This window comes from Malaclemys terrapin, chromosome 14, assembly GCF_027887155.1.
Source record: "Malaclemys terrapin pileata isolate rMalTer1 chromosome 14, rMalTer1.hap1, whole genome shotgun sequence".
In the NCBI taxonomy this organism is placed as follows: Eukaryota; Metazoa; Chordata; order Testudines; family Emydidae; genus Malaclemys; species Malaclemys terrapin.
Genome location: NC_071518.1, coordinates 8,526,009 through 8,814,366, shown reverse-complemented (window position 1 = coordinate 8,814,366; position 288,358 = coordinate 8,526,009). Strand labels below are relative to the sequence as shown.

The following is a 288,358-nucleotide window of genomic DNA, read 5'->3' as shown; positions in this document are numbered from 1 at the left end:
TAGCTAGTATGCAGAGATTTACATTAACACTGCTCCGATGGGTATGTTGTTAAAAAATCACAAGCATTATGTGTAAAAATGTTTTTAGCTATCTTTTAAATTAAAGACCGGTTCTAGTTCTGAGAAATGTAAAAGAAATTAACTCCCATTTACTTGAATGGAATGTTTACCAAATTGGGTGGTTGTTATGATTATCTTTGGATTGGTATAGCACATTGTTTCTTGAAGGCCTTTAAATTTGACCTATCTTTTGGCTGCTAAGCACCTGTGTATACATGCTGCACATTACTAATTTTTCTTTGTCTGCCTCTTGTTATATGCTGATGTGATTTTTATTCTTCTATATGTCCTTCTGGTAAAACTTAATTGCCATTTGTTTCCTATCAATCTCCTAATACTCTTTGCTGTTTTAGGGGAAGTTGTTTTATCCCTTGATTCTGACCATCACTTACCCTACTATGTACTATTTCCATCTGCCTGTGCCCCAAGCAATGGCAGGTTAGAGAAATGATTGGTCAAATTTTTCATTCAGTTACACCAGTGAATCCAGAGTAACTGATTCACTGGGCTCTGTCCAAAGAATATAGGGGTGGGTGCATTGGGGAATGGAATTCACACTCCAAACTATTGGGCCATTGTCCTGACTGCTATTCTCGCCTCTAGGCTAGACCTTCACCTCATATGAGTGGGTATTGGGTCACTCAGTCTGTGTAAGCATGGTTCTAATAATTGCTTCCCAAGTCTGCCCCTCAGTGTCAACCTATTTTGAGTTGGTGTGGAGATTCCTGCTATTACATGCAGGCTATGCAAGTGTCTGCTAGCTTCCTCTAGAATCTCTGTTCTTTGTTAAATACTCTTTTACATATTTTCATTGCACACAAATCTAAGTGCTGTCTGTTAAGTGGACCTGTGGTATAAGGTGTAACTGGTAAGCTGGTGTGTACTATTCCTTTGGGAGTAGCCGATCTGTGAATTCTGTGAGTGCCCAGTGGAACAGGGGCTAGACACTTCAAGGGGATGCTCGGTGTGCTCAGGGGATGGAGTGTGCCTATTGCTTACCTGGGCTGAGTGGGGAGAGCTTGTGTTGCAGGGGAAGTCAGGGAGCTGACCCCTAGCAGGTACAGACAAGACTTCCTTGCACTAAGAGCAGATGGTAGAAAGGTGCCTCACAACCATAGGTATCCCCAAGAAGTGTTACAGATACCATATGGGTCTTTTAGATTAAATACCGCTTTTAGTAGTGCACTATATAAATAAAAGCAGATCACTACCCTTCTAACCAGATACAGCCCTTTACTTTTCAAACACACCATGTTATAATGGACTGGCTGATTTCCTTGTGTACCACTGCCTCTGAGGAGAGGAAGACAATTGTACAGGAGCAAAGCAGAAAGAAAAGAGAGAGCCTTTCCTGAAAAGAAAAGGTCCATTCCTGAAAGTGCAACCCACACACCTTCTGGGTGTGGTGTTCTGGCTCCTCTATTGGCACTGAGACCACTTAGAGATTAATGAGTCTGCTCTACAGCCTTAGCTAAAAGCCATATAGTTTTTAGCTCATGAAGTAGAGGCGTTGCTGACCCCTGTTCTAAATGTTCTATATGTTCATTATCATTCATCCTCCAAATGACAGGTTATTCACCTAGTATCTTACCTTTCTATAAGAGTTTTAATCAAAAGCACCTTGACTAGCCACTTAACAGTGAAGAGAAACAGGACAGCTGAGAACTAATTTTCTTTGTTATTAAGCTCCTTTCACATATCCACAATATGTAAATAATTAAGACACAAAATAAAGAACCATCCAGTTAAACCAAAGGGAGTATTTGGGAAGCAGAATGCAATTACCCGAAGGGGAGTTTTTTTAAGGATACCTGGGTTCATGCTGTTACTATTGAAAAACAAGTGGTCACGATCTTAGCGTAACATCTCATGTAAACTACAGCCCATCCAGCAGCCCCACACCCTGGGTGCAATGCTGGACTATTTGCACAACAGTAACAACTCAGAAAAAAAGATTATATTATGTTATGTATTCTGTAAACTGGTAAGCAGCCCTTATATACTAATTACTTTTAGACAGAAGAACATAAGACGGCCATACTGGATCAGACCAAAGGTCCATCTAGCCTAGTATCCTGTCTTCTGACAGTGGCCAATGCCAGGTTCCCCAGAGGGAATGAACAGAACAGGTAATCATCAAGTGATCCATCCCCTGTCACCCATTCTCAGCCTCTGGCAAACAGAGGCTAGGGACACCATCCCTGCCCATCCTGGCTAATAGCCATTGATGGACCTATACTCCATGAACTTATCTAGTTCTTTTTTGAACCTGTTATAGTTTTGGCCTTCACAACATCCTCTGGGAAGGAGTTCTACAGGTTGACTGTGTGTTCTGTGAAAAAAATACTTCCTTTTGTTTGTTTTAAACCTGCTGCCTATTCATTTCATTTGGTGACCCCTAGTTCTGTGTTATGAGAAGGAGTAAATAACACTTCCTTATTTACTTTCTCCACACCAGTCATGATTTTATAGACCTCTATCATATTCCCGCTTAGTCATATCTTTTCCAAGTCCCAGTCTTATTAATCTCTCCCCATATGGAAGCTGTTCCATACCCCTAATCATTTTTGTTGCCCTTTTCTGAACCTTTTCCAATTCCAGTATATCTTTTTTGAGATATTCAAACCTAGTGTTAGCAGGAGAAATGCCAGTGGAAGAGTCCATAGAAATATATATATTATATGTGAGTAAGGGGTGCAGGATTGAGCCTGGACTGGACTGGACAACTTTGTTTAAATTCTCTATGATCTGAAATATCTTGTTACCTGAAATAAGATCATGTCCCCTAATGTTTACTAATTACATTGACTATTTCTTCAGTTATCTGAAATCTCGACTATCAGATCTTATCTGAATACCTTTTTGTGTTCTCTTGCTACTTAAGCCAGTGAATTCAAAATATACAAGTTATTGAACCCAGGAAAATGAAATTTTAATAAGTCAATTACTACTTGGGTAGATGGAGGCTGAAATGATTGGGAAAATATTAAAGTATAACAAACAGAACTTATCTGTAATTTTGAGAAAAGAAATATTCCTTGGCAGTTTTCAAATATACATGAGGTTGGGACATATTAAGCAAAGGACTGTAATTAGAAAACATCTAGCAAGGGAAAAATAACAGTCCTAATTTTTGGTTTCATGAATCATGTGAATTATGTTTAACTGAAACTGTATTAAATAATTATGGGGAAAAGCAACATTAAGACTAGCATAAATTGGAAAGTAATTTGTGGCAAAACAGGAGCAATTCATGGTGTTTTTTTCAGACCACGTTTTTAGAAACTAATGTTAATTAGATTTTTCTGTGGGTGTGCATCAAATGTGATGTTATTATCTAATGAACAGTGAAATCATACTTGTTGCAGCTTTCCCCCTTACTAGTTTTTATCGTGTTGTATGTGCAGTGATAGATGCATGTGCTGTTATCATCAGAACTGATCCAGGTGGGGGAAACTTGCCAATCCTACACTGACATCAGTGAAAGTACAAGACCCAGAACTGGGGTAGATTATTGCACTAATTAGAGTCCAATCTGAACCTTTGTTGGGGAGACCCTGTGGCACAAGGCCCCAAACACCCCCACTTCCCTCAAGTCACATGGGCTGGGGGAAGCAGAGCAGGAACTTCTGGGAATAGATCCATCCACCCCATAGCAGGAGCTGGGTTCAAAAGAGGGAGCAGCAATGGGGTAGGGCAGGAGTGGGCAAACAACGTCCCACGGGCCACATCCACATGTTTTCATCTGGCCCTCGAGCTTCCACCAAAAAGCAGAGTTGGGGTCTTGCCCCACTCTGCATAGCTCCCGGAAGCAGCGGCATGTCCCCCCTCCGGCTCCTATGCGTAGGAGCAGCCAGGGAGCGCTGCACTCTGCTCCCACAGCTCCCATTGGCCAGGAACCACAGCCAATGGGAGCTGCAGGGGCGGCACCTGTAGTTACAGCCCTGTAAATTGTATAGTTAAACAAATAATACCAGGTTCCTAATTACCTGATTCATTGAAGCAGTGAGACGCAAGTACACTTAGGGCCCCACAGAGATCCAAACCTGCAGTGCGGATGCAACCCACAACATGCATGTCGTGCTGGGGTTTGTGAGTGAATGTAGGCACTTTCGATTTTAATGGGCTTCAGGGCACTTAGCACTTCATGGGATTGCATCCATAGCTTTCTTCTTCCTTGAAGAGCTTAGAGTGCATCTTTAACCCACAACCTGTCTGCAATTACGTTCTGGAGTCTTTTTGAAACGCTTAGAAGAAATTCACATTATTTAAACTCTTCTTAAGATGTGCACTTTAATGACTGGCTAACGTGCTGAAGTAAGTTTACATAGAGATAGAAGCTCACTTCTGTGCAATAATATAATGTAAGTACAGTGTCAATAGAAATAATATGGAATATCTTGCACTGTTGTGCTGCTGCTCAACTTGACCTAAAGGGAATAATCTGTAGTAGATGAAATGCTGTTTTATTCTCCTTATTCATTATTCAACCCACAGGCTGCTTTAAGCTACCATCTGTCCTCTGGTACGCTTAATGTTTGGAGGTATTGATCAAAGACTGATGGGTCGGGCAGGCATAAAAAACTCATTTGATGGAGATCTATAAAATGTGATAATTACTTCTCAAAGTTTCATGATGAGAAAGGCATAATTATCCAAAGGTGGAAAGTTTAAATAGTAACTTTATGAAACAATCTTAAATGTATACATTTTACACATGGTCAGTCCTAAATTACATGGAGGGAAAGACGGCAAAGAAAAGAAAGATAATTATTCTCTCTGGCTCAGAGAAATTATAATATAAAAGTAGCTTTTCCAAGGCAGTAGGAGTGGGGATCAACATCAGGCTTATATTGGAAAGATAGTTACAATCTTAGTCTCTGACTAGGCACTGAGAACCATGTGTTTAGACCCCTGTATCTGCATGGAGTCCCACTGACTTCAGTGACACTCAGTGTAGAGGCAGGATCGGGTCCACAGAGGTCAATATCCAAGACTTCCATAGGGTCCTGATAGTCAAGATACTGGCCCAGACTCTGGCTTGTGCTTTGTCCCTGTTGGTGCTCAGGTGGCACAAAGGGGATGGATTCTGGCTGCTGGCATAAAGCTGGTTGAGTCAGCTCCTGCTTCACCTCCATGGCAGTTTAAGAAACATGGCAGAGGAGTTCCACTCTGCCACTCCACTTTTCCACTGGTGTAATGTCGAGCAGCCCCCAGGCTCCTCAGAGCACTGGGATTAACTGGCTGCCTGACACTCTCAACGTCACTTCTCTGCACTAAGCTGACCTCAGCTGCTGTGGAGAATCTAGCCCAATGACTGCAAGATGCTGATTGCACTCATTTGACTTCAGCAGTGAGTTAGGGTGGTCAGCACTAGAAGAGAGAAAGAATGCTTTGCAAGTGCCCAATGGAACTCAACAAAATATTGTCCCAGTTGAAGTCAATGGGAATTGTGGGCACAGAGCACCATCCAGGGTAAAGATCAAAACTTTGTTGGTTGAAGCTTTATTCTCGGCTGTTTGCATCATGAACAGTACCTCAGATCTAAACATTTTTCTCTCTGTGGATTTCAGATGCATTTGACATTTTATTGACCAAAATACTTGGGGACCTACCTTTTAAAACTCTAATCCCCTCTTCTCCATAATTTATATCCATTCCAGAGGGTATCTCATTAAGTTCCTAGGGACAGCAGTAATTTAATGAAATGTAGTTGATTGGATTTCGATTTGAGTAATTAGAGAGAACTTTGGCTGAAAGTTTCTGCAGCAGAGTTTTAAAGGGGTGAGAAAGGAGAAGTTCTTAGCGGAGATTCTGCACTCAGTGTGACATCAGTGAGAGGATCAGTGCCTCACATGCACTGGCTCTTTATGCAGGTCAGTGACAGGATTGGACCCCATATGATGAATAATCCTCTTCCTTTGTAGCATGGATTGCTACATCTGCCTAAGCAGTACACATTAACCAACAGGGTGGTCCTAAATCATTGATGGCTCGCTTTTCAGAAGTGCCGAGCACCCTCAGCTCTCATTGCCTTTGATGTGAGTGACAAGATGCCCTGCAAGAGCTCAGGATTTGGTCCTTTAGAAGAAGAGAACTAGTTGCTGCAATGCTGGCAATGTTTCCCAGTGATAACACATTTTCACTGGAGAAAATTAACAACAAATTTCAAAGAGTGTCCTGAGAGTGAACAGATGGCTGGTTTTTATTCACAAAACGACACAGTTACTGTTGCTGGTGGAGGTGGCAAAACTGGATCGGTTTTTCAAAATCCCATTCAGTGCTTTAGTCACAAGCTTCTGCTTTAACCGCAAACTAGGATATGTTCCTGCTGGTAGCCAAGCCAGTATAGTAATAATTTTTGAGTGCATGATGATTACTCCATAACATATGGGAAGCACAGTTTATGAACCCAAGAACTGAAAGAGAAATACTTGACCATTACAGCAATTATGACTCTTTCATTTCACTCCAGAAATCTTAGACTCACAAAAAGCTTTCTGTAAATGTCTGTGGAATGGCATTTAATGAGTCTAGGAACTGAGGGTAACATTTTCAAAAGCACCTAAGTGAATGAGGAACCTAAGTCCCATTTTCATAAGTAATTTAGGGTCAGATTTTTAAAAGGATGTAAGTGCCTAAAGATGCAGATACATGCCAACTCGTGTTTTTCAAACACACCATTGATTTCAGTGGGAGCTAGGTGCCTAGGTACTTTTGAAAATCCCAGTACGCGCCTTCCTGCCTCTTTAGATGCCTAAATAACTATGAAAATCTGTCTCTTAGTGCCTTTTGAAAGTGGGACTTAGGCACTTTTGAAAATATTACCCCAAGTCTGTAGTATTACTGTTTGCATTTCCAAATTAAATAATTAAGTGTGACTAACACATATTTAAGTATGTAGCAGAATTTGTTGGAGTATATGCATCAGGAACCAGGGTAGTTGTTTAGCAGCGATAGGTGGGTGTGGTTTACTATAGTTTTTTAATTGAAATTATAATAATGAATGAAGTTATTTTCTGCTCTTAATGCAGTCTTTGCATTATCAGAGCCTAATCAGTTGAGCCAGGGAATCATTGGAATATCTCACAGAGAGATAATACAATGAAGTTATTTGGTGGTTTAACATGTAAACCAATAAACCTATGTCTCATTAATTAACCCTACCTTCTTCTCAGTCTGAGAGAATGTAGATTAAAAGTTTGATCCTGCAAGTTGCTGAGTACCCTCAACTTTCACTGGGAATTGTGGGTATTCCGCAGCTCCAGGAATTGCTCAATTGCAGAATTGAGCCCTATTTGTTTTGCAGTTCTGGGCCAGTATTATAGTGAACAGGGGAAAAGGAGAATACTGCAGAAGAACAGTCCCTTGCTTGAGGAGGACATTGTAGGCTAGGTAGGTTGTCAGATACTAATTAAACATCGGGGAGTTTCTGGTTTAAATCCTAAAAGTGCAGTGGCTGATGTACTTAGATGACATTCTGTCTACAAAATGAGAAGATAAAATTTAATCCAGCTCTGAAAACGGAGCCCGCAAAAGTAAGGGGAATAGAGGGTTATTAATGCAAACTTATTACATGGTACAAATTATATTGGCTTGCACTGGGTAAAAAAAAGATTGCGTTGGAGGTAGGACACACATCATAAACTGCAGTCTCAAGATGATTGTAATTAAATGCTGCCTTAGGTCCTAGTGCCATGTATCATAGCTAAACAGTGACTCATAGCTACCCACTAAGGCAGGGGTCAGCAACGTTTGGCACGCGGCTCACCAGGGTAAGCACCCTGGCGGGCCGGGCCAATTTATTTACCTGCTGATGCGGCAGGTTCGGCCAATCGCGGCCCCCACTGGCCACGGTTCGCCGTCCCGGGCCAGTGGGGGCGGCGGGAAGCGGCGCGGGCCGAGGGATGTGTTGGCCGCAGCTTCCGCTGCCCCCATTGGCCCAGGACGGCAAACTGCGGCCAGTGGGGGCCGCAATCGGCCGAACCTGCCGTGTCAGCAGGTAAATAAACTGGCCCGGACCGCCAGGGTGCTTACCCTGGCGAGCTGCGTGCCAAACATTGCCAACCCCTGCACTAAGGCCTTGTCTGTGCTATGTTTACTCTGAAACTCCCCTACCCCATTGCTAATACTAGTGTTGTCTCACTGGTAGTAGTGATGGTGAGAGCTCTAGCGTAAGTAAGGCTTCAGGTGGGCATTTATATGTTTCCCACCATGTCATCTAACTCCACTCAGAGCATGTCTACAGGACACATTGCTTAAAACACTAGCAGCTTTCAGGGGCTGGTCCTAATGATGTTATCAGTGGGGGAGCTGAACAGGTGGGAAATTTTAGGCCAAAAAAAATCTTAGTAGAAAAGGGATAACAACCAAATTCTCTTCTTGCAGGAGGGTGAATCTGGAGTAACTCTACTAACTTCACTCCTGGTTTTTATGTACAATATAGATATATTCTATCCATATATAATACTATTGATCAGCACGTTTTTTTACTCTGCTTAAGCCTTATTGAGAAGCAATGGAAGCGGAAAGCAAATGAGAAGTCAAACATGAATTTCCTTCTTTCATTACATGGGGCTTCTTTCTTCAGTCATTGGCACTATAATATTACCCACTGTTTTTGGAGCTCCTGAGAGAGAACTATGGACACAACCCACAGCCGACTGTTGGCAAAGGCAGCCTTTCTGTTGATTTCAGTGGGCTTCTATGTAGGCTGTACACGTGCTGTGATGCCTACACTTAAGGTGTTGAAGTTGTTCCACTCCAGCCTCTATTCAAACGGCCATTTCCTTAGCTGGTGTAGATCCATTGACCTCAGTGGAGTTATGTTATTTACGTCAGCTAAGAACTGGCCCAAAGTATTCCTGCCCAGGCCATTTGATGCCTTGCCTGTAATGTTATTTACAAGAGCTTTTAGTATTCAGCATGCAATGCTGTACCATAATGATTTTGTAGGTTTGGTTGGATGAGGTAATGCTGGCTCTTAAATCTATCTCACCAAACAATTTGTTTCCTGAAGTTCTCATTTCTGTCCACCAAGATCACAGTAATTTAACTGAGTTATTTACTAGTTGTAATTTGTCCAGTTGATGATCAAAATCATTTCCCCTTGGCTTGTATATCTGCTTCTTCTGGCTGGGTGGCTAAGTTTAGATATGCTCTGGCTTTTCAAGGTTGACAATATCCTCAGAAATAGCTGAAAGGAGGTAAATGAGCCCAACCTGGACACTTTTTCAAGAAATTAAATTGAAAAAAACACACACATTTTTCAAGAGATGCTGACGTGAAGTACTAAGTTCTCCACACAAAAAATGCTGTTATTGAGTCTCCAGCTTCCCTTATGGGCATTACATTGGGCTATCAATTCCTCCCAACTAGCCATTAATCCCCAGGAAATCCCCTGCATTGAGACATTACTGCTTAATTTAAAATACTTTTGACAAAGCTCATTATTATCATATGTTTTGCCATTCTCAACATTACCTCCACTACTCCCCTATGGAGATATAAATTGTGGCTGAAAGTTGTATTGCTCTTGTCTTGACCAAATATTTCTTGTATTTCTTTTTAAGCTAGTGGTCAGCCCTGGCATTGGAGAATATAAAAATGTCAAGGTCATATGAGCTGAATTACCTTGCCTTTCACATAAACATTTCCAGTAATGTGAAAGAAATATTTCCGGCTCATTCACTTCTGGGGTGCACATATCCTATGAACCTGTGCTGAACATTTAAACTGATGTTAGGGTTAAAAATATATAAATGAATCACCCTACTAGTCTAAATTCACTGGAATAGAATGAATATTCCTATCTCTTAGAGGTTTCATTGGCATTTTGATTGCTCTTAACAGACAAAGCTGGATGTATTTAATTATAAGAAATACTTTCTGTGTGCATGGAGGAGAATAGATAATTGTTCTCAGAGTCTGCTCTGCCAGGATTCATTTTTCTTTGCTATTACGTTGAAAGAACTTTGCAATTAAATTGGGAACTGGGAGTTACAACTATATATTCCCACCTCAGGCCCAGACTAAAGACCATCAAAACCCTTTCCCGTTGGATTTTCCCCTCTTTAAAGCTGTGAAAGAGGCATTGTTTGCAGATGGACAGGGGTGGGAGCCAGAAAACAAACGGACAACTGTGCCATAAGTGGCACACCCACTGGCTTGAAGTGGTTTCCCTTACATACAGAGTTTACAGTTTGGTTCAATGGCTCTCAGCATCCCCACTATAAAAACTGTTCCAGAACCCCTGAACTGTGGAACCTGGCAGGGGAAGGCAGACGGGGTAATGGGTAAATTTTGTGCTGTCTGAATTATTTGAATAATGGACATATTACAATGGCTTTGTAGAAATCTGGAAATATAGTATCAGTTTTTGCATAAGGGCTCCACATTGGCTTATCACTGGTCCTATTAAAGTCCATTGTTAAACTCCCATTTTATCTCAGCTATATAGTGATTTGAGGTTAAGTGAACACATCATTTCTTGATTTGCAGTCATGATAAGATTGCATGGCTTTTCTAACCCCAATATTCAGGTCAAAGAGGGTAAGTACTCATGCTACTTACTTCTGAACTTTAAACTGTGGCACAGTGTTGCCTTTCTTCCCACCGGAGTCTGCATTTAATTATTGGGTGGTCTCTATACTGTAAATAGGCTGTGAAAATCTCCTCTCTGTTCTTCAGTGCTGATCTATCTATTGGCCAGTCTGCACTTTCTTTAAAGTTCAGCAACCTAAAAAGGTGTCTCTTGTCCATCTATACCATATTACATGTGTTGGGGAAATGGCAGTTGAGAAATATTTGAGACAAAATAATTTCTCCATCCCCATCATCCTTTTTCTAAACTATGGGCAGAGCTCAGCACTGAACATGTTGTATGAACAATAAATACAATTCTGAATCTCAAGATTGGGACAGCTGGTTTTTCAGATTTTGTACACAATTGGTTTATGGCCTGCTAGCTTGGCATACTGTATTTGCAGGCTAAATAATTCACTCCTCAGTTCTGTGAGGGGAGAGGACTGGGGGATTGTTTTCATTTTCCTGAGGACTGGGCTTAGTTTTCAAAAGCATGGGAAAGTCTGGGATAAGGAAATCTGAGCCTGATCCAAAGCTCTTTGAGTCTAATGAGAGTATTAATACATCCTCTGGGTTAATTAATAAGTAAAAAGTGATTTTATTATATACAGAAAGTAGGATTTAAGTGGTTCCAAGTAGTAGCAGACAGAACAAAGGGAATTACCAAGCAAAATAAAATAGAACATGCAAGTCTATGTCTAAGAAACTGAATATAGATATAAACCTCACCCAGAAAGCTTCCTTTTACAGACTAGTCTTCTTCTAGTCTGGGACCAGCAAACACTCACACCCCCTGTAGTTACTGTCCTTTGTTCCAGGTATCCTTGGGGGTGGAGAGGCTTTCAGGTATCCTTGGGGGTGGAGAGGCTCTTTCTTTAGCCAGCTGAAGACAAAATGGAGGCGTCTCCCAGGGGTTTAAATAGACTCTCTCTTGTGGGTGGAGACCCCCTCCTTACTCCTATGCAAAGTCCAGCTCCAAGATGGAGTTTTGGAGTCACATGGGCAAGTCACATGTCCATGCATGACTCAGTTTTTACCAGCCAAGCCACACTCCTGGGAAGGCTCAGGTGTGGATTGGCATCTTCAAGTTCATTGTTGGCTTAAGTGGTTTTTGATTGGGCACTTAATTTGCACTTTTCTCAAGAAGCTGACCAAATGCTCTACTAGGCTAGTACACAGCCAATATTCATAACTTCGAATACAAAAACGATACATGCCTACAAATAGGATGAATACATTCAGTAGCTCATAACCTTTACATAGATATGTTACATGGCATAGGTAGCCTAAAACATATTCCAGTTATGTCAAATATACAATCATAAGCATATTCTATAAAGCCTTATGAGGGGCACCATCACAGGTTCCTTGGTCCATTTGTCCATTACATTCCTATACCAGCAGCCAATATTGTTAGAAACTAGCTCACTCTTTGTGCCTCACAAACTACAGAAGGATGTTTGGTGGATATGATAAGTGAGAACTATATCTGTCTATGCAGCGGAGAAAGTGTCTAGTCTCATGTCTCAGAACCCTGCCTATTTTTAGATAGAGTTGATGATGCATAATTTTCAATCTTTTAATGCAGCAGTTCTAAAATGCAAGCTTAATTTTAGACCAATGAATACATGACATTCAAACATGGGGTTTAGACTTTTCTGTACACGTAAACAACAAAATATAATAACATGCAATGTATAAAAAGAACAAGTATATGCAATGCTATTATAATTTGGTACCTAGACACCTCCAATGCACCCAGTGCCGAAGAAGAGAGTTTATTAGTCCAGTCTAATAATTTAGGGCTAGATTGTAGGTGGGATTTTCAAAAGCTCCTAAGTGACATAGGAGCACAAATCCTATTGAAAGCCAATGGGATTTATACTCTTAGTTCAGATAGGCATTTTGGAAAATCCCATCCAGTGGGTGAAATTCTGACCTCATTGAAATCAACTGGAGTTTTACCACTGATTAAGCTAGGACTTCACCTAGTGATTTTAAGTACAGCCTGAACAGGGGGACGATACATAAAGTGCACCATCTCAGGAGTTGCCCTGTGCTTTAGACATATCTTTAAGTCACAATTCTTCCCTTTTTTCCCTTCTGGCTCCTGGAGGGTAGCAATTTATTGCTGGGCTTACACTATCAGTTCAGTCCTGATTCAGCAAAATACTTAAGCACTGAAGTCAATAAGATTTAAGCATGTGCTTTAATGCTTTGCTGAACTGTGGCCTAAATCTGGAAGCCTTCAAGATGAAAGCTTTCCCCATATGTTGTCCTGCCCTGCCACGTCTCTCATACCCCTTTAAAAAAGAAAACTGGATGAACAACCCTACATTAATGCAGCGTTAAGGTGATATACAAAAATTAAGGCTTAATTAGTAACTTTAACTATACCCCCTAGCAATGCAATACAATACAGCTCTTACAATAAAAGGAACATTATCTTAGATACATTTTTCCCACAGTTTACGACTGTAAAAGAAATTGTATTGAAAAAATATATTTATCTACATAATTGTAATTGCTATGTAATTTAACTTACTGATTTCCTGAGTTTTGAGTGTATAACTTTGGCAAAATTAACTCTCCGTTATCATCTTGTGGATTTTTTTGTTTTTCACTTTAAAATAAACTAGAGCTTATAAAATATTATTTGTGAATAATGGGGATTTAACAAATATTTTTCAGTCCACTGTTGAATACATTATTCATAAATATTATGTTCCCACTATTTGATGAACCATCATATAGACTCCACCTAAAAGGAGAGATTATTTGACACTGCTGCCTGCACTCCTTTGCATCAAATACTGTAGGAGTTAAACCTCCTCAGACTTATTGATGCAAACTAATTGCTTTAGTTATCTCTACTGTTCAGATCTGTGCTATTAATATGTAGGGAGCACAAATGGTGATAGGTACAGAACACATGTAATTTCTGTTGCAAATTACTGTATTGAGCCTGGCAGAAAAAATGGGTAGGAAGCTAGCATATTAGTTAATTACCTCCACTTCCTTTATTGCTTAGACACGCAGCACAGGAATATTGCAGATAAGGAACAGGGTCAGCACTGAGGATGTATATCAGAGGGCTAAAGATCACAGTGCAATTCATTTCATTCTTGAAGTGGGTTAAGAAAGGCTGAAATTGTTGGAGTAGCACATGAGCAATGTTACAACATATGAACAGCATGCTTACCTGCTAAAGGAGAAGATAATCCATCGGTGTGTTGCCACCAGTATTGATGTAGTGTAACAGAGTTTGACTAGAAAGATGAAGAGGAAGTTAAGTATAACACAGTGATAATGGAATGATCAATCCTGCGTGCTACAATAGCCTGTGTATATAGTTGAACAGGAAGATGTTTCATTAGTGCTGGGTGCAGATATTGACAGATGTAAGTGAGATGTAAGCTGCAAAAGAAGTGATGGTGACCAAGCTAAGAGGCTAGCATGGGGCAATTAACATTTGCATTACTAACAGGCAGGAAGAAAAAGGATCAGAAAGCACCAAGGCAATTTTAACCTCACCCTTCCTGAGGGATGTCATGCACTTTGTGCCCATATTTGAAGATCAGGACTCTAGTCCTATAGGAGTGTCCCACCATGATTCCTGACTTAGACCTCAATCCAGCAATCACATGAGTTGTCCTAATAAAGTCAATGGGACTACTCACATTTAGCTTAGAGCTAAATGTGCTTAAGTGATCTGCTGGATCGTAGCCTTATAGCAGCACAGCTTCTGACCTAGAGAAATGTACCTTAGATGTATCCTTTAAAAAAAAAGTCAGAAAACTCTTAAGAATAATCATAGGATCGTGTGGTATAAATAAGTTATGGAAGAGGCCTATTAGATCCTCCTCTTGAATTTGCAGGATTGTAGCGCATGCACTACAGTTTCAGAAAAATATGTTGTTAATTGTGCACCTAATGTGTACGTTCAATAGACACACCCCAATGATGTGCTTTAAAATAATCTAAGTCAAATTAATATTATTTAAATCCCTACCTTGCTCATGCATGAACTCATTGAATTGACAGTGGCTTTCACACAACATTACATTGCATGCTGGTGGGCTTTCATTCTATCTTGGACAGTTTCACTAACTTTTTAATAGGATGCCAGATTTTGTGCTGAAATCCTCTCTCTTATAGTCAACTTTTATCTTCTGGTATTTCTATCTAGTTAGGTTCTTTTGTCTTTCATTTCCTTATCAAGTAGGGAAATGAGGTTAATTTGATCTTAAAACTCTGTCCAAACCCTGAACCTTTAGATCATCACCTAAATGTAAAACTGATGAGCTAAACACATTAGGGCTACCATTATTTTTCCTGGATATCTATAATGAACGATATGCACTGTTTCCAGCTGTAGAAGGAATTTAGAGATTTGGCCACCACTTGCTAAGAAAAATCAAAATGGTTGTACACTAATTCAGCTAGGGGATATAAAACAGATCCATGTGACTTACCTGTCTAATCACAGCTCGGAACTACAATGTGGATTTCGAATGCAGTGTATGGATCAGTAGCAATCTGTAGAGTTAATAAAACTGGGAGAAAAATCATCTGCTAAATTCCTAAAGTTGACAAGATTCCGAGCTGAAAAGGAGGTTAATTTTCCCAGATTTGCTGTGAATTATTTGCTAAATTCTAATCATGATGATATCTATCAGCTTTCAGGAAGGACGCTTTTAGCAGCAAAGCGTGTAAAATAATACATCTCAGGAGATTTGTCATGGGAGTTCTATTAGTTAGAATACAGCCCATTCCTGCAGTCTCTAAATATTTTCATCCTCGTCCTTTCGTAAGAAAGGTAAATCATATTGTCACTTTGGATATTCTGAAAGATATTATGAAATCCACCTTGCAGACATATACATTTAAAAATAAAAGTAAATTACATTTCCACTGCACACCCTCCATACCTTGTTGTCCTGGAACTTGACATTCCTGTGTATACCCCAGAACTTGACCGGACTACAGTCAGCCATTTTGTATGTTCAGCCACTGCCAAGGAGGGGAAGAATGGGTAGGGGCTAGAGTCACAGGGAAATTGGTTGGCCCAATAAAAAAGAAAACAGCCTTGGGATGACTGGCAAAGATAACTGGCACCCTCAGTCTCACTCTGGTGGATGTGGTGGCAACTCCCACTCACCTTTGGAGCCAGGATAACTGTTAGGGGTACGAGTTCCCAGCTGCTTTAGTCAATGGAGCCCCACTTCTAGATTTGTTGTTGCTCTCTGTACTTTCCTTGGTTTAGGGTATCCTTTCTTCCTAAGTCATTTTTCACACACACCCCATCTCCCCGCTCCTTCTGCTTCTTCTCTCCCGCTCCCCCTACCGCTGCCATTTTTCTTCTGGGGGGTGTTTTTGTTTTGCAAGTTAAGGGTTAATGCCACAGCTAAAAGTAATTTACTGTCCCTGAAGATATGCTTGCCAAGCAATAAGGAATGTTGTTACTGATTTTGTTTGGAAGCAGTTTTGAGAAAAGCAGTAAATTAACAAAAGAAGGATCAGGCCCATTGCTGTTTATTTCATGGCCATAAGGATCTGTGGCTCTGCATGAAACAATCTTGTTTAAAGCCATAGCCTTCCCAGTTAAGATTTTCAAGGAAGGCAATAGCTAAGGGGGAGAAAAGAAAGAGAAGGGAGGCAGGCCCTACAAAAGTTGGGGCAGAGTCCCTGTTGCTGGTGGGTGGAAATTTGGAGACGGGCTCCTAGACTTAACTCCAGGATACAGCTCAAGACTAACTCTGGTAGGATTTTTAACCCCTGCATGACCAGGCTATGTAGAAGCCAGAGCCCCAGATGACAAGACCATGACTGGCCATTGGGAGACATCCATCTGTTTTATTGGGAGTGGAGCATTAGATGCTTTGTGTGTGTGTTCTGTTGATTTGTTGATATATACATGTTTAAAGATATTCACTGTGTGAAGGCTCTTTCACTGGGAAAAGGTCCCGCAGACCCATAAAGCCCTAAATCCACTGGGATGGGTATGTGTGCTGAGCCCACAGAGGGCTAGAGCCCTGAGCTCACAGAAGGGCAAGGCTGGGTCCATTATGACCTGAGTACCTATGAAGAAGGGTAGGGGTGGGAGTCTCAAATTGTGCAGACAGCCTAGGTCGCTTGGACTGAATTGATTGAGCCAAATACAGCAGTCAGAGAAACAGAGACCTACCCTTGGGATAGCCAATAAGGACATGACTACACTACACAAATTATATTGACCTACCTTACATTGGCATGCGGCCACCGCAGTCATTGAATCACTTGTGTGTGTGCATGTTTGGCCCCTCGTGTCGGCGGTGCGCATCCTCACCAGAAGCGCTTGTATCGATTGTACTGTCAATGTGGGGCATTTTGGGATGGCTCCTGAAAGTCAGTAACGGTTGATGCAAGACCTAATTACATCAACCATGACTCTGCCACTCAGGGAGGTGGTGTTACTAAACCGGTGTAGAGAGGCACCTAACGTCAGCAGGATCCAAAATTAAGTGAAGACACTTTCACAGCTAGGTCAATGCAAGACATCTTACATCAACCTAATTGTGTAGTGTAGACTGGGCCTCAGTCCCTATGAATTCAGCAGAGCAAGGACTCAAACCTGGGTCTTTTACATCCCAAGTGAGCATACTCACTGGTGGGCTATTGGCTACTCTCAGGGTGGGGTTGGTCTCTCGTCCCATTCACAAACCATTTCAACAGGTTTAGGTTTCATCCTGCTGTGGAATCAGGGCCAGCTCTAACTTTTTTGCCGCCCCAGGCAAAAAAGAAGAGCGCTGCCCCGCTGTAACACTCTCCCCACCCCCCCTGAGTGCCGCGCAGCCGACCCCCCCCAGCGCCGGGCTGGGCCGCCCAAATCCCCAGAGCGCTGGGCCGCTCAAACCCCTGCCCCAGTGCCGCGCCGGGCCGCCGAAATCCCCAGTCCCCCGAGCGCCACACCGGGCCTCCCAACCCCCCCCCAGTGCCTCACTGCACCGGGCCGCCCAACCCCCGAGCGCCGCGCCGGGCCGCCCAAACCCCTGCCCGCCCCCCCCAGTGCCTCGCCATGCCAGTCCTCCCAAACCCCCGCCCCGAGCGCCGCACCCGGCCGGCCAAACCGCCCGGCCGCCCAAACCTGCGCCCCGCCCCCCGAGAGCCGCGCTGGGCCGCCCAAACCCCCGCCTCCCCTCCAGTGCCTCGCCGCACCGCCCAAACCCTCGAGCGCTGCGCCGGGCCGCTGAAATCCCCACCCCCCAGTGCCGCCGAAGCCCCTGCCCCCCCCCAGCACTCCGCCGCGCTGCCGAAACACCCCCGCGCTGCCCGGCCGAAACAAAAAAAAAAAAAAACCCTCGAGAGCCCCCTGCCACCCTAACATTGGCTGCCCCTTCTGAGGTGCCACCCCAAGCATGTGCTTGGTCGGCTGGTGCCTAGAGCCGGCCCTGTGTGGAATGGTAAAAACTTTTGAAATCTTAAAATTGCAGAGGAAGGGAAAACAATGTCCTGCCCAGCTCTGCTTCAGATACGTCGAGCTTTGGGCTTCTTGTTATACAGTGCTTTGTGCTAATGTACCAGCTGCAAAATGAGTGTCTCTCTGATTAAGTCTGCCTTGATTAAAATAGGCCAAGGAGAAGGAATACAGATGGGGTTTGCCATGTTCCACTCGGAAAGACTCACCCTTCCTTGCCAGGAGAACAGGCAGCAGACCTATTATCATCCAAATGGTGATAAGACGTGTGATTTAGGTTTTTCAGATCTCTGCCTTTTACACTCTAATAATAGAAATCATTAGGAATCCATTGAAACATTCCATTTATTATAGTAAACTTAGATTGCTAGTGACAGTAAGTGCTGTTATGGGTCCAGACCATGATTATTGCCAAGCAGAGTCATGTTCCAGCTGAATGAATGTGCAATAATTCAAGTGGTTAACGTATTTATCTGTCAGGGCTGCTGAATCGGGCTCAGCCTCTTTAGCAAGACAATCTCTGCTCAGAACTCCAGTGCATTTATTTGAATGTAGGGATAGAAAAGTGGGCTGGTGGGGCTGCAACTATATGGGGTGTCTGGGAGTGAATCAGGAATAGTTTTGGGATGAATCTCCAAAGCTTTTGTGCTTGGGTTTGTATAAGCAGTATTTATATGTGTGGATGTTATTTGAACTTTTCCAAATCCCTCTGGTCTGGTAGTTGCTTGATCTGGGGAAAACTGGCAGGAACCAGATTTGCCATAAGAATATTTGAATTTTTCTGGGGTGACTGTTTATGTGTCTAAGCTACTAGTGTGAAATAGCTAGGGCCCAGTCCTCAGCTGTGCTATCGTTCTGCCTCTCTGGCAGAGTAAAGGAGCCTTAAATGGGAAGGAACAGGGGGTGTCTTTGATCAGCATAGAATTGCAGTAAGGGCCATGATGCCCTGAGAATGTTGGGGACAGTATTAGGGTTTTAAGGTTTAGAGTGAGTTCTACCTTTGCCCTTGCTGTCATTTTTTCCATGGCACCCTTTCCAGGTGACAGGACTAAACCTGCACTTTCTTCAGAGTGAAATCCCATCTCACTTTTCAACTGAATCACCAGGCTGCAGCACTCGTTGCTTACCTACTGTAGGTTGGTGGACCCAGTTGCCCGCCTGGGAAAGCAATCGGCCTTGCCCAGTTCATGCTGCAGTCCTTACTACAGGGCCCTTTTTATTCTCCAGTACACAAAACAAAGAAACATGGAACCATAACATAAACCTATTCCCAACCCAGGTTGTAGGTCTTCTGGCTTCCAGCATCTTAATGGTCAGGACCTTTGTCAGGCTCTGGGTGAGGGTCACACAATCCACAGGGCCTGCTTGCCCTGCTGTCCCAGTAACATGTACATTCCACCCTCTACTAGTCCCCTCGTTCCCCTTATAAAGGTGAGTCCTCATTTATAGCCCCCAATAGGCTATCAGACCCAATCACTTGGTGCCACCCACCTATATTGGATGATTCCCAAAATCTGTATGCTTGATTCTTCTCCAACAGAGGGCTGGCTGCCCTCCAGCACTCCTGGCTCTTAAAGGGGCAGACCTCCATGGTGTACCTATTATACCATCTCAGCACGGCCAGCTGAGTTTGGGCCCTGCTACAGACTTTTCTCTGGGATCTTGTGACCGGTACGAAATTGCAGTGACTCAAGACAGCTTCTTCAAAACAGGTATAATTTGCATGTCCATCAGACAACATCACCATCAGAGAGGAAGGGTTAAAATAATAAGACCCTCAACACACATTGTCTTACCTAGGCTTAGCCTCTCCTTGCCGGTTTTAGTAGGTCCCACTTGACCCAGGGACCTCTCAGCTTTGGGGGACTGGTTGAGACAAGGCTTCATCCTGCACCTTCTGCCTCTCTGAGAGTCTGATCCCCAGTCAGTGTATCCCCCTCACGTCAGTCTCTTATTTATCCATTTCAAAGTTCCTTTTTTCAAGAGGTCCCATCCAAAGACACCACAAGGTTTCGAGTATGGCTCCTGAACCTGGCCAGGCTGGTTTCTGCATCTCTCCAGGTGGGTCAGGGGGCACAATGTTAGCACTGGATTAATTGTATTGTCCATTGGGGCACTGCTGGGCAATTGAATTAGAGTCAGTGCTGAGTTCCTGGATGCCTGGTGAGAGCCCCAGCTGGAATTAACACTTAGGGCTCTATAGAGCCAGCCACAAAGTAACGACCAAGTCCACACAGACATACACACCCACCCGGGAAGAAGTGGATCAGGCAGCCATGGGGGCAAGGCTGAAGTGCATGGTGCTATTCTCTGCTTCCCAGGGACTATATGGGATAGTAACTTTACATTAATATCTACATGTATGAGGGAAGCAGGGTTTAGACCCCTCTGTGGTACCATCCATAGTAAGATCATTCAATTAAAGATACAGTTCAAATTGTGGGTTGAAAATTGGGTTCTTATTTTATCTATCTTGATTTTACTAAATTTATTCTAAAGTTGCTCTGACTTGCATGACTGATGGAGACTGGGCATTCACCAATGTGACAGCCATGGGTGTGAATTCAGACAAATGGGAACATGCAGATATCACCACGCGTTTGAAACTCAATTAATATTTTCATTAGATAAGTAAAAGTGAACAGAATTCTTCATGGTATAAGCTATTTTACCACCTGGGGGCCTGATTGTCAGTTCTGCCCAGACTCCACTGAGTGAAAAAATGGAGAGATGGGAACTAAGATGACTTTATGTCACTTTCATGCTTCCTTACACTAAGGGTACGTCTACACTACCCGCCGGATTGGCGGGTAGTGATCGATCTATTGGGGATCGATTTATCGCCTGTAGTGTAGACGCGATAAATCAATCCCCGATTGCTCTCCCGTCGACTGCTGAACTCCAGCAGTGCGAGAGGCGGAAGCAACGTCAAAGGGGGAGCGGCGGCCGTTGACCCCACACCGTGAGGACGTGAAGTAAGTAATTTTAATTCGATCTAAGATACGTCGACTTCAGCTACGCTATTCTCGTAGCTGAAGTTGCGTATCTTAGATCGATCCCCTCCCCTAGTGTAGGACAGGCCTAAGGGATGCTCTAATCTACACTCAGCTGCCTATGTCCATGTATGGGGGTTCACTCACCACAGGAGCACCTCCTTGTGGTCAGGTGTGGTGTAGCAGCTGTCTGCTCATATGGTTCTCTCTGCCAATGGTCACTCCATCACTGTGGTGGGATCTCTTCGCACAACTTGGTCCTCCGGCCAGGTCACCCTTTAATCCATCCCTTCCAGGTAACAGAGTTCAACCCAGCTATAGTCAAATGACCTCATAGCAGGTCTTCTGTCTGTCTCTGGACTTCATGGTCCTCACTCCCTGTGCCTCAGGGAGTTTCACCCCACCTTCCTCAGTGGCTGGTAGGGGAACCCAGGCCCTCCCTCTGCTCTGGGTTCCAGTCCAGAGACCCTGTAGCTAACAGCCAAGGTCTACTCCCTCAGGCTCCTTGCTGGTTCCCTGGATTGTTTCCTATCTCTTATCCCCCGTGAGAGTGATGGCAGCCTCTTTCTTCCACACACTTCCTGGCTTTATAATCACCACCCAGCCCCTCCCCAGTGGGGCTTCATTATTAATTAAGCCTGCCTTTCTCTCTCTCACAGGTGCTGCCAGATATAAGTGGCCCACATTAACCCCTTCAGGGCATTTGTGGGGTACACACTCCATGAGGACAGCTGCCAAGATTGGCTACAGCACATGGGTACACTCAGCATGGCTATTTTCCCCCAGCATGTACTCTATACTGGGGGCTGCTGGGAGGAGGGGCTAAAAGTCACTATGTTGGCTTTACACCAATCCGGGAATCCCCAGTTCTAGGCATATTTCCTGGTGGCCAGCAGTTCCGGCTTTATAGTGCCCTCCTGCAAGGTGCTATGCATCCTTAACCCTCATTGAAGTCAATAGGTGTTATAGTCATTCAGCAATTTGCAGATGCACAGCACCAGGCAAGATAGGGTGCTATGCTATGAAAGAGAGACATGCAAGTCAAGGGGTTTGGTTGTGGAGTAATTGGAATAAGCCAAGAAGTGGCAGGATAGGTTATCCGAACTGTTGTTATAAAAAGTTATGCCCACAATTTGCCTTTAATCCACTCATCTCACTAGGTCCACATTTCCTCAAATAGTTCAGTTGTTCATTTCATAGAGACAATAAATCGTTTCTATTCCCTTGATTGCTATATCCTTCTCCGTCAAAAAGAATTTAACTGGCCAACTGTTGCATTTGTAACCATTATTTGTCATCTTTTAATATTTTAACAAGCAGGCAAGAGTTATTGATTCTAGCTGAAAAGGAAATTAGTCATGCCCAACAAGTAAACGACGTACCTGCCTCACCACTCAAAGTTTGTGCTAAGTGATTTTAAAGTTCCCATTATATATGTATTTTGTCATTCAAATCAAGAATGAATTAATGTTAATAGGTACGTTTGCAGAAAAGCATGTGAGAAGTCATTACAGGTTTTTTTAGGGCAAAATAACACAGGAACTAACTACTTATGAATCTTTTTCCAGGGAATCTGTTGAAATGGCTGTGATTTATACCCTGCTGAGATACTAGCCTACTTTTCAAGGCAATAGAATTTGCCCAGAATTTGTTCTTTCTCTTTCTATTTCATGGTCATAAAAAAAAAAAAGTCAGTTTCAGACCAAACTGAAGGAGGGAAGAAAACTTTTTGAATTTTTAAACATTGTAAGTTATTCAGTGCAGTTCATTTTCTTGACATTTTGTTTATTTAAATTGTGTTGCCTTTAATGTGACTATTCACACTATTGAACTTGGGTTAGTTTGGGCAAAATCCAGCTTTCAGTCTGGATATAGTGGTCCATTTATCTGCAGTGCAGACCTTTACTACATATTCTACCCTCAAGCCATGCCCTTTCACTGATGTTACTGTACAGCCATGTTTGTAGGGAGAGGAGAACATCAGAGGCATACCTCTCAACCTGCCACTACCTTGTTGGGGGACTGTAACAGGGTACTGGCCAGGAGGTCCTGAGTCAGGCCCTTGTTAGCCCAGCTCCAATTAAGAAACATTAATTGGGGCTGGCTGAATATGCCACGCCTAATTGCCAGAAGGGAAGTACCTGAAGGCCTCATTAGCCAGGGAGCTATATAAGGCTGGCAGGAAGGAAGTGAGGGGGGAAAAGAAAAGAAAGGGAGGAGTCAAAGGTGGTGTATCCCTGCTGGCTTGGAGCAGACTGTAAATAAAAGGTGGTGGGAACTGACACTGAAAATAAAAAGCACTGGTGATTGCACTAAGAAGAGGTCTCTGGCTGATTTGTTGTGAGGGCAAGCAAAGGCCTCATTAGTGAGACACAGTGTGTGCCAGAGATCCAAAAATGTGGGACATGTGAAATTGAAGCAGTACGCAAGCACTCTCAGATACTATGGTGATAGAACATGGTATATTCCTAAATAGAACAGGAAATGTAAAGTGCAGTGAGATTCATTCCCTTAATGTCATTCATCAATAATAGTTTCAGGATTCTTTGTTTCTGAGGTCAATAATTTTCCATTAAAAAAGTAGAGCAGACACCAAATTTGTGTTCAAGATAGGTAACTTGGGAACTAAAGTTTTGTCCCGGGTAATGAAGGGTATTGGAGAGAGCTGATCGGTGGTGAAATCTGCTGTCAGGATCTAGAAGGAGGATTTTGTCTTTAAGATTCTTTCTTTGATGGAGTAACACTGAAAGTCATTACAGAAGATGTGTGCCTTAAATGGTGACTTGAATTTAGTAATTTACAACTAGATACCTTAGTATTTCCCTTCTAGGACCTTCTCTTCATCTCTGCCTGGAGAAAATTCTCCAAAGTATGAAGAAAGCTTTGTAGGAGATCACAATTTCACGTCCCCTCTTCCTTCTACTCACCCTAGTCAGATGGCTTTTCCCCTATCCCTCTTGACTTTTGCCAGTGCATGGGATGTCTCTATTGTGTGTTGCCTGGACTGAGCACCCCACCTCATTTACCTTCTGCTCCTCCTCTGCCTGTCACCGGAAGTCAAAGTTGCTTTTCCTTTGAAAAGGTATCACAGTGAAGTTACCGCCAAAGAGAGCTTAAAACGCAAAGTGCCTAAGATAAAAAGTTGTCATAGTAAAAAGAGAGAGAGAATTTAACATGATAAATTGCAACTCTTTGGTCCTCACTTGGGAGGCAGAAAAATTCTGTGTGGTACAGATAAAATTTAGTCTAGAAAAGCTCACTCACTGGGTTCTGCCTTTTTTTCTGTGACCTGCCTTGTTTAAACCTCCAGGTTTTATTGCATCCAGCTCTGATACTTCCCAGTGAGTCCTCCTCTCGCTCCCTTCTCCAATTCTCTGGGCCTCCCTGTTTGCTTTGTGAGTAGCCACTCACACCCTCCTGCCCTGTGTTGGGTGAATAGCTCTGCCCATGTGATCTAACCCATCCCTTGCAAAGCAGTTCCTGATACCCCATACTCACCCTGAGTAGTGCCTTATGGCCATGACTAGCCCCATTGAAATCAATGGGACTGGCTTTGGAGTGAGGTGGAGTAAGGGTAGCAGATTTGGGCATTTAATGTTCTCCCTCTTCCTCCCACTAAGTCATCAAATCTTCTCCTCTCTACCTCTGTGGTAATCATTACTCATCTATAATTGTTTTAATGACTTCCAATCACTCTGTCAATCTGCACTTTCAGGGTCCTTAGCACTCGGCCTTAATTGCTCATCGGCCTGGGATTTAACATTCCCCTGCTACAAGCAAATTATACCAGCATCTAACAACATGCAAGAGAATAGCGTGTTTCTCTGCCACAGAATTTAAGTTCAATCTGTCATGGAGGCCCAGAATTCAAGCAAAACTCAGTATCCTCCCTGACTTCCACTTCCTCCAGATAGACTTCTGGTTTAACAGCCAGAAAATGGGGTTAGCTTATCACTTATAAATTCACTGCATGAGTTCTTAATGGAGACTGTACAAATTGCACTTTCATTATCTACAGCGAAGCAGCTTATATCCCCTGACAGTAAAAGAAATGACTCCGTGCACTCCACCTGGCCCAGTATTTATTATTCCTTGAAAGCTCCTGCCTTCAAAGGTGCAACTGCTGGACCCACTTCATGTTCTGGGGCAATGTGCTTCTGAGCACCTACCAGTTCATTGTTCACTATGGAGAACTGTTTGTAATGTTGTTGTAGTTAGTTTGGTCCCAGGACATTAGCAAGACAAGGTGGGTGAGAGAATCTTTTATTGGACAAACTTCCGTTGGGGAAAGAGGCAAGTTTTCGAGATTGTTTTGGCAATGAAGACACATTGCAGGGGTCTGTGTTTATGTGGGGAAGTTAGCAAGAGTGTCACCTGACAGAGGGGATTGCAGGTTTTAAAAGGGCAGAAGCTGGTCTGGTCATTGGAGGCTTTTTTTCTCCAGTCTATGAGGAGAGATCACCCATCATGTAACAGCCTGCATGAGGCAGAGGACACCTTGCCTGCCTTTCTGGTCCCCTAAGGGCTCCCCAGGGAATGGTGAGATAGAAAGGGACATTTCAGTTGGATATTTATTGGTTTATATACTTAAGTATAAAAGATCTTAAAGGTGTTAGACTCTGTGCAAAGTGTGCATGTGTTGACTGCTCCACACCTGCTGCACCCCCCGAGAAAGTTAAACTATCCCCGAAGCGTCACACCTTTTGGGTGGAGTTCTGGGAAAGGGGTGTGCTTTAAGTAACTGGGTTATCTCAGGGGTCAGTGCTGGTCCTGGAGGTTTAGGGCAGTTGGACGGAGAAGGAGCAGCCTGAGAGTCAGTGCTCAAGGAATATGCCAGCGAGGACAAGGGAGGAACCAGTGCGGCAGCCTGCCGAGGCTCCAGGAGCTTGAAACACCCTGGGGATGCAGAGCAGCTGAGGTTTGGATTCCCCTCAGAGAAATCCTAGTGGGTGGTCAGGAGGGGGCGCTTGCTAGGATCTTCATTGGAGGTTTCTAAGAACAGGTTGGACAAATACCCATCAGGGATGGTCTAGGTCAGGGATAGGCACCTATGGCACGCGTGCCAAAGGCGGCACGCGAGCTGATTTTCAGTGGCACTCACACTGCCCGGATCCTGGCCACCAGTCCGGGGGGGCTCTGCATTTTAATTTAATTTTAAATGACGCTTCTTAAACATTTTAAAACCCTTGTTTACTTTACATACAACAATAGTTTAGTTATATATTATAGATTTATAGAAAGAGACCTTCTAAAAACGTTAAAATGTATTACTGGCACACAAAACCTTAAATTAGAGTGAATAAATGAAGACTCAGCACACCATTACTGAAAGGTTGCTGACCCCTGGTCTAGGTTTACTTGGTCCTGCTTCAGAGCAGGGGGCCGGACCTCTCGAGGTCCCTTCCAGCCCTACATTTCTATGATTCTATCTGTGACAGAGGCACAGAAAAACCTAGGGCCTGATTTTCAGGGCATCTCTTGTCCAAGGTCACAGACAGGGGCAAAACCAGGAATGAAACCCAGGTTTCTTGATTCCCAGTGCTATATCTCACCCACTGCACCATGTACCTTAGGACAAGATCCTGAACATTTTACTACATGCCAATAACATCAAGTAGACCATCCTAGAACTTTGTGCAATGTGTGCACCTGTCTTTCAAAAAATATATTCTGCCCTTCTTTCATTTCTGTTCATAAATCTGCATTCTCTTTTTGCATAAGCTGGTTCCCATCATTCTTCACTCCTTTCTGGCTTGTGCCAGGCATCCGTCCCATAGTGTGCTTTGAAATCCAGGTCAGTTAATATCAGTTTTCATGTAACATGAGAAAAGCTTGTTATGAGATTTAGCTGTGTAACCATGTGACAGTAGAGCAGCGATTAGATGCACAGCACAAATGCAGCACCATGTGTAGGGCTCAAACTTGTCAGCCAAAAGCTGGTTATATGGATGATGGCACAAGATGATTTGTTATAGCATGAAAATATGTGAAACTCATGTTTTAGTGGGCAATTAATACATGCCTCAGGGGTGTTGTGACTTTGAGACAATGCCATTAATTATCATGCTGTACAGCAATATAACAAATTAATGACTTCTTCAAAGTGAATTTCTAGTGAGCTCAAACCAGGAGGAAACCGACAGCCTACCAGATGGGTACTGAAATCAGACATCTGCAAGAAGCAATAGAATGACATGGATCAGTCACTGGACTGCAGGTCAGGTGACTTGGATTCCGTTTCTGACCCTGCCACTGCCTGGTTGTGTGACGTTAGGCAAAACTCTTGGGGCCACATTCTTCCCAAGCGCTCAGTTCTCATTTAGGCAACTAAAGGAAGTGGGCAGATTTTCAAAAGCCCATGGCAGCCAACAGCTCTGACTGTTCTCACTTTCAAAAATCTGGCTTCTTCATGTAGGTCTCTAACTGGGAGCTGAGCTTTTGGGCAAATCTGGCTATTGAGGTTCAGTGTTTTTCTTCAGACATGCTGAATGTTACTGGGTTTATAAACCCTGCACTAGAACCAAAGGAGTTAAAGAGCAACTTTGGCCCAGAGGACCCTGCTCAGCCATACCTGCAGATTGTGCACCAGCTGGAGGTGGAGTGTAAAAGGGAGACAGACAGCTCAGATGGGGGCTGATGAGGTGGGGAGAAGGATCTGCCCTGAGAGCTCCTGAGGAAGGGGGCTGATGAGGTGGGGAGAAGGATCTGCCCTGAGAGCTCCTGAGGAAGGGTGCTGCAGAACCCTTCTCCTGGAGAAGAAGAGCCTGCCCTGTGCCCAGATGGCCTGAAGGTTCAGTTAGTACTCTTTTCTGTTGCTATTTTGGGACAGACTGCAAGACTTGGACAACAGAGTGAGTGGTATTTAGTGGACCACCAGAGGCAGCCATGGGTGCTGGGCCAGAGCCCAGTGGACTGGGAGGACCTGGGCTCCCCTACTAACCCCACCCCCCTATTAAGAAGGGCATGGAACCCCTGACATTCTAGACTCTCCCCTGATGAGAAGGAAGGGAAGCATAAGTACCTTTTGAAACCCCTGGCTGGGGTTGGCACTCATGGGGGTCAATACCGAACCCCTATCTTCCCAGGCACCCTACCCCACTGGAGGGAGATAGGGCTGAATGGATTACCTGACCTGATCACAGGGTCAACTCTACCCCCAGCATAACAAAGACCAACACCAGGTGTGAAGGTGGTCTGGGGGAAAGAATAGGGGTGTGGGAACAAAAGATCTGATCCCCTAACACTAGGCGACGCTGCCAGCAAGTACTGGCCATCACACTGAACAATTCCAAATGCAGTCAATACGAGCAGTGGGTACTCAGCACCTCTGAAATTCAGGCCACTGAGCTCTCTGTACCTCAGCCTCCCCATCTATAAAATGGTATAATATATTACTTTATCCACCATTGTGAAATGCTTGGAGGTCTACAGGTGAAAAGCAGCATTTGTGCTAAGTTATTATTTTTGCAGAAAAGCACATGCTACTGCAGACCTATGTGACAAAGGGTTTTCTAAAGAGATTAAAAGTTATGTTTTTCATGTATTCCAATAACAAAACAATGGAGCAAGTTATTTACCTGAGTGCATAGAGGCTTTAAGAACTAAAGAGCTAAAGAGCAGGCAGTGGATATTCGCTATTTTAAGATTTGATGAATTATGACTGTCAGGCTTTGTGAAAAGGGAAAAAAATATGTGCTGAATAATTCTTTGAGTTTGTCCCCCAGTATTAAGGCTCTGATTCTTTGTGGGACTATAAATAGCCCTAATGTTTTTAGGGCTGTAATTTCTCTTTTTTTGTAGGAAGGTAAATAAGAACTAGAGCATTTTGGACAGTAATATTAAAACAAAATTGGGTAGCATCAGAAAAGAAGTGTCACGCAATGCCGAGACCTTTTACAATCTAATTTAGCATTCCCTTTTCATTTTACAATTCATTCTGGTCTTCCAGTCAGATATCCTTACTGTGACAGGTAATAGCATGTAGCCTGGAAGGCTTAAGTGACTTGCAACAGGCCACAACTAAAGTCTGTGGAGAATCAGAAACTGAACGCAGAAGTTCTGAATCCCGATGGCTCTAAGCAATAGATTATACTCCTGCATATCCCTTGTAACATTGTAAACCACATAAATTGCAAGACGTTGAAATATATGAACACTGCTCATATACTAAAATTGTCCACATCTCAATTGACTGTAACCCAGCCTTTTAGATTTATCTCCATTCTCAAACTTCAAATAAATCTAAAATAATGTGCTGAAAGTGACTTTAACGTGTGATTTATTTATAATGAAAATAATATAAAATCCCCCAAATTCTGCAGTTCTTTTCATTTTTCAACCATTTCAGCAAAACTTTAACATTTGTTGGCATAACTCCAAAAATTGACATATCAATGTTATAAACTGAACATTCTGCAACATAATTTTACAACTCTTGACATTTATAGCTGAATGTTGCAACTGCTTTAGACAAGTGAACCGTGAACCCAAGTCAATAACATACGATGGGCCATTGTGAGAAGCAGATCATGATTCATCAACTTTTTTCACCCAGAATGACTGTTCAGTGGGAAGAAGAACAGGAGTACTTGTGGCACCTTAGAGACTAACAAATTTGTGATTGCACAAAAGTTGTTAACTGAAGAGCAGCTGCTGAGGTCTGAGGCTTCACAGCCTGCATTGATGTTGGTTTATTGATTTCAGGAAGATATTCTGGGTGCATTACTTTGCCTACTAGAAAATGGAGATGTTATTGTTTCATCTTTCTCCTTCCTTGGACCATACATGGAGAGAACATTTCATAAAGCTCATTTTAGGAATTATCAGTCAGATCCTTAGCTGGTATAAATTTACATAGATGGCATAGCTCTTCTGACTTCAGTGGAGCAATGCCAAACCAGTTGAGGATCTAACCCAGATTCCCTAATTTTCTGTAGATCCTCAAGTTGGCCTGCTATTTTTCACCCACTAGTAGCTGCAGACACAATATTAGTGGGAACAGTGATTGTGAGCTTTAACAAAGAAGACTGATTGTATGATTTGGGAGTGTCTTAGGCATGGAAGGGTTGTAAAATACACTCAACAATTATATGCAAGGGCAAAATCATGCCCTATGTACATTTGGTTTAAAATATTGGAAGCAGATGATTCATGTATAATTATGAAAAGATCACGGCTCAGATCATCCAGGGATTTAGTGCCTAACTCCCATTGGAGTGAATGGGAGTTAGGTGCCTAAAATTCTTGGAGGGTCTGGGCCTTGTGTATTTTGAGCTTGGGTCTAAATAACTGTCAGCAGAGCTTCCCCCTGACCAAAGAAATCCCTGCCCTTTTATGTACGTGGTCAGAAATCTAAATCTCCCAAGGCAGCTCATTATTAAACAATAATATTCTGCTAGACTTTGTCATTAATGGTTGTTCCAAAGGAGCTGTTTAAGCTGAAGTGCATCCACACCGGCTCAGAATCAGATGCATGTATCCCTCACCCTTTGCTAGCACCAGCTGCTGCTCTGGCAAGTGCCACTGCAGAACCATCCATCAAGAGCATCACGGAAGAGAAACATTTGTTAGATCTGGCTGCCAACCTGAGTCAAATTCTCCTCCTGTGGATCAAAAGTAAGATGCTCCTACTGCTCCTCCCTGTGGCCTGGTCTACACTAGCGGGGGGATCGATCTAAGTTACGCAACTTCAGCTACGAGAATTGCATAGCTGAAGTCGACGCATCTTAGATCGAATTAAAATCACTTACTTCACATCCTCACAGCTCTGGATCGACGGCCGCGGCTCCCCCGTCAACTTTGCTTCCGCCTCTCGCACTGCTGGAGTTCAGCAGTCGACGGGAGAGCGATCGGGGATCAATTTATCGCGTCTACACTACACGCAATAAATCGATCCCCGATAGATCGATCGCTACCCGCTGATCTGGGTGTGTAGTGTAGACGTACCCTGTCTGAGCAAATCATTAAGAATCCATGGATGAACTCTTGTGTGGATAACTAGCTGCAAAGAACTTGCAGCAGATGTTAAATACTTTAACAGTCCTAATAATAGCTCCAGCACTCCTGTTAATTGTGCAAGCTCTGAATTTCCAGGATCTATCTCTTTCTATCCCATTCCCTTGATCCAGTATTGAGGGTTTGGATATAGGTGTATCGTGCTCAGTGGAACTGGACGCAGAAGGCCCATGTTCCCTGGAGTGACTGTTATTGAAGAGACACCAGTGGAACAGGTAATGTGGAGAGTTATGCTGGAAGCAACTCAGCCATGTGGACAGAGCCATCCGCAGGGTTAATAAAGTTCCACTTGACCTGCATTCAGCTTCACTCTTTGCAAATCAAATAGTAGGGGTTTGTGGGAAAGCAACAAGTTTCTGGGTGAATCTGTTCTTAAAGTAAGCTGGTTGCTTACTGGTTGATAATAGATGTTGCATCGCAGCAATTAGGGGTCCCCAACAGTCATTTGTTATCTCACACCATCACTGAAGACATACCTGTTTGTACAATGTCACATTTCATGTAGAGGACTATGAAGGGCCTGGTGGAAAGCCCATTGATGTCAATGGGATGCTGTCCATTGATGTCAGTGAACAGTGGACCAGGTCCGTAGCTCACATTTATTTTGAGAGGCAGAAGGTGAGATTGAATGAGAACTCTAGAACTTCAAAACAAAGAAAGGAGAAGAAAGAAACAAAGAAGCATCTCTGCAAGCTTGTCTAAGCTCCCTTCAGTCTCTTGGGGTGGGCGTTATATGGACGGTATGTAAATACATTTGCCTTACTGGTGGATCTTTGCACCAACCCTACCAGAGGATTATGGCGCACACACAACATAAATAAATAACATGACATAAGAGCAAGAGAGTAAAGACATGATTCCTGAGGTAATGCTACTTAGAGAGCCCTGGGTTTATTACAGATTGGATTTACAAATGTATTGGATAGCTATAGTTTGGTGTATTGAGAGGGATGATCTTGTGACTAAGGAGGTGGTCTGGGACTTGGGAAATAGGGATTCAGTTTCCAGCTGTGCCACAAACATCCTTGGGCAAGTCATTTAATATCTCTGTGCCTCAGTTGCCCACCTTTAAAGTGGGGATAATAGTCCTTCCTCCCCCACACCTTGTGTTTCGATGGTAGCTCGATGGAGCAGGGACTGTGTATCTGTACAGTTCCTAGCACAGTGGACCCTGCCCTCAGCAGGAGCTTCAGTACTAGCAATCATAATGTTTTGCAGAGAAAATGGAGACCCAGAGACTCGGACTTTTCAACAGTTGGCAAGTTGCTTTGCTCTGTTTGTGTTCATTTTTGATTGCTTTAGTGCCACTAGCGCCTTGCCTGAACTGGTTCACCGAGCCATCACCCTCCTCATCTTCATACACCTCCATAGGGCCCATCTGCACTGCTAGACCCACTAGACATGTGCCATGGCATTTTTCTCTCTAGGGGCTATTTATTATATATTTAAAACTATACAAAAATATTCTACCTGGCTTATGTACGTGCCTTGGCTGAGTAACAACATAATCCTTGTTTTTATTTTGCTTTCCCTTATCTTGTATCCCGCCCTTTGGTTGCCTCTTAATTGCATCTGGTGTGCAAATAGATTGCAAGCTCTGCTGGGCAGGGACCTAGGGCCTGATCCTCCACTGGTGTAAATTGGGATAACTCCAACTGACTTCAGTGGAGCTCTGGAAATTTACACCAACTGATGTTCTGGCCCAACATGCAATTTAGGAGTACCGAGTTATCAATTTTGGCGCTGGGAAAATAATAACAAATAATAGGAATCAATCACCATGTTAACAGGCGAACAGATTCAAAAACTGCCAGGACTTTCTGGTGCTTCATGTAGAGCGATGAAAGCAAAGGGTAAAAGCTAGCTGTTGCTGGGATGTTTATTCCACGGGCTAGCAAAAACTCTTGAGTAGAGTATAAATTGGACAGGTCTGCTTTCAGTGAGTTGATTGCAGCACTTCCCAAGGAAGAAAGCAAACAAATCCAAGTGATTTGCTCAAGGTAGATGCAAGGGGTCGGAATTCTCATGAGGCCAAATGGAGAGAAGTGTAAGGTAAGGGAAACCAAGAGGCTATAGCTGTAGAACTGGCTATCGCCCGGGGGGGGTGGAGGGGGCAGAATGTATTCGGGAGGGGGACGTGGGTGTGAGAAACTTTAGGGGGAAAACCCTCACTGAGCACATTTTACCCACAGCAATGAATAACTAGCAATGCCGATTCCTCCAGACATATCAGATGGTGCTGTACATTTGACTCGAGCTGGCGCTGTGCATTTTGATGGATTTCTGTTGAGCTTGCACAGCATTGTAGAAAGTTGTTGCCATCTGCACGTTAATCCCTTGGTTGCGACGCAGCACGCACATTAATGGTAAGCATCAACCGCAGGGGCAGCTTTGCTTTTGCTCTTATTACAATGCATCATACTGTTTTTAGTGAGAGTTGCATGTTGATTTTTTTTAATTGGTATTGTGTGGCGGGAGGGGTGTAAACCACTACAGACACAAAGGAGGCCGGGGAGGGGGGCGCGATCAAAGAAGTTTGAGAACCACGGCTGTCGAATAAAACAGTACAGCACGACTCAGACCAGGATATGGAGGGGGAGAGGGGTTAACTGGGAAATCTGTGGATAATAGCTGTCCCTGACACCATCTGATAATTTGCTAAGTATTAAGACTGTATGTCAGGGCAGAATTTAGCCCTTTATTTCCCTATAAATCACTACATGCCATGGAGTTATTCTGGTGCTAGTACCAGCACCTTTTGGAATACTGGGCCAAATTCTCAGCTGGTGTAAAGTAATGCAACTCTGCTGGAGGCAATGGAGCTATTCTGATTTACACCACCTGAGGATGGGGACCATTGTGTGCAATGAGATTGACCAGGTATAGCAGAGAATGACCAAATAAACTCGGGAAGCCAAATTCTGCTCTGTTATACCTGCATGTCCGCACTGAAGGCAATGGTGCTGTGCAAATTGAAAGCCTCAATCTTGCAGCTGACCGTGTAGGGGCAGCCTATGGGGAAGCCCCATTGAAGTCAGTGGTTCTCTGCTTGGGTGCAACAATCTGCCCACACACTGTCAGTTACCAGGTCTGGGGCTTGACGGATGATATAAGAGTTCAGAGAATTGCCCTAGGTAGCCTCTATGGATGTTGTCTGTAGAAACCAGTCTATTTCTATATGTGTGATCCTGAAAGGAAAGGCACAGCCTGATGCAAGGTTATTGAGAGAATTAATTTTAGCAGCTGCATATGTTTAGTTGGAAACTCTTAACAGAGCATGAATGCAAGGCTAAACGGGAGCCTGGAAAGAAGTGGGAAATCACTCAGCTATGAACGCCAAGTGTGTCAGAACTTGTCTCACTTGGACAAGTCCTCCCAGGAGTTGCAAATGATTTGTGCCACTGCCACTCTAGGCAGACATTCCACTGTTGGGGACTGAGGTTTCCACCAGTGCAGCTGAATATAGCCAGGGGCCTAAGACTAGGGAGTTTGGTGAATAATTACCAAATGGAAATGCATACAGGGTTACTGAATAATTTGGCATAGTCTATGCAGTGCATCATGACTTTATATACGTCGGCTAAGATTTTCAAAGATACCCAAACAATCTGGGCACCCAATTTTCAAAAGACAATTCAAAAGTGTCCAAATGAGTTAAGTGCCCAGCTCCCATTGTCAGTCGATGGGAGCTGGGTGCCTGAATAGTTCCCTTAGGAGCTTCTGAAAATCCCACCCTGGCTGCCCAAGCCCCCTAGCTTTGAAAATCTCAACCATGTATTTATGCATACATGCCATTTCCTGTGTGAATCTCTTATGACAAGCCAAGTCTTGTGACGTTTTTCATGAGTCATAGGATTTCAGTTGGATGGCCCACCTCCTGGGAAGGGCTGTGGCAGGAAGCAGGCAGAGCTCTCTCCCGCTCCCTCAGGAGTTGGTACCATGCTCGCTGTGGGAGGCAGGAGAGAGAGAAAGAGCCCAGCAGCTCAGGGTGACTACCCTCTCCCTTTCACCCTCAAAACAATGGGATAGCTCCTCTACTCCTCCCCCTCCCTCCCTGCAAACACCCAGCAGGGAAAGGGACAAGCGGTGCAGTCTCCCCCCTTAGAACTGGAAGAAAGGGGATGAAGAATCCCAGGAGAAATAGCGTTGAGGTTTGGGGAACAGAACTGATGTGGGGGCTGGGCAGATGTGGGGGCAGAACTGATGTGAGGGCTGCTGAGGGATGGGTAGAATTGATGTGACAGGCAGCTGTGGCGGTAGAATTGATGTGGGGGCTGAGAGGGAGATGACTGATCTGGGAGCAGAATTAATTGCTGGGCAGGGGATGGGCATATGGGGGGGTGAGAACTTCTGCATGGGGGCTGAAGTCACCGTACTCAATACATTTGGGAGAGTGGGCGACACTGATTGTCACACACACACACACAATGCGGGTGGGCAGGGGGTGTTCAAAAAGACAGACCCCGAAACACAGTATAATCTTTATTTTGAAAAAACCTCATGGGTTTGGGGGTCTGACTCAAGATTTTTGAACGTTCGGGGTTGGCAGTACTGGATATTCTTTTCTGTCATGTTATCTTTCCTCTCTTTACTACCCCGCTGACTTTAACTGGCATTTCTAATACAAAACTTGGAGAGAGGCATAGATTAAAAAGTAAAATTTAAATGCAAAAGACCAATCTGATTTGGATTTACATCCAGTGGTTGGCTCTGAATTAATCATCTTTCTCATATAAAAATCAACATTTCCTAATTATTCCAGTAAATGTCCATTAATCTAATTAATTGGTTTCTTTAATAGCAGGACATTGCTGCTCAACTGAGAATTCAATATAGCCTGTTCCATCAGTGTTTGTCTTTGTTTAAATTATAAGGCAGGGGTCGGCAACGTTTGGCACGCGGCTAGCCAGGGTAAGCACCCTGGCGGGCCGGGCCAGTTTATTTACCTGCTGACGCGGCAGGTTCAGCCGATCGCGGCCCCCACTCACCGCGGTTCGCCGTCCCGGGCCAATGCGGGTGGCGGGAAGTGGCGCGGGCGAGGGATGTGCTGGCCGCGGCTTCCTGCCGCCCCCATTGGCCCGGGACGGTGAACCGCGGCCAGTGGGGGCCGCGATCGGCCGAACCTGCCATGTCAGCAGGTAAATAAACTGGCCCGGCCTGCCAGGGTGCTTACCCTGGTGAGCCGCGTGCTGAACGTTGCCGACCCCTGTTATAAGGTATGTATAGTAAATGAAACTTTATATACTTCTTCCATGTTTAGAGATGGTGTGTCAAAAGTTTAGATGGGAAATGTGTCTGATTTGGATAATATTTACAGATTGTCATCAAAGCACAATAAAAGATATTACATATGACAGACATTTGTTTATAACCTGCATCTTTCTGATCTCAAGTTGGGTACCCAAAAATTGAATCGCTGTTCACTTCTGAAAATCTGGGCCTAAATAAGTAAAGGTTGGCAGCAAAGCAACAATTTCCTTTACAGGGAAAACTGTTTAGCAGAGCAAAATGTGTCTAACTGATCTAAATGTTCTCTTAGGAAATGGAACCTAAAGCTGATAAGGCAGTGACAGGAGCTTTTATATTGTGTATTCAGTTTGGAAATGAAAGTGGAATCTGTGCAAATCTGAATAGTTTTCCTTTTAAAATAAACACCCTTCCGAGCATCATGTTTCTTATCAGCGATATTGTTGAACACCTCTTCAAACTTTGTAACAACCTGATGTCTTAGGCACATCCAGTTGTGTTGGACACTCGCACCCTATGCAAGAGAGAGTTGCCTGATTATAGAAAACATTAATTACTTGCTAGGCTGTCAGAAACTGAACAAAGGAAATCAGCATGAGTCTCTAATGCTTCATGCTTCATGATCATCTGTAATGCACGGCTTTTTGAAATGCAGCATTCTGCTGAGAGATGTGACCAGCCAGTTTTGCTGTTTGGAAAAAAAACAAAACCTTCTTGTCAAGATGGCAAATGGGAAACCAGCCTCTGAAATGCTGAAAATTCTAACTTTTCGGACCTGAATAAGAAACAAAGCATTTTGTCCTGCTTTTATGACAATCAGGCTCTTGTTTAATCATCCAATCTTTGGATATGCTGAGTCAGTGACTATTCTAATAGCAATATATTAGTTAATCCTTATGGAATATGTTGCGAAATTCCGCATAGAAAACAATTCAAGGTTTAATGGCTATCGGAGAAAAGCTGATGTTAAACTTTCTTGCTGTTCTAGAGTAAAAGAAATGTGGGTGTTTTCTCTCCTGATTTTTTTTCTGAAATTAATCTTCTGACAAGAGCACACCTGGTTATTTCAGGCATCTTCAATCATACAAGGTGATTTTTAGATGGGTTTCATTATGAAATGCATTCTAAATTCTCTTTGTGCAGATGGATGTTAGGAAGCGTAAAATCCTCCCACACAATAGGAAACAAAGGGAAAAAGAGCTATTAATTATGAAGATCCGATTCAGCTTCACATAACTCTGTGAATGTGTATGTTTAAGCCAGTCTGCAAGCTGATAATAAACTTCTCTTTACTGCTGTATGAGGTAGTAAAATATCTGAAAGTGAAAAAAATGTGATATGTGTGAGAATTACACTGAATTGTTCCCCAGTTGCATCACTGAAATATTGTCACTCAAAAATAAAAGAGGAGAAGAAGAAGCAAACAGATGAATATTAGATAAAACAACGGGCCGTACAGACTGAATTCTGAGTTCTTATTTAAAGCTGGTTGAAAATGAAAACCTATGTGGAAATTTTGAACTTGTTTTCCTTTTAAAGTCTTTGAAATGGACCCATTTTTCATTGTTTTGAACAACCAGGTTCTTGATAAAACATCTTGATAGAGAAAAGGCCCAAATTTTCACAAATGATGAAACATTTTGACAATGTCAACAATCTTTTGTGGAAGGGAAAAATGATTTTCCAAAAATGGTTGGGTTTGGATTAAAAACAACAACAACAACAAAACGCCATCCCTTTTCATTCAAAAATTTCAACTCGCTCTGTCTTATTAGTTCAAAATGCTACATGCTCAGTTTGCGCGTTCCTAAACTGTCACTTTGTGCTCATGTTCTTTGTAGAGCTAGGCCCTGATCTTCAAAGGAGTTTAGATGCCTTATTCCACTGATTTCTTTGTGGATCTGGGTCTACCATTTCAACAGCAATAATCACAGAATCCAGCATTAAAGTGGCAACCACAGAATCAAGAACTAAGAGGGCAATGCAAAAGAATATATGATCAGCACTGACATGCGGGCTTCAGTGCCTTTATATGGAGTCAATATTCTGCTTCACATTTAATATGTAATATTTAAGTATGCCAAGAGACCTATGTGCTTCCTTAATACATAATATCTGAGAGGCAAAGATATAGTACTACAGGAGGTTTAAGGCCACCATTGCCATTCGGATCTCACCCTAAACCAAATGTAAGGTTTTGATTTCAACTTGATTGTGCCAAAGTTCTTTGGGCTGTCCTTGCAAGATTTTAACCGCCAAATAGCGCCAGCAATGGCTCATTTGTCCAATGAACTACAGCCTTTACATAGGTGCGCTCAACTCATTAAATAGCACTAATTCATGTAGCCCTCATTCAGAGCTGTACCCGAGGCAAGCAAGCATATTTGCAGCCCCAGAAGAGACACCGGGGGGGTCATGCAGGGTCCTGTGTCCCCCCCCTCTCCGACTTCTGTCTTCCATTTAGCACAGAGGTTTTCAAACTGTGGGGCGCGCTCTTGCCAGGATCCGCCTCTTGCCAGGACCCAGCAGATCGGAAGCTGGCAGGAGCCGCCTGGCTCACTTGGCCCCTGGCTCTCCACGCTGTGGAAGCTGGGCAGTGCTTAATCTGTAATGAAAGAGGTGCCAAGGCTCAAGCAATTAGGTGCCGAGGCTCAAACAAATTTTTTTTTTTTACTTTCATAACTGAGGCAGCAAGCACAGGGGTGCCAGGGCTATGAACTGCCACAAACAGCCCTGGCACAAATATAAGCACTGGAGCTGGGACGCTGACTGGCTACCCGGCATCCCTCCCTGCCCTGTTCCCCGAGCCGGGCCACCTCTGCACGGCCGAGCACTCCCCAGACAGAGCAGAGAGCCCAGCTCTGAGCTGCATCCCTGACGTGCTCTTGCCTCTCCAAATAAACACTGATGGATTACCCTGTCTCTTATCCTTTTGCTGCCTGAAGCAGTGGAATAAGTTAACAGTGAAAGGGATCCGGACACCAGCACTGCAGTAGTGGGATCAGTCCAGGAGATGAGCATGCTCAGTGTCCCACCTCTCCCTCACCCACCTCATAGGAAAACATTTATGGGAATGAACTTGCTCTTCTACCTAGGACTTCCTTCCATGCAGCCCTTTATACCTTTAACTATCCTCTGTAGCGTGGTCCACTATGTCTCATTTCTCTCCTTTAAATTTACTTCTTCCTGAAGTCCTATAAATCCTTCTACAGAGAAGGGTTAAAATGGATGGCTTGAAAAAATAAAATCCAAACAAACATCATGAAACAAATAAGACACAACAACAAGATCACACCAAATCACTCTATTTCCCCCCATCTTTCCATTTAAAATGTAAGCTTTTGGGGGCAAGGACTTTAAGTTCTGATGTATGTGTTGCACCTAGTAAACGGCTGCTGCTGTACATATAAACAAGTAATGGCCAAATCTTATGCTCCTGACTCAGGCTGAAATTACATTGATTTCAGTGGGAGATTTATATGGGAGAAGAGAGCAGGACTGGGTCTTATGTAGAGAGAGTTTCTACAAAGTTATTGGGAATGCATGATCCGAGTGATTTCCCACCCCCACCCCCCACTCCCCGGGTTCTATTTATGGGCCCAATTTTGCAAACACTTACCAATGGGACTACACACAGTAGTAAACATTATCTTCAGGAATATATATTTTCAAGATCATGTGCTATGATTTAATTTTTTCTGAAGTAACCCTTGGTTCTGAACATTCAATGCAAAGACAAACTGCATATCAAAAACCAACTTCTAATTATAAATCAATGACTAATCAATTAGATCACTGAGAATTTCAAAAATCTTTAAAATACAGGATTTAAATCTTCACAGGTAAAATGATGTGGATTAATATTTGACATTTCCTGTTGCCCTCTTGATCTTACATATAAGGGCATGTCTGAATTCTCTCCTGACCTAGTTTCTGGGACATTTTTTCCCCCGGGTCTGTTAAAGCTTTATTTGCTGGAAGAAGACTGAGGATATGGTCAACTGTCTCCTGCTACTTGGGACAAAGCATCAATTTACTTGGCCAGGCTACAGACCCTCTTGTAAGTTTCATGCTAACAGGGATCTTATTTGTATACCTTTCTATGCATTATATTTGGATTATATATGCTGAAATACATACAATTATGTTTTTTAAAATTGTTAATTGGAACACTTGCTCCAAGACAAAGAATGAGTTGTAATGTATTTTCCCTTTTCTCCAACTGAGTCTTGATCTATTAGCTTGGATCTTCCTTTCCATGAATATATGTGCACTAGCTCTTTTCAGCATGATGGAATAAGGCTAGATCCCATAATGAGACGTGCCTGTGTTCAGTGCTTCTGGATTATGAAAGGAGCTGACCTGTGTTTAAGTTATAGATCGAATCCTGTATCGTCCTTTTAGTTTGGGTGGAAAGGGTTTTAAACTAAAACAAGAACAGTATTTCTGTAACACAGTGATTCCGAACTGTTTATCTTATTTTACAACACACTGGTTAGGAGATCCCTCCTGTAACATTGTGACATGAGGGTGTGGAAGCAGAGAGAGTTTTTCTCTGACAAGGGATTTAACCATGTCACTGAGTTCCAGTCTGAGTATTTGGAGGGGGCTCCAGATAAGCCTTTTTCCTCTCACTCCCCGCTTCTTTTAGTGGTGTCCTGGGGCACACAAAGGGTTAATGACCCAGGGCAAGGGCTAGGGGAAAAACATCCCTCTGTTAATTGGGGATGAGGGCCAGCTGGAGACCATTATAAATTTCTAGAGGCTGTGGCCTTCTGTAAAGCACAGAGCTCTGGGGGTGAGGATGAGGGTTGGGTCACAAGAAATTTAGCTCTCAGTGATGATAGATCGTAAAGAGGAGAAGGTTTCTATCCATATTGAGCTCGAGCTACAGGGAAATTAGAGGTGGTGTTCCCTGTTAATCCAAAGGGTTCTAACCAGCTGCTCCTAGAGTGTTTATTAGTATAAGGATTTCATTGATTCTTACTGTATGTTGGAGAAACATACTGGGCCCAGAATCTTTAAAAAGCATCAAATTGCTGCTGTGATGTAATGGGCTGCCATAGGACCTTTACTTTCATAATGGATAGTTAGGGCTTGGTTGTGTCTGGAATGAGGGGCAGGCACATAGAGTGCTCCCCAACACGCGCATGGCTTAGGGGACTTGGAAAAGCCGTGTCCTTGAACGTGAGAGTGTGAGGGCTCTGGAAAGCTACTGCCTACCACAGCACAAAGGGAGTGGGAATGACAGCTCTACCTCATCTGCGACAAAGTGACTGTGCGCCGTAGAGCCCCAGGAGGCAAATTTGCCTGAGAATTTCTGCTGGAGAAGTACAACTGCCTCTTCATTGCAGCCCTATGGCTGAAGAGCCCACACTGAACCCTTAAGGTTCTTCTGGGACTGTTAAACTTGTTTATATTCCTGCCCCTTCGATTAACCAGACTGAAATGTACTATCAGCTTTTTAAAGTCTCCACTGTCAGGCCAAACAACCCAATGCAGCTTTTCATGTGTTTGTGGTTCTCCATGCTTCAGAGCAGCTTAAAGGAAGGGGCAGCCTAAGTCTAGAACATGGCGATTGGCGTCTGTAGTTAGGAATGAAAGCAACAGTGTATCCATCCTAGATACAAGTTCTACATTACACAAGTACCTGTTAGTTTGGCATGTGACTGTTGTGAGGGTTCATTCTCCTGGCTATTGTTGGACTACAGTGAGCAGCGTGCTCTGGATTGCTCAGAGAAAAGGAGCTTAGAAGGGTAACTTATGGAGACAAGTATACAAAAAAATCTGTAGGTGATGCAGAGGACAGATGGTATAAAGGTGTTATGTTTCTAATACAAAAGGGGCAAAGAGAAGCTGAGGAAGGAATCAGAGGAACACAAAGGAGCTGTCTTTATGCAAAGAGTAGTGAGTATGGGGAATAAACTTCCAAGTACAGGAATAGCAAGTGTAGCCAGCCTTGAAAAGGGGCTCGACAAGTCCTTACTTTGTATCTAATATTAACTGAGAGGCACAGAAGTATGTAAATGCAAGTCATATACGAGCGGACAAGAATATTCAGATGGTGGGAGTTCTCTTGCTCTTATTTGAAGAAAGAATCCGATTTAGACCTACTGACTGCTAGCTTACTTCAGTCATAAGGCAACAGCTTGGAGGTTAAATGATTGTAGGGTACAACTGGCTGCCGTAAGACAAAGAATGGAAATAGACATAGACGGATCCCCAGGTTTCCTTATATCACCACAGCATTCAGCGTTGTCATGTCTCACCCTCCCTCATGCAAGTTGTCCATGTAATGGTCATTCTATTCAGAAAAATGAAAGAAAATACATTTATTTTACTTTACATTTTATCTTGATTCAATATGAACCAATCAAAGCTCTAAATTCCATTTTTCCTAGACAGCAGTTAATGCCAGTAACATCCCTCTTCTAGGGAAGGGGTTATCTGTTCTATAATCCCTCCCTGTGTGGCATACATGGCACTAGGTGGCCCTAAAGCAGCAGTAGCAAGACCTACAAGAGGGCAACCAGGCTTTTTTAAGCAGCCCAGGAAATACAGTGGGGGCTTAAGGGAAGCTGGTTTCAAAAGTGCTTCCCCACCTGAGATTTTGATGGAGAGTCTCCACTATCGGGGTAGCGGAGATGCTTCGGTGTCACTGAAATACAGAGAGAAGGGAAGAAAAAGGAGAGGATTAGTCCCATTGACCTGTATTTGCCTAACAGGAGCCCTAGATGTCAATTATAATTGTGCCTTTCATATGGGGCTGGAATAAAATATTCCATGGACAGAATATTGCATCACTGCCTGCTATAGGATTTCTTACACCTGAAGCATCTGTCAGAGACAGATGGACCTTGGTCAGATCCAGTCTGGTAATTCATATGCTACCGAGAATAAGAACTCCCCTTGCAATCCCCTGTAAGGAAACAGTGCTATAACATAAGAGTATTTTCCTTCACGATATTCCCACTTAGTATTATTATTTGCATTGCAGTAGAACCTTGAGACCCCAACTGAGCTGAGGGTACTGTTGTGCTAGGCATTGTATCTCTGAGTGCTTTACAAAGGAGGTACCGTTATCCCCATTTTAAAAGATGGGGAAACTGAGGCACAGTGGGGGGGGGGAATTGACTCACCCAGAAGACCAGTGGCACAGCTGGGAATAGAACCTAAGTCTCTTGAGTTGTCTAGTGCTCTCTTCACTAGGCAACATTGCCTCCCCATTCCATCGAAGGCTCTAGTCAGGCAAACACAGTTCAGTGGGACATCCCACAAACATGTGTTTGCAGGTTCAGGCCCTGGGTTAGCTCTTCTCTCTGCTTTTCCCTTGATATATGAATTCAGTTCCTTTAATATATTAGGAACAGTATCCCCTACCACTAATTAAAACACATCCACAAAAGAATCCATGCTTGAATATTGCTGAAATTAAATACAGGCTTGTGTTTTCATTAACTAAATGAATATTGTGAGGTCTCTGATTACAAAGACCAGGCAGTGGGTACAATTGGAAACTCCTGTTAAACTCTTAGACAGTCTTGGTGATCTGCGTTCCAGTGAGAGCCTGGAAGGAGCCACTTGGCTAAGAAGCTCTCTTGGAAAAAAAAAAAGCTCCCAAACCTAGTAGAAGCTTGATTATTCAACAGAGAAATCACTTAGGAAAAATGAATGCTTCTGTGGGCTCGTTTTGTTTCCGGAGACTTTCTTTGCTGATTGCTCTCACTCTCTGAATAAAATGAGAGAATCACATAAATAAATATTGGCAACCCTCAGAGCTGCTTTTTTATCCAGCGCCTAGCAAGTAAACAACTGTGATTATGCCAGCTTTTCCAAATGATCGGCCCTAGAGGAGCTTGTTCAACAACTCCTTGGAGCTCTAATTAAAATATATCCTCTCCTGACCCAGGCAAATTAGAATATAGCAAGCACACAGCCAGTTCCTAATGGACAGCTGCAGGTACTGACATTCCCACCTCTCGCTTCTACCTATCCATATATATCCCCCTTAATCTAGCCTCTCCCCTCTCCCTCTGGAGAGAGTAACATCAGGACTAGCATAGAACAATGGTTCAGTTGTAATTGGCTTGTGTACAAGGATAAGGGGAGATTTCTTGTATGTTCTTCTACCACCATAGGACACCATTGCCCATCCTTGCATCCCACACGGGGCCAGCCACAATATAGAGCTAATATGGGATTTGAATGTCCTATTAAGATCCCTGCCTTTCAAAAACTGGGACCAGGGTCCCTACTAGCAGATGGCCTTTTAGTTATTGCCATTTCAGAGAATGGGTAGTATATGCTTCAGGAGGTTGTGGGGGAAAGGTGCTTGCAATGGCAGAGTGCAGTTAAGGATGGAAATATACAGGGGTCTATATTTGACTTCCGTGCATTTCTGGGGCCTGCAGTTCATGACAGCAAAAATGTTGAAAGGTAAGATGCCACGGTCAAGCCAATCTGGTGGATTGCTCTTCCCACCATTCTTATGTGCTGGTGGTAAAAAGGATGAATAATCTTTTTCTGTCTCTCTTTATAATACTCTGTTTTACACCTCTGAATAACACAATAGGCTTAATGCAGCGTGCCGAATGACAGGGACGGAAGAGAGATTGCTGCAGCAGAAAGAAGAACATTTAGGCCCAGACCCCTAGAGGTATTTAGGTGCCTAACTCCCATTAATACCTTTGAGGATCTGGGTCTTAAAGCCTTCTCTTCAACTGGTGTAAACTGGGAATGGTGCGTTGATTTCAATAAAGCTGTGCTGGTTTCCACGAGCTGAGGATCTGACTCTGATGCTTCATCTTTTGGCATCCCGCAGGCAGCATGAAACTATCTACCTTAAAACAGTCCCGTCTAGGACCAGTGTTTTCCTTCTAAAACAGAGTAGAATTCTGCTTCTCATTTAATTTTTACTGATTATTGAAGAGACTCGTATTTGAAAAGTAGTTTCTCCCCTTCAGTAAGGACCTATCTGTTCCTTCTACAACATTGCTTCAGTGGAACTAGGTCTCTTTACAGCAGCTTAGAATCTAGCCCATTGAAAAATATAGTTCTTTGCACCATATTGTTTATCTGCTGTGTTCCTGTAACGAAGATACGTCAAGAAAGAAGTAATTTGCAAGTGAAATTTGTAATTAGAAAATCTTAACACATTTGCTTATCAGTCAGTCCTCCTGCCTGATGATTAACGGAAATAAAAGGCTCACCATATGTTTTATCGGCTTTTTCCTTTCATTAATGGAGTCAAGTAATCTTCAGTGTTTATTGCACTATATCCATAAGTTTGGGATTGGGGGAAAATATCCTTTATTGAGATAGCACGTCTTCTGGAAAACTGGCATTTCCTCATGTGGTTCCATTTGCAAGCAAGCAGAAAAATGAACTCAGGAGACACAGAATTTAGAATTTATCTGGTCTAATCCTTGTTCATCTTTGTGGTTGAAAGGGACAGAAACATTAGGCTGATTAAAAAACAAGCTATGAAAAGCTCAGCAAAGTTTTTGTTATAATAAAAGTTCATTCAGACTAACACGGCTACCCCCTGATAAAAGTTCATGTTGTTTGTGATAATATGATGCCAGTAATTAGTATGATCTGAAAAGTTATTGTACTGGCATGGAGATACCATTAGGACACATTCTCCACTGTCTTACAGCTTGTGTCATCATTTTCAGCTGTGCAAGGTGGGTATAAAATGCAACTACTCTAATTTGGAAACACTTTACTTCCACTTTGCACTGATGTAAGTGGCACGAGGCAATGGAGAATCAGGACCCACTTATGGACTAGAAATAGATAGATATTGCAACCTTTCAGGTGTAAATGAGTCACTTTAACTTTAAGGAGAAGAAAAATACTTTAGACCTAATTTGTTCTTATTGATAAAAGTCACAGTCTGGTGACAGTTGGTGATAGTAAATGGTCATGGAAACACTCAAGATAATAACCACTGATTTGTGCCTAACAGGAGCTGGTACATAGCTGAACACTAAAACTACTGAGCAAGAATATTTGGAAGATATGACTTTATTGCCTATATATACAGAACTCTGGACAACTACATTAAGTACTAAAGCAGTGATACTCAGACCTCTGTAATTCAGGAGCCAAACTACTGATCAACATTACCCAAAAGAGCCACATTAGTATGAATTCATTGTTTCATTTACTATTTGTATATATATAATTCTCCCAGCAAAATGACTGACCAAGTATTCTACAATTGGTTAATTACATAGTAAAAGTATCCTGATTGGTTAATAACTTAAATTGGTTAATAATTAAATCACAGTGTTTTAATATCATGTGCTACAAAGAGCTTCAGGGGACACATTAAAGAGCCACTTGCAGCTCCGAAGCCTCAGTCTGAGTCTCACTGCACTAAAGTCTATTTTTTTAAGGTAAAATTGCCATGTATAAAGCAGTGGCCCTCGTATTAAAGATTTAAAATGTCAAGTACCAATAGGTGCCGTCTGCTTGGTTACATTTCATTACGTAGTTCTGGAACTGATTAATGGTGATAGATCAGATTATAACTTTCTAAAAAAATTATCCAAAGGGTCTGTCCCAACCATTTCCTATTGGACACATGCATTTCCTTATTGCAGGCCATTTGGTTTGGTCATAGGTGACCAAATCAAGAAAAAATAAAATCCAGCCTGACAATTCAGCCTGTCTCCAACCTGACCCCCAACTCTACTTTAAAGTTTGGCTAAGATGCTTCATAGGCTTCCCTCCCATGGTGCTAATGTTCCAGGTCCCAGTTACTGCGCCAATCTCTTGGTCCCTGGTGTCAGTCCGAATGGAAATCTCATTCATAAAAGAGGAAGCCCCAGAATGTACTGCATGTCAGAGATTTGTCATGTAGACCAGGCATTGGAACTGAGCAGAGAGACGACAACAGCTGCTGGGCACATAACTCACCTTGAGAACCAAAGGTAGAACAAGTTGCTGGGAGTTCTGATCAATTGGGAGTAGAATGGTAACAGTTGTAAAAAAGGGGGGGGGGAGTGATCACAGAAAAAGGAACCACAAAGGTTCAGATACTTTTGGGGAGTCATCCCAACATTTCCAGGCTTACGTTAGCTACCTAGAATCTCTGTTCACTTAGATGTTGAGTATGAATTTTTGCTAGTTATTCTCTCAGCCACAGTTCCTCCTCCAAAAGGCCACTAGATCTCATTCATTTTTCACCAGGTCACACTAAAGTGGCCATGGGAGATATCAGTAGTACATATATAAAGGATCCTGTACAATGGCCAGCTGGAAGAAGGTTGTATTGTCATAGCGACTCTGCATTAACAAAGAGACCTAAAGAAATCTTTTCATACAACACCAAAGTGACAGAATCTAGAGAAATCTGTTTCCTCATAGACACCTTCCTAAATGTATATGCATTTTCAGAATCTCTGGATAATGTCTTATGAGTGGGGCTTGGTCAAGTGTTGCAAACAACCATTCAAAATTTGAGTGAATATTTTTGTTGGATAATGTTTCTACATCTTAAAAATCACTATTTGTGAAAAATACGTTTGTTTGCGAGAACAGTTAGGGAAGCATTGTTCTTCCTACCAATACTTCTCTCTGCTTACCTACACAGGTGCCTATGGACAAACAAGTCCGTTCACAAATTATTATTTGTTCTTCATTCTTTTTCTGCTGATTAAAAAGTTTCAGCCACCCAGAAAAAAAATGCTATGTAATTTAGGAGACCAATCCTAATACTGCAAAAAATAAATAGAACAAATGAACAGCACCCATAAGCTGAAAATTTTGTCTGCTATGTGGTGAACTCTTACATACAATGACATAGTAGAAATCAAGATAGATAAATGTTACCTGCCCAGAAACAAAGAGTACTAGTTTTTACCTAGTTTAGTTTTTGTGCTTTGCTTACAGGGAAAACCTACTTGAATCTCCCAAAAGAGAGGCCAGAAAAGATATCAGTGTGTATGTTAAAAATGTTCAATGTTATTCATATATTATTTGACTTAATAGGTCTTTTCCATCTGTAACTTCTGTGATTCTGGTATTAGGCTTGTGCAATAATCTTCCAAGGGAAATAGTGGAAGGCCTATCATTTGAGATATTTTAAACGAGATTGGACAGAACAGTAGCTTACATACAATAAAGAACAATCATGCATTGGCAGGGAGCTGGGCTGAATTATCTGGCCTTTCACCTTCTATGACTGATTAGAAAATGAATATTACACAGTAAATCTTCACATTTGTTTTATTTTAATGAGTGATTAAGAAAAATCACTAGTGTTAGGAGACTAAAACTTTCTGTCAGTCTATTGGAGAACTTGTTTTCATTTTCATTTCCATGAATATTGCTATGTCTTCATCTGTATTTAAAGGTTCGTCTCAAGCTTTAAAATAATTTACTGCATAATAATCACAATTCATTATGCACAATTCATTATGAATAAGATTTAGTTGAGGGTGCTTAGTCAATTTTATTCAGCAGAAATGTATAATTTTCCCTTCATTAATAAAGTTTGAAATAACAATATTGAGTGCACCTAAATTGCTTCGCTTTGCTGTCTGATTCATGATTAAAATATGCAGTATATTCAGGAGTAAATTGTAACAGAATTTATCAGACTATCACACTAATCCCACTGATGAATTTATCTAAGTTAAATATTAAACCCTGTATCCTTAATTATATATGAATGCTAGTGTGTAGGACACAAACCTCAGGTTGTACAATGAAGACAGCTGGTAAGCTGTAGCAGATTCCATGACACCCAAAAGACTAAGCTAACAAAATCCTCCACCAGTGAAGTCTGTGGGAGTTTTGCCAATGATGTTATATGCTAATAACAATACATACAATAAAATATAAAAATAATAATGCCTAGCTCTTATATAGAACTTTTCATCAATAGCTTGCAAAGTGATTTACAGAGATCAGTCTCATTAGCCCCATTTTATAGATGGAGAAACTGAGGCACAGAGGTGATGCACTCTATCCACTAGGCCATGCTTCTCAAAGCCGGTCCGCTGTTTGTTCAGGGATCAGGGGGTAGCCGTGTTAGTCTGTATCTACAAAAACAACAAAGAGTCTGGTGGCACCTTAAAGACTAACAGATTTATTTGGGCATAAGCTTTCGTGAGTAAAAACCTCACTTCTTCGGATGCAACCGAAGTGAGGTTTTTACTCACGAAAGCTTATGCCCAAATAAATCTGTTAGTCTTTAAGGTGCCACCAGACTCTTTGTTGTTTTTGTTTGTTCAGGGAGAGCCCCTGGTTTGTTTACTTGCCGCGTCCGCAGGTTCGGCCGATCGCGGCTCCCAGTGGCCGCAGTTCGCAGCTCCAGGCCAATGGGGGCTGCAGGAAGGGCGGCCAGCACATCCCTCGGCCCACGCCGCTTCCCAGGTTGACCCCACGGACAGAGATAGGGCCTGTGCTTTAAAAGGAATGTGTTGCTATCAGTAAGAGCTAAAATCATGGTCCCTACCTTGATAATAGACTGTATTTCTCAATGCTGCTGATTGCTGTTTCTGAGGTTTAGATGAGGGGGGAAAAAACAGACCTGAAACTAAGAGCAGCTGAATGTCAGGCACCTCAACTATTCTTTTAATTAAGTCTGGTTATGAAATGATATGTACTTGGCAGCAACAACATCCGTTAATTGTAACTGCTTGTTCTGAATTCATTACTAGATTGAATTACACAGGCACTAAATGTTCCTTTCAACACATTTTTTTTCTTTCTAATAACATAGTGAATCATGACGGACAATTTCAATGGAAGCCAGTGCAGCGCAGACCAAGCTATAGGATGAGAGCAATTAGAGATAGAAATGTATCTTAAGGCCGGAAGTCGGCAAGCATGGAAACACACACTTCAGCAGAATCATGTGGGTAATCCCCACTTCTATTCAACTTCATTGACTTCAGTAGGACTTAAACATGTGGTTAAGTGATGGATCGAGGCTTAGCTCACTGGGACCTTTGACTGAGCATGATATAGCCCCTTGACAAAGGACACATCAGAAATTAAACTGATACGACACTTGCCATCAACAAAAAGGCCATGCACTTCTCCGGTTATTTAATTTTTTTAGAATAATTTTGCTGGGCTCGTTATGCATTTAATCATGTTGAAATAATTCTTCAAATGATAAAAACTACTAATTTAAGAAAGAAAATCAGTGGCATTGCCTAGTTATATATGTTTCCAGAGAGTACCAATGCTTTAATGTAAATGTGTATTTCACAGAGGTACATACTCTAAAGCAGAGTTTCCCAAACTTGGGACGCCGCTCGTGCAGGGAAAGCCCCTGGCGGGCCGGGCCATTTTGTTTACCTGCCACGTCCACACGTTCGGCCGATCGCGGCTCCCACTGGCCATGGTTCGCCACTCCAGGCCAATGGGAGCTGCTGGAAGCAGCGTGGGCCAAGGGACGTGCTGGCCACCACCCCCATTGGCCTGGAGGGGCGAACCGCAGCCAGTGGGAGCCACGATCGGCAAGACCTGCGGATGCGGTAGGTAAACAAACCGGCCCGGCCCGCCAGGGGCTTTCCCTACACAAGTGGCATCCCAAGTTTGGGAAACACTGCTCTCAAGCAATGGTACCCAAACTTTTCCTGTCAGGCCCCCCCTTACCAATAATGGAATCTGTCTGCATCCCCCCTTCTTTATTGCACGGTTGGCTCAGCAGAAGAGCTTGGGCTGAAGGCAGAGCTGGGGGCTGAACTGGGGATGGGGAAACAGCTGGAGATAGATGCAGAGCTGGCCTGGGGGTGGAGAGGGAATGAGGGCAGAGTTGGGCAGGGGGCAGAGCAGAGCTAGGGCTGGGGCTGGAGCAGGGGGTGCTGGCCCAGGCCCTGCTGCATGCCCCCTCCAGTTTGGGGACCAGTGCTCTAAAGACTTGCTGGCAGGTAGGACAATATGAGTTAGAGCTTAGTTTCAGATAGAAATCAGGTCGATACAGGTATAAAATAGGGCAGAATTTGGTTCAGTCTGTGAAATAAGTTTAAATGCCTCAAATACAGTATCTTCATGCCCTGATTATGTTGGAGCATCAGATCTCTGAGCTGCTGAGTTTTCTTTGTTTTAGGTCACAGGGTCAAATGCCGGACAATACAGGAATACTTAATTCCAAGTCATGCATTGTAACCCTCTCTCAGCCAATTGCAATGATAAATAAGCCTGGTTGTGGTTTACTATTTATAAACTGTGAGGTAGTTAGGATAAATACAGGCCGAAGTTCTCAAATATCCATGTGAAGGATGAACCATACAAAATGTGTAAACACCCATTGCAGTCACATCATGCTGTATTTGCACGTATTTGTGTGTGCAAATAAGGTGATTGCATGTGCAATTTCCTGAACATTTATATGTTTACAATGAATGTGAATGCATTTGGGGCTTTGTCCTGCAAAGTACAGTGTAAGATTGGAGCTTTGCAGTGGTGCATATATAACAAAGCCCTTTTGAAAATTTGGACCATAATGTTCACTTTCATGGTACTTTAGTAAGATTTTAAAAGACACATTAATTTAGACTGCCAATCAGGTCTGAAACTTTATTAATTTAGGCTTTGATTCAGCAAAGTACTTAAATATATATTTAACTTTAAGTAAAAGACTGGTCGCATTGAAGCCCATGGGAATGTCTATAGGACAAGTTAATGCATGGCAAGCTACGGTGTACTGGCCATGTGGACACTGCACTAAAAGTTCCCTCATGTGTTTTGTGCACTATAGTTTCAAACAGCAAAAGGTCAAACACACAAGGGAACTTTTAGGGCCTACGTGGACAGTTAGAGTTAGGCATGCTAGTGTGCTGTAAATTTATGCCCCAGTTTGCCGAGTACTGACTCATTGTGTAGACAAGCCCTAAATGTAAGTACCATGCTGAACTCAGGTGTTAGTTCATAAAGTTAGGCCCCATACTTTAAATTAGGTCCCAATTAATTTAATTCACAGCATCTAAGAAGTTAGAATTGCAAAAAAATATCTAGGCCATCTAGATTATCCCATGAGATAACATTGCAGCTTATTACATTGTCTAGACCTGTCCGGATCCAGGGCCGGTGCAACCTATTAGGCGACCTAGGTGGTCACCTAGGGTGCTAGGATTTGGGGGGCAGCATTTTCTTCGGCAGTCGCCGCTGGCATTTAGGCGGAGGGACCTGGGGTAGGGGGGCGCGGGGAGGGCCTCCTGCAGCAAGTAAGGGTGGGGGGCGGCATGCAGGGGAACTCCCCGCCCCAGTTCACCTCTGCTCTGCCTCCTCCCCTGAGTACACCACCCTGCTCTGCTTCTCTCCATCCCAGGTTTGTGGCGCCAAACAGCTGATTAGCACTGCAAGCCTGGGAGGCGGGAGAAGTGGAGCAGCGACGGTGTGCTCGGGGAAGAGGCGGAGCAGAGGTGAGCTGGGGTGGGGAGCTGTCGCACGGCTCCCCGGGCAGAGAGCTGCCACGGGGGAGGCGCCTCAGGGCAGGGGGGGTGTGAGGAGCTGCCGCGGGGGAGGTGCCTCAGGGCGGAGGGAGAGGTGGGGAGCTGCCGCAGAGGGGGCGCCTCAGGGCGAAGGGGGGGAGAGAGCTGCCGCGGGGGCGGGCACCTCAGGGCAGGGGTGGGGACCTGCCGCAGGACTTGGGGCGGGGGGAGGGTGCAAGGTGGAAGTTTCGCCTAGGGCACGAAACCTCCTTGCTCTGGCCCTGTCCAGATCTAAATGTCCCAAGTGACGTGTCCACGATTTTGTGTAGGAAACTAAACCAAATACCTTTCTGGAAATGTTTCCTGATATTCAACCAAACCCTTTCCTGTTTAATCCCCTCATTCCTAACTACACCCATTGTCCCACCCTAAATAATTCATTCCACTGTTCGATATTTATGCCCTTTGAATATTTAGAGAGTGCTATCACGTCGGCTGGATTTATTTGTAACTTTGCTTACATGGTGACACACCATCACACTCCAATAAACAGGATTACATTGATTCCTCTCTTTTCGTCACTAAGCTTTTTTTATTCTTTCGTCATTATCTGAGTCGAGTATATGTAAGAAAAAAGTCTGAAAACTTTTTGTATCTAGTGTGAAATGTTTACAGATGGCAGACTGAAATTTCATTTTAAGCAAAGTCTTTTATGGGATTATGTAAGTCATTTACAGTAGCAGTGCAATTCTTTACTTATACATAGATCATATAACTGCAGAACAAGCTTTAAAAACTTTTATTTAAGCTTGTTGGTGCCTTTGGATATAGATATGTATTGATATCAAGGACTCTTCTACATGCCAGTTGATGAGCATTGTAAAAAGGGCAATAATGTGTAGCCCTACAAGAATCCATTCTAATGCTTAGCTCCAGGTGTTAATTGCAAAGAACATTGGAAATTCAAAGGCAAACAAAAGAACAATTGTTATTTAGGCCAGCAAAATTCTGCTTGCTACTCATTCAGTGTTAGGGATTCAGCAGGATATCCATACGATAGAGACAAAGTTGGACTTTATCACTAGTTTTATCAATAAGAAGAGAAAAGTAGTGCTTAATATAATAAATATCTGTTGTTGAATAACCCCTGATCTTTGACTTCCTTAGTCAAAGTGATGAAAGACTAAGTCCGTAGTGCTGTATTGTAAGACTCCATTTGGCTTGGTCAATTCATTACACCCATTTCAGCAATTGCATTGCACATGGTAAGTCACCCAGGCTGTTGCTTTGCTTTATTCAAGTACTCAGACATATTTTGCAGCAAGCCTTAGTTCCCTGTGTAAATGTACTTAATCGGTGACATTGGCGCCTCTGAAATCAAGCTGTCTGTCTCATTGAAGGTATCCATTTCACCGGAGTGATTGGTGTTTTTTATCCTGTTTAGCCGGGACTGTAATCTTTCATGTTGTTTTCTCAACTCTGAATAGGAATGAGAGAAAGTGTGGAATATCGAGGTTGCTGGGAAAGCCATAATTAGAATCCCACTGAGGATGCTACTTAGCGCCACCATCTGGCCAGAGACACTTCTTGGTACCATATCTCCATATCCCACAGTGGTCATTGAGATGATAGCCCACCAGTATGAGGCAGGAATGCTTGTAAATTCAAGGACCTTCCCAGATTCATTCTCAGCCAGGTAGACCAGGGGAGAAAACAGGGTGACAGCTACACACAAGAAGAGCAAAAGCAGGCCAAATTCTCGGGTGCACCTTCGAACCGTGAGCCCTAAAGTCTGCAGGCCTAATGAGTGCCTGGCAAGGCGCATTACATACAAGATCCTCAAGGCACGTAAAACTCGTAGCACCAGTCCGATCTTCTCCAAATATGAGTTGCTGCTCGGCCTCTCATCTTCCTCACTTGGCTCGTCATCTACCACTATGAGGGAAACATAATAGGGTGAAATAGCCAAGAAATCAATGATATTTAGGGGGCCTCTGAAGAAGTGACACTTGCTCTTCGCCTGAATAAATCGGAGGCAGAGCTCCAGCGAGAACCAAGCCACGCAGATGGTCTCGATGACAAAGATGTAATAGCACTTCTGAGAACATTCACCCTGGCGCAAAACAAACAGAAGGTCAAATAAATGAGCAATCTCTGAACTGATATCAGAAATCATTAAAGGAGCAGAAATGTGCATCTTCGTGGGTGTACTGGTATTGCGGGAAAACAAACCCAGCAAATAGCTACTTCTATAGCAGCCATGTTACATCCTGTTAAAAAGCTATTCGAGTGAACTGTTGTTATTTTAATTTTATTACTCTTATGAGTCTGATGGATGAAATTTATCTTTGTGCAAAGGCCCAGCACAAGGCATATGGACTATTTAAGTCCCATTTAAGCCCTGAAAATAGAAATTAATTGAGACTTAAATGGTGCATAAGTCTGCACAGAAGTAAATTTAACCCTAAGTGAGGGATTATTTTATGGATGTTCTGATTCTCTTTCTGCTCTGTGTGTAAAGTACTATTCAAAGTGTGGTGACTTCCCAGATACTAGGTAGTTTGATGTAATGAAGGGAAATAGCTCAGAGATGGAGAAGACCTACTACATCATTTTTAGACCTTGCCCCTAGTTGTGCCCTAATATAAACCACATCTTTTCTTTCAGACTATGCAAGTATGCTATAAACATTAAAATCAAAAGGAAGATTAAATAAAAAAACACTCATCCAGCAGGTGCAACATACCAATGGAGATTTCTGTTGTAGGGTTGAGGTCACATGATACCAGTGCTACGTTCTGAGCCACTACATCAAGACAGTTGTACAAACATCAGCTGCCCTGAGCCGTGATGGATTCACTATTTCCCTTGTCCCAGGCTGAGCCTAAAAATGTTACCTTCCATGACTTGTTCAACCTGAAGGCAAGAGTCAAACACAACTTGCCTCCCCAGTCCCCTCAGTCACTTAGGAATTGGATAAACTTTAGAAAACATCACGTACATGAGAAACTACATTGGGCACTTCACCTAAGTGATAAGAGAGCCAAACACTGGGTCTGCTGACAATGTCCAGATGATCAGAAAACCATCCAGTGCTCACATTGGATACAGTGCATCAGTGCCTCAAAGATATTTAGAAAGAATTCTCTGGGCCATAGCAAATTGACACTAAACTGGATAATAATCAGCGTTACTCAGACCCTCAAAGATATTTCCATGGGAGTTAGGTGCCTAAATATCTTTGAGGATCTGGGTTCATATTACTCTCTCTCTCTCTTGAATGCTCCATAGTTCCCCTCATTTGCTCTTGCCTTAAAATATGGCCCACTTGGCCCATAGATTAACACATTAAAATCCTACACCTTGGGATAGTAAATTAATATGAAAGCTGCTCTTGATGTTTGACTAAAACTGAAATGTTCATTTAAATATTGTGAATAAACCTCTGGAAAACCACTATTGTGACAAAGACTCAAAAGACGTAGGCAATTGCATAATATTTCCACACCAGGATGCTGTAACTGTTAAGGAACACATGCTTTGATGCATTATAGGCCTGATCCAAAGCCCACTGAAGTCAGCAATGGTTTTTGAAGCAGTGCCCATACATTTTCCCTCGCCGAATAGATATTCAAAATGAAGGCATCTCAAATGCATTAGCTGTGCAGTCCTTGGGGGCATAAGAATTCTATTCTTTCCCCATAAATCCAGGATGGCTTCCTATATGAGAACAGGAGTAATGGGTTAGTAAAATACTGTTGTCACCATCAGTTGAAATTTCATGCTGGGATTACACTAATTAGATTGCCAGGGAGGCTGTAATTACAGACCCAGGGGAGCAGAGAGGGAATGCTGGGGAGCAATAATTTCAGCTAATGTTGTTAAGAGGCTTGAAAATGAGACTGAAATATCTGCTGCTCGGGGCTAGATTGTGGCTGCCCTTTTGTGGGTGCAGAAAGGCCTGGAGAAAGTCCAAAGAGTCTTATTTTCCTTTGCACCTGCTGCACAAGGGCCAGCCACAATTGCATGCTCTGTGCTCAAACATAGCTCCCTGGTAACACCTCTAAAAGATCAGGGAGAGGTAGGAGGACCATCTGCAGAGGGGATCATGAGCTGTGCCTGTCTAATGCGAGCACGGTGGGCATGCTTCTTCTGTGGGCCAGTGAGAAAGAAGAGGCACTGAGCCCAATCCCAGAGCACTCTCAGGGGAGGTGTAGCATGTGAGACTGTGCTTTAGGGACACAGTCTGGCCAGAGTGGGACAGTGATTCCAAGCTTAGGAGCTCACCATGTGGTATGAGTTTGGAGGAAACTTAGTGAGAATAAGATCACAGAACTTTCCTCCCCTGAGCTGCCTGCTCTGAGATTGCCCTTGAAGGAGGTGTCCTAATGCTTGGCTCTAGAATAAGCAGTTTGGGTTTTATCTCTAGCTTCAAGATTTAGTCTTGAAAGCAAGCACCTCAGAAGATAATGAGGAATCTGCACTCTTTGTTTTATTCATAGAGGATCAGATTTTAGCCTCATTGAAGTCAGTGCCATGGACTTCAATGGGCTGCGCATTATGTTTGGAGAGTTTGCTGACTTAGCTTGAAGTAATTGTTTATAATCAGCAGTCACAGTGTGCAGAGTTCTCTTTTTCCAAGATGGAAATTATTCTTTCAGCACAGCCTGTACTTTGTCTGCCTGTGGTCACTCCAATGACTTGTGAATTATTCATTATTTTCAGGCGTGATTTAAAATTGTTGCTAACTGGGCTGAATTACAAGTACATCAGCTACTTCATTTAGCTTTGTACATTTGGGCTTATGTGCCAAATGGAGGAATATTACCTAAGATACAATAAAGCCTTCAAGCAGGGTGCTTGTTTTGAGATCCCACATCTCAGGCCCCCCAGCCTTCATGAGTCTCCTCTACCAAGAAACCACAGGAAAAGGAGTCTTTTTGCCAAGAATTTTAGCCATAAAACAAAATGGTCTAAGCTGCCTCCAGAATTGAGACATGAAATTTTCAGGTACCATTTCTTCAGAACTGATTAGTTTATTTCACCCACACCTCTCCCCCCAACCACTCCAGCCCACCAGAGGTAGATAACTTACATCTGCTTCCTTCCTTTGAAAGCTGAATGATCATCTTCCCAAATGCACTATTACCAATTCCAATGGGAAATAACCTTCTACTTGGACACACTAGGAAATCTTACTCTGCTTTTTTTTATTTCTGCCACTACTTATCTGAGACTTATCTGACATAAAACTTTCTCTTGAGCAGAACAAAAAAAATAGACAAATAATATATAAAATAATAATAATTCCACAGTCCCCATCACTGTGATGGAAGCACTCCTTTCCCTGCTTCAAACAGTCTATTGAAATAAAAGATTTATTGTTTACTTATTCAGCCAATTTATATAGTATATCTGCAAAAAAAACCAACCTCTAAGCCAGGGGTTGGCAATGTTTGGCACGCGGCTCGCCAGGGTAAGCACCCTAGCGGGCCGGGCCAGTTTATTTACCTGCTGACGCGGCAGGTTCGGTCCATCGCGGCCCCCACTGGCCGCGGTTCACCGTCCCGGGCCAATGGGGGCGGCGGGAAGCTGCGCGGGCGAGCGATGTGCTGGCCGCGGCTTCTCACCGCCCCATTGGCCCGGGACGGCGAACCACCGCTAGTGGGGGCCGCGACCGGCCGAACCTGTCGCGTCAGCAGGTAAATAAAACTGGCCTAGCCCGCCAGGGTAAGCACCCTGGCGATCCGCTTGCCAAATGTTGCCAACCCCTGCTCTAAGCAAATGCTCAAAAATATTAAAATACATACACATTATCTGCTTCCTGAAAATAAAATCGGTCTAGTTGGCTATCTAGAAACACAGGATGAAACCCTGGACCTATTGAAGTCAATAAAAACACTCCCATTGACTTCAATGGGAAAATAATTTCACCCAGGGACTCCATATGTGTGTTTTATATATTAGGGTTTTTTTATATATTAGCCAATATATATATTATGTTCTGTATATAATATTCCTCCCTACCATCAATCTTTCTAGTGTTCAGTAGGTGACAGTCCTATTCCTGAGCTTCTCGTTAGAACAAGACTAACATCCAAACTCTAAAGTAGCAAATGTCAGAGGAAAAAAGTAGGAATTGAGTATCAAAGCCAATTTCTCAAAGCATCTCATATTCTGCTTATGAGTGTTACCCAGACTGCATGGAAAATGGCACATCCCAATGGTCCTGCACTATGAAATGATAAAATGTGCACAGATATGAGTCTCCTGTAGTGTAGATTAAGTAAAATGTCAGTTGTCTGGTAGCACAGGACAAGGGAAATGATAAATTCCTAGTTTCCCCAGTGCTTTGTAGGGCACTGTTGAAAGAAAGTTAAAAAATATACTTCCAATATGTACAGTTAATGAACATTCCCATAAATAAGGAGAGACAGAGTTCTAATAGAAAATACTAAAATAATAAACAGGAGTTTTGGAAGTGTTATAAACTCTCCTGCTTCAGAGCACAAACCAAACTCTAACTAATGGGGACTAAGAAGAATTTTTTTCTGTGGGCAGGTTATTCCATAACTGCCCACTGCAGGCCTTCTTACACATTCCTCTGAAGCATCAGGTACTGGCCTGGTTGGCGATGGGCTACTGGACTAAATCAGCCACTGGTCTGACCAGATGACAAGAATTTGTGCAGCAGAGTGTGTGTGTGTAATGTGTGGAGGAGCAGCTTCCAAATTCCACATGAAATAGTCATTCCTTGCAGAGTTTCTTTATGTTAAAGAATAGAGGATTTCACTTGTTACATTATTTATCATGGCCACCAATTTCTTTGTTTTGTGACAAGGTAGAAAGATGTTTCACAAGTCCAGTACCCAAAGGGTTAACTCAGACCCTTGCCTGTCACATGGGTGTTCGGGGTGGGGCGAGGAAGCTGAGGAGAAAGTGGTGATGGCAAAAGAGTTGAGAAACTGGAAAGGTCTTTAGCAATTGGGGCCCCCTGTTCTGAGTAGTTGAGTGGCCTGAGAAAAGAGACTGAAATTCTGCTGCTGGTGAGAGCAGTATTTTTCTTTCCTGGCTGGTGGTTTTATCCATCAGCCTACATTTTTATTCAGAACTTTTCTTAAGAACACAAGAACGGCCATACTGGGTCAACCCAATGGTCCATCTAGCCCAGTATTCCATCATCCGACAGTCACCAGTGCCAGATTCTTGAGAGGGAATGAACAAAACAGGTGATCCATCCGCTGTTGCCGGAGTCCCAGATTCTGGCAGATGGAGGTTTAGAGACACTCTGAGTATGGTTGCATCCCTGGCCATCTTGGCTAATAATCATTGATGGACCTATCTTCCATGAACTTATCTCATTCTTTTTTTGAACCCTGTTATACTTTTGTCGTTCACAACATCCCCTGGCAATGAGTTCTACAGGTTGACTGTGTATTGTGTGAAGAAGTACTCCCTTTTGTTTGTTTTAAACTTGCTGCCTATTAATTTCATTGGGTGACCCTTGGTTCTTTTGTTATGTGAAGGGGTAATACTTCCTTATTCACTTTCTCCACACCATTCATGGTTTTATAGACTTCTATTGTATCCCCCTTAGTTGTCTTAACCATTTCCAGTCTTTTTAATCTCTGCTTGTATGGAAGCATTTCTATACCCCTAATCATTTTGTTGCCCTTATCTGCACCTTTTCTAATATATCTTTTTTCAGATGGGGCAGCCAGAACTGCATGCAGTATTCATGGTGTGGGTGTACCATGAATGTATACAATGGCATTATGATATTTTCTGTTTTATTATCTATTCTTTTCCTCATGGTTCCTAACATTTTGTTAACTTTTTTAACTGCTACTGTACATTGAGCAGATATTTTCAGAGAACAATCCATGATGACTATAAAATCTCTTTCTTGAGTAATAACAACTAATTTAGACCCCATAATTAGGTATGTATAGTTGGGATTATTTTTCCAGTGTGCACAACTTTGCACTTAGGAACATCAAATTCCATCTGCCATTTTGTTATCCAGTTTAGTGAGATTCCTTTGTAGCGCTTTGCAATCAGCTTTGGACTCAACTCCGCTGAGTAATTTTGTTTCATCTGCAAATTTTGCCACCTCACTGTTCATCCCCTTTTCCAGATCATTTGTGAATATGTTGTACAGCACGGGTCCCAGTACAGAGCCTGGAGAGACCCCGCTATTCACCTCTCGCCAGTTACAGATCCATGAGAGGAACTTCCCTCTTTCCCATGGCAGCTTAGTTTTCTTAAAAGCCTTTGGTGAGGGACCTGGTCAAAGCCTTTCTGAACATCCAAGTACATTACATAAATGGCTGAATTTTTCCCATGTCTATAAAGCTTGATTGGATACTTCTTCAATTTTATTATGACCTTCCACCATAGGGAAAGAGCTGCATGATGTTATACAAGGACTGGCAAGGTGTATGACAATCTATTACTATATTACTTTTCTCCCTTAGTCTTGGATACTTTAAGTTGGAGGAGAAGCGCTAAGAACTCCTGCTGGTCTCTAAAAGTCCTATGATGATCTCTTTGTCTATGTTTCTTTGATTCTTTACTGAGGCTTTAATCAGTTAGAAGGGTTGCTGACAGTATTTTTATATTCACTTGCACAAGTTCTCTTCTCTTACTATTCCATGCTGGTCTGGCCTTCGGACACGTGACCTCTTTAGTGTGACATACACTGATCTAATTTTGAACACCGCTCTTCTTTTTAGTAACGAGCTTGGAGCAGTTTGTGTTGCATCAGTGGTGTGATATTCTGCCTTTTAATGATGTTCATGCCATATGAAAACTTAATCAGTGCAGTCAGGTTTTTCTGTGAGGGAATAGTGTTTAGAGTTTAATTGCTATAGGAAAACTTTGCTACTCTGATGAGTGGTTTTACTGCAACTATAGTTACAATTCACCTTGTCTGTTCAAAGGGACATAGAGTGCACCACCAAGTCAGCAAACCTAAGAAGACTATACCAGGCAAGGATAGAAAATGAATATTGATAATGGACTTCAGCTGAGTGAAGGGCCTCAAACCAGAGGCAGATTTACAGAAGAGATCCTGGTAATCACTAATCGTTTTTATGCTTAATGAAGTGGGGTGAAATGAGCCACTTGCAAGACAAAATAAATAAGACTAATTTCTGATTTTCTGAAGTACAAGAAGAGCAAATCTCTATTATTTTCCTCCCTCCCTCCTTCTTCTGTTATCCCATCAGCCTAGATCATGTTGAGGACAGTGTTTTTAGGTGGTCTAAGCAATGAACACCTGACCAGGCATATATTTTCAGATATCACATGGGCCAGGATATACTATTACTTGTAGAGTATTATGGTAGCATATGCTGGTGTGTGGGTTATTTCAATAGCCCATCCACCCACTACAGAATTTTCCAAGGAGGGTGGCCAACTTTCTCATTTGTGAAAACCGGACACTGAGCGCCAGAACCTCCCCTGTCCCCTGCTCCACCTATTTCCCTGAGGCCCTGCCCCCGGTCCTCTTGCCTCTCCCCTACCCCACAGTCACTCGTTGCTCTCTCCACTACCCTCCCCCTGCCAGCTGAGCAGGGTTCTAGGTGAGTGAGGCAAGAAGGGACAGGGAGAGGTGTGTTCCAGGTGGAGGAGGGGTGAGTGGAGCAGGGCGGAGGAGGGAAAGCCGTGCTTGGGGCAGGACGGGGGAGTCACCAGTATCTCTCTCCACTAGAGCCGTTGCTAAATGCTCCTCCAGGCTCCAGCAGCAACTGCTGCTCTTCCCGTCCCCTGGTGGCAGAGGCCAGTTACTGCAGATAACCGCATTTTTATTGTGCTGACCTGACACTGCCAGGTTCCCTTTTCAACCGGACATTCTGGTGGAAAGAGCATGTGCTCTTAACATGAGCTGCTAGAATACGGTCCTCGGTGACCCTTTTTCCAAGCCATATATTGGAGATTCAAATCCTGCATTACAGAATGTATACAAATAGCTTAATCAAGGTTTTGAAACTGTGACCTGTATTGTACCTACAAAGAAGATTTACAATATTATCATTTTAGAATCCAAGGAGCCTCAAGTGCACAAAGAATGAATTAATCGGAACACCCAGTGAGGTAGATATTGTTATTCCAGTTTTACAGACAGGGATACAGTCAGTGGCAGAGCCAGGACTTGGGAGGGATAGCTCAGTGGTTTGAGCTTTAGCCTGCTAAACCCAGGGTTGTGAGTTCAATCCTTGAGGGGGCCACTTAGGGATTTGGGGCAAAATCAGTACTGCTAGTGAAGGCAGGGGGCTGGACTTGATGACCTTCCAGGGTCCCTTCCAGTTCTAGGAGATAGGACATTTCCATAACTCTCACCACCCACACAGATGATGTAGGTATCAGACCGGTCCCTCCTCGGTTAATACGGTTATTAGTATTCCATGGAGTTATAGAGCGTCACATTTTGTGAAATGCTGTAGGGACAAGATTCATTAGTATCCTGCAGGATACCATAATCCAACCACATGTGCTTTGAAATAGCACAAAATCAGTGGTGGGTGAACCCAGAAGAGTTTGTGTTTGACTGTTTATAGTAGCCCAAATTCAAACTTGTACTGAAGCATGTGGGGGTCTGCCTGGATGAGTGTATTAGGAAATGGTTGGCTTTGCTTTGCAGCATGTGCTCTTAACATGGGTTGCTAGAATATGGTCCCCGGCAACTGATCAACACAGCACTGCAGTGTGGTGAAGCAAGGTCACAACTCAAACATCTGCTAAACTTATCTTGGCACATGCAGATTTTGTTTGGCAGATTCAAATGTGGCCTATTACTGCCCATTTCCTCCCTTCAGCCTTACACGCAATTACATGGATTGAGGTCAGTGTCCACTAACACACCGACAGATGGGAGCAGACGGCATTGTTGCTATAGGCTATTAGAGTTATAGTAGAATAGAACCAGCCTTCCGCCTCCTTGCACAGATAGATCATTATCCTAGCAGGGTTGCTCTTGTTTTCATTTGCACAGCACTGTGGTGCACTCAGATGGAAATTATTCAGGCCTGTATTTAGAGGATTTAGAAATATAACTCTCGTAAGCAACAACAGGAACTTGCCACCTCATTTCCCCAGGCAACTTGCTTCTTGGGCCAGATTCAGCATCACCATCCAACCCCTGTGCCCTCTCAGACAGCACAAAGGGCTGGATTCTGGCCATAACTTGACAGCAGAGTATTCCCCAGGTGAAGTGGAACTTCTCCAATAGGGTAAAGCTGGAAAAATCAGCTCCTGCACCAGGTGTTCCAGCAACCTGCGTGTAGGGGACATGTCAGAGGAAGGAGGTGTGTTGTGTGTGGGAAGAGATGGACCAGGACTGTGGTCTGCTCTGCCAATCCTTCAGTGGGAACATACAGTAATGGCATATATTATAGCAGCCCCTAAATTGCTCTAGTTCATGCCAGGATTGGGCCATTGCAGAATCAGAGAGCCATAACCAGGCCATTCCCCCCACCCTTCTCCATGCACTAAGCAGAGCTCAGATACAGGGGAGAACTGAGACCTTTAGACTGGAAAATCAGAATTTGGAAATTCAGCATGTGTACCATTCTGATTCTGTTCCCGATCTGGAGCAGCAGGAATCTGACTGCACTGCCGCAGGTACTGCTGAGTCACCATGCCTGCATTGCTGCTGTTATTTGAATAATTTAACTACGCTCCGTTAAATCAAACGAGACACTGGGAGAACTTGAAAACTCCCTGTTATGGATCACTAAGGCACTTGAATTTATGGTTACAGAGCTGATGCGGTGAAAGGAAAAGGTTGACTGCCTGTGGAAAGAAAGACTCTAATCTGATTTGCAGGACCACTAGCTGTTAAAAACATTGTGTACTCTAATCACACAGCGATCTCCCACCCAACTCAGCTTGAAAAAAAAAATGGACATCTGAAAACTACTGTTAAAACTAGTACAGGTTTCAGGTCCTTTAGCAGGGCTCCAATGCACTAAGGTAATATAGATAATAAATAATAATAGTGTTAATATTGGGTTTGTAGTAACATGGGCATTAGCAAATGAATTGAGATATTATGTTTACACCTGTACACAGTATGTTGTGCCTTTTATTGGGAACAAAACATTAAAATTGGAAAGGAATACTTTATTATTTTATATTAATTAATTTATAATCTTTATTATATTATTTTGTTTCTATATTATTGTATTCAAGATCTTTATTATGTTACATTAACTAATTTATAATCTTGAGTCCTGAGTGTTACTTTCAGGCATAGTGCTCACTAATGTAGGACTCACTCAGTAACAGAAGAAGGATGGTTCAGTGGATAGGACACAAGCATAGGTCTTGAGAGACTCTCATCCAATCCCCTTCTTTGCTACAGACTTCCTGCATAACTTTGGGCAAGTCACTTATGCCTAGACACACTGAGTGCCCCCAGCTGTTCAATGGACCTATGATAGCACTCCCATAGCTTGCAGAGTAGAAGGATAAATATGTAAAAAGTTTGCAGTGCTCAGACACTATGGTGGGGGGCATATAAGTACCTAAGAAAGATCATGACTTGAAGGAATGATGCTGATTTACACCAGCTGAAGGTTGGCCCTTCTGTTTCTGGGCCCAGAACATGAAGGAGGGGCGGTAACTATGCAGGAATTATTGTATTTCAAGGAGCAAGCTTAGTGGAACTCACTTTTTAAATGTGAGAAGCAGCATGGTCAAGTGGATCGAGGCCTGGAGGGGACTCAGGTGATTTGTGTTTGACCTTGGACAAGACACTTTCTCCCCACCATTTCTCCTCCTACCTTTTGTCTACTTAGATTGTCAGTTCTTCAGGGCAGTGGTTGTCTCTTATTATATGTTTGTGCAGCGCACAGAACAATGGGACCACTAAACATGGTCGAGACTTCCAGATAATACTGTAATTTAAAATAATACTGTTAAAAGACGCCATTAACATTCCATGCACAATTTCATAATCCATCCATAGTCTAAGCAATATCTTTAGCGTGCCTGAGATAGAACTGTAAAATCTCTTTAGTGATGAACGGCCAGATTCTGATCTCAGGTACACCAGGCTAAATCTGGAGTTAACTTCATTGAAATCAATGGACTGAGAACTTACCAAAACAATATATCATACTGGAGAAGGAATTTCACAGGTGTAAGATTAAGGGGGTTTGTTACACAGAGGCATTTTCGTCATAAAATTAGAGTTTCTGCTGGCTACTATTGACCATCTCTGTTTTTGGAAAGGTCTAGCACCCAAGAGGAGATACCTGTCACCCAAAAGAGGTAGCCATTACACAGTTATTCCTGTTGAAATCACTCAGATAACTTGTGCGAGTAAAGTGAACTGGATTTGGTCCTACTGTAGGTAGCTGCAAACTTCAAAAACACAAAAAGGGTCCCCTAGAAAGCATGTCTATCCAAATCGAATGCATGTGATAGCATACAGAATTTGAACTGATTGGGTACTAATAGCAGCTGTGTGATCCCCCCAGAGTCGAGTGAGAAGCCAAGGGACTATTCTAAAGCTGTTGGGAATTAGCAAAGACTGGACTAGTGTAAGGCAAACTAATAATTGTTCCTCCTGAATATGGGACTTGTATTACTGACCTGAGGAGCCTGGACTATTTCAGTGTAAGAAGGTGCAGTGCTTTTATAGGCAGGAGACTGAGTGGTGGAGTTATTAACCCTGGCAGTACAAATAGGTCGTCTTCGATTTTCTTGTTTCCCTTCCCAATAAGGTCAATAAATTGTCTTTTCACCTGTGTGGTAAAAATCCTTCAACTGCTCAAGATGTTTTTTTCTCTGTTGTTCCTCTAGAGTCCAGGGCAACTAGGACATTTTCAGTATGATTCATACAGCATTCAAATATCACGAGCCAGGCCCCCAAAATACATGGTAGGTTTCGAAATCATTAGATTTTACCAAATAATGGTTTGGAGGCTCTTTTTATTTGCCCTTTGGCTTGGGGGCCTTTATGCTGCACAATTTGGGAAAAAGCAGATTACCTTGGAGTAAGCTTGGACTCCACATCAAGGGCCATAGGACTAGGATGGAGCCCATGCCTGGGGGCTGTATTGCCTGCTTTTGTTAACTTTCGTTATCTTTTCTGAGGAAAAGGCTTTGCTGCATCTTTTCTGCTTAGTCATCCCACGAGCTGACACCTATTTTAAGGGTTCAGTAAAAAATCTCCCCCAACTCTTCAAAAGAAACTTCCACTGGTGTCCAGTTCAAAGCAGATCCTTTCCCTAATCAAGCACTTCTATGGTGGTTGGATTCCATTCTGGTCACCTCCTTTATCTTTGGATTATCTACACTCTTTATCTCCGCAGCCTGCTGAAAGCTGTGCAATGACCATTTTGGTGACTTTTCTGGCTCTCAGGTCTTTGGGTCTGAATTGTAACCCTGGAGCGGAACCCATTACCTGTCTGTAATGGATTGAGCTAACCCCCTTTATCTGAACACCCACTGCTGACTTGAGAAATTTTGAATCTGGATTGTATGGCTCATGTCTGCCTGCTCTACATCTTCTACTTATCTGCAGCGCAATTCTCTCTCTTCCCAACTCTCGTAAGGAAGTGCCACATCTACACCTGTGCACCTCTGTTGTTGGGATTATTTCATTTTATACACTCCTAGATGACAGTATGGGACAATTTTCCAGAAGCCTTAATGATCAAAATGCATATAAACATACACATATTTGCATGCCTGGGAGAGCCTTTTCCATAACTGCATGTGCACTTGTATTAACTGTTTGCACAAACGATCCAATTTGTCATTGGCCCATTTTGTACTCTTTCTTCTGATTATAAATTAAGACCAATTGTGACAGCTGCCATCTTGTCAAATAAACCATGGATTAAGCGAGGAACCTTGAGTCTAGACTCTAGAGCAATAAGCTTGTGTGTCTACTTCTTGAGCTAAAGGTCCAGTTCTCTGTAGCTGGGGGCTGTAACAGACTCATATCCTTTGTGGTCTGGGTACACTGGGGGACTCCTAACACTAACTAGTGGGTTACATAAAGTATATACAAATTATATGTCCTTCTCTCGGTGTCTTTCATATTTCCAAGGTGCCTATAACTGGGTGTCTAAGTATTGCTTGAAATACCAATGGGAATTTACATGGCATTCCTTGTTCTTGTGGGCAAGCCCTAACACAGAATGAATCGGGGTCTTCATTTTGGCCATGCCTCAGAAGCAGGTTACAGGAAACACAGACTCATAATTTTCTCTTCCTCATTTGCCTTTAAGTGGGATCTGTGCCTTTACGACAGTCCTCCCTGCTTCCCCCTGTTGCTACCATTTCTGGAGAAATGGCCACCTTCCTTCCTTCCCTCTCTCCTGTTGCTATGGCAACTGGGCTTCCCTGATGCAGATGCTTGTTACTTGGCCGAGTGCCACATCTCTCAGCAGAGCCCGAGTTTTCGCTTTCCCTTTGGTGGCAAGTTGTTCTGTTTGCTCTTCTTCTGCTTGTCCAGGCAGCCCTTTCCTGGGATACTTAGCTAGAGCGAGAAGGGAATGTTACCACAGAGCATGCAGTGTCGAGACAGCCAAACCCGCCGACTGAAGTCGAGCTCACCTAGTATTATTCTCCCTTGTCTTTTTGCTTCCTTCCTTCCTCAGGCACTGGAGAGCAGCCAATTCTGACACTATCGAGTGTGGCTGGGATGCTGAAAGGAGCCCGGAGAGGTACATGTGGCAACAGAGGTAAAATCTTTCTTACTGATATCTTGGAAGCAATACACCCTCCTTCCTGGGTTAGTGACGTGGGGGAATTGACCCTTACAATATCTTTCAGCAAAGCTCCAGTCTGAGGTGGATCCAAGCCCAAACCCCAGAACTGAACAGCCCTCAACTTTGGACTGTTCTGAATTCAGATCTGGATCTGAATGTTGCTACTGGTTAACACCGGAAACCTGATTCAAAGAGCTGCACTCATGTAGTCAGTGGATAGAAGCAAATCACATGACCTTTGTGTCTAGTCCAAGCAGCAAGAATTTCACATTCTGAATGCTCATCTGAAGCTGCTGGTGAACATGTCCCAGGCTAGGCATCCTTTACCGAAGTCACACAGGGAATATTTTTGCATAACAAATACATTCAAGAAAATTGTCGTTTGTGGGTGGATGAGTCACAGCGACAACCAAGAAGCTACATTTTTTGAATACATTACTTGCTATGGGTTACTTGCCAAGCTCTAGCTAAGACACTGTCCCCCAGAAAGGAGACCTTCGGTGTTGCAGCACTTTAGGCATAATAGGGTCAGTTCACAGCCTCATAGAAATGACAGAGGGAAAATACTTATTAGGTCATGTAGTCTATCCCTCCACAAGCCAGGCCAATTCACCACTATATATTCGCAGGTGCTTTGCCAATCTTGGTTTAAATTGAATCAAACAATGGGATTTTTATTACTTTGTCCATGGTCCATGCTATTTCACAGTCTAATAGATTCTGCTATTGAGACAGAGGGCTTGTCTACACATGAAATGCTGTAGTGCTTGAATGTAGGCACTATTTACACTGACAGGAGGCGTTCTCCCATCAGAGTAGGTAATCCACCTCTCCGAGAGGCTGTAGCGAGGTTGATGAGAAGACCTAGCGCTGTTTACATTGTGGATTATGTTGATATAGCTAAATCTTTCAGGGTGTGGATTTTTCAAACCCCTACGAGACATAGTTCTACCAATGTAAGTTCCCAGCGTAGAGCAGCCCTAACTTTATCCTTTGCTCAACTTCACCCCATTACTCCCACTTCCATGCAGACTCTTTCTCAAATACTGCAGCATCTATGAATAATAGAATTCTATGATTCTATATTATTAATGTCTTAATCCCAACTTTTTAAAGTGTCTACACATTAAAAACCTGACTATATATATTAAAAAAAACTGTGCTAATTAACACAGCTCTATTTTATAGAACACTCTGGCTGCAATGAGGCTACTACATCTTACTACCAGCTACATTTGTACCCCTATGCTCAAAATTCTTGCCTTCTGAAGATAGGGTTAATTTAAAAAAAAATGCAGCAAATTAGACCTCGTTGAGATCTGATACAGTGATTATGTGTTTCTTGTTTTTCTTTAAAAATATTTAGACAAGAGTTCTCTTGTTTATGTTTTAAATTTGAGATAAAATATGCATCATGCTCTCTTTTAGGAACAAAGTTAATAGGATGCAATATTTCCCATATAAATCTTCATGTTCATTTGCTTATAACCATAAAAACATGCTCTGTATTTAAAGCTGCATCTTGGAAAAGGCACTGAAACATCTTAACAATTTTTACTTCAAAATGCAATAGCTTTGGGAGGCTATTAGATACTCAGAGATATTACTGAAGGGATTCAAACTTTTTATAAAAATGTAAGTAGAAATTCAAGGTTATATCGAACAGGAAATGATCTCTTTAAAACCCAAACTTCTGTGCCATCCTTAGCTTTATTGAAAGACATCAAATATCATGACATATCTTTGATGTGACTGCATTCTGTGCCCTCCTGAATTACTACTTGGACAATAAAATGCACACAGCATATTGTGCAATAAATGTGGAAATGGTTTCATTAAGCCATGCACAATAAACTGATGAGAAACTTATCATCTATGGCATCAACGGGAAAAGGTGAATGTGGCTTTTTTTTATTTAATCTTGGTGTCGGTATTTTGAAAAGTGTCATGTTATTTTCCAAATCAGTTTGTAGAATACAGCATGGGGAAGAATCCACTAGTAGTTTGGATGTTATTATACCTAAAATCACATTACATTTTTAACTCCATCTCTTTTCTTATTAGAATGACAGATCTTTATAACATTGAAAGTTTCTCCCACATATGATATAAGTTTGATTTATTTGCCCTGAATTATTTCAGGAGATGTGTTTGGAGAGGGTTTATATGTACTTAATGGGTTAAAATTTCAGCCACCCTTTAAGAGTGTTTCTGCAATTTGTGTGTGTGTGTCCAAATGCAGGGTACTACAGACACAAAACTTGTGCATCCATTTTGAAGGCAAACTTTGAAACTCCACTTCTGTGGTGGTGTTTGTTTGTTTGTATATCATAATGTGTTATCATTGTACAAAATGTAACACAATATTATTCTGGAAAAATGATTTCAAGTCTCCTAAAATAATAACTAATCAGAGTTGCTCTAGTTATCACAACAGAAGACAACTTGCTATTTTTAAAAATAAAGATGCCAGGGAAAAATATTTCTTTCACTAAGTCTGTTTGAAATATTGCTGATAACTAGAGTGATCCTATGGTAGGATAAAGCATGTGGTAGATGAAACTCTGCTATGAATGAGTGTATGAGACTCACTGCTAACAGCAAATAAAATAACTTTTGCTAACAACTCTTTCCTAAGCTGTGGGTGAGGTGTGTGTGTGTGTGTGGGGGGGGATGCTGTGTTACAATGCTGCATGCTCGGTATTTGCTAACTGCAGGAGCAGTTGTAGAATCTTAATTCTTTGATTCCATTCAGAAAGCCTTTTCTATATCTCTGGCTGGCAAGCAATACAAAACTTTACTTAATTCTTTGTGACTGAATATGGCTTTGAAACTGATACAAGGAGTTATTTCTATTTATAATAATAACAATATACACTGGCAAATTTTGATATTATTTCCTGAGGATTTTCTCCGAGGATTATTTTGTATCTTTTTGTGATGCATGTTTAACTATGACAGGTTTGCTTCTTGTAACACTATAGTAGGTTTATAGAGGGTTGAAATACTAGTTAAAAGGGGACTTACTTACCCTGTCTTCTTCGGCTCTTAAGTCCGGCATGGTGCTAACACAAAGGCTTATAGCTGTGGTGGCCACAAAGAGGATGGAGAGACAAGCAAAGACTTTTCCTGGGAGTCCTGACTGGGGATTTTCAACCATATCCCTGAGTTTATTCATAAATTGTTCAAATTGTGTTTCCTCAACCAAGACACATGTGGTCTCCTTGCTCATTTGCATCTCTTCCTCTTTGTGCATCTCTGCTAGCTCCTGCAGTTTTTGAAACAGTTTTCGGAAGCAGCATTTCTCCAAGTTGGATTCCTCAATTCCCCAGTATCTCAGCTCCTCCTGGAATGACAAGGCACACATGTCTCGGAAGAGCATCAGCTTCCCTGCTGCTAGAAAGCTGACGATCATCCCAAAAGCGTTGGGATTCCGGTCGAAGAAGAACTCATGGGTGTCTTCATCATAATCATCACACAGCTGAATAATTTCATCGTAGCTGCTGCAAAACTTTAGCTTGCTTAGCCGGGTCAGTGGGAATTCGTCTAAAGTGCTCCAAGGCAGCAGGTATTTGATTCCTCCAACATTTATGATGATCTCCCTCTTCACATCAACTGTACAGAGCTGATCAGGGTGGTAAATTCTCCTGGCCCTTTGATAGTGGACCCCTTTGACAGAAGGGGTGTCAACAGAGATAGGGAACAGATGGTTTAAGGAACTACAAGAACCGTAGCTAATGTTACTATAGTCCTGGTTGCTGCCTCCCGAGACAATAGGCATTTCTGAGAGTTCTCACTGGGACATCCGAAATGGCATCAGAGCAGGGTTAACTCTTCACCCAAAAGATGGGGATAGAGGAAAGAAACATAGTAAAGGTTATTATGAGTTAAAAGGCATCACAGGCTACATCCCTAAGACATTCACAAAGTGTGTGTGTGTGTGTATATATATAAGTCATACTGCACCTCTTTTTGAAATCTGCAGCCTGCGAATCCCCTGTCATTAATTTTCTGGTAACACACACAGACAGAAAAATGAAGCCTCATTCATAATTATTGCAGAGCACTGGATGACTGCAAGTCATAAAGTGAACAGATCAGGCTCTTCCGTTTGGAGCTCATTTTTGTCACAAGCATGTCTTTGTAGAAATAGCAGAGGCAAGTGCTAACAAATACAAACACTTAAATATGTCCCAGCTAAATGAAGCTGCTTAATAGTTATTAAAGTTAGACTGGTCAATTACCCATCATCAGAGGGATACATAGTTCTTCTTAATTGTTTTAACTTGAAACATACACAGATTGAAATTCCTCCTTCTCCTTTTCACTATGCTCCCTCCTTACCAACCTCTCCTGCGTGTTTGTAAAGTGCTTTGAAAATGGGAAGTGCCATATAAATGATGAGTAGCTTTATTTAATCACCGCTGTTCATTGCAAATTACTGAGAGAACATACGTAAAATTTGCCCAGCCAGAGAAAACTTTGGAGTATGCACAGTCCCAGAGAGCAAAATATTCTCCCCGTTTATGGGCTGATTTATAGACTCCTCAATAAAGATGAAAACCCTCTTTTTGCCCTTAATCTGTAACAATCATTAGCAACTAATCTCCCCAACCCACCACCACAACAACAATCCCAAAGCAACTTCCCCAAAGTTACTTACCACCCTGACACAGGCTGCTTCCAGACATCCTGCTCCCCTGCACACATGCTGCAAACTGAAGACTCTCCTCTGGTACCAATTAGCAGAGAGACTTGGGCATATTTTAAGAATACTGATTACATGGAGAATCTCTATTGCACCCAGTAAATCTCAGTCCCTTCTCTCCCTCTCTCTCTCACTCTATCCCCTGTGGAGGGAATATATCCATATATTGACCAGCAGTCCCTTTGCAAAAGGGCATCCTCATAGGCTATCAGAGACTCAGGAGACAGCTCCTTATCTCGACTCCTGGGGTGTCATGGTGAAATGAATTGAGGGAGAGCTGGTGGAGCCTGCCCTCTTCCCCATCTGTCCTCTGCTTCCCTTGGGGATTGTCAGTGTGGTCCTGAAAGAGCAGGGAGGGAGAAGGAGGAAGGGCTTAGAAATAATCTCTCCAGCATCCATCCATCCATCCAGCAGGCAGCAGCAGCAACTCAGTAGCAGTCTGCAGTGAAAGAGGCATCCCCTGTAATCATGCGCAGTAATAAATAAATTCTGGCAAACAGAGTTAATAGAGCAACCCCTGTCCCCATTAACACCTGCCACCTATATGAATCTTCAGAGAGTTGTTTGCTTTGGAGACACCAGCTGAGTACTTTGGGAGCAGCTTCCATTCACAGCACCGCTGGCCATCTTCTGAAATAGGGATTCACTAATGGGATTTTATGGGGAAAGGTAAGTTGCTTGCTTGCTTGCTGGGAGGATGGATCCCACCGCCCTCCTGGTTGCTGGGAGAAGACATTCCTCAGCGCAGTGGGTCTCCCCACCCACCTGCCCCCAGGGAGTGGGGTCTGAGCCTTCCATTTCCCACAAAGCTGCCCAGAAAACTCTCTACGCTCCCTGCCTTTTGTAGGGGGCAGGGGCTTTCTCATCGCTTCATTACACAGGCAGTTGGGGCAGGAGGCTATTCCATATATACCTTCTCTCCCTTTCTTCCACATGTGATCAAGGGGGATTGGGTATAGCTGGTGGCTGCAATGCTATTGGTCTTTGGGCTGAACGATGGGGGTGTTAGAAAGGAGGCATGGATTAGATCAATATTCCACTCACAGTGCCACAGTAGAATCAATGAGCTGATCAGCAGATCCCCAAAGGCTCATGCTCCCAAATGGTGAGCTAACTCTGCCAAGGCAACAGCCTTAGGATGTACCTGGGTTGTCCAAAGTCACAGAACTCAGATCCAGAGCTGGATTTTAACACAGGCTGTTCAGATCCAAAGGTTTTGTTTGGCCTATTGCATAGATAAGGGCTACTTGCAAAAGTGTTCCTCAGAGTTTGGATTTCATTGGCGCTTGGGTTTTGGTTTGAGTGCGGTCATTCACACGGTCAATATACTGTGCACTTCGGCCCAGATTCTCAAAGGTATGGTGGCTCCTAATTTCCATTGAAATCAAGCCTAAATATCTTTGAGGATCTGGGCCTTTGTCCCCTTGGCTCATTTTGCCCCACTTCCACACTTAACTTTTGGAGGAATCACCCACCACCGAATTGCAGCCCCTTTGAAGCAAAATGGTGCAGCTGTTGATCAATGTATAGCTATGCTCTGGCATCGTTTAGGACAGGAAGGCTTCTAGTTCTAATTGGATACTTTGGCACATCTCCTTTGGCCCACGGGGTGCCCAGATGATGAACTTCTTATCAAGCTCTAGCACTGGAGTTTACACACAGGTACTAATTATGCCGTCTACTGAGAAGACAAGATAGATGCCTTTAGGCATCAGAGTCCAGGGAATGTAGCTCAAAATCACTTAAATCCTATCACGTTAATAAATGTAGCTGTTCACTCTTCATATCAGCCATTCCCATGGATTTCGGTGCAAAGAAAAAACAATTCTATTCTAATTAACTTTGGATAAATTATTTCATAAAATGGCAAATCAATCAGCATCGTCGCGTTACCTCAGCTCCCCTCCCCCCTTTGTCAGGTATATTTAAAGGTAACATTTCTGAAGTGCATTGAGACAAGAATGTGTCCAACAGCAATGCGCAAAATTGCACTACAATTAATAATAAAATTTTATCAGTGTTTACGAAAAAGTGTGTGTTTATGACTATTTAATGCCTCATCCCTGGTATTAGGAATCTTATTTGTTTTACAGTAGCGCTCCCATCTGAAATCAGGGCCCCATTGTGCTAAGCAGTATTAGTATTAGACAGTCCTGAAGAGTTCACAGTCTACATAGACAAGGTGGAAATATCATTATCCCCATTTTGCAGATAGGGACCGAGGCACAGAGAGACTCAGGGCTTGTCTAGACAGCACGGACAAGCTGGGGAATAAATCTACAGCACACCAGTATGCTGTGCACTAACTGTCCATGTGGATCTTGGTACCACGCACTGAAAGTTCCCTCGTGCACACTGACCTACTCCCATTTCAAAGCAGAGTAGCTCAAAGTACACTAGGGAATTTTTAGTGCACGGTAGCAGAGTCCACATAAGAGAGTGCATGTCACGCTAGTGCACTGTAGATTTAGACCCCAGCTTGCCACGCACTCACTGTTCATCTAGACAAGCCCTAAATAGCTTTCCCAAGGTCACACATGGAAGTCTGTGATGGGGCCAGGAATTGAACCAGGTCTCCTGCGTCCGACTCTTAACCCTCAGACCATCCTTCCACAGTATCCAATTCTTGCTTTCTGTTTCTCCTATTTTGTGCCTTTAAGCACAAGTCACTGTGTCCCCTCTACCCAATTCATCTCTCTCTTTTTATAGTAACACTTCTGTTACCTTTTCTTGTCCCTTAGTTACCGTTCCTTTTTCAAGCTCACTCCAGATGGTTCCCAGGTAATTTTCTTTCACTATAAATTTCCCTCACTCTTTGCAATTGCCTCACTCAGTTTGAGACTCGCTATCCCTCTCTCCCTTTTCCTCTCTCTCATTCGAGTTCTCTTGCAGTCTCTATAATTCCTCTCATCCCTCTTTCCTTTATTACCCACCCCCTCAATCAAATCAACTCCTGTTATCTTTCTGCTACCTTAAATTCAGCCCCTGCCTCCTTTGTACTCAGCCATCCTGTGGTTAAGCGTGAGGGCAACCTGCGGACGAAAGCAGGAAGAACTCGCTGGGAAATTGTAGGTGTCTTTCTGTTTTCTGCAGAGGGAAACTCTAAACGGCCCAAATGCTGCCACATGCAATAGTTGTTAATGTGACACAAGCTGGCTGAGTCGCACTGGACTGTAAGTAATAATGCTCATAATGGGCTAGACGGTCCCCATTGCTTACTCAGCCGAGCAGAGGAATAGGAGCGAGTAAGGGCTCAGGTACTCTTGTTTGGCCTATGTGCTTCTTAAGAATGGGACGAAGCACAGTCCTTGCTCTCCAGATACAGCCCCTGGGAGTAAATGGCTGGAGAGAGGTGGTTTCCCCATCTATTTGCTGGCCAGACTTGGGATGTTAGGTGCCTCCTTTTGAGGGGTGTAATTCTCAAAATTCCCGCTTTCCTGAGCAAGAGTGGAGCAGGGAAGGAATTATGACTCTGCTCCTGGGGCAAAACAGTTGCATATTGCCCCTTACTCAGAACCAAGGCTAAAGGCTCAATCTAGCCATGCGTGAACCTAAGTAAAAGTTTCAATTCTGGGTCCCATGAAAATCAGTGGCAAAACTCCCACTGACTTCCAAAGGAGCAGAAGCAATTACATAACCTTAGAAATGGCAATTCAACTATGCATTTTCAACATGAATCCACCCAGATGGTGGGTGAGTTTGGTTATGTGTGGGTCTTTTTCAGTGGCCAAACAAACCGGAACATACGTGAGTCTGGCAATGGCTTTTTAAGGAACAATAGGCCATATCTAATTGCAGTGGCGACACAGATTTTCTGGATTTTCATAGCTCAATATTGAAGCAATTAACATAGTTGCTCATTAAGTTTTTTTATCAGTATATAGATTATGCAGAATATGGGGAGAAATAGTGGAGGCTGACTCCATTTGTGTGTTCTTCATTGTGAAGATTTAATGATCATTCTCTTTTCCTTTACCTTCACCACCAGTTATGCCAGAATCTCATATTGCTTCAAAATTTCTGCCTTCCCAGTATAGTATGCACAGGGGCTCTGGTATTTCTCGGTGTATTTTGTTTTCTGAGCACACAATAAAGTCCCACATTCCTCAAAGGATCCAACTTTCCAGTCAGTGCATGGCCATTTTCGAGGTTCAAGCAGTGACCAAAATCTTCTGAGTATCATTGCTGTATGCATTTACTATTCTAGCTTGTAAAATTTGTTTGATCCATTTGGATTATTCCCTTTTCTCCAGGCATGTCTCTACATAAGATATAGGCAAAAGGTGTTCTGGACGCTGCTAGTTGGCCTTACTCCAGTTTCTGGATTCGTTGCATTGCCAGCAGCACCAAGCTGCTGGAATCAGGGTCAGGTTATTTATCATTCATTGCTAATGTTACTTATTTGTAACAGACAATCTCATGGAACATAGATTTCACGTTCTGAAAATTTACATTCTTTTGGGGCTTCCAATCATTCTGCAACGAGCAGCCATGTAATTTCATAATGGCACTATTGTCAATCTTCCCTTCCCTCTCAGCCTTTTTGTAATGCTTAAATATAATATGAAGATAATTGCTTTCCCTGGCATCTATAACCAGCAGAGGCATTTCATGCTTCCAAAGTGAGAGAAAATAAAAGTGTGAATGAAATTAATTATATAGAGAAATATGAATGCACAGCCAGAGCAAAAATGTAAGCACCCACAAAAAACCCACAAACCCCACCCTGAGAAAAAAACCCACCACACACCAAAGAAACTCAGTTTTAAAATAATTCACCTGTAATCTTTCTGCATTGGCTTAGAAAAGACCTTGGGCCCGTAGGTGTAATTCCACTGAAGACAATGGAGTTGTGTTCATTTACATCAGCTGCAAATCCGGTCCTTTGTCTGCTAAGAATTCTTCTCCCTAGCTCAGCTTGTCCATAAACTTATTCCGGTTCTTGTTGCTCAGACCACATGAATTCCTGAGATAAATAAAATGATTCTCAATTCCATTTGCAAAATAACGAAGACGCAGAGTCCAAAGGAACATTTTAACAATCGAGAATTAATTTAAATGTTTCCATTGTGTTCCCAGTTGGTTAATAATTGCAGAATTAATTAAATGTAGATAGCCTTGTTACGTGGAAATTCAGTGTGCTTTCAGATCCCCATCTTAATATTTGGACATAGGTGGAGAGCTTAGTTTTCTTTCCAAGCTTAATTATGACATAATACATTTCCAAGTAAACTTTTAGGATTTACACCAACATTTGATTCAATTCAGCAGTATTAGCTTCATGCTACAATGCATCTTCCCAGGATTTGTTTTTACTACACAACAGAAATATTTTTTCTTGATAAATGCCTATTTTGTATGGATAATTAAATTGAATACACTTTGGCCAGCTTCACTATTGCATTACTCCAGTTTGACACCATTGCCGCTCCATGGAGTCCAGCAGAATTATGCCAGTGTAAACCTAGCATTATCCAGTGGTAGATTAGGCAATATGTACTGCTGATATGTTACACGGTATGACAAGGCACGCCATTTAAACCAGTAGACAGCATTTAAAATATTGAGTCACATCTTGGTTGTATTATATTCTTGTTGCTCACTGTCTTTTGTGAAATCTGTTTATTTTCTTTTTTGAATTGGATGAATGAACTGATCGGGTCAAATTATTGGCAGCCATGGCTCCATTGAAGTCAGTGGATTATTCACACACATAATGTTACTCACTTATGCAAATACCTGTCAATGGTATGCAGTATGGACCAAATCTATATAGTCTTTCTCTCTTTTCCACAACGTTTTCACTATATGTGGCGCAAGAAGACTAGAACAGAAAAGGGAATTTGCTTCAGTTTTATTTGCACCTTTTATGTGCTCATTTTCCATGGATCTTCCAGAAAATGAGTTAACCGGTAGGTTTGTTCTCCAAAACAGTGAATTTTAAGTGAGTAAGTGACTGTATTCGAAGAAAGCAAATGTCAAATGACCAATCATGAGTATTAACAATGGAATTCTCAGAGTAACATTCAACTGGAACATACCAAGTGACCTTTATGTCCCACCGAAGCAGCTTTAGTTTTGAACAGTGGACAACGTAACTATTTAAATAGGCTATGAGCTAAGAACTGATGAAGAATTTTAAATAATGGCTAGATCTGTCAGCAGAAAATTCAGGCTAGATTTGCAAAAATATTCAATATCCACCTGGGACCAGTTTCTCAGTAGGATTCAACAGCTCTCATTGAAAACAATGGAAATTACTGGTCCTCAGTCTGGAAAATCTGTCCATTCATGAGCAGAATAAGAGGCAAAATTTGTTGACTACATTATTCATTAATATTAATTATTACCTTGGATATTATGAAAATCAAGTGTGTGGCCTCCATTTTGTCCCGCAAGTACACCTATGAAGTCACACTGAGAGCAAGCCTACGAAAGAGCTGAAAAACGGTCCCCGGGAATAAGCAAAATGCGATTATTAGCAATAAAGAAAAGTTTTCTTGGAAGGCCAAATGTTCATTTGCTCTCGTGTTTGCATATAGATTTTGGACTGCACGCTTTTTCCTCTCAGTGTAGAAAATGTTTCCAAAATGTAAATAGTGTGATAAAAATTGGAAACAACGTGAAAAATGATTACAAAGCCCCTTCATTGTGAAGTCCCAGGGTGATGAAGGGATGGAAAGGAATTTGGGATTCTAATGGAAGTTAGGCGCCTAAATACATTTGAGGATCTGAGCCCTAGAGCCTTGCATAAGGAGTCCTCTCAAATTATTTCAAATCAAAATAAGTAAAATAATGAAAGGGCAACAGCATGTTCGGTGCTGTACGAGGCACAAAATGGCACACTCTGCTCGTTATTTATTATTGTTAGTTCTGAGCATCCAGAGTGCTTCATCAGAGCCAGTGGGAAGTGCTCAGATACAACAGTCATGGGGGACACTTATTTAGAGAGGTGGAATGGCAGGAAATTACTTTCCATCTTGAATAACTACATTGGATGAGACTTTTTTAACAGATGTTTAAATTGCCACTTAGACAAGTAATTTAACGTTACATGACTTTCTGAGGAATATAATAAGGCAATGCGCCTACTTTTCAAGTACAAAGCAGAATCACCATTCAATTATATTAGCATCAGGGATGAACTACCAAATTAAAAGGTAATTCCCTAAACAGAGATCTTCACTGAACTGGGCTTGAATGTTCAATGTTGTTTTCCTCCCCCAAATAAGGATTTATTTCTGAAATCATTTTAAACTGCTGAGAGAAGGCCTTATAACATGTTTATTGTTACTGGTGGAAATAAATTGTCTCATCTTGTTCCTCCTAATACTGTACTATTGAAATGAATTACCATACAATTCCAGTTCAGCATTAATGAATTTATGCATTAAATCTCAAAAAAGAATTATTGTCATTATAATTCTTCCCAAGCCATCAGATGATTCATTATAAACAACATGCATAAAAGATTTTATTGTCTATATTCTAACCACTCCCTTGTTTAAAAGTATTCTGAGGTTTTACTCTGTCCTAACTCAGACCTGTTTCCATCTAAATCAATTGAAGTTTAGCATAAGTAAGGTGCAGAGATAAGAACTTGAGATCTGCCCCATACAAAACTATCTGACAGCAAATGACTGTGGGTTTCATCCAAAATCCATTGATCCCAATGGGATGAGTCCGAATCAGCAGGCTTTGGATGAGGTCCTCTGTGCTTCTTTTAAAATGGGATCTTCAAAAATGCGCATTGTTGGCATTAAATCCTCTTCCGTGGAATCAATGGGAGTTTTACCATGGACACCAGTGGAAGAAGAATTAGGCCAGCACCGAGTGCTTTGGCCACCCCTTAGGTTAAAAAAAAAATTGGGGGGAAGCTAAATCTACATGTATCTAACAATAACAAAGGCCCTTTGGTAGTCAGAAGCATCTAAGTGAGTTAGGAACCAGAGTCCTATTTTCAAAACTGACTTAGGCCCATTGACTTTCCAAAATTTCAGAACGTGTTGCCTTTATAAGCTATTCCCACCATATCACTTGGAAATTGACAAATAAAAGTATTTACAAGAGTGACAAAGATAAACTTGCTCTGACAGGCCCAGAGCCTCCAGTACAATGTTACCGTTTTGCACCCCACTCCTGGCAGCATCTGGATTTAAAGCTGGCATGTTCAGCCCGGGGGTAGGAGGGAGATCTCAGTGGAGGGGGATGCCGCAGTGGTGTAGAGCCAGTGTTGTGGTTCAGGCCTCTGTCCTTACTGCCAGCATAATGGGGTATGGCCAGGAATGCGACCAGTGCATCTCTGCATTCCACTGCTCCCTGGCTGACATATTAGCCCTTTGGGGTTGTTGACACTAGCATAACATACAGGAGCCTTCAGGTTGCTCTAAGATATATTGGGGTAGTGCAAGATCCATCTCTCCGAGTCTACGCCCCTCTACTGTGCAGTCCTCAGCCACAGCAGAAGAGCTGGTTCATTCTTGCAGACCGTTCCCTCTAGTCTCAACCCTGTACCTTTACCTCCTGCCCGGTAAAACCGGAAGGAATTACCGTCTACCAGTGATGTAATACCTAAGGGGAAACGTGCTCATTCAAACACTGTTTCATTTATTTTTGATCTTAGAACAGTCATCACATTAATTCTGAAATGGTCTGACTTTTGTGGGGTAGAAGAATACCCCAAGCACTTGTATAACAGCAAATGTCTCACATACTAAAAAGGCATTTTAATGAATACTAAAGCCAAGGGAAGTACTCAGGAGGACAAAGAGAGAACCATAAATGGACCTAGTAAGATTAAAGAAAATGGCAGGCATTAATAAAATTAGATTGAACCTGGAAAACTATTACAGTCTGGTGGGTGTGTGTGCGGGGGGAGTGGGGGAAATAATCTGAAGGAAACACAGCTATATGATAGGGCGGGAGAGATGTATAATGGAAAAGAGGTGTCTAGAAAGCAGTAATGTTGAAAAAGCTTGTAATGTGATATAGTAGCATAAAACAAAAGAGAAAAAAACTACCACACACACACACACAACCAACAAATCAGAATATACTGGTAGGTGTACGCATAATGTCATGGATTTTCTTTATGTAGAGTTGGGGTTGTTCAGTTTCTATGTCCCACTTTGGATTTTCATAGCTCAAGAAAAATATTACAAATGTGGAGGGGGTTCCAAGGAAGATTGGCAAAGTTGACTAAGGACTTGGAAGTACTGACTGATGAAAAGAGGCAAAAAGAATAACAGCTAAAAGATTGTTTATGGGTTATATGAAAACTGTCTGTAGATATTAAAGGGTGTCAACGTTAAGGAAAGTGAAAAATTATTCAGAGTGGTTCAGGGTGGAATACTTGGCAGAAATTGACAATTTGAAGGTTTAGACTGGACAACAAGAAAAATATCCTACCAAAAAGTTCGATTAGACTTTGGAAGGGAAGTGCTGCAATCCCTCTCACTTAAGCTATTCAGTTGTAGCTTTTGTCTACATTGGGGATTTGCTCTGACTTCAAGTGTCTTTTGGAAAGGCTAAAAAGAAGAAGAAATGAATAGCAGCACTTTGTGTGGGGGCGTGCATCTTCCAACAGGATATATTTAATCTGCTGTAAGGATTATAAATAGCAAAGGACCCTGGCTGGGGGGAACAAGACAGGATGCCATAAATTGGGATAGTATGGATTCCCTTTTCAGCCAGAGTGGATAGTCAAAGTTTGGGGCCCCGTGGATTGTTCCAGGTAGGAGAAGAAATAGACAGTGGAGCCAAGTACCTTTGTTGAAACCCTATTCATTTACAAAGAATGTACCAAGTTCTCTTTCCCTGAACACAGAAGGAATCAAAAACACAGGAGACAGCTACTTTGCTCACACCACCAAACTCTTTCAGCCAGCTTGCTCAGGCTGCGTGTCTGGCTTTCTATCTGTGGTCCTTCAGCTTGAACTGTGTGTGTGTGTGTGTGTCTCTCTCTCTCTCTCTCTCACACACACACACACACACTCTCTCTCTCTCTCTCTCTCTCCTGAGTGTGGTGCTGTGGCACTGAGATCACTTGGAGATTAGTGAGTCTACTACAGCCTTAATTAAAGGCTATGTGGCTAGAGGCTCATGCAGTTAGCTTCAGAGGTCCCAGGTTCAATCCTGCCCATCAACAACCAGGGTCTGTCAATGTTACAAGTGGGGGCTCATCCAGGATATCAACTGAGAAGTCCCTGAAACTCAGGAAGTGCTTCCTCAACTAGGGGAAGTATGTAACCCACACACCTTCTGGGTGTGGTGTTCTGTCCCATGTAGTGGCGCCTAGACCACTTAGAGATTAATGAGTCTGCTACAGCCTTAGTTAATGGCCACATGGCTTTTAGCTCATGCAGTAGAGGCTAATGCACTAAGCTCCAGAGGCCTCAGATTCGATCCCGCCCACCGACGACCAGGGTCAGTCGGTGTTACACTTCCACCCACAAAAGTCCAAATTACTGGGCAGGCTCACATACCCCATTTGTGTCAGGTGGCCCCACTTAGCTGCCTCTCCCAGCTATCTTCAGTGAGGGTGGCGGTCACAACAGTTTAGTAGAGGTTTAATCCATCCCCCGTCAGTATCATAGACATGGCTACCAGTAAAGTGACTAAGCTTGCTCTACTGTCAGTGTTGATGGACCCCTTCAGCTTTCCCACTTTCCCCCAAATACCTAATATGTCCACCCTCTCACGTTTTCTTTAATGCTTTGGTTACTGCTCTGTGTTGATGCCACAATGCTTTCTCAGTATAAAAGTATTCATGGGCTTTAATTATAAAGATATATATAATTATACACACGCACACATATACACCAGTCTGGTTTTCCCAAAATGCACACAGGTGCGTATATCAGTTCACTAGGCTTATGTTGAAACCTGTTGGAACTAAGTTATACAATGCAGCTTTTTATTCCTGTGGCAATAAGACAGTACTTGGGTATGTGTAGTATAGAGTCCAGACCTATTGCTCATCCTGTGTCTCCAGTAAGTACATATACAGATAAAAGAGGAAGTGTATTTGAGGTGATGGGATATAAACACAAGCTTAGAGGTTTAGCAGATGACATTGCTTAAAGCGGGTTCTACCCTGCCCAGTGGCTAAGTAAAAACAGCACCTTCTTACGCAGCACATCTGATCCCTATGTATAGTCAGAGTCATCCCTGCTGATATTAGTGAGAAAGCTACTTTTCTACTGTGCTTCCTCACTTTAGCACTGTGGAACCAGCCTTGGTAAAAGAGAGCAGGAGTCTCTTATTTTATTTTATTTCAGGGGGAGGGAGGAATTGTCAATGGAATTGTTTGCTAAGTTCCAACCACTTACACTTCCATGACAAATGAAGGCAAAAGAGGCCATCCATGTGAAACTGAGGGCATAATTTGGCCTGACAGATCTTTATTACTGGTGGTGATGCGTGAGAAAGAAAGAACTGGAAATGGCTGAAAAAATTGAACAGAAATCAGGAAATGTTTTGCAGATATCTTCTCCCTTCTTTTAGGATGAAATTCAAATTTTTGATGAAGTATTTCATTGAAATTTAAAATGCCTCCCAAAATTTGACCAGCTCTGGAAAGACCCCAGCTTAGTTTTCAGATCTCTGGCTGAAGTTGTAGGGGGAAATCATATTACTTCTAAAAGTGAGCAAAGTTGATCTGCGTGGCATCTCTATTGGTCTAAATTTGTATATCAACAATCTCCCTGTGTCGGTCCGCAGTTTGTGCTGCCTCAGAGCTCATACCAGAAGTGTGGGAAGTGTTGTGGCCTATGACCTTTCCATGTTCTCTCCCCCATGCCATGGTTCTGCTGTATTATAGCTCTAGGATTTCACCCTAAATCCTACATGACATATACATTAAGATTGACTGTTTATCAGTGCAGGCACTCTGACATCTGAGACACAATTACTATTTATTATTTGTATTACGGTAGAGCCTGGTGGGCCCAGTTATGGACCCAGATTCCATTGTGCTGTGGAAACACAGAATAAAAAGATTGCCCTGCCCCAGGCACAGCAGACTATGCCTCAGACTGTGGGTTTGTTTGGACTTCAGTGTTATAAGAAAGTAATTAGAGTGACAAAGTGGGTGACGTAATATCTTTTATTGGACCAATTTCTGCTGGTGAAAGAGACACGCTTTCGAGCTCCACAGAGCTCTTCTTCAGGTGAAAGTATACTCTACATCAGTGGTTCCCAAACTTGTTCTGTCGCTTGTGCAGGGAAAGCCTCTGGCGGGCCGGGTTGGGCCGGTTTGTTTACCTGCCACCTCCACAGGTTTGGCCAATTGCAGCTCCCAGTGGCCGCGGTTCACTGCTCCAGGCCAATGGGAGCTGCTGGAAGCAGCGGCCAATATGTCCCTTGGCCCGCACCGCTTTCAGCAGCTCCCATTGGCCTGGAGCAGCGAACTGCAGCCACTGGGAGCCGTGATTGGCTGAACCTGCGGATGTGGCAGGTAAACAAACTGGCCCGGCCCGCCAGGGGCTTTCCCTGCACAAGCGACAGAACAAGTTTGGGAACCACTGCTCTACATACTTGACTTCTTTCAGGTGACTGCATACTTGATCTTCCTTCAGGTTTTGGAACTGTTCTCTGTGACAGAAAATAAAAGAAGTAGCACTATTCTCAGATGCTTTCACCTTATTTATGAGGTGTCCAACTCTATTGCAATTCAAATATCTCATTGTTGACTTGACCAAAGAACAATGGTTTGAAAAAGGTCACCCCCTTCATCCAAATCACTAAGAAAGTGGCATTAAAAGTAGCAAAAAACTTATTAAGAGAATTGTTCGAGGAGGAGATCCTCATCAAAGAATTCATCTCCTCAAGAGTATCATGTTTGTTTTGAAATCGGTCTGTTTGGTGTTGTTTGCCCAGCAGAGGATCGGTTGTTCTGTCTTGCCCTTACAGTCTTCCTGCCTTTCTTTGTGCAAGGTAACAGTCATGAAACCTGAGGATGAGCCTTCCTTCACACCATGTCTGTCTGTCTCCCGTGTTGCACCAGCATTAGGCAGCACATCTTGTTCATCATTTTTGCAGAATAGCAGCGCTGGTGAGTGGTTGCAGTTAGCAGACATATGAAGACAGCAAATAAAGGAACTTTCTGGTAGGTATAAAAGTATCCTTCCCAGCTCAGTAAAACCAAAGAATACACTCAGTATGGCAGGAATATGACAAAATTCTGATACGCAATTGGAAAAAAAATAGCATCGTGAAATGCTTACATACAGCATGTGTGCAGAAGCATAACTATACAAAACACTTTCTGATAGCAATTCCTGCATGGAACATTTTGATTTCTGAGCTGGGGGATCCTGTGTTGTTAAGTTTATCATTTGTATTCACTGTGTAATGCTCAATTATCTCGTTTCCTCAGCCCTTTCTATTGGCATACATGTATCACACACAGCGACGACCTGGTGCCTGATTCTGAGACATGCACAAGGCAAATTACCTCTACATCTCTCCATAGGTGAGGGAGAGACCTCAGTGTCATTAGGATGCGAATAGGTTGGTCTCTCTACAGCTTCTCTGGGGCACCGAGTGGCAAAATGCAGAAAGATGTTCAGTTTTACAATTTGCTGTAAAAAACTTCAAGAGCCTTCAGGATGAAATTGTCTATTTAAATATTTTGAGGACATTATTATTTTATGAGCTAGAGAAATCAATCCCCATCACTGGAGGGTTTTTAAGAACAGGTTGGACAAACACCTGTCAGGGATGGTCTAGGTTTTCTTGGTCCTGCCTCAGCGGAGGGGGCTGGACTAGATGACCTCTTGCAGTCCCTTCCAGCCCCACAATGATATGATTCTAAGTCACAGGCAGGTCAGATGGTCATTTCAATAGCCTATAGATGATTTGCAACCATTTGTCTGGCATGAACAATTGAAAGGGGTGCACAGGCCATGAGCTGGTATGTGAGCTAATTGTAACTCACCAAGGGCAAGTTCCAGATTCATCATCAATCCCATCCTTTCAACATTTGCCTTCACTGAAATGTTCTCAGTTCTCCACTCTGTTATAAAACTCTGTCTGGCCTGGATTTTCTTAATCACCCTAGCTAGGCAGCCAGTCACTGTAATTATTAAGGATATGGCTTTAAATGTTAATATTAATTTCTTATTCAGTAATTATCTTATGAAACAGGCAGATTAAGTGATCATATGGGCACACAGCTGTAGAGTATCTGAGCTGGGTGACACTGGCAGATTGTGCTCATATAAAGAGCTTTCCCTGAAGGGATCTAGGAATGGGGAGCGCTGTAAAATGATAACATCTGACCACCTCTCCCTTCATCCTCAGGTACTTGCCAAAAGTCTTTGGAAGTTTACAGAAGAAACTGAGTATAGGGAAGAGCAAGTTGATGTTTGACAGAAAGGAAGAATGGGCTAGCAGTTTTCTTCTATCTAAGCTATTTATATGTCCCTCTTTACCATAGAATCTGAAAGCCTCTCATTTTTTTAATGTATTTTCCTCACAACACCTTTGTGAGGTACGTCAGTGCTATTTTTCCCCATTTTACAGATGGGGAACTGAGGCATAGAGAGACTAAACAGCCTGCTCAAATTTACATAAGAGGTCTGTGGTAGATTAGGGAATTTAACCCTGGTCTTCTAAGGCCCAAACTAGCACCCTAATGACTAGACCAGGGGTAGGCCACCTATGGCACACGTGCCAAAGGCGGCACGCAAGCTGATTTTCAGTGGCACTCACACTGCCCGGGTCCTGACCACTGGTCCAGGGAGCTCTGCATTTTAATTTAATTTTAAATGAAGCTTCTTAAATATTTTAAAAACCTTATTTACTTTACATACAACAATAGTTTATTTATATATTATAGACTTATAGAAAGAGACCTTCTAAAAATGTTAAAATGTATTACTGGCACGCAAAACCTTACATTAGAGTGAATAAATGAAGACTCGGCACACCACTTCTGAAAGGTTGCCGACCCCTAGACTAGTCCCCCTTCCCATGCTTCTTCTTGCCCTAGTACAGTGGCCTTCTAAAATGGGGAGAAGTCCCCTACCTTTTATTGCTTGTGGGGATAACATGAAGTTTTGCCAATGTTTCTGTGTATTTATCTCCGGGGAATGAAGTACGTGGTATGCAGCAAATAGAACCTCACCAGAATCTGGTAGCTGTCTGAAGTGTTGACCCACGGCTTAGCTCTCTAGAAATATTTCTGCCCACATTTCCAGTGGGAGCGGGATTTGAGAAGACTTCTTCTTATGTGGGAATGGAATCTAGATAGATTGGATGAGGATTTTTTTTCCAGTGGAAAAATTCAATGAAAACGGTTTGAGCAAAAATTTTCTTCATAATTTTTGGGGGGTTGTTGAAAAACCAAAACATTGAAAACTGAAATTTGTTTGGGTCTTGGTTAAAAAAAAAAAGAGGCTTTAAATTAAAAAATTCTGGTTTTGGGTTACTGAAAAGTGATATATTTTTGGTTTTCACGTTTCCAGTTTTTTTTTGTCAAAAATCTAAACATATTTCACAAAAACAGAATTTTTTTCTTTTACAAAAATGTGTTTCTTCAAAAAGCCATTTTCCATTGAAAAACATTTCAGTGAAAAAAAATTGATTAGCTTTTTAACTAGGTTCTGGTTTATGAATTGGTACAACATTCTGGGACGAGAGACTGGTGCAAATTCAAACCTTGTGTAACTACGCCGGACACCAGAGATGACTTTAACCCAATTGGTTCAAGAGCTGTCTGTAAATGACTTCGTCCATCTTGGTTGGTATTTTATTTTTTACTGAGGTATGTGAGTTCAGCTGCCAAGGTCAAATGAGTAAACGTGTTTCAGAGAGAACTGAAAAAAGAGGATGAAAATAGAGGGGTTTTATTGTTACTATTATTATCGATAATCAAATTGTTTGTAAGAGTTTGGGATGCTGTGAAACAAAGCTGTGTCCTTTGCTTTCAGAGTACTGATGCCAAACTGTTTTAATTGGGTTCAGAGTTGAAAGTGTGGCAGCTTGCCAAGGTGAGAGCTGGTTTTCGAGATACTTATCCTGTCAGCTTTTTCAAATCTCAATCTGCAGATCTGTAAAAGCTGATTTCCTGCCGATTTCTTATTAGTCAAAACAGAACTTTCTGGCAGGAGAATTTAAGCAATAGAACAAAAAACTGCACATGGGCGTGAGTGATCTCAGACCCAGGTGCACTCTCCTGTGCTCTCCTATGTATGGGGGAGGGATAGCTCAGAGCTTTGAGCATTAGCCTGCTAAACCCAGGGTTGTGAGTTCAATCCTTGAGGGGGGCTATTTAGGGACCTGGGGCAAAAATTGGTCCTGCTGTGAAGGTAGGGGACTGGACTTGACTTACTCAATGACCTTTCAAGGTGTCTTCCAGCTCTATGAGACAGGTATATCTTCATATTAAAAAAAAAAATGCCATAGTGGGGCTGCACAGAGAGAGAAAGTTGCTATGTAAGGGAAAGTGGCATCCGTGCAAAACATATTCACAGCCCCTTGACTGTGTGGAAATGTGGTCAGGACCAAATAGTGGTGCTGTGGGAGGTCCCAGGAGGAGATGCATTAAATAGTAGGCTGCCCAGGCCAAGACTGTAGACAGCCACAAGAATCAGTTATCAAGAACTGATGCTGCTTCATTCTGTCATATTTTTTTTCACTCACAACAGCCCAAATCCTGAAGTCTTTTACTCAGTCCTTACAAAGGTAGAACTCTCATTGAAGTTAATGGAGTTTTGCCTACTTCAGGGCATGGTGCATTATTTAAAAATCTGTATGGTCCATACAGCTTATTGAAAGTTTTAGAATGAAAAGGGATTTTTATGGAGAATGTTGTGAAACTGGTGACTTTTCTACAGCTTTCACTTTTTGCAAAAAAAAAAATTGAAACATTTTTAATGATTAAGTTTTTCGTTACCTGAAACCCCATTTTTCAACACATGAAAAATGTCCATAACTAATTTGACAGTGGTTTCAAAAGCACTGACAATAAAAACAATTGATAAAAAGCTGGATTACAAAGTTTTGTCAAATATGCAAAACACTGTAAATAGGGTCAATTTTGACCATTGCAAAATGGAAACAACTTTGAAGTTTCAAAATTTTTCAAATTTTTTCCCCAATGAGTTCAAATCCCAGGATTTGTAGTTCTAAACCACAGAGGAAAATCTCACCCTAGTGTTAATGCTTTATCATGAACCCTGCATTATTGTTGTTATTCATGTAGTGTACCAAGTAACAATAGAAGACATTGCTATTATAATAAGATGAGCCAGAGTAGAGGTTACAAATGTTTTGGGACATAAAAAGACATCAGATGAAAGGCATAGTATATATACCAGGATTATACCGAACTGAAGCGAGGGAATAAATTAAGCACAGAAAACCATTTTCAAAGGCCCAAAGTTAGAGTACGCCCTTTCAAGTATGACCTATATGTTAAATCAGCATTGTCCACATGACTGGAAATGGAAGGAATGAACTATTCTTTTTTCACTGTAAAGATTTTGTATTTGAAAGTAATACCAACAAGGTTAAACTACATCCTTATTTTGTTGGCTTGTGTATCTATATCTTTCAGATTGACTATGAAAACTTTTGTTGCTCTGCTTTTAATAACACTGGTCTACAATTTTTGAGAAGTCGTCTGCTTCAGAGATAAAATGTGCTATTTATTATGTATTTTGATGTGCTGAATTCAGATATGACAATTAAAACAACTGATTGGCTACTGTTTCTAAGATATTTAAGTTTTTACATTTTATGTCTATGTATATTGTGTAGATAGTAGAGTTTTAATCATAAATTGTAAACCTAGGTCTTTTCATGTGTTTATGGTTGCTTTACATGATAATATTTCACCTGTCCTGTTTATGTAACACTTTAAAAATCAGCAAAAGGGTTATATAAATAAAATGTATTATGAAACAACAGGCAAAAAACTATTCTGTACATAGTTTAGTCCTATTCAGTGTCTACTCGGCACTTCTTGGCTTGTCTCTTGTATTCATTAAATGGAGCATCTCTTGTCACTGTCCAGCAATAGTCTGCAAGCATTGATGGGCTCCATTTGCCCTGATAGCGTTTCTCCATTGTTGCAATGTCCTGGTGAAATCGCTCGCTGTGCTCGTCGCTCACTGCTCCGCAGTTCAGTGGAAAAAAATCTAGATGAGCGTGCAAAAAATGTATCTTTAGTGACATGTTGCAACCAAGGCTTTTGTATGCCTTGAGAAGGTTTTCCACCAACAACCTGTAGTTGTCTGCCTTGTTGTTTCCGAGAAAATTTATTGCCACTAACTGGAAGGCTTTCCATGCCGTCTTTTCCTTGCCACGCAGTGCATGGTCAAATGCATCATTTTGAAGAAGTTCACGAATCTGAGGACCAGCAAAGACACCTTCCTTTATCTTAGCTTCACTTAACCTTGGAAATTTTCCACGGAGGTACTTGAAAGCTGCTTGTGTTTTGTCAATGGCCTTGACAAAGTTCTTCATCAGACCCAGCTTGATGTGTAAGGGTGGTAAGAAAATCTTCCTTGATTCAACAAGTGGTGGATGCTGAACACTTTTCCTCCCAGGCTCCAATGACTGTCGGAATGGCCAATCTTTCTTGATGTAGTGGGAATCTCTTGCACGACTATCCCATTCGCAGAGAAAACAGCAGTACTTTGTGTATCCAGTCTGCAGACCAAGCAAGAGAGCAACAACCTTCAAATCACCACAAAGCTGCCACTGATGTTGGTCATAGTTTATGCACCTCAAAAGTTGTTTCATGTTGTCATAGGTTTCCTTCATATGGACTGCATGACCAACTGGAATTGATGGCAAAACATTGCCATTATGCAGTAAAACAGCTTTAAGACTCGTCTTCGATGAATCAATGAACAGTCTCCACTCATCTGGATCGTGAACGATGTTGAGGGCTGCTATCACACCATCGATGTTGTTGCAGGCTATAAGATCATCTTCCATGAAGAAGAATGGGACAAGATCCTTTTGACGATCACGGAACATGGAAACCTTAACATCACCTGCCAGGAGATTCCACTGCTGTAGTCTGGAGCCCTACAGCTCTGCCTTACTCTTGGGTAGTTCCAAATCCCTGACAAGGTCATTCAGTTCACCTTGTGTTATGAGGTGTGGTTCAGAGGAGGAGGATGGGAGAAAATGTGGGTCCTGTGACATTGATGGTTCAGGACCAGAAGTTTCATCCTCTTCCTCTTCCTCGTCTGACTCAAGTGAGAATGATTCTGGTGCATCAGGAATGGGCAGTCCTTTTCCATGGGGTACTGGGCGTATAGCTGATGGAATGTTTGGATAATGCACAGTCCACTTTTTCTTCTTTGACACACCTTTCCCAACTGGAGGCACCATGCAGAAGTAACAATTGCTGGTATGATCTGTTGGCTCTCTCCAAGTCATTGGCACTGCAAAAGGCATAGATTTCCTTTTCCTGTTCAACCACTGGCAAAGATTTGTTGCATAAGTGTTGCAGCATATGTGTGGGAACCTCTTGTCCTGATCTCCAATTTTGAAGCCAAAATAAAGGTGATAGGCTTTCTTAACCATAGTGGTTATACTGCACTTTTGTGATGCAAAAGTCACTTCACCACAAACATAGCAGAAGTTATCTGCACTGTTCACACAAGTATGAGGCATCTCTGCTCACTTTGGCTAAACAGAAATGTGTCCCTTTGCAAAATCAAACACTGACAAATAAGAGAGCACAACACTGTATGATTTCTAGAGCTGATATAGGGCAATTTGTTCAGCAGAGTGATATAAGCTTCGTTATGATTGCATCATCCATGACTTCTAGGAATAACATGATGCAATTCATATCATGTATGACGCAATACCAGCTTCAGATTGCATCATTCATTGTTTTCCCTAAAAAGCAAGTACTGTCCAAACCCAATCATAGATTTATTCATAGATCCAGTCAAAGAGGTATTTTAGTCATTTCTGGTTTAAATTGAGATCCCTTCCCTTTATAACTCACTTATCCTCCGCCATTCCCAAGGCAAGGGTCGTATATACTGACCCAATAGCATATCTTGAAAACTAGAGCAAATCAACAATTTTAAGCATCATTTTCGTTCTCAGTGACCCAGAATTAGTAAAGTTTGACTACATTTATTTCAGAAGCATTTTGGCTGTAGAGCAGTGATATATCTAGATGGCGGGGGTTATGTTTTGGTTTTCGTATTCATTGCGTTGCTGTTTTAAATTGTTTTCAGGCAGTTGAGGGTTATTCACACTCACATCTCCAGATAGTATGTAGCATAAATGGAGATTGTCAGAAAGCAAATGTTAGATCATATCTGTATGGCATAACAAATAAGTATCCAAAGAGCAGACCATAATAGATCCTAATAACCAAACTGCCCTTTGTAAAATAAAACATGAACCAAGCAGTTGCTTTAACATTTTTAATATTAAATTATACTGACTTTCCTTGAACTGATTTAATGAGCTCCAGCCTTTTGCATACGTGTTATGGCTGATTGGTTCCAGATCCTTGTAGATTATGGAACCCGAGTTTTCTGCTTTCTAGAAGGTTTTACTGTAACACAAACGTGTCTATTCTGGCTACAGAATTGTAAACCATTTTTGAAGAGATGTGGTGGGGATATTTTGGGTTAGTATGTAATTCAGAAAATCAGGTAGCCATCAAATATATCAGTCACTATGTGAGCCAGTGTCCTAAATAGAATGGTTTCTTGTGGCTCTTTTGTGACTTGGTTATACCAAATGGAAGTCAGTTTAGATATCATGGGCCAGACTCTCAACTGTTGTAAATCAGCATAGTCCATTGACTTCATGGACTACACCTACTGGGGATCTGACTCCATAGTTTTATTTCTGGACAAATCAAGCCTTCCAAAGAAAGATCTTCAAATAGTTAAATACTGTGGTTAACTATTGGTAAGACATCTTTGCAGAACAGGGTGAAAGTGGTGAGTGACAGACTGCTTTTGGTTCTACTTCCAACTAAACTGAAGTACTTGAAGGATGAAGGTACCGGTAATTAATTATGAATATTGTAGAAATCATTTGTAGCACCTGACGTTAGGTTACAAAGTTTTTGGCCCTGACTCTGAGCTGTGAACAGCTAAACTCAGTTTAATTTTGTGCATCATCATGGCAAATCCCAAAGGGACGTAGGCCTCTTTGAAGACTGAGCACCACTTGGATCAGTCTGTAGCTAGGTCCTTAAGATGGTCTGGCTGCATATTCAGTTTGTGTCCATCACTCGTGATCTTATTGCTCCACTGAAGCTTTTGGAATCTACACAACTGCCAGCTGTGTGTGGGCATTCCTTGGAACACACATTTCATAATTCATTGGATTGCCCCACTGTAAACCTGGAACCATCCATGCTCCAGCCCCCAATGCACTCTTGTCACACCCCTTTTTCCAGAGAATGCAAGCTGGGGAGCAGTGTAGTGCTAGTTCAACACCAGCTGGGAGCCCCCCTAAAGCCAGGGATATTCAAGGGTATCAAAGTATTTGTGGCTCCGTTACTACAGGAGAGCAAGGTGAAGGGAGCATAGGGGAGCAAAGTGAAGGCCAGAATTGGGGTGCTTATGTCTGAATTATCACATTTAGAGCAGTTGGGTTTGACAAGGACAAAAAGCCAGAATGCAACAGAACCCCTCTGTCCGTGGCGGCAACAGTGGTTTAACCGGGACAGGAGGACAGACTGTCTGTGTCCTGTACCACTATGTACCACAGCTGAAAAAGAAAAAAAAACATAGAGTCTAAAGTAGTTTGAAAATGACAGGTTTCTGAGTTCTCATGCTCAGAAAAGAAGCCGTTCACAGGCTTGTCATTATCAAGCTTCAGAGACAGCCCCCATGTGTGTCTGACAGCATGTGTGGTGAGGGGAGATAAGTAGATGAGCGATGGAGAAGATGACACAGCAAGGAAAGGCATGAGGCAGCCAGGCAGAGAGAAAATGGAAACTGAATTTGATTGAAAGATAAGTGAGCTGGAAACGGGTACAGGAATAGAGATGATTGGGGGAGGGGATGAAGGGAAAGCAGCAGTTGGGAGACAAATGCGAAAGAGGATCAAAAAAAAGATCAGAAGGAAAGAAGCAAAGGAAAATAAAACAAAATGAATGAAAAGGACAGAATAAAGGGAAATAGATGATAAGAGGAAAAATTATTGGTTAGTGGTAGGCTATAGTGGCTGTCAAAGAAAGGGTTAATGCTCTCTCCCTGAACAGAAGGTCTGTCACAGGTGTAGGCCTTCTTTGAAAAGACGGGCAAGCAAACAACCCTGGGGTGAAAGGAGGCTGGGCTCAGCTGGAGTGAATGACTTAATCAGGAGGAAATATAAGAGGCCCGAATGCTGTAGCATCTTTTTCCTTTTCTGGGTTTAGACTGAGCTTAGAAACTAGAGCCTATCTGAAACCATTTGCTTTCATTTATTTGATCCCCAAAGTCATGAGTGGGGGCTTCTTTCTCATGCTGCTGACTTTTTGCAGAATGAAAGTGTAAAATGAGGTGGAGGTAGAGAAAAATAGCATGAGAAACAGAAAGGGGAAGGAATTAAATTATAAGCAAAATCCCCAAGCAGACAGTGAAGGTTTTAAAACTTTTTTTTTTCTTTTACAGTTCATTAAACTTGAATGGGAGGGAGACAAACATGTTTGGTTGGGTATGTAAAGAAAATGTGTCACTGTATAATGTGACCCTGTACTTCTTATATTAAACTGACATTAAAATACACAATTACACTTGCACTGGGGGGGGGGGAGATTAAGAAACATTCCTCTGATTCCTCTCCCACCCCTCCACCCATATTCCTACATCCAGGGGGAATATTTTAAGATAACTACAAGGAAGAATATGTTTCATTCACCAAAACTCAGGCTTATTTTGGAACTTTCAATTACTTGACAGGGGAATTTTTAACATTTGAATTTTCCCCTGTGAAATATTAGAATGAAACTCCCTTCTTCCCTCCCCCTTTCCCATGGATAGGATATATGTTAAAGGACAGGGGAAAGTCATCTGATAGTATCTCATATTAAGGAATTGCTCTTTTATCCCTTTTGGAAAGACTGCCCTTTAGTACAAGTTGAATATCACCTACCTCCTGCCTACATATGCATATTGTGCTAACGTCTGCCATGCATTTAACAATTCACAACTCTTGAATATTCATCAGAACATAAGAATGGCAACACGGGGTCCATCTAAGCCCAGTATCCTGTCTTCCAACAGTGGCCAGGACCAGTTGCTTCAGAGGGAATGACCAGAATAGATCAATTTTGCAGTGATCCATCCCCTGTCATCCTCTGGCAGTCAGAGACTTAGAAACACCTAGAGTATCGAGTTGTGTCTTTGACCATCTTGGCTACTAGCCATTGATGTAGCCTCCATGAACTTATCTAAGTCTTTTTTTAATCCAGTTATACTTTTGGCCTTCACAACATCTCCTGGCAACGAATTCTACAGGTTGACTATGTGTTGTATGAAGAAGTACTTCCTTTTGTTGGTTTTAAACCTGCTGACTATTAATTTCATTGGGAGACCCTTGATTCTTGTGTTATATGAAGAGGTAAATAACACTTCCGTATTCACTTTCTCCACACCATTCTTGATTTTATAGACTTCTATCGTATCCCCCCCCTTAGTCGTCTCTTTTCCAAGCTGAACAGTCTCAGACTTTTTCATCTCTCCTCATATGCAAGCTGTACCAGACCCCTAATCATTTTTATTATGCTTCTCTGTACATTTTCCAATTCTAATATCTCTTTTTTAGATGGAATGACCAGAACTGCACAGTATTCAAGGTGTGAGTGTACCATGGATTTATATAGTGGCATTATGATATTTATTATCTTATCTATCCCTTCCCTATGATTCCTAACATTCAGTTAGCTTTCTTGACTGCCGCTGCACATTTCACAGATGCTGTCAGAGAACTACCCACAATGACTCCAAGATCTCCTTTTGAGTGGTAACAGCTCATGTAGACCCCATCATTTTGTATATATAGTTGGGATTATGTTTTCCAGTGTGCATTACTTTGCATTTATCAACATTGAATTTCATCTGCCATTTTGTTGCCCAGCTGTGTGGTAACTTCTAGCTGCTGGCAATTACACTGTTCATAGCCTCTGGAGAGAAAGCAAAGCACAGATGCTGACCTCATGAGTCAATTTAGCCTGCTGGGAATATCAAGTGTTGGGGGGGAACTGTGCAGCCTGAAAAAAAACCGTGAGAAGGAAGAGAGACAGGTCTTTGCCCAAAAGAGGTGATGGGTGACGATCCAGGAGCCTAGAGTGGGTGCCCTTGAGAGACCACGGAGAGGGAATACAGGTGCGGTTGCTCTGAAGTGTGACAGGTGTAATAACCATTTGAGTAGCATTACAATCTCACCCGCTCCAGTAAAACAGACTGAGCATGCATCTGCTTGTTTAGTTTTTCACGCATGTTGTAATTCTTTCCTTCTTATAGAGCACAGAAGAATCCAAAACAACAGGGGTAGGACACCTACAAGTCCTTAAGGATTATGTTTGAATCGGAGAGGGACAAATAAATTTCTTTCTAAGAAATATTTCTTAGGCTGTAGAAGACTGGGTTCAGCATTTGCAGATTTGTTTAGCAAGATGGCCACAAAATTTTAATAACTATATAATGAGATAACTGTCAGGGTGGTTAAACACTGGAACAAATTGCCTAGGGAGGTTGTGGAATCTCTGTCTCTGGAGATATTTAAGAGTAGGTTAGATAAATGTCTATCAGGGATGGTCTAGACAGTATTTGGTCCTGCCATGCGGGCAGGGGACTGGACTCGATGACCTCTCGAGGTCCCTTCCAGTCCTATAATCTATGAATCTATGAATCTATGACACTGTTTAATTTGGGGCGATCTCCATTACCCAGGTCTGAGTTAATGTCTGCAACTATTTTTATAATAGCTATATCTATATCTGTATCTATCTAGCTCTAGCTCTCTCTCTCTATCTATCCAGCTATGCACAGTATGTATTGGGGAGATAGATATAGGTATGTATAAACAAATACAATTTAAAAAAAAATCTATGGCCTGATGCAAAGCCCATTAAAAATCAACAAAAAGACTTCACTGTGTTTTGGATCAAGAACATGGCAGTTGTGTAGGGTGACCAGACAGCAAATGTGAAAAATCAGGACAGGGGGTGGGGGGTAATAGGAGCCTATATAAGAAAAAGACCCAAAAATTGGGACTGTCCCTATAAAATCAGGACATCTGGTCACCCTACAGTTGTGTTATTTTATGGGTGTGAGTTTGCATAAAGTAAAAACAAAAAGAAATTGTGCAGGTCCCCGCAAATGAGTGCCAGTAGCACGTCTGTACTGTATCACATCATCATCTACTGCATATACAACTTTTTAACAGACAATAATATTTTGCAAATGCTTAGAAAGTTTCTAAAAAATGTATTAGTAATATTTTTTGTTGCATCCATCCATCTGTAAAGACAGAAAGCAAACTATCCAAACCATTGAAGGAAAGAAAAAATAAAACAAAGTTTTAAAACCTACAAATGCTTGCCTAAAATAGCCTCTGTATAAAAATTCAGTTGTATAATCCGATATCTCAGCACCCTCCCGTGCTAAAAGCAAATCTGCTGTTGTACATCCCACTGAAAAACTTGCTAATCTCCCTTTCTAAATTGTATAAAGCTTCAATTCTAGCCATGCAGGGTTGAAATATGAGAGACTGCAGACAGCTCATTGTTCCAGGCCGCAGTATTCTCCATGCTACACCAAAGGCTATAGTTACTTTAGCTGGGATTCCATGATCTGGGAAGAAAGAAACAAGGTAGTAGTAGGTTCCTTCTCTTTGATGTGCTCAGAGATTTAGAATGTTAGACGCTGTTCCAGCAACAACCCAATAGTGGGGAAAGTGTTGGTGAAAAGGTCAAGGCTGACTGATAAATGCAGTTTATCAAATTTCTCTGCATTTTATCACATGGATAACTCCATCACCCATATTTTGTAGGTGGGGCACAATGCGAATCCTTTCTAATTGGGGCCTCTAGGCATTACTACAGTACAGATAATAATTAGAAGCCTTCAGCTTTTGAATGACTTGACTGCGTACTTCATTTTCAACTTTAATGGTGCTGTAATGCCAGTTTTTTGCATTTTGTTACCCTAGCTTTTTAAAAGAAAAAAATAAATAAAAGAGAAAAGGAATACAGAACTTCTGGCAGTCCTTTAGGTACTTAAGGGAGCTCCACACAGTCTATGATGACCAATAGATATTAAAAAGCACTTGGTTCAGGCCTATCTTTACCTGAAAGCAAGCTGTCTTCAGGTTACTTTTTGTTAATTTCTGGTAACTCTTATTGTACTTTGGAGGTGCCCCTTTCTTGATTCATTTTCTGTACACCTGACACCAGGGACATGGTGTTTTCATTAAGCAGAGGAAGCCAATACTGGCTCTGTGTCTGACACATCCAGCTGTCAGGTCTCTGCCATAATTAAATACAAGAGCATTTCTTACAATGGCCAGAAAGAACAACGGATACTCATGCATTCATTTGCAATTCAATATAGCTACAGGAAACTGTTACCAAAGTTTCTGAGATGAAGAGATCACATGGATTAGGTACTGATTACATCTAAATTTGATACAGTATTATGCCATTCACCTGATTGCCTCTTAACAATCTTCTGTAGAGCATGGTTCAGCTAACATCCAGGCCCGGCTCCAGGCACCAGCTCAGCTCAGCAAGTGCTTGGGGCGGCCAAGGGGAAGGGGCGGCACGTCAGGCTCTTCAGCGGCAATTCGGCAGTGGGTCCCTCGGTCCCTCTCAGAGGGAAGGACCGGCCGCCGAATTGCCGCCGAAGAAAAAAGCAGGGGTGGTGGAGCTGCCGCCAAAGTGGCTTTTTTTTTTCTTCGCCACTTGGGGCGGCAAAAACCCTGGAGCCGGCCCTGTTAACATCTCCTTGTTACAAAATACTTGGACTTACTAGAATTGAAATATTTGTAAATACATGGCATGTGAAAATTTACCAGCATTGAGCATGGCAAAATACTGTAGAGAATGTTTGTGCTGCGTGATTCTTAAACAACTCCTTATATTTTTAAGAATTACATCTGAAATCTAATCTTGCTTCCATAGAAGTCAATGGTAAAGTGTGTGTGTGTGTGTGTGTGTGTGTGTATATGTGTGTGTGTACACATATAAGGCCATTAGCCCATCTAGTCTGCAGACTCTGTGATTTCCTTCCCCAGACTTGAAGAAGAGCTCTGTGCAGCTCGAAAGTTTGTACTTTCCACCAACAGAAGTTGGTCTGATAAAGGTATTACCTCACCTACTTTGTCTCTCACCTGGGACCAGCACAGCTACAACAACACTGCACACTCCTGCATAACACAAGCCATAGAATTTCAGACAGTTTTTCTTGTATTGAACCCAATAACTTGTGCTTGGCTACAGCAAATCTTCCAGAAAGGCATCTACTCTTGATTTCAAGGCTTCAAGTGATGGAGAATCCACCACTTCCCTTGATAGTGGGAACCAGTGGTTACTTACCCTTGCTGTTAAAAAATTGCCATTCATTCTCATTATGTTTATCCATGTATTTTCTTTTAATAAATTCAGAAAAAATAGTTAAACTCTGCAAGACCCCCAAAAAGAACTGATAGATCACTGTAAAATGATGACAGATGCTAAGTGTACACTGTATTATACTGTGATATGTTTCCATGTTAAAATATTAGCTCTTTACTTTTCTATTTTCCTCTTTCTTAGATTCTCTTGGTAAAATAACTGGGATGTAATAGAGCAGAATAAAATACCTGCATGAAAGCTATCCCTCCTATACCATAACCGGGATATCTCAAAAGCGCAGAACAAGAGGAAATGTGATTACTGTTCAGGAGCCTTTTATCCAATTCACAAGCTGTGCATGCACACGTAGGTTTTCATTGCAGTAAAGCCTGCTAGTTTTAGGTCTTAGGTTATTGATATCAGGAAGGGTTGCACAAAGGAATAAGTAGCAAATAAGTCTAATAACTATGCATTTTTCATAGGATGTCCCAAAGGCCTCTGGATTCCTAACAATCTACCCTAGTGACGACAGCTATGTAAAAAAATAAAATAAAAAAAAAGTCATGCAGCATATTAAATCAATTTCTACATTGGTGCAGATACGACTAATTTAGTAGAACCTATATATCCCCCACTGTCTGACAAGATTGTGCTTAGGGGAATAGGGTTGCTTTTTATCCAGAGGGGAAAGCTCACTCCCAGAATCCTCTATGCCTAAAGGGAATATGGAAAGCATTCAATAGTAGTGCATAATAATACTATTTACAGCACCGCAGTTACATTTTTTATTATTATTTTAAAGGTTACCAGGGCATCTCATATTGTAAACTCTTTGGCACAGGAACTGTCTCTTATCCTGTGTTTGTACAGCACCTAACGCAACAAGCTTGGCTGAGGCTTCTAAGCATTACAATAATGCAAATAATAATAATAATCAACTAGGGCCTGATTCTGCATGACTGAAGTAACGGAAGTTTTGCCACTGATTTGGAACAGTATTGAGGCCCAGGGGAGAACTACATCTGTTTTTTGTTTTGTTTCTTTACGACAGTTCTAACAACCCAATAATATGCTGAGCATGTACTATGTGGACTAGGTTGTATTATAGTCTAAGGCTATTAAGGCTAGACATAACTACAATAACTCTGTAACAAACAGTGATAAACAACAATATGCTGGATTGTGAATGATTCATCGATTCTAAGGCCAGAAGGGACTACCATGATCATCTTGTCTCACCGGTATAGCACAGGTCATAGAACTTCCCCAAAATAATTCCTAGAACAGATCTTTTGGAAAAACATCCAATCTTGATTTAAAAATTGTCAGTGAGGGAGAATCCACCAGGTCCCTTGGTAAATTGTTCCAATGGCTAATTATTCTCAGCTCTTTATAAAATTACTGATTTAGGTCCTATTGAGAATGTATGCTACAAATATTTCTGGAAATGTTTACAAAAGAACACTTGAGTTTCATCTGCCATGCCTTAGGGACACCAACTGACAGTTTATGCCAAATATTTATATGGAAGACAACATAAGGCATGAATCATTTAAAGCTGATTTCTGGATTTAAACACTAAAATTCAACATAATTTAAAATGAGCATCAGAGCAAGATTTAGATTCCACCTGCTTGGAAGTGAAATACAATGATTTGTAACTTCTAACTATAATGTAGCTAAAGATTCTATTTCAAAATGTACACAATTAAGGTCATTATGAATTAACGACAGTAGAAGCCTGTAGGAATGATAAATTGCGGTTTAATATGAGTAATAATTTGTGCAGATGTATATCAGAGCACTTAGGAACACATGTTATAGTCCTTTGAGGTTAATTAAAAAGATTCTGGACAATGTACCTGATAGAAATGATGATATTATTGCACTCTATTATTATGTCTGACGAAGTGGGTATTCATCCATGAAAGCCTATGTTCCAATACATCTGTTAGTCTATAAGATGCCACAGCACAGAACTCTTTGTTGCTTTCTAATATTACTGTGTCACAGTACTATACTATATTAAACTTCTCAACACAACAAGAAATGAGATAGACTCCATGAAAGCATGTATGTGGAGGATTGTAAAGAAAATAATTATCTCACTGGAATGATCAGGTTCCTCCAACGGTACATATTAATGAAAGGATAACATTTAGAATACAAAACCATCTGCTGGAGAAACTCAATCTATTAGTGAGCTATATAATAATAGGTGTAAGTTCAGTCTAAAAAGGCCAGGTGGTAGGAGAAAACAGGTCAGAAGAATGTATGTCCACTTTCCTACACCCTGAAGTTATTGGTTAAAAGTTGGGGTGGGGCCATTAGTTCAGGTCTCCCAGAACCAGTGCAGATTACAATCTCCTCCCCCCTCCCCGCCCCCAGCATACACAAGAAGACACAAACAATGCAGCAGCAAGCTTAGCTGGTCCTTATAGCTCTATACACAATGCAATGCCTCATGTGTGGACATTACCCCTGTCTCGTGTGTGAAAGTGCCCTTGCTTCCAGCAACGGTCCTGGGCAGTATGGGAGAGGTACAGTATCATTACCTGTGAAGATAGAGAGACGCTTAAGAAGTCATAGAATATACTGATTCAACCCTAGTTGCAAGGTGCCTCTGAGCAGAAACCCCAAAACTGTCCAGTTCAAAACTGTTGGCTATGCAGAAGGGGACAAGCTAAGTCAAGACAGAATCGATCCTCTAGTCTTTCTCTCTTTTTATTTCAGTTGGTGGCATGGGGTGAAAGTCAGGGCAGAATTTTGCTGTAAGCCTGCATTTGACTATATGCACCAATGCACTAAAACCCTGCCAAAGGATTCCTTGTCTGGCATGTGTTATTTCATCAGACGCGCTTGGAGTTTCTTGTATTTTTTTCCTGTTTGCTAATTGGTTGCAAATTTTATAACATCAACTCCTCTTGCCGTAGCAAATTATACAATCTAGCTCTGAACAAAATGTACCCAGTCTACTCCCTGCCAAAGTCTGAAAGAAATGTCCTTAACTATTATATGTCAAAACATGCAGCTCTAGCATGACCCATCAAAGCTGGTGGCTTTCATCCTTCCCTGGTCTGCTGGATCGTGACCGTTTCAATTTCTTTTTCACAATTTCCTCCCCATATCAGGTGATGAAATGCAATACACATGGCAGCCAGAAATAGCCTGACCTTCTTCCAGCAAAATATCAGATACCTGATAAAGATCCCAATAGCTTTCTCTCCATTGCAGCTTCCACCACGCACATAAGGTAGATGTGCATGTAAGGCTATAGGAATAGCCATTTGCTCAACATACACAATGCCTGTGGTAAGGGGTATTAGATTCAGCCACTCTAATTTCAGTAACATATGGAATGGGTGGCCATCAATAAAAAATGAGATGGAGTCAACGAAGAGGAAAAAGACAATGCTGATATCAGGTGTGTGATGTACATGTCCTACAGTATTCGCTGGAATCTTCCATCTCCTTTAATAGAGTAATAAATATTACGTTAGCTTTCTGTTCAAAGCAATATCAATCTAGGATAGGGGTCTTGTTGTGTAGCCTACACCCAAGGCAGTCTGGTTCTTATATTTCAAGCAAGTGAAAATGTAAAAGCTGTGGGCCAAATTCTGCTCTTATTTACACTGGTGTAAAGCTATAGCTACTCCATCAAAGTCAAGGCAGTTACTCTGGATATACACCAGTGTAACCAAGCACAGAATGCAACCCAGTTCAAATAACTCATTGTCTATGCACAAATCTATGAGCCTGATTCCCCTCTCACATGTCCCAATTTTACTGGGGGTAAATCAATGGGAGAAAGCCTATAAGACGAGCAACACAAAGCAGCTCCCTCGCTGGGCCAAGAGTATGGTGCAGGTGTAGAGAAATCAGCGTCATCTAGTGGGCTGCCTATGGAACCTAGAAGTCTCAGTCTGGCCCTGCCATTCACTCACTGTCACTTTTCCTCAGGTTCTTCATCTGGTCAATGAGAATCGTAGCACCGGTGGGCTGCAAGGATTAATTAATTCATATTTGGAAAGTGCCTTGAGGATGAGAAGCGATAGAGAGGTGTTATGTATTAAATAATAATAACATACATCAGTGGTGAGTCTATGGAAGCCTCTTGTAGTGAGGGAGAAGGAAAACAGGTCTACATGAAGGAAAAAGGAAGCGGATTCAGAACCATACCCAATGCGCACAGTAGAATGTATGGCACTCATCCCGCCCCTGTTTACTGAAGAGTGCCTTGCTTTGTGAGTAGGTCCTATGTATTTTAGTGCGACTTCTCTCAGTGTAAGGTGCCAATCCATGTGAGCCTAATGTCAGAGTGTCAAAATTCGGCCCTGCCCTATTTCTATATAGCGTCTTTCTTACTAAAACATGAATAACACTTTCCCTGTTGTCTGCAGCTTCACTACACAAATATTATTGAGGCAGCATACACAGGCACCGCAAGCAACCAGCATCCGCACTTATCACGGCTCTCCCTTGATCTTTGATGGCACATTTTTCTGGTAAATTAAACATCTGCCATATGAATATACTGGGCAAAACGGCTACCCCCGGCGCTGCTTTGCAGCATCGTGTTTGCAGTGGGTAAGAAATCGGAGAGGACAAAGAGGCTGAAGGACCAGTGCAAGGGAGACAAAACCAGTTCAGATATTGGTTATGGCCTAGCAGAAAACTTAATGCTATAGCATTATGAAAAATAACCCAATTAAAAGGTCATTAAAAATTAGATTGACTGTAATGGAGAGAGTAGGGGAGACATATTCTGAAGTTCGCTTAAGGCTTCAGTCTGCCTAAGGCCATCCTGGTTCATTGTGGAAAGCGAGCAGCCAAACTGCACCACTGTGCAACAGCACGTGAGCTGGGTTTGGGGAGGAGAGTGCTTTCGAGCATGTATATCAAATGTTGCCAGAGGGGAACATTTTCATTAACTTCTTTAAGGAACGATAGGTCTGATCCTGTCCGGTACTAAACAGCTGCTGTACAACCATTTTGACTCTCGGGAGAATGGGTGAAGCTCAGGACATTGTATTGGGCCCAATGTGTCACTATCCACATCCTTGCTCTGAGTTTGATGATGGCTGGGTTTTTTCCCCCAGTATAGTGGACACTTATTTACAATGACTGTTCTTCAGTGTGCTTTTCTCCCCATGCCCCACATCACTTTGCAGTGTTATTAATATATATTACATGTAGGTTGTACCTAGGAGCCTTGATCATTCACCAAGACCCCTTTGTGCTTGGCACTGTGCAGACGAGTAACAAAGAGATGCTCCATGTTCCAATGAGCTTACAATCAAAGTATAAGACAAAAGACTCAGACCGACAGGCAGTGTGACAAGTAAGTAGTTTAGAAACATTACGGGGCAAAATGTTTGCTGGACTGTTATGTAACTAGGAGAAAAAGTTCCTACCCAGATAAACTCAATCTATTTTACCCTGATGGCCAAATTTCTTGTCTCCTTGTTTAGAAGGATCATGCTTTTATGGCCCATATTTTGCATCCTGTATAACAGTTATAGTACCTTTCTGTCAAACAGTCTATAGGACAAGTGGTATAGGACACGCTTGCAAAGCAATACACAGGAGTGAAATCCTGGCCCCACTGAAGTCAATGAGAGTTTTGCCACTGAGCCAGGACTTCACCCTAGACCGTGAAGTCAGTTGCACACCAGGTCTGAAAACATCTGCCTCATTGTATCTTTCCTGGATAACAGAAGGAAGAAAGGTATCCTTTCTAGAGGAACCCCTGTCACTTCTGCAGAGAAAAAACCTGTTCCAGTACCTTTATCTAGATATCTACATGCTATCCCATTCCTTCTGGAGCATCGTCCCAGGTTAGGATTTGGAGAAATTGGTGTAATAGGAAGCTGAGTTCTGGGATATGAAAACTCCCATTGTAATGTTTGAAAGGCCTGGTTCTCATGGACACCAAGCCACCCTTCTTGATCACGGTTAACCAGTTACTGTTTTATTATTTCAGCTGCGCGGTGACCATTCATCCTTAAACCAATCCTCAAGCTATTTTTTGTGTGCTGCCTTTTCTTCCTCCACGTCCACAGAGGCTAGAGAGAAAGCAAAAAACCCAAGCAGACAAACAAACCAAGCATTCACTGCTCTTTGTTATAGGTCAGTCTATAACTGACATTTATTGACAGGCTCTGTGTAAACTAAGGATTGTACTGGTTTCCTCAGTGAGTAAAACTGCATGGATGCTGGGATTTTCTGACCTATATTTTATTTCTTCTTCCTACACACTAGCAGACCAATATGTCACTAAAATTACATAACTTTACTTAGCAGAGGTATTTTGATTGTACACTGAGAACTATCTGTTGAAATCCTAAAGTCCTTAGCTCTGGATACCTGAAATGTTGTCAAATGGGATTGAATGTTATGGTTAGTACAATACAATCAACACAGAAGCCAGGCCATAATGGCAGGTGAATCATTCCATGTCCCTACCCATGTGTGCATGTATGTGTTCTGTTTAACGTACAGAGTGTGAAAACTGCTTAAAACAACAGAAGCAACCAATGAATTACTGCCTAGTGCAGGGGTCGGCAACCTTTGGCCCGCGGCTCAGACCGCACCACTTCCCACCGCCCCCATTGGCCTGGAGTGGCAAACCGCGACCAGTGGGAGCCATGATCTCCCGAACCTGCGGACGCGGCAGGTAAACAAACCAGTCCGGCCCGCCAGGGTGCTTACCCTGGCAAGCCGTGTGCCAAAGGTTGCCGACCCCAGGCCTAGTGTATAGTGACCAGCTGATCTTGGTGGTGGTCAAATATCCCCAAACTATGGGGACATTCTTTCAGCTCCAGCTTTGAACTTTTCAGCTTGGACTTGTCTCTACTAAAGCCAGACCTGGACAAAACCCTTTGCCCCCTAACCACAAAGGATCTTTTGTGAGCTTTCTATAGAGTAAACTGCTAATTTACATTATAGTTCAGAGTTCTAACAGAGGTTACAGTGTGACTGCCAGGGTTCTGAAATACCATGCGCTCTCCAAATCCGTTACATTTATAACAGAGCAATCCAAAGCACACAGAAAATGCTGATGATGAGTGTTCTACACTTCTCTGGGACAGACAGCCTTAGAAAATGAACATTACATAAAAACAATGACACAGAAACCAGTTTAACTGTATCTCTTTACTAGAAAAAAAATGTCTTTAATTCTGTTAAGTTTCACTTTAAATAATAAAAAAACCCTAGAAATTACCATTTTATTTTCTTGATAAAGAGCTTGAAGAAGGTACGTACACATCCTTTCACATCTGCACAATACCACAGATTTATGATCTGTTTCCTCCCCAGCCATTCTGTTTCTCGCCTACCAAACATCATTCACCTCACCCCCACACACCGCTTTCCTCCCAGTGTGACCCTCACTCATCTCTGTGCTCTTTCACAAGCGGGGCTGTGCTGTGTATGGGGTGATTCCATTGCTAAGATTCTCTCTCAGAACACATTATTCTAACCCATGTTGTATTCTCAAGTGCCTTGGTATGATCTGGTCTCAGTCTCATTGTGAAGCACAGTTAGTCTACACATATTATTACTTGTAGGGATCTTTACCAAGGACCTGGAGGAGGAAATTTCCAAGTCATTGCAGAGTGATGGAGCTCAGTGCCAGCTAGCAATTTGGTAAAGACAAACTAGACAGCCCTGCAGCAGATGTTTGTGACAATTTCTCTTTTTAAATCAGATTACAGCAGTGTAGTGATTCAGTCCATTAGGGGTTGCTGTACAGTGACGAAGGAGATGGCATGTGATACCATGCTCAGCCAGCACCATAACAACAGGTGTCACGGCATCTGCTTTTAGCACTTCCCAAGCCAGATGGGGTATGCAAACACTAACTGACGAGCCATAATCTCCTGCTACATTTTGTTATTGTTTGCTCCAGCATGTGTTCCAATGGCATTAAACCAAAAAAACATTTGAATTGACCTTTCAAAATTAACCAACCAAAAAAATAAATAAAGAAAGAAAGAAAGAACCACCCTCCTTTGGAGACTAAAAGGAAAAAACCGTCCAAATTTTAGAGATGAGCCAAGACCAAAGCCTGTATCGTAGTTACCATTAAGAAGCATTTATCAGCAAGTACCATTCTACGGTATCAGAGAACCATAGAATATCAGGGTTGGAAGAGACCTCAGGAGGTCATCTAGTCCAACCCCCTGCTCAAAGCAGGACCAACACAGGGCCTGCCCTAGGCACTAGCGCTCCAAGCATGTGCTTGGGGTGGCCCTTTCCAAGGGGCGGCACTCCAGCCCCCCCCTTTTTTTTTTTGCTTGGGGCGCAAACAGCTTGGAGCCGGCCCTGAGCAGAGGTGAGCTGCGGCAGTGGGGGGCACAGGGAGGGCCGCAGGAAGTAACCCAGGGGGGAAGAGGAACCACTTCCCCCCCAGCTCACCTCCGCCTCCTCCCCCAGTGCGCCGCCGCTCCGCTTCTCCCCCCTCCCTCCCAGGCAAGCCTGGGAGGTAGGGGTAGGAGGGGAAATGCTGTGCGCCCGGGGGAGGAGGTGGAGCCGGGGATTTGGGGAAGGGGTTGGAGTGAGGCGGGGCCGGGGGGAGGAGGGAGCAGACGGAATTTTTTTTTGCTTCGGGTGGCAAAAAACTTGGAGCCGACCCTGGACCAACATCAGCTAACACCAACTAAATCATACACATATTTTAGGGTGACCAGACAGGTGATATTTCGGTGTCTGTCCCGCATCCCGACCGATCTTCATTTTGTCCCGATATCTGCCGGCAGCACTGCGGGTTTTTTTGGGGTTTTTTGCTCAGCCGGCAGGACTCGGCTTTTTTTTCTTTGCTCCCGCCCCATGTGTCCCGATATTTTCTTCCCCTCATCTGGTCACCCTAACATATTTAGATGTGTGCTGTATCTTCTGGGTAATTTACAATCATTAAAATGCAATAATTATAAATAAAACACAAATAAAGCACAAAGGAACCTCCCAGCTAGGACCCTGGAGCCTAGAAAAATAATCATTTCAAATTAATAAAAATTCAGCCCAGGATGGTGTTGTGGTTATATCTCTCACCGGGAGACAGAGGAGATTTTTGTTCAATTTCTCACTCAGATATGAACATCTCGTGTGACCATGGGCAAGTCACATAACCTCTTTATGTTTCAGTTCTCCACCTATAAAATTGAGGTAATTGCACTTTATTAACTCTGAGGCATATTGTGATGATAAAATCTTCAATATGGGTGAGACACTCAAATACTATGGTGAAGGGACAATTTATATTCCTAGTTAAATAGATAACTCTGGAGTCTAACCCATCCTGTATTTTGTACGATATCCCTGTATTTGGAATAGAGAATTCTTATTAATTCATTGTGATGTTGATTCTTTTAATGGTGATCTAGCCGAGTAACTGGTTCCCACAAAGCATATGATTCCGGAAAAGTGTTGTTGCCTTCAGAAATTGCTGCCTGAGGATGGGCCAGCTATAGTCATATTAACATTCAACACCACAAAGAGAGCTAGAAACATAGAACCTATAGGAAAAGAGGAAGTAAAAACAAAGAGGTAAGAAGAAAAATGTAACTCCAGAGGCAACTGGGGTTTGGTTGGGGGCAATGAGGCATTTCACTTCAAGGTCCCTCATTTTTATTTGGCCCATGGACTGTGAAAAGTCTTAGCACTCACTCCTGGTCCTGTTTGGCAGCCAGCTCTTACCTGGACCTGTGCAAGTGAGAGGAGAAGATGGGTCCAGGAGACTTCTCTCCTCTTTTCCATGTGGTACTGTGCCAGGAGCCAACTGCAGTCCAGGTGGGAAGTGCAGGGAATGCATGGCTGTGCTAGCTGTTCCAGTGGGGATGGGGAAATGGAGGAGGATGAGAGGGAGCACCCACTGCTCACTCTCAAAGAGTGGGGGGCTCTACCACCGCCAAAGTCCCTGGAACAATCATTCCTTCAGAGGTTCCACTCACCCCTGTTACCCAAAGTGATCAGTGCCCTTAAACCATGATCTAGCCTTCGTTGTCCATATAAGAGAGTAAACCACATCAAAGCTGACGCCCTTGTGAGTAACTTCAACAGAGAAGGAGCGGACTGTATGAGGATAAAGGAGGATGGGCCCAGTCAATCTCAGAGATCCTCTCTTCAAGTCCAGGTTGAGACACCGTTGCCGGAGACCGTGAAAGAGTACGCTGCTATTGTCCGTGCTGTATGAGTGCTGTGGATAAACTATGGCAACTTTCACACATACTTACAACTTATTTTAATAAACAAACTTTGCAGCACTTCAGCTCATCTCTAGGTATTGGTAAGTCAATGTAGACAGAGAGAATCCTCATTGTCCCCCAGAAACAAAGTGCAAGACTGTGCATGTGCGCTCTCTCTTGCTTTCTCTCTGTGTGTAGTTGGATTGATTTCATTTTCTTCAGTTCACTTTCCAATTTTTTAAAAAAGTTATTGCCATAGGCATTTAAACATCCTGAATAGTTCTTCAAAGAAAATGGTTTCCATTTTCAAACAAGAAAGCAATATGTGTTTAAATATTGCTAAATGTATATATTTAGGAGCAAAGAAGGTAGGCCATACTTCCACAATGGGGGGACTCTATCTTGTGAAGCAGTGACGCTGAAAAAGTCTTGGGGATCATGATGGATAATCAGCTGAAAATGAGCTCCCAATGAGATGCTAGGGCCAAAAAGGCTAATTCAATCTTGGGCTGCATAAACAGGGGAATCTCGAGTACGAGTAGAGAGGTTATTTGACCTCAGTTTTTGGCCTTGGTGCAACTGCTGCTGGAATACTGTGTCCAGTTCTGGTGTCCGCAATTCAAAAAGAATATTGATAAATTTGAAAGTGTTCAGAGAAGTGCCAAGAGAATGAATGAAGGATTAGAAAACATACCTTATAGTGATAGACTCAAAGAGCTTGATCTATTTAGCTTAACAAAGAGAATGTTAAGGGGTGAGTTGATTACAGTCTGTATGTATCTATAGGGGTAACAAATATTTAATAATGGGCTCTCCAATCTAGCAAAGAATGGTATAACACGATCCAATGACTGGTAGTTGAAGCTAGACAAATTCAGACTAGACATAAGGTGTAAATTTTTAACAGTGAGTGTAAGTTAAGTAAGTAAGTGGAGCAACTTACCAAGGGTTGTGGTGGATTCTCCGTAACTGACCATTTTAAAATCCAGACTGGATGTTTTCCTAAAAGTTCTGCTTTAGGAATTATTTTGGGGAAGATCTATGGCTTGTGTTATAGAGGAGGTGAGACTAGATGATCACAATGGTCCCTTCTGTTCTTGGAATCTGTGAAACCAAACTTTCCATGCCATTAGCTGTGTTGCGGTTGAGAGTCATAACGATTAAGGACAAGGATGGCTCTGGCTATTCAACAGTGAGCGTTATAAACCACTGCGGTTAGAGATATTTCCTTTGGCTGATAGAAAGAATGCAGAGGAATTATAACATGTGGGTATAGGATCTAAATACAATGGTGATTCTAGCAGACAGGGCCAACTCCAGGGTTTTTGCCGCCCCAAGCGGCGGGGAAAAAAAAAAAAAAGCTGCGATCAGCGGCATTTCGGTGGCAGCTCCACCACGCCACTTTCTTCTTTGGCGGCACTTCGGCGGCAGGTCCTTCCCTCCGAGAGGGACTGAGGGACCCGCCGCTGAATTGCCGCCAAAGAGCCGGATGTACCGCCTCTTCCCCTTGGCTGCCCCAAGCACCTGCTTGCTGCACTGGTGCCTGGAGCCGGCCCTGCTAGCAGACTAACCGTCGATGCTTTGAAAGATCTACCTATATGTGTATATACTCAAAGTATGGACACACCGTTAAATGACACATGCAAATATCCATTTAAATGCAACATAGTCCATGGCATATCCTGAGAAGTTAAATCAGGCATGGGGGGTGTTAATTATTAACATACTTTTTATAATATGGACAAATTACATCTAGTGATGTTTTGATTGGAGGATTAATTGTAGAAAATCACTACATATGAAGAGACTGCTTGTCAGAATTTAATATAGTTTAGCAATGGATACACATTGATACACAGTGAATGGCTTTTGATTATGGCTTCCATGCCCTGAACTTAGAATAGACTTGGTCACAGAGGGTAAATAAAGAAGGTCCCCTTGGTTATGTAAGAACTAGAGAGAAGTATCTCGCTTAAAGCTGGATTATAAAATCCTAGGCAAAGTACAGTATTAGCCAATAGCATCACATCTGGAGTCAGAAATCAGGTGGGGGAAGCGGGGAGCGTTCATTAAAAATAGATCTGCAGAACAGCTAAGATGATTATTGGACCTGATTTGCAAGATTAGAGACATGCAACATTCTGTCGGCCCGTTTTTTTCTCCTGTGGCTGCACAAAAGGCCTTTATCACAGGGGGCAGGGAATGCTCAGACTTCTCCAGGGCTCAGACAGAAATTGATTGTGTGGCCAGAGTTCACTGAAGGAGAGAGAAAATCAGTAATTGGGGTGTGGTGATGAAAGGGATGTTCCGTCTAGCTTACTCTTGTCTGAATTTATGGCTTCTTCTCCTATATCCTTCTCTTTTGTGTAGCGATGTCTAAGCCATAGCTGGGCACAGAACTGATCCCTCAGAGATTTATGTATCTCACACAGTGCAGATGTAAATTATTAATATGATCTTTCTACCTTATGCTCTGAGCCTCTTCCCCTTTGTATCTAGAGATTTACAAAGTTTATTGAAATTACAGAAGTAATAGAAAGATTGTAGGTCTTTTTACCTGCCAGGGACAGTAACGGAGGAAAGAGCTACATATTATCAAAAAAAAAAAAACACAAAAAAACCCCGAGGAGTCTTTGTGGCACCTTAGAGACTAACAAATGTATTTGTTACAGCTGACACAGACTAACACGGCTACCATGCTGAAACATATGATCCAGAGATTTCTGGGCAAATTGGGCTGAATAAAAGCAGTGGCTAAATTTCATAGGCCAGAATTAAAGATCTCAACATGAAAGCCTCTCAGGAGAAGAGCCTGCTGATTGATGGGAAGAAAAGTATTGGTGAACATGATTGTAAAATCCAACTCAAGCTTCAAATTGGTGGGATTAATTTATTGTTTTGTTCATTATCTCTGTACCTTCAGATGTGCATTTCTTCTGCACAATTGTTTGTGGAGCTACTATTATTTGTAGGAAAACCCATAATGGAGAGTGAACATTGGTATTCATTAGTTGCTGGATAAATGGAAGTTTTATTCATCCAATCAAGGAACAGAAACAATTTGCAGTCAGGGAACAGAATACCATGTGTCGTGCGTGACTAATCTCACATAATGAATAATCATAGTGATTTATTTCCAGACAATCCAGAGGCTGTAATTTATTCAGACAAATGACATGACAAACAATTAGGAATAACAAACACATTCAGGAAAGCAGCAATCAGTTCTTGCAAACAGGAAAAAGGGTTACATTCATCAAAGAAATGGTTACAGATTGTTTGTTCACCTCTACCTAATTCCAGTGGCTGAGAGAATACCCAGCTTCTTGTCAAGCCATTCTAATTAACTGCAAAATGAAGATGCAGTCCAACCACCTATATACAGAGAACCCGTGGACCATTACTTTAACAGCACATGCTAGGACTGACTGTAGGGCTATTACATTAGAAATGCAGATTCATGCAATGACTTGATTATTGTTGCATGGGTAGTTTGCCACTGGATAGCTACACAGGTTGCCTGTTAGTCCATGTTGACAGTTGTCTACACCATTGCTGCACATACCTGAGTATAAAAAATGCACTTTTCTTTCTGTTCTTTGAGGGTAAGTATCTATGATTTAGAGACAGCATTTAAGGAACTGTTGCTATACACACCCAAGTGCTCACTTGTGACAGATTACTGTACTTCAGGACAAACAGAGGTTAAATATTTTTTGATTCCTCCAAGCAGGTGGATGAGAATGAGTTCCACATCTCAGCCAGTCATCAACAAAAAAAACCCTCAAACGCTCACAAACCCAATTATTGAGACTTTTACGTGCAGCAGCACTTCCTACACCTAATGGCTATCTCAGCATGCAATTTGGAAGGAATCTAGTTCAGTGCTTCCCCTGTAAATAATAAAATACAGTGGATCTGCGGGAATTAAGTCCTTAAAAGGCAGTGAGGTCATCTGCACAAATTCAGGCCGCTCTTCATCTAGAGAGCTTGCATTTTGGAAACATGTCATAGTTATATAATATTCTTCAATCCATGTTCAGCGTCAGCTTTGTTGCATCAGGCTTTTTCTCATTATTCTAATAATCTGCATCTCCAGCCTCACACAGTTTATCTGAAATATGTAAATAGGCAAAAACAAATCAAGCCTGCATCTTATGAACCCATCATCATTGCTTGCGATGATATAACTATTAGAGGTTGCTTTATCTAAGTGCAGTTTGTTTCTTATCTGCAGGAATATTAATGCTTTCTTTCCCATGATCTAATTCAGCATAATGGAAAGGATTTATTAGAGATTAAGAAGGGGGGCAGTTTAGGATGAATCTGTGGTCTTCGGACTTGATCCTGATGCCAGGAAAGTCAATGGGAGTTTTACCATTAACGTCAATGAGAGCAGGAGCTCATTGTCCTAGAAATTAAAAGCTGAAAAATAAATCGGAAAAAGGGTCACATAGTATCCTAGAGTGAAAGAGTCTCAGGAGAAGGGAGAAATGAGCAGTGGAATTTCAGACTCCTCGCTGCATAGCTGGAGGGGCACATTTGTCCCATGAATCACTGCTCTCAGGCCTTGATCCTTGAAGGCACTCAGGACAATGAATACCGCCTGCTTTTCAGCGGCCCAGCCTGGGGCAGAAATGGAAGGAAAGGCAAAGGTGGCTTTAGGGTGACTTTGGCTTTGCTGTATTATGGGGTCTGGCAAGATCCCAGTGTAAATGATGCTCTGCTTCCCAGAGGCCTCATGGGCATTGAGAAGCAGAGACTAGCCACAGTGTACCCTGGCCATGTCCTCACACGCCCCCTCTCTGCCTCCTTGAGAAGAGGTCTGCTTTACATAGGCACTGCCTAGTGGTCAGATGAGGGCATGACAGGCGCTTGCCTGTCTTGGCGCTCCCTGCTGATAGCTGCCCCAGTCCTGCAGCGGTCTGTCCCCTTCTGTGGTTCAGCCCTCCAGCTGGACCACAAGCTGTGTCCACTCCTGCCAGGGTATGTCAAGTTCTGCTGCCCAGCAAGGGGCTTCAGGCTTCACCTGGCCAAAGTCCCAGAGTCAGGATTTTCTGCGATATGGGGTCTTCCTAGTCCTGAGGGTCTAATATCAGATTTTTTGCCTCCAGCCTCAACAGGGGGTGAGTAGGGGAACTCAGGCCCACCTTCTCCCCTGGATTCTGATTCAGGGCCCAAAGGTAGGCAGCTGAATCCTGTCCCCTGGAGCGCTACGCAACTGCCTCTCTACATATCTTCCTACCAGCCTCCCCACTCAAGAGGGAACGACAAAGACATGTCAACAAAATAAATGAGGTCTCTAACCTTGCAGATGTCCAGAGTCCTGTTCCCTCAGCAGGTCGGGCAGACCAGCAATAGTCAGGGGCCCCGGCAGCTGGGCCTCCCATAGGGCTCCTTCTGCAGAGCTTTGGTCTGCTCCCCTCCACTATCTATGCTGCTCCCCAGTTAAGCTCCTCCTCCAGCCTGTGCATGCCTTGCGGTGTGGAGCTGCTTGGGCCCAGAGCAGCTCCTTAACCCCATCCTCTCCTGTGTGGGGTTTGTACACCCACACTGCGGCCGGGAGTAGGGCTGCTGAAAATCCCTTATATCAGCTCTACCCTAGCTAGGGACGCCACCTGTACACAGAAAGCCTCCTCAGTTGTCCATTTCCACATCGTGAGCAGCATAAAGTGGCCTTAGTGTAACTGAGGATCAAGGCCTCAATGTGCAAAGCCCCCCCAAACTCCCAGCGTATGTCTACATTGCAGCTGGGAGTGTGCCTCCCAGCCCGAGTAGACAGACTCACGCTAGCTTGAGCCGAGCTAGTGGGCTAAAAATAGCAGTGTGCACATTATAGCTCTGGGGGAGACTCAGGCTAGCCACCCAAGCTCAGACCCAGGGGGATAGGTGGGCTTGAGAGCCCAAGCTGTCACCTGAGCCTCAACACCCACACTGCTATTTTTAATACGCTAATTTGAGCTGAGCTAGTGCAAGCTTGTCTACCCGGGATGGGAGGCTCACTTTCAGCTGCAGTGTAGACGCACCTTCAGGTAAGTCCCTGGAGATAGAGGGTACAAGGCACTTCTGGGAATCACACAGCACCTTGCAAAGTCAAGCCCTACATGAGTATAAGGAAATAATAGGTAAAACAGTTTGCAGTATCCTTTCTTCACAATGGCTGATCCTAGTAACTGGTTTGATCTACATAGCAATATAGTAGTCTGATCACATTTAACCCAGATTGGGTTAGCTGAGGGTTAGTCAGTCATGTGTCATGAAATGAAGATGCTTCTTGTTTTCTAAAGATTCCAGCTGTCTAAGAAACAGTTTGAATATAACTCCTTGTGATCTATGTTGAGAAATGAGGTATGAACTTCTTACTGCTACTATTAATTAGCTAATTTGTAAAGTGCTCTGTAAGAAGAAAAGGGCCAATTATTAATTATTATCAAGATTCTGTGGTGTATGTTATCCAGTGCTAGTAACAAGTGGTTAATAGAAAAGGTGCCCTAGAATTATTGGAGATTTGCTATGAATAGAAACATATAACCCAGCCACTCCCAAGACACAACCATGCATCCTGCTTCTCCCCACAGAGTAATGTTTACGCATCCCTCCACCCTGCAAACAGAATCAAACACAATCCATGGAACTCACAAGGCATGTTTCCAAGAGGGAATATGGGAATCATAGGTTACTGCAAGGAATACCCGGGAAAGAGAGCAATTCTTTGTCAGCGTAACAGGGAGAGACCTAGAGGAAGTAAGAGGTAATGAATGATCATAGTGATTTATTCCCAGACAATCCACAGGCTGAGGCAATTAAGAGAAAGAATGGCTGCTGCTGGGCCTCTCCAGTGAGATGAGACACCTGAAGGGAACAGGGCCTGCTTTTGGGACTTTCTGGATAGAGGTCCCAGAAGGGGTTTTGGAAGAGGCTTAGACTGACAGTCCAATGGCTGGGGAATGTACTCCAAGGAAGAGGTTGTTTTGGAAACACAACCAGAAAACCAGAGACTAGAAGAAGAACTGAAGAGAGCAGGAGCTGCTTATGGGCTACAGAAGAAGGTTAGTGCTAAAGGACTACTTGTGAACCTCTCCACCAAGGGGTGAAGGTCTGGATCTATCATTGGGCTATTGTTTACCCCAGAGGAGAGGTGTTTATTTTGGAGAAGCCATAGAGCTCCTCTATTCAGGGTCTAATGCTCTCCTCATCACCACAGTATCTGAGCACCGTCCATAGGGCATTTAATGGCAAGATGAGCAGCTACCATGTGTGGCTTCCTCTTTTTCTCATCCTCTTCCCAGGATGCAAACTGCATGTGCAGTGTAGTGTGTTGCTTTGGTATGATTGGAAGGCTCAACTACCAATCAGTGATGGGCGAAACTGAGGCAGTGTCTGGACCAGATGAAGGTAGGCGTTAAGACACTGTTACCCAGTGACATCTAGAAATGACGTGGTCTGACTAAATAAGGATCATATTTCTTACTTGATGTGAAAGGAATCCCTCTCCAGCTTACTGGCTTTTTACATCGCTGCACTCAAAATGCATTTACAAAGCCACTCTTCCTTTAAGATATCCCCTGCCTTTTTCTTTGGAACATTTTATTTCTGTCAAATTATTTTCTAATGCTCCTTATACCTCTACTAGATTACACTTTTGATTGGAGGAAATTTCTTTTCGAGCTCTCTATCTATTTACCCACTACCCCACAAACTTAATCTGAGATTTTGTTCCACTTCGACATTGGCACTTAGTGGGGGAGTTTTCCCCTTTTATTCAGTATGGTTTTGCTAAACATTGCTATACAGGTGTTTCCCAGCAGGCGCTTCTTCACAAGTTTATTTGAACTGACTTGCAACCTCTTAAGAATTGTCTCAGTGGGTTCTGAATCTTAGAGGGATAGGAATAGTATTACCCTGTATGGTATTAGTAGTAATATTTATTAGCGTAGCACCTGGAAGCAGTCATGGATCAGAACCTCTTAGGTGCTGCACAAACATAGAACAAAAAAGAATCCTGCAGCCATTCACATCTCATGTTCAATTAATCAAATTCCAAAAACTGCTCAGATTATAAACTCTTTGGCGCAGGGAACATCCTTATGTTCTGTGGTTCGTACAGCGCCTTGTGCAATGACGTACTAGTCCATGACCAGGACACCTAGACATTATCCCAATACAAATCATAATAATAATAGCGTTGCTTTGCCACAGTATCCATGACAACGAGGACTAGATTCTCAATTGCAATGTCTTGAACAAATTAATTTTAGCTACTCTAGTGGGTAAATGGGATTCAGTTACTTGGCTGGAAGACCCCCCCCCCATTCCCTTCCCTGTCCCAAATCCCCCCTCTCCCCCTGAAAACCCATGTGCAGCAAGATGTAGCGCAGGTCATTAATTAGGCAGCATTCTTCCCTTTAAGGCCCTGTCTACATTAGAGAAATTTGGACTGGTGTAATTATATAGCTGTACCTACACTACTGCAAATCCTTAATGAAGATGCAGTTTAATTAGGTAAATTACAATATTGCAATGATGTTGTCCTATCGTATCCCCTATAACCTAAATCGACTGTAAGATAAATCAGAAGTGCCTAAGTCTGTGAATGTTGAATTTTGTTGTGTTATTAGGACAATTGATCTATGCCTGTGATCAGTAGAACTTTTCTTCGGTATTACTGGCAGTGGCTGAGAATGTGTGTAAGGTTGTTTTTTTTTTTCATGATGTCTAGTTTCTTCCTGGGAAATCTGTAATTGATATTTGTATTAGCAGTTGCATCTTGGTATGGCTGAAACTGTGATGTCCTGGGATTAGAATTAGGAATTATATAGTGTTTATACAAGTGTCATTTCTGATATGTCTGCACCATCTGATCTTATTATGAGAGCAAGAGATAGAGTATGGTCATAACTGTTCATTATGGTTTTAAATAACAGCAACCAGGTTGGGAACTTGACACTGACTGATCTATGGTGAGGACTGAGACAAGTCCCTTACATTTCACACTCACACAAAAGGAGCAGAGACTGTTTGAGGGATGGTAAAGCAGTATGGAATGTATTAAGGATTGGATCTGTGTTAGAGAGGAACAGTATGTGCAAAATTTTCCTTTCTGGATTTGCTTTCTAGCGTTTGAAAAGATGAAATGACTAAGAGCTTGATACAAAGTGCATTGAAGTCAACAGGACTGCACTGACTTCAGTGGCTTTTGGAGACAGTTCTATGAATTAAGTGTGATTTGTGAGCCGGAAACATCTATATTCCAAATCACCAAGGATTTTGGGCTTAAAACCATGTGCAAGTGGCAAAGCTCATGACCATATTGAAGCAGATCAGAGCTCACGAGAACCAGGCCATGTGGGCCCTAGATCATCTTAGTCATATTGTTTTTTATCATAAACAAACCTAGGGGCAAATATTTCTGAACAATATACTATAGCTGTGACATCTGTGCTGTTCGGTTATCCAAGTTCACAATGCTGGCCTGTGTATTTCACGAGAATGCAAGTTTGTAGTAATTCTCCGGCCAGCTAAACCCAGACAATGATCTCATAATCCTTGTTACATTTACTTGTTTCCTCTTCTAATCATGTTGGAATCAGCATGAATTCTCCCAAATGTTAATGAAAAGCAGGAAGCCTGCACACACTGGGGCCTCGGGAACTAAAAATCCACATTTCCAGCCATTGATACCCTGCTTCTGGTTTAATGCTGCCGTATTATTTGCAGATTTGACTTCCAGACTTCACTCTTTCTTGGGCTGGAGTATTAGGGGACTTGAAATGTACAAGAAAGTGCTTTGCTCATGAAAGCAAGAAAGCAATCTCCTGTGGAAATCTGTAAATATGTGTCATTATAACACACTCCGGCTCAACTCTCTCCCCACCTGCTTACCAAATCTCTTATTATGTCGCTTTCCATCTCCTCTTCTCTGCCAATGCGGGCAATTTTGTCTACTTCTCCCACGGCCATTGTGGTTGTTTTTTGGTTCCCCGTGCCACCTCTAATGCATGGAATAACTTCCTGGACATGGTCTTGTGAGGCTGCCAGCCTGTCCGTATTGAAATCCCTCCTCAAGAACTACATCTACCATGATACCTACAGGAAATGGGTATATAACCATTGAATCTTATTGTTATAGCCCCTGTCCTTCCTCCTCCATGACTCATAGAAATGTAGGGCTGGATGGCACCTTGAGAAGTCATCAATTCCGACCTCCTGGGTTGTGTCAGGACCAAGTAAACCTAGACCATCCCTGACAGGTGTTTGTCCAACCTGTTTGTAAAATGGTGGGGATTCCCAACCTCCCTTGCAAGCCTATTCCAGAGCTTAACTACCCTTATAACCTCTGTCCATGGTTTTGTTTACTTCCTTCACTGCATCCTACCTGGAATTATAGTATATGATCTTTGAAACTGTGTCTTTCTGGGAGGTACCTAGCACACTTGTAGGTGCTGTGAAACACAAAATACTACTAAATGGAATAGTCTTATATCCCCCCCTTCAAATAGCAGCATTGCCTGCCAGCATACTTAGTATGTGTAGCTGCATTCAGATGCCGCTGAGCAAAGAATGAATAATTGGTACCCATAGAGCTGGTCCTTGTGCTAGGAGAAACCTAGTAGATTTCTTGAAGGGTCTGGCAATTGCACTTAGAATGTGCGCTATTATGTGCAAATAAAGATTCCCTCAAGAGATCCGCTGCATGATACATGTGTAAAAGAAATGTGCTACAAGATCTGACATTTGAGTCAATAGTGTAAAATGTGCGTTCTCCTTTTGGGTTGCTTTGCTCTCAGCTGAATGGTTTATTTTTCAAAGTGGGAGGAGCGGAAAAGGCAGATTTGGAGTCATCTCATGATGTTAGAAAGCATCGGAAGCAGGTAGCAGCAGTCAGCAAGGTAGCAGAGATCACGGGGACCTGTGGTGTTGGTTCTATAGCCTTTTGAGATATAGAGAGAAGAGTGGGGAATGGCAACAAACAGTGCCTGCACAAATGTGGAAATGTGGAAAAGCTCTAAGGAAAAGGCTAGGCTTAGGGTAGGGTGAGAAGTTTTCCTAGAACTCGGAATCTCAAGTCACAGTGAGTTTGAGAGGTCTACTGGAACTGCAAACATCTTCCCAGGTCTATGAATGTTCACAGTCCTGAGCTTGTTTGTACGTCAAACCCAGAACCGCGGCCACCTCTAGATGTTACATTCAAACCTAGACCAGTAATGACTAAAAGTCATTATCATCTAATCAACAGTTCAGTGCCCTAGGCGAAATGAATTGCTGATCTCCAGGCAATTCCTAGGGGTTGGGACCTCTCACAAGAAAAAACTCTGGCAGTAAAGAAAATCATAATTAAATGGGCACAGTGACTGAAGTAGTCTCTCCACTACAGCTCAGCTCATCCATGGCTAAGATGTAACAGTGGGATAGTCAAGCTTACATCATCACTTCACTGCACTTGCAATGTGGCCAGAGAGTCTCCATTCCTAATGCTTTCAGATCTGATATCTTCAGGCGCATTAATTTTCCTTGTGCACCGTTGTAGTCGATTCAGCTGCGGACACTGCAGGGAATGTGTCTGTGTTCAAAAATTAGTCTGAATGAAAGGAAAGAAGTGTTTACCCTTTGACTAATTTCCTCCTGATTTATTTCTCATCTTGGAAAGCTTGTGGTTAATTTGTAATCTTATGTAAAGTACCATATGTGAAGTAATTTGACTTTCATCTAATCTGAAATGAGAACTTTAAATCAGGCCTCAGTTTCAACACACTGCAACCGTTTCTCTCGATAGTCTCATCACTACGGCTTTCTTCTGTTCTTCCCTATTGACCTGCTGTATCTGTGGCAGATTCCTGGCAAGGAAAAAATGCATAGAAAAAAATAAATCTGTCAATCCAATTTGTGAATTATAACTGTAAACTTTAATCACATTTCTCTTTCGCCAGAACTGAGGAATTTTAAGAGAGTCCCATTATCAACAATTAATTAAATCAAGTGTGACAGAAATGCTGGATGAAATCCTGGCTCAGTGGGCCAGAATTTCACTTGCTGTGTTTTGGAGTCTCATGATCATTATATTATTTATTATTTGCATTATGGTAGCGCCTGGAAGGCCTCATGGTGCTTGGTGCTGCCCAGGCATGTAACAAAGACAGAGAGCTCACAATCTAAATGACAAACAGGATGCAACAGGTGCATGAAACGGACAGACTGGATGTAGGTAGCTTGGAACGAAGAGGGAACAATAAAGGTAACAGAGTTTGGCATAAAAATGAACAAACTTTAATAGAAAACTTATCACAATTCCTCTATGTCTCCCTATACTTTGGGTCAAATTTTCAGAAGTGCCTGACTTTCAATGGGATTCCTAAATGACTTAGCATCAGATTTACAAAAGTATTTTGCTGCCTAAAGATGCAGACAGATACGTGCCTAGTGGGATTTTCAGCAGTGCCTAAGCAGGATGGGCACCTAACTCTCATTTAAAGTCAATGGGAGTTAGGCACGTAACCTGTTATAAATCTCAGTTGGCACCTATCTGTAGGTGCCCAAATACCTTTGAAAATCTGGCCCAAAGTTCCTTTTGAAAATTTTACACTTTGTCCATAGTATTTTATTGCACAGCAGTTGCTATACTGCTGTTTATCACTGTACATGCCAGTAAACAAGATAGATTGTGCAATATCAAGCAGTGACAGCTAGAAATTAAACCTCAGAATATAAAATATGGGTGGGGAAGAATCAAACTATCAAGCCCCAACTGGATTCAGTTGGGTACCAAAATCTGAGACAGACTTTCAGTTGGCTACAAACCAGCCTTTGAGGTCTCATGTGCAAATGTAGGACAGGCATCTGTTTGTAGATATGAGCTGTGCAAATACTGGCTCTGAAGCAGCAAATGGATGCACAGGAATTTGTGCTCATATGAGTGATAGATTATGGCTGAATATCTGGCACTGGTCATTTTAATAACTACTCGATGTAGGAAACCTAGGATGGGAGAGGTTGTTTGGATGATCATGATTTCACATGCCTAAATCATGGAAGTTGCATGGCCTAAGAGTTAATGAGCAGGACCAGGCTGAAGAAGGAGATCTGGGTTTTCCTACCAGCTTTGTCACTGAATTGCTGTGTGACTTTGGACAAGCCGCTTCACCTCCCTAGCTTATTTTCCCTATTGGGATATTAATACTTACCCACCTCACAGCGGGATTTTGAGACCAACATCTCAATGGGCCTGATTCCACACAATTAGAGCAAATAGTAGTTTTGCTATTGGTTGCAATGGCAGCCCAGTCAGGCCACATTTACTTAAAATAACCTTGAGGTGAAAGGCACTAGATTAGGCGATTTGATACACCTGGACTGGCATACATCAGCCAGCAAAATCTGATAAGAATTAACATCTGTAGGGATGTCTCCATGATAGAAGTTGAAGTAGGTGATCTTTAGGGATAACACATGTTGAATGAGCAATCTAAACGATGCGGCAGAAATTGCTGTGAATGTTTGTGGATCGGTGACAAAATAAAATCCCATTTCTGCTTGTGATGTCATTAGGCAAGTTTATAAAGCAGACCGAGAACGTAATGTGGAATGACATCCACCTAAAAGGGAGTTTAGATGCTACCAGGTTTGTGATGATAAATCTAGGGGCTGGTCCACACTAACCCCCCAGTTCGAACTAAGATATGCAACTTCAGCTACGTGAATAACGTAGCTGAAGTCAAAGTACCTTAGTTCGAACTACAAGGTACTTACCATGGGTCCACACGCGGCAGGCAGGCTCCCCTGTTGACTCCGCGTTCTCCTCTCGCAGAGCAGGAGTACCGGCGTTGACGGCGAGCACTTCCGGGATTGATTTATCACGTCTAGACAAGATGTGATAAATCGATCCCAGAAGATTGATTGCTTACCGCCGAACCCAGAGGTAAGTATAGACGTACCCAAAGAGACACAAGGATGTACACAGTTAAAGCTGAATCCTCTGTCCACATCCAGCCTTTTTGTATCTAGAAAGACTAGGCAATCTAAGAAGATAAGATTTGAGTGCATTGATCTGTGTGTACTCTGGGAATTGTTTCAAAGTGGTAGCTGTGTTAGTCTGTATCAGCAAAAACAACGAGGAGTCCTTGTGGCACCTTAGAGACTAACAAATTTATTTGGGCATAAGCTTTTGTGGGCTAAATTTGTTAGTCTCTAAGGTGCCGCAAGGACTCCTCGTTGTTTCTGGGAATTGTGTGTCTGCAAGTCAGGTGAGCACACTTTTAAATACGGGGGCCTTTCTGGCTCCCACTTGCATCCCACTGGGGTGGAGTATAGTAGGAGATGAAGAGTTATGATCTCTATTCCCATAGCAGCTCTGCCACGCCAATCTCTACAGCTGAGATTTTTAGGTTGGGAGAGGAAGGAAGAGAAGTCCTTGTGTGCTGGCCCAACCTTCTCTCTGGAGGTTGCTCTCCCATTGCACCTGGAGTATATGCAGTCTCCTCTGGCTCAAAAGGCCATTCCCAGTAGTCACCGTTGAAAAGTCAGCAATTCCAACAGCTATAGTGAGGAATGAGGTTTCCACCATTTCCCCCATACTTAGAACAACAGATAGCTGTGACATTGTGTTACCGTGGCTGGTGATTGTTCTCTTTGTGAGTCTTCTACCGTATATTTTCTGCCAAATGGAGATCCCAGGCAGTTTTAAAAGTGACCAGTTCCAAAAGTTCAAACAGGCCCTGATACAGGACTTGATCCTTCTCCCACTGAAATCAAAGACCTGACCAAGGAAGGGGAGCCCAGTACATCTGTTGCTTTAATTCGGCTGATATTCCTGGTCAATAAGCAAAGGTTCCAAATAGTGGCGCTATCATCAGAAGGACATTACAAGAGTATCAATCATTGCCAGCGTCGATGATGTGTTTCTGCTGGCCAGAAGAAACAAAGAGGTAAGAATTATGATTAATGGACTTTGTGGGGGTGGAATTAGTCAATAATATGTGACCTAATCACTTTCTGTTTTTTGAAAATTGCCCTTTTGTTATGGAACAGTGGCTACTGCACATGCAAAGTGACCAGTTTCCATTTATACCATACTTTTTATAGCATCTCTGCAGGGTCCAGTCAACATCTCAATTCTCCCCCAGTCACTGAGGGACTATGTGATGGAGTGGAGAGGCCCGAGACCAGCTAAGAAAGGATGAACAAGAGCCCATGGGCCCATCTAGCTCTGCCCCACCATACCTGCAGCCAGTGCCAAGCCTGGAGGGGGAATAAAGGAAAGAACGTGGCTCAGTTCCAGGCTGACTGGCAAGGCAGCGGGATGGAGCTCTGCCTCTTTGCATAAAGGGAGCTTTGCTAATGGAGAATCAGGCCTGATAGCAGGGGCATCCACTGGGGAGAAGCACTTAGCCCCAGAACGACGCTCAAGTAAGAAGATACTGGGGATGACCCAGTAGTGAGTTAACTTTACATTTTGCTTGAGAAGATATTGGGGATAAGCCCCTCCAGCCCCCCCCCCACAAAGGAGTTAAGACTGTAGGAGTGCGCAGTGGACACAGGAAACAGAGACTTCCTCCCCTCCCAACCCCCAGGGGGACCCATGGCCACGTCAGGATACCAGTAAAGTCCACAAGGGGGCGTTACTCTAGCCGCACTATTACTAGGTGAACAGCTCTAAGATTTATGACATCCTGTAGCTGCTGCTACTCCACAAATAGCATGCATTTGCATGTATACGTTCTCTGTAAGCTTGTCTCTTTCACCAACAGAACTTGGTCTAATAAAAGATATTACCTCACCCACCGTGTCTTTCTAAGTTTTTAACGTGCAAATACTTACAGATTGGTGTATTTACAATGGCAGCAGGGTTTTGCTGCGACTTTCATCATGGTGTGATTTTCCCCCTTTTCCCTGCTCTAGTGTAGTTCAGTTAGAAGACGGCATGAGGGCAGTATCTACAAATCATTGTTTAGTTCTGCAGGAACAGTAGATGGCTAAAGAGTCAGACTTTCAAGTTCCTTTGGTTTCTCTCTGCACTGAGCTGTAAAGATCTTGCTTTAAAATTGAGGTATCAGTAGGCATGACCGCCCCCAGAACTATAGCCTGTTATTATCAGAGGCAGAATTATTAGGGGGTTCACATGGGATTTTAGGCTAATATGACAGATACCAGATACAGCAGATTTGGCTCCTGGACTCTAAATTTGCACTCACTACAGGAATGTGTAGCAATAGATTTGGAGCTGTGTTTATTTTTCTCTCCCAGCTGTGCTTTTTAATCGGACAGCTTTCTGTTTTGTCTTTAAGGGTTCAATTCAGTTTGGTACATTGGGAAGCAAAAAAGATTCTACTTGGGTCTTCACCACAGTAGAGATGCATTTTGTTGTTGTTCTAGGCATTTTTTGGCTTGGAGCCATCAACTGTTCTCATGTTGTCTTTGGAGTGGACAGGCTCTCGGGATATTTGGTGGTCTCACTTCATGGATGGAGGAAGACATGTAAAGGGAAAATCTGGGGCAGATTAGTTTGAGTGGTTGGAGTTTTGGGATACAACATCAATAAGGAAATAGGATGGCCTGCATTGCCCTCCACGTGTTCACAACACTCGCCACTCTGCATTAAAACAATGACTGTAATCAAATCTCATGCTTCTGGGCTTCAGCCAGGCATCTGCAATGGACAGGAAGGAATATTTTTGCCTGATGCACAATTGGTTGTATCTTGTTACCTTCCTGTGAAGCATCAGAGATTGGCCCTGGCAGGAGATGGGACATGGGGCAGGCTGGACCAGTGCTCTGAGGCAGTGCAGAATCTACTTTCTTAGACGCCTGGCTGCTGTGTCTTGTTCACATGCTCAGAGTCAAACTGATGGCCAGATTTGGGGTTGGGAAGGAATTTTCCTCTATGTCAGACTGGGAGGGCCCTTGGGGTCTCTGCTTTTCTCTGCAGCATAGGTCGTGGGTTGCCTGCTAGGATCACCTGGGCATATCTCACCTATTCCCTTCCCCTCCATTGCAGGGTTTTCAGGCCTTGGTGGTGCCTTGGTCTCTCTTGTTGTCACAAAAGTTTAGTAACCTGAGAACTGAATTTTTTTAGTCTGAGGGCTTGTCTACGTGGGGACACTCAGGCCATGTCTACACTACACAATGATGGCAACCTAACTTACATCAACCTACAGCCACTGCAGTTATTAAATCACTTATGTGTGTGCAGTGCACACTTGGCTCCTTGTGTCGGCGGTGCGTGTCTCACCAGGAGCGCTCGTATCAATTGGACTATAAGATGGATAGAAAGCTGGCTAGATTGTCGGGCTCAACAGGTAGTGATCAATGGCTCAATGTTTAGTTGGCAGCCAGTATCAAGCAGAGTGCCCCAGGGGTCGGTCCTGGGGCCAGTTTTGTTCAACATCTTCATTAATGATCTGGATGATGGGATGGATTTCACCCTCAGCAAGTTGGTGGATGACACTAAGCTGGGGGAAGAGGTAAATACGCTATAGGGTAGGGATAGGGCAGAGTGACCTAGACAAATCGAAGGATTGGGCCAAAAGAAATCGGATGACGGTCAACAAGGATAAGTGCAGAGTCCTGCACTTAGGATGTAAGAATCCCATGCATTACTACAGGCTGGGGACCGACTGGCTAAGCAGCAGTTCTGCAGAAAAGGACCTGGGGATTACAGTGGACAAGAAGTTGGATATGAGTCATCAATGTGCCCTTGTTGCCAAGAAAGCTAACAGCATATTGGGCTGCATTAGTAGGAGCATTGCCAGCAGATCGAGAGAAGTGATTATTCCCCTGTATTCAGCACTGGTGAGGCCACATCTGGAGTAGTGTGTCCAGTTTTGGGCCCCCCACTACAGAAAGGTTGTGGACAAATTGGAGAGAGTCCAGTGGAGGGCAACGGAAATGATCAGGGGGATGGGACACATGATTTACAAGGAGAGGCTGAAGGAACTGGGATTATTTTTAGTCGGCAGAAGGATGAGTGAAGGGGGATTGGCTAGCAGCCTTCAACTTCCTGAAGTGGGATTCCAAAGAGGATGTAGCTCAGCTGTTCTCAGTGGTGGCAGATGACGGAACAAGGAGCAATGGTCTCAAGTTGCAGTGGGGGAGGTCCAGGTTGGATACTAGGAAAAACTATTTCACTAGGAGGGTGGTGAAGCACTGGAATGGGTTACCTAGGGAGGTGGAATCTCTATCCTTAGAGGTTTGACAAAGACCTGGCTGGGATGATTTAGTTGGGGTTGGTCCTGCCTTGAGCAGAAGGTTAGACTAGATGACCTCCTGGCGTCTCTTCCAACCCTAATCTTCTATGATTGTATTGTCAGTGTGGGGCATTGTGGGAGAGCTCCTGGAACCAGTAACAGTCCACGTAAACAACTCAGTGTCTACAGTGATGTGGCAGTGATGTTAGGTCACAGATGACCTAACTACATCTGTGACTCTACGCTGCTTGGGGAGGTGGTATTAGAGAGGCACTTACATCGGCGGGAGCCAAATTTAAGTGGAGACACTTCCACAGCGAGGTGAGCGCAAGGCAGCTGACATCGACCTAAGCAGGTAGTGTAGTCCAGGCCTCAGGAAAGTTAATCTGAGGGCTTGTCTATACTTGAAATGTGACAGCCACACAGCTGCAGCTGCTCAACTGTAGTACTTTAGTATAGACACTAACTACATTGACAGAGGCAGTAGCTACATCAATGTAAGAATTCTTCCATTGGTTTATATTGGTTTAACTACATCACTCTGGGGGTGGGGTGGATTTTTACACCCCTGAGCGACATAGCCGGGTGAAGCTAATTTTCTAGTGTAAAGCAGCAGGGGAGGGGTCGGTGCCTATACAAGGAGCCGCTTATTAACTTCTGAAGAGCCACACGTGGCTCCGGAGCCACAGGTTGGCCACCCCTGACTTAGAAGATGTCATGACATTTGAAGATGACACTAACCGCAGCATTACAAATAAATGGAATGCATGTCATCTATTTTTCTGAAAGGCTTTTACGTTAAAGTCATTAGAATGCCTTTTGGTCTATTATCATTGAGGAGATTAACAGAGTATCATACATTTATGTAGGTGTAATTTATCTTTCACCTTACTTGATATGACTGAAGCAATGGAGAATGTCAACTACAATTTAAGGTAGGGGAAAGTTTGCATTATAAAATATAAGCTGCTATCATATAGGAAAGCAAAGAAGCCCTTGAAGATTAGAACAGGAGTACTTGTGGCACCTTAGAGACTAACAAATTTATTAGTCTGCGGATACAGAATAACACGGCTGCTACTCTGAAACTTGAACATTAGAAATCTGGAGTTCCTGGCTTCCAGTTTATTACTCGGACGACTAGACCAGAAAGCTAGTCTACTGCAGAGCAAAATGTAGTGGTTTGCTTCTCCAGGATTCTTGCAACTACATATGAGATTAAAAACACCCTAAATTGAAATCAAAACTCAGTCAAAAAGTTAGTTTAATCTCAAAATGGCAAGTTCCCCGTGGTTTTACATGAAACCATGAACCAACTGGCTTGCTCAGAATTAGTCTTCTCCACAAACCTATAGTGAGTGTCTTTTTAAAACCAGGCCTGTTTATGAGTTTGTAACAAAAACCACAAAGGAGGTGAATTTCATTGGGTTTAGGGATTTGCTGTGAACATTCCATATGGCTTCAGCTTTTACTGCGAAGAAAGAATGTAGTTGATTTGTGAAATGAGAACGTTTGCTATGGAAGGCACCAGTAGAAGATAAACATGTAGCTAGATGCAAGCTTGGGGTGTAGCGTTCAGATCCTGATACACACTTCCCAATTTGAATGTGTTTGGCTTGGGATTTTGGTTCAATCCATTACCACATTTGAACTCTTCCAAGTTCAGAGTTTACTCAGACCTGGGATTCAAGCCCAGCTGTATATGGAATACCAAGGTATTGTGATTTTACTCTCACAATTGTGGTATAATCATCCGCTTTCAGAGTCCAATGTGCGGAGTTATAACTCTTGGTAAAATGTTCATGTCGTCTCACTTTGATAGCCCTGCACGGAGAGATTCACATGAAATGCACCTAGGTATTTAAATCCTGACTCTATTAAAACTGCAGGAAATGAATAACCCAAGTTGCAAAGTCAAAGAACCCTGGTTGTATGTGACCTTAGAATAGCTGCCACTTGAAGAAAGAGACCAAAACCAAAACACTCTCATTCAAAATATGTAACAAGCATATGTTTCCCTCCACAACATCTCTATTTCCTTTATTACTTAATTAAGTAATTGCCAAGGCTGTCATTACAGACTGAAAAATCTGCAGTATGTTTATGGAACAGGCAAAAGATAAAAACTTCAGCCAGCTGTCTTATATCTTGCACTAATAAAGGAATGCCAACCTGTGATATACAGACAGATCTCAGTGCAGATCCTTATCTCATGACTCTTATGTAAGTTGGGGGTAGCGCCACTAAAGAGAATGGAGATGAACCAATGTAAATGAGATTGGAATCAGTCCCACAGACAGTTATGGAAATCCAAAATCCAGTTCATGATCTGCATTCATTAGGGAATCATTTTAAAGTTTCAAAACAGTCCTGTGTGTTTTCTTTCTTTAATGACAACGTCGGAGAGAGGAGAGAAAGAGAAGAGAGAGGCATGTTGTTCCCTGGGTTCTAAATGTGTTCAGGATGTGAATTTATACCTCGGGATCATTGCTGAAAGGGCCTACTCTTGATCCCACTGAACCCATTGGCAATTCTCCGTCCTACTGATTTCCGAGGAAGCAGGAACAGACCAAAGTTGAGCTGTGAGCCGAAATTGAGCACAAAGAGCCACAGGATATAAAAACACAGACAAGTTTTTTTAATCACCTACCCCCCTCGTGTGCATCTCTTTAGTTCAGCTCTAACCTGTGATGCTACAGAAGTACCCAAATATTTGTCTTCCCCCTTTGAGTAATGCCTGGGATACTAAAGCTCACATTTGTTTCTCAATGCCATTGACTGTTTGGAAATGCTTTGCATTTGTTCACTGGAAACTTAGACAGCAAACAGGCTACATTCCTTTTCCAGTTCAAGTTCAGACTAATATCCTTTCCCAGTCAGTTAATCCAAACTGGACAATCAGTCAGACTCCATTTTATAGGCTAAATGGTATTTCTAAACTTTTCACCTCTCTCTTAGATCTCACAAGTCTTTATTTGACATGTGGCATGGCTTCCAGGAGAGGGAGCTACAATCAAATCCAAAGCCTATCATCGGGCGGATGCTCTTGGGGAAAAGCATACTTGCAAAAATCATTGCATGCAGAACGATAATTGTTAGCTCAACGCTACGGTTCCAGGCAGAATGATCGGTTTGTATGTGCAGCATCAATTAAAGTACGTGTCCATTTTAGTGAAATTGTTCAACATGTATTCCTTGTTTTAAATATATTCACTACCTAAAGTGCCAAAGGTGTTTGAACACAGAACTCAAGTGAAATGACTGATGTGTTATACGTGTTATCCACTAGAGTGCATTGCTTTAAACTGACAATCATTAAAATACTCTTCTTTCTCCCCTGTCTACCAAAACTCTTTCTACTACCATCTTTCTTTGCTGTTGTCATGGGAAAGAAAGAGCGAACTTTACATTTTCTTCTGAAAGCACCAAGATCCGTGCTTATTTTGTGAGTTCCCCAATGCTGGTTCAGAATGCTGGCTCTCATGAATTTCATCCTTGTGACTGACAGTTCAGTAGTTCCACTGAGGGCTTTGAAGATTCGGACGGAGACTTTGAATCTGACCTGGTATTCTGTGAGGAGGCTGTGTAATGAGCTAGTGACATGCTCTTGGTGGGCTGTGTTGCTGAGATGTGCAGACACATTGTGGACCATATCGGGCATCTTTTAAGACCGTCGTTTTCATTCCTAGATACAATGATCTACCGTAATGCAGCAGACTGACATGGTCAGAAGGAGGTGCAGTTCCCTGGCCACCAAAATTTAGCAGTGGACTTGGTTACTCATGCTATTTCTGTTGCTGAAAGGAGTGAAAATTCATTCTTACTCTGTCAGTGGAAGGTCAATGTCCGGAAGAGGGACACTGTCTCTCAAGAAGGTCTCTGGTAGAGTGACCAGATGTCCCGATTTTATAGGGACAAGATTTTTGGGTCTTTTCCTTATATAGGCTCCTATTACCCCCCACCCCCGTCCTGATTTTTCACACTTGCTGTCTGGTCATCCTAGTCTCTGGTAAAGAGAACAATATGAATCCCATTATTCTGCTCTCTTTGAATCCTATGACTCATGCGCCACATAACAGCTCCCTGCATTTCTGAGGCTGGAATGGTTGAGCTTGAAGAATTCATGGAATGTTCAGCTGTTCTTAACTCACAGCCCTTTGAAGAGTTGCTTTCTTTTCTCTCCTGTCCTTTTTTCTGTCTCTGCTAATTGTGCTGCACCGAATCAAAGGAGTAAACCCTCCATCCCATATTTCTATTTATAATCACAAGCTCTTATTTGTGGCCAGCTGGGCTGGTGAACCTCTACTCTTTTAATTGGTCAAGTCATTTCATTTTGAAGCCCTTTAGAATATGTATGGTGAGAACAATAAAAGAAAAAGGCAGATGAACACAATTAAAATCATGTGCGAAGGAACAGTCATTGATGGTTATTTTTAATACAGTAATTTTAATGGTCTCCCATTTCCTGCTATGGAAATGTAAAACTAATTAAATCTATGACATTTTTTAACTTGAGCAATAAAAAGTCTCTCATGTCAACAGAATTCTTTCCTAAATAAGTGCCTTCCTAAAGGGGGGGAGAAAACCCCTTAAATTAAATCATAAAATAAGTTGGCCGTAGCCTTTCTAGATTCTGATAAAGATATTGCTGACATTGAAGACTAAGGCGTCTCCAGTAACAGGAATGTTTCAGCTACACAATATTTGGGAGTTGGGTTGGAAAATAATAACTCACCACATGATCTGGGATTTGATAGCGAGATAGGAAGATAAGAGGAAAGAGAAATGTTAACCTCCATAGCGATCATGCAGCGAGTTCACATAAAAAGCAACAGAGGGTCCTGTGGCACCTTTAAGACTAACAGAAGTATTGGGAGCATAAGCTTTCGTGGGTAAGAACCTCACTTCTTCAGATGCAAGAAGAAGTGAGGTTCTTACCCACGAAAGCTTATGCTCCCAATACTTCTGTTAGTCTTAAAGGTGCCACAGGACCCTCTGTTGCTTTTTACAGATTCAGACTAACACAGCTACCCCTCTGATACTCGAGTTCACATAGTCATCTTGTAGACTCAGGTCCTGGTCCTGTTCAGGTCTGTCTGCACTGCTATTAGACACTCATGGCTGGCCCATGCCAGCTGACTCAGTCTTGCCGGGCTCAGGCTAAGGGGCTGATTAATTGCCAAGTAGGGCAAGTGCCGTGTAGGGGCTCAGGCCGCAGCCCAAGCTCTGGGACCCTCCTTCCCCGCAGGATCCTAGAGCCTGGGCACTAGCCCGAGCCGAAAAGTCTACACTGCTGTTAAACAGCCCCTTGGCCTGAGCCCAAGTCAGCTGGCTTGGGCCAGCTGCAGGTTTTTAATTGCAGTTTTAGATGTTCTCTTAGTGAGCATCAGCTCTGAAATTGCCGTGAGAACCTTGTGTGGATATAGGTTATACTGCTGAACTTCTGAACCAAAGAAGAGATGGAAAAGATAAGACTAGAACTTTTCATCTCATGCTTCCCGGGTTTGTACAATGTGTGGCTTAGTGGATAAGTGCATTTGGGTCCCTCTCTATTAGCTAGTGCTAGTCCACTAAAAGGCTAAGAATCTACTATTACTACCAGCTAGTGAAGTTAGGCCTTTACCTCAAACAGCAAAGACTTGTGCTGAAGGTCCCTGCTAAAAACCCATGGTGGAGGTCATTGCATCTATCCTCGCACTTCCCTATAGTAGGGAACTCCTTTTGTTCTCCATCTCGGAAATTTTCTATACCTACCTCTCAATATAGAGCAGTTTCTAGTTATAATGTCAGCATGATTTTCTTTTCTTTTTTTTACGGTTGATTTCATTGGCAACAAAAGTCAAAGGTCATGTGAAATCCAGGCTGTTTCCAATTCTTTTTATTTCATTTATTTTGTCAGTGAGGAAATTCTAAACAGAGCTGTTGGAATTAATAATAATATTTGAAATTATTAATATGGGAAATCACCAAACACCAATTTAGCCATAAATTCCTTTATTAAATCCAAAGGCCACAGGGTACTTTATGCAGTTTCTCTAAACGTTCCAAAAAAGCCTAACTAATAAGCAATTTAATAGATCCAAACAGTCACAAAACATTTATAACACATTTGATCAATATACTTACAAATGGGCTAAACCCATGCTCGGTCCCATATTGGTTGGCTCCAACGTGGTCAGGCAGGTATTAGCAATGAACCCTTTAAGAGTTTATTTTTTATACCCTTTAACAAACAAGTGATGTCATTGCCAATTACTGACTCCAGCTAAAAACCAATTTGAGACCATTCACCCTTATTTCCAGGCTTAATTCAGATAAAATTTAGTGTCTCTTTTCTTCCCAAGGCATTTCCTTTCTTATCTTCTTCCCCACTCTTTGCTTACCAGAAGAACAGTGGGAAGGTTTGGGCTTGTTTCTTTTAAGACAGTTTTTCTTTGTCTTCTTACTGCATCTCTTTATTTTATTAGTTACTTTTGAAACCATACATCCTTCCCACACTACAAGTAATACTACTTATTATTCTCACGACCTCTTTTACTTGCTGATTGGGGCCTTCTTTTCAACACATATCTTTATCCTTAACCAAAAACTTAAGCTAACTTTAATTCTTTAATTTTATACTTATCCTACAAGAGTTAAGGCTTTTCCTCCTCCAGCCCTCTTGAAATGAAGAAACCAACAGTGAAAGAGGAACTCAGGCAGGTGGGCAGGGCTGGGTTTGCTGTTTTCCAAAGAGTGCTTCTTGACACTATCAAGTTCCATGTCCCTCTTGTAAATTTCCTTCATCTCTAGCAGATACTGGCACCTGTAACGGCCTCCTGTACACCTTAGGGGCCAATCTTGAAAACACCGGTGCACATGCTTAACTTTGCTCCATTAATTAGGCCCGGTGATGGCAATGCAGCTGCTCATAGGCATGAAGTTACGTATAGTCTGTAGAGGCGTTTGTCGAATCAAAGCTCTAGAGCGGGGGTTCTCAAACTGGGGGTCGTGATCACTCAGGGAGCCATGAGGTTATTCCATGGGGGGTCCCGAGCTGTCAGCCTCCACCCCCAAAGCCCGTTTTGCCTACAGCATTTATAATACATGTAAAATAAAACAATATAAAATAAATATTAAAAATGTGTTTTCACTTTATGGGGGACGGATCACACTCATAGGCTTGCTGTGTGAAAGGGGTCACCAATACAAAAGTTTGAAAACCACTGCTCTAGACTATAAACTCTTTGGTGGCAGAACTCATTTTTATTTTTACCTGTGAAGTAACCAGCACACTTTTGCATTATTTACTCCTTCTCTTAACACAAGAACTAGTAGTCACCAAATGAAATTAATAGGCAGCAGGTTTACAACAAAGAAAAGGAAGTATTCCTTCACACAACGCACAGTCAGTCTGTGGAACTCTTTGTCAGAGGATGTTGTGAAGGCCAAGACGATAACAGGCTTAAAAAAAACTAGATAAATTCATAGAGGATAGGTCCATCAATGGCTATTAGCCAGTATGGGAAGGGATGGTGTCCCTAGCCTCTGTTTGCCAGAAGCTAGAAATGGGCAAGAGGGGATGGATCCCTTGATGATGACCTGTTCTGTTCATTCCCTCTGAAAGACCTGGCATTGGCCACTGTCAGCAGACAGGATACTGGGCTACATGGACCTTTGTTCTGACCCAGTATGGCCGTTCTTATGTTCTTATGTTGCCACTATACAAATAAAAATAATGGGCTCTATCCTGTAAAATGCTGAGCATTCTGTCCCCAATCCAGTAAAGTCAGTGGGACTATTCATGTTCTTAAAGTAACCACGTGCTTATGCGCCTTGTTGGATTGAGGCCAGAGCTCTCAGAACCTTGCAGGACTGAGCCCAAAAAGAGCAAGTCAGAGAAAATAGAAAGAAATCCGAGACGGAATCCCTTAGTTATTCCTGATGTGAGATCTTGGAAAGGTGTCAAGACAAACCACCCGTAAAGCCTGCGTATTAGTTAAAGCAATTTACTGTAATTTAGTCTTCTGGAAGTTGCAGACATAAATCTCTTTCTGGCTGGCAATCTGGAAATTGTAGCATTCTAAGTGTTAAATGTAGATTGTCCTGTAAAAAGCACAGAACAAAGAAGATGAAAACAGTTCTGTAAAATGTACTTTATTATGTATCATCTTCCCCTAAAATGAAACCACTTTGAGCGTATTCAGACACCAGCAGGAATAATTCATTGTATCATCTCCGTGCAGGGTGGCAACTTGCTTTCATATCCCCTGTTGCTTTGAACAAATAAATGCTTTCTATGGTACCTGTTGTCATCAAACAACTCCGATAATAACAATGTCTAGCAAGGCTCGATGTGAGGAAATTATTGTAACTGGGGGGCGGGGGAGAGGATGCAGCTGTTTTCCATTGAGCAAGCCAGTTTCAGAGCACTGCCCCAATTTCCCTTTAAGATAGAGCCGGCACTTGCACTAAGCAGGGGTATTTGCTTTGTGTCTGTTCGTGTTTCATTGCAAGTCCACCAAGCATTTAACACGCAAACTGCATGCCGGACCCACATCACATACCTTCCAGCAAATCTAGCCATGGCTAATCATGCACAGTGGCAGGGCATATGTTTTGTTTAGTCTACTCAGTTTGCTTTGGTGCTCAGTATTACATAATTTATGCCTGGTTTCTGGGCAATGTCTGTTGTTCCTAATTGAAGCTTATTACAAGGGTCACAATAGAGAACAAAATGGGCAGTTTAGCTGAGCACGAGGTAGTGAGTTAAAGTTGAAATAATGCACTTCAGAAGGGTTCCTCCTAAAACTCCCTATGACATCTCTACATTTCCTGCTGAAATCAGCATTGGGTGTAATCTCTGAAAGGATTCCAACAATGAAGTATGGGAGGGAGGGAGAAGAGAGCTGAACAATAATATAGAATGGACCTTTTGAAGTTTTTCATGAAAAATCAGAGAGAGACTCACCCCAGAACAGCCCAGTAGTTAGAAAACTCACCTCACAGACCCAGGTTCAAGACCCTCTGAGAAGAGGGATTTGAATCAGGGTCTCCCACATTGCAAGAGAGTGCCCTAACCAATTGGCTATTTGGAGTAGGGTTATCTTTCTGCCCTTTTCTGGCTTTGACCAGAAATTCCATTCTGGACTTGAGAAACTTTCCCATCGAAACTGATAAAACTTTTCAGAGGAATGTGTTTTTGACAAATCAGCATTTTCCGTTGAAAACACGTTGTCAAATAATTCCCCGACCAGCTCTATTCACAACAAGCATGCCAGCAAACCCCTCTTTCAGAGATCTCATCCTAAACACTGATCCCCCTTCCCAGGGAGCAACTCTGCTGCAAGAATTGACACCGGCTGCAGAGATTAAGGCAGAGAGCAAACTTCGTTGATGATTACTGCAGCTCCCACAAAAAATCTGCCACAGAAAACCAACTCCAGCACAGCATTTTCTTCCAAGCCTGGAAACTTGCTCATACTAAGAAAAAGAACTTGTAAGACTCTGTGTGTTTCCCAAAAGCTTTCTTGTTTGCAAAGGACAATTCCAATAGAAGTTCTGACTCCTAAGATTAAGATGCATGGAGTGAAAGTTACAGATCTGTAACTTTCACTCCATGCATCTGAAGAAGTGAGGTTTTTTACCCACAAAAGCTTATGCCCAAATAAATCTGTTAGTCTTTAAGGTGCCACTGGACTCCTTGTTGTTTTTGTGGATACAGACTAACACGGCTACCCCCTGATACTGAGATTAAGAAAGATTGATAAATTTCTACAATAAAATAGGTGTGTCTCTGCAAAGTTATATTTCACAAACTACCTCCTGCATGTCATATTGGAGTGTCATTCTCAATTTAAAATGCCATCATGAGAATAATATGGTAACACAGAACAGTACACTCTGAATGGTATTTCCATCGGCTGTGAATATCCATCCAGTTCAACTGAAATATGCCAGTCTTGATGTGAAATTGTTTATCTATTAAATGCAATATCATAAGATAAAATATTTTAAAGGAGAAAAAATTGTTTAAGAGGAGACTTTAAACCTTTCTTTCTTTCTTTCTGTTTATAATTGTTTGGAAACTTGAAACTGCTTTCTAACTAAACTTTATATCCTCAAAACAAACAGTGGTTTGTTATTTACGGTTTCTCATGAGAAGCTCAGGTCCTGCTGGCTCTGAATTTTTTTTTTTATTTGAGGGAATCACTGCAGCTGCTAATAAAAGTCTATAATGCATAACAGTGCTTAGTTTCTTGACCATGGGGTATTATAGTATAACATTTCTTCTAAAAGATGAACTAGTCTTTTTAATCTTTTCAGCTTGCCAGAAAAGTTAGATTTGAACAAGAAAGGAGGAATCTAAAATGAATTTAAAAAGAAATCTGTCCGGTTTTATTTGTGGAATGTGTGATCTGGGGAAATTAAATCCATGTGGGTCTTCGTTGATCAAAATCTCCAAAGTCTATAAGCACTATAAAGATAAAGGACTCTAATGGCATTGATGGTCTTGGAATAAACAGATTTTATATTAGCTTTAACAATGAGTTTCATCTCATGTAGCTATAAGAAAGCCTGCATGATATCCTCCATGAGTGATTCTAACTGTTGTAGTGAAACAGACCAATGGTCCACCTAATCTAATATCCAGCCTCCAACAGTGACCCAGTCACAGATGCTTCAAAGGCAGGTATAATGTTCCCATAATACACATATTTTTGCAAAGATATGACACTGCATCATGGTATAAGGCAGTGCAGCTCTATGGAAATTAATGGATTTGTGCTGACACCAAGGCTAGATTTAGCATTTACTGTTCAGGCTTTAAAAGGATGTCACTGTGACGTCATTCCATATTCTTTATGAAAAGATGCTTATGATAGGAATGTGATATAACTGAGATATACTTTATGCAAGATCGCTCATGTGAGATCTCATTGGAAAGGTTATGATTTACCGAATGCGATTATGCAATTTGTATGCCTGTGTCATTTCTGTATCTGAAGTTAGGAATATTGACATGTATCTATAGTTCCACTATGCTACTTTGGGTGACGCCCACTGCTATCACTTCAGGTATAACAATGGAAAAGCCAGACAGGGCGGATGGCCCATCAGTGAGGACAATGGACTGTGAAAAGGTTGGCCTTCCTGTGGATGCTCCATACTGCCACTGACTCATGGACGCTGTGATCCTACAGAGTCAGGTGGTCTTGTCACCTGATACTAAAACATTACCTGGGACTTCTTGTAACTTTCCACTGGAAGGAAAGGGGGGCAAGTTTGGGAAACGAAGGATTCCCTCCTTATGTAAATCCTATTTGAGGGTGAGGAGGAAGGCAAACTGGACTCCTCCTCTCCATGGCTGTCTGCCCAAGAAGAAAGACTGCAAAAGCCACCTGAAGGGAAGGCAAAGGGGGAGTCCAGACTGAGACAGGGGTCCAGACTGAAAAGGAATATAACTGGAACTCTGAACTACAGAAACTTTGCAACCTGCCTGCAACAACATCTAAAGTGAGAAATACTATTTGTAACCAATTTCTTTAGTGAAACTAGCTTAGTTTGAGTGTTTGATTTCATTTGGTCAGTAATCTGCTTTGTTCTGTTTCTTACCCCTTTTACCACTTAAAATCTGCCTCTTATAGTTAACATTTGTTTTGTTTATTATTAAACCCAGTTTCTGTAATTTCTAACTGGGGGGCAAGAAGTGTGCACACCTCTCTCCACATTGAGGGAGGGGGCGAATTTCATAAAACCTTTGGGTTTGCACCCCTTAAAAGGAGTGAGCACCAGAGTGCTGGAGCAAGTTCCTTAAGCTGAGTCTTCCCAGAGCTGATCTGCAGCTGCGTGTGGCTGTGCCTGTGTGTGTGTTAGAGCAGTGGTTCTCAAAGCCGGTCTGCTGCTTGTTCAGGGAAAGCCCCTGGCGGGCCGGGCCGGTTTGTTTACCTGCCGCGTCTGTAGGTTCGGCCGATCGCGGCTCCCACTGGCCACAGTTCACTGCTCCAGGCCAATGGGGGCTGCAGGAAGCGGCGGCCAGTACATCCCTAGGCCCACCCCACTTCCCACAGCCAGGGCCGCCGAGAACGGGTTCGGGCCCCGGTGAAAAAAAAAAATTCGGTCCCCCCAGCAAAGGCAGACCGGCAAAAAATAATGATACTACCGAGAAAGACAAAAACATATGCAACATAGTCGGGCCCCGGGCCCCCTTCCGGACCGCTGGGCCCTGGTCATTTGTACCGGCTTTCCCCCCCCTCTCGTCGGCCCTGCCCGCAGCCCCCATTGGCCTGGAGCAGTGATACTCAGTGGTATGTCAGCACATCAGGTGGCTTCCTAAGGGGCCACATAACCCATCACAGCCACCTTATAGCCCTTGCCTAAACAATATGATACTGGTGCCCTCTGCTCCGAACTACAATTGCTGTCTATGCATTATCATTTATAAACCCTTCCTTTGCCGTAACACCGAACAGTTCCTGGATCTAAAATGGACCTCGAATTACAGCCCTCTGAAGATTATACAGTGAAACTCCCACTGATTTTTGTAAAACAAAAATGTGAAGTGATTTAAAAAAAACCTGGTTTGAAAAGAAGCGTAATTCACATGTGGATAGTTCGTTTTTAAAAAAAAGAAGTCAGGTTGTTGCTGTGTATATTCTTACCCAAAATTAGAACGAAGTGAATTTAATCCAAGATGTATGAAGAATCCATTATAAAGTTCAGAACACAAAAGGGAAAATTTCAGGGTGGGTTGCATTTCCCCCTTGAAAATAAAGCATCCTTCATCCATAAACAGCTGGCACGGTCTTTACTTACTCTTGGTGCTGACAAGCCTTTGAAACGATGGGAAATCCTGGGCTCATGTATCCCTGATATTCTGTTACATTGCAATCTGTGACCTTGCTGTCTGAGCCTGCTTGGGCACTGAAATATCTTTCTCCCTCACTGATTCCTGTCAGAGGTTGAGGTCATTAGGAGGGCAGTACACACAGCAACTACATTTTCTTCCTCTGAGTTGGGGACTCTTTGCTGCCAGTTTTCTGGCTTTCATGATCCCTGTCATTTGGTACCTTAAACAAAACAAAACAAAAACAAAAACATTTTAGCATAATGCAAAAAAATGTGTTCTCTGGTAGTTTAGAAGGGCCCTTTACATACAAGCAATGGATTTAATTCTTGCAGTAAGCAGCACAATATTTTACCTCCGTTGTAGCATAGATGACAGGAAAGGGAAATCTCCCATAAATTACAGTTGCAATTTAAAATGTTGGCGACTAAGCGGTCATGAACTTCCTTTAGTCGTTGGAAGAGGCTCCTCTTGTTAGCTGCAGGGTACCTATTGTATGTGGTCTGGCTAGTGAAACATTCCAACGGCTTTCTCTGCTGTCCCGTGAGGGTCTACTGGCTGAAATGACACACACAGTCAATCTCATTCATGAAGAACATACTCATGCAGCGGAACAAGAAGACGCCCCACTAAATAACAAAGACATGGGGGCAGACCTTTATAGACTCAGCAACCACATCCCCTGCATTTTGCAAAGGACAAAGTAATCAATCCAAGTGTCAGAGGAAACCCTGATTCTTGGCTCCTGATCCCCTAGGGTCCTATTCTCATACAGTCAACAAAAGGGGTTTGTTCAGGGCCAACGACTCTGTTTTCCCAGTTTAGCTAAGTTTATGAGACTACAGGTGGGAGTATTCAAAACCTTATGCCCTCATTTATGTTTCTCTTTCTAGGTTTTCCTTAGCCCTCATTTCACAGCTGCAGCTGATTAACCATATCTCTGGGGCTGAGATTCGCCTTGGTTAACAGCAGCATAAATCTGGAATTACTACGGATTTACACCAGTGTGAACGAGAGCAGCATTAGGCTCTTTGTCACTAATTTTGACCCTTGTGTTATTCTTGGTGCTGTATTATTTGAACTGAAGTAAAACAGCATAAATCTGGAGTAACTCCCCTTTGGGACCCGAGTTTACACAAAATTGTCACTGTTCTTAAGGAATTTTCCACTGCAGAACTACAGTAGATGATTCTCCATGTACATTTTGGTTCTGGAATTGGTTCAGCATGGTTGGAACATTCCACTTGGTAGTTAGGAAGTTGAATGATGTATTAATTTTTTCCACTGTATTATAATATCTAACTGGACTGTATTACAACATACACTCTGTCCTTCCACTGATTGAACCACATTCCACTCTGATTCAGAACTGGGCAAGCCTGTTGAAGTTAATATGGGGTTACACAAGTGTAGCTGATGGCTGAAGTGAGCCCCATATGGGTTGGAAGTGATGCTTTTATTCTGAAAACCTCCCAAGCGTTCCAACACGCTTGGGAAAAATGAAGTGTCTGACTCCAGGGCGCATTAACAAAACCTGCTAATGATTTGAATCACAATTGATGCAGTTTTTCTAAAGGAAAAATCTTTCCTCAGAATCCCATCTCCACCCAGCAGGCAGCTTCCACAATCATGCACTGTTGCTCCAGTCAAAAGAAATTAAGGGGGCTAACAGCATTTCCCTAAGGCTTTCCAGTGGAAGCAGTGCTTGCTAATCTTTAGGAAATTATGCTAACAAGCTCTAGGCCTGAACTGCAGGAGTTCAATACACCAGTCTCTGAAATCATGAACAGCCTTTAATCTATCAGGGCTTTAATGAACCAGAAAATTTGTGCTAAGCAGAGATAGGAAAGAGGCTGTAAAATTCCTCCTCTTCAGAAACTGGGTTGATGACAGTGAAATATGAAAGCGCTTTTTTCAGGGCTGATCCAGCCAGGGACTGAGAAGCTCCTGGTAAATTCGGAGCCCTTTCAACTCCTACTGAAGTCACAGCATGTCAGCACATCTCTGGATCAAGCCCATTGTGATTACAGATCAATAAGATGTTTGGTGTCAATGTCAGAAGGAAACTCATCTTTCAGACAATATTCATATTTCCTACTCTTTCAGGAGGCAGAAGCTGCGAGAGAGACTCTTAAAACACGTGGCTGATCAAAACACAATCACTAGAACTGGGCAGAAAATTTCAAAATAAAGATGAAATTTTGGCAACATTTAAATTGTTTTTTAAAAAACATGTTTTGCCCCATTTTTCCCAATGACCCCTAAAAATTACTTATTTCCTGTGCAGTATTCTAGCCTGCTTGATTTCTATGGAATAATATTGCTTGATTACTATGGAATAGTATTTCTTATTGGACAGCATGCAGGGTTGATTGGTCTGTAAAAGAAATAAACTGCCGTTGTATTCATGGTAAACATCTGATTTAGTTTAATTAGAATCCCACACAATAGAAAGTGGAGAGACTAGGAACAAATGATGAGTGAAGTGGGGGGGCTCCCCATTTAAGGGCTAAAAGCCTGGAGGTGGCCAGCCAGACCAGTACAATTAGCCCTACCTGGGAAAGGAGGTGGGGTTTAGTTAATAGAACCAGCTGGGTCTAGAGGAGATGATGCTCTGAGAAAGAACAGTGGGAAGGGGGATGTTTAGGGATAGGAAGATGGGGGTGAGAAGGTTCAGCTGAAGTCTGCTAAGGCAGGAAATGGCTTCTATGAGTAAATGGACTTCTGCTGGGGGCTCTGAGGTATTAGGTGGGAACTGAGAGACTATAGAGCGAATTGGGAAAGATGACGCTAACTGCTGCAAGTGAGCAGGCTGCAGTCTTAGTGAAAAGACTCTGGGCAGGGAAAGTCTTGGAGGCCCCAGCATGAAGGATTACATGGGTGGACTTGTGGGAGGTTTGAGAACTCTGTTTTGGGATTGATTTGGTTACCTTACTTGATAAATCCAGCCCCATGGAGGGGTTTGGTGAAACTAAAAAAGTCTTTGTTTTTGGAGGTTGCTTTAAGGAGCCCCGAGTTGAAGGAGAGTAGGGAAACTGAGGTAGGGCTGCTGCAAACTGACCTCATAAGAGGGTACTTGGGAGCTGGCTGGCCTGGTTACGAAGGGTTTTACTCACAAGGAATTCTAATTGGCAAGCCACAAGCAGCTTGTTTTCATTTTCTCCTTAAAAGAAACAGCCTAAGAACTTATTTTTTTCACTGATCCTGCGAAGAGTTCAATCAGCGTATTCATGTGCTTAAAGTTATGCACATGTAAGTCATTGCAGGATCAGTGCCTAAATTAAGGGGTCTCTGCTTTGAAGTTTATAGGACCACTGCCTAAGCCATCCTCCTATTATATCCAACAAACTATAAAGCCTGCCAAGAGTGAGGGTGGAGAATAACTAGCTATTTTTAGAAGGTGGAGGAAAGTGGTGGGTTTTTTTTTTTTTTTAAGTTTCGGGGAAGGGGATCAGAAAAATGTTGAAGTTTTTTTAAAAAAAAATATAGAGGTGTGGAAAGAATCTTGGAGCTAATCACCATCCTTGTGGGAATGGGAAGGATATTTTCATTTGCTTTGCCCCCCTGCCTTCTATTTCAAACACTTGCATTCAAGTCACTGCATATGTTGGCCCCAACTCCAAACAGCTCTGTGGTGGTCTTCAGCAGCCCATCAATAGACTGTATACACTGTTTGGAATAGCTCCAGCTTCTGCGTGATGTCTTCCCCTAGAGAAGGCCAGGGAAGTCTGCGTCTCTGTGTGTGGGCTTTATATTTGCAGTAATTTAAAAAATAATACACCATCTTTGTTTGTTTTTTGGGTCAACTATTTAGCCTTCTAATCTCTGGGGACAGTTCATCTAAAACCAAAAGCCCTCAGTGTGTCAGCTGTATTGGGATGAAAGGAGTGTCAATTCTATCTGGTGTTTTCTAATCTGGGACTGTTCCTCCTCTCTCATCAGCAGTTACTGCTTTTATTCTGTAATCTCTGCCAGATACAAACAAAGCAAATTTAATGTTTATACATAAACTGCAAAGATATAATGCAATAGAGCCAGGACTTTCACATATTTCTGATTGTCTTGACCCTTGTGAGATCACTTTGAAGCTTTTAATAAAATGCCCTTTATTTATTACATGATGAAAGGGAAAGTGCCAACTTAAACTTGGCTTCAAATTTAAAACTTTCTTGAAAGGAGATTCTGTGCCCCCTCAGACCGATGGGAATGTTTCCGTGCACAAACTTCCCAATGAAAACTTAGCTGAAAGCTGGTATTCCCTCCCCTGCAGTGCTTAAAACCCACACGTTTCAGCATTGAGTGTAATTCTTGCCTTACTTGAGTCGATGGGAGTTTTGCTGATAATTTGGGGGGGGGGGGGGAGACAGGATTTCACCATAAGGTTTGATGAGCCTATGACAATTTATACCAGCTGACGATTGCGTGCCCCCCAACCTTCTGTGAAATTGACCATAACTTAAAGCCAGAGGGTCACAACTTGAAAACCTAGTCGGGTTCAAAATAGGAATGAAAAGTCATTTCAGGACCTTGAGTTCCCATTGCCAAATGTTCTCATTTTACAGTCATGTTTCCCTTTTAAAGAAAAATGTTTTTCCTGTTTATTTTGTGAAAGACTCACATGGACAGCAGGGGCAACTGACTAATAGACACAAGGGGCCTGATTCTCAGTTATTCTAAGGACACTACACTGACTCCTTAAGGCACCTTTATGTTACCAGAGCCATGGAAAGGAGCATCAATGAGAATCCAGCCCAATGTGCTATCCTGAGCACAAAGTAAATTGAAAAGATAGGGAGCTCTATAGTGAGATCCTCGCCCTGTTGAAGTCAATGGGAACACTCCTATTGGTTTCAATAGGGCCAGGATTTCACTCCTGATCAGGGCCGGCTCCAGCATTTTTGCCGCCCCAAGCGGCGGGAAAAAAAAGAAGCTGCGATCGGCGGCAGCTTTACCACCGCAGCTTCATTCTTCGGCGTCAGGTCCTTCCCTCCGAGAGGGACTGAGGGATCCGCTGCCGAAGAGCCGGACGTGCCGCCCCTTTCTGTTGTCTGCCCCAAGCACCTGCTTGCAGTGCTGGTGCCTGGAGCCGGCCCTGCTCCTGATCAGTTCCAGTGATCTTGGGTGACACTTGCTTTTTGAGGCAGGGACTATCTTTTGTGCTCTGTGTTTGAACGGCACTCAGCACAATGGGATCCTGACTAGGCTTCCAGGGCCCTAGGGCAATATAAATAATAATACTTGCAACAATAGGCAGTAAAACGTTTTCAGGCAGGAGGGGCAGTTTAAAGTCTCTGGGTGTCCCTTGAAATTGGCCTTCATTGAGTTTCATGGCCCACGATGATAGAAATGCAAAAATTAACGGCTTGTATTTTACACAACAAACTACCACTTAAAGTGAATGTTGCTTCTTGCAGCATTTAGGGCCTCAATCAGTTGCTGCTCAGTGTTTACTCCCTAGACTTAAAAAGGAATTCTGCCTGTGTCAGGAGTCAGTGAAGATTCCAGGATTCGGCCCTATGTCCTGATATTTGGCTTTTACCCTCTTTCAAAGTAGGAGCCTGCTTGCAGGTATGAAATCAATGGCAGCATGTTGGGCCGATCCAATTCCCATTGAGTTCAATGGAAAGATGCCAATTGTCATTGATGGGAGATGGATCAGACCCTTGATGGAGGGAGGGGTAGTGAGCTGGCCATGCTGCCTGGCAGCTGGGAGGCCAGTACAGCAAGCAGAGGTGCAGACATTGCACATGTCCCAAGCTATGCAAGGATGGGGCCAAGAATCCATGTGGAACCTCATGCCCAGTTTGATTCTAGGCAGTGCCTCCTGCCCTTTCCACTTCCCAGTGGTTCTGCCAGTAACTCAGCCTGGCAAACACCCATGTAGTGTTTTATGAGCCTTTTCCCCCTTTTATGGGTTTTTTCCCCCATAGACTCAGAACATCAGGTTTGTAAAGAGCTAGTTTACAAAACTCTGAATGAAAAAATCACTGCTTATGATTCAATGAAACTCTATCTATCTATCTATCTATCTATCTATCTATCTATCTATCTATCTATCTATCTATCTATCTATCCTTTTACATATAAACTTTCTCATCTGAAACTGTGAGCCCAAACAGCACTGGACTAGTGCATGAGGATGAGACAGTGAAACCTACTAGACCCCCTCACTCCCCTCACTCCTCTCCCCCCCCCCCCCCCCCCCCCGCCGCTGAAAAGTGAAACCGACCAATCCATTCCCAGTGTCTACATTGAATGAAATGCACTGGTTAAAAATATGGGGTAGGGGGAATTGATGGCTTTTGGATGGAGCTATGGAACTGAGGGAACTTATTAGTGCACCTCTACCCCGACATAACGCTGTCCTCGGGAGCCAAAAAATCTTACTGTGTTATAGGTGAAACGGCGTTATGTCGAACTTGCTTTGATCTGCCGGAGTGTGCAGCCTCACCCCCCGGAGCGCTGTTTTACCGTGTTATATCCAAATTCATGTTATATCGGGTCGCGTTATATCGGGGTAGAGATGTATTTGGCAGGGAAGAGAAGAATTTTATCCTGGGAATGTGCCACGTATCACCCTCTGCGGCTATAGCCACACTTGGAGCTAGGGGAGTGATTCCCAGCTCGCACAGACATGCTCGCCCTAGCTCTCATTGAGTGCACTAAAAATAGTAGTGAAGCCGGGATAGCACAGGCCGTGGCAAGTGGCAGCATGAGCTAGCTGTGCCAAGTAGGTACCCGCAGGGTTCGGGCAGGTCTGTACTCCGCACCGCTAGCCCATGCCACTGCTCGCTGCCGCCCCAGCTATACTACTATTGTTAGCATCCTAGCAGGAGGAGAGCTAGCCTGGGTGTCTATGCAAGCTGGGAATCACGCCTCCACTCCAGCTCTAGACATGTCGTGAGATGGACATTTTTTAAGGTAGCCAGCCTCCTGTTACATTACTGATAGCACATGACTGGGTAGAAGTGAGATAAATAATAAACCACCCTACTTTTGGGTCGCCATCTAGTTGAGCACAATTTCTCCGTATGCCTCTCCATCTCTTGAAGTGACAGCTCTGTTTAATGAGTCACCGCTTCAGTGGGTAGACTGTGCCTAATGCTTTAGTATATGCATTCCTGAATCTGCATTTGTCTCATCAGCCCACAGGGAACACACATTTCACTAACAAGCTCTCAGAATAAAGGGCCTGGTTCTGAAAACAATTACTCACGGTCTTAAATGTTAGCAGGATCAGGCCCTTAGCAAAAGAGTAATTTGCAAAGTATGATATAATGGTGCACCCAATTTGAAACGAACCTGGCATCGGTGATGACGCGCAGACTGAGAACTGGAACGCTGGTTGACAAGAAGAAGTGGATACAAACAGATGTTGTAGCAATGTAGTCAGATTCTGCAAACGGCTTTGCATGGATGCCAGGGTCCATCTGTGCAGAGCAGTGTGTAGGAGTAAGCAGTCCTCACGCTAATTTTGTGTGACTTCCTGCTATGAATTTGGAAGTTGGGTTCAAATTCACTTTCCCTTGATAGGACCGGGTGCAGGTGATCTGTACTGATTTATGAATACTGTATGTGACCTGGACAGTGAATGTTTACTGTATGAATATGTTGCTTTAGTTTAAGAGCAGGCTGTTGGAAAAACAAGCAGGAACACAAGACAATGGCTCTAGTTAAGATACCTGGGGGCTCAAAGACAATGCCTGAGCCATTAACTGGGAAGATCACACTTCCTTGTCTCTAGCCAAGTTACACAGCTTGACAGGTTTCAGAGTAGCAGCCGTGTTAGTCTGTATCCGCAAAAAGAACAGGAGTACTTGTGGCACCTTAGAGACTAACAAATTTATTAAAGCATAAGCTTTCGTGGACTACAGCCCACTTCTTCGGTATGCATCCGAAGAAGTGGGCTGTAGTCCACGAAAGCTTATGCTCTAATAAATTTGTTAGTCTCTAAGGTGCCACAAGTACTCCTGTTCTTTTTACACGGCTTGGTTTGCCAATGCTGAGAACCAACAGATCAAAAGGACCAGAAAGAGTTAAAAGGACTCTGGCCAGAGGTCAGGCTGTTGCAAAGGCATAGATTGACCCACAGACACCTGTTTGGGGGAGCTGCCAAAGATACGCTTTCCTAGGCTTCAGGGGATGGTGAACCTTTAGCAAGACAAGCATGTGTAGCTTTTTATTGTTTAAAACCCTCTTTCTCTTATATTCTGCTTTGCTCCTACTGTTTAGATTAAACATTACTTTGATTTCAGAAAGCTGCCTTGGGTCACTGTATTTACTGTTGGTCACAAGCTCGCAGAGTATCCACAGATACTCAACCCCATTCAGACCTGTTGGGGGTAAGCACAGGCGACCCCCAGGGTGCTGTAGCGTGAAAGCCAGTCTAAATGGGGAGAATTGTATGATTCCATCCCTGGGAGGTAATGGCACAAGACCTCATAATTGAGGGGTTTCACTCAGAGGAAACAGAGAAGGAGCCAGCAAGCCAGCTAGCCCTGTAACTTTGACAAGGGCTCCCAGTGCTGGCAGCTGTTTAGTTGAGAATCTGGCTATCGGTAAATTATATGTATTTTCATGCTGTGCAGCAGTAGCATGGATCTATCCAATACACTAAATCTACCCAATCTACACCTGGTTCTTTGACTGAAGTGCCTATTGAATTCAGAGGGAAAGTGTGCATAACTGCAGGTTCTCTTGAAAAGTCTAAAACTAAAAACATAGCAAAGATCCCTTCTCCGTTATCTCATTGGGGGTGGGGTTTGCCCCCTCTCCGCACACACACATCTTGCAGAAAAGACTGTGGGGCTTCCCCCAAACCCAGAGGACCCCCAGAGATCTATTTAAGCCCTGCAGCAGCTCTAGCAGGTCCACTGTGACTGCGCTACCAAGGACATCCTGCCGCGGAAGTTGTTCCACAGAAAACATAATCCAGCCCCATCCTCATCTTCCTTTCTCTCTGAAATATTTCGCAGCAGACGCACAAAAGGGAACATAGAGGGAAACTGAATGTGACTGAGAATGCAAAACATCAATTTAGTGTGGCTATCACACAGTACATCCAAAGCATTTCCAGGTTTCTCCATTATCTCTGGAATAGGAAGCTCTCCAATAGACAGCACCTATGGAAAAAGCAAGGTCTGCCATACTTAAAGGCCGTGACTTCCTGGGGACACTGCACTTCAATAGTGAAGTTAGACTAAGGACTCTACTCAGCTGGAAAGTTTTGTGCACAATGTGACAGGGTGCACCAGGCCCGCACTGGGCTGCCAGGGGCGGACCAATCATTGTGAGCCCAGGAGGCCACACCTCCTCTTCCCTACTGCACATGCTCCAAGTGGAGAACTCCAATAAAAGGAGGCAGCCCAGGCCAGTCAGAGGGGGTAGAGAGGGGGGAATGGAGGAGGAAGGGAGTACACCCTTGGCTCCTGCTGCACCCCTGGTGGTAAAACCCGGGGACCGGGATTACCTGCCAGACGACCCGCCGGCTGCGGAGACCACCGTGGAAGTCGAGCTGCCGCCTGCTGAAACTACGCCCCAGTCCAGAGAGACATGAGGTCTAGAGACTGATTGTTCGCTTGCCTGGCCCCGCCCTGGGGTTGCAGTGTGCTTTGCCCTGCCCAGGGGCTAATTCCCCAGACTGTTGGATTGTTTGCTTCCCCAGCCAGGAGGCTGTCGGGCTATAGACTACTTGCTTACTTTGCCCCACCCAAGGGCTGCAGCCCGCTTGCTGCTTGCCCTGACCCGGGGGCTAATTCCCCAGACTGTTTTGCTGCCCCAACCTGGGGGCTGCAGAGCTACAAACTGTTGCTTAACCTCACCCCGCGCCGGGGCTGCAGCCTGATTGCTGCCAATAACTATCGCCTGCCCCTGCCAGGAGGCTGCGGGACCACAGAGTGTTTGACTGTTTTGCCGCTCAGAATCCACAGATTGCCCGTTTAGGTGACCCCATCGGGGGGCCGGTCCACGCTTGGCAGAAATCACCCGCTTACTGGGGAAGCCCACGACCGAGTGGTGGAGTGGGCCACACCCATACTGGACTGACAGGGGCACCCCAACCAGCAAGGCCCCGCCCATCACATACAGCTAAAATGGTGGAAATCCTCAGTATACGCTTCCAAGCCTGCAGAACTTTCATAAGAAATTCCGCTGGAGTACTAAACCTTTCTGCTCTAGCCAGTTACGCAGAGACCTCACACTCCGATACGGATGGGATTGAGGCCCTGATATTTATGCTTCTTCCAAAGCCTGCACAAAACTAAGCTATGACTAAGAGGGCTGAAAAAAGTGACTTGAACAGCTGAGGGAGTTATATGAGCCAACATCCAGATTAGCAATGACTCATCCTCTTAATTCTAGGTGCACAGATTCAAAAAGGGCACGGGTTGGGGGACCTTGCATTTGCCCACCTCATTTGATGTTCATAAAAGGTCTGCTAGCTGCCTACATTCAAGTCTCTGCAGCTAGACGGCCTTCTGCCCATTCACCACCTGTTTGGGAAAGCTATTCCTCCAGTGCTCAGCAATATGGGTTAAAATGGATTAGCTGCATAATTTTTGGAAGCCATAGTATTTCTTCAGGAAGCTTTTCCACCATTGCTGTATTGTTGCCAGCTTTCTTTTTATGCGATGGCACCTGTTGATTGCTGCATGTGCCAAATAGAATAACTGCATAGTGCAGGAGTCGGCAACATTTGGCATGCGGCTCGCCAGGGTAAGCACCCTAGCGGGCCGGGCCAGTTTATTTATCTGCTGACGCGGCAGGTTCGGCCGATCGCGGCCCCGACTGGCCGCGGTTCGCCGTCCTGGGCCAATGGGGGCGGCGAGAAGCGGCGCAGGCGAGGGATGTGCTGGCCGTGGCTTCCCACCGCCCCCATTGGCCCGGGACAGCGAACCACGGCAAGTGGGGGCCGCGATCAGCCAAACCTGCTGCGTCAACGGGTAAATAAACTGGCCCGGCCCGCCAGGGTGCTTACCCTGGCGAGCCGCGTGCCAAACGTTGCCGACCCCTGGCATAGTGAGATTGCAAAGAAGGGGGCCAGATTCTGATCTCAGTTACATTAGCATAAAACTGGAGTAAGTCCACTGAAGTCAGTGGAGAATGAGATCAGAATCAGATCCAGGAGTTTTGCATCATTAGCAGATTCCAACAAAACTGGGACATAGCAGAGAACCCAAGGACTGAAAGGAACAGCTGGATAAAGGAAATACATGTGATGTGACAGTTTCTGGTTTCCTGGCCCCCTTAAGGTTGCCAAATTTGGCTGGATGTATTCCTGGAGGAATCCTCATGCATTTGCATTGCAAGAGGGGACCGGCACGTTGCTCACAGCCACTGCCAAAGTGACCCAGTGCCTCTCATCAGGCACAACAAAAAACGAAAGAAGTGGACACTGTTTTGAGGTGGTCACTTTGTTGAGAGCTGATGTAAAGAGCTGCACAAAGGAAGCCAAGTGCAATGAACAACAACAAACTCTATAGCAGAGATCCCCAAACTGTGGGGCATGCCCCCCTAGAGGGGCATGGAGGAACATTCGGGGGGGGGCACGGCAGGGCCCGGGCCAGTCCCTTCAGGGGACAGAATGCCATCCAGCCCTGCTCCGGTCCCAGCCATGGCCCGGCTGTGCCCCCACTCCCAGGCCCCATCTCTGGCCCTGCTCCTGGCCCCAGACCCACCTCCAGCCTCGGCCCCAGCCTTGGCCCCCTTAACCCTGTCTTCCCCCCATCCCCCATGGGAGCCACAGCTCTGCTCCCAGCCCCTTATTTGATAACTATTTTACATCTATACAGCCATAGAGCACTCTCATAGCAAGGAATCATTTGTCTCCTGAATTACACGTAGGCACCATTCAAGCTCTCGGGGTGATGCCCTTTAAAAGGTCCATGCAGAAAACTGCCCAACTCCGTCTTGTTCGTGACTCAGCCGCCCTGAGATCCAGGGCTCTGGGCTTCCAGAGCAGGGGGTCTGTGTTCTATCCCCCGCTGTCCCTGTGGAGTTCTGACTACCCACAATATGGTGAGGGCTCTAGGGTAAAGATTGTGCAGTCCCAAGATTATAGCGGCCTCCACAGGGCTGGAGGAGGGCATGGTGTGTCAGACTGGCTCCACCAGCCTGTCTAGTCTTCACCTCCTCCTCCTTTGCAGATTTTCAATGCTCAGAGAAGCCTCCAGGGAGGTCTGGAGAGGTGGGGGAGACAGCCACAGAGGAAATGGCCTCAAGGGGAGGGAAACCCACGGTTCTGCAGGGGACAGTCCTGCCCACAGGATCTATTTTGGTTTCCCACAAGTTCTTCCTCGGGCCAATTGAAATAATAAAAGCTACTCATTGTACGAAAAAAGCAAAATTCTTCTCCAGACTGAGTAAATGTGGCTCGGAAGCTTCTCTCTCTCTCCAACAGAAGTTGGTCCAATAGAAGATATTACCTCACCCACCTTGTCTCTGTAAACTTCCCCCTTGTAAGTGGTAAAATGTTTTGAATACAAATGTTGATGATTCCTCCTAATTTTGTTAGCAGGACACCGTGTTTCCCTAATCAAATTCATTTGCCTAATGTATATCTTATGCACCATAAAACTAGTTAAGAAGAACAAACACTTTATATCCCATTTACAGTGCTTTCCAAACGTCTGGGGCCACTTATATTTGACCTTTGCAAGGCTTTGTGATGCTTGAAGCCAGATGCTTAAACAGAATCACCTGCCTGCATTTTACATTCCCTTTCATCTTTTATTCCATGCTATAAATTCCCTGCACCCACTGGTAACAAACATCTGGCCCAGAACCCAGCAGCCAGCTTTTCCCACTCATAGAAGGAATCTATATTAAAAAGCAAGATTCAGTATTTTCCAATGGTACTGAGCCTAAAACCACCACCTCAGAGGAGAAAGGTGTCATCTGGACTCTGTGAAATGAGCAATGGCCTTAGCTCTGTTCTTGGTGGGCAGTTTTCCACCAGGGGCCAAATTGATTATAATTTTTTTATTGTGCTCTCATTCCCCCATTTGTCAGATTCACTCACCTGTTGCTGGATGTTTGACCACCTAGAAGTTGCCATAATAGAAATAAATAATAACGCTAATAATATTTAAGTGGAGTGATGGATATGATATAGTGGCTTTTTTATTCTACAAGCTCAGGTGACCAATCTTGCATCCCAAGAGCAGGGTCCACATTTCCCATTGACTTCAACTGAACTTCAAGGGCATTGCTAGGTGAGAAAGGAAAGCACTATCAGGAGCACAGATTTGCGTGCTCTGATCATAAGGCTTCATCTGCCAAGAAGAAGAAAGAAAAGAAGAAGAAGAAATAATAATGGTAGATTTTAGCTCCATTTCCTCTCATCCATTCTTCTCTGTGTGCCTATCTCCTTGCTCTAATAGAACAGAACCTACGGCTGGATGATAAGATTGAAGGCAGTTCTCCTGTCATCGGAAGATATCTCAAAGTGAACAAGCAAGAGGGAGTTTCATGTGGTTGTGACTTTTTTCTATAATATTCAGCTAGTCTTTTGTCCGTGTGGCTAACTTCTTGGTTATGTTTTCCTGTAACAACACCCCACCAGCTGCATACTTTATCATGTGACATGAATAGCTTTTAATGAAATCCATATGTGTTTCTGTGAGTTGAAGAATCCTCTCCACCCATAGTTCAGTAAGTGCCCTTACACCTGTATTCCTGATATAAAAAGCTGTAAAGGGAACTTGGATTAGGCAATATACGACTAACTAAAGGCACTAGATCCCTAATGAGCAAGTTATCCAACAAATTAAATGGCCTATTTTTTTTACAGACAACTTGACCACCTCCCTGGTCATCAGCAATGTAGCATAACAATCTAACTTGACCCCCAGTCTCACTACTGCCCCTTACCTCATCATATAGACTTCATCCAGCAGCTGGCAGAGAAAACAGAAGGGCTGCAAGCTCTCAGTGTAGGGAATTTGCGAGAGCCCTGGCATAAAGGAACTGTGACTGAGTCTGGCCAGAGTGAATTACCCTTTCCTCCAGAGTGGTATGAGAGCCATGTATTCTGAGGAAACACGCAGCCTGACTTAACCTTTCCCTAAGAGCCAGACCTTTCTTCTGGGAAAGGGGGAAAGCTTGGCACTGCCTAGCCAACCTAGTCTGTTTTTGGCTGAACAACGGCATTTTTTCCATGGCTGCACAAAATACTCTCTGAGTTCTATTTGGAGCCTCACTGAGAACATTTTTTTATTGTTGTTTAATTTATTCTGGTTCAACAGTGAGAGTCTGACTCCAAGTGTGATTTTGTTCGCCAAGTCCTACGAAGTTGTCTTCCCATCCGGATGCTGCTAACCTGATCCACCACCCTGTGAATGAATAATGCAGCAGGAGCTCCTAGTCATGTCTTGCAGGTCTTAGGACCATATACAAGCTTGCATCATTGGATGGATTCTACAGGTCATGTCCCATCATGGGGGCAAAGCCTCACCTGCTGTGTATCATCATGACTACAATGGAACTACACCAATTTCCACCACTGGGGGATCTGGCCCATTACTTTGTTTTATACATTTGTTGATTGTAGAATTACACTGAGCCACGCATGTAGGAATAAAGAACAGGAGTACTTGTGGCACCTTAGAGACTAACAAATCCTGTTCTTTTTGCGGATACAGACTAACACGGCTGCTACTCTGAAGCATGTAGGAATGTGACTCTCCATGTTTAGGGATACTCAACTAGGGTGATGAAACTGCCTCGTCTGACAGTTTTGAAGTCAATAGGAGTTTTGTGCCATGAAGACAGAAGGACCAAGCCCCACAGCTGTCCCACCGTTTTTATACACACTGTGAGTGGGGGAAACCGGACTCATTGTGGAATCGCATATCCCCAGGTTTTGTCCCATGACAAAATATGAAGAATATGGAAAAAATTATTTTATTATGGGAAAGATCTTATACAAATGAGCCCAAGACAGTCTCTGGCTTTATCAAATATGTCTAAGACATGGTCTACACCTATTTTTTATGGTATAGCTTTCTGTTTAGGGGGTGATTTTTCACTTTGGGGTTATACTGGTGTAAATATTTATGTACACGCAATTATACTGGTATAAAGGTGGCTTATACCGAGATAGCTGACTCCCTTTCCCATATGGGAATGACTATACTGATATAAGCATCTTTATATTGGTATAACTGCATGAATAGCACCAACTGGGGGCTTCCTGGGGGAGTAACCCCTTGCTCCCCTCCCCAAAAGGTTTTTGCAGTTTCTCAAAATTCCATAGGTTGCCGAGCCCGCAGAGGTCATAGCCGTGATTCCATACTCAATTACTATGGATGCTAACGAAATGGTACAGAGTATCTCTCCAGCTGTGTATTCGCAATGCCACTGAAATTTGATCCAGCCTCTCCTCTGTACAGACAGATGGATGTCTGGGCCAAATTTCCGTGAATAATGATGTGATCTGGCACAGGGAAACTGGCGGGAACCAGATTTTGCCCCCCTCCATCCCCGTCCCAGGAAATATCTGAATTGGTGCCTCTGAACTGCACCCCCACTAGGGGGATGGTAACACTTAAAATATACCGGTGAAGTTGCATTAATGCATGAACCCCCAGAGTATGAAAGGGTGGGATCTCCAGGAGTGACTAGGGCCAGCTTTCTCTCCGCCCTTGTTTCCCATCCCTTGTAGAGGCCAGCCACAAGCCGAGCACAAAAACTGCTTAACTATGCTCATGGAGCTACAGAGGTAGCAACTTTTGTGTGCAGATAAACCCTAATTGAACAGAACAAGTGGTTAACATAATCCCTATGTTGCAATCTCTGTTTTAATACTTTCTTAAATACCTAGCAGTTAAAGTCATACAGTTCAGAACTCTGCTGAGAAGTAAAGACAGTTAAACTAAAGATTTCAACAAATCATAAAGAAGGTTAGAGGAGATTCCTTTTAAACTTCTAATTATTGCCAGGGTCTCTCTTTGCTTAGGATTTGTGCCTGATTCCGATAATTACATCACAGGCTGCCAAAATCTTTTAGACGGATTGTGGGAGCCATAAACCCGCTGTGAACTACTTCGTTAAACTAGAGGTTCTTCAGCAAGTCAAAGCTCCTTTTTTTTTTTTAATGGGTTGTTTAAATCCAAGCGTAAAAGTGAACTTGACAAAACATAGCAACGGGGAACAAAGCTGCACTAGCTAGTGGTTTCATATTGAGTCTTCAGCAGAATTAAAGCAGCAGTTTCCAAGGCAGGAAGAAAGTGGAATCACTATCCCTGAGTGAAACCTCTCAGAGGACAATTTGTCCCTCCCTGCCCCAGCCAGGGTGAATCTGCCCGAGTGGTTCCCTTCCATCCCTGACTTCTGGGATTCTAAAATAGATTAGCACGAAGGGGCTGCGTCCTCTGAACCCCTGGTGGATTTTCTGGCTCTTCTAGAACTTATTGCAAAGAACAGAAGCCATGCCATACGAGAAGTGAGCTGGGACTGGTGTGAGGAATTTGCAGCTGATAGAGAGTATAACTGATTAAGGGCTATGGCTACACTTGCAGATGTAGAGCACCGGGAGTTAAACCAGCCCTCGGAGACCGCAGCAGGGAAAGCGCTGCCATGTGTTCACACTGTCAGCTGCAAGCGCTGGGGCGTGGCCACATTAGCAGCTCTTGCAACGCCACAGAGAGCAGTGCGTTGTGGTAGCTATCCCAGTGTGCAAGTGGCTGCAGTGTGCTTTTCAAATCGGGGGGGTGGAGTGTGACAGGGTGCGTGTTGTGTGTATGTGGGGGGAGAGACTGTGTTTTGGGGGGCAGAGTGTGTCAACATGCTGTCTTGTAAGTTCAGACAGCGGCAGAGGGAAGGGGGAAACCCCGACATCAGCCCCCACCCCCACCTCTCTCTCTCTCACACATACGCACAAACGCCTGCCTCTGCAGCAGGAGCATTCCACAGTGATGGTTGCTTTGTGTCCCGGAGCAGATAAGCATGCCGGCTGTCAGAAACGGAGCTTTGAGAGGGGATATCCGCATGCCTGCAGCCCAGTTCAAAACAATGAGAAGAATGGCCATTTGACTTCAAGGGATTATGGACGTTTCTGGGGGCCAATCACAGCACAGTAATGCAACACGTCATCCACGCTGACACGCAGGCATTTCAGCCAGGAAGCAGCAAGCTTTATGCTTCTCGTGGAGGTGGATTACCAGGAGCGCTCCAGCTGCAGAGTCCAGGCGCTCTAAGTGCCTTGCCAGTGTGGACACCTCAGGAGGTAGGATGCCCGGGGCTGATTAATGCGCTCTAACTTACAAGTGTAGCCAAGGCCTAAATAGGTGGAACTGTGCTCACGTATAAAAACGCTGGCACTAGGCCAGCGTTTAACAATTTGGTTAAGTGGCTAAGACATGGGGGGAGGAGTCAGGAATCTGAGCTCCATGCCCACTTCTGCTACTAATTTATCCTGTGACATTCAGCAAGACGCTTTAAATAAAAGCCAAAGAAACCCCCTCTTTGACTCAGTTTTCCCATCTGTAAAGTGGAGTTAATAAAGCTCCCACAGCTTTGTAAAGTGCTTTGGAAATTTAGGATGAAAACTACCAAGTAGATAAGTGCTAAGATTTCTTAGAACTCATGTGTTGGCTAGTGAAATGAGGGCTTTAAATTGAGCCCTTAACCACCTCCTAGATATTTAGTAATGCAAGGGAATTCTTACTTCCCCAGTGTGCAATCTATAAACTGTAGCACAAGTGCCCTTATTTCTAGTGGGTATGTGTCAAAGCTGCATATCTGTCAAGAAAAGGGCCAGCAAATGATTGATACCCTGACCATTAATCTCTAGAATTAGTAGCTCCAAATCCGGCATGTGCGTGTATTCAACAAAAAAATGAACTCTGGGAGATTTATAGTGAATAACTGTCATTTAATGCAGATTTGGTTTCAGAGATGAAGAGAAATATCTACACAAGCATGTAGATGAAGTGGGAAAACTTTAATAAAAATCACTTGTTTCTTTAAAGCATTCGGTCCTGTCATTTATCACCCAACGCACAATAGGCAGAATACTCAGATGTTAGCAATTGTGTATGATCAAAGCTTTATCAAAGTGTTCTTTATTATTAACAGCAACAAAAGGAGGAACCGCATTCTAAAAAGAATGAAAACAGTTTGAGGCATACAATCATGTCAGCTGAAGACAGATCTTGCTATTCAAGCTTTCCCAGCAACAACAGATTCTAAATCCAGCCACAAGCAGATGATTGATTTGATTTATATGAGGGATGAATTTGTCTTTGGAGGTACTAAAATATCTGAGCCATCACGGCACTACTCCAGGTTTATGCTGCTGATTAATTTCAGTCGAAATGTAGGATTGATTCGGGGCAGAGTGAAGGTGATTTGTTAAGAGACATAAGATGATGGGCTCTAACTTTGGTATTGGAACCACCCAGGATGGGACTCAATTTCCCAGGGAAGGAAATAGGTCAGTTCAAGGCCCTCACTGACTATAAAGACATGGAGTATGGGCCTGACGCCTTTGCCATCAGTGGGGTAACTGAAAGTAACCTGCTAGACTGAACCACAGCCATGAGATGGGCCTTATTAAACACAGAGGAAGCAGTGAAGGCTTTTGTGGCAAATAGCCTCCTTCAAGGAGAACCAGTCTGGCCAGTCCTTAGGTGCTCAACACAACCTAGAAGGTGGTGGTAATGCCTCTGCTTCCCAAAGTGAAGGAAGAGCTCTCTAGAATGGTCTAACAGAGCACACTGGAGAGACAAGGGGCATGAGACAATATCTTTTATTGGACTAACTTCTGTTGGTGAAAGAGACAAGCTTCCGAGCTACACAAGCTTGTCTCTCTCTCCAGCAGAAGTTGGTCCAATAAAAGACATGACCTCACCCACCTTGTCTCTCTAACATCCTGGAACCAACCCAGCTACAACAACACTGTACATCCATACCTGCGTAGCCCTAAAGACTCAACAGAGCAGTAAGACAGAGCCTTCCATGAACCAGGAAAAGAAGGTCCTAGATCCTCGGCTGTGGCTAAGACGCATACATCACAACTCGGGAGGTGGGAGAACAGGGGTTAAGGCAGCTTTGCATTCTCATGATCATAGGCCAACAGCAGGCCCAGCCAGAACTGCCGACAGGGGGCTAATTGCCCAGTGGCCCGGGCAATTTAAAAGGGCCCGGGAGGGCCGCATGCTCCTAGGCGTGTTCAACCGCTCCGGGCCGCATGCTTTGCGGGCCAGTGCAGTTGGCCAGCGCTGTTGGACCCAGAAGTGAAGGATTTGTCATTTCTGCCCCGGGCCCCGCACTCCCCCTAGGGACGGCCCTGTCCCCAGAGCCAGGAATTGCTGTTGGCGGGCCTGTGCCCAGCATAAGATAAGGTAGGCCTTGAAATGACACAATAGGAACGGGCCTGTTTCTAGGAGCAGCAAGATACTGGGGATTCATTTCAAAATACTTTTCAAGACTCTTGGACAGAGAAGGAGCATGTCTCCCGAGCTGCTGGGAGGGGGGCTGCTCCATGGGGTCTCACTGTCACTATCTACAACCAGGGAGGCCGGCTCACAGTGTCCACTACCAGCATTCTGCTTTCCATCTCTGGAGATAGACCGAGGCTAAAGCAATAACGTCTCCTCCCCTGGGCCATTCACCCATTCACGCTGGCCTCTGTAGGCAGGTGGTTACGGTCATTCTCCTGAGGAGAGGGGTCACAGGAGGTCTGTCCCCGCTCTGGCTGAAAACTCCATGGTTTCACTTTCATTTTCCAACCATGGTCACAGACCAGGCAAAACAAGTGTCCTGCTAATCAGCAGGTCACGGTGGTGCAGGAGCAGCACAGATCAGGCAGGCTTATCAAGGGGAGTACACACTGGCCCCATCAGTGCCCTTTGTAACTCCTGCTCCACTGAATTCACTGGAGATTTTGCCTGGGTTAAGACTGAGTTCAGAATTTGTCCCTAAGGGGCAGAGCCAGGCAGGCCCAGGCCTAGAATCTCAGCTGGGTTCTGGGAAGATCTGCAGAGGGAAGAGTGAGTCCTCCCATCAAAGCCAAGCAACGGCAGTAGAACTGTTCCACCAAGGCCGTAGCCTAATGGCCTGATTAGACTCTGTGATGCTAACTCACTCACTCCAAGGTGCGGGAGGAGTTATACAGTATGGGATCCTCTGCCCAGGTCTCACCTCCAAATACCGCCTGGACACTGCTGTGCAGGGACCCCCTGCAGATCTGTGCTGCACAAAGTGCAGGGTTCCACGAAGCCCTGGCAGCTCCCTCAAATCCTGTCCCCACACCTGGGGCAATGGAATTGCCCTTGTTCTATGCTTGTTGGGAGTGTGGGGAGCAGGACTGGCCCCTAAGTGCATGGACTGAAATCATTTTGAAATCATTTTAACATTCCATAATTATTGTGTTGCACCCAATCAGAGAGAGCATAAAACATAGATTTCCACTGGCATTTGCGAATCCAGTCTTCAGATGTGGGTGCCTCAGGATTGGGGCCTAAATTCAGGTATCAGCAGCTACCTGCTTCTCTAGAGGCACCTAGGGTTGGATTTAAGTGGCTAAAACAGGAATGTAGGTACCTCAATAGTTATTTCTGCAATCAAGTTTGAAAATAGGGCCCTATCTTGTTATCCAAGATAACAGTCTCAAATCCAGTTCCTGCTCAATTCCACCCATTGTATGGCACTGTAAGCCAGCCATTCATACCATATTCCAGGGGTGAGCAACGTTTGGCACGTGGCTCGCCAGCGTAAGCACCCTAGCGGGCCAGGCCAGTTTATTTACCTGCTGACGCGGCAGGTTCGGCCGATCGCGGCCCCCACTCGCCGCGGTTCGCCATCGTTGGCCAATGGGGGTGGCGGGAAGCGGCGCGGGCGAGCGATGTGCTGGCTGCGGCTTCCTGCCGCCCCCATTGGCCCAGGACAGCGAACCACGGCCAGAGGGGGCCGCGATCGGCCGAACCTGCCGCATCAGCAGGTAAATAAACTGGCCCGGCCCGCTAGGGTGCTTACCCTGGCGAGCCGCATGCCAAACATTGCCGACCCCTGCCATATTCCTTAAATCAACTCCTTTCCCCGGGCACAGCATTTTCAACTTGTTCCCAGCGCTTGCAGGTTCCTCTTCCCCCAGTGGCCCCCTCTTCACCTAATTTAAATCAACCTTCAAATGAAAGCTAAAGTCAACTTGTTTTAATGACCACATCCGTTTGTTTATCGTGTTTTTAAATAACTTCCTTCTGAAAACGAAGCCTCCCTCAGAGAGTAAATCACCTTGTAGAAATAGGGTACAACCCCACAAATCAGGGCATCTACTTGGGGGGTGGGGGAGGGTACACAATGAGAGTACTTGTTTTCTTGGAAAGTTTGCAGCTAGAAACTGCTCGGGGCACTCCTCCAAGACCTTTCTTTCCCCCTGTAGCAGCTGCCATTTGATCCCATGCTTTGGCTTTGAATGGAGCGCCCTGAGAGAGCCAGATGTTGTGAACAAAGGTCTAAAAATAATCTGTCCAGTGATCATTCAAGGGGAATATGTGCCTCGTGGGAACACGAGATGGGAGAACCTGATCTATCTTTGAACAAGAAAGTTCAACAGCAACTCCTGGCTCCTGATTCTGGGCTCCCAAACTTTTTTTGTTTGTTTGTTTTTTTGCCTCCCAGAAGCTGCCCAGTAAAGAGCCGGTTGCTTCAGCAGTCAGCTCTCTCCCTCCCTCTGATTCGTCTGGCTCCTTGAAAGCTGGGATCCGTATTTTTTTATTTCTCATCAGGAGCATGGACTCCAGCAGCAATCGCCTAGTGCCCAAGCTGCATTTCTGCAAAAAGATCTTTGCTGCAGCCTTATGTGTCTCAATCTTACTCCCAGAATCAGGCTTTGCAAAGAATCTCTGGAAACGTGCTCTCCATCTGAAACTGGCAGAGAAGTATGATGTGAGTACCTAGCTGTGGGGGGCATTGCATGTGAACTAGCGGGAGGCAGGCGTATGTAATGGTGTGAGTTCTCTAAATCCAGTGTGTCCTTTGAGAATGATCAGTATTTGGATCCTACGCTTTTTCTGTTTGTAAGAGGGCTTGTTTAAGCTTGCTAGGCTGTGTTAAATTTTTACCACCTATTTGCTGCAACATGAGACATACAGATAAGGGCACACTATAACATTGAGAAATAAATTTGTAATGCCATAGCCACAGCCCAAGGAGGTGCTCTGCACTGGGAGAGGCTGGAGAAGGGAAACTTAAAAGGAGAATGTGGTTGCAAGTGCAAAACCCATATAAATGTGCATAGAAGTGCTAGCATGAAATACCAAAAGGAAAGTAGCATGGTGCACTGCTTAGAGCAGGGGAACTGGGAGTCAGAATTCCTGGGTTCTAAGCCCAACTCAACCACTGGCTTGGTGTGTGAGTGATCTAGGGTAAGTCACTTCATCTTTCTGTGACTCATTTTATGCATCCACTGTAAAGTGAGGATAATATGTACAAGGGTTTTGTGACATTTAGCTAATGAACAATTTTGTAAAGTGTCTTGAGATCCATACATAAAAGGTACTATGTATATACATGTAAAGAGGTCGTTCCTGTCATGGAGCAAGTAGTTCAAGGGAGAATTCATTCTCAGGTCTGCCTCCTCGTACAGAATCATCGAAATTCAGGGCTGGAAGGGATCTGGAGAGGTCTTCTAGTGCAGCCACCTGTGCTGAGGCAGGACCAAATATACCTAGAACCATCCCTGACAGCAGGTGTTTGTCTAACCTGGTCTTAAAAACTTCCAGTGATGGAAAACTCCCTGGAAGCCTGTTCCAGTGCCTAACTATCCTTAGAGTTAGAAAGTTTTCCCCAATATTTAACCTAAATCTCCATTGCTGCTGATTAATCCCATTTCTTCTTGTTCTACCTTCAGTGGACATGGAGAACAATTGATCACCATCCTCTTTGTAACAGCCCTTAACATATTTGGAGGCAGTTAGCAGGTCCCCCCCCCCTCTGTCTTTTTTTCTCAAGACTAAACATGCCCAGTTTTTTTAACCTTTCCTCATAGGTCAGGTTTTCTAAACCTTTTAGCATTTTTGTTGCTCTCCTCTGGACTCTCTGCAATTTGTACACATCTTTCTTAGTGTGCTGCCCAGAACGGGACACAGTACTCCCGCTGAGGTCTCACCAGTGCCAAATAAAGTGGGGCAATTACCTCCGGTGGTTTACATACAGACAGAGGTGAAAGTAAAATTGAGCTCTTATTGGTACGGGGCCAGATCTGGCCCCCCGCAGAAGGGGTGGGGCCTCGGGCGGAAGGGGCGGGGCTGGGGTCAGTGTCCGCCAGCCAGCCCATCTGCGCTGCCTGGCCCGCGCCACCCGGGGCTCCAGTGGCAGCAGCGACTGGAGCCCTGGGCCCTTTTAAATCGCAGCCCAGGGGCAGCTATTTCTTCCCCCCCCCTCCATTGGCGGCTGGGGGGGCACAAAAGGGGCAACGACATTCAAGAGCTGCCACGGCCCGTACCGCCTTACTTTCACCCGTGCAGACAGCGCTCCTGTTAATATACCCCAGGATACTAGCCTTTTTCGCAACTGCATCACATTGTTGACTCTCATCCAATTTGTGATTCACTATAGTCCCCAAATCCTTTTCTACAGTACTACCACTTAGCCAGTTATTCCCCATTTGGTAGCTGTGCATGTGATGGTTCCTTCCCGAGTGTAGTACTTTGCACTTGTCTTTAGTGCATTTCAGCTTATTGATTTCAGACCAATTCTCCAATATTTCAAGGTCGTTTTAAATTCTAATTCTGTCCTCCAAAGTGCTGGCAAACCCTCCCAGCTTGGTGTCATCTGCAAATGTTATAAGCATATTCTCCACACCATTATCCCAGTTACAAATGACAATATTGACTAGTACCGACCCAGGACAAACCCCTGCAGGACTCCACTAGATATGCCTCCCCCTCCCCCTCAGTTTGACAGTGAACAGTTAATCTGATAAGAACAGATACAATTTAGAGAATTTTTCACTTGACCAGAGCTCAAAGAGCCAGGAAGACTCTTTGAGTACAGTCTTTCAACCAGTTTTTGCACTCACCTTATAGAAATTTCCTCTAGACCACAATTCCCTCGTTTGCTTATGAGAATGTCATGTGGATCTGTGTCAAAGCCTTACTAACAGCTTTGCCCCCTATCCACTAGGAGAGTAACCCTGTCAACGAAGGAAATTAGATTGTTTTGGCTTGATTTGTTCTTGAGAGATAAAGTGGGTGATGTAATAACTTTAATACAAATTTTAAATCTTTTATTGGACCAACTTCTGTTGGCGAGAGAGACAGACTTTCCTTTTCCCCCTATGACTAGAGAGGTGTTAATGGGCCACTTCACCTTGAATGATCCCTTGAAATATGTGTTAACAATGCATGCTAAACAATCTGCTCCACCTTGCATTTAGCTGTGACACTCTTGAGAGTGTCTTCCCCAGACCTGAGGAAGAGTTCTGCGTAAACTTGAAAACTTGTCTCTTTCTCCTTGTCTCTCTAATATCCTGGGACCAACATGGCTACAACACTGCAAACATGATTTGTTCTTGACTATTCTCTGGAAGTACCTCCTCCATTCTGCCTCCCCAGACTTTCGACAGGCGTTCATTAGCACTGCTTGCTGGGGTGGGTTTCTGGCTGACATGCCATCATCTGGGACCAGCCTCACTCTTATCTTCAGGCCATTACAGCTGAGAGCAAACCAGTGAAATGCAGGAAACTTCCTGCAAAAGCACAACACGCTTTTCTAGCAAGACTCAAATGTTTCCTACCCAGTAATCCAGTTGCAATGTACTTGAAAACCCTTTTTACCTACTTAGTATGTTGCAAAGAGAAAACTAGCCAGGCAGTTAGTCTCCAAAGTGGTACTAGACACTATGATCACAGTGTTCCAACTCTGAAAGGTTGTCCATCAGGATCAGTAGCAGCAAAGCTACAACAGTTCTGTGTACATAGAACAGAAGGGGAGGGGTTGGGCCTGAGCAAGTTTCTGGAGTTCAAAATATTCTGGGGCCAAAAGACTTTTCTCAGTATTGCCAAACGTTCAAAAATCATGAGTCAGGCTCACCAAAAATCATGAGATTGGCTTTAAAATCATGAGATTATGTAAAAAAAACAATAGATTTGGGGTTCTTTTTATTTGCCTTCTACTTTTTGAGTCTTTAGGTTCGGGTAGGGTTACCATATTTCGAGCCTCCAAAAGGAGGACACTCCACCGGACCCCGGACCCACCCCCAGCCCCGCCCACGCCCCAACTCCGCCCCTTCCTCAAAGTCCCCGCCCCAACTCCGCCCCCTCCCCTGCTTCTGCGAACATTTGATTCGCGGGAAGCCTGAAGCAGGTAAGGGGGGGTGTGGGGGGAGGAGGAGCGGCCCAGGCTGCCCCCCCCGGCGTTTCCAGCCTGGGCCGGCCCCCGGCCGAGCACCCCCTGGCCCCGCCGGCCCCCGGACCCCCGGCCGAGCATCCCCCGGCCCGCTCAGCATCCCCCAGCCCCACCGGCCCCCCGGCCCGCTCAGCACCGCCCGGCCCCCGATCCCCGGCCGAGCACCCCTTGGCCCCGCCAGCCCCCGGACCCCCGGCCAAGCATGCCCCGGCCCGCTCAGCACCCCCCGGCCCGGCCCCCAATCCCCGGCCGAGCACCCTCTGGCCCCGCCAGCCCCCGGACCCCCGGCCAAGCATCCCCCGGCCCGCTCAGCACCCCCCAGCCCTGCCGGCCCCCCGGCCCGCTCAGCACCCCCCGGCCCGGCCCCCGATCCCCGGCCGAGCACCCCCTGGCCCCACCAGCCCCCGGACCCCCAGCCAAGCATCCCCCGGCCCGCTCAGCACCCCCCAGCCCCGCCGGCCCCCCGGCCCGCTCAGCACCCCCCAGCCCCGCCTCTGGACCCCACTTCTCCTACCTGGGCTCCAGCTGAGCTGCTCCCCCCCTCTCAGAATGTAAGAGCCGAGCTGCTGGCTTCGGGCAGCCCTCCCCTGCCTCAGGACCCAGAGCTGGCTGGGCACGTCCCTTCCCCGGCTCCAGCCGAGCTGCTTGGCTCCTCCCACTCAGACTTACAGAGCCGAGCTCAGCGCCCCCCCCCCCCCCCCCCGCCTCTGGACCTTGCACCACGGGAGCAGCTCAGCTGGAGCCGGGTAGGAGAAGTGCCTGGCTGAGGGCTCGGGGTCCGGAGGCAGGGGGGGACTGCCCGAAGCCAGTAGCGCTGGCTCGGGCAGCTTGGCTCTGTAAATCTGAGAGAGTGGAGCAGAGCTGCAGGGGGAGAGGAAGTGCCGGCCATTTTCCCGGACATGTGTGGCTTTTCGGCAATTCCCCCTGGACGGGGGTTTGATTGCTGAAAAGCCGGACATGTCCTGGAAAAACCGGACGTATGGTAACCCTAGGTTCGGGGTTTAGTGCACTGGGCTCACATTTTGAAGCTTTCTCCACAGTCACGAGGGCAAGAAACTTACTTGTTCTTTAAGCATGAAGGCTGAAATCATCACATATCCACTTGACTCCAGGAGCTGGGGCTTTAAGGAAAACAATAATTATCATGAGACGTATGACAAAATCATGAGAGTTGGCAACACTGTTCTAAACGTCAACAAAAAGGAGGAAAAAGGTATACAATTTTAGTAAAAAGAAAATTCCTAGTTAAAAATTCAAGGCATGCTATTTAAAGGGGATCTCAGAAAAAGGGTTGCTTTTTTTAAAGTAGCAAATTAAAAAAAAATTCACGTTGACCTTGTCCTTTTAAAAGCCAACATTGGCCAATACCTTTTGCCTCCTGAATACGTTGGGTCAAAATTTCAGCCATTGTTAAGCTGGCATCTGTTTCTGCATGCTCAGGTTTGATTGGCCCACAAAGTAGATGCTAAACTTGTTTTACGTGTGCACTGTTGGTGCAGGCACCCAACTTCTCCAGAGGAGCACAGCGAATGGGTTGTGCACACCGAGAGGTTGGGCACTCACATTAGGAGGCACAACCAAGGGCCACAAAGACAAAATGCCAGGGGCTATGGCCATGAGGCTGACAATGACATGTTCAGTAGCAGACTTGCTCTGCACACGCGACAGGTGTTTTGTGAAGTGTGGTGCACTGGGAAAAAATACCATTATTATTAACAATAATAAGTCTGCCATGTTGCAAAACCACTGTGAAGTCAAAATCTGCAGTCTTCTGCTTTCCACAAAAACTACGAAGCAAAAGACCCAGACAGATAGGATCCTATGTTTTGATGTTCAGATAGCTTGTTCTATAAAGGCACAGAATCGTTTCCCTTAAATATGCCCTTCTCCTGGAACCAGTGGCTTTTCAAAGGACTTTTTTCTGGTAGCAGCTAATCCAGGTGCTACTGATCTGGCAAGCTAAGGAGTATCACTTTCTCTAGGAGGGGGTGGAAGCTGCATTTCTCTCTCCCTTCCCTTGCACGCTTGAAGAAGGAGAGTTCCAATGCCTGACTTTTACCTTTGCAGAGTCTCTCTCTGTCTGGTGTCTGGTTCTGCACCAATGTGCTGCATTGTCCATGCCTGGCTGAATGCACACCAGTCATGCAGAGTGAGGAATGCTCCTGTGATCAGCCTTTTTCTTTCTCCACCTAGACCCTCGCATCTCATCGGACAGGGTTGTCTTTTTGGGGAAGAGGGAACATTGTTCTTAGTCCGTTGTTTGACCTGCCCCAAGCTAATGTATTTGTTGCCTCCTGCTTATACCGAGAACTGTATTTAGAATGAATGCAGGATCATGTTTCGGATCCTTTGCTTCTGACAGCAAAAGGAAGGAGTGGGAATATTTGGGACATTCAGTTTTAGCCACGTTAGATTTCAGTTGATGGGAGGATGTCAGAGACGCAATCAGTGATACAAGAGTGGCCCAAAGGGAAGAGGTTGGGGTTGGAACAACAGATTTGTGCGGTATTAACCTAGACGTGCAATCAGATGGAGACCCGAGGGATAGGGCATAGTGAGACAGCAGAGGGCCAAAGATGTAACCCAGTGGGAATCCCTATCGAGAGTGGGAGACGTTTCCAAAGATCCAGCAGTAGCAGTGAAATGGAGATGATGATCTATCAGGTATTCCTATCCCTCGTTTCCATGAATATGCACATCATGCACAAGATGTTTATTCTTTATTGTTTCAGAGGAAAGATGACTGGTGGCCATTAACTGAACAAATCTCACCAATCACACGGCACACACTGAAATCAATGGCAACACTCCTATTGATTTGTAGTGGGCCAAAATTGGGCTCTAAGCATTGTCTCACTAGGGCAAGCGTCTAGAACAATGAAAGGAAGCCAGCCTTGAACGTAAAGGATCTGACCCTCATCTGGTGTACATTGGTGTAGCATTATTGACTTAAATGGTGCTGGGCATATTTACAACAGATGAGAATCTGGCCCTAACTGTGTCTCAACAGGAACCCCAACTAGAAATGTGTCTCGCCGGATCCATTCTGCATTGTAATATCCTTATGTGCAGCAGAAATCTATTTAGATTTCCTTGGAGTTCAAGTGTCAGTGCATTGTGCTTAGAGGCAAACTGGTTCTCATTTGCAGACAAGAAAAATATACGGGTGGATGGAATTTTTATGAGGCGGGTCAGATCCCTCAGATGTTATTGAAAGTCTGGGAATACAGTGAGTGATTTAGGATAATGAGGCTTCATTCCTTTTTTTTTTTTTTCCTAGTCACTCTGGATTTGGCGTTCCAGGTTCCTCAGCTGAACTTTTAACTTTCCACTGTTAACTAGTTTTGGAAGTCTTTAATGCAGATATCGCCATTAAAATGAGTTCATGAGCCTCCTGAGACAAACAGCAACTCGCCTCCAGGATTGAAAAATATCTTCAAGTGCAGAAATGTTAAGACTGCCAGAATCCATAATGTTTAAAAATTCAAGTCATGCTGACAGCCAAAATGTAAATCCTAGGCAAGCTATTAAATAGGCACTCGTGGAAATCATTATTCCAAGACAGCATTAATACAAGACTTTGTAAATGCGGGAATTACTTTCCTCCCTTTTTCCTAAAAATCTTATGATATCCAAAGCAGTGGCAGCATGTTGATTAGTTATATTTTACAAACATGCTGTACAGCAGTGAATTTTTAAGTGCCGGGATATCAGAACACTAGGAACACTGAGAAAGTAAGGAGAAACTTAGTAGGGAAAAGGCCACTCTGGGAATTCTTGGCCTTAGAACTTTTATTGTTCTAAAAGGGAAGCCACATTCATTATGGTCAACTGTTCATTATGAATTTTGCCCTTTCAATTAGTGAATCATCTGTGAATCAATCATATTCATTTTCTTTTAACTATCAGTTACCCATCTGTATTTGGTAAATATTTTAGGTAAATACATTTCAGACTATGGGTTGAGTGGCAATAACATTTTAAATAGGAGAATAACAAATAATGAACTTCCAAAATGAATGCTTTGATGAATAATCATCCCTGCTAAAGTCTATGGAACTTTTGGGATTCCTGAACATTTTCACTGATATCCAGTGTTTGGTCTGGATTATGAATTATGAATAGACCTGGTTCCACAAAAATAAAAAAATATGTTGTGATTTAAAAAAAAAATCTAATTTCCCAAAATTTCAAATTTTATTTTTTTTTTATTTTTTTGAAATTCAAAACTTCAAAATTGGAAGTTAGTGTTCTGACCAACTCTATTGCTGGTTAAAAATGCAGGAAAGGGTGGGAAATTGGGGATATCTTCATCAAAAAAATTTCTTTTTGTTGTTGCTGTTGTTTTGCATTTTGAAATCAAAATATTGAACTTAAAAAAAAATCAAAGAGCTCTCATGATGAATAATGTGACCCATCAATTCATAGGAAGAGATTCTGATGCCTTTCCTCACTTTGAGCAGCACCTTACTCCGTGAGTAGTGCCTGTTAAATACATGGACTGCTAGTGGAATAAGGTTCTTGTCAACATGATTAGGCGTATTAGAACCTGACAGTGTGAATATAACTTGGGGCTTTCATTTGTGGAAATACTGGTGAATTAGGTTTTTTCCCCTTCACTTCTCAACAAATTAAAAACCAATCATCATCTGGATTTTCCCTACCACACCCCATGATCTACAAGCTGCAATTGTTTATTTAGAACCTGGGTGGGTTTACACTACAGTTCCCAGGTAATATACTGGATGCATCTCAATCAGAGGGCATTTCAGACATCTGGGAATGTTCCCTATTATTAAGGGTGGTTCTTGTCATTGCACAAATGTAGGAGATTGGCTGAAATAAAGAAATATCATATTGTTGTCTCTATATGTTATGCATGATCCATTACAAAGAAAGTGGAGGTAAAATCTATCATGTCAGCATTAAAAAAAATATACATAATTTCCCCTTATCATGTTGAACTGAATTGCATCAGTTTTCTATTAAACGAACTATTAGTTATTCCTAATTCCATTTTAAAATAACTGATTCCAATCCAGTCACTCCTAACAACAAGGCCATAGTAGCTGCAGCGAGTCCCAAAGTTAAATCGAGTTATTTGTGCACTGGCTCTCAACAGTTGCAAACTGAGGCCATCTGTTGGAATCGAACAGCATTGCAGTGAAGCCTTCAATGTTTCCTTGTACATGGATGTAATGACAATATTTGAATGAAGGGCTGCCATGATTCCCCCCCCCCCTTAACCTATGTCCGCGGGGTGCATTTATTTGGAAAAGGGAAAAATTAGTGATTGGAAAATCTATTTGCGTTCTTATTTAAACAAAAGCAGTTTCCCACACATAACCATTACCAAGCCCAAGGAGAGAGGCAGAAACTCTTGGCAAGCAGACTTATCTTAGATGCAAATCATGGGAAATGCTTATATATTTCAGAGTAGCAGCCGTGTTAGTCTGTATCCGCAAAAAGAACAGGAGTACTTGTGGCACCCTAGAGACTAACAAATTTATTAGAGCATAAGCTTTCGTGGGCTACAGCCCACTTCATCGGATGCATATAGAATGGAACATATATTGAGGAGATATATATACACACACATACAGAGAGCATGAACAGGTGGGAGTTGTCTTACCAACTCTGAGAGGCTGAGCCATTACAAACATTGAATCTATCTCCCCTTGTAAGAATTCTCACACTTCTTATCTACCTGTCTGTACTGGGCTATCTTGATTATCACTTCAAAAGTTTTTTTTCCTCTTACTTAATTGGCCTCTCAGAGTTGGTAAGACAACTCCCACCTGTTCATGCTCTCTGTATGTGTATATATATCTCCTCAATATAGGTTCCATTCTATATGCATCCGAAGAAGTGGGCTGTAGCCCACGAAAGCTTATGCTCTAATAAATTTGTTAGTCTCTAAGGTGCCACAAGTACTCCTGTTCTTTTTGCTTATACATTGTACCTGATAAACATACCAGGTGTGTTGATACTACAGGGGAGTATCCAGCTTGGGAGTTCAAGGTCTTGCAGGGGATCCTCTCCCAGGAAGTTTGTTTTGACAACACCTAGTTCAATGGGCGGTACCCTAAAGACAAACATTTGCTTTCCAGAAGCGTTGTTGAGTCCCAGGGATAGGGTACCTCTGGCAGGGATGATTTAACAGCGCCCAGACATGGGGAGAATCTCTCAGTGTCAATCCAAATTCCTCTGTAACCTGATGGTGCCCTCTTGAGAACAGCCTGACTAGAGTGGTGCAATACAGTAGAGCAGGGGTCGGCAACCTTTCAGAAGCGGTGTGCCGAGTCTTCATTTATTCACTCTAATTTAAGGTTTTGCGTGCCAGTAATACATGTTAACGTTTTTAGAAGGTCTCTTTCTATAAGTCTTTAATATATAACTAAACTATTATTGTATGTAAAGTAAATAAGGTTTTTAAAATGTTTAAGAAGCTTCATTTAAAATTAAATTAAAATGCAGAGCTCCCCGGACCGGTGGGCAGGACCTGGGCAGTGTGAGTGCCACTGAAAATCAGCTTGTGTGCCGCCTTTGGCACGCGTGCCATAGGTTGCCTACCCCTGCAGTAGAGAATCTGGCCCCTTGTGACTGATTTGCAAAGGCTAGGGTGCTGGACATCATTACGAGAGTGTAGGTAGATTCTTAAACCAAACACTCTGATAGCAAGTTCTTTTCTTGTCTCCATTTGCAGCTTTATCATTTTGTGCCAAATGCTGATCTCAGAGGGTGTAAATCCAGAGTAATGCCTTTGGCTTCGGTGGAGCTTATTTGGCATTGCACCTGTGTTCATGAGCGCTGAATCTGGCTATGTGAGTCTAGTTTGATCCCACTATTGGATTATAGTCAAACTTTTCTATTCTCTATTTCTGAAGTTTGCTCTGTTCAGTTTAGCTTAGTTTCACTTACATTCCCCAGGTTCTCTGTCTCTCTAGTGCTTAGACACACTGACACCATATTCTTTTGCAAATCCAATAGAAGTTATTTTTTTCATACTCCAGAGCATGAATAGACACTTTGCTGGTAGCACATGGTAATAGTTAGATAGCAAAAGAGACAAGAAATGTTTGTGTCTGAAGAACATAAAAATTCGGAAGTCAAAAATCATTCCTCCGAGGAGTGATGTATTATTTAGACAATGGGTGTGATTTTCCCCTGCATTGAGATGCTTTGCATTGTCCCACCAACAGAAAGCAGCCCTAAGGCTGATGTAGCTATCCTGGGAATGCTTGCTGTGATGTGTCAGAGCCACCTGTTGTGACGTAGACCAGTATATCTGATCCTTGGCTACCCTCTTCCCAGCCCTCTGCATAGCTTCCCAACCACTGAGAAGAGGGTGGACCCAATCATATTCTTTTCCCCTTGGGAAAAGGGGTGTGACCAAGGGAAAAGGGCATGCCTGGGGGGCGGGCTCCCCATATTAGCTCCTTAGGGAAGTTGGCAGCTAGTGCAAATGATAGCAGCTGCCAGCATTTGGCCCTCTAATTGACACCATGGGATGGGACTGGCCCACAGACAGCTGATGGTTGGAAGGTTACATAGGTGACTTAGAGCCAACTTTGTGTGCATGCACACCCGCGTACACGCACCCTTCCTTTGTTGTGCTGTGTGCTTCTCAGCTACAGACCAAGACCTGGGCCACTGAATTCCCTTTCCAGGGGGTGAGGCTGACAGAGCGGTTCTCCTGATCTGAGCAGCTTGCGCAGAGAGGCTTTGCATCATCAGTATCTCACAGAGCTGAGCGCACAAGTCCCTAGGCACCGCCACGAGCAGGGAAGCACAGGAGTAGAAGCGTGACCGGTGGATGGGGCTGAGCCACCTACACAGCCCTGCCCACCAGGGCAGGTGGAAACTGAGGCAGCAGTAGTGTCTGCAGAGCGCCTGAGGTGGGGAAATTGGTTCCTCCCCCTTTCCCACAGAACTTCCCCACCTCACACAGCATGTCTGAGCGCAGGGACGAGGGGTTTGGCCCATGGTGAGTAGGAATGGAGCTTGAGTGGCTTGTCAATTTCTGTGGAACGCAGGGAGTTGACTCCTCGTCCAAATGCCATCTGTGTGAAGCATGTGACTTTGTAAGCTGCTGCTTATGCTTGTCAGGGAAAGTGCCACGCTCTGCTATTTCTACTTGAGAGTTTTCCTCATCGTTTGTGTGTGATTAAGAATAGGCCGTATTTTCCCCATAGCCAAATACAGTTTGACTTGGCACAGTATTAAATGGGCATATGTCCTCCTCTGCAGCTTCTGGTACAAAGCTGGACATTTCAGACACAGGGAATCCCAAGTCCTGAGTGTTATACAAGTCTGGAAATTAAAAAATAAAAACTTAAGGCCAAGCGTAGGCATAACTTTCAAAAATAACTGGTGATTAAGAGGCCTGATTTTCAAACAACACTGAGCACCTGCACTCTGAAAAAAAAAAAAAAGGCCCCTTAAAGGTGCCTTATGTTGGACAGGCCTAAACTATGGCATCCCAAATCATGAATCTTGCCCAGGATTTTCAAAAATAAGAGACTATATTTAGGCTGCTTAATCCACAGGCAGACAGATTTTCAGACCTGCAGAACATCCCGGTCTTCCTCCAACGGTGCTGTCACCTAGCCAGATCATGTGTTTGATAACATAGTCTTCCAACCAAAAATATCTAATCCCATGGTGAGCATGCCTGAAAACTCCTATAGCCCCCCTGAGGTAAACTAATTTAAAAGGTCAGAGGAGGGGAAAAGCAGAACATTCAGAACTCTGATACTACAGGTGAGGCATAAGATATTGTCCAGAAAGGGAACAGATTAGGCTCCAAATGCATGAAAGAAAGATTAAGCTTCTTTTCAAGGCCTTCAGTTACTAATCTCACTTTACAGGAAGGTTTTAAATTAGTAAAAGGCTGCTGGAATTAATCACAACAAACACAGAATGATTATGAAACACAGGAACAATAAGACCTCTATATCATCATCTTCATTTCAACTGATCTCTCTTTCTCGCTAGAATATTTTTAAGGCACCAGTTACTGAAGTGCCTACTGCCTTTCTCTCTTACTCTCTCAGACAAGTGTAATGGACATTTTAGGGATTTAAAAATTAGACTCCTGAACGCTTCCACATCATTAAAACAATGTAATAAATAGTAGTACTTGGGTAACACATTTCATCAACTGATCTCCAAACACTTTGCTAAAATAGCGACAGATTAGAATCTTCACTTTACAGGTGGGGAAACTGAGGCACGGGGTGGTGGGGCCACTTCCTCGATGAATACTTGAAGTCAGTCGCTTTTTAATGCTCACTCCAGCTATTTCAGTTAGCAATATGTTTGGTGTTGACCAAATGTTCTCCCTTATGCCAAATCTGTGTTTTCTCTTTTTTTATTTTTTTGCAAGGATTATGAGTACCCTCTTCATTCTCACAGCGCCCACTACCAGAAGAATGACCGCTGCCCCCCGCCCCCGCAGACTTTACCAGAGCGAGCATGTGAGGTGCCCAGCTGCCGTTCAGATTCCGAATGTGAAAGACACAAGCGTTGTTGTTACAATGGGTGCATCTATGCCTGCTTAGAATCAGTACAGCCACCTCCAGGTATAGTGGGCTGTGAGATCAAACTGCTTCAGAAAGAAATGTCCACAATGTTGCCCAGATACAAATAGAAACAGCTACAATAACAATGGTAGGCTGTAAAATGGGGGTATATCCCCATCTATATTGGGTCTAAAATAGGACTTGGGGTTTGAGCCTGAATGAAGAACTAAGCTTTGGTACCGTGGCGGTGAATAGCTGAAAGCTGCCCTGGTGTGATTTTTGGCTCACGAGAGAGGAAGTTACACACGACCTGTTGATCTTGCAAGATTTCCACCAACTTGAATGGCAGAAATCACGAGATCAGTTATTTTCACTGTATTATACATTAGCCCAAGTTCATGGCCACATGGCTGATAATGAGAGAGAGTGGACAATTTTTGAATTTTCAAAATTTAAGTGAAAACTTTGAAAAAAAACCCGAGAACATTTTTTTGCTGGTCTTCAAGCAGTTTGGAACTTTTCCAAAATTCAAAATGATGACAAAAAGTGTTTGGAAAAGGTTTTCTGCATTTTTCGACCAGTTCTGCTGGTCACCTTTTTATAGGAAAGACCAAACTGCTTTAACCAGCTACTTGCCAAAGTCAGAGATTTTGATGATTGTTGAGAGCTAGCTTCAGGACAGTCATTTTTCTTTTTATTCTAGTGGATACTCTTAATGTTGCAATGTATTTAGTCTCTGCCTGTAGATGAATTTATTTGAAAAGTTTGAGCAAAATCCTTTCTTCTGTTTCCAAGTTAAGGGAGAGTTCAAAGAGATCTTCTTTTCCAACTGGGAAATAATTCTAACACCATATTTTTAAAGAGACGGGTGGTCTACACTTACTGCAGCGTGTACAGATGCTGCACGCCCAGTTAGTACAGGTATAAACAGCAGCGTAGATGGTGAGGCACGGCTTAGGTAAGTAGAGTAGAGTAAGTGCCCTGCATGCCTGAACCCCCGGGGTACGTACCCTACATGGCTGTCTACTTACCCAAGCAGTACCTACCATGCCTACGTTGCTATTTTTAGCAGTATAGTGTCTTGCTGCCGGAGCCTTTCCCCTCTGCAGTGAAAGGCTCTGGCAGTGGTGAAAGGCTCCGTCAGCTCCCCACTGCCTCCTCCCTGCCAGAACCGTTCCCATTGCCTCCCAGCTGCCAGAGACATTCGTTGCCATGTTGAGCTACACACTGCGGTGACAAGTATGGACACAGCCTGTCTGCCATGCAGTGGGTAGTGGCACATATAATGCCTGTACTCTACACTCCGACATAAGTTTAGACATAGCCAAGGATACAGTAAAAATGGCTTGAAACTTGGCATGGACATCATTCTCATTGAACTATGACTTCTCTTGGGTTACACAGGGAGCAAGAAAGAAGCTTCTGAGCGTGCTCGGGGGGGTATTTGCTATGACTTTTAGCAGCACTCAATGACGCCCTATCCACTTTGGGCGAGATCTTACAAGGTGCTGAGTCATGGCTCGATCCAAAGCCAACGGAAGTCAATGAGAGTCCTTCCGTTAACTTCAATGGATTTTGGATCAGGGTCTCAAAGGTTGCTCAGCATTTTGCAGGCTTAGGTCCTTTGTGCCGCCTCGTTGCAGGGGTCCTTGATATGACTGCTGCAATCAGGCTGCGGCTGGGACATTTTGAATGACTGTGAATGTAAATACGTCACCGAAACACACACAGCAAAACCCTCCCTGAAGAACTCCACCTGCCTTATCATCAGGGACTGGAGAAAATCAGTGGCATGAAAATAATTGTGTGCCCTGTGACTGCTCATCCTTAACAATGTGGATTTTTTAATAGTTTTAGACTGGTTGGTGCAGCCGAAACCACGTTGGCTTGGAGGAAACGGTTGGTTGTTAGACGGACCAGAGGAAGTTTTACAAGGTACCGTGAGAGCAACTTGGCATTTTAATCACCTGGGCATTGTGGGTTGTTGAATTCTGCAGGACGAAGGACACTGATTTGGAAAATAATATGCAAGTCAGTAGCAGTTCAATGCCAATAAATCAGCCCTTTTTCGAGGGAGAATAGTAAGTACTGTGGTTTCAGTTCAGAGCCTCAAGCTCCTCTGAAACACCACTTAATCAACTTTGCAGACTCAGTGTTACCGTGGAAAGAACACGTCCTGTAAACTCATTGTCCATTAAATGAGATACGGATGTACAGTGCAAAAGGCCAAATAATAACCGATTTGTGATTGTACCCCATGTGGAAAGGTGACTCCAGGGCCTATGAAGTGAACAGAATTTCAAATCTAAAGCAAAAGATTTGTTTTTAATATACAGCTCTGCTGAAAGCCTCCTTAGTAGGGGTAAAATTCTCCTCTTCTATCTGCCATGCAGATGCATAACCAGTGCTCATTAGTGTATGAAAATGTGATTAATGTCAGGGAAAGTGACGTGAACAGGATGAGCAAAGAATATACCCAATGCAACTTGTAGAAGATGATTTTGCCCTCAGAGTCAGGTGTGACATGATAGTATAACCTGACAATACAATATTGCATGTCATTCTGTATGCGTGGGTGTTTGGGTTAGATGGACGGGTGAATAAGGGAGAGCTATTTCCTTCCCAACTAAATAGAACTGATTTACATGACTCAATGGCGAGATTAGTTTGTGTGATGTATTTGGTGACAAACGCGATCCACTCCCATTCAGGCTTACACAGTTTCATGTAGCCTTTATTTTGTACATTTTAAGACAATGCTGTTGCCATCTATGAATGACATGGGTGAGGTAATACATTTTACTGGCTCAACTTCTGTTAGTGAGAGAGACAAGCTTTCAAGCTACACAGAGCTCTTATCTTATTTTGCCTCTCTCACATACAGAAGTTGGTCCAATAAAAGATATTACGTGATTCCCCTTGTGTCTCTAACATCCTGGGACTGACACAGTTACACTATGCTGCATATACATGCAAAAACAGATAAGCCCAGGAAAGTAATTGATCAGGTTACCTCTCCTGGCACACTACCCATCAGTACCCAGCCTGAGCCGTGGAAGCTAATGATCCAACCAGTGATGAATCCTGGTCATGTGCTACCTGAGGAACATTGTGTATACGCAAAGAAGAAGGGGCAAGGTGACTTCTTTTGCAAATCTCTGGCCTCTGCTATGTTCTTCCGCTGTGTCTTCTTCACTCTCTTGTTGTCTACCACTGTTCCACTTTTATACCCTGTTCCATGACTTTACTCAGACTCAGTTACCTCATCTGTGTACCTACCCATTCTAAACCCGACTAAACATTTTTATGCCTAAATCATAACTAACCTAAACTAATACATTTCTGCTTACCCTGTTAAAACTTTTTTTTGTCTACTTCTATACTGATCTCCTTTATATTCACTGCTGTTAATTTTACTGGCTCCATCTAGTTTTATCTTACTGGTTTGTTTTTGTGACCTTGGGTTTTTGCTTGTTAGCTTCTCTTGCGGGGCACCTGAAGTTAACAATTCCCTCATGACGATCTGTTTCACCCTGCTATTTACATAGATAAGGCTTTACAAAGCAAGACACACAAACTAGATTTCATGGTTTACATAACCCTGAAGCTGTTATAATTAAGCTCTGAAATGTTGCATCAGCAGGGGGACACAGAAAAGCCAAAATTCCTTTATATTTTTCTACTCTATATATAATTCATTTATCCAACACTGTTTAATATATATATATATTGGACTAACACAGTTCATTGCACTGTTTTCCAACTGATGCTTGAGATGCACTTTATTCAAACAACGAGTTTTAGATTAATAGATTTCAAGGCCAGGGGGGACTATGGTAACCTTCTAGCCTGATCTCCTCTATAACACAGGCCAGAGGATTTCACACAGTAAATTCCTGCATCAAGCCCTTGAGCAAGTCATGCCCCGATCTGTGCCTCAGTTTCCCCATCTGTAAAATGGGGATAATGATACTGACCTCCTTTGTAAAGTGCTTTGAGATCTACTGATGAAAAGCTCTATGTAAGAGCTAGATGCTATTATCTTTATATCATTTGTATAGTATCAGCTTCCAGCCACTCGATTTTGTTAGCCTTGGTCTTCTAAATTAAAGACCCCTCTATTATCAGAAATATTTTCCCTGTGTAGGTACTTATAGATCATGGTCATGTCACCTCTTAAATAAAGATGAAATCACATCCCATTACCAATTCTCTGAGCCATGCAATCCCACCTCAGTTGAGGGAGATGGGATCTGATCAAAGGCCCGGAAAGTAGGAACCTGAGAATTGTCATTCCCAACCCTGACACTGACACCCTTGGTGGCCTTAAGCCAGTCTCTTGGGACCTGATTTTCAGATTCCAGATGTTGTTCATGCAGTTCCGTGGTGTTTCGCATGCATGCACAGCTGAGCATGCAGAATGTAGGTTTCTAAAGTAAGCGCAGGCTTGAAGTCTGAAAATCAGGCCTTTCACCTCATTGTCTCAATTTCTAGATGTATAAAGTGAGCATAACATGATCTGCCTCGCAGGTTTGTTTAATTAATCAATGGTTCTAAAGTACTCGGACAGTCTTGCTTCAAGGCTTATTAGAGACTAGGAGTAGACCTAAGAAATGGGGCAGATTATCCCACATCTGTCTACTGTGGGGGTCCTTCCACCTTCCTCTGAAATATCTGTGGCTGGTCACTATCAGAGACAGGCTATATGGATGCCAGCTCTGATCCAGACTGGCAATTCCTAATGAGAAAAGTCTGCCTTCAACTCCACTGACTTCACTAGGGTTGTACAAGTGTCAGTAAAACATACTCTCCTCCCCCCCGTATTTATTGTTGACTCTTATTTTTATTTGATCACCGCTGAATGGAGCAGTTAGCAAGAAGTGCTCCAGAAGTGAGTACCCTCAATCAAGGCATGGGCATTATAGGAGATTCTCCTGAAATTAAAATTCCAACAAATGAAAGCAAGAAAGTGTGGGGTGGTCTTGTGGTTAAAGTACAGAAACAGGAGTTAGAAGTCCCAGGTTCTGTTCCTAGCTCTGACACACACTTGCTGCATAACCTTGGCCATGTCACTTAACCTCTCTGTGCTTCAGTTTCCACATTTTACAGATGGGGATAATACTGGGTTACCCCACAGGAGTCATGTGTGAGAATCAATTCATTAGTTAATAGATGTAGAGCATCTTGAATATTTTGGAACCATTTTGCCTTGCTGTGCCCAGCGACCTCTGAGCACAGAAGAAGGGGAGAACTACCAGGGAGTTGGTAACTGTTCCCTGGTTCTTGACCCAATCCCGGGTGCTGCTTAAAACAGCTTGATGGCTGCTCTAAACTGTGCCAGCTGGTAACAGTCCTGGAGAGGACACCCACTGTTCAGAGCATGGCCAGCAACCCCTCTTTTCCACCAGTCCCCAGCCCCAGCACACACCCTGTAGAATGGGCCGCGGGAAGAACGGAAAGGCAGCTAGCTAGCTTGGTTTCACAGCTGCGGGGCACTCCCCCACATCAGGGACTCGCCATTTAGCGGAAGCAGTCATTCTCCCCTCTCTTTGAGTGGAGTAAAGCAGACAGCAGGTTGTGTCAAGCTCTCTATACGTGTTAAATATTCCATATGTGGGGAAATAGAACTGGGGGGGCCTTCCTTTTAATAACCTGAGTAACACCGAAGGCCCAAATTCAGACCCTCTGACAGAGGCTCGGTACAGGACCAAGCTGTACGGTGCCCTGCCAAACTCGGTTAAGGGTCATACATAGAGGAGGGAGGGGGGAGGAAGTAACAGTGGTAAAGGCCTCGGCAACCTAATAACCGCATGTTTATGAAATATAATAACCGCTTGTGTGAAGCAATAGGTAACTTTAGCTAAATGCAAACTGACTAAATGCAACTCTTCCTGTTGTTCCAGCTATCTGCAAACTCAGCCAATCATATACCCTCTTTGAGCATCCTATGTTAACTCCCTTGTGCCCATAACCGTAAAGCCCCGGAAAATAATATGTACCCTGACGAAAAATACCCCTAAATTGGTGCCAAGTAACACCCATATCGGAAAAAAACCAAGTGACCCTTTACCTAATAAGCACCCAGTTCTCGTAAAATAATAAGGAAGGTACCGGGAATAGGGGGGCAAGCCCCAACTTTAATTTTTCTATGACGTATGATTTTTCCACTGTGCTTGCGGTTTGATGGAATAAAGCAGCCTGCGAGCTGCTGCGAGGGGTGTCAGTCTTCGGACTGCACCCCAGTGCACTGGTATGTATGTCAATAAACTGGCCTCAGGCTTGAGTCTGTAAACTAAAATCAATGCGTGGGTGTCTTTGACCACGACATGTATGATTGTTTGTCAAACACTTTGAGCTCTTGGGCTACCAAAGCACACAGCAGGATTATCCTTCTCCGGTTCGCCCAGCGTACTCAGATCTAGGTTTCTGACACGCAGGCTTGTTTTCCAGCGGAGGCCTGCAGCACCACTGAGGATGGGGACGAGCCTCTGCATTGCCCTACAGGATATGAATGCCACATCATCAATCCTGGCAACACAGCCGAAGGAATCCCCAACAGGGGTCAGTGCATCAAGCTACGTGGAAATCCCGGTCAGTGCATTCAAAAACATCCGTCCTCGCTTGCTCTATCCAACTTAGGGGCTATGCTGAGAGGTCTGTCACCTGCCCTGAGGCAGATAACAGCTCAAAATGTCAGGTCAAGCTAAGTAGAGTTCCTGGGTTTTCACCTCCTCCCTCTTTTAATCCTGGGTTTCTTTGGCGATGTATCTGATCTTTCCACCCTGGCTCCATCACACTTCCATATTACAAAGGAAATGTTCCTGCTGCATTGAGTGAACATCATCCCCCCTTGCAGCCTCTCCATTCCCTGCTGTCTCAGTCGAGTGGATGCTTTAGAACCCAAGTCTCACATGCACGTGGTGCTGGCAACCAAGTCGTTGCTCTGGCCTTAAAAGAAAATGCCATAAGACCAAATATGTGAGCTAAATTCAGGGGGGTGAGGGAGTGGGGGAGTTCAGCGCGAGATGAACACCCTGTATAAACGTGGGGGGCTAACATCTGGGCCTAGTTATACATTAGCCACCCCACAAAGAGAACAGTAGGTTGCCATGATGTAACTGGGGGGCAGACGCTGGAGCATATGTTTTTGTGACTAGTCTTTACTGTGTGTTCTTTTGATCATACTAGTATGATACTCAAGGATAAGGCACCATGAGGATGCAGGACAGGAAACCATTTAATTGGAGGAACCACTGAACAGTTAAAAGCTGTCTGTGTGTAACGCCTTAAATTACAAGAGAAAATTAAACTGCTGCCTTTGAAAATCAATACAAATAGCTCATGTTCATGGTCTTTCAGGGCTTCTGGAAAGGTGCTGACTGACCTCAATCCCCATGGAAGCCAAAGGGAGTTGGGTGTTCGGCATCATTCAGGATCAGCCCCTAAATAAATCCTAGCAGCAATTCACTTTTCTCCATGTTTGCAGGACATGCCATTCTGGACTGTAAGCCAAATTCTCAGCATAGCTCCACTGCAGGGCTGGCTTCAGGCACCAGCTAAAGAAGCAGGTGCTTGGGGCGGCCAATACCAAGGGGCGGCACCTCTGGGTCTTCGGCGGCAATTTGGTGGCGGGTCCCTCAGTCCCTCTCGGAGTGAAGGACCTGCCGCCGAATTGCCGCCGAAGAGTGGAGCAGTGCGATCGTGCTGCCGCGGCTTTTTTTTTTTTTTTTTTTGTCGCTTGGGGCAGCAGAAAACCTGGAGCTGGTCCTGCTCCACTGAACTCTTTAATTTACTTGACATCAATAGAGCTAGGGCAATTGACAAGCTGAGGAATAGGCCCTGTAAATGTATTTTATCAATGTCTGTGTGTTTGCATTTTGGCTGGGACAGGAAAGCATTGCTTCCCCTCTACAGACAATAGTAAACCTCAGCTCCTTCTATTTAAATATCAAACAGTAAAGTTCTTAAACGACAGTAGAAAAATCAAGATGGAAATTGTTTTCTGTCATCTGACCGTAGTTTCTGTTGTTGTCTGAGTCACAAAGATCATCTCTTTTTTTTCCTCCACTGGACTGTTCGCCAATAAGGGAGCTCACACATGCCGATGTGTTTTCTGAGACTGTTTTCAACCTGTACAAGAGTGTGCAGCTTCTGTGGAAGATTAATAGACTATATACTCTGTTGCAACTCATCACAGGCCAAAAACATCAGCAGCCCCTTTTCCTACTTAACCACAATAAAATCCAGTAGAAGTATCAAACCAGAGCCCTCTTTTGTTGTTGTTTTTTTCTGGTAATAAAGACTAAAGGCTTAAGAATTTCAACTTCCTTTGCCTTTCTTGTGTCTTTTGGTGTTTTTTTTTAATGTCCTCTAGTCCAGTTCTTCTCAAAGCCGGTCCACCACTTGTTCAGGGAAAGCCCCTGGAGGGCCAGGCCGGCTTGTTTACCTGCCGCATCTGCAGGTTTGGCCGATCTCGGCTCCCACTGGCCGCGGTTCGCTGCTCCAGGCCAATGGGGGCTGCGGGAAGCGGTGCGGGCCGAGGGACATACTGGCTGCGGCTTCCCACAGCCCCCATTGGCCTGGAGCGGCAAACTGCGGCCAGTGGGAGCCGTGATCAGCCGAATCTGCGGACGTGGCAGGTAAACAAACCGGCCCGGACCACCAGGGGCTTTCCCTGAACAAGTGGTGGATCGACTTTGAGAAGCACTGCTCGAGTCACTAATGTAATGATATGTACCTGTGTTTATGGTGTTCGTGCATTAGATGTCTCTTTGAGCTGTAAAAGTTTCAGACACAGTGTGGTCCCTGGTAAACAAAGGAGATGAAGCTGGAACTGAACTGTGCAGAAGCCTGTTAGATTGTCTCAAATTCTAGCTGTTTTCTTTAATAAATGCTTTCTGTGTAAGAAAGACTGGTTCCTTAGATCATGACTACTTTTAATGGTAAGAGTATTTAGGAGGAGGATGTGACTGCATGGATCCACTGGTCGAAACGTACTGGTAGGAGCTGCATAGCAGCCTACGGATACCCAGACAACACAGGTGCACCCATGGGAAGGCGAGATGCATGCTCTGTTCCCTACCCAAATGTTGAGGGTAGGAATCTTGGTCCCCCTAGTTCCCTGTAGAGTTTTCAGGCTATGCACAGGGGCCAGGATTTAATCCAAAGGAAGCAGTTAAGAGCGAAGCCTGGTTGGATATGTTATCATAACTAGGCTTGGACGGATTCAGTTTTTATCAGTAAATGTCCATTTCACCATACACCCAAAAACTGATGAAAAATACTTCCGTCAATAATATTCTAAATGTATAGATCGGCGAAGTAAGAAAAGTGCTGCTTGTGAACTTATCAGAGTTTGCTTTAAAGATATTTACCTTATATATTTTGACATGCGATGTTGACACTTTGTGTTAATGGTTATCAAGCTTTATCTTTTTCAACTCCTACTGTCATTAATAATTATTGTCTGACCCCCCCCACACACCCCAGTTTCCAGCGACTGTGAAAATTTAAATTGATGAAAATAGCCAACAAAATTGCTTAAAAACCATAATTTTGCACAACTGTAAAAAATTTAAAATCAATACAAATAGAGAAAAATGCTTAAAAATAAACATGGATCTCATCTGTCGAAATTATTTTAAAAAATCCAATTCTGCCAAGCCTGCTCATAATGTATTTTCTTGTTTTGCAGATGGACGCAATCTAAGGCATAAATATTACAAGGGATATTTTGGTAAGACACCATCTGTGGGTCTTTGGTATTGCTGGGCTTTACACCGGTCCAATTGGTTACGAGGAATTTGCTGCCTATGAAATGGCATAGTGGGGAGACGCTCCTCGGAAGCTTTTCAGCACACCTTTGCCAGTGCATCTCAGGGCAGACATGTGAGGCCCCTACCACAAGGTCCTCCAGAGCTGAGACTGCCAACAGTGCTGCAATGTATGGTGGGTTTATGATATGGAAGTCACGTCTGGAATGGGAAACACCTAATCAAATTCATTTTAACTTGTGATTTAATCAGGAAAGGAATCCTGTTCTTGAAAGGCGAAAAGCTAGGAAAAGCTACTTTGCACCTTTTTTTTTTTCCTTGCTGGTTTTCCAAACCTTAGGGTACATCCACACTACCCGCTGGATCGGCGGGTAGCGATTGATCTATCGGGGATTGATTTATCGAGTCTCGCCTAGACGTGATAAATCGATCCCCGAACGTGCTCCCCGTCGACTCTGGAACTCCACCAGGGCGAGAGGCGGAAGCAGAGTCGACGGGGGAGCCACAGCTGTCGATCCCGCGCTGTGAGGACGGGAGGTAAGTTGATCTAAGATACGTTGACTTCAGCTATGCTATTCTCGTAGCAGAAGTTGCGTATCTTAGATCGATCCCCCCCTAGTGTAGACCAGGCCTTAGTTAGATCATGATAACTCTCAGATCTAGAATGGAAGGGTCAATCTCTCCTCGCTTAGTCCTATGCAACCTAACTGATGTGTTGGGAGTAATTAAAGGCAGAATTTGGGGACTTCACTGGTGTAATTTAAACCTACCACTGCTACAACAGCCCCACCAAAGAACTGGAAAATAAGACACAGACCATTTAAAATATACAGCTAGAAATCTTTCTGGAGCGTTCATTACTGAAAGGACATGCCATAAACCCTAATTTGGCAGAGTTTTGTTTTACAGGGAGTAATTCCAATAACGTACTGGGCTACGTGAAACAACAGCAGAAGCACTTAGGTTAACTTGGGTAAGTACCTTCTGAATGAAGAGATGGATGTGTGAAAATCATATGCAGATATACCTATCTAATAAAGCTGGAAGGGACCTTGAAAGGTCATTGAGTCCAGTCCCCTGCCTTCACAGCAGGACCAAGTATCATCCCTGACAGATTTTTGCCCCAGATCCCTAAATAGCCCCCCTCAAGGATTGAGCTCTCAACCCTGGGTTTAGCAGGCCAATGCTCAAACCACTGAGCTATCCCCTCCAAATGCATGACAGTTGCCTAATGTACAGTGATTTAAAGATAGTCTTTTACGGGTGACATTACCCCTCTCTGGCATCAGGCATATTGTCCACCTAGGTGTCCTTGAAGCCCTAATGGTGCTGAGACCATCAGAATGGCCCTACTGGGTCAGACCAATGGTTCATCTAGCCTAGTATCCTGTCTTCTGACAGTGGCCAATGCCAGATGCTTCAAAGAGAATGAACAGATTATACTGGCTCTCTGCACAGGGTTGAAATTCACTATAGGGGTCTGTCTACACTACACTGTAAGCCCATGCTCAGTCTCAGCTTTGAACCCCAACCCCCGTTCCATCCACACACAAAATCAGTCTGACTCAGGCCAGGACCCCCACTGGATCAGGCCTGTGGACCCTACTCGAGGGGTGGATCAGAGCCTGAGTCCTGCTGAGGCTTGAGTCCAAACCCTGTCATTTTGCAGTGTGGATGCAGCTCAAGCCGCAGACTCCAGTCAGAAGAGCTGCATGTTGCAGTGTGGCCACGTTAGCATGACTGTGAGACCTGGATCCAGCAATTGTAAACCCAGGTTTACAATGCAGTGTGGATGCTCAAGCACAGGCTTGGAAACATCAAGTCCACAAGCGCAGGTCCCACAGCCCCGGAGTTACAATGCCATGTAGACGTACCCTAAGTGAATTTAGTTGAAAGGCATATGCTGACAAACAGGAAATGGTATTGACCATCCCAAGGCTGGTCTGCGCTGCAGGAAGATCTCTGCAAAATATTCATGGTGAAATTCATCTCTTCAGGTTCCTTTTCATTTGGTTTTGATTTCTCAATATTTGTCCGGCTTCCTGAAAAAACCTTTGACATTTGGTGGGTTTTCTTTTCTCGTGTAGAATAGGACCATGCAGCGGAATTTGGGGATTCTCAAACATTTCAAAACAGCAGTTAGCCAAAGATTAACGTTCATGTCCATGCAATGTATACAATTCTTTTTATAGTAAATGCCCAAATGTTTTATACTGCACGTCTAAGGGCCCAAGCCTAAGGCAGCCACGTCTGATCCTGAATGAGAAAACGCAGAGACCGGTAGTTTAGAAGGAGACTACAGTGGAACCCAATCTTGCAAACACTTAGGCATGGGAATATCTTTATAGTAGTACTACTGAGCACCATGGATTCTTCACATGAATACGCTTACTCACACGGGGCCTGATCCAAAACCCACTGAAATCAGTGGAAAGACCTTCAGTGACTTCAGTAGGTTTTGGGGTCAGGCTCATATGTAAGAATTTGCATCATCAGACAATCTGTCCCAAACCAGAGGTGTCTTTATCTTTCAGAATCAGATGCGGCTGCTTTAAAACAACAGGGACAAAATGAATCAGTTAACTTTTCATTAGGCCTAAGTGAGGCCAATTGCTAAGGTTACATGGTTGGGTAAGAATGTGTTCTATGCAAACACCACAGCGATGATAAACATTTACATTCCGGGGTTTTTTTATTTGATTTTCATGTAGTGGGACCTAACTCTTAAGGAGCTTTTAAAGAAAGAAATACCCGGTAGTTGTCTGGCTCAGACGAATTGCAGCCCTCGGTCTCCAGATACAGCTATTCAGCATCTTCCTGATCTCTGCAAGTTGTTGATTAAAGACCTGCCTGGTGCAAGAGCAGCTATTCTAGAACTCAGCCCTGTGAAGAGGAGGAGAAATCCATTCCTTTGACGGCAGCTGTAGTGTTTGAGCAGCACCTTTACAACTGGAACAGATGACCAGTCTCATCCACAATTTCATTTCAGATCTGTATCAGCACAGTACACACTATAATGCACATTAGGGGACTGAGTCTGATTTCACTTACGTAGGAGTAACTCAGGAGTGACACTGGTATAAAAATGGTGCACGTGGGTTTAGAATCAGGCCCTAAGTATAAACAGCCTGCTTGATTTTTCTAATATATATGTGCTGAATACAATCAGTGACTTTCATACTGCACGTACATCAGATTAACAGAACTCAGAGGTCTCTTACCTAAAAGGAAATGAATTGACTGGTAGTTTATGAATAGCGTGAATGACTTTATTATGTTCACTAAAGAAAATGGGACAAATTTGTCTTTGTTGTGTCACCATTGAAATCAGTGGAAGCTACACCAGGGATGAATTTGCCCCAGTGAACAACTATCCTTTTATGATTTAGTCTACAAGGTGATCTATGTATTTAACAACATGAGACTGGAAATGGTCTGCCATGGTGCTCTGTCTGATATTCCCTTAAGTACTACAGTATATGCAAATATTTATTCTTCCCCTAGAGTTTGGAATCCCTATATGGGAAAGGGGAAGTTAAAAATACTGAGCGTTTCTTTTTTGACCAGCTAAAATTGTCAGGTTTTGAAAAATTTCATTCCAGTGTTAGACTCAGAGACTGAGGCCAGAAGGGACCATCATGATCATCTAGTCTGACCTCCTGCACATCGCAGGCCCACAGAACCCCACCCACTCCTGAAATAGACCCTTAACCTCTGGCTGAGTTACTGAAGTCCTCAAATCATCGTTTAAAGACTTCAAGTTACAGAGAATCTACCATTTACTCTAGTTTAAGCCAGCAAGTGACCTGTGCCCCACACGGTAGTGGAAGGAGAAAAAAACCAACCAGGGTCTCTGCCAATGAAATTCCTTCCTGACCCCCCTTCCCCCAAAAAACCCAGTGAAAAATGTGTACAAAACATTTTACTATTTTTAAATCAGCTCTAGAGCTCAGTGCCATCAATTCCTATTTGTTTCAGTCAATGTTATGTGTTTTAAGGACCTTGCAGGATCAAACACCTAGGCTCCGGTCTCATGCTTAACCCCAGGTGGGCATTTTGCTTTGCAATGCTAGTTAAGCTCATGGCTGAGTACTTTGCTGGATAGGAGCTGTAGAGCAGGAATTTAATCATTGCAAAATGAATCTAAAAAAAAAAAAAAAGATGGCAGACTGATAAAATAAGGTACTGCTGAACGTTTGCTGTTTACTACATGCTGTAGAAAATCCAGCTTACCTAATGGTGCTAGGGTATTAATTTTTCTTTTCAAGTTCTTTTAAATTGTCAAACTTAGCCGGCGCGGAGCTCTGAAGGCAACGTTTCCAATATTAACATTCATACTGCTTTTGACGACACCGTATCTTGCAAGACACATTTTCCTGAGTTCTTACTGCTGCCCAGAAAACAAATGGTTTTAAGGCAACACCGTAAAAGCTCAATGGGAAATGGGTACGGTTAGCTTTTAAATGTGTGTGTTTGGTATCATGTTAAGGCTTGTCTGGTGCTACAATAAACATTTCGTGTAACGTTACATGCTCACAGTGCTCATGAGCTACCAGCATCTCAGCTGGTGTCAGTCGGTGCCTTTAGTGGAGTCGCTCTGACCTCCACTGCGGGAGAATCTGGCCCAATGACTCATTCAATACTATCACTCATGTTTTGTGCTGCTTGTGATTAGAAACGTAGGTCCTCCTACTTTGGTGCTCAATAAAAACAAATCCAGTATATTTTTCAACTCTGTCTAGTTTCAGCTGTGTGTTTTTAACACCGATCCCGCTCTTCTTTCAATTAAAAGAGAGTAAATGTCATGAGGAATTTGAGTTCTTGTGAAAGCTGCCAGAGCAAAAGCCTGGATAACCAAAGCGCTTCCTTTATCCGTAGGACAGTATAGCTGGCAGCAGCCTGGGCTTTCCTTAACCGTTGCCCTCCTCACCAATGTACCACCTGGAGGAGGCGGGGTGCTGGAACAATTGGAGAACCATTGAACCAAACTGTAAACCCTGTATATGCTGGACACCTCTTCAAGGCAGGGTGTGTGGCAGCCCCCATAGTTCCAGCATTTATGCCTGCAGGGGCCGGAAGGTTGAGGTGCCAAGGCCCAGTCAGTCCTTGGCTTTTCTGCTGCAAGTGCCCACCAATTATCAGAGTGGATTATTGCGATGTTGCCAGCCAGGGCCGGCTTTAGGCCGATTCCCCTGAATGGGGCCCCGTGCCTAGAGGGCCCCGCGCAGCTGTCCACCCCACCCCCAGCCACTTCCCCCTCCTCCCCTGAATGCTCCACCCCCCTTCTCCTCCCCCTCCCCTGCTTCCCACGAATCAGATGTTCGCGGGAAGCCTGAAACAAGCAGCAGGCAGGAGGTAAGCTGGGGCAGGGAGGGACTCGAGGAGGGTTCCAGGGAGGCATGGCATGGCCCTGGCTGAGTGCACGGCTCCCTCTGTCCTGGCCCCCCGACCCCGGCCTGGCCCTGGCCAAACGCCCCCAGCCCGGTCCCGGCCAAGCAGTTCCGGCCCGGCTCGGGCCCCGTGGTGCCGGTCTCGGCCCCAGCCGAGCAACTCCGACCCGGACCCAGCCGAGCGGCTCCGGCCCGGCCCTGGACCCGGACCCTGCCCAGACCGAACGGACCCGGCCCTGGCCGAGCAGCTCCAGGCAGGGAGGGGGTGTTGGAAGAGGGCAGGGAAGTTTGGGAGGTTGTGGGGGGTGGATAGGGGTCAGGGCGGTCAGAGGACAGGGAACAGGGGGATTGAATGGGGGCAAGGGTCCCGGGGGGGAAGTCAGGAAGGAGCAGGGGTTGGATTGGGCGGTGGGAGGCAGTCAGGGGCAGGGGGTCCAGGGGCAGTCGGGGACAGAAAGAAGGAGTGGTTGGATGGGGCAGGGGTCCATCAGGAATGAGAGGAGGGGTTGGATGGGGCAGCAGGGGGCAGTCAGGAGACAGGGAAGGGGGGTGGATGGGGCAGGGGTCCCGGGGGGGGGCATCAAGAACTTTAGGGTTAGCATGCATCCGCATACATTATGCAATGTATGTAAAATATATAATTTTGTTATTATTTATATAGTTATGGAAAGTAAATAATACATGGAAAATGAAAGGTGGTTTTTCACTTGTGTTTTTTTTTGGGGGGGGGGGTCAAGTCATCCCGCACTTCCTAAAGCCAGCCCTGTTTCCAGCTGCCTGCTGGGAACTGACTCCACCCAGCTCGTTTCACTTACCTCACCAGCCGCCGGCTCGGAAATGTTTGATCACTGCTGATGGGCTTGAACTACGAGAGGCTTCACATCCCATTAGAGATGCCCTACTCTGCATCAGAGTGAACAAGAATGTTTCAGGAGAGTAAGGGCTAAATTATACCTTCCCCTACGTGACTGAGCTAAAGAAGGGGGAAGGGGCACAGCATCTCCACCCCAGCACAGCCACCCAGACACCAGCTCTCAGCACTGGCTGCTCTCAGCTCAGTGTGGAGTGGGGGGCTGGATGCTGCTAACCGAGGTGTTTCTAGATGCCAGCAGAGCCATGACCCCGTTCCCCCGGCTCCTCCACCCACACTCTGGATGGGTGCACTGTATTTGCTGTTCCTGCTGTACAGGTATAGCAAGGGGTGCACCTCCCCTCACATCTCCATAAGTATAAATGTAGTAGGAGCAACGAACCATCAGTTTACCCACCGAGGGGAGAGCGAATAGTTTTTAAATTGTGTTTGGGGAAGGGGTTCAATGGCGTTGGGGTCGGATGAGATCAGGTGGGAATAGGATCAGGGCAGGTGTTTGGGGTAGAGCTAGTGCTAGTCCTGAAATATTCTGCTTTTAGCATGGCCCAGCAGAGCAAGAAAGTCTGGTTTGTCTGTTTAGCTGGGGAGCCTCTGTCAGTCCAACTGGTTGGATCTAGCTAATGTATATTGATTGTATAATCATCTCACACCCACACTGAGCACTCAGGTTACATTCTTCTGAGTGGGCTATGTCAACTTCCTGTTTATTTTGTGACTTTTCCAGCTCACACAAACACAAGAGGCACAGTGAGGTCCAAAGGCTCCAGGCACACACTTCCCTGAGGTCAGAGAGAGGATTTGTGTAGCAGGCTTGGCTTCAGAAGGCTCACTGACAATTGGCAAAGCAATTTTCATTTTAATGGGTGCTGCTTCTCTTACTGCAGAACAGATCTCACTGTGAGGCTCACAGCACAGAAGCATAGAAATGTAGGACTGGAAGGGACATATATCTAGGTTTTTGGTTTCTGCTGGTGGCGCACATCTGCACATTACCTCAATAGTGGTACACATAAAATTCCTTCTGCACATGGATGGGAAAAATTAGAGCGGGGGCTGTCAAAGGTGCAGTTAACCCTGAAACTGTGACACTATAGTGGCAGCGGGTGTGGGGTCTATGACGGTGTGAATTGCTGTAAGTGCCAACAGCAGGGAACACAAGTACTGTAGAAGGAAAAAGCATCATAGAGAAAAACATAATAAGAACAATGCACAGATTTAACTGCACACTAAACATACCCGGAGTCATGCATCAGTTTCTGGGGCCCTGGTGAGGCCTTCTGCGAGCACCAGGGCTCCCCTTGGACAGAAGAGCCTGTGTTTGCTGCATAAGAAAGAAGCCCCATGCCAGTTCAAGCTCAGCTTTTTATACCAAAAGTCCTTTCCTCAGGGGGGGGTGCTTTGCGGCAATTACCCCCAGGGGTAATCACCCGTTTTTAGTTCCTGAAGGAGCTGTGGTAACCATCCCCCATGGAATAAAACACTCTTTCACATAAACCATTCATAAATGCAATACAGCGGTCCCCAAAGCTGCTGCATAGGGTTGCAATATCTGTCACACTAGCCCTACACGATACCCCCAGACACACAAACCTTGAGTTCTCTGCTCTGCCCTGGACCTGATTCAATGCGGCCTATCGCTTACTAGAAGAGATCTTCACTTGAAAGTCTTGTGTAGATGCCTTTTCATGCTGAGGGCAGGATTTGGCCTATGCCAGAAGCTAGTTGCCAAGACTAAATAAAGCTGTGAGTCAGCCGGTCTGGAAATAGTGACGAGACATTTTTGCAAGCATAGCATTAGAGTCTCTTAATATTAATGTGTCATTACTATGAGTCATGTATACATTATCCTCATTAACACAGTATACAGAGAAGCTTCCTTAGCATGCCGTGGAGCCAGATGTTAACCTTCACCACTCAATTTGCTCTCTTTGACAGAGGGTGCAATTGTGTATTACACGATTCCCTGCTCCTTGTCACCTTATGTAACTACAGACTATTTGCCTTAATAGTAACCAGCTTTGCTTTAGATCACTGGCAATAGGGTGGCATCTTACTTTCCCCTGATGTGCCATTTTGCATTTCTGTAGCCTAGAAGGATGTTAATTTATAATGGTTCTGCCTTCTGTGTGCTTTGGAGAAAAAGATTCCTGCCTCTTTAAAATATTAGCATTCCTAGAGTTATTTTACTTAAAAAAAACCCAGGCACGATATATAATAATAATCATATAACATAATAAGGATCTGAGTTGCTATGCCAGCACTTAGGAAATACAAGTTGTATCAGGGCCCTGTTGTTAATGTTACTGTCTCTACAAGGATTCTTCATGCCACAAATTTTCTGTGCATTGTAATGGCGAAAGGAGTGGTACTTCCTTTTAAGAGCATGACACGTAGAAATGGAAGGCAATAGAAAGAGAAAACTTCATCCACTCCATAATTCCTATGAAATGTCTAGTGAATATTCTGAGTGAACTGCATGTTCATTCTGTATTTATTCAGCTAAATGGGTACTGAAATATAATTGATTCAAACAGGCCTAAATTAACACGGAAAGGCTGACAGAGCTATGTCTCGGGGTCTTGACCTCTGATAATAGCATTGAATGCTAGCTGAAGGCCCATTCTATGATGGGGTGTAAGCTACAAATTTGGTATTATGCTTGTCCAGTTGTACCGCTCCACTTCTGTGGTCGGGCTGTCTGGTTTTTGTCATGCTGTACCATTCCATCTCTTCAGCACTGGTTAGTCTCAACTCATATAATGTCAAGGAAATGAAAATTCCAGGCCAAATGGTCCAGTGGTACAAGTGGATTACACTCCATAGAAGTCAGTAGTGCACCATCCATGTACACAAACACACAATTTGGCCTTCCATCTGCTTTTGCCAAACGAATCAGTGAAATATGGAAATCAGCAGATTATAACTTGCCAGCCATCTGTGCCTGGCTAAGGAAACCCGTGTTCAAGCATGTTGCACAAAAATACATGAATTGTTTACCCAGTAGGAAATTGGCATGATCATAGAAGATTAGGGTTGAAAGAGACCTCAGGAGGTCATCTACTCCAATCCCCCACTCAAAGCAGGGCCAACACCAACTAACAGAGGGGTAGCCGTGTTAGTCTGAATCTGTAAAAAGCAACCGAGGGTCCTGTGGCACCTTTGAGACTAACAGAAGTACTGGGAGCATAAGCTTTCGTGGGTAAGAACCTCACTTCTTGCATCTGAAGAAGTGAGGTTCTTACCCACGAAAGCTTATGCTCCCAGTACTTCTGTTAGTCTCAAAGGTGCCACAGGACCCTCTGTAACTCCAACTAAATCATCCCTGCCAGGGCTTTGTCAAATCTCTAAAGATAGAGATTCCACCACCTCCCTAGGTAACCCATTCCAGCGTTTCACAACCCTCCTAGTGAAATAGTGTTTCCTAATATCCAACCTAAACCTCCCCCACTGCAACTTGAGACCATTGCTTCTTGTTCTGTCATCTGCCACCACTGAGAACAGCCAAGCTCCATCTTCTTTGGAACCCCGCTTCAGGTAATTGAAGGCTACTATCAAATTTCCCCTCACTCTTCTCTTCTGCAGACTAAACAAGCCCAGTTCCCTCAACCTCTCCTCATAGGTCATGTGCCCCAGCCCCCTGATCACTTTCATGATCTATATATTGGTCCTTCATGTGGGTCCCTACGTGAGTGATTGCAGTAGACTAGCCATGTGGGTGTCTGGTGAGATCTATCAGACAAAATGGTCTCTTTGTTAGCTGATGATGAAAGAAAATATTTCCAGACGTTTTTGCTACCTGGGAAACTGGGAGCCGTCTTGTATGACCCTGAGACTAAAAACTACAACAGACGCATTCAAAGGAGTAGTTAATATCTCACCCTCTGAGCAAAATTTATTTCCCTGACAAACAGCACCACCTACGCTTTATCTGGACTCAGCTGAGCCAGCTGGCTTTTGTTCAGATCCTCACCTATTCTTAGGAAATCAGGAAACAGAGGTAAAGCAGATATGGAGCTTAGTGTCTTCAACATACTGGTGACACCATGGCTCTAAATATCGAGCAACCTTACACAGGGCCCTCCCTCAAACATTGAACAAGAGCTGGGGGTGACAGATCTGAAAGTAGATGTCCAACACCATCCTCTGGTGTCTTCCCAGGTGAATAAGAATAACCACATGCCAGCAATTCATGAACTCCTTTCATTTAGCCTATGGCACATCCAGATCAGTTCAGCAGGCAAGAACGTCTCAGTAGGCAGCCAGATGGCTAAGAATAGTATAACTGTGCTCAATACTCTAAGGCAGATTCTGTTTAAAGGTCTCCAAAGGATCTGCAATCAATTACATTTCACAATACCCCTCTGAAGTAAGAACTGGCCCCAACCTTCTCCACCTGGAGCTGTCCCTGAAATCTTTGAGATATGCTATCTCCATTGAGCCTATACCCTTTGAATGAGATGTAATGTCTGTGATCCCAGGGCTCCTAGAAGTCCTGCCTGAGACATAAAGCTTCTAGATATCCCATTGGGATGGTGCATCTCCACTATAGCTGGTTGGAAATTTTTAATGAAACATCTTCCCATTCGAAAAGGGCAGATCATTGAAATCGAAACGTTCCACAACGATGTGTTACTTTTGACAAAACTTGAGACAGAACCGAGGCAGGATTCCTGCCTGGCAGGCTGCCACAGGCCTGGGGCTTCCAGGGCTTTAGGGCATTCTGGGTCATGGTTCCTTAGCAGCTCACCCGGTGGGTTGCATGCAGCCAGGGAGCTGGGACTGGACATTTTTGAAAAATTCCCAAACTGATTTTTTTAAAGACCATCTTGTGGGAAATTTTGCATATCTGACTTTTCATTCAGATTCAGAAGGATTTTTTTTTTTTCAGAAATGTAAAATTTATTGGGGGGAGGGAAATTCTGTTTCCAGCACAGCTCTAATCTTCATACCACCAAAAACTCTGGGCTGTGCTTTAATTCCACAAAATTAGACCTAGCTAGCAATTTAGAGCTAAGTGAGTTACCTAACAAGTCAATGAAAGTATCAGGGAGAGAATCCAGGAATTCTGATTCAACTGCTCTGGTTCAAACCACAAGACAACGCTCCATGTCAACAGATGAGAATTTGTGGGCACAGGAAAGGGGTAACTGATTAAGTATTGCTCCAGCAGGTTGTAATCCACCACAGAAATGCTCCCCAAATAAGGAAAGGATGTAAACCTACATAAAATTGAACAGGACATTTTTGTTAGGAGATAAACATCTTGAATTCATGCCAGTTTTTAACAAGTTGGGAGCGTCACAGTCTTCCAACAACTTTGTGGTTTCCTCTGTCTCCCCTGACACTGATATACTTCACCTTGAAATGTCCCTTAAATATGTGTTAACTACATATGCTAAGCAGTCTGTTCCATGTTGTATTTAGCTGTGACACACCAAATAAATTTCCCAGACCTGAAGAAGAGCACTGTGTGAGCTCAAAAGCTTGTCTCTCTCACTGAGGGAAAGAGGTCCAATAAAAGATATTACCTCACCACCTTGTCTCTCTCTCTCTCACACACACACACAGATTCAAACATTTCTTAAGGAAGCTTTTCCCCAGTGATTCCCCCCCACTCACCTTGTGAACTTACAAACAGCTCAGCAGTGACTATAACCTGCATTTGCATGGAGCTGCCGGTGGCAAACAATCCACCATTTCTGCCTAATGCTGAAGTACAGCACAAGGTGCTGCTGTTGCATTTTATCAGAGTGTGGAAAACAATAGAGCTGAAAGACCTCCAGGTGCAAAAGTCAATTGCTTTACACTCCCTTAACAGCTACTGCATCCTGAGTTACAGCCAAGACTGCTCCATACAAATACTAACCCTGTTTTTGACTAAGCACACACAGGAATCCTTTGGCATGGCATTGAATAAGCTAAGCCCTCTGCAGGTATCTGCTGCTCTGAGCAGCCAGAGTGAAGGAGGGTGTGCAGCCTCTCCCAGACACCTGTGGCTGGCAGTGGGCGTGGCTTCCTCTGTAGGCATCAGGTAACACCTGCCTATCCCTCTTGCGTAGCTACAACCCGGGCTTGCAAGGGAATTTGAGCCACAGCCAGGAACAGGTGTCATTCAAGCAACAGCAGCAGTAGCAGAATGAGGAGCGGCTGCTGCTGAGGCAAAGAGAAAGATGGTAGAAAGACGCTTCTCCAAACTCTTCCAGAAAGGGTCACTTTTCCGCTTAGCCCAGAAATATCAGTCAGTTGAGAATGGGGAGCCAGAAGGGGAGGTAAGGATTCCCTATGCCTCTTGCCTGTAAGTTATGAAATGTGGTGTGTAGATGGGGCTAAGCCTACTGTATGTTGCTGGCAACATTACATCTCTATTAGCTATGGCAGTTTTGCGGTGCTACTTTGTTTTATGGTCATACGTAAAATGGAGGATAATATTAACGACGACACCGACTTGCCTATTGGGGTGTTGTGTGGGTTAATTAACATGTGTGCAAGCTGAATAGCTCTATGATAAATCCTAAGTATTAACATTCATCTTCATGTCAAGGCTTCGCTAACTATACTCAGATTTGCAGCATATGTCATTGTGTTGGCACTGACTTTAGGGTCAGACAGATTTAAACAATGCAGGCCTGTATTCTGAGCAGAAAAGCCCAAGGATGTGAATGAGTCTGAACTTCCAAATGAACATTTCTGAAATATACATTTTTTGGTGTCCCCTCTATTTGCCACTGAATGTGAGAGAATGAAATTGTTGGTTTCTGTGGTTTTCCATATGTTCAACTTTATTTTTTTACATTTTTCCTCTAGCCACGCTGTAAGCTCTCTGGGGCTGTGCCTGCCTCTTATTACTATGGGTTTGTCCAGTGCAATGGTATTCTGATTTCCGTTGAGGTCTCTAGGGTCTATTGTAATAGAATTAATAATAATGACAGGATTGGATATTTTCAAGTAACAAGGGGGGGGGAGCTTAATGGTTTGAGCACTGGCCTGCTAAACCCAGAATTGTGAGTTCAATCCTTGAGCAGACCACTTAGGGATCTGGGGCAAAAAGTCAGTACTTGGTCCTTCTAGTGAAGGCAGGGGGCTAGGCTAGGCTCAATGACCTTTCAGGGTCCCTTCCAGTTATATGAGATAGGTATATCTCCATATATTATTATTAAAGTGTGAACCAAATCCTGATCCTTGCCATACTCATGTGAGGTGTTGACCTTTGGACCCATTCACATGGGTAAGATGAAATCAGATTCCTCTTTTCTTCCATACCTGGATAGATTCTTTCTGGTTATAACACTACATTGCTTTCCCTCCTTGGCATTTGCACCTTCCAAATACTTCTGGCAGTTATGTGCCCCTTAATCATCATTTGCCCAAGCTCTGTTTATCACAGATAATAATCTTTCTTCAAAAGCTATTCCCTCCAACTCTCTAATCTGCTCTTCATTCCTTCCCATTTGTCGTCTTCTTTCTAGTATCAAGTTGGCCAAAACGGTTGGCAGTATTATATGTGTAGCCTCACTAGCGCTATACAGAGAAAGGGAGAGGGAGACCAAGACCATCCTCTTTCTGCACCTGTATGTGATGCTATGGCATACCCAGAGTCAAATGGAGACATGGCTGGGATGCCAAAAATTATTTCTGATCTTGCTGTGATGTGAGATTAAGATAGCAAAATAATTTCTCTCTTTTGGTAATGTGTTAACCCAATAAAGAAGACTGTAGATGCAGTTTTTAAACTCTAGTCCATTGATTTGGCCAATATTCGAGTGAGGGTCCAGTCACTTGTCCACGGTCAGGGAACTAAAGTCAGTCAGTAGCTTATTCTGAATTAGAACTTGCAGTCTTCTGGCTTTGCCATTCTCTCTACAGCAGTGTTTCCCAAACTTGGGACACCGCTTGTGCAGGGAAAGCCCCTGGCGGGCCGGGCCAGTTTGTTTACCTGCCGCGTCCGCAGGTTCGGCCGATCGCAGCTCCCAGTGGCCGTGGTTCACTGCTCCAGGCCAATGGGAGCTGCTGGAAGCCGTGGCCAGCACATCCCTCAGCCCACGTCGCTCCCTGCAGCTCCCATTGGCCTGGAGCTGCGAACCGCAGCCAGTGGGAGCCGTGATCGGCCAAACCTGCGGACGCGGCAGGTAAACAAACCAGCCTGGCCCGCCAGGGGCTTTCCCTAAATAAGCGGCGTCCCAAGTTTGGGAAACACTGCTCTACAGCATAGTAAATAATTATGAGTATTTGCTCTCTCTGTGAGCACATGATCTCCTTGAATTCCAGTCTAAGTCTATGCAGAACATGATAGCACTGTAATATGACTCTACAATGTGGACTAGCATGTGAAAAAGGGCGATCCAGTGCATACAGTGTATTTGAACCTTCAGAAAGCCTTTGACCAGGTCCCACGCCAAAGGCTCTTAAGCAAAGTAAGCAGTCCTGGGATAAGAGGGCGGGCCCTCTCATGGATCAGTAACTGGTTAAAAGATAGGAAACAAAGGGTAGGAATAAATGATCAGTTTACACAGTGGAGAGAGGAAAATAGCAGGATCTAGATGACCTCCTGAGGTCTTTTCCAATCCTAATCTTTTATGAGTCTATGATGCAGAATTACACAAAATGGTTAAATCCAAAGCTGACTGTGAAGGGATCTCACAAAACTGGGTGACTGGACAACAAAATGGCAGATGAAATTCAATGTAGATAAATTAGGGTTACCATACGTCCGGATTTTCCCGGACATGTCTGGCTTTTTGGGCCAAATCCCCGTCCGGGGGGAAATCCCAAAAAGCCGGACATGTCCGGGAAAATCGGGACCGGCGGGGCTGGGCTGGGGGCCGGCGGTGCTGGGCCGGGAGCTGGGCCGGTGGTGCCTGGTGCCGGGGGTGCCAAGCGCCTGGGGCCGCCGGGGGCCGGCAGGGCCTGGGGCCGCCGAGCGCCGGGGGCCGGTGGGGCCGGGCGCCGGGGGCCTGGGGCCGGCGAGGCCGGGGGCGCCGAGCGCCGGGGGCCGGTGGCCGGCGAGACCGGGGGCGCCGGGGGGCGCCAAGCAGGCCGGGGGTGCTCGGCCGGGGGGCCGGGGACCGGCAGTGCTGGGCGAGCCAGGGGTGCTCGGGCCCGGGGCCGGCACCCCAGGGCCCGAGCCGACCCGAGCCGACCCGACCCGACCCAAGCTGGAGAGGCCGGGGGGGGGCAGACTGGGCCGCGCCTCCTCCCCCCACACCCCCCTTACCTTCTTCAGGCTTCCCGCGAATCAAATGTTCGCGGGAAGCAGGGGAGGGGGCGGAGTTGGGGCAGGGACTTTGGGGAAGGGGCGGAGTTGGGGCGTGGGCGGGGCTGGGGGCGGGGCCGGGGCCCCGTGGAGTGTCCTCCTTTTGGAGGCTCAAAATATGGTAACCCTAAGATAAATGCAAAGTAATGCACATTGGAAAACATAATCCCAACAATGCATACAAAATGATGGGGTCTAAATTAGCTGTTACCACTCCAGAAAGAGATCTTGGAGTCATTGTGGATAATTCTCTGAAAACATCCACTCAGGGTGCAGCAGGAGTCAAAAAAGCTAACAATGTTAGGAAGTATTAGGGGGAAAAAAAAAAAAAAAGATAAGACAGAAAATATCATAATGCCACTATGTAAATCCATGGTACACCCACACCATGAATACTGCGTGCAGTTTCTGGTTGCCCCATCTCCAGAATGATATATTAGAATTGGAAAAAGTACAGAGAAGGGCAACAAAAATTATTAGGGATATGGAACAGCTTCCATGTAAAAAATGAAAAAGACTGGGACTGTTCAGCTTAGAAGAGAGACAACTTGGGCGGGGGGCTGGGGATATGATAGAGGTCTATAAAATCTTGACTGGTGTGAAGAAAGTGAATGAGGAAGTGTTATTTACCTCTTCACATAACACAAGAACCATGGGTCACCCAATGAATTTAATAGGCAGTAGGTTTAAAAAAAACAAAAGGAAGTACTTCTTCACGCAACGCACAGTCAGCCTGTGGAACTCATTGCCAGGGGATGTTGTGAAGGCCAAAGGTATAATTGGATTCAAAAAAGAATTAGATAAGTTAATGGAGGATAGGTCCATCAATGGCTATTAGCCAGGTGGCCAGCGATGCAACCCCATGCTCTGGGAATCCCTAAACATCTGCCTACCTGAAGCTGGGACTGGATAGTAGGGGGGCAGATCACTTGACATTTGCCCTGTTCTGGTCATTCCCTCTGAAGCATCTGGCACTAGCTGTTGTTAAAAGACAGGATACTGGGCTAGATGGACCATTGGTCAAACCCACTATGACCATTCTTATGTTCTTAAAGGCCTACATTTTCAGTTTAAGTCTGGGAAGAATCTGAAACAATGGGGGAAATGATTTCCATTCAAGTCCATAGAGACCTCATTACAATACAAATACAATGTCAGAATGATTTTAATGCAAGTCTACAAAGATACTAAAATCATTTAAATGTACAACTGGAGACCTTTCCACAATGCCATTAGGATGTGATATTAACATGTCAAAACAATTTCAGTGGTAATCCATGGAGAATCCATTAGGATGCCATTATATTCTGAAAGCACAATGCCAAATATGGTTGTTTATATCCAAATGGAAGAAAGGTTTTAATTTACTACACACACAAGTGTTCCAAGACTTTATTATATTGTTGCTATTGACAATTAATTATTATTATTATTATAACTATTAACATGGCATAATTTAAACAATGTGATAACGCAAGACTAAATTCCCTGCTTTTGTTATTGTCTGGTAATTGACTAATACGCCAGCTACGTTCTATTTGGAAACACTTTTACAGTGACAAATAGAGGGATAAAAAAGTTTAAGCCCCACTTCAAAAAGTCTGTGCCTGTTACGGTGTAATGGTTAAGGCACTAACCTCGGATCTAGTATATTCAAGTTCAATTCCTACTTACATCTTCGCACTCTAAGTCATTAATTTCTGTGTGCCTCAGTTACAGGGCTGCCTAGAAGGGGGGCAAGTGGGGCAATTTGCCCCGGGCCCCACGAGCCCTGGCCCTGCAGCGGTCTGGGTCTTTGGCAGCATTTCGGCAGCAGGGGGCCCTTCAGTGCTGCCGAAGACATGGAGCAACTAAAGGGCCGCCGAAATGCCGCCGGAGACCCGGACTGTCACTGGGTGAGTACAAGCGCCACAGCTCCCCTGCTTTGCCCTTGAATCCTCTGGGCAGCCCTGCTCAATTATTCATCACTAAAATGGGAATAATAATTTTTTGTCTTTTCTATTTAAAATTGTTGTTTAAACGTCTGTTTAAAATTGTTAACATCTCAGATCTGAGTTTGTTTCTGAAAATACATGTGCACAGGGCCTAGGAAAATGGGGCTCTGATCTGAGTGGCTAGAGTAACACAAAAAAACATTATATGTGAGCTAAGGCACAAACATGATTCAAACAGGAAATCTGAAAGTGGAAAGTTTAGAATAGAGTAAAAAGTAGACTACTCTGAAATATTTGTGTAATGACACCCACAGCCAAGTCAGCTGCTGAGACAGAAGCAAGAACTGCTAAAAATATAGGTTTTGATAGCTTGAGCTACAGGACCGAGGCCTGGATCTCCAATGATTTCAATGGAAGCTAGGAGCCTAGGCAGAGCTCAGAGGCAGTAGCCAATTCAAAACCTTATTCATGGCATTGCCACAACAGGAGGACACAGATTCATGGGTTATGTTCATATCAAACCTCTAATATAGCCTCGATTTGAATTTCAATACAAGCAGACGACAAGAACAGCGGGTGTTGACACAGTGGGTGTTCAACCTCCACTTTAACTTCTGTCTCCCCCACCCTTTCCTCACATAGTCACCTCATTCTCTCTAAAACTGCTGGGATCTGCTCTCTTGCAATCTCTTGCACATATATCCCCTTTGCTTGGGGGCCTTGGGGCTGGTTGAGGGACCTGAGGGCCAGGGCCAGCTCCAGGCACCAGCTTAGCAAGCTGGTGTTTGGGGCGGCACATGGAAGGGGTCAGCACGTCCAGCTCTTCGGCGGCGGGTCCCTCGCTCCCTCTCGGCAGGAAGGACCTGCCGCCGAATTGCCGCCGAAGAAGCAGCGGCGGAAGTGCCGCAGATCGTGATTTTTTTTTCCCTCTTTTTTGGTTGCTTGGGGCGGCAAAAACCCTGGAGCCGGCCCTGCTGAGGGCAGGGTTCCCCAGAGGTTGGAGTTTGTCCAGCTCTAACCTCCATGACCAATACCAAGTGCTGGTCTCTTCTAAACCCTAAAACCAAACTTCAGAGATCAGTTTCTGAGCTGTGTTATAGTAGCTTCACACATCTCTAATGGTGCTTTCCCCACACAGATGGTGCTTGATATCAAATGGAGATGAATCTGTTCAGTAGCTATCATGGGTCTCATAGTCTCCTACTGCAGCAAAACTCCCAGGAAGGGAAGCATGGTTGGCCTGCAAGGTTTGCTTCCTATCTATCTTCCCTTCAAGGGGATGGTGCTCCTGACCATGGTTTGTATCCCCAAGGGTCCGCTGGGAGCCATGCTGCCACTGGCTTACCCCTGTCCTCACCGTCCTCTCTTTCAGGCTGGAAGGGAGAGAAAAGTCAGAGGGAGGGTTAAAGGTTTATGAGGAGGCTCAAAGGAGAGTATGATGCATTGAGTGGCTGCTCCCTAGCTCTCCAACATGACTCTATAAATATAGAGAGACCCCAACATATAGTATGCATATGGAAGGACCTTTGATGAGCTCCTGGAGTGGGAAACAGCATGCCATTAATTTGCTGCTACCTTCTTTTTCTCTCTTCTGTGAGCATTGTTGGATACCATCCAACCCTGGGAGATTCTGCAGCAAAGGAGATTTAGGTTAGATATTAGGAATAACTTTCCAATTATAAGGCTAGTTAAGCTCTAGAATAGGCTTCCAAGGGAGGTTGTGGAAGCTCCATCCCTAGAGGTTTTTAAGAACAGGTTGGACAAACCCCTGTCAGGGATGGACTAGATTTACTTGGTCTACCTCCGTACTGGGGGTTGGACTTGATGACTTCTCAAGGTTCCATCCAGCCCTACATTTCTAGGATTCCCATAGCTTTGTGTGCATGAGCATTGTAAATACTGTAGAGAGAATAGAGACAGATGGGCAGAGTTATATGTGAACATAGGTGAGGCATTTCCCTCTCTTTTAAAAGGAAAAATGCTCTCTTTGGCTGGAATTATCGTTTGCTGCATTCACACAAAAGCCACTAACATTGACCTGGGCCTTGCAAATATAATCTTTCAATTCCAAAGCCTTAGGCAATGATAGTGTAAACCCTGAATCAATACTTCTGAATTAAAGTCAGGACAAAGTTGACTGGCCAACATTTTGGATGGGATTTTCAAAAGGTCCATCGTCCCTCTTTGCAGGCAAAATTTACACCTAAAATATATGTGACCTGACAAAATGAATTAGGATTCAAATCAGATTCCTTGCATCTCCAGTTAAATGTTTGCTCCCACAACTGGATTGGAAAATTTGTCCCTTTCCATTAAAGAACTTCTTAAACAGTAGCACTTGTTAAAAAATGTCAAAGCTTGACATTTTTTGATGGGGGAAAAAAAGGAAAAATTTCATCATGAAATGTTTCCCATTTTCCTACCAGTTCTATTGCTCAGTCTGTTTTTCCAGTCCTTTCAGTCGACTGTGCCTTGTACTTGTTGTGCTCATTCTCTGTGTTGCAATTTCTTCATGTCTATGAATTTTTCTTAATTTAGTTTCCTCTTCGTGGACCTGGTGCTGCAAACACTCACATAAATAGCTCTAGGACTGTAAGGATTCCGCATATACATTCACACTGGGTCAAAATGTTCCAACCGGGTGGTTTTTTTAACCAAAAAAAATGCAATTTTATTGAAAGTTGGAATATTTTTTGAAAATATTTTGATTTCGATATTTTTTTTATTTTTAGTTCATTTAAAAAAAATTGTTTAATTCTGGTGTTTGAAAACCCAAGACAAAATGAAAATGTCCATTCAAAGCAAAATAAAAAATGGTGTCCTGAGTTTTTTCATTTAAAAAAAAAAATCAAAATCTTCTGCAAAAAAAATGTTAAACAAAACCATTTGATTCAAATTCTTCATGGAAACAAAATTGGATTTTTCTACCAGCTCTACATATACATGTATGGGTTTGCAGGATCAGAACTTAAGTTTCCTGTTCATTAGACAATGGAAATAGGTTGGCTTTTGTTCTTCACCCTAAATGTAGTGCTGAGTTACAATTCCAGTATATGCCTGCCCTTTTTTTTTTTTTTTTTTAGCATCTACTGTAATGGGGTATGTGCTTTCCCCTGCTAGTCATTCACTTCTCACCAGAGGTGTAGAAGACGGCCCATAGTTATCACTCTTTACTTACTCAACTGTATGTTTATCCGTTGTCAGTAAAGTTGGTAATATGTGCCCTTTAAAAGAAAATTACAGGAAGGAAAGGAGTGCTATTTTAAAACAGACAAAATGAAAGGTCAGCACAGCATATCACACATTAGCAAAAAGTCAGAGCCTATTTACATAATCTTTAAGCGTTTGATTAAAGATTTTCTAAGGGAACAAGTTTGCTGGCTGACACATTTAGCTCTTTAGGGGTCATCTTGCCCTTGATCCTTCTGAATTTGCCCCCAGAAATACCAAAGGAGAAAAATGCTGCCATGGAAACCAGTCATTGTTATAATGAATACATTCTGGTTCCTAGTCAGGTGCCCAGGTCTTTGGCAAACACTAACTTCCTTTAACAAAAAGAAAAACAGCTTGTCCCCAACAGGGCATGAAAGGGACCAGTGGCTCTAATGTTTTCTAGCAAGCTGGGGGTTAACTTCATTTTCTGCAGCTCCCACACAGGTTTACAGAGTGAAGTAATGAAGCAGGGCTGAGGCTTGAAGGCCCAATCAGGCCTTCAGAGGAAACCCAGGAAACTCTATATAAGCAGCTACCTTACAAAGCTGAGCTTCTAGGGTCCCACCCTGTTGCTGAGTGGAGTGGGTGGAACTGCACTTTGTGCGGGTCTGGATTTAGGTTAAAAACTCTGTGGTTGTAATCTGCACACCCTAAGGCATGAGTGAAGACCTGGAACATGTACTTCCAGTCTGCCTGTCTTTACTTTAGAGTCAGGAAACATAATGAGAACAAGAAGGAACACATTTAAAATCTTCTCTCAAGGGAAGAGTGAGAGAGCACTGTGTGTTTGTGTGTATGTGTCTGATATGTTGTGTGGCAGCAGTGGTGAACTAACTAATTGGGGGTGCAAGCGGGCTGGGGTGAGGGGGTCTCTGTACGTGGGACCTGTCAACTGTATTGCTAGCTGCAAACATTCAAAAGCCATGAGTGAGGCTGTCAAAATCATGAGCCTGGCTTAAAAATATTTTAAAATATTTTTTTAAATATATTTAAAGTTTACGTGTCTTGTGGCTTTAGAACCATCAGCGTTCACATTCAAGCTTATCTCTGCAACCATGAAAGCTAGAAACTTTTTTTTAAGTGAAAGCTGAGATTCTGGTATATTCACAGGACTTCAGGGCCTAGGGTTGTAAGAAAAACATCAAATATTGTGAGACTTGCAATGAGAGTGGAAGAGTTGGCAACAGAATTAAACGCAGGTTGGCAGGATTAAACGGCACTAGTGACACAGCACCACAGACAGGGGGGAAAATACTTTGCCGTGGAATTCTAGTTTGTAGGATGAAGTTTTACATTTGGAAAAGTTCCTTGTTTGACCAAATCACTCACTCTCCCCACTTGCACTTCACCAAATTACAGTTTAACAGTTAGCCCAACTAAATATAGGAAGGAGAAGGGAGCAAACAATACTCCAGAATGAACAACCTAACCAAAACAGAAACTAAGAGTCTTCATATGCCCTGGTGAATGTTGAGGAGATGAGCATTTGAGATTGGTAGCAAACTCTGCCTTTCTCATCCTTACCAGATTTGCTTTGTGTCCCAATGTGATCTATAATGAATCATAGATCAAAAACAACAGCAGCCAGAGAGCTAAAAGAAGATGTGACATTTTGTAAGGTGTGGTGGTGCAGAACATTATGCATGACTTGTAGCCTAAATGTCCGCTCCTTTGTAACTTGCAGCACTGTCTGAGCTTGCCAAACAATACTTACGCTCATAATTTTTATTTTCTCCTGCCAACCCCTCCTTGAGTGACGCACTCTTTATTGTGTTTAAGTAGGTTGTATCTGCATGCTAGTCTACCACATGCCAACTCATTTCAAACTTTGTGATCTTTGTCTTACAAAGCCATTTTGAGTGGCATGTCCCAATACATGCAGATGAATTCATTTTAATAATTGTGCCTTTGTAACAATACAGTTTATTTAAGCAAAACCAATAACTTTTATATATCAGCAAAATAAAAAATGTAATGGCTTTCTATGTTTACTCAGTCCAAATTTCAAATCAGAGGGTCTGACATCTTTCCACATTATTAAAAGGAGTGAGTGAATTATAATTATAGATAATATAAAAGAGATTATAAAACATCTAGATAAGGCACTTGGTTGGGACTCGGGTGACCTGGGTTTTATATCTGGCTCTGTCATTAATCAGCTGTGTGACTCTGAGAAAGTCACTTTCCCTCTTTGTGCCTCAGTTTCCTCCTCCACCCTTTGTTTGGAGTGCCTATTTAGATTGTAAAGGTACTTTGTTTATGTAGTTTCCAGCACAATGGATTCTTGTTCTCAACTAAAGTGTCTAAAGCCTAAATACTTAATAATAATGAACATGACATTATCTAACCACCACTGTTTCTGTAAAGGAAAATCATGCTGTGTCTCCCTAGCAGAATTTTTTCTATCTATCCATGTAGGGGCTTGTCCAGCTTTCACTGGGGTGGTATCCGAGTGCTTTTGAGGGAGTCAGCAAATTTAAAGGACGAAGGAGAACTGTTGATTTATCTGGACACTGATATAGTAGCGAAATGTGTGCCCGACCCAGCAACCTGAGAGTGCTGCTGCACAGAGATGTCCAATGGACTTGGGATGCAAATCTTACTAAAGAGTTTGTGAAACTAAATGAGTTAATTAAAGAGGCCCCAATCCCAGGGCCGCCCAGAGGATTCAGGGGGCCTGGGGCAAAGCAATTTCGGAGGACCCTTCCATAAAAAAAAGTTGCAATACTATAGAATGCTATATTCTCGTGGGGGCCCCTGGGGCAAATTGCCCCACTTGCCCCCCCGCTGGGTGGCCCTGCCTAGTCCTGAGGTACTATGACAGTAAGCTCTACAGCCAGGTCTACGCTACAAGCTTGGGTCAACACAAGTTATAGCAGCATAAAGCCATCATAGTTAGTATATCGCTTGTGCCAAGTTATCCTCAGATGACTCCAAGGAGGGTCTCGATGCAGTCCTCTTAAAGCAGTATGGTCAAAACTGGACCATACTCAAATACTGGAGGTCAAGTGGCTTATGCATCAAAGGTGCTAACAAAAGTTGAATGTCGATATGCTCAGAGAAGAGGGCTTTGACATTAGTCCATGTGTGTAAGAAGTTTTGTGTCTTTATTGCCGTGAAAAAGCGACAGAGTCCTGTGGCACCTTATAGACTAACAGACGTATTGGAGCATAAGCTTTCGTGGGTGAATACCCACTTCGTCAGATGCATGTAGTGGAAATTTCCAAAGGCAGGTATAAATATGCAGGCAAGAATCAGTCTAGAGATAACGAGGTTAGTTCAATAGCGATGGATTTTTCACCTTCAGTCCATTTGGTATGATGTCCATCCGTTTGCATTTGGAAAGGAAGATGATATCTGTGGGTACATCTACACTACAGGGGGGAGTCGATTTAAGATATGCAAATTCAGCTACGTGAATATCGTAGCTGAATTCGACCTATCGCAGTCGATTTACCCCGCTGTGAGGACGGCGGCAAAATCGACTTCTGCGGCTTCCTGTCGACGGCGCTTACTCCCACCTCCGCTGGTGGAGTAAGAGCGTCGATTCGGGGATCGATTGTCGCGTCCCGATGGGACGCGATAAATCGATCCCCGAGAGGTCGATTTCTACCCGCCGATTCAGGCGGGTAGTGTAGACCTAGCCTGTCTGTACTTGTGCTAGTTTCTTCTTGAGGCTCATGGATTTCCACTCCATATCGCTAAATGCAGTGCCTTGCATGGTGTCAAGTATCAGAGGGGTAGCCGTGTTAGTCTGGATCTGTAAAAAGCGACAAAGAAGACAGTGTGAGCTGAAACTGACCATAAACCGCTTATTATTGCCAAAAGAGCCCTTCCTTTCCCCTTCTCCCTCCCGCCGAGAATACAGATCTTAGTTTTTCACTTACAAATGTATGATTTGCAAATCAAATACAAACCTGGGAGAGATTCGATGGGGTCCGACACTCTCTGGAGAGCATTCAGCCAAAGTACTGTGGAGCAAAGTCCAGAGCTAGCCATTATGCATGTCAATTTGATTTTAAAAGAAAACTCTCGGGTCTCACAGGCCATGTGGACTGTGATTTCCAGAGCAGCAGCTCAGGATGAGAACCTGCAGAAAGTGATTAAAGCTACTAGCCCAGGGTGACCAGGACAGCATGTTCCCAGGTCCTATCACTGATTCAGGGGGAGCTCTCGCTCTGAGGTAGGATTTTGTTTAAAGACACTAGGATGGTGATTCTTAAGGTGTTCGAGGAAAAATATATTGAAAAGGATACATGGAGGTCATTTAGAGATTGTAAAATCTAAGAGAAGGCCTATAGACCTTTTTATACTGGCCTTAAATTATCAGTGCTTTGAGGAAGTTTTCAAGCCTTGTTGCATATGCTAAAAATACAGACTAATTTGAGTGAAAGAGCCCATGTTGGTGGCATAGGAAAAATTTGCCCCATTGGAGCAAAGTAGTCATAGATTTGTTTATGTTGCCTGGAAAAAACTATGCCCTCATTCATGACTTATTCTCACTTTTCTGAAATCACTTTAGTGGGAGGCTTTGTCTACGCTGGCAACTGAACGACGAGGTGTGGGGAAAAAAAAAAAACACCCTGAAAGACAAAAGTTTTGCAGACGAAAAGTGCCGGTGTGGACAGCGCTTTGTCGGCAGGAGTGCTCTCCTGCCAACCACGGTACCACCACTCATCGGGGGTGGAAGTGTTTTGTTGGCGGGAGAGCTCTCTCCTGCCGACAAACAGTGGCTACCCTGCGTGCCTTTTAGCTGCATGGCTGTAGCAGCACAGCTGTGTCGCTAAAAGGTGAGTAGTGTGGACCAAGCCTAAGACACCACGCTAAACAGGTGATTGTGCACGTCAAACCTATTTTTGCTAGACATGGTGTACTTAACCTAGTAATATCTGACAATGGGCTGCACTTGAGTGGATGTGAGTTTAAGCAGTTTGCAGTAAAGTCTGAGTTTAGAAGCTCGTCTGCAATCCAAGGGGCTGGTGGAAAATGGTGTTTATAATAGTAACATGGCAACTGAAAAAGGCTGTGGATTCAGACTCATATTTAGTACTGTTAAACTACAGGATGGCATCAGTGAAACGTGTTTTGTCACCTGCAGACATTTTGCATAACCAAAAACTCAGAGCCTGTAATGAATGAAGCTGACATCAGAGGGACTGGGGATCTGTAGAAGTACAAAGAAACAGATACAGCTAACCAAAAAAGCAATATGATTTGGGTCCCAGGAGCTGACACCATTCCATGAACATGGTGCAGTGTGCTTCTGTGGTCCACAGGACCAACCGTGTGAGTGGCTCAGACCCTTCAGGAACCGTATCTGTAATATCCATGTCCCAGCATCTCTAATGAAGGGAGGCAACATCTGAGCTCAGACCCAGAGGAGCTTACTCAGGAAGCAGAACAGCTGCACCTAATTTTCAAAAAAAGCACATGGAAAGAGGGCAGTCTCTTAGAAAGGTGGGTGCTGCTTCCAGGACAAAAACAAAAAAAATCTTCTCCACTCCTTGAGTGATTGCTGCAGACGTACCATTTTTGGCTTGGTTGCCTTGCGATTCCTTGCATCAGGCATCTCCCAAGGACTTCATGAAGGAGCTTTAATTTGAGCTGACTCTAAAATAAATCACCAGCTCTCTTTCCCAGGAACAGCTTCTCTCTTCTGTACAAGAAGGATTTCTGGTTATTTGGGGGGAAGACTCTGGAACAAGGTCTGGCCTTGTTCACCTTCTGCCTCTTTCCTCTCCAGCCCATTATGCGCAACACCCTTGCTACTCCTCCCTGGAACTACTGCCAAGCAGCTGGCTGTTTTTCTCAGCATTTAGCAAAGTATTTACCTCATACTTTCTTTCTCCTCCCCTCTTCCTGTGGCATGGCCTGATTTCCTGGAACTGTTGGAGAATAAGTTTCCACTTCCAACGTAAAATGGACACATGCGTGCACACACACAGTACAAGCGGGAACTGTATCCAGGGGCAGCTCTAGCTTTTTTGCCTCCCCAAGCACAGCAGGCAGGCTGCCGGTCCCACGGCTTCGGCGTACCCGCCGCCGAATCCGCGGGACCGGCGGACTTCCCGCAGGCATGCCGCCGAAGGCTGCCTGACTGCCGCCCTCGCAGGGACTGGCAGTGCGCCCCCCGTGGCTTGCCGCCTCAGGCACGTGCTTGGAGCGCTGGTGCCCGGAGCCGCCGCTGACTGTATCCCCTCTCAGGAGCATAACAATTTGTGAGTTATAGGCATGACTGAGTGGTCAGACCAGAGGAGTAGTCAGACCAGCCATTCCAACTCAGACACTGACTACCTCTTTGGTCTTGGACAAATAATTTAACCTCTCTGCCTTTCCCCATCTGTAAAACAGAGATTGATAATATGTACCTGCCACAGGAGGGGGAGAGGGGTTGCAAGGGTTAATTATTTAACTGTTAGGTAAGTGTGAAGATCTCCATGACTGAAGGATAAGGAAAGAGGCCAGATAAAGGGAGGAACCAAAAAACTAATGAAATGACTGTACTTCTTCCCTAACAGTTGCTTTATCTGTATTACTCAGAGAGATGAAGAACGGGCGCTGACAGCAATTGAGCAAGAGAAAGAAGTGACCGCTCTGCCCCCCAGAGAAGCTTGCAAATGCCATAAAGAAGACTTGGCAAAAAGTTTACATGTAAGGCTCATTACATAATAGATAACCGCACTTTGTGGAAATACAGACTCACCCCAATATCCCACATTATTTTACTCAGAGAGGGGACCAACCTGTGAAATTCATGTCTAGTTGTAGATGCAAACTTCCTCATGCATCTGGTGGGGTTCAGATCTGTCCTTTTCATTTGGGTGGCTTTCTGAGACGTAACAGTTGAATAATTGATTTACTTTGTTCTGATCAGTGATGATGGTGAGTTAAGTGAACTTCTGAACCGCAAATGACACACAGCACAGCACAGACCACTAACTGCTCTTGGTCCATCACCAATGGTCAGAGGATTTAGCACAGTTCTGCAAACTTACATGCAAGATGCACAGCTCTTCAGGTGTGACACTCTGTCCCAGCTCAGTTCAAGCAAATTTGTCATAAAATCTTAGTGTATGTAGGACTCAGGACTGGAAGGGACCTGCTGGGTCATCCAGTCCAGTCCCTTGTTATTGCAAGCAACCCTGTCATGTAATCCCTTTCATAAATTTATCAAGCTCCATCTTAAAACTTGTTAGGTGGTTTGCCCCCACTATTCCTACTGGGAGCTGCTCCATGATGGTTAGGAACTACCTTCTGATTTCCTGCCTAAATTCATTCATGTCCAGTTTATACCCAGTTTACACTCATATGGCCCCATTTTCTTCCCTTAGTCCCACAGCATTCCTAGCATCTAAATCAATGATATTCATGTCATGGCTCTAGAACCATAGATGAGTCCCTGAAACATCACATAGGGCTATCACTGGGCCTGGATCATGTGATTTACACATAGCCATGTGTAAGAGATGATGTGGGGGAAAGCACACATATACACTTCCCTGGAAGGAACATTGGATTGCATTCTGCCTCTGGAGGAATATTTTAAATACTCAATTTATATTACAGTTTGCAATGAGGAAAAACGAATAATATGCTGTAAGGAATATATACATGATCCTATATGTATGGAAAGAATATGCTGGAGGATAGAAATCTAAGAAATGCTGATCTGCTAAAGCTAGGGACCAGGGAATATTGTAGTACTGAGTATTTTATCTAGTTTTTAATGTTTAGTTTGTTCTCCACTGCTGCCATCTCTCAAACTTGCAGACACAATTTATTTCCATGTTTATTTGTTCTTTTTTTATTTGGCAAAACATTGACTATTTTTTCTTGTGTTTCTACTGAACCTAGAAGTTAGTTATTTTCTTAGTTGATTTTTATTTTGTCATTCATCAAATGGCATCACAAATCTGGAAATTAGGGTGACCAGATGTCCCGATTTGATAGGGACGTTCCCGATATTTGGGGCTTTTTTTTATATGGGCTCCTATTACCCCCCACCCCATCCTGATTTTTCACACTTGCTGTCTGGTCACCCTACTGGAAATAGGATTTGTTAATGAATTTGTACTCCCTCTGCTGGATCTATGATAGTAGCTTCCAAAGATTTGTAGTTGGTACAAAAGCAGTGGTTCTCTTTTATTGTTGTTTTTCATGTCTGATCGTTCTGGATATTTGGTCAGTGTTGTACACCCCACACAGATAAATGAAAGCTGTAAGACTTGGTCAAATATTAGACCTGAACTTCTGGCCAAATTTATTTATTATTTTGAATGCAGCTTGATTGCATGATGCAGTTTTCCTGGATCATTTTACACTGATTTTTAACCTCCCGCCAGGTTGATTTACAAACTGGACTCTCGGAATTTTCTGTGCTACAACGCAGAATAACACATGGCTGGAATGAGTTTATAGTAGATAATACAGAACCAATATGGAAGAAATATCTAGACCAGGTAAGGATTACATGTGTAGCTATGGTGCAGCCCATTAAAAGGCGATTTCAAATTTCTGTGGTATGCAGTAGTACTCAACAGTGAGAAAATCTGTTCTGATTGGATCTGAGCACTTCCATATATTAGAAATTGTATGGCTTTCTATGGCCCTGTCAAAGTTCGACTCAGGACTCAGTTTGTCAGACCACTCTGTTTTATTAGCACAGCGCTCTGCTAATAACACTCAGCTAATGTGAGCACCATGCAAGATTCAAACAGTCTTATTTATACGGATAAAAGGGTACAAACTAAACAAAGGGACAGAGAGAGCAAAATGGTAAAATTTGCCTGGGGCACAATATGCATATCCTGCTTCCTTATTAACTCTTATTGATCTAAGGCTAATGCTTCACCAATCGCCCTTACGTGGAGCAATTGATTAACAGTTAACGTCTGCTTTCCTGACACCTGGATTGCAGCATTTCTCATTTCTACTTAAAGGTACATACAGGATTCTTTCATTTATTCTATTTCTTTAATATAATTCATTTCACTTTCACAGCCCCAATCCAGCAATGAGCTCTTCATAGAGACCCAGGGACCCACTGAGCCTGGGGGGAGATCATTGCAAGATCATGGTCCATATTTGTATTACATGGAGATAGATTTAAAGATCCACCCTTTTCTTAAGAGGCTGTACGCTGTGTATAAATCAAGAGCCTTACCATTCTTTGCACCAGCTGCAAAACAATAACAATATTGTTATTGAATAACAATATCCATTTCCTTCTCAGGTCAGTGATAAAAGAATGACAGGTTGTATAAAGAAAGTGATAACTGGGACATATTCTGATTTCAGTTACGACACATTTCAGTGAATGAAACTGATGAGCACTAAATCTTCAGCAAGAAAGGATGAAGTTTAAAGCTCAGATGAAAGTTAACTTCAGCTCTTGAGCTAGTGTTGTAAATGCAATATTGCGATATCACTTTGAAGATCGAGTGATTCAAATAATGCAAGAAACAAACTATAAGGGTGGTGTCTTTAATCTTATTCTTCGTAGGTTGAGTTATCCTTCATTAGGTTCACATGGAATCTCGTGTGTATTAACGGATCTCACAAGCTGAATGTAACTTTCGTCTGTGCCTTGGAGCTTTTACCAGAACAGGGATTATTTTTTGATAGAGATTTGTTGTTTTGATTTTTCTTACTAATCTGTTTTGTCTTTGGTTTCACTTTAGATGGATCCTAAGGATTGTAAATTTTGTTTATTTTATTTAAGGGTTCATTTTTGTTTCACTGATTTCACCCCTCTCTACTTATTCAGTGTCCTTTAAGCAGCTTCATATAACCATCAGTAAATTTTCTAAGCTTGTTTCTAAAGCATTCTTTGCACCTAATTAAAAATGACACATTGGTGCTTTGCCCCTCACCTGCTTGACCCTTTTAACAAGGGATTTTCTTTTGAGGGTACAGAATGGATTTTTTAGTACTGTCATGCTCTCTAACAACCCTTCAGTCTCCTTGGAAGTGTTACCTGCTGGAGTACACAATTCACACTCATAAATTTGAATGACCCGTAACATGCATTTTTAAATTTCACAATGGCCTGGCTCCTTTCACTTACTATATTTTATGCATCTATGCCCAATCTTTTGTTAAGAATGGGAACTAAGGACTTGAGTTTCACGATTGACTTCAATGAGAGCTGGCTCAAGCCCGAATTCCTCTAAGGTGTATCTTCAGAACCCATGGGGGGCGGGAAGAGTTTCTTTTCTTTATCTTACTTAACTCAATTACATCGCTTCCAGGGGTTACTAAGTGAGGTCAAGATTTTCACAAATCCATATTTAGATCCCTAAATAAGTGGCCAGATTTTCAAAAGACCCGAGCATCCAACAGTTCCTATTGATTTGCAAGAATGACGCAGTAGCACTAATTAAAGGAATTCTTGATCTCAATTACATGTTTCTTCTTATTTGTAAAGAAGTCCATCATTAAAATGTGTCATTAACAGGGAACTAATGAGTCTTATTTTTTTAAAATAAAATGTTTTTTTGAACCAAAATCTCTTATTTTATTTATTTATTTATTTTTAGTTTAAGAATCCACTCATTCTATTGCTGCTGGCTTCTGCTTTAGTAAGTGTAATTACTAAAGAATATGAGGATGCTGTGAGTATTGCAGTGGTAAGTTATTCACCTGGAAGTGGAATCACCTGGAAATTGAAGCTAGACAAATTCAGACAGGAAATAAGGCGTACAGTTTTAACAGTGAGCACAATTAATCAGTGGATCAGGTTTATGGAGGATTCTCCATCATTGGCAATTTTTAAATTAAGATTGGATGGGTTTTTTTTCTAAAACAGCTGCTCTGGGAATTGTTTTGGGGAAGTTCTATGGCTTTTGGTCAGACTTAGATGCTCACAGTGGTCCCTTCTGGCCTTAGAATCTCAGAATCACCTGTAATGCAAGCACTGCATTAGCTGCAGTTAATATGCCTATGAATTTAATACCTCTTTCTCCTTAGGCAGTACTAATTGTGGTTACAGTGGCCTTCATTCAGGTATGTCCTAAGAATCCTTAACTTTGCAGCAGAGCTCTGCATCTCAGTTTATGGCCCATTTGGAGTAATCCTGCTTTTGTAACTTAGTTTTATGCTGCTCTCTCATAAGGAGTATCGCTCTGAAAAATCTTTGGAAGAGCTCAACAAACTAGTCCCCCCAGAATGCAACTGGTAAGTCATGCATAGGTATTTATTTTCTTTTAGTTCAGGTTGTGGAGGAAAAGCCAGTTAATGAAGGCAACAATTCTGATGCTTGTGCATGTAATGAATTGCTGATAACTGTCTTTGGATGGGGCATTTTACGGGTGTCCAGTTGGTAATACATTGCCTTAGTGCATGCGATTATATCACCCTCTTATGACTTGCCCTGGTGCTCACAGTTGCAGGAATTCTCCTTTAGCAGAGATGGCTGAAGTTCGTGTTTCGGTGCTTACGTTCCTGGGTTTGAGCCCCGGTGATTAGCATGGGGTTTATATGTGACTAGCCAAAGGTTCCTTACATGTGGTCCAAGGGACGAGCTAGCTTCAGTCAATAAGACTGAGAGTCCAGCTACACCTGCAAGTCAAATATTGGTTTCTGAGTTGTGCAGTAAACAAATTTTTGCCAGTGAGCATATGTAAATAACCATCAATCCCAGGTTGGCATTTGTGCCTGATGGGCTGAGAAATGATCCTACTATATTTGTTAGGCTTCCCAACCCCCACTAACGTGCCCTATGGGGAAAAGTAGGATTTCTCATCCTATTTTTTTTTTTTTTTGGCCCTGTGACTGAATCCTTGAACTAATTCCCACCCCCCACCCCCCCGCGTACCATCTTTGCACCACTGCTGTCTGTAATTCATATGTACTGAGTTGTGCCAGTGACCCCCCCCCCCATCCCCCAAGGATAAATCCATCATCTGGAAATTCCTGAAGTGTAAGGATGGCCCAGACATGTCCCCTTTTCCTTGGATGCAACCCCCCCTAAACTGGAAGCTGGAGGGACTGGCAAAGGAGTCACTACAGCACGTTTACACTATCTGATGATTCCCCAGTACAGGGAGAATCCCCCACTGTCCATATTCTCTGGCATTAGGGTACCTTTGCCCTGGGAGACTCACAAAAAGCAACTCTAATGGATTGAAGGACCTGGCCCATTGGTGTGCATATTAGGAATTTGCATACACCCAAGTAAATCTCACCCTCAGAGATGTTCCAATAAGCTTCTTTCACAGACTAGACTCCTTCCTAGTCTGGGCCCAGTCCTTTCCCCTGGTATAATCCCCATTAGTTCCAGCAGGCATTTTAGTTGAAAAGCAAGGGCTTTCTCATGACTGGGAACACCCTTGTTCTGCTCCACCCCCCTTTATAGCTTTGGCATAAGGCGGGAATCCTTTGTCTCTCTGGGTCCCCACCCCGCCTTCTAAATGGAAAAGCACCAGGTTTAAGATGGGTTCCAGTATCATGTGATGTGTTCACATGTCCTGTGAGACCCCAGTCTCCATTTTCTAAAGGGCTGGCCCACACGTACCCTGGAAGGTTTGCAAATAAACAGCCATTTACAACCAATTGTCCTAGTCAATGGGAGCCATCAAGATTTTAAACTACCATTCATGGCCAACATTTTGCATAATTACAATAGGACCCCAGAGTTACACTTCATTTTTCTAGCTTCAGATACAGGAATGATACATTCATACAAATAGGATGAATATATTCAGTAGGTTATAACCTTTGTAATGATACCTTACAAGAGACCTTTTGCATAAAGCAGGGGTCAGCAACGTTCGGCACACGGCTCACCAGGGTAAGCACCCTAGCGGGCCGGGCCAGTTTATTTACCTGCTGACGCGGCAGGTTCGGCCGATCACGGCCCCCACTGGCCGCGGTTCGCCGTCCCGGGCCAATGGGGGTGGTGGGAAGCTGTGGCCAGCACATCCCTCGGCCCGCGCCGCTTCTTGCCACCCCCATTGGCCCGGGACAGCGAACCGCGGCCAGTGGGGGCCGTGATCGGCCGAACCTGCCGCGTCAGCAGGTAAATAAACTGGCCCGGCCCGCTAGGGTGCTTACCCTGGTGAGCCGCGTGCCGAACGTTGCCGACCCCTGGCATAAAGCATATTCCAGTTACATCATATTCACATTCATAAAGCATATGGAGTGCAACATCATACTTGTGTCTTTCATACTTTGAAAATCAGCTCTGTCATGACCAATACAAATAAATGGATCATACTGAGGTTATAATTATTGTGTCAAAAACGAGGCGTGGCCTTTTCTACTTCAATGGTCCTAGAACTTTGTACCTTACAAATACTCTGGTTACCTTTGCCTATTTCCTCCAATGAATTTCACAGAGTGGGCACCTAATCTTTTCAAAGGTGAACATTTAGTACAACAACATGGAAAAACACCAATTCAGTAATTCTACCTTTAAACAGCTTGCCAAGTATGATAGTTCCTTGCATCAGCCTGTAAGCAGTCTTTAAAGTTCAAACAGGGGGGAAAGCACTCCAATTCAGGATATTCAGGTTAAATGTACGTTATTACTGAAATCTAAAGCTTCTATAATCCACCCTTGTGTTTGTGCATTAAAACTAAATTTGGGGTAGGAATATAATCTCCTTTCCTCATTCTTAGTTAGATGATAAACTCTTATTTAGATCAGAATATCTCTGGGGCAAGGACCTGCTCCTTATATTTGCCTAGCATGCTGTTTGGCCTATTTAAATAGTATCATTTTCTCAATGCAATGCAGCATAAGGGAAGGAAAACTGCAGCATCTTCTCGCCCGAGACCTGGTCCCAGGAGACATTGTGTGTCTTTCTATTGGAGACAGGGTTCCTGCAGATATCAGACTGATAGAGGTAAACACCAGCTCACACATAAACGATAACATCGATTTGCTTGTCTATATTGTGATAAAGGCTCCACGGAGTTACATTTTTAATTAGGTTACAGACCTGTTGGTGGACGAATCCAGTTTTACCGGAGAAGCTGAGCCTTGCAGTAAGACGGATGATCCCTTACTGGAAGCTGGAGACCTAACAACGCTGAGTAATGTTGTTTTCATGGGAACACTGGTGCGATATGGGAAGGGAAAAGTGAGTCCTATATACTCTCCATATCATCCACCTCTAGACAATAGCTAGAGAAGCTTTTAAGTAAGGTCACTATTTTGCATGATTCTCATTGCTATTTTCCTAATCCAGGGGATAGTTATCGGAACTGGTGAAAACTCACAGTTTGGAGAGGTGTTTAAATTGATGCAAGCGGAAGAGGTAAGGGACAAGAATTCTGTTTGTTTTGTTGGTACAGAGCTGTGTGGTACTGTCGTGGGACCCGAGTCTCCATATTGTTACTCAAAGACTGGAGGTCAAAGGGCTGTTTGTAGGGAGGGTGGTCATGAGCTACAGGCATTGCAGTGGGATTTAAGAGGGCTGGGTTCAAGTCCACAAACTTTGGTGTCCTTGGGCATGTCATTTATTCTTTCTGTGCCTCAGGTCCCCATCTGTGAACTGACTAATGCTTCTGTCTTGTCTATTGAGATTATAAACTCTTTAATGGGCATTTTTCTCGCACTGTGTATATGGTGTACTGTACCTGCCCAATAAGCCCCCGATCTCAGTGCTAATAATTAGGGCTGTATTTCTTGTCACTGATTCTACTCACGCACCTCATTTTACATAACAGAAACCAATTTTTCTCTTCACATTTCCAGACCCCTAAAACGCCTCTACAGAAAAGCATGGATAAGCTGGGGAAACAACTTACCCTTTTCTCCTTTTGCATCATCGGTGAGTTTGCCCGAAGGCTCTGTATAAACTATGATGCATTCCCTTATGAATGTATTCCCGTGTCCCTGAAGCAACTTTTTCGAAAGGGCCCTTTCACGTAGAGTGCCTCCATTTTTGAGTGTCTGGCCTGCGATGCCTTGAGATGAGAAATCTCTTGAAATCCCTCACAGATCCTTAACTTCCATTTTTTCAACTGGCTTTTCCTCCCCTCTCCTAGGTTTAATAATGCTGATTGGCTGGTTGCAAGGAAAGCATCTTCTCAGTATGTTCACTATTGGAGTGAGGTGAGAATTGGAAAGAACTCTTTTATTATTACAGTGAAACATGTCCCGCTGAGTGGTTGCATTTAAGAGGTTGCTTGAGATAATGGAGGGCACTTCTTTCTGTGGGGAAAAAAAACTCAATACTTGTGTTAGTCTCTTAATATGTGGCTTGGTTCTGCACCACAGAAGCTAACGGGAGTTTTACCATTGATTTCTGTGAATGTAGAATCTGTCCTTACTATTCATTTAATGGCAAATGAAGGAACAAAAGAAAGCTTGAGGTTTTATTTTATTTTTATTTTATTTTATTTTGGGGGGGAAACAGACTGGTGCATAATTTCACTAATGTCCAAATTCTGCCATGAACATATTTCCACTGAGCAGTGCCTTGGAAGACATCCTCATAAGCATAGCCTTCCCTACCTTGATCCTTGCCATAAAAGTCCTGCAACGTCTTAGTAGGCAGCAATTTTAAAACAAACACAAGCAAACACTTCTTCACACAATGTACAGTCAACCTGTGGAACTCATTGCCAGGGGATGTTGTGAAGACCAAAAGTATAATTGGGTTCAACAAAGAATTAGATAAGTTCATGGAGGATATGCCCATCGATGGCTATTCAGCCAAGATGATCAGGGATACAACCCCGTGTTCTGGTTGTCCCTAAACCTCCAACTGCCAGAAGATGGGACTGGATGACAGGGGATGGACCACTCAAAATTGCCTTGTTCTGTTCATTCTCTCTGAAGCATCTGGCACTGGCCACTGTCCGAGACAGGATACTGGCCTAGATAGACCATAGGTCTGACCCAGTATGGCCATTGTTCTAGTCTTGTGTCTATGCTATAAATTAAGAGGAATATTACATCAGCAAATATTCGCCCATCTCTGACGTGTTTATAAAGCCAGGAATATTACATTTATACCTGACACATGGAAATACATGCACAACCCCTTAATCAAATACTATAAACCATCTGTTTGAGTAATATTTGGAAAATGTATCCTTAAGTGTTGCCATAGCTCTAAGATTATTCATTATCTAGCACTGTGTGGAAATAAAAATATGGATGGAGGACAGCATGGAAGAAACTAAAGTAGTTCGGTTTCATACTCACAATGGCTAGGGGGACATTGATGACAAAGGAGAAAAGAGTTTGTCAGCATTTCTTGCCTAAGAATTTCAAAGGTGCTGAAACACAAAGCTCCAACTGGCTCCAGTTGGGGCTGAATCTGGGTCTACTACATCCCAAGCCAGTGGGTCTGACCACCGGTTTATTGGCTATTCTGGGGTCTTTTGCTCTCATTTTTTTGTGAAAAAATTTCCAAAGGTCTCAGTTTCACTCCTTATCTAAATGAAAACAAATTTCAAAGTTCCAACATTTTCTGCAAAATGGAATGGTTGCTTTCTGGCCAGCCTCAGTACTAATCACCCCAGAAAACTGAGCCTGCCCGAGTTGTCTGCAATTTGACACCCGGAAATTCAGGCAATTAAAATCAGTAGTCACTTTTGCAAATGTTTGCCTTAACCTATGTTTTAATCCTGAGTTAGTTTTTATGTTTAATATAAACATTTATTGCCTTATAACAGCAGATATCCTTTATGACCCATTCGTACCTGCCTACAGAACAACAGAGGGTTATAAAATGATTGTCAGTTTATATTTTCTCTGGCATAACTGTGCACAGTGCCAGATGCCAGTCTGGTTTACTAGGGCTATGTCTACACTGCTGCGGTAAGTCAACCTACGCTACACAACTCCAGCTACATGAATAACGTAGCTGGAGTCAACGTACCTTAGGTCGAGTTACTGCGTGGTCTACACCACGGGGGGGTTGATGGGAGAAATTCTCCCGTTGACTTACCTTATTCTTCTCATCATGTACAGGGGTCGACTGTAGAGCGATCTGCTGTCAATTTGGTGGGTCTTCACTAGACCTGCTAAATCAACTGCCGGTGGATCGATCTCAGAGCGTCGATCCCGGCTGTAGTGTAGACATAGCCTACGGCACCAAGAGATCATTTGGGAGTCCAGGCTGCTCAGAATAGAATTAACTCTCCGATAATAGCTTTGATGCATCAAGGAGAGGGGGTCAGTGGGTATGATTGAACATGCAGCCAAGCAAGGTTGAACCTTTATCTTCAGAGATTAAAAATCCCGAATTCCCAGATGTAAGGAAATGAACTATCCCTGGCAATGTTCAAAATTGTGCTCACTCTTCGGACTCATTTAAATGGAGAAGGACATGTAGAGGATTATTGTACATTATGTATTGGGAATTCGAGCTGTTAATATTCAATTGTCACAAGATTTCCATTCCAGACCATCATATTCGAGAGGACATTCAAGCCTTTTGGAAATGCTTATTTGCCATGTTCGAGTGTATGCTTGGGTGCAGCGTCTTGTGGTGTGACACATTGTAACTGGAAACCTATTCTTTTGTGATACTGCAACCCAGCCTGGCTGTGGCTGCCATCCCAGAGGGGCTGCCCATTGTGGTCACGGTGACGCTGGTGCTGGGCGTTTTAAGGATGGCGAAGAAAAGAGTGATTGTGAAGAAGCTGCCCATAGTAGAAACTCTAGGTAAGGCTGATGATGGTCACACCAAAACAAAGCCATGTATTCATCTGTCCAGTCTATACAAATCTGCAACTAAATTGGCTACTAGCTTGCTTAGATAACCCAGGGGACTGGTGGTGTGATTTGAACCAAGGGCTGGACCAACCCCATAACCCAAATTCTTTAAAATTGTCTCTCTTCCTCTTCACCCCCCACCATGTTCTTCATCCTCTTCCTTTAGTCCCAAGGGCCACTAAAGTGGTATACCAGGAACACTGCCGAGATCAAAAGGCTAATGTGCTGTGGTAACCCTTTCTTTCCATGGAATTGGCTGTCCCTGACCAGCTGTTCTCTCCTCCTAAGACCTACCTATCTTGCTCATGGACCCAGGCCTGCCTCTTCACTTCCGTCCCACTCTGTTGGTCCATATGCTTCTCCTGTCCTGTACCTGGCTGGAAGGCAGCTGCTGCCCCTGCACTAGAGCAACTGGCACAATGGTATAGGCCAACTCACCTGCTGTTCTTCCCTGTCTACCTGCCCACCTCACTGATACTCCCCAATAGATCGATCACCAGCTGGCGATCCAGCGGGTAGTGTAGACATACCCTGAGACACAGAGGGTATGTCTAGACTGCACCAAAACACCCGTAGATGGCCCACGTCTGCTGACAAAGACTTAAGGGGATTGGGTGGTGGGGATATAAAATTGTTGTGTAGCTCTCCGAGCTCAGACATTTAAACTGCAATTTTATAGCCCACAGCCCAGGCCCTGCAAGCCTGAGATAGCTGAGTCAGGCCAGCTGTGGGTGTTTTATTGCAGTGTAGACATACCCTGTGAGGCTAAATGACTTGCCCAAGGTCCCATAAAAAGTTGGTGGTGGAGCAGGGACTTGAACCCATCTTAACCCAAAACAAAAATAGGTGTCATTGGAACCCCCTTGCACCATTGTCCAAGAGAATGATGAACTGCTGAGTGAGTCTTTGGGTGCCTGAGCACCTACTATCTCATCATTGGTCTCAGGCTGCTAGGTTTTTATCTTTTTTTCACCATATTTCCTCCCAGCTTGTTAGTCATGACCTTGCAGCTCTGAGAAACTGATCGCTTCCTCAGAAATTAACACCTTCTCTGAACCATGCAACATGTGATGTTCAAGAGTGATGGAACCTTCCTTCCAACAGCTGTCTCCTACCAGATCCCAAACCCAAATCAGATACATGGTAGTGCAATGCCTTATCAAGCCACGGGAGAGGCACAAACATGTTTGCACTGGTTTTCTCTTAGTCCTTAATGAGGGGTTAGAAAACTCACCCAGCTTTTTGTATTTTGTTCTTTCTCTCACATAGATCTTTGCCGGTAACGGCTCATGTTTGTAACATACAAGTAACACGTTATAACATTTCTATGGCATCTAATCTAGTTGCTCATTTGCACATTGTATTAGCTCTAATTAAAAACAAATGTTCCTCCCATCAGGTTGCTGCAATGTCATCTGTTCAGATAAGACAGGGACTTTGACAGCCAATGAGATGACAGTAACTCAGCTAGTAACCTCAGATGGATTCCAGGCAGAGGTATGGTCCATGAAATTATATAAACTTCATCATTCAAGCCCACAAAAGATTGCTCAAATTCCAGTCCTGGACATCCATCTGTCTCAGTTCTTTGCATGGTCAATGCCTATATAAGTTGTTTTTATATTAGACTACGGGCTTATTCCTTGTGCATTTGAAGTTCCCGCTGATATGAATGGGAGAGTGGGGTGTTGAAGGAATGCTGAATGAGGCCCCATCGTCACAGAAGCTGCTCGTGCAAAGTGAGCATGCTGTACTTGACAGAGCGTGTTTGAAATCACATATGCTTTGCACGCAAAGCTCCCAGCAATATCATGAGCATAAACACAAATGTTAGAATATTTAGTCGGTCCTGCCGCCAGTGCTAATGCTGCTGTTGGCATTTCGAGCAGAAACATTTTCAACATTTTCAACCAATTTCTAGCAGGTTGACTTGATCCTCCCTTTATTTATTTATTTTATAGCCATGGGGCCTGATTAGCCATGGCCTTACATGTTGTCATCACACCAATGCATAGTGAGTGTAAACCACTACCATATAAGACAGTGGAGAGTCGCACCTTCAACAATCAATAATCATAAAACAGGAGCATAGGTTAGTATATTTTATTCGAGCTAGCAAATCTAACATAGCTGCACCTAACTAAGAATTTGGCCCATTGATTGAACTGTACCCAGGATGAACAAATAGGACTGAAATACGGCAAAGTGAGTTTTCTCGTCCCTAGATAGTACTGCACTTTGATTATTACAGTATTTGCAACCTTAGCTATAAATATTGCTCCCAGCAAAACACATTAATCCCAGCATGCCTTGAAAATAAATCAGAAGTGTCCCCAGAGATGTTGTGCTGTATAAGGAGAAAATATTGATAGTCATATATTTCAGCTAGACGCTGGGAAATTTTATGTATGTACCTTCCAAATTTATTTCCCCCTAGGTGAGCGGGGTTGGATACAGTGGGAAAGGAAGTGTATGTCTGTTACCATCAAAGGAAGTGATTAAAGAATTTTCCAATGTCTCAGTAGGAAAGCTAGTGGAGGTAAGTATAAAATATGAATCAAACTACTCCATTTTCACTCGATTATAATTTATGATGCTCTCCTTGTATGATGAATGTTACTGAAACTGCACTTTTTATTGACTCTAATTGAACATGTCCTTTCTATAGCAAGAGGACCTAAAGAAGGGTTTTGTGCAGTTATTATATCAGACATGACAGTGATTTATAGCAGGTGACAATCATCAGAAATATCTAGGGAGAGGCCAGAGACATTGGCTTGCAGAAATGCTGTGCAGTTTTGGATGAGAGTTTGTGCAGGGGTGATGCATAGAGCAAGGAGCAATTAACATTATACGTTTTTGTTTGTATAGAGTAGCTACAATTCCAAAATACAGCCAGCTGGTTAGGCAAAATCTGCATTGGTTTCAAAGGGTCCTGGGGATCTGATTTTCATAGACACGCATGTGCAATTTTACTACTAATTTTGCACACACCATTGTATGCGGAAATCAGATACTTGCATGTGCAAATGGCCTGAACTGGAACCTCAGATTTCATCGCCTTTCAGTTTTGGGAAGGGTTAGATACAAACCCACCCCTCAGATTTATATTGCATGTTAAAGCCACAATTAGAAGGTACTAATCTTTCCAGGTCTGATTTGTAGAGCTGATTCAAAGAGAGGGAAATCATGAAAATATAGTCCAACATTTTCTTGTTCATTTTTCAAAATTTGAAATATTAAACATTTTTACCAGTTCTACCGATTTGGAAGGGCCTCAAAAGGGTGGAAAAGTGCAAGATCCATCTTGTGAAATTGCTGGTATTTTGATCCAAAATATTATGCGATGGTTGTGCCCCTGAACTTGATCCTTAGCCCTCAAATTCAGCCTTGATGCCAAATTCTGACCTTGGGTTTTAACCTACCCTGGATCTGGACCCCACCTCCTTAGTTTCGCTCTACTTGACATGAATTGAAAGTTGTCACAATGCAGCCATTATAGCTCTGCGGTATCTTACCAATTCATTAGAGGGAGATATGTAATGTATAATATTTTATATAAACATAATGTATGCAAATATATCACCTTTAGGCTGGCTGTGTCGCTAATAATGCTATTATCAGAAAAAATACTGTGATGGGTCAGCCAACGGAGGGAGCCCTTATTGCGCTGGCAATGAAGGTAGGGTTTCTTATATTTGTTTGTCTTTTGCAGATTTCTTCAAACTAGGGTCAGGTTCTGTGTAGGCAGTAAAATAATAGCTAAGCACGGGGGAGAAAGAGAGAGAATATGATCCTTTAGTAACCCAGAAACTTGCAAAATAAACTGAATTCATTGGACATTATTAATTGTAGCCAGTAATTGAACAGACTGACTTAAGACAACTCCCACCTGTTTATGCTCTCTGTATGTGTGTATATATATCTCCTCAATATATGTTCCATTCTATATGCATCCGAAGAAGTGGGCTGTAGTCCACGAAAGCTTATGCTCTAATAAATTTGTTAGTCTCCTAGGTGCCACAAGTACTCCTGTTCTTCTTTTTGCGGATACAGACTAACACGGCTGCTACTCTGAAAGATTCTTCTTGCTTCTTTTTGGTCCTTCTTGCAAGAATCTTTGTCCCCTATACCCCAGCTTACACACACATGCCTGTATACCTGCTGCCACAGGCAAAACACCTTCACAGAGTGTTTCCATGCTATAGAAATAAGGGTTTTACTTGGCTGGTTTGTGTAATTACACTGCACAATGGATTTCTTTTGGGCTGGAATCAGACTCCTTTCCATTGTTCTGCAGACACCAGTGAGAAAACAGCAGACAAATGAACAGGCACAAGCCAAATTAGAAGTCATGGCATAGGGTTTTCTTGTATTTTTGTCATCTGTTACTTTCTTACCTTTTTTCCTACAGTTGTGGAAAAACAAAGAACTCTATTGAATGTTCTATTGACCTTTTTGTCTAGAGTGCAAAATATTGTCCATCACAAATAATGGGCCTGATTTAGCACTGCATTGCACCTTATGTAGTCACTTTTACCTGTAGGAATGCTACTATTGTGATTTGGAAAAGTACCAGAGTTGAGTGATGATTTTTATTTTTTATTTTATTTTTTTTACAAAGCGGTCAAAATGGAACCTTCGGAATGTAGCAACTTAAGTGCAGGGAATGGCTTATTTGACTACGTGATATTCGGCATGTTAAATATGAATCAATATGTCACGATTTGGACAGAATGTATTTTTAAATTGAATTGGTTTTTCAAGTTGTCAGCTCACTAGAGGAAGACCCTGAGGGGGCTTTTTGGAGTTCAAGTTTCTTTCTAAGCTGAGGCAACAGGAAATAAATGAAACCATAGCCCATTATTTGCAATCTCCCTCTTTTCTGAAGGGTGGAATGTGTGTGTGAATCAACAGATTAAAGCACAAGACCGGGAGTCAGGAATTTTGGTTTCTATTCTGAGCTTTGACACAGACTTGGGAAAGCTACATAGGCCTAACTGTTGATTAATTTCTGCATGCCCGGATTAAGACACCAAGGCCCTGAATTTCAGAGTTGAACATCCGCAACTGCAGATGAAGTCAATGAGCATCATGGCTACTTAGCACTTCTGAAAATTGGGCTTTTCATAAATTCTAAAGCCAGGAGGAACCATTGGGATCTTCTGGTCTGACCTTCTGCATAACCATAGAACTTCCCCAAAATAATTCCTAGAGCAGATCTTTTAGACAAACCTCCATACAGGCTTAAGGTATATCAAATTAGGCAGCCCAGATAAGCAAAAGCTTCTGAAACTGTGGGCCTTAATCTCTCGCTTTGCTTCTCTGTCCTCATCTGTAAAACACTACTGCATAAAGACATGTGATCATTGTTTAATGTTGGTAACTCACGGTACGTAAAAGTGCTATACAGAATATGCGCAAAAACTAGCATTGTTTAGTATTACAATAATATTTTTAATTTCCTTATTTTAGATGGAATTAAGTGATATAAAAGATATTTATATAAGAAAGAAGGAAATTCCATTTAGCTCTGAGCAAAAGTGGATGGCAGTAAAATGCATGCTGAAAAATCAGGTACAACAACAGTTATATAGACTGGCTTCGTGTTTCCTATCTTGTATGTAAATGCCAGTGGAAATGAAGTGAAGTTTATTAGGCAGTAGCCATACAAACGATTTCAGACACAGGTAGACGGTGCTTTCATAAATTACATCATAATTTTCAAAAGCCACCATTTCAATGACCTTTTGTTTTAACATTGTGGATAGCACTGAAAAAAAACAGGATGAGATTTCAATGTAAATTTTTGAGAAAAATTCATCCTGTTTTGCAAACAGCTGTAAAACTAGTAAAAAATCAAATCAAATAAAAATGTCAATGATTTTTTGCATCAAAATTTCAATAGGGAAAAATGGACAACATTTCTGAGAAACTGCATCCTTTGTTGCCCTGCTTGCTTTAATTGTTCAAGTTAATTTTATTCTCTATCTTTAAAAAACCCAACTTTTTCACTACCAGGGTCACTCGGATTCAGTCTATAAAGTGTGCACCACAGAAATGCTACATTCTGTAAGAGGCATGTGTCCATGTGTTTTATGGGTTAGATAACGGCACTAACAAGGGAACCTGCATATCTCAGATGTAAAGGGTTTAACATTGTCAATATTTTTTAATGATGTAACTTGTCTTCTTATTTTAAAGGGGCAGGAAGATATTTATTTTATGAAGGGAGCCTTTGAAGAAGTTATTCAGTATTGTACCATGTATAACAATGGTGGCATCCCACTGCCTCTCACGCCACAGCAGAAAGCCTCCTATGTCCAGGAAGAGAGAAGAATGGGATCTCTAGGCCTGCGGGGTCAGTTAGTATTGCGTCCTTTAAGCTTACAGGTTATCCGATCTGTATGTTTTCCAATAACAAGAATAATAATAACTCTTTGCTTCTCTAGTGCCTCATGCACAAGTTGCAGGAGAAGGATGATTCTTTATAGAGCAGTAGCAAAGTATTTTTCAGTGAGAACCACCCCCCATTTTCACCCCATGGAATTCTTCTCCGCCTAGCAATAACCAGGCATCTGCCAGTGTCCTTGCTGTCTCTAATAAAATACTGGCCAGGAGAGGATCTGGCCCATTGTAAAAAGCCTCCGGTGCAATTTGCTCCTGCATAGTGGAACATAAAAGGATCAGTCACTTGGCCCTTACTTATGTTAGTTGTCCCAAGGAAGGGCTGGGTGTTTTAGGGAAATCAGCACAGATTGGGAGCCAGGAATTCCTGATTTCCAGGCCCAACTCTGGTAGTGATTTTCTGTGTCTTGAGTCAAGTCACAACACCTACCTGCTCCAGATCTCACATGTAAAATGAGCGCAAGAATACTTACTGTATTTAACACTAGGGAGTGTTTGGGGGAAATTGTTAGAAAATATAGTGTCAGTTATTGTCGTTACTCATATGAGTAACAGCAGCAGGATCAGGCCTGATGTTTTTATATTTCCCCTCTGTTTCCAACAACATTGTCCTGAGTTTGTTGGCTGCTAATTTTCTAATAAAAATCTTTATTTCTTGGTGGTTTCTATCAGTGAAATGCAAAGGAACTGTACACAACCACTGGAGAGTGTGAACAATTTTCCTCCACGGACAATTGCAATAGTCTGAGACATAGGTTAATGTTGTCACTAACAAACTGAACACTGTACCTTGCATCGTCTGTTCCATAGCCAGGCTTTGATCAGAGCTATTTCAACAGCAACAAAAAGCACATTCAGAAGTGATACATGGAAGCCAATGGGAATCTTGCCTTTGTAAAGACTGAGCATAGTTTGTGTCAGGATTTCAGGACTTTGCCCTGTGGGCCTGCTGCTGCCCAATTTGAAATCCCTCCCATTGATGTCACTGGGAATGGGATCAGGCCCTATATTTCAGCATCAAGTTTTTACAAGTGATGTTGGTTGATTTATTTTTTTTAATTAGGGAAATATCTAGCCCTCAGTTTGACTCTTACTTCATATCAACGTATGTCCCACAGACAGACTATATAGAATCAGAGAAATGTGTTAGGAGCCTCAAGAGGTCATCTAGTCCAGCCCCCTGTGTTGAGGCAGGACCAAGTATATCTAGACCACCCCTGCAGGTGTTTGTCTAACCTGTTCTTAAAAACCTCCGATGACAGGGATTCCACAGCCTCCTTTGGAGCCTTATTCCAGTACTTAATTATCCTGATAGAAAGTTTTTCCTAATATGTAACCTAGATCTTCCCTGCTTCAAATAAAGCCAGTTACTGGATATGGAGAACAATTGACCACTGTCATCTTTATAGTAACCTTTTAGAGGTTTGAAGACTGTTATCGGTCCATCCCGCCCCTTGGCCTTCTCTTGTATATAAATATATGTATTTTTGAATATTTATAAATTTCACAAGTTACAAAAAGCAAATGACACAGGAACATCACCATGATCTCACAGTATGAATCTTTAATTACTATCCTGCAGAAAAGTGATTGGCCCAAGCAACTGATGTGGAGCTTGTGATGGGTGAGAGAGATTATTTGAAACACTTTCATACACACATCTGACTAAGTATTCTGAAAGTCACACTTGTAAATCAATGCGGTAAATTCAAGAACTGTAGAATTAGATTTTTAGACACAAATTACAGCATCTAAATATTTGTGGCCTTGTCTACCTGGAAAGTTGCATGGTTTTAACTAAAGATATGTTTTTAACAGATTTAGTTCAACTGATGCAAGGCTCTGGGTAGACACTTATTTTAATTGAAGTGTGGCTTATTTTGGTTTAGCTCCAGTCAAGGAGCCTGGTCTATGCACAAGTTTAAACATATAATTTTGTCCTGATTTAGTTAAATCGGTGCATCTCTGTGTGTAGGCACTCTCTTACCAGTGTTGGTAAGTTTACAGACTCAACCTGAACCAAGAAACCGAATTTTAAACTGAGAGAAGAGAATCCACACACTAAAGTTGCACTGTTATAACTAAACCAGCCCAATTAAGCCCAGATAAATTTGTGACTAGACAATGCCTAACTACCTGATTTTCATCTGCAAAAGTGGAAGTCTGATTAAGAATCTTTGAAAACGTCAAACTAAATGTAATATGGATTCTTATATGGAAACTAAGGTGGAATAACTTGGTCCTTTGCCTCTCTCTCTCTCTCTCTCTCTCTCTTTCTTTAGTACTTGCTCTGGCTTCAGGTCCAGAACTTGGCAGACTAACATTTTTAGGGCTGGTTGGAATAATTGACCCACCAAGAGCTGGAGTTAAAGAAGCCGTTCAACTCCTCTTTGAGTCTGGTGTATCTGTGAAGATGATAACTGGAGATGCCTTGGAAACTGCCATGGCTATCGGTAACAATTAGCTATTTCCCCACATTTTGCATTGTCTGTCAGACCAACATCAAATCTTATGTATTTTATTGAACTTCATAAGATAAATGTAGCCCATTTACCTTTCTTTTCGTTTCATAGAATCATAGAAGATTAGGGTTGGAAGAGACCTCAGGAGGTCATCTAGCCCAACCCCCTGCTCAAAGCAGGACCAACCCCAACTAAGTCATCCCAGCCAAGGCTTTGTAAAGCCGGGCCTTAAAAACTTCTAAGGATGGAGATTCCACCACCTCCCTAGGTAACCCATTCCAGTGCTTCACCATCCTGCTAGTGAAATAGTGTTTCCTAATATCCAACATAACCTCCCCCACTGCAACTTGAGACCATTGCTCCTTGTTCTGTCATCTGCCACCACTGAGAACAGCCGAGCTCCATCCTCTTTGGGCCCCCCCTCTTCAGGTAGTTGAAGGCTGCTATCAAATTCCCCCTCACTCTTCTTTTCTGCAGACTAAATAAGCCTAGTTCCCTCAGCCTCTCCTCATAAGTCATGTGCCCCAGCCCCCCTAATAATTTTCATTTCCCTCCATTGGACTCTCTCCAATTTGTCCACATCCTTTCTGTAGTGGGAGGGCCAAAACTGGACACAATACTCCCGATATGGCCTCACCAATGCCGAATAGAGGGGAATAATCACTTCCCTCGATCTGCTGGCAATGCTCCTACTAATGCAGCCCAATATGCCGTTAGCCTTCTTGGCAACAAGGGCACACTGTTGACTCATATTCAGCTTCTCATCCACTGTAATCTTCAGGTCATTTTCGGCAGAACTGCCACTTAGCCAATCAGTCCCCAGCCTGTAGAAGTGCCTGAGATTCTTCCGTCCTAAGTGCAGGACTCTGCACTTGTCCTCACTGAACCTCATCAGATTTCTTTTGGCCCAATCCACCAATTTGTCTAGGTCACTCTGGACCCTATCCCTACCCTCCAGCATATCTACCTTTCCTCCAGCTTAGTGTCATCCGTGAACTTGCTGAGGGCGGAATCCATCCCATCATCCAGATCATTAATGATTTGCTGCAGTAGATTCCTTGAGTTCCAGATGTGACATTATACAGTAGTGCACTTTGTCTGGCTATGTCGGAAGCAGGACCGGCTTTATGAAGGGCGGGGCCCGATTTGAATAGCCGATGGCGGTCCGGGGCTTCGGCGGCACTTGGGCAGCAGGGGGTCCGCTCTGGGTCTTCCGCGGCACCGAAGGACCCCCCGCCACTGAAATGCCACTGAAGCCCCGGAGCGGCCCCTCCCCCGCTGCCGAAATGCCACCGGAGCGGACCCCACCCCCGCCGCCGGGTGAGTGTTTAAAAAAAAAAAAAAAATGTAAAAGACACCTAAGGTGCAGAGCCCTCTTAAGCGCGGGGCCCCATTCCAGGGAATCAGGGGAATCTGCTTAAACCCGGCCCTGGTCGGAAGGACAGGAGACACTGGGTGTGGTTTAATTAGGTTGCAGCTTTATTCCTAAATGTCTGGGGGTACCCGGCAGATAAAATTGTACAGTGCAGATAATTCCATGATCATTTACATATACCTGGGGGCTGCTGGCAGCTCTCCCCTGTACCCAGCCTGCTGCTGGGACCTCACCCCTCTTGAACAAGAGATAAAGGGGGGGGGAGCTATAAAGAAGGAGAGTGTTGGCTCCTTGCTGTACCAGTCCTAGAAGCCCTGAACTCCCATTGTTTCCACTCCTTTAAAGAAAACCTCCTTTAAATCCTTTTCCAATCCATTTGATCAGATCATTGTATCCATTCCCGTCGGAATACCTGCACTGGACATCTGCCCAAAGCTTACATAATGAGTGGTGATATCATAGTCTAACCCCCCTTTCATTAGGTGTCCCCCACTAAACCCCCAGCCCACTGTCGGGACAGCAAAGAAACCCACCTCCCCTTGGCCAATCTGGCAATGATGGAAAAATTCCTCCCCAGTCCCCCAAGAAAAGAATGACTAGCATAATGCCCCCACAGCAGGTTGTGACAACCTGGTATTTCAAGTACTTCCATGGGTGGGAGGGTGGGTGCTGCTCGGCCTGACCTAGGTCTTGTACTGATCATATGTGGACATAAGTAGTCTCCTTCTCTTCCAGTCACCTGGTGGGGAGCATGGGCTAGCACCCCCGTGCTGACCTGGTATGGAGCTGCCTTCATGTAGCACAGGGGTGGCCAACCTGAGCCTGAGAAGGAGCCAGAATTTACCAATGTACATTGCCAAAGAGCCACAGTAATATGTCAGCAGCCCCCATCAGCTCCACCCCCACTCCCAGCACCTCCCACCCACCTGCAGTCCCGTCAGTCAGCACACACACACACACACACCCCTGCACCTCCCGATCACCTGTTTCGTGGCGTGCAGGAGGCTCTGGGGGGGAGCGAGAGCATGGCAGGCTCAGGGGAGGGGGTGGGAAGAGATGGAGTGGGGACAGGGCCTGTGGCAGAGCCAGGGGTTGAGCAGTGAGCACCCCCCGGCACACTGGAAAGTTGGTGCCTGTAGCCCCAGCCCCGGAGTCGGTGCCTGTACAAGGAGCCGCATATTAACCTCTGAAGAGCCGCATGTGGCTCCGGAGCCACAGGTTGGCCACCCCAATGTAGCAGGTAACCGGCTCTCTAGCCACCTTTAAAGGGCCAACACACCTTTTCCAACAAGCCACACAAATGTCCCCACCACTTAATGTGTGATGAGGTCATTTTGCTGGTCCACTGAAACAAATCTAGTTAACTGTAGTGATCTAATTACAAAAGCAGTGTGGATCCATTTCCAGCAATATAAAATCCACTGTAGCAGCAATGTAAAGTTACTGCTGATACCCTTAAACAGATGAGAAAAATGTCCTCGCTGGGATTCATGTCTCTTTTAATATCACATGCAAACATCTCTGTATATCCAGTTATTCCGTTTAGGGTTTTCAAATCGCTGTTAGAAATAAATCATGCAAGCAGCAGAAACTGGAACAACAAATCCTCAGATGGGGTCAATTTTCATTGCTCTAACTATCGTCACTGGAAATCTGCTGATTGACGGCAGCTGAGGGTCTGGCCCAGTGTGGTGCTGTTCTGCTTACCGTATGTTCAGGAGATGAATCCATTGCAAAGTCCATGGCAGAAGCGTTGAAATGCTGCCTTGTTTTCACCCAAAGAAAATGATTAGAAGGAGTCCCTGCAAATCGAAACACATGAAGTATCCTGTTCTCTCCGAAGGTTATTCCCCTGCAAAACTAAATTACCTTCTGTGGAAATGCACCTTAATATTGTACCCAGTTCTGTTCATCTAACTCTGCACTCATGCAAAATTCTCAATGAGTAAGAAATGCATGATTGACGCATTAGAGACCTCGAAAGAGAAATTTTTTTCCCATGCCTCCGTAGGTGACACCAGCTCATAGTCATTTTCTGTGATCCTCTTAAACGGGTCTTTTGTTTCAAATCAGAAAATAATTAGCCACTCCTGGTGATAATGGACTGCTCTTATGTTGGGTTTTCTGTGCAGGACGGAGTATTGGACTCAGTAATGGGAAACTGAAAGCCATGTCTGGGGAAGAGCTGGACCATGTGGCAGAGTCAGAGTTATCGTCTGCAGTCAAAAATGTAATGCTTTTTAAACTGTTTCCAATAGTGCTGTAGGATTCCACTTAAAACAGCATGAGTCTGATAGCATTTTTTTCACCCTTTTTTCCTCTTCATCGTCCAGGTTTCTGTTTTCTTCAGAACAAGTCCAAAGCACAAGCTAAAAATCATAAAGGTACTGATTGCCTCCCAACACTGTTATATGAAATGGAAACCCAAACTAGGGCACCGATCCTGTTCCCGCCCATGTCATTGGCAGGTCTCCGGCTGAATAGGACTGGGCTCTTTGAAAGAGGAGTCAATGCAATAGAGCTATGATTACATGGGCAACTTAATATCTACGGGAGTGGAAGTATCCACTGCTCCTGTTGATGTGAGCTGAAATAATGGGGGCTGTGCACTTCTGGAATCCAGCCCCTAACTGAGTAGAATATCTCGGTTGTTTCTCTGTGCACTACCCGTGGTATTTTGTGCACCTCCGGGCTGCTAAAGTCCGTATTCCCGTCCGAGATGTGCAACCCTTCTTCTGCAATGGAATATAAATTACAAACATTGTAACTACTGCACGTTTATTTTGAAGAGCCCATCCTGGTGGCATTGAATTTATTCATCTCTCCATTTCCACAGGCTTTGCAAGGCACGGGTGCCATTGTGGGAATGACAGGGGATGGGGTCAATGATGCAGTGGCCCTAAAATCTGCTGATATTGGGGTGGCAATGGGACAAGCAGGCACAGATGTCAGCAAGGAGGCTGCCAACATGATACTGGTGGACGATGACTTCTCAACTATAATGTAGGTTGCGCTTCAGATACTTTCTTGACATTGAATGCAATGAGTTTCTATGTGACTAGCATTGAAAATATGTCAAAGGCCAGATCCTCAGCTGGTGCAAATCTGCATGCAATCTGTGGAGTTATGCTAATTTACACCCACTGCAGGTCTAGCCCATTGTGTCTTTGGAGGCACATATGGAGGATTTGTCCACCATATCTCGCTCCATTCTGCCTGCCTCACCCAGGAAGCTTATAGAAAGGACTCCTGTAACTTGTAATGCCCTGCGGTTCACAAGGACAGAGCCAGCAGGCACAGTGGTCAGAATGACATATACCTCATGTACACTTATGTCCATGTACCAAAACAGAATGGACAGATTTCATCTCAGGCTTCCTAGTTCTGACAGCATCCCTTTAATCAAATGGTTGTATGGATACCCCGGCATGTTAGAGTTGTCCTAACCTGGTATTGGACTTCCATTGAAATGAAAGGGAAGGGGAGAATATAAACTAAGAGGCTGTTCTCTTGTCTATAAAGTTACTTAGGTGATTACTAGGTTAGATATGAAATATCATGAATACCCATCAGTTTATAATTTATCACCTCTCTCCTTTCCAGGAATGCCATAGAGGAGGGAAAGGGAATATTTTACAATATAAAAAATTTTGTCCGGTTTCAGCTTAGCACGTAAGTACACACTTGCTGAAGTGCCAGTGATGGGCAGCTTTTTGGCTCGGCTGGACGAAGTAATGTTGTGTTGTTCCTGCTCCGTCTCCTTTGCAGGAGCATTTCAGCATTGAGCTTAATCACTCTGTCGACCGTGTTCAATTTACCAAATCCACTCAACGCCATGCAGATCTTGTGGATCAACATTATAATGGATGGACCCCCAGCTCAAAGGTAATGAAATTACACAATGAGCCAAAATTAGCCTTGGAGAAAAGTGATGCAACTCCATTGACGTGAAAGGCATTAACAAGGCTTTGTTAACAAAAGTTGTCATGGTCAGGTGCTGGGCCTCTTGGGGTGGAATCTCCAAATTCTTCCACCCATAGACTGGGAGTGGATCCACTATCCTGTGTGAACCCACCGCCGATCACACGCAGGTCCAGCTGGGTTTTGGTCATCTGGGTTTCTTGCCTTCGGCAACCTGTGTCCTCTGTTAATCCAGCACAACATCTTACAAGTCGAATACACGTTGGGGCACAAATCAGTAACTCCTTACCAGACACCCCTACGTTCGCCCCACCCATCCCGAACAGGCTTGGGGCATGATGACACCATAGAGGAGCTAGCACTAATGTTTCTCGTGCTTTGCACCTTCAGCGACTAAGCAAAAGATTTCAGCCTCCTGGGCTCTGTCTGTTTCCTTGCACCAGCATTAAAGTTTTAGAACACGTAACAGATCTGTATCTGCTAAACATGTTACCTGTTGTTTTGTTTGATGACAGCCTGGGAGTTGAACCAGTTGACAAAGATGCCATCAAACAACCCCCTCGAAATATTACGGATACAATTCTCAGCAGAGCGTTGATCCTGAAAATCTTTATGTCTGCTATAATTATCATCAGTGGGACCCTCTTTGTCTTTTGGAAAGAGGTGAGATAAATATTTAATCCCATCTTGTTTGCACTGTCATGGAGCACAATTCATCACGTTTTAAGGACAATTTTCTCAGAAGGAAGAATGTCCAGTGGAGAGGACTCGGGACGACTTGTCAAGAAACTTGGCTGTGCTACTAACTTGTTGTGCAGTCTCTTCACTTTCAGTATCTGAGTTTCCCACCTATACTATGAGGATAAGAATGCTTAACCTCCCTTCAAAAGTTCATTGAGGTCTAGAGATTAAAAGTACTATGTACGTGTCAGGTACTACAAATACTATTATTAGGTATTTCAAGGAGTACATTTGGCTGCAGGGTTTTAGCTTCTGACTTTTTATCCCACAAAATTCAGCTACAATGTAATCTCTATTTTTGTTTGCAAACCTTTGCAATTGGGTCCTTCACTGGAGTATTTGTACCCGAGTAAAATCACCATAAACCACACAAGTATCAGTAATTACTCATTTGAAGGGAAATGTCAGGGTACAAACTGATCCTGATGCCCAGGTTCAGTAATATTAGGTTAATCACAATTACTGAGTAACTTAAAATTACAGCACTTGACCCCTAAATGAGAGACCTCTATTATGATACTGGATTTGGAATACATTTTATCTGTATAGTAGTACATCAATAATTATTGCTAATTAGACATAACGTGAAAATAAATTCTCTAAAAGTCTTTTGGCTAAATTCACCACTGGCCAAAGATTTTAAAATATTTGAAGATTTGATTGTAAAACATAAATACTGACAGTGGGGAGTTAGGCCCAATTCCTCAGTGGTATTTAGGTAGCAGTCATTGAAATTTGAGGTTGGTGCTAGCTGCAGTGCCTGGAACTACTGTTATCTCTCTCTTTATAATTGGATTAGACTTCAAGTTGACCGTGACTTCTTTTTAAACAAAGGTGGCTATTATTAAATTAAAGTGCTGTGTTAACACGCTTTTATAAAACCTTGAATTTTACATGTGTTTCCAGATTCCTGAAAGTGGCACAACTCCCAGGACCACAACAATGACTTTTACTTGTTTTGTGTTCTTTGACCTCTTCAATGCCCTGACATGTCGTTCTCAGGTGAGACAGACGATGGCCATGTCAGCATTGTCTTTAAATAGCAGCTTAAATGTATGCTTCACGTTAGTGGTAATCCAAATATTCGGAACAGGAAGTGGCACGTTTTCTTCATTGTAACTGAAAAAAGTTCAGGTTTTATCTTATTAACCAACTAGGTTTTATAACAACAGTAACGATTAACCAATTTACAACCAAGTTACGCTTGCCTGAGTTAGCATATACATAACTTTAATTCGTTAACGGGCTATTGATGTTGGCTGTTGGACAGGCAGACTGACAAACGTGCAGATTCACATACAAACAAGAGGCTGAAAGATTTGACATTTCATTTTTTTTTTCCCCAGACAAAGTTGATCTTTGAGATAGGCTTTTTCCGAAACCGCATGTTCTTATATTCTGTGCTGGGGTCACTGTTGGGGCAGATGGCTGTCATTTACATCCCGCCTTTACAAAAGATCTTCCTAACAGAGAATTTAGGCGCATTAGGTAAGTTATTAGGGAAAGAGCAATAATCTTGTGGTTTTAAGCTATTTAAGAGGAATATGAGATTTACCAGATCAGATTAGACCTCTGTGGCATCTCGTGCCGCTCTCGTTGTTATGTGATGACTCAGAAGGAGGTGGGGAAACAATGCAGCCAGCCAGTTGTGTTATGTTGCACATTGCTGGGGAGGAGGAAGGTTCTTCCCTCCAGGCTATCAGTTTGATTTGATTGTTCTTATTTCTGGTTGCATAGGTTATAAATGTTTATGTTCACGCCCTTATCCAACTCCCCTCACATTCCAGACAAAATATCTGAGTGGTTGTGTTCATGTTTTCATATCTAGACACGTCAAGTTCTTCACACAGCTTTGTAGACTAACCTCAGTCTCCACTAGAGAAATTTGTGCTGCTGGAGCTTGAATCCTGACACCAGTGCCAACCCCTAATGCACCTGTGTCAAGTAAGGTTTATGTGGGTGTGTTTTACTACCAGACTAAGTCATAGCAATGCAAAGCCTCCTTCGCACTGGTGCATAGATGGTCGTGCTACTGTTACTATAGCAGAACTCCTATTTTATGAACTGACTGGGGAGTGAGGAGTTCATAAAATCCAAAAGTTCATAAAACGGAACATGTCCAAATTACAGCAGGGCCAGTCCCTGAGTTAATTTTTAATTATTCAGTGATAGTGTACATAACGACTGGTAATGAATGATACAGTGTGCCTGATTTCTCTTTGTTTGAGAGAGCTGCATCTCTTCTTTGCTGCCAAATCCCTCAGCCTTTTCAAACTGTACAGCCGCTTGACCATTAACTGAAGGATCGAAGTCATATTTGGCAGCCAAAAGATGGGTCATATAACTGGTTGTTTATAAGATCGGTGCTCATAAGATCAGGGTTGAGCTGTAGATCAATGTAGTTACATCGGTGCAGATTTCTCTAATGTAGACAGGGCCTTATTTGAATACTCTTGCCCAGCACAAAAATGCAGTTGACCCACTGTGTTCCCCTTTCTCTTTCTTCCCTCACTCCTGGGCAGATCTGTTGTTTCTCACTGGCCTCTCGTCTTCGGTTTTTATTGTCTCGGAGCTCATCAAAGTGTGTGAAAAGCATTGCTGCACAACGAAGAAAGTGAAGAATCTTCATGAAGTATAATGGATACAGACTTCTCTAAAGAATGTTCTTTGAATTAAATGCCATTTTGTAATTCAAATGCGTCCTTCTGTGACTGTGCAAATCCTAGGTTGACAGCCCTTCCCATATCAGATAATATTCCTGCCACTTTCTTGACCCAAGCTATTTCAAGCGGTCTGCCCTGGGCGTAAACACTACCTCTGTTGCACAGATTTATATATATTTTCATAATACGTTGACCAGTCCGTTTGTGCTGGAGCTGTCACCCTGCGCGATGTGGCTATGCATCTGTACAGAACGATCTACTGCACACAGCTGATGTTTGTTTATTTAAATCACAAGGATTTTTGTTAATAAAATCTGGATTTAAAAAGTTAACTAGTGATTGTCTGAGGGAGAATCTTGCTATTACTTAGGCCAGGGGTGGCCAATCTATGGCTCCGGAGCCACATGCGGCTCTTCAGAAGTTAATATGTGGGGCTCCTTGTATAGGCACTGACTCCCGGGCTGGAGCTACAGGTGCCAACTTTCCAATGGGCTGGGGGGTGCTCAACCCCTGGATCTCCCACAGGCCCCGTCCCCTTCCCTCAGCCTGCAGTGTCCTCGCTCCTCCCCAGACCCTCCTGCATGCCACAAAACAGTTGATCGGGAGGTGGGGATGGGGGTGGGAGCGGGAGATGCTGATCGGCTACCGGTAGGTGGGAGGTGCTGGGAGCGGGGGTGGGTGGGGAGCGGATGGGGGGGGGGAGGCTCTTTGTCAATGTACACTGGTAAATTCTGGCTCCTTCTCAGGTTGGCCACCCCTGACTTAGGCAGTTCCCTCCACTTTTAAAAATGTCTTTCCATTCTTTTGCCTTTACTACCTGGACGCCTTATCCCATTTCCCTTGGTGAATGCTGTGACCAGCTGACATTGCTTCAGCAAAGGTCTTAAGCAAGTGCCTCGCTTGGGACCACTTACATTCATTTTTAAAGAGCTGCACATGCTTAGGTACCTTGCTGAACAGGGATTTAAAGGGGGCTTGTTTTTACTTTATCCTCCCCATCAGGCTGCAGCATCCAAGCCTTTCGGCTGCATTCACCTGACGGGAGTGTAATAAAGCAAGATACCCAACAGCCCCATCTGTGACACAGCACTGCTCATCTTCTTTCACACCCCTACAGGAATCTTTAGCTCAAAAGCTTCTTGGATTTACAGGCTGTGGGCCGGATTTGTAAAGATAGTTAAGCATTGCTGTGCTCAGCATTGCAACGTCTAACTCATTGAGGAGCCTAGATCTCATTTTTAACTGGGATTTAAGCACTTAGGAGCCTAAATCCTATTGACGGTTGATGGGGTTTAGGCTCCTAAATGCTTCTATCCCTTTTGAAAATGAAATTTAGGCTCCTAAATTAGTTAGGTGTTGCAGGGCCAAATACATTGATGGAGCACCATGGAACAACAGTTATACGCACCTAGGAGTTACTGCCCTTCATCATTCAAAGACCTTTACCATAGCCTAGGATAAGGGTTGTGATTAAAAAAAAAAGTGGAGATATCCTATCTCCTAGAACCGGAAGGGACTTTGAAAGGTCATTGAGTCCAGCCCCCTGCCTTCACTAGCAGGACTAAGTACTGATTTTTGCCCCTGATTCCTAAGAGGCCCTCTCAAGGATTGAACTTCTAACTCTGGGTTTAGGAGGCCAATGCTCAAACAACTGAGCTATCCCTCCCCCACAACATACAGCCTACTGCTGGCCAGTAGATAAGGTGCACAATTTTTTTTGGTGAGAGGGAGGCATTATTAAAACCCAGAACAACAATGAAAACCTAAGAGATGTTTTCATTGCTAGCTCATTCCTTTCTACATCCTTGCACTGGAATGCAGTGGTGCATGGGAAACAGCCTTGGGCTTGACAGACAAGACCAGGGGGACAAAATACTCACTTGCAAATGGACTGCTTGTTTTGTGCACTGGCATGTTCAGTTTCTGCATCCCATGTTTACAGCTTAGCAGATTTAGATGAAATCTCAGGGAAAAACTTCCTAACTGCAAGAACAGTAGGACAATGGACAGACTGCCGAGGGAGGCTGTAGAATCTCCTTCACTGTGGTTTACCAAAGGAGGCTGGAGCCATCTGTCTTGGATGGTTTAGATACAACAAATCCTACATCTTGGCAGGGGGGTTAGACTAGAGGGGCCTTTGGCCCCTTCTACCCATAAGATTCTATGTAATTACAGAACTTGGGAGTTTCATTTCCATACAAAAGATATTGCTGAAACACTTCTTGGAACATCACTCCATCTATAAGTTTGCTCTCTTCGTTAAAGTTACACTTGCTGATGTATGAGGCGTTTTTTTTTGAACTGCTAAAATATAAAGCAGTTTTCTTTCTCTTTGTTTAAACAGTGTGGAGAGGGCTGGGCTGGGCAAGGTTAGTGTGGCAGAATACAACTTTTGCAATACATAAGCATTCTGTCAGCAATTACAACATCCAAAGTTCCTTATTCACTTACCAGGAAGTGCCTTGTGTCAGCATCGTCTTGCTGGGCAAGTCTGTAAATAGATCCTCCTTCAGAACACTCACTCAGAGCACCACCCTGTTCCATTTCTCTCTCCCCCACCAACCACCTTCACCTTATATGATCTGATTTAAAGATAAAAAAGCCCAGTTCCTCAAAGGTCACAAATCACAGGACTTCAATGCAGTCAAATGCTATGCTGATTTACAGCAGGATGTTGCCCAACATGAATTTCCTGGACAATACCAGCCCTAGTTCCAACAAAGACAAGTCAGCTCTTCAGATATTAAGTTTTTGGTGAAGAGCAGTTTTCTGCAAATCACTTAACAAAATTAAATAAAACCAACCAACCACAATAGCTATTCTTTGGTGACAATAGCCTCCACTTGTTCCTGCTTACCATAAACTATGAACTGGCTCTGGTTTGCTTAAAAACTGCAAAAAAAAAAAAAAAAAAAATCCCATAGATAACTTACCAAACTACTTCTAAAAGATTCCAAAAATGCAGCAATCTCTGGGGTGGAACCCAGAAGCTATTTTAACAGCGCTCAGTCACACTACACAATCGTCTAGTACAGACAGAGAATAATAGCTAATTGAAATTGTTGGGGAAATTTCAGGAGGCAGGATGTAAAATAAAACTGTTACAGAAAGAACCAAATACATTTATTAATTGATCTTGTACAGCAGTTCTGTTACATATCATTTAAAATGATTATAAAAACATTCAGAGAAGAAAACAATTGTGTAAAAAGTTCAGTATAATTAACGTGCTCAAAATTCTGTGTTGAGTAAAGACTCTGGACCCTAACTTGATCATTTAGATAAACACACAATATTAGCTTAGTCTTCCCAACCTATACTGATGAATAGGTACTACATATACGCTAACCATTATTATGGGTAGGGTACAAAATGCATAGATGATTACTAGGGTCTACAGCAGGAGGGATTTGTCCATGTTCCCTTTTCAACAATAATTTTATATATAGTAATCATGAATACCACCAACTTCTCACATTATAAAGTGAAGACATAAATACAAGCTAATTGGATGTCCTACTTTGGCACCCAATGAAGAAGCATCAGATAGCTAAGGGTACACCAGAAAATACTTTCAGGGTGGCATTAGAGTTGATTGGACCCTGATCATATACACTGTTAAAGTATATTTTATGCACCATGCAGTGTCAACAGTGAACACCTAGACCCTTTATATGACAATGAATCCAGTGTAATACAAAGATGCTTTGATGTGATCTTCTGCTTTACTGGGAGAAAGATTCCTCAGTCATACATATCAATAAAGAGATCAGTACTGATTTTCAATTCCCCATGTCACTTGCTGGGGCGAAAATTCTAGTTCTCAGTAGAAGTGGGTTTGTTTGGCGAGTAAATGACATAGCTGGAGGGTTAGCAATACTCAAAGTACTGAAATACTGACCGCTATGAATGGATTCTAGTAGAAAAAAGTCCTGAATGTGACTGATTGATTGTAGTTACTCACCAGCACAGACGAGTGTTGTAAATAACAGAGAAGGAGCTAAACAGAGGTCAAAATATTTTTTTAAAAATTAGTGATCACTGATTTCATTGTAACAAAATCTGTAATAAGACATTAACTCTAACATTTGTATAGGTTTTTAGTTGTATGGCTCCTTATGGCGTAATCGCGCACTCCAGTCTCAAGCGAGACTACCTCTGATGGCATTTTCCAAGAGAATTTCCATTGACATCAATGGGAGTTATGCCTGAATAAGAACCACAGGACTGGACCCACTGATAGAAGTCTTTGTGGTTGAATCCCTGAATGGCTGTTTTACAAAGGGCCAAATTCTGTGCTGGCTTATTAATTAAGTGAAACTTCACTCAAATGAAGTCTAGCAAAAGTCAGTGCAGAAGTGGATGCAGTATATCCAGAGTTCTATGTTTCTGTGTATAATCTATATATCATAATTTACTGAAAAGCTGAGCTTAGAAACAGATCCTAATTTGAAGCAGCTTTTACAGCAACAACGCAAATGAAGCACACCCTTTATAAAGACTGAACTGGACTGTTCTACAGATCCCATTTTAAAATGTTAACAACTTGTACGCTGCGTAGACATTTAAATAATGAAGCCGATTTCATTGCATGCAAGGAATTATTTTCAGCTGAGATATCAAAAGCTTGTTTGACATCTTTGAAATTCTATATACAGTAAAAGTTAATACTCCATGTGACTAAGCAGCAATAATAATATTTGTACTTAATATCTGCATGCAGAGAGGAAAATGAACCTATTGCAAATGCTATTACATTTATTTCCAGCTACAACCAGGACTTAGACAGCTATCTAAATTCCCACTCTTCCAAAAGAAACCATCTGCAGTCATGACATCTTCCTGGACCTAACTATTACGCTAGTACTCTTTATACTGTATTTTTGTTTCAGCTAATTATACAAGTGGAAACAGATGACAAAATATCCTGTCCAAGAAATATCAGCACTTGATGGGATCAGGCAGAACAATCCAAGTCACATGGGTCATCTTAGTTGTCACCATCATCTTCAGTCTGCTCTCGCAAACCATCGCTCCGACGACTTTTTCCAGACATTTCTAACAAGGCGTGAGCCTCGGGGTCTGTATCCAGGATGCTCTTCTTACCCTTTATCTTAAACAAAATCGAAAAGGCAATTTAAAATGTCATCACAAATGTCAACAAGGTCAAGTCACAAGTAAATTAAGCTTGAATATCCATAAGCTGCTTGTTCGGCTTTAAAGATTGTTATGATGATTTCCCAGGTGCATGTAAACGGAAAAGATACACTAGGACATACCAACTACTTTGCGCCGCTCCAGTGACACAAGACAGCTGTAAGGTTGGCTTAGCAGGCCAGTTTACTGTTTATGGTTGCTTTGGGTCACAAACCAGACAGAATATACTGGTTAATCTGACCCAATATTTCAAGTGCAGACGTGAACTTTTAAGTGATTCAAATACAATTTGACAGTCTTCCTAAAAGACTAGTTCTGTTTCTATTTCCAGATGTGTGCGCACTGTATAGCCTCTGGGCATGTTTACATAATGTGAAAAGAAAATATCAGCTGCGTAAAATAGACAATGTAACACACACACACACACCTGAGGAAAATTTACTGTACAAAGACAGATTTCCCAACCTGGCCTCAGGAGCAGAGAAACTTTCATACAAGTTTATTTATGCATGTCTTAGGCAATAAGACCTTCCCCACTTGTTCTTATTGAAACCAAGCCCCACAGAGATTTCCTGCATCCCTGACTGAATTATGGCTCTCTTGATTCCCTTCTCTTTAACACCCGAAATAATCCCAACTCCCTCTTTGATATTTACATGCTTCAAATATATAGCATCATAGAGTTATTTTAAAGGATTACAATAGCACAGCCAATGTTTCATACAGACAGCTGCAGTAGTCGTGGTTTGCTCCATTTATGCCTCTTGTTCCAGTTGGCATATGTACTTTATGTGTTTTAAATTGCATAAAGTATTTAGCTGCCATAGCAATGGGTGCTAGGACAAAAAAGTCAACATATTTAAAACATCGTAGAAATATGTTAAATATATTCTCTGTTGTATGTTTCTACACATGTAGGTTAATTTTGCCAGCTTTTGAAACACTGTATTCACTTACCACTGCGCTTTTTGGGAGATCTCCCACTGCCCACACCTCCATGGCATCTATTGTAAAGTTTTCATTAGCTGACAGCTGAGGACTGTTATAGGTGGTACAGCTAGGTTTCGCTCTGCTGTGTCCATTCCCATAGTTACTGTCTATCCAGAGCCCAAAGTAATCATGCTGTCCTCCCATGCCCTGTGAAATAAATCATCACATTAAATACTTATTAAACACACATAAACCAGAAACTAGGCCAAGGCTCAGGGGTAGACTGTAAGTTGCTAGTTTCAGTATTTATGGCCAAATTTCCAAAGCTGGTAAAATGGGGCATTTCAAATCAGCTTGTGTTTACATATCCAAATTGAACCTTTGTGTGTGCAAACTATCTGTACAATACCCACCTTGCAGGTCCTACAGGAGCATGACAATTCTGCAGCCACATCAGCTGTACCTTGCTTTGGAAATGTAACCCGCTATGTAGTCTAACAGCTACTGTTTGTTTGACAACATGCCCATTTTAACAAGGCGGTACCCATTTTAGCCAAGACTTTCCCATTTAAAGCAACAAGTATAATTTGATGTGGCTTTCTTTAAAGCAAGATTTCACTGGGATGCAGTGATTACTGAAGTAACTACTGAGGCAATGCTGACAGATTCTGTCTTAAAACATTTGCCTGCTTGTTTAAAATAACTGAAATCCACCATGGTGCTGAGGACTCATGCAAAGTCCTCTCCACCTGTAAGACCCTGAACAGAGAACTTCCGGGGGTAGTCACACAGAGACAGACTGTACAACCCTTGTACATAGTTTTTGATGGGGGTTTCTTTATGCCAGCCATGCATAAACCAGCATGGAGCGTGGCAGTGAGAAGAGATTAAGGATGAGTCATATGGATCTTCAATTACGCAGGTCTTGGGAATCTAACACCAAGTAAATGGTGTGGACACGTGCAACCAACTCTTCCAGCCAATAGGATGGAGTGGCAGCATCCGGAGGGCTGCATGCCAATGTTGAATGTTGTTTCCAACCTGAGGATGAATTCCACTCCTTAATTCCCCCAGAAACTTCACCTGCGCAAAGCCAAGTTACTTGGGTTAGAAATGCATGAAATGGATTTTACCCTAAACAGTTTACTGTTTAAATATGAACATCAGCTGTAAATAATCAGCTAAACTGGCATCTTTACTCTGAATGAAAACGTATTAAGGTGAGAAATCCTCACAGTAAAAGCGCTGAGCTAATACACAAGGAGAAAACTTCCTTTAAGAATCATAGCACATGAAATATGTCAGCTTAAAAAGGCAGAAACAAATACACAAGACACTTTCAAAGACCAGCCACGAATCTGATTCCCAAACTGTCATTTCTTAGTACTTACGAGTCCATTTGGCATAGTTTGCTGCCCATGATTCAAATACATGTAGTGGTCATTGTATCCAGTGTCCGTGTACACCGCGAGAGAGGGAGAAACGGAAAACAAAAAGCATCTGTTGTCACCTATAAATTGCAGCAGCGTAAAGTGTCGGAGACAAAACAATGGACAAAGTGTGACTTACTTATGAATAGGACAGGAAAGCAAGATCCCAAAAAGCAGCAGCAAAACGGTTCAGAAACAGCGCTGATATGTCAACAGTGCCAGTACTGATGCTTCGTCAAGACACATAGCCAGAGTCTGTTCTCTGTTATAGCTACACAGCACCACAGACAGCAATGGGATTGCATGGCTATAAATGAGGGCAGAATCTAGGGATCCTGGGTATGTTTGATTACAATGTAAGGACCGGGCTACCCACAAAACATGCACGGGTTCACCTACATAGTTTTTAAATCCATTTAGTTGGAGCAGTGCAAACCCCTATGTGTGGACACTCTTGGTTCTATCTACAACTGGGATGTATCAATTCAGCTTGATCGACGTAAAAAACACTTTTAGTTAAGCGTGATGCAAGTTTTGTATGTAGATTAGGCCTAAGGGTCTGATGCTTCAGCGCCTTGCACCTCTTATTTGCACCTGTATAAGCGAACTGTAAAATGCCATCTAAGCAGCATGTAGCATATTACCTTTATCTTGCACAGGTGTGTTTACACACAGTACAAGACACTGGCAAATCAGGGCCTACATTTTCACAAATTAGGCCCCAATTCAGCAAAGTATGTGCTTAAGTACTTTGCCAAATCAAGACCTCAGCTAACATTTCCCCTTGAGTTTAAGAAACTCAGAACTAACAATGTGAAACAATATCTTGGATAATGCCCTACTGAACAGTTGGCAAGGGACCCAGACTGAAAGGTTAATTAAAACCAATAACTTTTTACAAATGAGTAATATGGAGTAAAATGAGCAAATATGTAATTTAGGGAGTTATATTAATAAATGAGAATGTTCAGCAGGGTAAGTTATCTATTAAGTCAATGCAACAGAGTTTCTACTCTCACAAATCAATTTTCTCTGCAAAATTTCACAAGGATTTTTATCAAATCTCATTTTTCCTGTCTAATTTATCAGGTCAAGGAGTGCTTGATTCAATATCTACAAGTTAAAAAGTGTCCCCTGCAATAAGATGCCACCGGTTTCTGTAACCCGTCTGCCACAACTGTTCTCTAAGGGAGAACATGCGTCTGACGAAGTGGGTATTCACCCACGAAAGCTTATGCTCCAATACATCTGTTAGTCTATAAGGTGCCACAGGACTCTCTGTTGCTGTTCTCTAAGAGCAAATGCTAAAGAACTGTTGCAAGAATTCTCACCAGAAAAAAACTGTGATAATGCGCGAGGCAAGCTGCATTTGAAAAGAAAATAACTTGGCCATTTAAAATTCTTCAAATCCTCTCCTCTCAAATTCCAACCAACCCAAAGGCACTCATTAACCCACATGATTAGCAACTGGCATGGCAATATATTTTGTAAATTAACCTGCTGGAGTGAGAGAAACACAAAAATCATATTCAAATGTTACCTTGCATATATTTTTTCTTCAGTTACTACTTCAAAAGCTAAAGTCCCCTCTGCCCAAGTTTTGTAAAGGGAAAATAAAGGGTTCGGCTAGCATGAGTGAGAGCTTTTAGATGCAAGGGGAACCCCTTGTTGCTGTATTTTAAACAGGAACATAAATATCCATCTAGTCATATACAGAAATATCCATCTGTTAGATGTAAGACCAATTCTGCTGAGCTTCAGCAATGGCATTCCAGTGACACAGAGCAGAATTTGGCCGTGTGTGTGTGTTGTGTGCGCGCGCGCGTGTGTGTGTGTGTGTTGTATTTTTTACTATGTAAAGCAACAGCCAAACAAATGTAAGACCGCCATCTAGTGGACATTTATTTTAATCTATTACATAATGAAGTTTGGTGGGCCACATTCTTCTCTCATTTACACCAATGGAGCTCCAGTGAAGTCTGTGGGTAGAACTGCAAAGATCATTTGTTCTAGGGTATTTATTCTGTGGTCAGTAAGTCCTGTAGATTTAACAATTGTCAATGAATAACAGATACAAACTGTAAAGCAACCATCAGTATTGGGTCTGAGTTCACAATAAGGCAGAGGAACTAGCCAGGTTTTTACCAACATACAGAATTATAATTTCATTTTGAATGTAAGGAAGCAAGCATTTCCTACATTTTAGAGAAGCATAATATGTGTTATCCCAGTAAAATTCCTGAGTTCGGGAAGTGGATATAGAAAGGTATTCCTGCTAAACAACATGGAATGCAAAAGATACCGATGAGCCACACATCAACGACCAGTGTGGCTACATTCTGCTCTTGTAAGAGCATCAACCTAGCAGGTGAAGAGACATTTTCTAAGGGAATCAATAAATGAAAGAAAAAATGGTTTGATTAAACTGTGTTTTGTAAGGGTTCATCTACTGGATGTTGTCTTACCAATATTATGGGCAACTCTGTATATGAGAAAACAGAAAATAGGGAGTGGCGAAGAACTACAGGGTCAACAAATTATTCTTCCACTGAGACAGATAAGCTTTTGAAATTAAGTCAAAAGATAGCCACATGTTAAAATTTGGAAGAGAACAGATTCAATGGTCTTGCAAGAGTTCCTTCCCCTTCGCTCCCTTGATAAAGTCTTCATTAACACATGCCATGCTGCTACTCTAAGCCATGAGATTTTTGCAGAAAAATAAAGAAATTCTTACCTTGAAATTGTGGTTTAGCATCCCATGATTGTGATGCAAACCCACCAAAGATATATCCATCCGAGTCCTTTAAGACCAATATACAGGGACCCTTGTTTACGATTTGCCCACACAGCTGTGAAAAACTTTCTCCGTGAACCCGAGAAGAAAACAAAAGCCTCCACTTGAGCTGTAGCTCCGAGGGTAGCTGGGAGTTGATGTATATGATGGATGGGATGTCCAGAAAACTAACAAATCTTCTTCCTTTGATGCCCTTGCATTCTGGAACCAAATTGACTAGGTCTTCAGCGTGATCTGGGAGCGAATGCAGGACAAGGAGCCCCTGCCTGACAATAACACTGAGGAAAGTAGAGATCTGTGGAACTTGGAACACCCAGTTCTCAATGGTACTTTGATCACACATGGCATCCATCAGAGGCGGTCCCACGAGTTTCTTCCCATCTACATAATGAACACGTTAACACAAGGTAGCTTGTACATTTCTCACAAGGAATCTGCAAAGCTGCTTATAGCATCCAAGTCTATATCTTCCCCTAAGTATATAATTACCTGCCTTCTAATTTTTTACAGTGGAAACACTTAGTCACATTTGTTCATTATTTGAATATTAAACTGCATATGGAAGGAGCTAATACTGTCCGCAAGATTCAGTAAACATATGCGTTGGAAAGGGGCATAGCGCTTGGTAACTTGGGACAGCCTCTAGCTGTGTTGGAAAGATGGTTGAGAAATATGATGTCTCAGTTATAATGGATCAGATGGCTTTTAAAAGATGAAAGATCTAATACCGTAGCATAGCAAAGCATGATCTTGTTCATCCAGCAGAAGCAAAGACTGCCATAAATGGATATAAATGCACCAAAATACCGATCAACTGAAAGCCAAGTAATTCTACAATGGTGACGAGGCCTAATGAGATAAAACACATAGCTATAAATCTGCATGACTACAAATTAGATTGAAATCCAAACTGCTCCTGGATTCCATCAGGAAGTGTAGGTGGATAATTAAAATCCCCAGATCTGAATTCAACCCTCTCGTTTTGGTTCTTGATCTGAATTTCTAACTCCGGGTCAGAGAGAGCAAATATCTTACAAGAACAGCTGACTCTGCAAGATTTGCACCATTTTGGCATAAATTATTTCAGTATTTTCACTGCTCACCTTCAAGTTTCAGTTCTGATAACAGCTGAGAAACCAGAGCCTTTACTCCACTGGCAGGATCTTGAGTCTCCTCCAGATTCCAGCCCTTCAGCAGATTCCTGTAGCTCAGTACGTGAACTACAGAGGTGATCAGATCCTCTGTGAACTTAAAGGGCATAACATTGCCATTACAACCTTAATTCCATATTTAAAAGAAAATCGCCAAGAAGACCACAGAGCACCCCACAAGGGCATTAATCGGTGCTTATCGCAGTGGTCTGGGTGATATGGACGTCATTGACGTATGTAAATGTTATGAATAACACCTGTCTGCTATAGTTAAATTTCATAAATAATCATAGTTCGCATTTGTTAAACACCCTTCCCCCAATGATCTCAAGTATAAACCTTAATTCTCAAACATCCTTCCATGGTATAGTAACTATTAAACAACTTTTACCGATGGGTAAACTGAGAAGAAACAGAGGGTCAGGGAGTGTAATTTACAACCTAGCCCACATTGGGGGTGAAGTGGAGCTACACTGCCCCCAGAGGAACTTGAGAGTGCTCGGGCTGCATCATCCCGTTTGTTTGTGAAGCTTGTTCTCCCTTTGGGCTACTCTACACCCCCTTTAGGTGTGTGAACCCTGCGTGTGCCTCGAGGGAGCAGTCTATATGCTCCTCCCAGTGCAGCCACTGACTCTTGAGACAGGTTGACGGGGGGCAGAGAGGAAAAAGCTTACGTACTTCCATCCCCACAGCACACCTGCACTACTGCCATACACAATCTGGCCCTAAAATGATTTGCCCAAGGTCAGAGTGAGTGAGTGGCTGAGCTAGGAAAAGAGCCCAGGAGTCCTGAATCCCAGCCCGGGGCTCTAACCACTTCCTCCCCAAAACATTTAAGAAAACAAAAAACAAACTACACACAAATGATTTTTTTCCTTTACCTCTTGGATTTGTTTTCCCTTCACAGGCCCTTCGGTACTAGATATCATTCTCATTATTATGCTACTCTTCTCCTCTACGTTGCCTTTTAAAAGGGCTGACATAAAAATTATGAACTGCTCCTTAACAATCTGTTCACTTGACTCAGGTGACTTCCCAGTCAGGTCAATACTTTTCATTCCATTGTATAGCCTAGAGGTCATTTGCTCTGGTAATGCTTCCTGGACATGGGCCTGTCAGAGAAAGAAGAGTTAAGGACAGATTTTTTACTAGGAAGAACAAGACTTCTATACGCAGCTAAAACAGTCCAGCTGATCTGTGCTTAGGTGTACTGGTTAGGAACTGAATATCCAACTATCTAATATATATTAGAGTGAAACCTTCATGGAAGATCACTTCTCAAAGAGGCAGTCCCCATCTTCATCAACTACTTTATAGTATCCCCAAGGTTTCCAGCAGAATTTTGTAAGACCTTTAGTTATTTAGAAATTAATAGGCCAGGGGTTCAAAACAAACAAAAGGAAGTACTTCTTCACACAACACACAGTCAACCCGTGGAACCTGTTGCCAGGGGATGTTGTGAAGGCAAAAGGTATAACCGTGCTAAAAAAAGAATTAGATAAGTTCATGGAGGATAGGTCCATCAATTGCTATTTAGCCAAGATGGTCAGAGATACAACCCCATGCTTTGGGAGTTCCTAAACCTCCAACTGCCAGAAGTTGGGACTGGAAGACAGGGGCTGGATCGCTCAAAAATGCCCTGTTCTGTTCATTCCCTCTGAAGCATCTGGCACAGGCCACTCCCAGAGACAGGATACTGGCCTGGATGGACCACTGGTCTGACCCAGTATGGCCGTTCTTATGTAAAGGACAGGGTCATTTTATAGTAACTATCTTAAACTAAAACTTGTAAAAAGTTGAAAACATGCAAGTGAAGGATTTCCGTAAGAAAACACCATTTCAAAGATCTGTGGCTCAGTTAGTCAGACCAAAGTTTTGAATGTATTATGTCAATTTTTCTTTTTGGAAATATAGCTCACAAATGCATTTAAAGAAATAAGTAAATGAAATTTCCCCCCATCTAATTTTGCCTCTTAGAAACCAAATGCAGACAAGATAATTAACTCTGAAAAGTAACTAGAATGCATGTATAATAACTACCTTTAGAAGGATTTTTACTCTGCAGAGCAATGTTCAATTCAATCATTGGGCCAAATCTAGTTCACCTTACTCATGTAAAGAGTCCACTGACTCTGGACAATAGAAATCAAAGGGACTGATCATGAGAGTAAAATGAGTAAGATTTGGATTACTGTCTAATTTCTATACAGCTTCATACAATATATCATAGACATAGAATATTAAAGGAGATCTCTGGCTCTTGACTTGAGAAGCTTTCACAGTATATAACTAAAATATACAAAATATATTCATACACTAAAACAGAATGTGATTACATAGCATAACACAGAGGTGAGCAAACTATGGCCCGCGGGTCGCTGGCAGCCTGCGGGATCTTTTTATCCAGCCCTTGAGCTCTGGCCGGGGGAGCGGGACCAGGGGCTTGCTGCGCTCTGCCCGGCACTCCGGCCAGGGAAGCGGGGCCGGGGCCTTGCCACGCTCTGCCCAGCGCTACCAGCCCCCGCCTCAGTGATGAGCAGTTCATTTTGAGCACCATCTTCCGGGAAGATTCTTCTGGCACGCTAAACGCCACATTGCACAGGTATGACTTCACCACCCCTATGCAGCAGCGTGCCAAATCCCCTCCCAGTTTCCTATGGCCCCACCCTCGAGAGCCTCGAGTGGAGGGAAACCGCCTAGGGGCCGCAGCTGCTCCCGTCCTAACTCGGGTGCCTCCGCATGTGACACAGCTGCCTTGGTGTCACACTGCCAGCAGGGCCCCTAGGAGTCCCTGGTACCGCCCCGTGAAGCCCCCCACGCAACACCCCTCATAAGTCCTCTCGCCACACCGCGGTAACATCCCTTACTATATACAAACTTTTAATGAATACAACAGTGCAAACAGAACTCAAAGTACAACAGTAAGAACATTTTGGGGGGGGAGGTTGGGGCATAAAGTTACAGGTGAATTTACACCTGCCTCTTCTTGTCCACATGGGTTCTGGGATAGAGCGCCATGGCTCAAAATTGTCAGGGGCACTGACGCCCGACAAATCCAGGCTAGAGAGAGGGCCCAGTTTTTTCACAGTGCCTGCCATCTTGTAAAACAGCAGTTTGAAATAAGGGCAGCAGTTAGGATTTTCTTTTCCCTTTCAAAAATGAGCACTGCAAAAAAGAAAAAAAAAAAGAAAAGTGGACAGTGAGTGTCGGGTTTTCAACAAAGAATGGAACGCAAAATATTTTTTCACAAACGTGAAGTCGAAGGCTGTATGCCTGATGTCAGGAGAGCATTGCGGTATGTAAGGAGTACAATTTGAATCGCCATTTTTCAACGAAACATCCTAATGATGGCAGCAATTTAACAACTGAGGAAAGGGCAAGAAAAGCTGAGAAACTCACCACGAACTTAAAAACTCAGCAAAATATTTATGTGCGACGAGCTGCAGTTCAGGAAGCCACTACAAAGGCAAGTTATATTCTGGCGTTTAAAATAAAATAAGCCTTTTGCTGAAGGGGAGTTTTTGAAAGATGCATGGTTGATGTTGCTGGCATGCTGTGCCCGGAATACCAAAACATGTTTGAGAACATTAGTTTGTCACGAAGAACTGTTACTTGCCGTGTAGAAGTGATTAATGAACATTTGGCTTCTGAGTTGAACAAGAAAGCACAGGGTTTCCGTTAGCTCTCGATGACAGCACTGACATTAAGGACACAGCAGTTACTGATTTCTGTCAGAGGAATTGAGGACAAATTTGAAATCACAGAGGAATTTTGGAATCAATGAAAGGCACAACTAAGGGATCGGATTTATACGAGAGGGTGTCTGGGTGCCTTGGACATCTGAAGCTCCCCTGGAGTAAACTGGCAAACATAACCACAGATGTATCACCAAATTTAACCGGGAAAAATGTAGGACTTTTCAAAAGAATTCAGGACAAAGTAAAAGAAGACGACCCTGATAAAGAGGTGATTTTTCTGCATTGTATTATACATCAGGAGGCCCTCTGCAAAAATGTCCTGGACATTGATCATGTTGTTTGCACAGTAGTGAAAATAGTGAACTACATAAGAGCAAGGGGACTTAATCATCAGCAATTCATTTCCCTTCTTGAAGACAATGACGCCGAACACCCTGACTTACTTTATCATACAAATGTCCACTGGCTTAGCCTAGGAAAGATATTGCAGCAAGTGTGGGAGCTCAGATTCACACTTTTCTGGAGATGCAGAGGAAAGAAAATGATTTCCCTGAATTAAAGAATTCAAACTGGGTGTGCGACCTCGCTTTTGGTGTGGCTACCTTGGCACATTTAAATGAACTTAATGTAAACCTGCAAGGAAAGAATGTGTTTGTACCCAAATTGTATTCTAGTGTGACAGCTTTCAAAGCTTAGTCTTGTTTTCAAAACAAATTCAGGACAAAGTGTTCGCTTACTTTCCAACAGTGAAATATTTGGGAGTGTCACCAGAGCAGAGAGAAAAGTACAGCAAAATTTTGAGTGACTTGCACAGAGAATTTTCTCATCGACTCTCTGACTTTGAGAAGATAGAGAAGACACTGGAGCTAGTGTCATGCCCACAGTCATTTGACTACAAGAAAGCCCCACAAGAATTACAACTGGAGCTCATTGATCTCCAGTGCGATTCCACTTTGAAGGAAAAGTACAATTCAGAAAAACTGGACGAGTTTTATGCCTCCTTGAGTGAAACAAAGCTCCCAAATATCCGCAAGGTGGCACAGAAAATCCTTGTTTTGTTCGGCTCCACCTATGTGTGAGAACAAACATTTTCCCTGCTGAATTACAACAAATCTCGCTACAGATCCCAGTTAACTGACCAGCATCTCAGCTCAGTATTGTGGATTTCCACAACGAGAATGACACCGGACTCTGATGCCATTTTAAAAAAGGGTGACCAGCTGCATTGTTCACATTAATCAAAGAGGGCGTGGAAAGGGGTTACATTTAGTTTAATTATTGTAATACTATTATAAATATACCATCATAACAATGTAAGTAAAGTTTTATGTTTATTTCCACTAAAATGTATCTTTATTAATTAGAGGTTATTTGAATATCTCTGAATTGCTAATTTCATGAGCATTCATAGCCCGCCATACAATTTCCATACCCAGATGTGGCCCTCAGGCCAAAAAGTTTGCCCTCCCCTGGCATAACACCTACCGGAGAGTATGTAAAGCACTGCACATAATATGTTCAATACCTTCAGCCTAATTCATCTCTCATTTACACTGGTGTAAAACAGCAATAACTTCACCGCAGGCAATGTACTTACACTGGTGTAAAAGCGTCAGAGATCAGAATCAGGTCCCTTCAGTGCAGTGCCCTTCCTAGTCGTCCCTGTGAAATAAATGGCCACACTCCCATGGACATCAATGGAAGCTGGACCACACGCTATATGTACAGCAAAGCCAATATGTAGGGCTCAATCCCACTCCCACTGACGCCAATGGTAAAACTCCCATTGATTTCAGCCGGAGCAGAACTGGAACCCACAGTCTTAGGGCAGGTATACACTAAGGCTTAAGTACACCCTCCCTCCCCCTCGTGACGCAAGTTACAGCAACCCAAGTGCTGTCCACACTGACACTATGCCAACGGGAAAGCGCTCTCCTGTTGGCGTAGAGCATCTTCACCAGATGCGCTACAGTGGCGCAGCTGCATTGGTGCGCCAGTGTAGAGCTTCTAGGGTAGACCCGTCCTTAGACATTATAGCCCATTATATCAAGAGAGGGACTGACACTTAGGGTACTGGTACGTTCAAGAGGTTTTCTAAAAGTGCCAGAGGATCTTGAAGTGAGACAAGTAGCAGGAACTTATGCCATGTCTACACGATCGGTGCTCGAGTGTACAGCTGCAGGGCTGCCGTATACGCGTATACACTACCCCCGCTAGTGGCACACGGCAGCCCTGCAGCTGTATACTCTAGCACCAATGGAAGGAGCTTTTCCATCGATATAGGTAATCCACTTCCCCGAGCAGTGGTAACTAGCTCGACAGAAGAATTTTTCCATTGACCTAGCTGTGTCTACACCAGGCGTTGGGGGGGCTTAATTACACCAGGAGTATACATTTTTCCCATCCCTGGGTGACGCATCTAGGTTGATGTAAATTTTAAGTGGAGTTCAGGGCTTAGCTAAACATCTTACCTGAAGGCTGTCGCACCTTCACAGTGCAAAATTATTTGCTTCCCAGCTCCCTTCACCACCATTACTACTGCATTGTTTTGTCACACTGGTAGATATGACATTTATTAGATTTGAATTTTTTTCCAAAAGGATGCCTAATCAACATTTAAAATAAATGTACACCTTTGTTTGTATTTGGAATCCTTTTCTAGAATGGTATGAAGAGAACTAATTACATTAAATTACAAGGGCCATGGATCTCTTGAGAAGACACAAAACAGCAATGTCTGTTGTATCCTTCACCGTGTCCATTCATTATTATTATTTGTACTATGGTAACATCTAAAACTTTATTGTGCTAAGCAGTGTAAAAATGAAAAGTGAATAACAGTTGCTGTCCCGAACAGCTTTGGCACCGATTTTTAAAGGAAGCTAGGTGCTTTTGAAAAATCACACTTGGCATCTATCTACATTTTTAGGTGTTAAATACCTTTAAAAAACTGGCCCTTACAATCTAAGGGTAGATCTACACTTACGGCAGCATGTAGAGTACAGACACTGCATGCTCAGCTAGCATGAGTTTAAAGAGCAGTGTACAGTGCGAGGCACAGCTTAGGCGAGTAGAGTAGAAGCATGCCAGAACGTTAGGGTAGATACCCTACACGGCTCTCTTCATGCCCCAAGCAGTGCATGCCACATCTACACTGCTATTGTTAGCAGTGTAGTGTTCCTCTGGCTCCCCTCTGCTATAGCCAATCCCCATCGCAGCGAAGATTCTGGCCACGGGAAGATACTCTGGCAGAGGAGAAGCAGTGGGGAGAGGCTCCAGGAGCTTCCCGCTGCTGGAGACTGTCCCAGCCACCTTCCCCCTGGCAGAGCCTTTCACTGCTGCATGTAGCTACACATTCCCTAAATGTCGCCGCCAGCGTGGACAAGGACTACACTGATAATATAGTCAAAAGGGTAGCTGGGAAAACAGAGGCATAGAGAGGGGATGTTACTTGCCTAAGTTCACAGCGCAAGTTAGTGTCAGAGCTGGGAAGATAAACTAGGTCTCTTGGCTCCCAGTCCAGTATCCTAGTCACTAAACCATATGCCCCTTTTCATTGAGCTCTTATTTAACGGATCCTATTCTGTAGTGTATATTAAAATACACTTTTAATATTACTTCAGTTTAGACATTTGACTGCTGTCACACTAAAGTTGTCAAATGCTACCAAAAAAATTTTCCTCCTTTTACTTGATTAGAAAATTAATGCAAAGTTAATCACAGAGTGTAATATATGTTAATTTGCTAAAACAGACAGCCTTGGCTTAATCACGCAAAATTAAATGTTCTCACTTCAGCACAAGGGTGAAGATTAGTGGCTGTGAGTGCAGTCAAGAATGACATAACCAAACATGATCTATTTATGTTACAACTTGCCAAGAAATTCTGTAAATTACAACACACCCATAAATTCTGGATAAGAAAAATATTCTCTCCATTTGTTGGCTTCTGCAAAACACATTCATATTGCTGCTAAGATACATCAGAATCAGACCTGTTGTTTATTCAGTTGGGTGCAACTAAAGAGATATTGAGTACAAATAAACCTCATTTATTAATAATCTTGAACTGTAAGAAAAAAATTAAATATATCCTTCCCCCTCAAAAAAAAAATATTTAATATGCAATTAAAATGCAATAACACCTAAAATTAACTACCCATGAATCTCTATTTCTTCTCTAGAAAACTATTCAATAAATTACATTACAGACATGTTAAGCATGACAGATTTTCTTGCCTTTAACATTGCCAGGGTTACAGCTTTTCTGGTAGCTTTTCCAATCTTTACTCCTCCGGATCCATCTGACCCAGATAAGGTATCAAATACTCCATCTATATCTGTCTTTTCCTCAGGAAGAAACCTTGAAAGGTGGTTCTCGTAGCAACTGCTTTCCACATTTCCCATTTTTTCAAAAAAGTGATGGAATCCTATGATGAAGAAGAAAGGAAAAAAGGATAAAAGCATGGGAAAAAACAAGTAATTTGGGGGGGAAAATACCTCAATACTGAATAGAAAAAACTCCTCACATATATGTGCAAGTTTTGTGAAGGGGGGGAACAATCAAATTAGTCATAAAATATCGCCATTAGGACTCTATGAAAGCAGAGATTCGACACACTTGAAGAAAAATGAACATTAAACATGATTTTAAAAAAACAATATGTAGTGTAAGTTGCACACTGAGCCCACCCTTTCTACCAATAAAAACATAATTTGGGGCTTATCAAATGGAAAAAACAATATGATTTAATGATTAAATCAGCTTCAATGGAGTTAATGTAAAACTGTGAGTTGGAATACATCAGTAAATGCAAGTGAACAAGTTGGTTATGGAATCTTTATGACTGATTATGCTATTTCTTTCTGATGGGTTTATGGACTGAAGCCGACTTACCCCGCTGTAGGGACGGCGGCAAAATCGACCTCTGTGGCGTCCCGTCGACGGCGCTTACTTCCACCTCCGCTGGTAGAGTAAGAGCATCGATTCGGGGATCGATTGTCGCGTCCCAACGGGACACAATAAATCGATCCCCAAGAGGTCGATTTCTACCCGCCGATTCAGGCGGGTAGTGTAGACCCAACCAGAATCTCATTTCCAAAAGGCACCAGACAGAGGGTCTGACCAGGAAGTGTGTCAGAGATCCACAGATGGTGGCTAGAGTCTACCCAGTGACCAGGAGGAGCTCAAAAGCACACAGGCCCAGAATGTGGGAACAAATACAGCAGCCAGGTGTGTATCCAGTAGGGGGAACTTTACCAGGGCTCTGACACCTATCAAGGGATTCATTTTCACCCTGCATGCCCATTAAAGCTAATGGTGTGTACATAAAAATATCAAGGTGGCAGACTCTGAAACATTCAGTCATCTAATCCCATCAACCTGAAATGACAAAAAGAATGATTAAAAAACAAAAACAAAACAAACAAAAAAACCAGACCAAATGTTAGTCTACATCCCCTAGACCAGATTCTGATCTCAGTTATACAAGAATATACTTGGAGTGAATCTACTCATCTCGGAGCCTCCAGATTTACATCAGCGTCACCGAATTCAAAGCCTAGTCTAAATTTCATTAAAGATGTGTTTTATTCATTTTTAAGCATTTCATTAACCTTCTTTAAGACAAAATGAAATGTATGCAAGGATCAATAACCACACAGAAGTGCCTGCACCCAACACATCCCAGTACTATTCACTGATTTGTGTTAAAATGCTCAGCCACATCCTCTACTGGTGGTATAAATGTGTTTTTAAACCAACAGCAAAACATCAATTCTTTTTATCAAGCGAGGTCTCCTGATGGAAATACTAATTCATGACCAGCGTATGAAAACAATGAATTAGGTCAAGACATTACTACAGAGTGCAGGTCTCTTAAGACAGCCTAAGAGAAGGTATCAAGAGTGACAGAAATAGGACTTCTTTGATGTAAAAGACCTAAAAATCTATTCCTCTTGGGGTATATACTGCAGACCGAATTCTCCATTCCCCTACAAGCTCTGGATGCTGCTCCGGAGGTGTAAAAGAGTCATAAAAGGTACTGGATCTGCCCACTGGGAAAGAACTTTACATAGAGGTTTCCTTAGCTAACATATAGCCGACATAACCAGCTCTTTGCCATCTTCCTTCACAGCCACCATCATAAGCAACATGCTGGAAGTAGGGGGTTAATCTAAGGGCTGCTTTGCTCCAGCTACCCTCAGTTGCCTCAACAGCCACTAAGGGGCCACAGCCACTAAGGGGCACAGTCACGAGGCTGTCCTAAGTAGGTTGTGAGTGGGATGCCTCACAGTATAAAGAGAAACACAGTGGGTGAGGAAATATCTTCTCTTAGTCCACTACAAGATACTACCTTACCCACATTGGCTCTCCAATATCCTGGGACCAACATGGCTACAACAATCATGGTCTGGAGAGGTGAAAAGGCAGCTTAAAGCTACCTTTCCTGTACCTCCATTCTGTTTCTCTGTTGAGCATAGTTCAGCCAGGACACTCAATTGGGCTCTGCATATTTTACAAGATTTGATAACGTCCATTTAGTTTTTAAAAAGGTATTGGGTATTCTATCTGGAAATCCTGGACGCCCCATCATCTCAGGCATTGGCACCCTGACAGCAGGATTGTCTGGCCATGTAGACTCCCTCCTCAGGCCCTACGCTACCAGCACTCCTAGCTATCTTCGAGACACCACTGACTTCCTGAGGAAACTACAATCCATTAGAGATCTTCCTGAAAACACCATCCTAGCCACTATGGATGTAGAAGCCCTCTACACCAATATTCCACACAAAGATGGACTACAAGCCGTCAGGAACAGTATCCCCGATAATGTCACAGCAAACCTGGTGGCTGAACTTTGTAACTTTTGTCCTCACCCATAACTATTTCACATTTGGGGACAATGTGTACCTTCCAATCAGCGGCACTGCTCTGGGTACCTGCATGGCCCCACAGTATGCCAACATTTTTATGGTTGACTTAGAACAACGCTTCCTCAGCTCTTGTCTCCTAACGCACCTACTCTACTTGCGCTACATTGATGACATCTTCATCATCTGGACCCATGGAAAAGAAGCCCTTGAGGAATTCCATCATGATTTCAACAATTTCCACCCCACCATCAACCTCAGTCTGGACCAGTCCACACAAGAGATCCACTTCCTGGACACTACAGTACTAATAAACGATGGCCACATAAACACCACCCTATACCAGAAACCTATTGACTGCTATACTTACCTACATGCCTCCAGCTTTCATCCAGACCACACCACTTGATCCATTGTCTACAGCCAAGCTCTACAATAGAATCGCATTTGCTCCAACCCCTCAGACAGAGACAAACACCTATAAGATCTCTATCAAGCATTCTTACAACTACTATACCCAACTGTTGAAGTGAAAAAACAGATTGACAGAGCCAGAAGAGTACCCAGAAGTCACCTACTACAGGACAGGGCCAACAAAGAAAGTAACAGAACGGCACTAGCCATCACCTTCAGCCCCCAACTAAAACCTCTCCAGTGCACCATCAAGGATCTACAACCTATCCTGAAGGACGATCCATCACTCTCACAGATGGGAGACAGGCCAGTCCTTGCTTACAGACAGCCCACAAACCTGAAGCAAATACTCACCAGCAACCACACAACAAAAACACTAACCCAGGAACCTATCCTTGCAACAAAGCCCACTGCCAACTCTGTCCACATATCTATTCAGGGGATACCATCATAGGACCTAATCACATCAGCAACATTATCAGAGGCTCGTTCACCTGCATATCTACCAACATGTGATATATGCCATCATGTGCCAGCAATGCCCCTCTGCTATGTACATTGGCCAAACCGGACAATCTCTACGTAAAAGAATAAATGGACACAAATCAGACATCAAGAATTATAACATTCAAAAACTAGTTGGAGAACACTTCAATCTCCCTGGCCACTTGATTACAGACCTAAAAGTCGCAATATTACAAAAAAAACCCTTCAAAAACAGAGTCCAACGAGAGACTGATGAATTGGAATTAATTTACAAATTGGATACCATTAAATTAGGCTTGAATAAAGACTGGGAGTGGATGGGCCATTACACAAAGTAAAACTATTTCCCCATGCTTATTTCCTCCCCCACCCCACACACAGTTCCTCATATCTCCTTGTCAATTGCTGGAAATGGACCATTTTCATTACCACTACAAACAATTATTTTTCTCTCCTGCTGATAAAAGCTCACCTTAACTGATCACTCCCCTTATAGTGTGTATGGTAACACCCACTGTTTCATGTTCTCTGTGTGTGTATATATATATATATATATATATATATATATATATATATATATATTTTTTTTTTTTTTTCATACTGTATTTTCCACTACATGCATCTGATGAAGTGGGCTGTAGCCCACGAAAGCTTATGCTCAAATAAATTTGTTAGTCTCTAAGGTGCCACAAGTACTCCTGTTCTTTAAGGCTGCCAACAAACCTTCTTCACCCATGCTAATTTAGATATGTTTTTTCAAAGTTTACAAACCCTTCTTGGCTTCTCTAGAATCAAAACCCACCCTCCCGGCTGCCACCACCACCCTTTTCACCCTTCTTATTGGAGAACTCTGCAATCTAAGAAGTCATCTATCTACAATGCGGTGGAATCAACAAACTACCAAAGCTTTACCTGTACATTCCCCCTCCCCAAGCTACCTTTCCATACAAACACACAAAGTTAAATATCAACAACTTCTAGCAGACAAGCCACAGGGAGATAGTAAAGGAAGGAAATTCAACTTGAGATGATTTCCCAGGCCTAATTTCTAGTGCTGCTGAATTCATTGTGAGGTGGTGTTAGCTAGATATTTGAGGCAAAATTGAAAATATGCTGTGACAGGATCCCCGGGGTGCAGCCTGGGATTGTGGGACCACTGTGCCCCCTTATCTCTCTCCAGCCTGGGCTGTCTCTCATAATGCTTTGCTCGTGACCAGCACCAAACCCTCCAGGTGCTGTTATCACTCAGCACAACCACATGTGGAGACCCAACACTCAGCTAGATTGCATGAATGCTCCCAGAGCCACTCATGAATCACACAGAAAAAGAGCCAAATCTCCCCAGCTCCCAACACTGTACCTCAGGAATATACCGTCTTGCACTGCTCAAGACGAGCAATGCAGATTTATTAATTGGTTCACCACTTCATCAATGGAAAGTGGATATACACCAGCCTTTGCAAAACCTGAGCAGATTTGCCACACACTTCATACAAACTCACTGGTAAAAATAAACAGTAAAACAAATGTATTGACTGCAAAAGAGAGATTTTAAGTGAAATTAAGCGATAGGCAAAAAGTCAGAGTTAGTTACCCAAAGAAATCAAATATAAGCACACAGTCTAAACCAGGGGTCGGCAACGTTTGGCACACGGCTCGTCAGGGTAAGCACCCTAGTGGGCCGGGCTAGTTTATTTACCTGCTGACGCGGCAGGTTCGGCCGATCACGACCCCCACTGGCCGCGGTTCACCGTCCCGGGCCAATGGGGGTGGCGGGAAGCCGCGGCCAGCACATCCCTCGCCCGCGCTGCTTCCCACCGCCCCCATTGGCCCTGGAGGGCGAACCGCAGCCAGTGGGGCCCGCGATCGGCCGAACCTGCCGCGTCAGCAGGTAAATAAACTGGCCTGGCCCGCTAGGGTGCTTACCCTGGCGAGCAGCGTGCCAAACGTTGCCGTCCCCTGGTCTAAACTCTCAATCTAATTAGACTGGGCAACATCTAGATTAAGCAGTTTTCTCACCCCACTGGATATTGCAGTTCATCGTACACAGATTTTACCCTTGAAATCTGAGCCAGTCTCCTCAGTTGGAGTCTTCAGAGTGTCCTTGTTGCTTGCAGCATAGGTGGGTGAAGGAGAAAGGCCAAGCATGGGCCCCCTGTGTTTGGTTTTATACCCTCAGTCCATGCGCTTAGAAAACCCAAGTCCAGGCATGTCTGGGTGGGCATTGCTTAGTCTCCAGGCAAGGTTGAGCAATTCCCCTGGTGTGGCCTCATGCACATGAGTCACTACATTGTAGCTCCCTTACTGGACAATGGTTGTTGATAGGTTGTTTGACACCCTGCCCCAGTGTTGGTTACTTTTCTTGTTGTTGCCTCTGGGGAGCTAATATCTGGCTGATTCCCCAACTTACAGAATGTTTTAGTGACAACCATACAACACAATTCTCATAACTTCATATACATTAATGATATACATATATGTAGAGTTACCAGATAGCATCTGTGAAAAAACGGGACAGGGGATGGGAGATAATAGGCGTCTATATAAGAAAAAGTCCCAAAAAATGGGACTGTCCCTTTAAAAATTGGACATCTGGTCACCCTACATATATGGATACAGAAATGACTTTCAGCAGATCATAACCTTTCCCGATACATATAAGGTAAGGTAAGAGCACGATTATATAAAAATGAGGAATATGGGGGTTCCAGGACACTCCCCCATGGTACAGAATATCACAAACGCACACTAGAAAACAAATCCTGGCCCCACTCCTTCCATGGCTGCAGCAGAACTGATGAAGTTCTACTTTACGGAGAGCAGAAGAGCGGTAGGACCACACATGGGGGTTTGCATTCCCCATATGCTGTAGAACTGAATTCTGGATGGGCTCCCTGTACGCCACAGTGCAAGGGTTCATGTGGGAGGGGTAAAGAGACTCATGTCCATAAGAAGATGCTGGGTGGACAGGGGTGGGATGGACTGGAGATGGGCTGCTGCCCTGTGTGCTGGGGCAGTTCAGCCTGCACCCAAGCAAACTCAAGGCTTTTCAGAAAATCCAACAAACTGCAGGCTAGCAGCTGTTGGGACAAGGATCCTTAAGCAGATCCACTAGCCACTCCTGCCTGGGCTACTGAGCCTGGAGGAGGATTCCCTGCCCACCGCCCCCATCCCCTGCAGATCTCCCTGTGCACTGCCTGGTCACTCAAATTCTGAGCAAGGGCTGAGACTCGGCCCTATGGAAGCACTCAAGAGTTTCAAACAGATTTACTGTCCTGTCCTAACAGCTGCTGGGCAGGGGCTTCCTGAAAGGTCTCACACTGAGGCCACCCTTGGGTGCAGGCTGCACAACCCCAGCCAAGGGCAGCACCTGCCACTGCCCAGCTAGCACCTTCCAATGGACATGAGTAGGCCTGGAAGAATCAGAATGTTATCGGGAAACGTTAATTTCACTGGGCAAATAAACATTCCCCTGGATGATGATCAAAATGAACAGATGGGCAAAGCCATCTGCTTTGAGAACGCTGCTTGGGAACTTCTTAGAGCTTTATGTAAGGATATTTATTTTATGTATTCTGACGTTGACAATGTGTGTTTTAATGGTTCAAAAGCTTTGACTTTGTGACTCTCAATACTGCTGTCATTAACGAGTTACGGCCTGTGCCCGCCCCCCATCTCACACCTGTGAACATTTGAAATCGATAAAAAAAAAATGCTTAAAAATAAGCATCACTGTTATAAAAAAAAAAAACAGTGATGTTTTGCCAGGTCTATAGCATTACCTCCGAGCCCCAGGCCAATAATCCCTGCACCCTAGCAACAGGAACATGAACCACTCCTCATTCATGCCATGAACTCTCCCCTCCTCATTAGCTAGTTAGGGTATTGCTAAGGCACGGGCCACCAATGCAGCCAGGGGCTAGCATCTAGGGCCCCCATCATGAATATGCTTTGTATTACTGGGCCAATCCCTGTGTTGTAGACTAATACTGCCGGGCCAGTCCATGTTTCATAGGCCCTGTACTGCCGGGCCAGTCCATGTTTCATAAGGCCCTGTACTGCCGGGCCAGTCCATGTTTCATAGGCCCTGTACTGCCGGGCCAGTCCATGTTTCATAGGCCCTGTACTGCCGGGCCAGTCCATGTTTCATAGGCCCTGTACTGCCGGGCCAGTCCATGTTTCATAGGCCCTGTACTGCGGAGTCAGCCCGTGTGTCATAGGCCCTGTACTGCGGAGTCAGCCTGTGTGTCATAGCCCTATACTGAGCCAATCTCAGTCATATTAATAATTAGCCCTGGTTATACACGCCAACTAATTAATATGCACAGGCCGGCTTACGAATATACCTGAGCCATCCCTCGTTAACAGGCGCGCCCTCTACCCAGGGTCACACTATGCAGCGTATCCCCTGATCCGCATTAACGAACACCAGATGTCATTAACGTTCATGACCGTTAGCAATAGTTACGAGGGCTCCTAATTCATAATATGATCCCGTCGTAATTATTATTCATGACCACGCCCCCTTCATTAATATTCACAGACCCCCTCGTCCCGGATTCTCCTCCCCTCACCTGGCCGCGGCTGCGCTGGACCGCTCTCGGTCGCTCCCCGGCGTCTCTCCGCAGCGGCCGCCTCACTCCCGTCCCGAACGGCAGCGAATGACGTGCTCGCCCCTCCGCCTAGACTGACCGGGAGGGGGGCGGGCCCGAGGCCTGACAGATGGGTCGTTCCGCTAATAGGAGGGCGGCTCAGGGTAGGGTCCCAGTATCAGGCAACAACGAATCCTCCGTGGGGTGGGATTTGCGGCTTTGCGGGCTGAGGCGTGACGTCAGGCGGGTGGGCGGGTCGCTACGGCAGGGTTTATCCCAAGATGGCCGCTCCCGGCCACGCCCCTTTACGTCATCGCTAAAGGCCGCAGTGATTTGAGATGGGGGAGTCTGGTGCTGACTAGGAGAGGGAGGCCCACTGCCCTCTGCCGGGCCAGCCATGTGTCATAGCCCTGTACTGCCGGGCCAGCCATGTGTCATAGCCCTGTACTGCGGGGTCAAGCCGTGTGTCATAGGCCCTGTACTGCCGGGCCAGCCATGTGTCATAGCCCTGTACTACGGGGTCAAGCCGTGTGTCATAGGCCCTGTACTGCCGAGCCAACCATGTCTCATAGCCCTGTACTGCGGAGTCAGCCCGTGTGTCGTAGGCCCTGTACTGCCAGGGCAGCCATGTGTCATAGCCCTGTACTGCCGGGCCAGCCATGTGTCATAGCCCTGTACTGCGGAGTCAGCCCGTGTGTCATAGGCCCTGTACTGCCGGGCCAGCCATGTGTCATAGCCCTGTACTGCGGAGTCAGCCCGTGTGTCATAGGCCCTGTACTGCTGGGCCAGCCATGTGTCATAGCCCTGTACTGCGGAGTCAGCCCGTGTGTCATAGGCCCTGTACTGCTGGGCCAGCCATGTGTCATAGCCCTGTACTGCGGAGTCAGCCCGTGTGTCATAGGCCCTGTACTGCTGGGCCAGCCATGTGTCATAGCCCTGTACTGCGGAGTCAGCCCGTGTGCCATAGGCCCTGTACTGCTGGGCCAGCCATGTGTCATAGCCCTGTACTGCGGAGTCAGCCCGTGTGTCATAGGCCCTGTACTGCTGGGCCAGCCATGTGTCATAGCCCTGTACTGCGGGGTCAGCCCATGTGTCATAGCTTTGTATTACCAGGCCAGTCCCTGTGTTGTAGCCCTATACTGCCAGGACAACCCATGTTTCATAGGCCCTGTACTGCGGGGCCAGCCCATATGTGATAGGCCCTGTACTGCGGAGTCAGCCCGCATGTCATAGCCCTGTACTGTGGGGCCAGTCCCTGTGTCATAGCCCTATACTGCCGGGCCACCCCATGTCTCATAGTCATAGCTCCTGTACTGTGGAGTAAGCCCATGTCTCATAGCCCTGTACTGCCAGGCCAGTCTCTGTGTTGTAGCCCTGTACTGTGGAGCCATCCCATGTGTCATAGTCCCTGTACTGTGAGGCCAGACCATTTCTCATAGCCCTGTACTGCAGGGCCAGCCGGTTGTCATAGGCACTATAGTGCTGAGTCAGCCCATGTCTCATAGGCCCTGTACTGTGGAACCAGCCTCTGTGTCATAAGCCTGTACTGCCGGGGCCAGCCTGTGTGTCAAAGGCCCTGTGCTGCAAGACCAGCCTGTGTGTCATAGGCCCTATAGTGCCAGCCCAGCCACTGTGTCATAGACCCTGAACTGCGGGTCCCTTAGGGAGAATCCCATACTGCTCTAATGCTGGGACCAGCCTGTGTATCATGGGCAGAAGGAGCCAGCAGTACAGAGCCTAAGGTGGGGTCAGCCTATGCTACAGGCCGTGTGCTGCTGGCCTTTCAGAGAGAGTCTCCCTCTACAGTGCTGGGAGGGGTCTGCCCTGGGGCAGGAGGATGTAGGCTTTCTTTCCCACTTGCCTCTGTTGTTGCCATGACATTCTGTATGTCCCCACTGTGCACCTCAGGGACAGCCATGACGTAGGTAGCCGTGGATTCGTGACAGTATCACTTGGATTTCAGCCTCTCCTTTACCGCATGATTTACATGATGAATAGCACAAGGAGAGGCTGCTGTGAATCAAGTTTTGTAAATAAGCTGTGTGTTGTCCTGAAGATTAAGTTTACAGGGGCCTCAGATCCAATGATCATGTCTTCTGGCTTGAAAAGCTGAGTGTGGGTGTGTAGAACACAGGGATAATAGACTTTAACAAGATTGGTGTAAAAATATGATGATGCATTTAAGGAAATTGGTTGGAGCTGCTGGGAAATCAAAAGTGGAAAACTAGGACGAATTTCAGATACTGTTCAGGAGCAGAGCCCACAGTCAGGGCCAGACTTACAATAAGGCATATAAAGAAATTCTAGTGCAACCCATGATTTGGACACTAATATATACTCGCATATATCAGGACTTGCACACACATCAGTGTCTGCATGTAATCAAGTTGAATGCTTGCAAGAGGTCAGACTGTTTTAAAAGTTTGACCCAAAAGGTCAGTAACAGCTGGGTAAAAGGGGAAGTGAAATTTGTAGAGATGAAACAGGGAATATTTAAGAAACAAAGAACTGGGAAGTTCTAATAGGGACAGAATAATGAAATAAGATTGTGAACTGCAAAAAAACATCCCTTTTCAAAGAATGAATAAAAGAACCTCCTGAGCTATTTAAATTCAGGGCTGTTCATCTGGAAATAAGATAGGAAGTGGTAAATACATTTTTTGCTTTCGTCTGTACATAAGAAAAGACTGGAGTTCTGCCCAGGTCAGGTAAGAGGAAGGATAAAGAAAATGGTATAAGATATAAAAAAAGAATAAGATTGGAAGTCCCCGGTCCTGGAAGAAACGTATGATCCTTCCTTATTTATGTTGATTCATAATTCTGGGGTCCTGGCTGACCCCCAAAGGATTAACCATTAATTGAGGATTAACCATTTCTTAAAGGTCTGCAGTTAGACTGCTATGGAGCACTGTTGCAGGAGGAGGGAGAATTTCTCCTCACTAGGAGGCAGAGTCAAGTTGTGACTTGACTGCAGTGAGTGTTGACTGGCCTCACCTTGCAGTAGTGCCAACGTTATGCAGTTAACAGCCAGCAGGCAGTGATTCAGCAGGAAGCTTGCAAGAGCAGCTAAACAGGGCTCAGGGGTAGCTAGATGTGGGGGACTGTGGAAACAGGTTTCTTGCGAGACGTAGGAAGGGCTAACGACATAGCTGGGAGAGACTAGGGACAAGAAGGTGGGGTATGAGAGTACAGCAGAGTTTTCTTGGCATCTCCTTGAGGTTAAAACCCTTAGAGGAAAGATATACAAAAAAACTCAGGTTCTAAGAGTTAAGCTGCAGTCCTGCTGTTGGAAAAATGATAAGTGTTATGCCGGTTTGCTGACTGCAAAATAAAGGCTATAAATAATGTGCTGAGAGTAGAAAGCAAGGTTACAGGGACAGTGCTGGGCATGGGGCATTCTTTGAATCTGAAATATAAACATTTACGAGACTATTATTACCTGACTAAGCTGAGGTTGATGCATAGTTTTTCACAGAACTTGCCATTTTCAAATCAATAATTGTTTCAAGGATTTCTTTTGACTTCAGGGAAAGTAAACTTCAACAGAGATATGCTGCTTAAATTGCCCTTATTTACCCCTGTCTAGTTCACTTTTTTGGTCTCCCATCAAACTTCAGTGCTGAAGCTTAGGCTTGAGAGGAAGATGAGCAACTTCCTTCAAAGCCATTGGCCCCATTTCATAAATCAGATGCTAGACAGGGGACTGGTTAGCAGCTTCATCATTTAACATTCAATAACAGTCATGATTCAGCCTCTTCTACACCCAACCATGTCACTTTTTCCACACAAAGCAAATTAGAGACAAATCTATTGTAATCTTCGAAGCAGATTCTTCATTACTTTTCTTTTTAAACCTTTAACCTGGAGTCCGAGTCCTGCAGAAATACTAGCGCAGAATGCATCCTGTTAAAACTGGAGGGTTTGACCTCAGGACTTGGACTCCAGAGACTGTGGGTTCTATTCCCAATTCTGCCACTGGCCTGTTGGGTGACTTTGGCAAGTCTCTCCATGCTGAGGATATTGACCTCCTTAGTAAAGTGCTTTGAGATCTACTGATAAAAAAGATTGCTTTCTCTTTGTATAATAACAATACCTCACTCTGGTATTAAATCAATAGAAATTGGGTTTTTTTTCATTACTGTCACTAATAGAGTTAAAAGTTATTTGATGGCACCATAATCCTTAGAGCAGGGATTGGCAACCTTTGGCACGCGGCTCGCCAGGGTAAGCCCCCTGGCGGGCCGGGCCGGTTTGTTTACCTGCCGCGTCCGCAGGTTCGGCCGATCGCTGCTCCCGCGGTTCACCATTCCAGGCCAATGGGGGCTGTGGGAAGCGGGGACCAGCACATTCCTCGCCCGGGCTGCTTCCCGCCGCCCCCATTGGCCCGGGACGGCGAACCGCGGCCAGTGGGGGCCGCGATCAGCTGAACCTGCCACATCAGCAGGTAAATAAACTGGCCCGGCCCAACAGGGTGCTTACCCTAGCGAGCCGCGTGCCAAATGTTGCCGACCCCTGGTCTAGGGGCTATTAGGGCAATAATAAGATTTCATGAGATGTTGGAGATGAGTCGAACTATACACTCATGCTTCAAGCGTATTCCTGTTTACAGCATATTTTTAACAAGTCAAAAGAGGTAACTCAAATATGAACTTTTAAAATAAATGATTTTGTTTATAAACATTAGCTCAAGAGCAGAGCAGATCTGTGCCTAACAAACACATGTAACATATTTATCCTTTCTTTCCTTCATTCTGTGCCTACATGTTTGTATATTTTTTTATGGCTTAATAGTGTAAATGACCTGTAGGCACCTGGTCATTTGTCTCTGCCATCAGCTGCTGAGGAGACTAACACTTACCTATTTCCTTCAGCTATCCAATGAACCATTATTTGAAAATCCTTAGTAGACTTAAAATTGCAATCCCGACCACTTGTAACTGCTGAAAATCCCATGGTACTTTTTCTAAAACACAAGGGTGTTATCTTATTCTAATGTGATTAATTACATTTTGCCTACCTTAAAGGAAATAATTCCTCTTGTCGCTTCAATGATGTACATAATTCTTTCCACTTCCACTGGTATTGTAAAAACTATGATGTAGTGTTAGGATGAAAAAGTATGTGTGCCAAACTGACATTACTGTAAGATAACATGAAAATAATAATGAAACTTTACTGAATAAATTTAAGCCTTGTAAAAGGCATCATATATTGCTGTGACGAGTGCCCTAAAAATTAATAGAAAGTTGGTATAATAAAAGTTAAAATGTATAGAAGTTAGTGGCTTGTTTATAGAGTTTGCAAATTCCTTACACAAATTGGTCCTACATCCACAAGGTGGCAATAGTGTGCTTACAACAGAAAATTAGACAGTAAAAATTATTTTAAATTTACCCTGATTGTGACATCAGACTTGGCAGTGATAGGAACAATTACAAATTCACACTCAGTAGGATTATAACTGTAGGTGTGGAATAAGCAATAGAAGCAGATGGTGTCCAGAAATTAAGACTGTTTCATGCAAAAGAAAAATGCCTTTTTAATAAAGAAACACAAGAAGTTTCTTAATAAAGAGAAATACATCAGTCCTAATTTTCAAATCTGTATGCCTTCATAGAGCCCACATCTGAGTGCTCAAATCTGTGCTTAGGTGCATAGATGCACATTTTATATGTCTTTAAGCAGAATTTTTCCCATGATCTCTAAAGACAACATGTAAAATGTAGGCCAGACTCCATCCTTAGTTTGACTCTCTCAGGAAGCTACATGAAATTTTTTTGAAATAAATGTACAGTATAATTAAAATACCTTTGATGCTAGATAACATGGGTGTTGTGTAGCTGACAAACCACCATTAGGTATTCCAATGACAACTCTTCAAGCTAAAATTCTAACTAGATTTACAAAGAGATTTTTTTTTTTGCTCAAATTTAGAAACATTTAGTGGCACTATATGGGGATGCTATAGGGTACTCATTTTTGCTACTGCAAAATACATTTTGGGGATTGAGTAGAGGATTGTTAAGATCCTGTTAATTCCAGACTTTCATGAGTTAAATTTTAACTTCCCCCTGAATCTGTATATGGATTTCCCATTAATGTCAATGAGAAAAAAATATGCAAATAGGATAAGGGAAGACCAAGCCTCTTAATCTGAGTTAGGTTTTTCTTCCACCTTTAATTAGCCCTTGAAGGTCAATAACTCTGAATGTATGGTTTTACGCATTCTTGTTTTTCTGTTGCATTGATTTTCCTAACTTTTTTATGGATTAATCATATAAACTGGAGGTCAGGTACTCTAATCCTTCTGAGGTTTGTTTGGCCCAGGAGCTCCATGGGCGGGAGAAAAGGTGGCCTTTGCAAATCCCTAGTCCTATGGTCAATTTGGCTTCTAATTCAACTTAGAATGGCCAGTCTCAAGAGATCATTCCAGACCAGTAGACAGAGATTGCTAGAAAGCCCCTTTTCTTTAGTCACATCCCCTCTGCTACGGGCCTACAAAGAGGGTGACTTTGAGCCTCTGTTCACTGGCTTGCTGCCACTTAGATTTCCACCCAACACTTGGCAAATCTCCAGAGAGACAGGCGGTTAAGAAGTTTTATGGACCCTTTACAACATGAGCCCATACAAACAGCAAATACAGTAGCAGGGCTGAGAACCTGGTTAATAACTAGACCAGGGCTCGGCAACGTTTGGCACGTGGCTCGCCAGGGTAAGTACCCCGGCGGGCCGGGCCAGTTTATTTACCTGCTGACGCGGCAGGTTTGGCCGATTGTGGCCCCCACTGGCCGTGGTTCGCCGTCCCGGGCCAATGGGGGTGGCGGGAAGCCGTGGCCAGCACATCCCTCAGCTCGCGCTGCTTCCCGCCGCCCCCATTGGCCCGGGACGGCGAACCGCAGCGAGTGGGGGCCGCGATCGGCCGAACCTGCCGTGTCAGCAGATAAATAAACTAGCCTGGTCCGCTAGGGTGCTTACCCTGGAGAGCCGCGTGCCGAATGTTGCCGACCCCTGAACTAGACCATCCCACTTGCAAATGAAAGAGCATTCCCTTCAGAGTATTTTTTAGTGCTCTGTCCAATCTAGTTTAAATATCTCAAGTGATGGGGCCCAACTGAGAAATGGAGAGTACATATAAAATAGCCATTTAAGGAAACTGGAGCAAATGCTGGAAAATTAAGAAAGAAAGAAGTAAGAAAAAGAAAACCACAAAGCCCAGGAAGCCTTTGTGGCCAGCACTGTAAGCTAGAGATAAATGTGTATTGGTTTGCAAAGCCAAAGTTTTTTACAAAACTGTAGTTAGTCACTGTAAACAAAACAGAATAAAGACCCAGCCACCACCACCAAAAAACAAATGATAGAATATTCAAAGAGGTAGCTCAGGGTTTATTTTTTATTCCTTTACCAAGGCTACAGAAAACCTAAATTTCAGGAATGAAAGACTTTGGTTGCAGCTGGATAAATATTCTAGATAATGCTTCATCAAAAGTAGTCAGTGTCTTGAAAAGGAAATCTCAGGTTTTAATTCCAGTGTAATAAATTGCTTCCAAAAGCTACTGTTAAGTGTCACTTAAGGCAGAGCCTTTTCTCAGACCGACAACTTAACCTAGAATTTAAATGATACATTTAGCAGTCTATGCATTTTTATCCAGCAGAATTAGCTACCTAAATTTTAATATTTCTTTGAAGCCAATTTTTTTTTTGTCTTCTTGAGTCAGAGGCTATATCTGAATTGTTTCTTCATCATTGGACTCACACTGGCCTAATATATGTATCAAAGGGGCTATCACCCTCTGGGGCAATGAAACAGGATATAGAACTTTTAATTTACCTTCATCATAGATCTCCTGCACCTTCCCTTGTGTCAGCATTGACATATGTATCTGGAGGCACACTAGCCCTCTCAGAGATTGCTGTCATTAGAGAGAGTCTGTGTCACCAAAGGCAGTGTCAGTTCAGTTGCATTTTCATCACCCTATCATCCCAAGTACCCCTGGATAGCCTGGAACCTCAATTTATCAGGCTGTAGTACAGTGCAGTTGCAGTCGGGTCATCAGGCTTTGGTTATGGAATTTACTTCCTAGCATTATTCAAAATAATCCATCTTTCTTATCATTTAAAACCAAATGGAAGAAATATGTGTCTGCTGCCTTTAGCTTCTGAATATTCATCATTTTAATTGTTGTATTGCAAAACTCTGTCTTGTGATAGGGCCAAATTCATCCCTTGAATGCAGTGCAATTAAACCATGGATGAATTTGGTCCAGGTTGTCGCTAGAACTATCCTGGGTCAGACCAAAGGTCCATCTAGCTCAGGATCTTGTCTTCCGACAGTGGCAATGCCCACATGTTTCAGAGGGAATGAACAGAGCAGGCCCGTCGCCCATTCCCAGCTAGGTCTCATGAAACTGCACAGAGTCATTATATTATACCTGTAATTCATGTCATTGAGTTCTGGCTCTTACCGTGACTTTATGTGGCTTTTCAGAATGCACATATATACTTACAGCATTGCTGGAGTATTGTTAAAATGCTGAGTAATACAGAACTGCCACAGGCCCAGACCACTGATTCCCTGTGTAATCTGACCTTTTTATAGTAGAACGGCACCAGAGCCTTACCATAAAAGGTATAAATAATCTAAGCCTACATGCTGCTGCTGTCATGCATGTATCATTAAGCTCTGCATTTAGCCATCTCCTGTGGTTTTCTCTGTGATGTCCTCGATTTTTACCTGATTTGCTTTTCTTTTAAGGGATTGCCATATATGGCTAAAAAAAAGAGAGGCTTGCTGTGAATCAGAAGTGTGTCCTTAGGTAGTCACAAAGGAAGTTCTGGGTTTTGCAAGAGGCTTTGCACTCCTCTCTGCAAAATGCTTTGCCTGCAGGCAGCCAACTCCCTTTTACAGAAGTAGAAAATACTTAATTTTCAACTAGTCTCAAAGAAAGAACTGGACACTCTTGACATTATCTTGAGTTAAAGCGGGGGCGGGAGGATGCACGACTATGCAATAACTCAGAGCACTAGGTTTCTAGTGGAGTGAAAATCTCATGCCATAATCGATAAAGCAAGAAGTGTTTTGTCACCAAGTGTAGAAGTAGCAGCCTCTTACAGCAACAGCAACAAATTTCAATGCTAGTCTAGTGTACTAAAATGAAATCGTATTATATTGCATGTTATGTATCTACGGAGGCCACTCAAAACCACCGGCTGAATTCTGGCAAGTGCACATGTTGTAACCCACACACCTCCTGGGTGTGATGTTCTGTCTCATCTAGTGGCACCGAGATCAGAGAGAGAGATTAATGAGTTTGCTCTACAGCCTTAGCTAACAGGCAAAGTTGGCTTTTAGCTCATGCGGAGAGAGGCTTATGCACTAAGCTCCAGACGTCCCAGGTTCGATCCCGCCCACTGACGACTGGGGTCTGTCGGCGTTACAAGTGGTGGCTCATCCACGATTTCAACTGGGAGGTTTCTGAAGCTCGGGACGCATTTCCTCAGCTAGGGGAATTATGTAACACACACACCTCCTCAGTGTGGTGTTCTGTCCCATCTAGTGGCACCAAGACCACTTAGAGAGATTAATGAGTTTGCTCTACAGCCTTAGCTAACAGCCAGTTGGCTTTTAACTCAGGCGGTGGAGGCTAATGCACTAAGCTCCAGAGGTCCCCGGTTCGATCCCGCCCGCCGACGGCAGGGTCTGTCAGTGTTGCGCACGAGAGAAAAACCCTGGGTAGCAGAGTATGTTTGTAAGTAGTTGTCCAGCATCACTCTGAATCTCCCTACCTCCAAACATCATGGAAAGTCTTTCATTAGAGGAGCCATGGAGGGGTTTTACAGGGCATGGCCAAGCAGTCAAAAAATGGACTTTATCTATTTAAATTCATAGGTTTCGTGACTTCTGTGCACATTCCCAACAGATTTTTTTAAGACAATGCAGTACATTTGTATTTAACATTAACAGAGATCTCAACGTGCAAATAAAGGCATGTTGGCTGTGCTCTTTTTTTAACTGCCATTATCCATTAAGAATAACCTTGGTTTTACCAAAAACAATGAGGAGTACTTGTGGCACCTTAGAGACTAACAGAATACAAGTACTCCTTTTTGGTTTTACTGATACAGTCTAACACGGCTACCACTCTGAAACTTGATTTTACCAACACTTTGAAGAATGGGTGAAAGACAGGATTAAAAGAAATGAAACACAGTTTGATAGAACCAATGTGCTGTCCCATCAGCTGAAATGGTGAAAAATCCCCTGACAGGAGGAAGAAGTGATATTTGTGGTGCTTCCACTCTGAGGTAATCCAGAGAAACGGCTATCACTTTTTATTGGCTCCTCTTTATAAAACACTCTCATTAGATATTTTGTTTAACAAAACAAAAGCCGTGAACAAGGAGCAACTATAATATTTTCAAAAGCAAATTCTACATGAGGGTACAATATCATTTAAAATATAGGCCCATTGCTATCTACTGTATGGAAACTACATCAGAGTGATATTTTGGCCCAGATGTTCAGTATTTCACAAAATATCCAAATGTTCACAAGTGTGTATCATTACCTGTGCCGCCAGTGCATGTGTGCACACAGTTGTGGTAATTGTTCATCCAAGTTGGATGCACAACCGTGCATTGAACTGGGGGGAATAGTTAATTTACTTGAAACTGAAGCAGGAATTTAGTTGGCAGAGATGTAATGTGGCCAGCACGCAAGAATGAAGTCCCCAACTCCTCTGAAAAGTGCCAGGGCATTTTTGATGTCTGTAGGTTCTCAGAGTCTCTCTTTTTACATATCATCCAAAAGTATAAATGTTGAAAGCGTGGAAGAGACAGTTATCAGAGGTTTTTTGTCCTGCCTGATGGCTGTCTGGGTTGAATTATTCTAGCCTGATTTCACTTCACGCTGACTGCAGTCTGCCCCTCTTGCTTAAGTTAATGTGTCATGTTCTCAAACAGATGCTGCGGTGAAAAGGAAATGAGTGTTCCGACCACTCCTTTTTAAAGCGTGCTCATCACATTTTGTCACTTTCAGTTATAGAAAATTATTGTTAAGGAAGGAAATAAAGTTAAATGATGCATATTAGCTGTTGAGGAGAGATTCCCTTTAAAATGCATTTCCATTATATTTTATGCTTCTTTTTTTCAGGGTAGAAACCGTAAAGGTTTTTATTCTTTTGTAAAGGTCTCAGAGAATCTTTCATGGTGCAGTAACAACATTTGCATTTTGATAGCACCTTCTATCTGAGGATATTAAAGTAGTATTCAACTCTTAATTAAGGCTCACACCACCCTGTGAGGTGGTAGAAATTCTCATTTTACCTGGGGAAACAAAGACACAGAAGTTAAGTAACTTGCCCAAGTTCACAAGGAAAGTGTGTGAAAGGGTTGGTAACTGAAGCCTTATCTCTTGACTCCCAGTTTTGTGCTCTAACCACAAACTATTCTTCCTCCTGTTAGCAGAGGTAATAAAACTTGGTCTTGTGTGATGTTGCAAAAGCAATGTTTTCATTCTGTTTCAGATAAACCATAACATTAGTCCACATTTACAATATTTACAGTTGTTATATACCATTGAAAAATCAATGGAGTTAATGCCAAATATAATTATGGCCCTAACTATGTTGTCTTGGGCAGGTAATTTAAGCTTCCGTCGTCTCAGTTGCTTACTTTCCTCTCAAGAATTTTGAGCGGATTAACTGGTGTTTGTTCAGCAATATGATGTTATAAAAGTGCTATGTAGCAGGGGTGGCCAACCTGAGCCTGAGAAGGAGCCAGAATTTACCAATGGACATTGCCAAAGAGCCACAGTAATACGTCAGCAGCCCCCCATCAGCTCCCCCATCCTGCTCCCAGCACCTCCCACCCATCGGCAGCCTCGCCGATCAGCACCTTCCCCTCCTTCCCCGCACCTCCTGATCAGATGTTTTGTGGCATGCAGGAAGCTCTGGGGCAGGGATGGGGAGGAGTGAGGGCATGGTGGCTCGGGGAGGGGGCTAGAAGGGGTGGAGTGAGGGGCAGGCCTGTGGGAGAGCCAGGGGTTGAGCAGTGAGCACCCCCCGGCACATTGGAAAGTTGGCGCCTGTAGCTCCAGCCTCGGAGTTGGTGCCTATACAAGGAGCCGCATATTAACTTCTGAAGAGCCGCATGTGGCTCCGGAGCTACAGGTTGGCCACCCCTGCTATATAGTCTTACTTATTATAGTGGAAGTACTGATCAAATAAATAATCATGACGTATTCTTGCAAGAATATTTAGGTATATAACAGCGGTGATGTTTACTTTATTTCACTATAAACCTTCTGTTTAAGCAGTCTCACATTCAGAAGCAGTATTTTAATACAGACTCTCTTGGCTTTTGCTATGGTTAATGCTATGCACCTGATCCTACATACTGGCAAGGTTGGGCTCAGCCTAAGTCTATGGGAGGGGGCAAACGTGACAAGCCACTGCTACAGCCCTCTGAACCCAGCATTGGCAAGCGTCTCTAGGCTGCTCTGGGTTATGCCACTTTTCGAGCCACCGGGGATCAGCTGGACACGATGGTGTCCTGACTAAGCTCTAATGCCTCCGTACTGGGTTGGGACACTGGAAGAATGGTGGTATTAGGAGCTATGGTGGTGGCCCTGTGCAGCCAGAGCAGTGCATACCAGCCTTAGGAAGGCTGAGTATCTGGTTAATCATTCATCGAATATACACTAACTACAGGCCGGGTAGTTCTCACACACATATAATCCCACTTTAGTCACACAGCTAAATGTATCCCTGGTGTAAGTCCATTGGAGACATTGAACTGTGGGCTTGGGGAGGCGAGCCCGCAGCTGGCCAGCCCCTTCTGCCTGGGCCCTACCCCTCTCGGCCCCCTTCCTCCGCCGGAGCCCAGAGGCTCCCTCCCAACCCCAGAGTGCCCCCACCCCAGAGCGCTGAGTGGGCAGGCAGCACGACCCCCAGCCCAGGGCAGGTGGAGGGACCCAGGCTCCCCACAGCTGCCCATACAGCTCTCACCAGCTCCGGACAGGAGGGTGGAGGGACCTCGGAGCTGCAGCCCGGCCATGATAAGAGCCAGGAGGGAAGCTGTAGGGAGCCATGGCAGACCCTCCAGCCCACCTCCCTGGCTGGGCTCCACGCTGGTCTGGCTGGGGGATGGGGTGGTGGCCAGGGCCTTCGGGGGGAAAAAGAGGGGAAGGGGGCGGAGTCTGCCATGGCAAAAAGTGGGAGGGATATGGCCCCTTGCCTCCCCCCGGTTCCAGCACCACTGCCCCAGGACTTGGCCACATGGGAAAGAAGAGCTGCGAAAGGACGGAGGGGGCCACTCAGGCAGTTTGGGTAGACTGTGCATTCCCCTGTCTTTGATACCCACCACCCATGATGCAAATATGAAAATCATGACCCAATTCATCCCTAAAATAAATCGTTGTTGTTCAGTTAAAATCTTTCACTTATGCCCGGTCTGAATTTGACTTAATACCTTGAAAGCTCTGTTCATGCCACATTAATCATGTCCAAAGAAATTTACTCAGTTTATAGATGAAGAAAGATCTGTCCAAGAGTCAGAATATGAGTTCCTGCTAGGCACAGACAACCTTAGTTCTGGCCATTCCTAATTTTTGAGAGCTTGACTTAGCAACCTTAACACTCTTTTAATGTAGAGTTTTGGATACAATATATATCTATAACTCATTTGTGATTTAAATAAATCCATAATGTCAGCTGTAAAGAAGACAGGGTCAACTGAGTATAAGAAATTATCTGCTGCAAACTTAGTATAAGTAGAAATACATTTGATAAGACAATTCACCCTTTCACAAGGGTAACATTTCCCATTAAATACTCTGATTGGGGCTTATAAATTATATATAAACACTATACAGTCAAATCGGCGTATATTTTCTGGATGTTTTTTGCTTATCACAAATCTGGTTTGATTCAAATATCCCAGTTACTACATTGCTTAATCAGTTTGCCTCATTATTTGCAAATATCTGTAACAGGCATTCAGTGGGATCTGTAAGAAGGACAAAGCCGGGTAAGGCATTGGGAGGGGAGGGGGAGACTCTATCTTTATGTGAATATAAACAGTTTTAGCAAAATGAGGCTTGTTGGTCCTTGAAGGCTTTCTAGAATGTAGGGCAAAAATCTCATCAATGAGGTTTTCCCTAGTGGCCTACAATTCAGAACCTTATATATTTCCTCCAACAATATTTCACTTCCAAAATCAGAGGATCCTCCTGCCCCCGATGGGAAAGGGAGGTCTAATTTTCTCAGAACACAGCCTACATTTTGTCTATTTCAGTTTTTGGTACAGAAAGTGTCATGCACAGTAACATCATGGGCCAGATTTTTAAAACGGGGCATGCACATATCTAGTTTTGGTGTGCAATGATCATGATAGTGCCCGCATGTGGCTGGTTAGCTGTCTGACTGAAATTGTGCACACAGCTCCAAAAATCTGGGCCTGTGTTAATAATGAAGAAGGCAATGTGGTGGAAAGGCAGAAAGGAGTATAACCATTATAGATGGTTGTATCCAGAAACAAGAAGGGTGTGAGTGGGAGAAGAGGGAATCTGGTGTAAAATTCCTGAACCCAGTCTCACCCTTGTTCACTTCTGTCACACACACACACACACACACACACACACACACACACACACACACACACACACACACACATTCATTCTCCAAGCAGTGGGGAAAAAAACCCATACAAACATTTTAGACTTGTGGTTACAAGTAAAGGAAATCTTTCAGCAGGACAGCTGTGATCCTTGGCACAGTGTAGTAATTTACATCCATCATGCAACAAGAAACTAATGTTTTGCTGTATGTTGAATGAGGAACTCTTGGGCTTTGAAAACAAACTACAGTCCCAAATGACAGAAATGTGATCAGGTAAACCTGTAAATTGTAGAGTTTCCTGGCAACTAATACTGCAGACCTGAAATAGTCACTTGCTGTAATTTCTTTTCTATCTTCTATACTCCAAATTTTGTGTGCTTTTATATTCTCATGTTCAATGCCGTTTATTTTCCAGGGTACTTAATCTTTTTTTTTCAACTACTTTACACATTTTTCCATATGAATAAACATGAAGTATATATGTCTATCAGAGACCCATGAATAGTTAGGGTATTTTGGCCACCTAACCTTTCATTGAACAAGTAGTTGCCAACATGTTGAGTGGTATTGTTACCCCCACTTTTGACTTGAGCAATTAGCCAAAAGTAGAGACTCTGTGGGTTGTTTCAGGAAAAATTGATTATAGAATCAGGTATCTCTGATGCAATTCTCTTTAATTACAAAGAATGAATACAGTCCTGTTTTCCTGGACACAGGAGGAATCAAAGAGAAGACAGTTTCTTTGCTCACAGTTCCAAGCCTCTTTCATCCAGCAGTCAGCCCCAAAAGCTCTCCATCTAGTTTTTTTCCCAAGGCCAGGCTCCCCATGCTTGTTCAGGATGGGTGCTTGACTTTCTGCTCCTTCCCTGTCTGTTTCTCTCTCTCTCTCTCTCTCTCTCTCTCTCTTATCAAAGCAATACCCAACAAAAAACCCTTGAATGTGCCTTTGTTTTGATGGTGATGTGCTTGTGTTCTGGGTGGAGACTCCTACTGTTTCAGCTACCTAGTTCCATAAAGGAGCTAAATGTTGTTGTTTTTTATAACTATCTTAAATAAAAGGGTGATAGTCACATCCAACCCATAACAGTAGCCAAAGTATTACTTCCAAAAGTAAGAGGGATAGTGCAGTGGTTTGAGCACTGGCCTGCTAAACCCACGGTTGTGAGCTCAATCCTTGAGCTGCCATTTGGGTATTTAGTTGGGGATTGGTCCTGCTTTGAGCAGGGGGTTGGACTAGATGACCTTCTGAGGTCCCTAAGATTGATTCTACTTCTGGGAAGATCTGGGAGCATCCAATTGTCATTGACTGGCGAATACTGTGATCTCTACTCCAGAAGTTGAATCACTTTCTAGAGTATGAGAATAAAATGTTCAAAGATGCCATCTTCCCCTAGTTCAAAGTAAACAATGAAGAGATTAATTTGCTGATACTTCAGTTTCTTCAGTAACTTCAGCATTGCCACTTAGGAACATGTCTGATTTCAACCATATCACAGCGCTCACGCTCCTCTCTGGTCATTTCTCCTGGCTCTACTAATTCTGCTCCTGCTGAGAGGTGACATCTCTCTCCATAACTTAATCAGTAAAGAAATCTACCACCATGTTACTGGAGGGAAAAAAATAGGACTTCATCTAAAGCTTGGGAAAGCCTTATAGTACAGTTTCATAAACCAGCCTTAGTTTTGCAGCAGATCTCAGCGTCTACTAGCGGCTTTCTAGAGCAGTAACCATGTGTACTCTCTTTATTTCCTGTTTTCAAGTACACTGACCTGCTCTATTAAGGTGAAAATGTCCTTATTACTGATGCTCTTGAACATAAAACTTTGAATCCAAGTGTGACGGGGAGCACTCAGCTTTCGTGAGTGCCTCCTGTTAGTTGAGTGCAAGTCTGCACTCTTTCTTTCTCTCTCTCTCTCCTCCCAGCATCCCTTGTTGGTTGTTAATCTCGTCAGGTAGGCCTTGAGTGGCTTGACTTTCCAGCCAGGTCACACACAGTCAATACGTGAATAAACAAACAAACCCCGTCCGGGGTAAAAGGTCCACCAGACCCTCTCACTGTGCCCTTGTTGGTATCTGAAGCCCGGTTCTGGGTTCAGTTCTCAGACCCTTCTGGGCAAACATTAAGTTCGTGCTTGCCCTGGGATGGAGCAGTGATCCAAGGGCTTTCTCCCTAGAGACTCTTCGTCTTATCAGTTCTTCTCACCCCAGCTCTCCAGCCAGGTTCACTCCTTCAAGTTCGTCCCCTTCCCGGGGTAACAGTTCAACAAATGGGTGGCCCTCTGCAGGGTCTTCAGCCTTGTCCCAGAGCCCTTTCAATTCCAGCTCTATGCTTTAGCTTCTACACGAAGCTTGTCCCCCTTTTCGGGGTTTTGGCCACTCTGCCATGGCTGGTGGGGGGACCTGTGCCTGCCCACTGCTCCAGATCCCAACCGAGGGACCCTATAAATAGAAGCTATGTGCTGCTTCCTTTATCTCCGTTGCTGCTGATATTCCCTGGGCTGCTTCCCATGTAACCCCTTCCTCTTCATCCTTACCTCAGGACTGACATTCTCTGTCTTTTCCCTGCTTGAGCAGGGTCTCTTCCAGGTCTTTTCTCCTGGACAGCTTCACAGACTTCCAGTTCTTCCTCCTTCTGATCCCAGCCAGCAACTGATCTGCTCTGGCCCTGCACCTCCTTTTACCTGAGCCTCCTTCACTCTGATTGGCCACATCCTTGCAGCCTCTCTAGACAGGCTTGGAGGATCCACCTTCACTGTTCCTTTCCTGGAGCAGGGTGTGGTAGGACTGTGAGGCCTCCAGCAGGGGACCTCATAAGGCCTGGCACACCGTCAGACTAAGCATTCCTTATCTTAAGGGTGTTGGAAGACCAGGACTGAGTTTTGCATCTTGGGCCCGCTATGTGTTCCATACACAATGGACAAAACATCCGCTTTCAATCTAGAGGGCATATATTTTAAATCAAGGAAGTAACAAAGAAAGGAGGACAACACATTTTTGTGATTATTTTTTTGTTGATTTTCATAAAGGAACGGACAATGAAAAGTACAAAAAGGTAAATGACTTACAGCATGTATATGTTTCCAAATACTGCATGCTTCATGAGATCTCCAATACAATTAAGAAATTATGCAATTTTACAACTTGTCAAAGCTTCAAGGTCAAAAAGTACAAAATTAGACAATACCACATAGACAACATTTTACAGTGGGGGTACAATAATAAAATAGGAGAGACATATGTGAATAGGGAGAGGAGAGAAGGAGGGGACTGGGGGAAGGGGAAAGGGAAAGAAAAGGGCTTAGGTGGCCTTGAGGTCTGGTATTCTTTGACCCCTCTCAACACTTTTTATCCAAATGTATCTAGAATCGGGGTCCAAATTTCTTCAAATCATATAATTGCTCTCTACAGCCATAAGTTGTTCTTTCTGGCTACTAACTTAGACAGGGCTAAATACCATTGCTGTATTCTGGGCATAGGCCTACTCTTCCGGGGGACAAGAGTTAAACTCGTGCTTGGCTTCAGCAGCCAAACCTCAGCTGAAAATTACATCCTAAATTATTTGCCTACTAACCTGGGTTTAATTCCAATGACTTGGGTTCTTGAGGACTGCAGTGATCACCAACGCAAGAAGAGAACACATCTCTATGAGAGAGAATACCGTGTGTGTAATTTACTTGGTGACAGCAGCCATCTTGAACTAATATGGAGTGTGCCTTCCTGCAAAAATGGACTCACTTT

The 288,358-nt window shown here is 43.5% G+C and overlaps 4 protein-coding genes and 1 long non-coding RNA gene across 7 annotated transcripts; 2 read left to right on the top strand and 3 right to left on the bottom strand.

The window, feature by feature from the left end:
• Window positions 1-53,474: 53,474 nt before the first annotated feature.
• On the bottom strand, window positions 53,475-73,180 carry KCNG4 (potassium voltage-gated channel modifier subfamily G member 4). Its single transcript, XM_054049198.1, has 3 exons — window positions 73,149-73,180; window positions 71,517-72,318; window positions 53,475-54,867 (listed from the first exon to the last, which is right to left on the bottom strand). Exons 2-3 carry the CDS (start codon window positions 72,264-72,266, stop codon window positions 54,082-54,084), a joined length of 1,536 nt encoding a protein of 511 aa, XP_053905173.1. The 5' UTR covers window positions 72,267-72,318; window positions 73,149-73,180; the 3' UTR covers window positions 53,475-54,081.
• A 61,805-nt stretch (window positions 73,181-134,985) lies between these two features.
• LOC128848835 (uncharacterized) lies at window positions 134,986-167,888 on the bottom strand. 2 transcript variants are annotated; one of them, XR_008447110.1, is made up of 3 exons: window positions 167,794-167,888; window positions 142,285-142,487; window positions 134,986-142,152 (listed from the first exon to the last, which is right to left on the bottom strand). It is a non-coding gene; the product is annotated as an uncharacterized LOC128848835 (long non-coding RNA). The 2 variants fall into 2 exon arrangements; XR_008447111.1 differs by lacking the exon at window positions 167,794-167,888 and adding an exon at window positions 155,799-155,885.
• On the top strand, window positions 163,479-191,313 carry WFDC1 (WAP four-disulfide core domain 1). The gene is made up of 7 exons (XM_054049048.1): window positions 163,479-163,817; window positions 176,668-176,863; window positions 178,655-178,738; window positions 183,254-183,394; window positions 186,498-186,539; window positions 187,486-187,549; window positions 189,288-191,313. The coding sequence occupies exons 1-6, from the start codon at window positions 163,662-163,664 to the stop codon at window positions 187,542-187,544; spliced, it is 678 nt and encodes a 225-aa protein (XP_053905023.1). The 5' UTR covers window positions 163,479-163,661; the 3' UTR covers window positions 187,545-187,549; window positions 189,288-191,313.
• A 7,635-nt stretch (window positions 191,314-198,948) lies between these two features.
• On the top strand, window positions 198,949-242,813 carry ATP2C2 (ATPase secretory pathway Ca2+ transporting 2). 2 transcript variants are annotated; one of them, XM_054049245.1, is made up of 27 exons: window positions 198,949-199,106; window positions 213,775-213,885; window positions 215,577-215,693; window positions 217,773-217,814; window positions 218,203-218,238; window positions 218,348-218,409; window positions 220,973-221,081; window positions 221,169-221,318; window positions 221,427-221,495; window positions 221,936-222,011; window positions 222,229-222,295; window positions 224,736-224,860; window positions 226,311-226,408; window positions 227,349-227,450; window positions 228,504-228,593; window positions 230,387-230,488; window positions 231,116-231,272; window positions 233,602-233,772; window positions 237,289-237,386; window positions 237,490-237,540; window positions 237,993-238,159; window positions 238,760-238,828; window positions 238,925-239,041; window positions 239,593-239,740; window positions 240,725-240,820; window positions 241,165-241,306; window positions 242,341-242,813. In XM_054049245.1, the coding sequence occupies exons 1-27, from the start codon at window positions 199,008-199,010 to the stop codon at window positions 242,454-242,456; spliced, it is 2,787 nt and encodes a 928-aa protein (XP_053905220.1). In that variant the 5' UTR covers window positions 198,949-199,007; the 3' UTR covers window positions 242,457-242,813. The 2 variants fall into 2 exon arrangements, with proteins under 2 accessions (XP_053905220.1, XP_053905219.1); XM_054049244.1 differs by having other exon boundaries at window positions 217,773-217,862.
• Window positions 242,814-245,582: 2,769 nt separating this feature from the next.
• MEAK7 (MTOR associated protein, eak-7 homolog) lies at window positions 245,583-270,237 on the bottom strand. The gene is made up of 8 exons (XM_054048718.1): window positions 269,988-270,237; window positions 261,880-262,070; window positions 254,825-255,055; window positions 253,896-254,040; window positions 252,733-253,173; window positions 249,960-250,078; window positions 248,596-248,775; window positions 245,583-247,594 (listed from the first exon to the last, which is right to left on the bottom strand). The coding sequence occupies exons 2-8, from the start codon at window positions 262,045-262,047 to the stop codon at window positions 247,472-247,474; spliced, it is 1,407 nt and encodes a 468-aa protein (XP_053904693.1). The 5' UTR covers window positions 262,048-262,070; window positions 269,988-270,237; the 3' UTR covers window positions 245,583-247,471.
• Window positions 270,238-288,358: the final 18,121 nt, after the last annotated feature.

What these genes read in the sequence shown, in the direction of transcription:
- KCNG4 (XM_054049198.1), bottom strand. Translation starts at nt 72,266, where the DNA reads ATGCCTATTGTCTCGGGAGGCAGCAACCAGGACTATAGTAACATTAGC. An exon ending in TAAGAGCCGAAGAAGACAGG is followed by an intron (nt 54,868 to 71,516) that starts GTAAGTAAGTCC and finishes GTTTTGCGCCAG; the next exon opens with GGTGAATGTTCTCAGAAGTG.
- WFDC1 (XM_054049048.1), top strand. Translation starts at nt 163,662, where the DNA reads ATGGACTCCAGCAGCAATCGCCTAGTGCCCAAGCTGCATTTCTGCAAA. An exon ending in AACTGGCAGAGAAGTATGAT is followed by an intron (nt 163,818 to 176,667) that starts GTGAGTACCTAG and finishes TTTTTTTGCAAG; the next exon opens with GATTATGAGTACCCTCTTCA. An exon ending in CAAGCTACGTGGAAATCCCG is followed by an intron (nt 183,395 to 186,497) that starts GTCAGTGCATTC and finishes CTTGTTTTGCAG; the next exon opens with ATGGACGCAATCTAAGGCAT.
- ATP2C2 (XM_054049244.1), top strand. Translation starts at nt 199,008, where the DNA reads ATGGTAGAAAGACGCTTCTCCAAACTCTTCCAGAAAGGGTCACTTTTC. An exon ending in GGGATCTCTAGGCCTGCGGG is followed by an intron (nt 231,273 to 233,601) that starts GTCAGTTAGTAT and finishes CTCTTTCTTTAG; the next exon opens with TACTTGCTCTGGCTTCAGGT. An exon ending in TATCGTCTGCAGTCAAAAAT is followed by an intron (nt 237,387 to 237,489) that starts GTAATGCTTTTT and finishes TTCATCGTCCAG; the next exon opens with GTTTCTGTTTTCTTCAGAAC.
- MEAK7 (XM_054048718.1), bottom strand. Translation starts at nt 262,047, where the DNA reads ATGGGAAATGTGGAAAGCAGTTGCTACGAGAACCACCTTTCAAGGTTT. An exon ending in TGCTAAACCACAATTTCAAG is followed by an intron (nt 250,079 to 252,732) that starts GTAAGAATTTCT and finishes TGCAATTTATAG; the next exon opens with GTGACAACAGATGCTTTTTG. An exon ending in AAACTATGCCAAATGGACTC is followed by an intron (nt 248,776 to 249,959) that starts GTAAGTACTAAG and finishes TTTATTTCACAG; the next exon opens with GGCATGGGAGGACAGCATGA.